This window comes from Rhinopithecus roxellana, chromosome 1, assembly GCF_007565055.1.
Source record: "Rhinopithecus roxellana isolate Shanxi Qingling chromosome 1, ASM756505v1, whole genome shotgun sequence".
Classification (NCBI taxonomy): Eukaryota; Metazoa; Chordata; class Mammalia; order Primates; family Cercopithecidae; genus Rhinopithecus; species Rhinopithecus roxellana.
Genome location: NC_044549.1, coordinates 46348302 through 46636659, shown reverse-complemented (window position 1 = coordinate 46636659; position 288358 = coordinate 46348302). Strand labels below are relative to the sequence as shown.

The following is a 288358-nucleotide window of genomic DNA, read 5'->3' as shown; positions in this document are numbered from 1 at the left end:
ATGAAGTGACATTTCTGAACCCATTGAGGCCCTATAGGAACATAAGAATATCCAGCCCTAAAAACTAGAAACAAGCTGTCAGTGAAAACACTTTGAGATGTGCTGTTTTATGTCACTGAATGGAACCTATGTTTTGATTCACCACGTTTCAAACACTCTTTTTGTAGAATCTACAAAATGATATTTCTGAGCCCATTGAGGCCTATTAAGAAAAAACAAATATCCAGCCCTAGAAACAGGCTATCTGTGAAGATGCTTTGTGATGTGCTGTTTTATATTACAGATTGGAACCTATGTTTTGATTCAGCAGATTTGAAGCACTGATTTTGAATCTCTGAAGGGACATTTTTACACCCATTGAGTCTTTACAGGAACATACGACTATTGAGCCCTAAAAACTAGAAACAAGCAGTCTGTGAAAACGCTTTGTGATGTGCTGTTTCATATCACAAAATAGAACTTTTGTTTTGATAGATCAGGTTCCAAACACTCTTTTGGTAGAATCTACAAAGTGAAACTTCTGAATTAATTGAGGCCTGTAGGGAAAAATGAGTATTCAGCCCTAATAATTAGAAACAAGCTATCTGTGAATATGTTTTGTGATGTGCTGTTCCACATCTAAGATTGGAACCTGTGTTTAAATTCACCAGGTACCAAAAACTCTTTTTGTAAATTCTATGAAGTGACATTACTGAGCCGATTGCAGCCTGTTAGGAAAAAGCTAATATTCAGCCCTAAAAACAAGAAACAACCTGTGAAAATGCTTTGTAATTTGCTGTTTCATATTACAGATTGGAAGCTGTATTTTGATTCACCAGGTTCCAAACAATTTTTTTGTAAAATCTGCGAAGTGACATTTCTAAAGCCATTGAGGACAATTAGGAAAAAATGAATATCCAGCCCTAATAGCTAGAAACAAGCTATATGTAAATATGCTTTGTGATGTGCTGTTCCATATCCTAGATTGGAACCTCTGTTTAAATTCATCAGGTTGCAATCACTCTTTTTGTAGATTCTGCCAAGTGACATTACTGAGCCAATTGGGACCTATTAGGAAAAAATGAATATCCAGCCCTAAAAACAAGAAACAAACTATCTGTGAAAATGTTTTAGGATGTGCTGTTTAATATCACAGAATGGAATTTGTGTTTTGATTCACCAGGTTCCAAACACTCTTTTTATGAAGTGACATTTCTGACCCCATTGAGGCTTCATAGGAACATATGAATATCCAGCCCTAAAAACTAGAAACAAGCAATGTATGAAAATGCCTTGTGATATGCTGTTTTACATCACTGAATGAAGCTTGTGTTTTGATTCAACAGGTTCCAAAAACTCTTTTGTAGAATATATGAAATGATATTTCTGAGCCCATTGAGGCCTATTAGGAAGAAATGAATATCTAGCCCTAAAAACTAGAAACAAGCTACCTGTGAAAATGCTTTGTGATGTCATGTTTCATATCATGGAATGGATATTGTATTTAGATTCACCAGGTTCCAAACTTCCTTTTGGTAGAATCTGTGAAGTGACATTTGTGAGCCCATTGAGGATTTATAGAAATATAAGAATATCCAGCCCTAAAAACTAGAATGAAGTTTTCATTGAAAACACTTTGTGATGTGCTGTTTCATATAACAGGAAAGAACCTGCATTTGATTCAACAGGATCCAAAAACTTTTTTTTGTAAAATTTACAAAGTGACATTTGTAAATCCATTGAGGTCTCACTGGAACATTCGAGACCTAAAAACTAGAAACAAACTATCAGTGAAAATGCTCTGTGATGTGCGGGGTCATATACAAAATGGAAACTGTGTTTTGATTCACAAGGTTTGAAGCACTCTATTTGAAGAATATATGAAGTGACATTTCTGAGCCCATCGAGGCCTTATAGGAGCATATGTAAACTAGCCCTAAAAACTAGAAACAAGCTATCTCTGAATATGCTTTGTGATGTGCTGTTCCATATCTCAGATTGGAACTTGTGTTTAAATTTACCAAGTTCCACACACTTATTTTGTAGGTTCTACAAAGTGACATTACTGAGCCAATTGGGGCCTACTATAAAAACTCCAGCCCTAATAACAAGAAACAAGCTATCTGTGAAAACACTTTCTGATGTGCTGTTTAATATCACAGAATGAAACCCATGTTTTGTTTTTCATTTTTTGAATTTTTTTGAGACAAAGTCTCACTCTGTCGCCCAGGCTGGAGTGCAGTGGCATGATCTCGACTCACTGCAACTGTCTACTGGGTTCAAGTGATTCTCCTGCCTCAGCCTCCCGAGTAGCTGGATTACAGGCACCCACCACCACACCCGGCTAATTTTTTTTTTTGTATTTTCTGTAGAGATGTCATTTCACCATGTTGGCCCAGCTGGTCTCAAACTCCTGACCTCAAGTTATCCGCCCACCTCAGCCTCTCAAAGTGCTGGGATTTCAGGCGTCAGCCACAACACCCGGCCAGAACCTGTGTTTTGATTCACCAGATTCCAAACACTCTTTCTGTAGAATCTATGAAGTGATATCTCTGAGCCCATTGAGGTCCATAAAGAAATAAGAAATATCCTGTCTAAACACTAGAAGCAAGCTATCAGTGAAAACACTTTTTGATGTGTTGTTTTACATCACAGAATTATACCTGCGTTTTGATTCACCAGGTTCCAAAATCTGTTATGTACAATCTACAAAGTGACATTTCTGAGCCTATTGAGGCTTTACAGGAATGAACGAATATCCAAGCTATCTGTGAAAAGGCTTTGTGATGTGTTATTTCGTATCACAGAATGGAACCTGTGGGTTTTTTGTTTTGTTTTGTTTTGTTTTGTTTTTTGAGATGGAGTCTCACTCTGTTGCCCAGGCTGGAGTGCAGTGGCACAATCTCGGCTCACTGCAAGCTCTGCCTCCCAAGTTCACGCCATTTTCCTGCCTCAGCCTCCCGAGTAGCTAGGACTACAGGTGCCCACCACAATGCCTGGCTAATTTTTTTTTTTTTTTTTGTAGTAGACACCGGGTTTCACCGTGTTAGCCAGATGGTCTCGATCTCCTGACCTTGTGATCCGCCCGCCTCGGTCTCCCAAAGTGCTGGGATTACAGGCATGAGCCACCATGCCCACCAGAACCTGTGTTTTGATTCACCAGTTTCCAAACACTCTTTTTGTAGAATCAAAGAAGTGACATTATTGAGCCAATTGAGGCCTATTAGAAAAAAAAGAAATATTCATCACTAAAAACAAAAACCAAGCTATCTGTGAAAACAGTGTTTGATGTGCTGTTTCATATCACAGAATGGTAACTGTGTCTTGAATCTACAGGTTCTAAACACTCTTTTTGTAGAATCTACGTAGTGACATTTATGAGTCCATTGAGGCCTCACTGGAACATTTGAATATCCAGCCTAAAAACTAGAAACAAGCTATCAGTGAAAATGCTTTATGATGTGCTGTTTCCTATTGCAGAATACTAACTGTTTTGATTCATGAGGTTTGAAGCATTCTTTTAAAGAATCCATGAAATGACATTTCTAAGCCCATTGAGACCTTACAGGAACATACAAGTATCCAGCACTAAAAACCAGAAACAAGCTATTAGTGAAAACTCTTTGTGGTGTACTGTTTCATATCACTGTATGGACCCTGTGTTTGATATACCACATTTCAAACACTCTTTTTGTAGAATCTAAAAACTGACATTTCTAAGCCCACTGAAGCCTATTAGGAAAAAAAGAATATCCAGTCCTCAAAAGTAGAAGCAAGCTATCTGGGAAAATTCTTTGTGATGTTTTGTTTCATATCACAGAATGGATGCTGTATTTTGATTCACCAGGTTTCAAACTTTCTTTTAGTAGAATCTATGAAGTGACATTTCTGAGCTCATTGATGCCTTATAGGAACATATGAATATTCAGCCCTAAACAGTAGAAAGGGGCTATCTGGGAAGATGCTTGGTGATGTGCTGTTTCATATCACAGAATGGAGCCTGTGTTTTGATTCACCAAGTTCCAAACACTTTTTTGTAAAATCTACAGAGTAACATTTATGAGTTCATTGAGACCTCACTGGAACATATGAGCATCCAGCCCTAAAAACTAGAAACAAGCTATCAGTGACAATGTTTTGTGATGTGCTGCGTCATATTACAGAACAGAAACTGTTTTTTGATTTACCAAATTTGAAGCACTCCTTGAGGAATCTATGAAGTGACATTTCTTAGCCCATTGAGACCTTACAGGAATATACGAATATTTAATGTTAATCCTAAACATTAAAAAGGTGCTGTCTGTGAAAACACTTTGTGCTGTGCTGTTTTACATTAAAGAATGGAACCTTTGTTTTGATTCACCAGGTTCCAAACACTCTTTTTGTGGAATCTGTGAAGTGACATTTCTGAGCCTATTGAGGCCTTATGGGAATAAAAGAATAACCTGCCAAGACCAGCTCGGTCGAGGAGACCCTAACCCAGCAGCACTAGAGGAATTAAAGACACACACACAGAAATATAGAGGTGTGAAGTGGGAAACCAGGGGTCTCACAGCCTTCAGAGCTGACAGCCCCAAACAAAGATTTACCCACGTATTTATTAACAGTAAACCAGTCATTAGCATTGTTTCTATAGATGTTAAATTAACTAAAAGTATCCCTTATGGGAAACGAAGGCATAGGCCAAATTAAAGGAATAGGTTGGGCTAGTTAACTGCAGCAGGAGCATGTCCTTAAGGCACAGATGGCTCATGCTACTGTTTGTGGCTTAAGAATGCCTTTAAGTGGTTTTCTGTCCTGGGCAGGCCAGGTGTTCCTTGCCTTCATTTCCATAAACCCACAACCTTCCAGCGTGGGCATCATGGCCATCATGAACCTGTTACAGTGCTGCAGAGATTTTGTTTATGGCCAGTTTTGGGGCCAGTTTATGGCCAGATTTTGGGGGGCCTGCTCCCAACATGTCCCCCTTTGATTTGCAAATCTGTAAAAGTGAGGGCAGCTTTGTCACAGTGAGCTACTTCCCACAGGAGTCGGGATCTGAATCTGCAGACTATACAAAGACAAACAACACAGATTAAAAGTACAGTCATTGAAATAACAGAGCTTCCAAGTGTTTTTATCCATTTTAATGGGTTACTAGCTGCTAATCAAAGTCTGTAGCTCCTTTAAGCACTCCAGTTCCTGGCATTAAGGTCAGGTGTGCCTGGGATGATTTAAATATTTGTTCTGTAATTTTGCTATATCCAAAAACAAGTTTGCAGAGTGTCCTTCTAGATGCTTTTTTTATCCTTTCCCAAATTTTGATCTTATTAAGAGTTATTAATAGTTTCCACAAATCCTTGTGTTTAGCTCCTAGAGCGGGCCGTATCATGAGGTTGAGGTGCCACTATACTGCCTTAGTTCCAGATAATAGGAACTCTTGCTGTACTTCTTATTATATCTACTGTATGACCATTTTGTTCAGATCATCTGAACACTGTGTGACTCTGGCATACAGACTGATAGGTGCAATTCAAGCTAAACATCCCCTTAGGGGACCAATTAATAATGATTCCATAGGAATCGTTGTGCAGCACCTCTGCTTGTTCTGCAAAGCAATCTTCCTAAACAAGTATGTTCGTTATTTCTGACTGGGTCCAATCCTGTTTACAAATAGGTTTTTGAGGGCGATATGCCTCAATTATAGGAGCAGATTTATTATGGTAAATACTGAGATCAAAAAGCATGTGTAACTGTGTCATAGAGTGATTGCATCTAGGCATTATTGCCAGCCAAGATTGATCAATATGCCCATTAAGTAGAATTGTTCTCTGTGTTAGCCCTTATTGAAGGAATACTCATGGCAGTGGTGATAACCGCTATCATAGCTACCATTAAATTACTCGTCGTGACTGGTTGTCCCGCTTTCCTCAAGTTTTCTTCTGCCATCTGTGACAGCTTCTTGATCTGTCCCCAGGTGGGTGACTGTGTTCAACGGGTGTTGCTCGTGACAGTTGGGGTCCTCCTCAGCGTTAGCCTTGACATGGCTGCAACTGCGGGGTCCTTGGGGTCCTCCCGGAGTCTCTTCCTCAGCATCTGGCTCATGATAAAGTTTCAGGTGTCTTGATGGTATCCAAATAGGCTACTGATTTTGGCCTGGAGAAACACAAGCATAACTTCAACCCCAAGTTATTATTTTACCTATTTCCCAACTTTTTGTTATTGGATCTCTCCACCAAATCAGTTGTTCTGTTTCTGTCTTTGCAGCTGGTTTCTGTAGACACTGTTCAGCTAGCTGCTGATAACATCTGGCCTTTGGGCAGGCTCAAAAAATTTAATAATGCTAGGTTCAGTTGCATCTGTTAGGTTCCATATTCCCTGTCTCCCCTTTTCTGCTTTTACAACTGCAGTTTCAGGGAAAGATTCATTCTTTCCACTATGGCTTGTCCTTGAGAATTGTATGGGATACTGGTAATGTGTTTAATATTCCACGTAGAGAAAAATGTAGCTAGAGCTTGGCTAGTACAGCCTGGGGTTTTAATAGAAGCTGGAATGCCCATCACCGCAAAACACTGCAAAAGGTGATGTTTAATACAGGCAGAAGACTATCCTGATTGGCATGTAGCCCAGACAAAGTGAGAAAAGGTGTCCACACATACATGTACATAAGCTAGTCTCCCAAACGAGGGAACATGGTTGACATCCATTTGCCAAAGAGAGTTAGGTTCCAATCCTCGAGGATTAACTCCTCCTGTAAAAGATGAGGAATGTACCATTTGGCAAGTTGGGCATCGCTGGATAATAGCTTTAGCTTCTTTCCAGGTAATGCTATATCTGTGTTTGAGACCAGAGGCATTAACATGGGTTAAATTGTGGAAGTGTCTAGCATTAGATATTGCAGTAGCAATTAGGCGGTCAGCCATTTGATTCCCTTCAGTCAAAGGTCCTGGAAACGGTGTATGAGCCCTAATGTGAGTGATGTAAAAAGGATGCATTCTACTCCTAACTGCTGTTTGCAACTGGGTAAATAAAGTCATGAGTTGTTTATCTGCATGAAATCATAACTGAGCATTTTCAATTAACTGTGTGGAATGAACCACGTATGAAGAATCAGAAATCACATTAATAGGCAGATCAAAAGCAGTCAATAGCTCAGTTACACCTACAAGCTCCACTTTTTGAGCTGAAGTATAGGGCACTGGAAAACTTTACTTTTTGAGCCAGAATAAGCAGCTTTCCCATTACTAGACCCATCTGTAAAACAATGAAAACACTTAGCCAGCTGCAGGTTGTTTACCACAGGAATTGTAAATGCAAACCATTTACAGTCTTGCTCAACTAAAGGGATAGTAAAGAAACAGTCTTTTAAATCTATGACTATTAAAGGCCAATTTTTTGGAATTATAGCAGGAGAAGGCAATCCTGGCTGTAATGCTCCTATAGGTTGTATAACTGAATTGCTGGCTCTTAAGTCAGTTAACATTCTCCATTTATCTGATTTTTTTCTTAATTACGAAAACTGGAGAATTCCACGGGGAAAGTGTTGGAGCTATGTGCCCATTTTCTAATTGTTCAGTAACTAATTTCTCTAAAGCCTCTAGTTTCTCTTTACTTAACGGCCATTGTCTATCCAAATTGGCTTATCTGTTAACCATTTTAAAGGTGTAGGTTCTGGAGGCTTAACAATGGCCGCCATCAAAAATGATATCCTAATCTTTGGCAGGAACTTTTTAAACCTTGCAAATTTTTTTTTCTAGTCCCATACCAGGGACATACCCCATTTCATGCATCATATGTTGACTTTGATGGCTATATAATTGTTCTGGAATTAGAACTTGTGCTCCCCATTGTAATAAATACTTTCCCCATAAATTTACAGGTACAGAAGTTATAATTGATTGAATAGTCCCAGGTTGTCCATCGGGCCCTTCACAATGCAAAATATAACTACTTTGATATACTGCAGGGGCTTTACCAACTCCAACTATGTTAAATTGAGCGGGTTGAATTGGCCACATGGACGGCCAGTGCTGTAGATAAAGATTGAAATGTCTGCTCCTGTATCTACCAAACCTTTAAATTTTTTTCCCTGAATAGTTATTTCACAGGTAGGGCATTTATCAGTAATTTGATTTACCCAATAAGCTGCTTTGCCTTGTTTATTTGTGCTTCCAAATCCTCCTGTTTGTTTAATTTCACTTTTTCCCATTCCCACATACGGCACAATCAGGAGCTGTGCTATGCGCTCTCCTGGCTCTGCTTTCCAGGGAACAGAAGTAGATATAACAATTTGAATTTCCCCATGTAATCTGAATCAATGACTCCTGTATGTATTTGTACGCCTTTTAAACTTAAACTAGGCTTTCCTAAGAGTAATCCTATTGTCCCTGCTGGCAAGGGTCCACAGACTCCTCTTGCGACCTTTTGCAGGGGTTCCCCAGGCAGAAGGCTCACAGCTTTTGTGCAGCATAAATCTACCGTGGCACTACCGGCTGTGGTGGGGGACAGACATTGTACAGGGGTGAGGGAATGGCCTGACCTGGAAATGCCCCGGTTTAGAATGGGGCCAAGGACGGGCCCCTCATGGCGTTTCCCAAAATCGGGTTCCCTTCTTTATCAAACTTAGATGACACTGATTAGCCCAATGTTTTCCTTTTTTACATTCTGGACATATTTCAGGCTCAGCAGTTTTCTTTGTTCCCCTATCTGGCAACCTGACTTGCTGATTTTTTCTACATTCTTTTTAGTATGACCATGCTTCCCACAGTTAAAACAAGCTCCAGGAAACGGAGTATTTCCTTTATCCACTCTCAGTCCTGCCATAGCCTGTGCCAACAAAGTAGCTTTATGCAGATTACCTCTGATACCATCACAGGCCTTGATATAATCAACTAAATGTGCTTTCCTGAATTTAAAAGGAAAAGGCTCAAATGTAGCTATAATATTTCTCCGTTGATCTGGGGGGTGTACTCTAACAGGAAACTACCAAGTCTTTTATCACCCTCTCATCTAGCTTGCTGAATTCCTGCCTGAATAGAAGTAAGAGCAGTCGCTCGAGGTGCTGCTTGAACAGTCACTGGGGCTACTACTTTTTGCCTAGTGTCCTCCAGAAAAGAAAGATCTGGAGGGTCTTTTTCTTCAAAATAATAATGAGGGGGTACAGAAGGGTAGGTATGAACCTCTCCTTCCTTTGCCACTTTAGCTGGTAAATAAACATGCTCTGTAACCTCTTGTGTTACTTCGCCATACTCTCCTTCCTCCTCATGATCAGTGTGAAAAAGTTCCAACGTGGAATGAACCAGACCCTACACTTGTCCCATTATTACCTTGACGCTTCCGAGCTCCCCTTCTTACTCACCACGGGGATTGCTTTAAAAGTACTCGGGTGTTCTCCAGCTAGTTTTTTGTTCCAAACATTGCTCCGGCGACCCTTCAACCTGGATTCGCACCCCCACGAATGGATACCACTTGCCGAGACCAGCTCAGTCGGGGAGACCCTAACCCAGTGGCGCTAGAGGAATTAAAGACATACACACAGAAATATAGAGGTGTGAAGTGGGATATCGGGGGTCTCACAGCCTTCAGAGCTGACAGCCCTGAACAGAGATTTACCCACGTATTTATTAACAGCAAACCAGTCATTAGCATTGTTTCTATAGATGTTAAATTAACTAAAAGTATCCCTTATGGGAAACGAAGGCATGGGCCAAATTAAAGGAATAGGTTGGGCTAGCTAACTGCAGCAGGACCATGTCCTTAAGGCACAGATCACTCATGCTATTGTTTGTGGCTTAAGAATGCCTTTAAGCAGTTTTCCATCCTGAGCTTGGCCAGGTGTTCCTTGCCATCATTCCCATAAACCCACAACCTTCCAGTGTGGGCATCATGGCCATCATGAACCTGTTACAGTGCTGCAGAGATTTTGTTTATGGCCAGTTTTGGGGCCAGTTTATGGCCATATTTTGGGGGGCCTGCTCCCAACAATAACCAGGGCTAAGAACTAGAAACAATCTATCTGTGAAAATTGTTTGTGATATGCTGTTTTGTATCACAGAATAGAACCTGTGTTTTGATTCACCACATTCCAAACACTCGTTTTTCAGAATCTACGAAGTGACATTTCTGAGATCACTGATGCCTGTTAGGAACAAATGAATATCCAGCTCTAAAAACTAGAAAGAAGCTATCTGTGAAAAGACTTTGTGATGTGCTGTTTCATATCACAGAATGGAACCTATGTTTTGATTCACCAGTTTCCAAACAGTCTTTTTGTAGAATCTGCAAATTGACATTTCTGAGCCCATTGAGACCTTATAAGAACAAATACATAATCCAGCCCTAGGAACTAGATACAAACTATCCATGAAAATGCTTTGTGATGTGCTGTTTCATATTACAGAGTCCAACCTATGTTTTGAATCACCAGGTTCCAAACACTCTTTTTGTAGAATCTACCAAGTGACATTTCTGAGTCCATTGAGGCCTATTAGGAAAAAACGAATATCCAGCCCTAATAACTAGAAACAAGCTATCTGTGAATATGCTTTGTGATGTGCCATTCCATATCTAAGATTGAAACCTGTGTTTAAATTAACCAGCTTCCAAACACTCTTTTTGCAGATTCTATAAAGGGACATTACTAAGCCGATTGTTGCCTATTAGGAAAAAACTAATATCCAGCCCTAAAAACAAGAAACAAGCTATATGCGAAAACACTTCCTGATGTGCTGTTTAGTATCACAGAATGGAACCTGTGTTTTTATCCACCGGATTCCAAACACTCTTTTTGTAGAATCTATGAAGCAACATTTCTGAGACCATGGAGTCCTATTAGGAAATAACAAATATCCAGTCCTTAAAAGTAGAAACAAGCTATCAGTGAAAATGCTTTTTGACGTGCTGTTTCCTATCACAGAATGAAACCTGTTTTTGATTCACCAGATGACAAGCACTGTTTTTGTAGAATCTACAAAGGGACATTTCTGAGCCCATTGAGGCCTTTTGGGAAAAAATGAATATCCAGGCATAAGAAATAGATACAAACTATCCGTGAATATGCTTTGTGATTTGCTGTTTCATATTACAGAATGGAACATGTGTTTTGAATCACCAGGTTCCATCCCTTTGTAGAATCTACGAAGTGACATTCCTGAGCCCATTGAGGCCTATTAGGAAAAAACAGATATCCAGCCCTAAAAACTAGAAACAAGCTCTCAGTGAAAACTCTTCATGATTTGCTGTTTTATATCACATAATGGAAGTTGCACTTTGATTGAACAGGTTCCAAACACTCTTTTTGTGGAATCTACGAAGCGACATTTCTGAGCCCATAGAGGCTTTATAGGAACAAACAAATGTCCAGCCTTAAAAACTAGAAACAAGCTATCTGTGAAAATGGCTTGTGATGTGCTATTTTATATCACAGAATGGAGCCTGTGTTTTCATTCACCAGGTTCCAAACCTGCTTTTTGTAGACTCTACGAAGTGACATTTCTGAGCCCATTGAAGCCTACAAAGAAAAAATGAATATCCAGTCCTAAATACCAGAAACGAGCTCTTTGTGAAAACGCTTTGTCAGATTGGAACCTGTGTTTTAATTCACCAGGTTCCAAACATTCTTTTTGTAGAATCTAAAAAGTGATATTTCTGAGCACATTGAGGCCTCTTAGGAAAATACAAGTAACCAGCCCTAAAAATTAAAAAGAAACTATTTGTGAAAACACTATGTGATACAGAGATTTATGTGTCAAAATTATTCCATAATTTAAAATATATATTTCAAAAAAGGTTTCTGCATAGTTTTACATCTTGAAACCAAGTATTTTAGTCTTTTTTTCCCACCCACCATATGGCCGTATTTTTTTGTGTTATTAAACTTTATGAGGATTTTTCATGATAGTTATTTAAAATTCCTCCTACCTCCTTTCTGGGTTTACCAAAGAGATGTCTATCTCCATGTATTCCCTGTACTCCATGGTCAATAAAAGACACTTTCCTCTTTATTCCTTTGCTAAAACAGTAAGGAATGCCCTCATAGAAAGGGAGGAGATGTATGCCTTTTTTTTTTTAATTATAGAAGAAATTCACTAAATACAATGTGCTATCGTGCAATGGATCTTGGAACAGAAAAAGGATGTTTAAGTGGAAAAACTGGTGAAATCCAAGCAAGATTTGTAGTTTAGTTAATAGTATTGTACAGATGTTAATTTCTTAGTTTTCATAAATGTACCATGGTTATGTAAGATGTCTAAGTAAAGGGTATATGCAAGAATTGTCTGTACTATCTTTGTAACTCTTCTGTAAATTTGAAATTATTTCAAAATAAAAGTTTAAAATAAGTGAAGGAAAATCATACCTGTAGAAAATTTAGAAGATACATAAAAGCATAAAGAAATAAAAAGTATACACTTAAAAATAAATGGAACACTTTACATATTTTGCACATCTATTTCCCATGGAAAGTAACAGTCCAGCAACTACCATATAGTATATACTTAATAAAGTCTAGGTCCTTTGCACTTAAGGCCATATTCCTTTGAGAATTGGACAACATGAGTTGTTCCATGAAATAACCAAAGATTTAGAAAGGACTTGGCAATGAAGATTCCTAAGGGGAATATTTTGGCTCTTGAAGATCTTCACGTGGCGACAACAGCCTGGCTTCCTTTCTCCTTTCTTTCAGTTTTCCTTCTTTGCCCTTTCTTTTTTTAGACAGAGTCTCACTCTGTCACCCAGGTGGAGTGGTGTAATCTTGGCTCACTGCAACCTCTGCCTCCCAGGTTCAAGCGATTCTCCTGCCTCAGCCTCCCAAGTACCTAGGATTACAGGCACCTGCCACCACACCTGGCTAATTTTTATATTTTTAGTAGAGACAGGGTTTCACCATGTTGGCCAGGCTGGTCTGGAACTCCTAACCTCAGGTGATCCACCCGCCTTGGCGTCCCAAAGTGCTGGGATTTCAGGCGTGAGCCACCACATCTGTCCCTTCTTTGCCCTTTCAACTCCTAGTCACTTTCTCAGAAGAAAAACATAGTAATAATTTGGATGCTTTTTCCAGAGCAGTCATTACCAGTTGTGGCCTCATTACCTTCACTTGTTTTGTTTTGTAAGATGAAGTCTAGTTCTGTCGCTCAGGCTGGAGTGCTGTGGCATGATCTCGGCTCACTACAACCGCTGCCTCCCAGGATCAAGCGATTCTTAGGCCTCAGGCTGCCGAGTAGCTGGGATTACAGTTATACGCCACCATGCCTAGCTAATTTTTGTATTTTTAGTAGAGACGGGGTTTTGCCATGTTGGCTAGACTGGTCTTGAACTCCTGACCTCAAGTGATCCGCCCGCCTTGACCTTAAAAATTGCTAGGATTACAGGCGTGAGCCACCCTGCCCAGCCACCTTCACTTGTTTTGATGCCCAGCTTCTCACAACTCAGAAGAAACACCAGTTTTATGACACCAGAGTTCTCAAAAATTGCCTGGTTAAAAGGGAGGCAGATGCCAGTATTAGAGGAAGGACAGAGTCCAAAATTAGGACAGAGGAAATAATAGATGGAGAGGAGAAAACAGAAAACCCCTCAAAGTGCACCAGCACAAACCTCTGCTCACTGTGAAGGCAAGGAGCATATGCATTCCCATTCACATAGCCCATGTGCCCCATCAGCCTCCTCCAAGCCTTACTGTCTCCCCTTAGCAACTTTAGATCCCGAGGTCCCCCCATTTCCTCCCTCCCATTCCTGGGAGTCTCAAAGTGTGGTCCCTGGACCAGTTGTATTGAAAATGCAAATTGCTGGGCCCCACCCTATGCCTACTGAATCCAAACTTCTGTTTTAAGGCCAGGCAAGGTGGCTCATGCCTGTAATCCCAGCACTTTGGGAGGCTGGGGCGGGCAGATCACTTGAGGTCAGGAGTTCAAGATCAGCCTGGCCAATATGGCGAAACCCCATCTCTACAAAAAATACAAAAACTTACCCGGATGTGGTGGCGGGTGCCTATAATTTCAGCAGGAGGTTCACTTGGACCCAGAAGGTGGAGGTTGCAGTGAGTCAAGATTGCGCCACTGCAGTCCAGACTGGACAACAGAGCGGGACTCTGTCTGAAAAAAAAAACATTTTTAACTGTTTTAAGAAATCTGTTTTAAGGAGTCCTCCAGGTGATGCAGTTGCAAACTCAAGTTTGGAAACCCTGCCGTAAATTCTTTTGTGTGTCTTAACTGATAAAATCCCACCTTTGGATAAACCCAGTGCTCATCTTCCACCTTACTTACACCTTGACAGCTAAGCTCTGCTGGAGAAAAGCACTCGACTGGGTATTAATTGGTATCATAAATTCAGTCACCAGCCTCAACTGGGTTCTGCCCAGCAAACTTACCTTTCTCAAGATGCTTATTCTCTTACTGTCTTAGGGTGGCCAGATTTAGGAAAGACAAAAAAAAAAAAAAAAAAAGGCTACCTAGTCAAATTTGAATTTCAGAGAAACATACTTACCATAAAAAATTATTTCATGTTAAACTGAAATTCATATTTGCCTGGCCGTCCAGATTTGTAGTTGCTAAATCTGGCAACCCTCACTAAGAAAGACATGTAGTCCACAGGGCAGGCCATTTGGAGGAGAGCTGGAGGTGACAAGGGAGAAAACCAGCATGGACCACAGGGAGGGAATGCAAGCCCTGTCAGTCCTTGTGGCTCTGACCTTGATGGTGTGGATATCCTGCTGAAGCTGGGACCTTTTGTTGCAGAGCTAAACATATACACCTGGCCCAGAAGTCAGAGATGCTGGAGGAGAAGTCAGGGGCAGCTGCAGGCCTGGCTTTGGCTCACACCAGTGAAGCAGGCCAGTAACTCAATGACAAAGTGTGTGAGCTACACAATGACTGTTGCTTCGCTTCTGCCCTCAAAATCTCCCACAAAAATCTCTCTGTGGACCATCCTAACTGGAAACATATCGGGAAGGGAATTTCGGGAAATGTAGTTCAATCTAGGCAAGGTGACACATTATAATGTCATCATACCTATTACTTATTTTAAAAAGAGACTTGAGGTCGAGTAGCAGGGACAAATGAATAATTTGCACAGAAGAAATAGTTACCCTTGGGCCGGGTGCAGTGGCTCACACCTGTAATCTTAGCACTTTGGGAGGCTGAGGCAGGTGGATCACGAGGTCAGGAGTTCGAGACCAGCCTGGCCAATGTGGTGAAACCCTGTCTCTACCAAAAAAAATACAAAATTAGCCAGGCATGGTGTGCACCTGTAATCCCAGCTACTCAGGAGGCTGAGGCAGGAGAATCGCTTGAACCCGGGAGGCAGAGATTGCCCGTGAGTCAAGATCACGTCACTGCACTCCAGCCTGAGTGACAGAGCGGGACTCTGCCTTAAAAAAAAAGAAAGAGAAGAAAAAAGAAAAGAAAAGAAAAGAAAAATGAAATAACTACCCTTTGTTGAATGCATATACATTCAACACTTCTCATATATAAAATACACTTTACATAAATTTTGCTTATATAGATGACCTCTATACAAACTATACAGTTTTGTATACAAGTATACAAAACTATACAATTTTAGTTGTAACAATGCTTCAATGCTGGTATTATTAATAGCATTTTATAGATGAAGAAACTAAGAAAGAAGTGGAAAAATTTGCCCATGAACATACAAGCAAGGGGGAGAGCTGTGATTTGTAGTTAGGTCTCTCCAAAGCCTATATTTCTAACCACTCTACACTGTGTTATCTGGACTACCAACAAACTGTAGACTTCCATTTCATAAGCATTAAGTCTGCAGTCTCCAGGCCACCTGGGAAACCTTCACACATTGCCACTCCTCTGTGATTTTCACCTGACACCACTGGTTTGGGAACAAGTTCTTGAAGTGCTTGTTATGCTCCCTGAGAACTCCCTTAAGTTGGAATCCCAGCCCTTCCACTTAGTAGTTGGATGGCCCTGGGTGAGTTACCTAACTTTCATCAGCCTCACCCTCTTCATGAGGGCAGTTAATTCCTACCTTATGAAATCATGGGAAAGATCAGATTACATTAATGCCAAGAAAACATATGATACAGCCTGACTATCCTAGATACTCCACCAATAAGAGTTTTCCCCATTCCTTAATGGATTCGCCACCACCTCCTATATCCAGGCTGAAGACCCTTTAAATCATACCTTTCATCCTAATTTCTTATTCTTCCTCCAGGTCTATATTTCCTGTTTCCCACTTGGAGACATAGCAAACCCCCAATCATCTTACATCTGAGCCATGATTCCCAGTTCTTTGTACTCTCAATGCCACCTTTGATGCCATCTTTTAGTCTTTCAGCTTAATTCCTTAAAATCATCTCCATTTCTCTCTCCCTCTGCCTTGCTCAGACATAATGCATGCAGCATGACTGTCTTTCCTGAGCCACTGGAGAAAAGAACTTTCCATTTCTAGTGCCCTATTTTTAAAAGAATGTTGGCAAATCAGCGCAGATTGATCAGGGTGATGGGGCCTGGAAACTGGCATATGCCAGAATGAGTTGCCAGAATGAGTTTGGTAGGGGGAGGGGGGGTTGTTTGTTTGTTTTTGTCTTAAAAGCAGAAGTCTAAAGTTTGTCAGTGGGAAGAGAAGGTCCTTTGCTCTGTGTCCTTCAAAGTGCAGATGTGATCCATAGAAAGTGAATTTCTGTTCAACATAAGGAAATGTTGAGGATGAGAGCCCCAGCCAATGAAGCGAGTGTGATCACCTGAGGGTCTCTATCTTCCTCACCTACTTTGCTCATCCCATTGAAATGTATGAGGTTCTCAGCAAAGACCGATTCACCATCTGCTACAAGAATTAAAGAGCCGGGCGTGGTGGCTCAAGCCTGTAATCCCAGCACTTTGGGAGGCCGAGACGGGTGGATCACGAGGTCAGGAGATCGAGACCATCCTGGTCTACACGGTGAAACCCCGTCTCTACTAGGAAAAAAAATACAAAAAACTAGCCGGGCGAGATGGTGGGCGCCTGTAGTCCCAGCTACTCAGGAGGCTGAGGCAGGAGAATGGCGTAAACCAGGGAGGCAGAGCTTGCAGTGAGCCGAGATCGCGCCACTGCACTCCAGTCTGGGCCACAGAGCTAGACTCCGTCTCAAAAAAAAAAAAAAAAAAAAAGAATTAAAGAAACAACTCACCAAGCTTTAAGCATGTGCATAGTAGTATCTTTATTAAATGACCCTAGACCCTCTAGAATCATATGCAATCCATTTTGAATTTGTTTGAAACTAGGCTTGCCAGCATGAGTGATGTGTAGCCTAAAGGCTACCAATGGCAAAGAGGAGTTTACAGTTCCTCTCTGAGCCAACCAGAGACTGAACTCATAATATTGCCCTAAATAATAGTCTACTTCTTTGCTGTAGCTATAGTGCTTTCAGTGTGCAGCTCGGATAGCCCCAGTTTCAAACCAGTCTTTTTGTTTGTTTGGTTTGGTTTGTTTTTTTTAAATAGAGATGTGGGTCTCACTATGTGGCCCAGGCTGGTCTTGAACCTGGTCTCAAGGGATCCTCCCACCTTGACCTCTCAGAGTGCTAGGATTATATGTGTGAGCCACTGTCCCTGGCCCAGTTTCAGACCGTTAATGCTCGTTATATTAGTCAGCTTGGGCTGCCATGACAAAATACTACAGACTGGGTGGCCTAAACAACAGAAATTTATTTCTTGCAGTTCTGGAAGTGGGAGGTCTGAGATCAAGGTGCCAGCTGATTTAGTTCCTGATGAGGGCTGTCTTCCTCGCAAACAGCTGCTTTTTTCCTGTGTCCTTACATGGCAGAGAGAAAGTGCACATGTGTGAGTGAGCTCACCTCTCAAAGGCCCCATCTCCAAATACCATCAGCATTGAAGGTTAGAGCTTCAAACATGAATGTGTGGGGAGGGGAAAAATATTCAGTCTGTAACCATGGTCTTTCTTTTCTTTCTTACCAAAGTCATATTAGGCCAGGTGCAGTGGGTCATGCCTGTGATCCCAGCATGTAGGAGCCTCAGGTGGGCAGATTACTTGAGGACAGGAGTTCGAGACCAGCCTGGACAACATGGTGAAACCCCATCTCTACTAAAATACAAAAATTAGCCTGGCGTGGTAGTGCATGTCTGTAGTCCCAGCTACTTGGCAGGCTGACGCACAAGAATGACTTGAACCTGGAGGCAGAGGTGGCAGTGAGATGAGATTGGCCACTGCACTCCAGCCTGGGTGGAAACGTGAGACTCTGTCTCAAAAACAAGCAAAGTTATATTAGTAAGACAGAGTTTTGTCTTTTTTGTTTTGTTTTGTTTTTGACAGGGTTTTGTTCTGTCTCTCTTGCCAGAGTGCAACGGAACAACCAGGGCTCGCTGCAGCCTTGAACTCCTGGGCTGAGCAGGTGGGACTACAGGCGCATGCCACAGTGCCCAGGTAATTTTTAAATTTTTTACAGATAGGGTCTTGCTATATTTCCTAGGCTGGTCTTGAACTCCTGGCTTCAAATCATCCTCCCACCTCAGCCTCTCAAAGTGCTAGGATGACAGGCATCAGCCACCTCGCTGATGTACATGAGCCACAGGAAGTTGGTGTGCTTCACACAGGCCAGAGTGACCAGCAGCATCTTCATTCTGGCTATTGCATGCCAGGGGCTGGTGATGGTGCCTGCCTCCTGGATCATATTCAGAAGGGTTCCCTTATGGACATTGCCAGCAACGTTGGCATCATGTGGCCACATGATTCAGCAGATCTGGAGGGTGGACAGTATCTCAGGTGGAGGAGAATGCAGGTGTCTCCAAGCCCTATCTTTTCTTTTTCTTTAATTTTTTTTGGGGGGTTCACCTTTATTCTACGCCTATGCCTATGCTCACCCAAGACCTTATCTTTTATTCCTGTGGGTTGTTTTGTTTTGTTTTTTGCTTTTTGTTTTTTTGAGATGGAGTCTCACTGTGTCACCCAGGCTGGAGTGCAGTGGTACGATCTCGGCTCACTGCTACCTCTACCTCCCAGGCTTAAGCGATTCTTGTGCCTCAGCCTCCTGAGTAGCTGGGACTACAGGTACTCACCACCATGTCTGGCTAATTTTTGTATTTTCAGTAGAGATGAAGTTTCACCATGTTGGTCACACTGCTCTCAAACTCCTGGCCTCAGGTGATCCGCCTGCCTCGGCCTGCCAGAGTGCTGGGATTACAGGCATGAGCCACCGAGCCGGGCCTCAAGGTCTTGTCTTTTAAATGGCCCTTCTGCTCTTAAGAAGGTGAGAACCGGGTCAAAGGGACTTAACTGACTGAGTTGCGAACGGAACATGAAGGGTAAAGAGATCCCGCAATTCACGACCTGGGACCTCAGGCAAATGCAGACTGCTTAACCTCTATTGCCTCATCTATAAACTGGGGCCAGTAATATTCATGGGGATGTTCGAGGGATTAAATGGCTTAATAAATTTAAAGCAATTAGAGTAGCCTAGCATGAAGAAAGCCCTCAAAAATGTTACAGTCATTACTTTCTTTAAATGAGAAGCTGGCCTTAGATAGCTTCCAATGTCCACCCTTTACAGTGTTTTTGATCATCTTGTGGGTTTTTTCCCTTTCCCCTCACTTTGTGAGCCTGCCCTTTCCTATCCATTTCCATAGCTAGTCCCCTGGTCCAGGGTTACATTCTTACGCCTTTTGGGATGAAACAAAGGAGAGCGTCCCATTGTCCCCCAAAGGGGATCTCTCAAACACCCCTATGTTTGCAGCCCTTTCTCTTAATGTCTCCTTTCAGCTCCTCCAACTCCCAGACTGTGTGGTTCTGCACAACAGTGAAGAAAATATTGAGGAACCGAAACAAGCTGAGGCAGGTAAGTCCCACCCCCTCCTCCACTCAGATGCCGGAGGCCTGACACCAGTTAGGCTGGTGTACCTGCAGCATTCTGCCCTGGGTTTGCCTTTGATCCCACCCCTGCAGTCTAGCCACTAGGAAACAAAAAATCTCCTCTCTGGGTTTTCTAAGCCTTACCTTTTGGTTGAGGGCAGATCAGAACCCAGGAAACCCTGAACTCCAGATAGGCATCTGAAGGGAGAGGTGTCTCCACTCTGCCTCCAGGTCAGGTCCTCAGAACTACGCTTTGCCCTCACCTCACCTGACTGGTGCAGCACATCCAGCCTCGTGCTCCTTGTTTTCTGGACAGTTTCCTTTTGTTGTGTTTGATTTCCTTCTCTCAAGTAGTCATTCAGTTTCCACAGTGAATCCTGACTGGCACGCTAGAGTATACACAGGCCTGAACACATACTTGAAAGGTTGTGCCTCTCTTGCCTCCTGTTCCAGCTTCCTACCATCCAAACTACACAAATCAGCAAGTACCTCTTCCAAATTTGTTTTTTTTAGTTAGCAGGGTCTCGCTCTGTTGCCCAAGCTACAGTGCAGTGGTACAGTCATAGCTCACTGCAGCCTCCAATTCCTGGGCTCAAGTGATCCTCCCACCTCAGCCTCCCAACTAGTTGGGACTACAGGTACATGCCACTACACCCAGCTAATTATTAAACTTTTTGTAGAGATGGGATCTCACTATGTTGCCCAGGCTGGTCTTGAACTCCTGGGCTCAAGCGATGCTCTTGACTCACCCTCCCAAAGCGCTGGGATTATAGATGTGAGCCACACTGTGCCCAGTCCACACTTTGAAGGGCAAGCAAGGTGTGGAATCCTAATTAGGGAAAAGGAGTCAGGCTGGTAGAATCAAGAGAAAGCAAAAAGAGAAAGCAGATAAGCTACAAATCTGCCTTTCTTCACAGTCCAGGACACATAGCCCTCCTATGCAGATAACTCACACTCTTCCTGTGCCCAGCTATCACCAGACCCTTGGCTGATAGAAAATTGCAAGTTAGCTCACTGCAGCCTTGGCATTATCAGTATTGCACAAAGCCCTCTTCATCATACAGCATAAACACTATGCTATAAAATATCCAGCAAGCCTTTGTTTCTTTGCAGTCAGCTCGTCCCTTCCTGGCTGCCCATTGCTTTCTTGAAATGTATTTTCATACTTTCTCTAATAAATCTGCCATTCTTTACCTACAACTGTCTTGGCAAATTATTTTACCCCTGTGCCACCAGCCCAGATAGTTGTCACTCACACATGACACAAGGTACTAAATTTTTCATCTTAAAGGTAGTTGTGACCTTGGAGTTCTATGATTCATACAAACTGCACTTTGAGTAGCATCCCGTGAGAGTTTGTTAGAAATATAAATTCTCTGGCCAACACCAGATCTATTGAATCCATTTCGGGGCTTGGAGCCCAGCAATCTGTTTTCATAAGCATATTAGAATTTGAAAAGTGCTGTTTGTAGACAACATTGATGAGCATTGGTGTTATTCTTCTCCCTTCCCCAACCCTTAATAGCATGTCAGTTCTCTGAAGGCAGGCCCTGTATTCTTTTATGTTCACCCTTACATCCCTACTACCTAGAATGTGTTTGGTACAGAGTCAGTGCCTAATAAATAATTTGTTCAAATAAGAATTTAGAAATTAACCACACCCCTCTTCCTAAGGTTTGTGTCTTCACTGATTGGCCAGACTCTTAAGTAGGCGGCTGGTGGGTGTGGAAAGGAAGACCTCATCCAGACTAAATTTTTGGTTCCACTTTGCAAATGCAGAGTGTGTGATCACAAAAGTCTTGGAGAGTTGGTTGGCTCATGGGCTTCTGAAATGTTGACCATTTTATACCCCAAACCCAAAGCACATCAGTCAAAATGAGCTGTTCAGATAGTGTGAGCAGCAAGCAGAAGAGATGCTAGACCACTGAAGCCTGTGGGTGGCCTCAAACTCACACAGCCCTTCTGCATCATACAACCTCTTAACAGGGTTCCTCAAAATAAGTTCATCTCATGCTTGTCCCCAGACTACCTCTAGAGGAGACAACGGGACAGGGCAGGCAGAAACAAAGAACTTATGTTTAGGGGCCCCGCTAGAATGATTTAGTCCCTTGATGTATCCCAGAGTCCAGATCATTTTCTGCCACAAAGTAGGTGTTCAATAAATGTTTCTCTTTTTTTTTAAGAGACAGGGTCTTGCTCTGTCGCCCAGGCTGGCCTCGAACTGGGCTCAAGGGATCCTCTCGCCTCAGCCTCCTGAGTAGCTGGGACTACAGGCATGTGCCACCACGTGTAACTTTTTATTTTTTATAAAGGGGGGGGTCTCACTATGTTTCCTAAGTTGGTCTCAAACTCCTGACCTCAGCAATCCTTCTGCCAAGGTCTCCCAAAGTGCTAGGGTTACAGGTGTGAGCCACTGTGCCTGACGTATATTTCTTAAATGTTTGAAGAAAAATAAGCAAGATACCTTTGCTTTATAATGCTTGTGCTAAAAAGCCAATGTCCTCTAGAACTGATATACTCCCTTAGTCTTGTCTTTCGAGGACATCCTGGATTTTTTTTTTTTTTTTTTTTTTTTTTTTTTTTTGAGACAGGGTCTCACTCTGTCGCCCAGGCTAGAGTGCAATGGCATGACCTTGGCTCACTGCAGCCTCCACCTCCCCAGTTCAAGCAATTCTCGTGCCTCAGCCTCCTGAGTAGGTGGGATTACAGGCACCCACCACCATGCCTGGCTAATTTTTGTATTATTGTAGAGACAGGGTTTCACCATGTTGCCCAGACTAGTCTCGAATCTCCTGGACTTAAGCGGTCTGCCCACCTTGGCCTCCCAAAATGCTCTCAAAATCGGCATGAGCCACCATGCCCAGCCTCATTCTAGAGTCTTGAAAAGACTCTACGTGAGTCCAGAATGCTATCTGTGACCGAAACATGCATCTGAGCCAAGTGCCCAAGGTCTTAGCCTTCAGGGAAGTTCCTTAATTCTCTCTTAGCAAGGCAGCTGGGTTGTAGGGCCTGCAGCGTAGCTCACACTCAATAAGCCAGCTCAGCATAGGCATAGGGAGGTCACCATGCTGATTCCAGGAATGCTTGCATGTCACTGAGAGCCATTGCCTTTATTTCTCACTGGAATCCCACAAACTCCTATCCCACTGAGAAGCTCAAAAGACAATTACCCAGTACATAAAAACTGGCTTGGGGATGTACTGAACAGTCCTTGGAAAGGGGTCAGTGTTGACCTAGGATTGGCAAAGCAGCACTCTCTCCCTGGTTACCGAAACACACATCATCAAATAAGGGTGCAATCACAGTTATTGCACAACTTAGCAAAGCAAGAGCAAATCAACTATACTGAAGGAGAGGTCAATGCCTCCAGGCTTCACATGAGGCACTGGCTGTGTGCCTGTGGCCCAGATGCAATTCAGAGGGTTGACAAACAAGGATATTGCCATTGGCTATGGCCTCACAGGCATCAGAAAAAGATGGCTTTCCTAGAATCAGAAAAAGCAGCCATTACCTGTGTCTTCTGTCAGTCACCCTTTTCCCCACACACAGTGTAGCCTGTCCCTGGGTTAGGGATTCGGACCCTAGCTCTCAGCTTGCCGGGGCCACAGGTACACTGTGCTAAAGTGCCTAGCTTCTGCCTCAGGTTCTGTATGAGGTCCCTTCATCACAGCGAGCATTCAGAGCTCTTCCACCCACCCTCTTGCTTCCCGGCGGCTCACTGCTAAATGACCCAAGAGAGACACTTAGACATTTTCTTTTTCTTTTCTTTTCTTTTTTTTTTTTTTTTTTTTTGAGATGGAGTCTCACCCTGTCGCCCGGGCTGGAGTGCTGTGGCACCATCTCAGCTCACTGAAACCTCCGCCTCCTGGGTTAAAGCAATTCTCCTGCCTCAGCCTCCCGGGTAGCTGGGATTACAGGCATGGGCCACCACGCTCAGCTAATTTTCATATTTTTAGTAGAGATGGGGTTTCACCATGTTGGCCAGCCTGGTCTCGAACTCCTGACCTCAGGTGATCCACCTGTCTTGACCTCCCAAAGTGCAGGGATTATAGGCATGAGCCACCATGCCCGGCAAACATTTTCATTACCAGAGACCCCCAGGGTAATTTTTATTTTATTACAAAAGATATTTTATATAACACACAAGCTTATGGATTAACTTTACTTATTTATATTCCTTTTCCCCGCACATGAGCAAAATTTCTGCCTGGAAATACTAAATTTTATGATTTGCCACAACTCTTTAGTAAGCAGTGACTTCTGCATGCTGCTCAGAGAGCCTCAGCCTTTCCCTGTGCACTCCCTAACGCGTCAGATCACAAGGACACTCCGTCCCTACTTGTCTCAAGTTCCAGACAGATGGAAGATACATCTCCCAACACTTTGCTCTCTTGCTTTGCTTCATTAAGCCCTAAGATGAGTAGCTTGTGAAACGACTTCACATGGATGAGTCTCAGGGCCTCCCCCAAGGCTGATATGATTTAATAAAACTAGGCCGGGCACGGTGGCTCACACCTGTAATCCCAGCACTTCAGGAGGTTGAGGCGGGCGGATCATGAGGTCAGAAGATCGAGACCATCCTGGCTAACACAGTGAAACCCCGTCTCTACTGAAAATACAAAAAAATTAGCCGGACGTGATGGGGGGCGCCCGGCAGAGTCTTGCTCTATCGCCCAGGCTGAAGTGCAGTGGCACAATCTCAGCTCACTGCAGCCGCAACCTTCCAGGTTCAAGTGATTGTCCTGCCTCAGCCTCCTGAGTAGCTGGGACTACAGGTGAGCACTACCATACCTGGCTAATTTTTGTACTTTTAGTAGAGACTGGGGTTTCACCATATTGGCCAGGCTGGTCTCGAACTCAGGTCCTCAAGTGATCCGCCTGCCTCTGCCTCCCAGAGTGCTGGGATTACACATGTGAGCCACCAAGCCCAGGTGAAAGCTCTTATTTTCCTGGCAAAATGTTCATAGTTCGTTTATTATTTATTTATTTATTTTACTCTTTTAAAAATTGCAGGCTGGGCAACATAGTGAGACCTTGTCTCTATGAAAGAATTTAAAAATTGGATGGTGCACGGTGGTTCATGCCTGTAATCTCAACAGTTTGGGAGGCCAAGGTGAGCTAATCACTTGAGGCTAGGAGTTCAAGACCAGCCTGGGCAACATGGTGAAACCCCATCTCTACCAAAAACACAAAAATTAGCCAGGTGTGGTGGCATGTGCCTGTAATCCAAGCTACTTAGGAGGCTGAGGCAGGAGGATCACTTGTACTCAGAAGGCCAAGGCTGCAGTGAGCTAAGATTGCACCATTGTACTCCAGCCTCAGCAACAGAGACCCTGTCTCAAAAAAAAAACGAAAAAGAAAAAAAAAAGATGTAAAATATATATAATATAAAAGTCACCATTTCAATAATAGTCTTTTCTTTTTCTTTTTTTTTGAGACAGGATTTCACTCTGTTTCTGTTCCCCAGGCTGAAGTGCAATGGTGTGATCATAGCTCACTGCAACTGCAAATTCAAGCAATCCTGCCCCCTCAGCCTCCCAAGTAGCTAGGACTACAGGTGTACACCATCACTGCACCCAGACAATTTTTTAAAACATTTTTGTAGAGATGAAGTTTTGCTGTGTCACCCAGGCTTGTCTCACACTCCTGGCCTCAAGCCATCCTCCTGCCTCAGCCTCCCGAAGTGTTGAGATTATAGGCACGAGCCACCATGCCCAGCCAACCATCTGGAAGTATACAGTTCAGTGACATTAATTACCTTTACCATGTTGTGCAACAATCACCACTATCTATTTCCAAACATTTTCATCACCCTAGACAGAAACTGTGTAGGCATTAAGCAATAATTCCCCATTCTCTCTTCTCTGCACGCCTTGGTAACCTCTATTCTACTTTTTGTTTCTGTAAATTTGTATATTTCAGATATTTCATGTCAGGCCTCTGAGCCCAAGCTAAGCCATCATATCCCCTGTGACCTGCACATATACATCCAGATGGCCTGAAGCAACTGAAGATCCACAAAAGAAGTGAAAATAGCCTTCACTGATGACATTCCACCATTGGGATTTGTTTCTGCCCCACCCTAACTGATCAATGTACTTTGTAATCTCCCCCACCCTTAAGAAGGTTCTTTGTAATTCTCCCCACTCTTGAGAATGTACTTTGTGAGATCCACCCCCTGCCTGCAAAACATTGCTCCTGACTCCACCGCCTATCCCCAAACCTATAAGAACCAATGATAATCCCACCACCCTTTGCTGACTCCTTTTTCAGACTCAGCCCGCCTGCACCCAGGTGAAATAAACAGCCTTGTTGCTCACACAAAGCCTGTTTGGTGATCTGTCTTCACACGGACGCGTGTGACATTTCACAAGTGGAATTATACAACATTTGTTGTTTTGTGTCCGACTTCTTTCATTTAGCGTAATTTTTTCAAGATTCATCTGATGTAGCACATGGCAGAATTGCATTCTATTACATAATATGACTACATAATATTCCATTGTATGCATATATCACATTTTATTTGCATTCATCTGTTGATGGACACATGAGTCGTATCCACCTTTTGGCTATTGTGAATAATGCTGCTGTGAACACTGGTGTGTAAATATCTGTTTGAGTCTCTGATTCCAGTTCTTTTAGGTATACACCTAGGAGTGGAATTGCTGGGTCATATGAAAACTCTATGTTTAACTTTTTTTTGTCCATTTTATTTATTTATTTTTGTAATTATTATTATTTGTAATTATTTTATTTTAGATTCAGGTGGTCAGTGCTGTGTAGGTTTGTTACATGTGTATACTGTGTGACACTGAGGCTTGGGCCTAATGATCCCATTGCCCAAGTAGTGAACATAGTACCCAGTAGGTAGTTTTGCAACCCTTCCCCCCAACCTTTGGAATCTCCAGTGTGTGTTGGTCCCATATTTGTGTACATGTGTACCAAATATTTGGTTTCCACTTATAAGTGAGAACATGCGGTATTTGGTTTTCTGTTTCTGCTTTAATTCACTTATGATAATGGCCTCCAGCTGCATCCATGTTGCTGCAAAGGAAATAATTTCATTCTTTTTTATGGCTACATAGTATTCCATGCTGTATTATATAACCACATTTTCTTTATCCAGTTCACTGTTGATGGATACCTGGGTTGATTCCATGTCTTTTTTTTCTTTTTGAGATGGAGTCTTGCTCTGTCACAAGGCTGGAGTACAAAGGTGCCATCTTGGCTCAGTGCAACCTCCGACTCCCTGGTTCAAGCGATTCTCCTGCCTTAGCCTAACGAGTAGCTGGGATTACAGCCACGCACCACCACACCTGGCTCATTTTTGTATTTTTAGTAGAGAAGGGGTTTCACTGTGTCGGCCAGGCTTGTCTCAAACTCCTGACCTCAGGTAATCCACCTGACTCAGCCTTCCAAAGTGCTGGGATTACAGGCATGAACCGTCACACCCGGCATTTTTTTGTTTTGTTTTGTTGTTTTTGAAACAGGGTCTCACTTTGTCACCCAGGCTGGAGTGCAGTGGCGAGATCTCAACTCACTGCAGCCTTGACCTCCCGGGTTCAAGTGATCCTCCTGTACCCAAGTAGGTGGGAATACAGGTGTGTACCACCATGCCTGGCTATTTTTTGTATTTTTATTTTGCAGAAATGGGGTTTTGCCTTGTTGTCCAAGCTGGTCTCAAACTCCTAAGCTCAAGCAATCCACCTGCCTCGGCTTCCCAAAGTGTTAGGATTACAGATGTGAGCCTCTGTGCTTGGCCTGACTCCATGTCTTTGCTATTATGAATAGTGCTACAATAAACATGCGAATGCAGGCGTTTTTTGCTAGAATGATTTAGTTTCCTTTGAGTATATACACATAATGGGATTGCTGGGTCAAATGGTAAATCTTTTTTTAGTTATATGAGAAATCTCCACACTGTTTTTCATAAGGGCTGAACTAATTTGCATTCCCACCAACAGTGTAAAAATGTTCTTTTTTCCTCCAAAAGCTCGCCATCATGTTGTTTTTTGACTTTTTAATAATAGTCGTTCTGACTGGTATGAGATGGTATCTCATTGTAGCTTTGATTTGCATCTCACTGATGATTAGTGATCTGAGCATTTTTTATAAACTTGGCCACTTGTTTTTTGTTGTTGTTTTGTTTGTTTATTTTGAGACAGAGTCTCTCTCTGTTGCCCAGGCTGGAGTGCCGTGGCGTGATCTTGGCCTACTGCAACCTCTGCCTCCTGGTTTCAAGCAATTCTCCCACCTCAGCCTCCCTAGTAGCTGGGATTACAGACTTGCACCACCACACCTGGCTAATTTTTGTATATTTTGTAGAGATGGGGTTTCGCTGTGTTGCCTAAGCTGGTCTCAAACTCCTAAGCTCAAGCGATCCACCTGCTTGACCTCCCGAAATGTTAGGATTACAGATGTGAGCCACTGTGCCCGCCTGACTCCATGTCCTTGCTATTATGAATAATGCTTCAATAAACATACAAGTGTGATGTTTTTTGGTAGAATGATTTATTTTCCTTTGAGTATATACACATTAATGGGATTGCTGAGTCAAATGGTGAATTTGTTTTAGTTATTTGAGAAATCTCCAGACTGCTTTCCATAAGGGCTGAACTAATTTGCATTCCTACCAAATAATAGCCATTCTGACTGGAATGAGATGGTACCTCATTGTAGCTTTGATTTGCATCTCAGCTAATGATTAGTGATCTGAACATTTATTATGTTTGTTGAACTTTTTTTTTTTTTTTTTTTTTTTTGAGACAGAGTCTCGCTGTGTGTCCCAGGCTGGAGTGCAGTGGCACAATCTCGGCTCACTGCAACCTCCACCTCCCAAGTTCAAACGATCCTCCCACCTCAGCCTCCCAAGTTGCTGGGCTCACAGGAGTGTGCCACCACGCCTAGTTATTTTTTTGTATTTTAGTAGAGACAAGGTTTCGTTATGTTGGCCAGGCTGGAACACTTTACTGGCCACTTGTATGTGTTCTTTTGAGAAGTGTCTGTTCATGTTTTTTACCTCCTTTTTAATGGGGTTGTTTTTTTCTTGTTGATTTAAGTTCCTTATAGATTCTGGATATTAGTCTTTTGCTGAATGCATAGTTTGCAAATGGTTTCTTCCATTCTGTAGGTTATCTGTTTACTCTGTTGATTGTTTCTTTTGCTATGCAGAAGCTCTTTAGTTTAATTAGGTTCCAACTGTCAATTTTTGTTTTTGTGGCATTTGCTTTTGAGAACTTAGTCATAAATTCTTTGCCTAGGCCAATGTCTAGAAGCGTATTTCCTAGGTTTTCTTTTAGGATTTTTATACTTTTAAGTCTTAGAGTTAAGGTTTTAATCCATCTTGAGATAATTTTTGTACATAGTGAGAGGTTGGGGTCCAGTTTCATTCTGCATATGGCTAGCCAGTTTCCCCAGCACCATTTATTGAATAAGGTATCCTTTCCAATTCTTTATTTGTGTTGACTTTGTAGATGGGTTGGTTGTAGGTGCGCAACTTTATTCCAGGGGTCTCTATTCTGTTCCATTGGTTTTGTTTAGGATTGCGTTGGCTATTCAGTCTCTTTTATGGTTCCATATGAATTTTAGAATTTTTTTTCTGATTCTATGAAAAATGACATTGGTAATTTGATAAGAATAGCATTGAATCAGTAGATTGCTTTGGGCAGGATAGACATTCTATGTTTAACTTTTTGAGAAACCACCAAACTGTTTTCCACAATGACTGCACTATTCTACATTCCCACCAACAATGTATGAGGGTTCCAATGTCTTCACATCCTCACCAACATACGTTTTTATTTTTTATGCTTTTTTTTTTATTTTTTGTTTCTGAGATGGAGTCTCGCCCTGTTGCTCAAGCTGGAGTGCACTGGTGTGATCTTGGCTCACTGCAACCTCTGTCTCCCAGGTTCAAGTGGTTCTACTGCCTCAGCCTCCTGAGTAGCTGGGAACACAGGTGTGCGCCACCATGCCCAGCTAATTTTTGTATTTTTAGTAGAGACGAGGTTTTGCCCTGTTGGCCAAGCTGGTCTTGAATTCCTTACCTCAGGTGATCCAACCGCCTCGGCCTCCCAAAGTGCTGGGATTACAGGCATGAGCCATCGCACCTGGTCTTATTTTTATTTGTTAGTTATAGCATCCTAGGGGGTGTGACATAGTATCTTAATTGTGTGCTGTCGTTTTTTTTTCTGAAACAGGGGCTCATTCTGTTGCCCAGGCTGGAGTGCAGTGCTTGCTGAAGCATTGACCTCCCAGGATCAAGCAATCCTCCCTCCTCAGCCTCCTGAGTAGGTGAGACCACAGGCATGTGCCATCACGCCAGCTAATTTTTTAACTTTTTTGTAGAGGTAGGGTCTCGCCATGTTGCCCAGGCTGGTCTCTAACTCATGGGCTCAAGTAATCCTCTTGCCTTGGCCTCTGGATTATTGGGATTTTGGTTTGTATTTCCCAAATTGAGCATCTTTTCATGTGTTTATTGGTTATTTGTTTATCTTCTTTAGAAAATGTCTATTCAAGTCCTTTGCCCATTTTTAACTGGGTAGTTTGCAGTTTATTTTTAACTTAGCGTTTTGGAAGCCTCACCACTGTAGGTTAGTCAGCCTGAACATTTTTTTTTTTTTCATTTTATTTCTTTTTGAGACAGGGTGTCCCTCTGTGACCCAGGCTAAGTGATCCAGGCTAGAGTGTAGTGGTGCAATCACAGCTCACTGCCGCCTTGACCTTTCTGGCTCAGGTGATCTTCCCACCTCAGCCTCCTGAGTAGCTGGGACTACAGGCACGTGCCACCACACCCAGCTAATTTTTATATTTTTGGTAGAGACAGGGTTTTGCCATGTTGTCCAGACTGATCTTGAACTCCTCAGCTCAAGTGGTCCACCCACCTCAGCCTCTAAAAGTGCTGGGATTACAAGCATGTGCCATGGTGCCCGGCCTCAGTCAGTACTTTTAAGAATTTATTTACGGCCGGGCGCGGTGGCTCATGCCTGTAATCCCAGCACTTTGGGAGGCCGAGGCGGGCGGATCACGAGATCAGGAGATCAAGACCATCCTGGCTAACACGGTGAAACCCCATCTCTACTAAAAAATACAAAAAACTAGCCGGGTGAGGTGGCGGGCGCCTGTAGTCCCAGCTACTCGGGAGGCTGAGGCAGGAGAATGGCATGAACCTGGGAGGCAGAGCTTGCAGTGAGCTGAGATGGCGCCACTGCACTCCAGCCTGGGTGACAGAGCGAGACTCTGTCTCAAAAAAAAAAAAGAATTCATTTACAACCTAGAGTTCCACTCAACCTTAGATGGCAGACTCTAGTGTTAAGGGTGGTTGGTGCCTTTTTAAATTCAGGACCAGGCCAGGCATGGTGGCTTACCGTAATCCCAGCACTTTGGGAGGCCAAGGCAAGTGGATCACTTGAGGTCAGGAGTTCGAGACCAGCCTGGCCAACATAGTGAAAACCCATCTCTACCAAAAATACAAAAATTGGCTGGGGATGGTGGCACGTGCCTGTAATCCCAGCTACTCAGGAGGCCGAGGCAGGAGAATTGCTTGATCCTGGGCGGTGGAGGTTGCAGTGAGCTGAGATCGTGCCACTGCACTCCAGCCTGGGCTACAGAGCCAGACCCTGTCTAATAATAATAATAATAATAACAATAATAAATTCAGGACCAAATGGAGGAGCAGGTTGCTCAACCACCGAATTGATCCCTCCCAGTTCCATCATATTTTAGGATAGAGCAATCAAAAACTAAAATGAAAATGAAAACAAATGAAAGCAGAGGATAAGATTTTTAGTTTAGTTTACTATTCCTCACTCATTAGTTTAACAAAGATTTTTGTTTTGTTGTGTTTTGTTTTTTTGAGATGGAGTCTTGCTACACCCAGGCTGGAATGAAGTGGTTCAATCTCGGCTTACTACAACCTCCACCTCCCGGGTTTAAGTGATTCTCCTGCCTCAGCCTCCTGAGTAGCTGGAATTACAGATGTGCATCACCATGCCTGGCTAATTTTTGTATTTTTAGTAGAGTTGGAGTCTTGCCATGTTGGCCAGGCTGGTCTCGAACTCTTGATCTCATGTGATCTGCCTGCCTCAGCCTCCCAAAGTGCTGGGATTACAGGCATGAGCCACTGCACCTGGCCAGAACTTTAAGTTAGTACCTTTGCATTGTTCTAAGCACTAAGCTGGGGTATTTTGTTACAACAGCAATAGGAAACTAATGCCATTCCTCATCCCCTTTATAAAGCACCCTGCAGTATTGGGGGCAGCCCTCAGAGGACCAGGGTCTGACTGTGCTGCGTCCACAGAAGCTGCGTGGCTTGGGGCAATGGACTGTGTCATGCCGAGACTCGTCCATGTGTAGCAGATGGGGACAGCAGTGTTTGCCTCACAAAGCTGTGAGAATTAGAGTTAAACTATGTCAAACAGCCGTGACATAGGCTCTTAGTAAGGGGAAGCTGTTTACTTATGATCTGTGTCATCACTATTTATTTACTTATTTTTAAAACACGTTTCTTAGCCTGGGAAACATGGTGAGGTCCCATCTCTACTAAAAATAAAAAAATAAAAATTACCTGGGCCTGGTGGTGCACACCTGTGATCCCAGCTGTTGAGAGGCTGAGGCTGAGGTGGGAGGATCGCTTGACCCTGGGGTTTGGAGGCTGCAGTGAGCCAAGATCATGCCACTGCACTCCAGCCTGGGTGACAGAGAAAGACCCTGCTTAAAATACATACATACATACATACATACATACATACATACATACATACATACATAAAATGCTTTTCTTTAATTAGGAAGTGGATGGCAGAGAGGGACCTCGTTTAGAACCAGGATGCAGGGAGGGAAAGGGATCACAGGATGCCACGGAGGAGGAATGAGAAGTTCTATTCTAGGGAGCAAGGCAGTGGCCCCGGCTGCCCTCCCTCTCCCCTTTCTCCTGGTCTAGCAGTGTCACCACCAAGCTCCTCAACCGTTAGCTACCACACTCAGGGATTCTCTCTGCCCCATCTTCCTTAGCCTCACCAAGCCCTGCTTTTTCTCCGTCTAAACCCACGCATAAGCCGGGGGTTTTGTTTCTCCTTCTCCATCATGATTCAGGTGTCTTTGGTTATATTTGCTTGTATTTGGTCATTCTGGCCTTCCTTGTGCAACATAGATGTCCTGTCTAGATAGGTCTTGAGTTCTCGGTCACATACTGTAGTGAGGTGTGTCTTTGCTCATGTTAGGCTGGGCCCCAGCAACCACTTCTGCACCATGTACCTCATTTCCCATGGCTGTAAGGAGTTCATTGGCTCAGGCTGGACACCTTATGCAAGCCAGGAATTGAGATTTGTCACCTAGACAGCCCTACTCTGAACTGGCTGGAACCATACCATCACTCCCTACCAGCCATATTCCATCAGGTTAGGGGGAGGGAGGAGTCAAGAACCAGCAGACATCTAGGGAACCGGCTCAGTGGTTTCATGGTTCGCTGATGTAATGTATCCCCCACCACCCCCACCTCCCCACTTCCCTTTTTTTTTGAGAGCTCTGTCACCCAGGCTGGAGTGCAGTGGTGCAAACACAGCTCACTGAGACCTCACCCTCCTGGTCTCAAGCAATCAATCCTCTCACCTCAGCCTCCCAAGTAGCTGGGACTATAGGCACACACCACCAACTTTTGTATTTTGGGTTTTTTATAGAGATGGGGCTTCACTACATTACCCAAGCTGGTCTCAAACTCCTAGGCTCAAGCGATCCGCCTGCCTCAGCTTCCCAAAGTGCTGGGATTATAGGTGTGAGCCACTGCACCTGGCTGATTTGTGTCATGCACGTCCGTGTGAAGAGACCACCAAACAGGCTTTGTGTGAGCAACAAGGCTGTTTATTTCACCTGGGTGCAGGAGGGCTGAGTCCGAAAAGAGAGTCAGCAAAGGGTGGTGGGATTATCACTGGCTCTTATAGGTTTGGGGATAGGCGGTGGAGTTAGGAGCAATGTTTTGCAGGCAGGGGGTGGATTTCACAAAGTGTATTCTCAAGGGTGGGGAGAATTATAAAGAACTTTCTTAAGGGTGGGGGAGATTATAAAGTACATTGATCAGTTAGGGTGGGGCAGAAACAAATCCCAATGGTGGAATGTCATCAGTGAAGGCTATTTTCACTTCTTTTGTGGATCTTCAGTTGCTTCAGGCCATCTGGATGTATACGTGCAGGTCACAGGGGATATGATGGCTTAGCTTGGGCTCAGAGGACTGACATTTGTGAGTTCTTATTGTCCCCACTAGGCCAGCTCACTAAACCTACCAGATGTTTGCACAGTCAGTATCCTCATAGGAAAGGACCAATGAATTGAGATGGGGACTAATACATGCTGAGTGCCTGCTTTGGCCAGGCACCTGGCTTCTAGTCATTCCTCACAGTCATCCAATGAGGCAGGTGGTATTTTTCTCATTCGACAGATGAAGAGCTAAGGTTCAGTCAGAGAGGTCAAGTAACCTGCCCAATATCTCACAGGTAAATTGTAGTGGATTCCTTCTCATTCTAGAGCTCACCTTAAAATAAATAAAGGCCAGGAGTTGTGGCTCACGCCTGTAATCCCAACACTTTGGCAGGCCAAGGCGGGTGGATCACCTGAAATCAGGAGTTCGAGGGCAGCCTGGCCAACATGGCATAACTACTAAAAACACAAAAATTAGCTGGGTATGGTGGCACGCACCTGTAATCCCAGCTACTCAGGAGGCTGAGGCAGGAGAATCGCTTGAACCTGGAGGGCGGAGGTTGCAGTGAATGTGGTACCATGTGCCTGTAGTCCCAGCTACTAGGGAGGCTGAGGCAGGAGGATCACTTGAGTCTGGTAGTTTGTAGTTGCAGTCAGCTATGATTGCACCACTGCACTCCAGCCTGGGGCAACAGAATGAGATACCGTCTCAAAAACAACAACAGGAAACTACAAAGAAGGAAGGAAGGAAGGAATGGAGGGAGGGAGGGAGGGAGGGAGGGAGGGAGGGAGGAAGGAAGGAGAAAAAGTTAAAAAAAAAAAAAAAAGGCTACCTATGTTGTAAATGGGAGTTTGTTCCTAAAATCAGTCTCCCCAGGAACTCAGAGGCCAGGGCTTTTATGGATAATTGGGGCAGAGGTGCTGCTGATTGGTTGGGATCAAATCATAGGGTGTGGAAAGCAGTCCTTCTGCGCTGAGTCAGCCTCTGAGCAGGGTCATGAGTCACGAGACCGGGTGGAGTCAGTCAGTTGCCGGAAAGCAGAAGTCATCTCCAAACACTGATCGCAGGTTCTATAATCATGATGTCATCTACAGGAGCAACTGGGGAAGTAACAAATCTTGTGGCCTCTGGCCACATAACTCTTGAGCAGTAAGAGATTATGGAAAGGCAAGCCAAAGAACAATGGCTGATTATAAGCTAACTATGCCTACATTTTAGCAGAATTCAGGCCCCTCGCATAATCCTAATCCTGTAGCCTTTCTTCAGTCTCACAAAGGTGGTTTCAGTCCCTGAACAAGGAGGGGTCCGTTTTAAGGAGGGACTATTATTATCCTTGCTTCCCAGCTTAACTGTAAACTAAATTCCTCCAAAGGTTAGCTTGGCCTATGCCTAAGAATGAGAGAGGACAGCCAGGCTGTGAGGCTGGGAGCAAGATGGAGTCAGCCTCGCCAGGTGCCTTCCATGGTCATAATCTTTGCAAAGGTGGCCTCATAACTGAAGTTGTAAGTCCAGTGCAGCTGATTCGATGGCACTGTGGTCACTTAGGAAACACTGTTCTAGAGGTCACTGCAGCCATTGGGATGTGGGCTTCAGAGGATTCACCAATGAATACACACTGTCGATATTGTTCCAGCTTTTTGACTCCTTACCTAGATAGATACTTGGTCCACTAGGAGATGGCCCAGGGGCCTACCAGAGGAAAAATGATTCTCTGAATTGCAACATGTCTTCCTCTCCCAACCCCCAGAAGATGAGCTGTTTTTAACTTTCACCTAAGGCTAACTGATCCCGTAATCCTTAGATTGTCATCAGTGATTCTTTTCTTCATAGAGCACAGGCTTCAAGGGGAAGAGTGTGAGTCTTAGGAAAAGCATGACCACAAGGACTGCCACGATCTAGCTCCTGACTACCACATCGGCCTCAACTCCACGCCTATGCTGATTTTGTGTTCTAATGACTCCAGACTGTTCGTGGACCTACACTCACAATGCTGCTTTTTTTTTTTTTTTTTTTTGAGACAGGATTTTGTTCTGTCACCCAACTGAAGTGCAGTGGCACGGTCTCGGCTCACTGCAACGTCCCTGGCTCCCGGAATCCTCCCACTTTAGCCTCCTGAGTAGCTGGGACTACAGGCATGCACCACCATGCCCAGCTAATTTTTGTCTTTTTAGTAGAGGCGGGGTTTCACCATGTTACCCATTCTGGTCTTGAGCTCCTGGTCTCAAGCAATCCTCCTGCCTCAGCTTCCCAGAATGCTGGAATTACAGGTATGAGCCTCCGCACCCCACCTTCATAACGCTGCTTCTCATCTCCAAGCCTCTGCTTGTGCTGTTCCCTCCACATGCCCGGGACACATACTCCTACCCTTGTCTAAACATTTTTGAGCAGCTTAATGCTTACTCATCATCCAAGATTCATTTAGGGTGTCGTGTCCTCTGGGAGCCTCCTCACTCCTGCGCTGGTCAGGTTCCACTATCTGTGCACCCACAATGGTTTTCCTTACAATTCTCTCTCATTTACGAAATCAAATTATGAAATCTGTTTGGTGGTCCATGTTTGTCTTTAGACTGTGAGCCTCTGAGTACAGGGCTACTTCTTATACATTTCATTATTTCTAGCGCTTATTCCAGTACCTGGCACATACTAGAGGCTCACTCAATAAATGTTTGTTTATTTATTTATTTATTTATTTTCAGAGATGGGGACTTGCTGTATCTCCCAGGCTGAAGTGCAGTGGCACGATCATAGCTCACTGTAGCTTCCAGCTCCTGGGCTCAAGTGATCCTCCTGCCTCAGCCTCCCAAGTAGCTGGGACTACAGGCGCAAGCCAATACACCTGGATAATTTTCGTTTTGTTTTGTTTTTGGGTGTTTTTTGTTTTGTTTTGTTTTGTTTTGAGATGGAGTCTCACTCTGTCGCCCAGGATGGAGTGCAATGGTGCAATCTCGACTCACCACAACCTCTGCCTCCCGGGTTCAAGCGATTCTCCTGCCTCAGCCTCCTGAGTAGCTGGGACAACAGGCACCCACCACTATGCCCAGCTAATTTTTGTATTTTTAGTAGAGACGGGGTTTCGCCATGTTGGCCAGGCTGGTCTCAAATTCCTGACATTGTGATCTGCCCGCCTCAGCCTCCCAAAGTGCTGGGATTACAGGCGTGAGCCACTACACCTGGCCATTTTTAAAATTTTTTAAAAGACAGAGTCTCACTGTCTTGCTCAGGCTGATTCCAAATTTCTGGCCCCAAGCAATCCTCCCACCTTGGCCTCCTGGGTATCTGGGACTATAGGCAGGAGCCACTGTCCCCAAAAATAAATGTTTATAAATGAATGAGATTTAACTGCTTGGGACCTGTGTGACCTTGTCAAATCACTTAACTTTCTGGAGTCTAAGCTTTCTTTATGTGCGTAATAAGGTAATGATACCACCTCCCTAAGACTGGCATGCGAATAAAATGAGATAATGTATATAAAAGCATTTAGCATGGCACCTGGCTAATAGGAGATGACCCATAATTTTTTAAGAGCTAAAAGAGGATTCAAGAAGTTATCTCAAAAATGAAATCAAGTTGGAAATTTGAAAATTCTTTGAACTGAATGACAATAATGACAACCTATCAAAACCTCTGGGATACAGCAAAGGCGGTGCTAAGAGGAGAGTTCATAACCGTAAACACCTATATCAAAAAAGACTGAAAGAACACAAACTGGCATTCTAAGGTCACATCTCAAGGAACTAGAGAAACAAGAACAAACCAAATGCAAACCCAGCGGAAGAAAGTAAATAACCAAGAGCAGAGCAGAACTAAATGGAACTGAAACGAACAAAAAAATACAAAAGATAAATGAAACAAAAAGCTGGTTCTTTGAAAAGATAAATAGAATTGCTAGACCATTAGCAAGATTAAACAAAAAAAGAAGAGAGAAAATCCAAATAACCTCATTAAGAAACAAAACAGGAGATATTACAATTGACATCACTGAAATACAAAAGATCATTCAAGGCTACTCTGAACATCTTTACGCACATAAACTAGAAAACCTAGAAGAGATGTATAAATTCCTGGAAAAATACAACCCTCCTAGCTTAAATCAGGAAGAATTAGATACCCTGAACAGACCAATAACAAGCAGTGAGATTGAAATTGTCATTTAAAAATTACCAACAAAAAAAGTCCAGGACCAGACAGATTCACAGCAGAATTCTACCAGACATTCAAAAAAGAATTGGTACCAATCCTTTGACACTATTCCACAAGATAGAGAAAGAAGGAACCATCCCTAATTCATTCTACGAAGCCAGCATCACCCTAATACCAAAACCAGTAAAGGACATAACCAAAGAAGAAAACTACAGACTGATATCCTTGAGGAAACATAGATGCTAAAATCCTTAACAAAATATTAGCTAACCAAATCCAAGAACATATCAAAGCTAAATTGATATTTTAAAAATACTAGCTAATCAAATTCAACAACATATCATATTCATCCCTGGTGTGAAACCTGCCATGATCAAGTGGGTTTCATACCAGGGATGCAGGGATGGTTTAACATATGCAAGTTAATAAATGTGATACACCGCATAAACAGAATTAAAAACAAAAATCACATGAGCATCTCAATAGATGCAGAAAATGCATTCAACAAAATCCAACATCCCTTTATGATGAAAACTCTCAGCAAAATCGGCATACAAGGGACATACCTCAATGTAATAAAAGCCATCTATGACAAACCCACAGCCAACATAATATTGAATGAGGAAAAGTTGAAAGCATTCCCTCTGAGAACAGGAATGAGACAAGGATGCCCACTCTTACCACTCCTCTTCAACATAGTACTAGAAGTCCTAGCCAGAGCAATCAGACAAGAGAAAGAAATAAAGAGCACCCAAATTGGTAAAGAAGAAGTCAAACTGTCACTGTTTGCTGACGATATGATCATTTACCTTGAAAACCCTAAAGATGCCTCCAGAAAGCTCCTAGAACTGATGAAAGAATTCAGCAAAGTTTCCAGATACAAGATTAAGGTACACAAATCAGTAGGTCTTCTATACACCAACAGCGACCAAGCAGAAAATCAAATCAAAAACTCAACCCCTTTTAAAATAGCTGCAAAAAATAAAATAAAACAAAATATTTAGGAATATACCTACCCAAGGAGGCAAAAGACCTCTACAAGGAAAACTACAAAACACTGCTTTAAAAAAAATCATAGATGACACAAACAAATGGAAACACATCCCATGCTCATGGTTGGGTGGAATCAATATTGTGAGAATGACTATTCTGCCAAAAGCAATCTACAAATGCAATGCAATCCCCATCAAAATATCACCATCATTCTCCACAGAATTAGAAAAAAACAGTTCTAAAATGCATATGGAACCAAAAAAGAGCCTGCATAGCCAAAGCAAGACTAAGCAAAAATAACAAATCTGGAGGTATCATACTACCTGATTTCAAACTATACTATAAGGCCATAGTCACTAGAACAACACGGTGTAAAAATAGGCACATAGACCAATGGAACAGAATAGAGAACCCAGAAATAAACCCAAATACTCACAGCCAACTGATCTTCAATAAAGCAAACAAAAACAAAGTGGGGAAAGGACACCCTTTTCAACAAATGGTGCCAGGAAAATTGGCTAGCCACTGAAAGGTCCTCTGAGCTGGCCGTACCATGGTCAAGCCATCATGACATTCCCCCGCCCTTGTGATAATGTACTTTGTGATATTCCCCCGTCCTTGTGAATGTACCTTGTAATATTCCTACCCTCCCTTGTGATAATACATCCTCCCTGCCCTTGTGAATATACTTTGTAACATCTTCCCCACCCTTGAGAATGTACTTTGTAACATCCATCCCCTGCCTGCAAAAAATTGCTCCTAACACCACCACCCATCTCAAACCTATAAGAACCAATGATAATCCCACCACCCTTTGCTGACTCCTTTCTCAGACTCAACCCACTTGCACCCAAGTGAATAAACAGCCTTGTTGCTCACACTTAGCCTGCTCAGGTGTTCTTTTACACAGATGTGCATAATAGCCACAGGTATGAGAATGAAACTGGATCCTCATCTCTTACCTTATACAAAAGTCAACTCAAGATGGATTAAGGACTTAAATCTAAAACCTGAAACTATAAAAATTCTAGGAGATAGCATTGGGAAAACTCTTCTAGACATTGGCTTAGGCAAGGATTTCATGATCAAGAACCCAAACGCAAGTGCAATAAAAACAAAGATAAATAGTTGGGACTTAATTAAAGAGCTTTTGCATGGCAAAAGGAAGAGTCAGCAGAGTAAACAGACAACTCACAAAGTGGGAGAAAATCTTCACAATCTATACATCTGACAAAGGAGTAATATCCAGAATCTACAACAAACTCAAATAAATCAGTAAGAAAAAAACAAACGCCCGGCACGGTGGCTCACACCTGTAATCCCAGCACTTTGGGAGGCCGAGACGGGCGGATCACGAGGTCAGGAGATCGAGACCATCCTGGCTAACATGGTGAAACCCCATCTCTACTAAAAATACAAAAAATTAGCCAGGCGTGGTGGCAGGCGCCTGTAGTCCCAGCTACTCGGGAGGCTGAGGCAGGAGAATGGCAGTGAACCCGGGAGGCAAAGCTTGCAATGAGTGGAGATCGCGCCACTGCACTCCAGCCTGGGTGACAGAGCGAGACTCTGCCTCAAAATAAAATAAAATAAAATAAAAAATAAAGAAAAAAACAATCCCATCAAAAAGTGGGTTAAGAACATGAATAGACAACTCTCAAAAGAAGATACACAAATGGCCAACAAACATATGGAAAAATGCTCAACATCACTAATGATCAGGGAAATGCAAATCAAAACCACGATGCAATACCACCTTACTGCTGCAAGAATGGTGATAACCAAAAAGTCAAAAAACAGTAGATCTTGGCATGGATGCAGTGATCTGTGTACACTTCTACACTGCTGGTGGGAATGTAAACTAGTACAGCCACTATGGAAAACAGTGTGGAGATCCCTTAGAGAACTAAAGTGGAACTACCATTTGATCCAGCAATCCCACTACTGGGTATCTACCCAGAGGAAAATAAGTCATTATTCGAAAAAGATACTTGCACACGCATGTTTATAGCAGCACAATTCACAATTGCAAAATCGTGGAACCAACCCAATTGCCCATCAATCAACAAACAGTTAAAGAAACTGCGGTGTATATATATACATGTATGTATATATATATATACAGGAATGGAAAACCAAACATCATATGTTCTCACTGATATGTGGAAGCTAAACTATGAGGATGCAAAGGCATAAGAATGATACAATGCCACCCTGGCCAACATGGTGAAACCTCGTCTCTACCAAAAATACAAAATTTAGCCGGGCATAGTGGCAGGCTCCTATAGTCCCAGCTACTCAGAAGGCGGAGGCGGGAGAATCGTTTGAATCCACGAGGCAGATGTTGCAGTGAGCCAAGATCACACTACTGCACTCCAGCCTGGGTAAGAGAGTGAGACTGTCTCAAAAAAAAATACAATGGACTTTGGGGACTTGGAAGGAAGAATGGCAGGAGGATGAGGAATAAAACACAACAAATATGGTGAAGTGTTTACTGCTTGGGTGATGGGTGCACCGAAATCTCACAAATCACCACTAAAGAACTTACTCATGTAACCAAATACCACCTGTACCCCAATAACTTATGGAAAAATAAAAATAAATAAATAATAAAAATTTAAAAAAGAAGTTATCTGCTCCAGCCTCATGCTTTCATCATCATCAAAAAGCATTCAGCCAGTCTCTCATGCTCCAGGTCTTAGATTGAAAGAAGATGGTAGGCTCATTCTGGGGATGCATATTAGATTGAGTTTCAGTCCAAAAAACAACCCTCTCAACAGCAAGGTCTCCAGAGCACATTCTGCCTGGCTATGCCTAAGTAAGTGAGCGAAGTTTGCATATGAAACCAAGTCAAAGGATCCTTTTACCTGGACTCTCCCAGAACCATAAACACTCCAGATTTCCACCACTCTCTAAATCAGGAAATAAAAATGAAAGAGAATCAGTGGTCCCAGACTGATTACGTACCAGAGATAGGATGCTATTTCTAAATTCTTGCCCATCAATCCTTTTGCTTTCCACCCTGTAGATGATATCCATTTGCCCTTGTAATTGGGAGTGCAGGAAGGGTAAGCAGGCACAACAGAGGCAAAGAGGGCAGGCTGGATAAACTGGTTGTTGTTTCATTGTAATGACTTGACAAAAATCAAATCAACATACTATATTAGTATCTTTCTGACTCTTAATACGCCCTTGAAATACGGGCGGAATCCATAGAAAGTTTAAACATCTGGGCACAGGAGCCCCCTCCAGTCTCATTTAGGACTGGAGGTTTGTAAACCAAAGGTGGCTGCCCAAACCCAGAAGATAGAGGGTCCATCCTCAAGAGGCAGGACTCTGGACAGTTAGTTCAACGCATACTTCCTGCCTACCTTGGGCCAGGTGCTGTGCTAACAGCTGGGGAGACGGATGCCAGTAAGACGTTGTGCCTGTGTTATAACTATCCTCATTTAACCAATGAGAAAACTGAGGCACAGACAGGGAAACTAACTAGCTAAAGATCACAAAATAGAAAGAGGGAGAGCCAGCCGGGTTCGGTGGCTCACAACTGTAATCCTAGCACTTTGGGAGGCCAAGGAGGGTGGATCACCTGAGGTCAGGAGTTCGAGACCAGCCTGGCCAACATGGCGAAACCCCGTCTCTACTAAAAATATAAAAATTAGCTGGGTGTGTTGGTGGGTGCCTGTAATCCCAGGTACTTGGGAGGCTGAGGCAGGAGAATTGCTTGACCCCGGGAGGCAGAGGTTGCAGTGAGCCAAGATCCTGCCACTTCACTCCAGCCTGAGCGACAGAGTGAGACTCTGTCTAAAAAGAAAAAAAAAAAAAAAGAGGGAAAGCCAGAGTTCAAAGCCAGGAAGTCACTTTTCAGAGCCCACCCTGGTAACCATGAGGCTACTCTGCTCAAAGGTTCTCTAGGCACTGAGGTGCACAGAACTGCTGAACTCAGAGACAGACCCCACTGGCTAAGGCTTTGGGTCTATCTAGAGAGTGTGAGTGTGTGTGTGTGTGTGTGTGTGTGTGTGTGTCTTATTTTGTTTTAAAGACATTGGGTCTCACTCTGTTGCCCAGGCTGGAATGCAGTGTCACAATCATAGCTCACTGCCACCTTGAACTCCTGGGTTTAAGGAATCCTCCTGCCTCGGCCTCCTGAGTAGCTAGAACTACTACAGGCATGTGCCACTGTGCCTGGTTAATTTTTTTGTATTTTGTAAAGACTGGGTCTCGCTATGGTGCCCAGGTTGAGGTCTTGAACTTTTGGCCTCAAGTAATTCTCCTGCCTCAGCCTCCCAAAGTGCTGGGAGCCATCATGCTCCCACATGTGAACCATTATGTCTGGTCAGTTTATATTTTTGTCTTTAAAAAGGCGATGATGGCCAGGCATGGTGGCTCACATCTTTAATCCCAGCACTTTGGGAGGCCAAGGCGGGTGGATCACGTGAGGTCAGGAGTTTGAGACCAGCCTGGCCAACATGGTGAAACCCTGTCTCTGTTTAAAATACAAAAATTAGCTGGGCGTGGTGGTATGCACCTGTAGTCCCAGCTACTTGGGAGACTGAGCCAGGCCTCGCTTGAACCCAGAGGCAGAGGTTGCAGTAAGCCAAGATCATGCCATTGCACTCCAGCCTGGGGGACAAGAGCGAGACCTCATCTTAAAAAAAAAAAAAAAAAAAAGGCAATGGTGGAAAGACCTGCTGGGTTTGTGAATATAAAGGCTGATATCATATTTAAACTATTTGGCAAAGAATCTGACTCTTGAAAATGTCTTATCAGATACCAGAAATGGAGTTAGAGATCACTTGACTAAGTAGTTCAGATCTTTCTGACTAAACAATATGCAGTGGGGAACATTATTAAAGTTCACAATCCATGTCATTTCTTTCTTCCTTTTCCTTTTCTTTTTTTTTTTTTTTTTGAGAGAGGCTCTCACTGTGTCACCCAGGCTGGAGTTCAGTGGCGCTATCCCAGCTCATTGCAGCCTTGACCTCCTGGGCTCAAGCAATCCTCCTGCCTCAGTTTCCTCTGTAGCTGGGACCACAGGCGTGTGCCACCATGCCTAATTTTTTTATTTTTTTGTTGCTCAGGCTGGTCTAAAACCCCTGGGCTCAAGTGATCCTCCCGCCTCGGCCTCCCAAAGTGTGGGGATTACAGGCATGAGGCACCGTACCTGGCCCACTATTCGTTTCTAAAGTGATTCTACAGAGATAGAGGCACAGGTTTAAAAATTTAAAAAGAAAAGAAGCCAAACTTATTAATGAGCCATAGTAAACAGGCTGACATTGGTAACCCTTTTAGAAGACTGCCCCGTACCTCTTAAGCATTCCGAAGTGTTTGTTAAATAAATAAAATACAGCTGGTCCTTTGTATCTGCATCTGCGGATTCAACCAACTGCAGATTGAAAATACAGTATTTGAAAAAAAAAAACCCAAACAATAAAAAATAACAATACAACAATAACAAATTATGCAGATTTTAAAAACAATACAGTATAACAACTATTTACATAGTATTTACATTGTATTGTACTAGGTGTGATAAGTAATCAAGAGATGATTTAAAGTAGATGGGAGGCCGGGCCAGGCACAGTGGTTCATACCTGTAATCCCAGAACTTAAGGAGGCCTTGGCAGGCAGATCACCTGAGATCACGAGTTCGAGATGAGCCTGGCCAACAGGGTGAAACCCCATCTCCACTAAAAATATCACCAGGGTGTGTTGGTGTGTGCCTGTAATCCTAGCTACTCAGAATGCTGAGACATAAGAATCCCTTGAACCTGGGAGGCAGAGGTTGCAGTGAGCTGAGACCACATCACTGCACTCCAGCCTGGGCCACAGAGTGAGACTCTGTCTCTAAACAAATAAACAAATAACTACATGGGAGGCCAGACATGCTCATGCCTGTAATCCCAGCACTTTGGGAGTTTGAGGTGGGCAGATTGCCTGGGCTTAGGAGTTTGAGACCAGCCTGGGCAACATGGTGAAACCCTGTCACTACCAAAAAAAAAAAAAACATTAGCCAGGCATGGTGGCATGCACCTATTGTCCCAGCTGTTGGAGGGCTAAGGTAGGAGGATCATTTGAGCCCCGGAGGTAGAGGCTACAGTGAGCCGAGATCGTGCCACTGTACTCCAGTGTCTCTAAAATATATATATATATATAACATATATATTACATATATATGTAAAATAAAGTATATGGGAGAGCTGGGCACTGTGGCATAGGCCTATAATCCCAGAAATTTGGGAGGCTGAGGCAGGAGAATTCCTTAAGCTCAGGAGTTGAAGACCAGTCTGGGCAACATAGTGAGACCCTATCTAAAAAAAAAATCTAATAAAGTATATTGGAGGATGTGCATAGGATATATGCAAATAGAATGCCATTTTATATCAGCGACTTGAGCAACCATGGATTTGGGTATCTGAAGGGGAGAGGAGTCCTGGAACCAAGCCCTCATGGATACTAAGGGAGGACTGTATAGACAACTACCTGTGGGAGGAGACATGAAGACATGTCATTTGTAACCTATAAAGCACTATAAGAATGTCATTACTATTCCTGTTAGTTCTTATTCAAAATGCCTGAGAGTGAATGGGCTGGAAAGATGTCATGAGACAGAGAATCAAACTTCTGGTTCTGCTGCTCAAACATTATCTGCCCTTCTCCCCAGCACCCTTCCTGGAACAGCCCCTCACCTCAGCTGCCCATCCAGCCAAGTAGGGAGCAGGGGAGGGCTGTGTTCCTGGCACCCGGAGTTGGAACACAAAGTGCCCTGTCTCTCTCTCTTTCAGAATCAAGCTCGTGCAGTTACTGGGAGTAGCAACAGTACACCTCGTGCAGCAGATTGGCAACATTCTGGATTAGATGGACTTTCGTGGGCTGCCCTGAGAACCTGATTAACAGTGGTAACCTCATTTCTGTGGGAACTGGCATTGGGAGTTTCAAATGACTGGCTTTGTAAACACTCTTTAATACATAGGCTATTCCAGAAGTGAGGACTGCTTGTACAGAATCAAATAGAACCGCTAGAACTATGACAGGTACTTCAGAAGAGAATACACAGCTGTAGCAGACCATTACTATAAACTGCGAGCTATCACCCCACGTAGAATCCCCTTTTCACCTTTTTTTTTTTTGAGACAGAGTCTCGCTGTGTCACCAAAGCTTGAGTGCAAGTGGTGTGACTCACTGTAACCTCCGCCTCCCAGGTTCAAGCAATGCTCCTGCCTCAGCTGGGTGCCACCACATCCGGCTAATTTTTGTATTTTTAGTAGAGATAAGATTTCACGATGTTGGCCATGGTAGTCTCAAACTGCTGACCTCAAGTGATCAGCCAGCCTCAGCCTCCCAAAGTGCTAAGATAACAGATGTGAGCCACCAGGCCCGACCTCTCTCCCTCCCTCTCTCCCTCCCTCCCTCCCTTCCTTCCTTTCTTCTTTCTTTCTTTTTCTTTCTTTTTTTAAATTTAAAATTTTCTTTTATTTTTTTTTTACTTATTATTTGTTTACATGGAGTCTTGCTCTGTCTTGCCCAGGCTGGAGGGCAGTGGCGCAATATCGGCTCACTGCAGCCTCCACCTCCCAGGTTCAAGCAATTCTCTTGTCTCAGCTGGGACCACAGGTACATGCCACCATGCCTGGCTAATTTTCTTTTTTTTTTTTGTAGTGGCGATCTTGGCCATTTTGCCCAGCCTCCCTAGTAGCTGGGACTACAGGCTCCTGCCACCACACCCAGCTAATTTTGTATTTTTAGTAGAGATGGGGTTTCACCATGTTGGCCAGGCTGGACCCGAACTCCTGACCTCAAGTGATCCACCTGCCTCAGCCTCCCAAAGTGCTGAAATTAGAGGCATGAGCCATGGTGCCTGGCCCCTTTTTCTTTCTTTTACTGCTTAGGAGAGAGTCATAGTTGCGTATTGATCTGCCTCTAGGATCAAGTCAAGGGGAAAATGAAAGTGACTCATCAAGAATATGTGAAAGACCAAACTCCATGATGCAATGGAGGAATTAGCTGCCACAGATGCTAAAAAGCAATATAAAGGCCAGGCGCGTTTATGAATTTGTGTTGGGCCATATTCAAAACCATCCTAGGCTGCATGTGGCCCATGGGCTGCAGGTTGGACAAACTTGCTCTAGTCCATGGTCTTTTTTTTTTTTTTTTTTGAGATGGAGTCTCACTCTGTCACCCAGGCTGGAGTGCAGTGACACGATCTCGGCTCACTGCAACCTCCGCCTCCTGGTTCAAGCGATTCTCCTGCCTCAGCCTCCTGAGTAGCTGGGATTACAGGTGTGCACCACCATGCCCAGCTAATTTTTGTGTTTTTAGTAGAGACATGGTTTTGCCATATTGGCCAGGCTGGTCTCGAACTCCTCACCTCAGGTGATCCACCCCTCTCGGCCTCCCAAAGTGCTGGGATTACAGGCATGAGCCACCGCACCCAGTCAGCCCCTGGTTTTTCAATCACATCTTGTTGTCTCCACCACATAGCCATGTAAAAGAGCCACACTACTGAACTTCCAAAAGGTAGAAAGGTAGACAAGAAGAGAACATTTGGTTCTCATACATTTAGGAGGAACATTCAGTTCACCTTAGAATGATATCTTTATCTATCTGACAATTGATGGGGTTTTGTTTTGTTTTGGTTTGTTTTGTTTTGTTTTGTTTTGTTTGAGACAGAGTCTCTGTCGCCCAGCCTAGAGTGCAGTGGCACAATCTTGGCTCACTGCAACCTCCACCTCCCAGGTGCAAGTAATTGTTGTGCCTCAGCCTCCTGAGTAGCTTGAACTACAGGCATGCACCACCATGGCCAGCTATTATTTTTGTATTTTTTGTAGAGACAGGGTTTTGCCGTGTTGGCCAGGCTGTTATCAAACCCCTGGCCTCAAATGACCCACCCAGCTCAACCTCCCAAAGCACTGGGATTACAGGCATGAGCCACTGTGTCCAGCCCAACTGATGGATATTTTATCTGGCAGATGCTGGTCTTTCTGGTTCACTTATTTATAGAAGAATCATTCATTTATTCAACATATGTTTTTCATACCATTAATTTTTTAAGCACCAATGATACAAGGACAAGAAATAGTGCTACGCTCTGTAACTCTAACGTGTGTTATATATTTTCTTTTCTATGTATCAGCTGTTATAGAAAAAAGAAGCCCACCTGCCCCATGGGGCTTACTTTCCAGTGGGGCTGTAGGGGACTAATTGTAAGTGCACTTCAGGTACTGTACCAGCAGTATTGAGGGACACAGAAGGGTCAGTGCTTTGCAGCTTGAGCAATCACTTCTGAGGCAAATTCACATACATATGCAGATAAAGCATCTGTATTAGTCAAGGTTCTCCAGAGGGACAGAACTTTTCATATATACATATGTATATATAGATATACATATATATGTATATATGATATACTATATATGTATATGTATATATGTTTATATACGTATATATGTATATATGAAAAGTAGTTTATTATGTATATATGAAAAGTAGTTTATGTATATATGTATATATGAAAAGTAGTTTATTAAGGATATATGTATATACGAAAAGTAGTTTATTAGGGAGAATTGGCTCACATGATTACAAGGCAAAGGGCACGATAGGCCATCTGCAGTCTTGGGGAGAAGCCAGTAAGTGGCTCAGTCTGAGTCCAAAAGCCTCAGAATGAGGGAAGCCAACAGTGCAGGCTTCAGCCTGTGGCTGAAGGCCCAAGAGCCCCTTACAAGCCACTGGTGCAAGTCCCAGAGTCCCAAGTTCAAAGAACCTGGAGTCTGACGTCCAAGGGCAGGAGGAGTGCAGGCAAACATCCAGCATGGAAGAAAGAAGGCAGCCAGAAGACTCAGCAGACAAAGCTTAATCCCACCTTCTTCACCTGCTTTGTTCTAGTCGCACTGGCAGCTGATTGGATTGTGCCCACCCACACTGAGGGTGGGTCTCCCTCTCCCAGTCCCCCGACACAAATGTCAATCTCCTCTGGCAACACCCTCACAGACACACCCAGAAACAATACTTTACCAGCCATCTAGGATCCTTGAGTCTACTCAAGTTGACACCTAATATTAACCAACACAAGCCCACCCCTTGTCAACTTGGCATTCACACACATCTCCTGAAATCATACTTAATCTCCAAATAAATACAGTAAGGTCATAATTACGCCTAACATAATGCAACCATCCTTCATACAACCGGAAGCGTACCAATCCTTAACCTAAATGCTATTATATAGAGGTAGCAACACTTAAATGCTGATTTAAAGTCAATAAATCTTATGTTACATGACAAAGGAAAAAGAAAAGAAATAAAACAGAGATTTTCTTAGTAAAAGTGTATACATGCACAAACATATTCTTAACAAAATAAGGAGGAAATATGACAATTACAGTCATTTTTTCTGCAACCAGTCACGTGATCATAGATGGTCTTCATAACTACCTTCTTCTAATATCTATTCTGTATTCCCTTTGCCTTCAGCAAGCCCCTTGGCTGGTTATGGTTTTTCACCTGGTGAACCCAAACCTTCATTCCTGAAGGGTTGGCCATTTGTGGTCCTGCCTGGATTGGGTTGTTGTAGTTTCCCACTGACCTTAATCACAGGGCATAGTAATACTCAGAGACACCCTAGGAGATCTTCTGTACTCCACGCATACTCTTCCTTACCTCCATTGTGGGGTAATAGTCTGATTTCATCTTGATAGTCAATCACCCCAGCCAACACTGTAACTCCTTTCTTAGCCTGCTGACTTAGAGGAAGGAGGAGCCAAAAGTATTCAGGTGGCAATCTTAACTTCCAGTTTGATGGAATAATTGTTGTGTCTCTTGGTGGCAGCATTCCTCCCTCTGGAACTAAGACCTCTAGGCCAGCAGAACAAAATGTCATGGGAACAGAAAGTAAAAATTTTGCTAGCAGGTCACTAGGGGTGATGGTGAGTGGTGCCACTTTCACTTCCACCCCTTGATTCCTGGATCTGTGAATACTGGCTATGGGAGAAACAGTACCGTATTTATATTGGACGCTGATTCAGAGCACACACAGCCCTCTGGAGAACTTTGCCCCAGTCCTGCAAAGTATTATCAACTAGTAGGCGTTGTAATTGTGACTTCAAAAGACCATTCCACTGTTCTATCAATCCAGCTGCTTCAGGATGATGGGGAACATGGTAACACCAGTGAATTCCATGAGCATGAGCCCACTGCCACACTTCTTTAGCCGTAAAGTGAGTGCCTTGGTCAGAGGCAATGCCATATTGAAATAGCATGATGGTGGATAAGGCATTCCATGAGTCCACGGATGGTAGTCTCGGCAGAAGCATTGCATGCAGGATAGGCAAACCCATATCCAGAGTAAGTGTCTATTGCAGGAGGACAAACCTCTACTGCCCCTTCCATGATGGAAGAGGTCCAATATAATCAACCTGCCACCAGGTAGCTGGCTGATCACCCCGAGGAAGGGTGCCATATCAAGCGCTCGGTGTTGGTCTCTGCTGCTGGCAAACTGGGCACTCGGCAGTGGTCGTAGCCAGGTCAGTCTTGGTAAGTGTAAGTCCATGTTGCTGAGCCCATGTGTAACCTCCATCCCTGCCAACATGGCCACTTTGCTCATGGGCCCATTGGGTGATGACAGGGGTGGCTAGGGAAAGAGTCTGAGTGGTGTCTACAGAAGGGGGCATCCTATTCATTTGATTATTAAACTCCTCCTTTGCTGAGGAGCACTCACATGGGATACAAGTATCCTCAGTTTTTGACCACTCAGAGAGGTCCATCCACATACCTCTTCCCCACATTTCTTTGTCACCATTTTCCAATCATGCTTCTTCCAAGTCTCTGACCATCCAGCCAAACCACTGGTTACAGCCCATGAATCTGTATATAATCGCACATCCGGCCATTTCTTCTTCCATGCAAAGTGCACAACCAGGTGCACTGCTTGAAGTTCTGTTCACTGAGATGATTTCCCTTCACCATTGTCCTTCAGGGATGTTCTAGAAAGGGGCTATAGTGCTGCAGCTCTCCACTTTCAGGTGGTGCCTGCATATCGTGCCCTAGTCTTCTCTTCCTCTGCCAACTGATCATAGGGAACTCCCCATGAGGCCATTGGTGCAGACTGGGTAAGAGAAGGCAGGGTGACAGAAGTGGGGACCATGGGCATTTAGGCCACTTCCTCATGTAATGTTTTTGTGCCTTCAGGACCTGCTCGAGCCCAGTCATGTATATACCACTTCCATTTGATGATGGCGTGCTGCTGTACATGCCCAACTTTATGGCTAGATGGGTCAGAAAAGACCCAGTTCATCATAGGCAGTTCAGGTCACATGGTAACTTGGTGATCCACAGTCAAATGTTCAATTTTTACCAAGGCACAGTAACAGGCCAAGAGCTGTCTCTCAAAAAGAGAGTAGTTGTCCGCAGAAGATGGTAGGGCTTTGCTCCAAAGTCCTGGAGGTCTCTGCTATGATTCACCTATGGGGGCCTGCCAAAGGCTCCAAACAGCATCCCTATCTGCCACAGACACCTCAAGCATCATTGGATCTGCTGGGTCATATGGTCCAAGTGCAAAAACATAAAAGGGCCAGAGTAACACATCTGAATGAGGAATGTGCTGCCTCCAAAATCCAAATAGGCCCCCTAGTTGTTGTACCTCTTTCTTGGCTGTAGGAGGGGCCAAATGCAACAACTTATCCCTTACCTTAGAAGGAAATTCTCTACAGGCCCCACACCACTGATCCCTAGAAATTTCCCTGAGGTAGAAGGTGCCTGAATTTTAGTTGATCCCTTCCTTCCTTCCTTCCTTCCTTCCTTCCTTCCTTCCTTCCTTCCTTCCTTCCTTCCTTCCTTCCTTCCTCCCTCCCTCCCTTCCTCTCTCCTCCCTTCCTTCCTTCCTTTCTCCCTTCCTTCCTTCCTTCCTTCCTTCCTTCCTTCCTTCCTTCCTTCCTTCCTCCCTCCCTCCCTCCCTCCCTCCCTCCCTCTCTCCCTCCCTCCCTTCCTTCGGTGGAGTTACACTCTTGTTGCCCAGGCTGGAGTGCAATGGCACTATCTCGGCTCACTGCAACCTTCACCTCCCAGGTTCAGGCAATTCTCCTACCTCAGCCTCCCAGGTAGCTGGGATTACATGTGTGCGCCACCACACCTGGCTAATTTTGTATTTTTTTTTTTTTTTTTTTTTTTTTTTTTTTTTTTTTTTTTGAGGCGGAGTCTCGCTCTGTCGCCCGGACTGGAGTGCGGTGGCCAGATCTCAGCTCACTGCAAGCTCCGCCTCCCGGGTTTACGCCATTCTCCTGCCTCAGCCTCCCGAGTAGCTGGGACTACAGGCGCCCGCCACCTCGCCCAGCTAGTTTTTGTATTTTTAGTAGAGACGGGGTTTCACCGTGTTAGCCAGGATGGTCTCGATCTCCTGACCTCGTGATTCGCCCGTCTCGGCCTCCCAAAGTGCTGGGATTACAGGCTTGAGCCACCGCGCCCGGCCCTAATTTTGTATTTTTTTAGTAGAGACGGGGTTTCACTATGTTGGTCAGGCTGGTCTTGAACTCCTGACCTCAAGTGATCCACCCACCTCAACCTCCCAAAGTGCTGGAATTACAGGTGTGAGCCACCACACCCAGCCTTAGTTGATTTATTTCCCATCCCCTGGCACGCATATGTCTCACCAATAAGTCTAGAGTGGTTGCTCCTTCTCACTTACTGGGCCCAGAGCTTTGGTGTAAGTCCCAGAGTCCAAAGTCCATAGAACCTGGAATCTGACATTCAAGGGCAGGAGGAACAGAAGGAAGCATACAGCATGGGATAAAGATGAAAGCCAGTAGATTTAGGAAGCCAGCTTATCCCATCTTCTTCTGCCTGCTTTGTTCTAGCCACACTGGCGGCCAGTTGGATGGTGTCCACCCACATTGAGAGTGAGTCTGCCTCTCCCAGTCCACTAACTCAAATGTCAGTCTCCTCTGGCAGCACTCTCACAGACACACCCAGAAACAATACCTTACCAGTTATCTGGGCATCCTTCAAGCCAATAAAGTTGACACCTAATATTAACCATCACAGCATCCTAGAGGAATTCATTTTCACCATGTTTGAAATATTTTCATATTTCAAAATTGCTTGTGCAGGATCTGGATTTTAAACAAACTTTTTTTTTTTTTTAATTTTTTGAGACAGCGTCTCACTTTGTTTTCCAGGCTAGAGTGCAGTGGCGCGATCTCGACTCACTGCAACCTCTGCCTCCTAGGTTCAAGTGATTCTCCTGGCTTGCTGGAGTATCTGAGACTGAGTAGCTGGGACTACAGGCATGTGGCTACATGCCACCATGCCCAGCTAATTTTTGTATTTTTAGAAGAAACAGTGTTTCACCATGTTGCCCAGTCTGGTCTCAAACTCCTGACCTCAAGTGATCCACCTGCTTTGGCCTCCCAAAGTGCTAGGATTACAGGTGTGAGCCACTGCACCCAGCCAAATAAACATTTTTAAAAAATTGCTTTGGCAGTGGGTTCATACAGTAGAGACTTGTGCCAGCCTGAGGCAAAACCAAATGAGAAGAGTGAGGTGGACAGATTACAGGGTAAAATTGGTATGTGTCTAATCCTCCAAAGACAGGATATCCCAGTGAAGTTCCCAAGGCAAAAGAATTCAAGGCTGAGGACTACAGATGGGCTTTATTACTGTAAGCAGGCCAGATCATCCTTAGAAGCGTTGGGCCTTTGATGGAGGATTTTGTTTTTTGTTTTTTTGTGCGGTTTTTGAGGCATGGTCTTGCTCTGTCACCCAGGCAGTGGCACCATCAGAGCTCACTGCAGCCTTGACCTCCTGGGCTCAAAAAATCCTCCCACCTCAGCCTCCCCAGTAGCTGGGATTACAGGTACGTGCCACCACACTCAGTCTCACCATACTCACTACACTCAAAATACTTTTTGGTAGAGATGGGGGTCTTACTATATTGCCATGGCTGATCTCAAACTCTTGGCCTTAAGCAATCCTCCCACCTTAGCCTCCCAAGGAACGAGGGTTACAGGCATAAGCCACTGTGCCTGGCCAAGACTGAACATTTTGTATGGGACCTCTCTTCCTCCAGTACAACTGGTTTTTTTGTTTTGTTTTGTGGAAGAGATGGGATCTCATCATGTTGTCCAGGCTGGTTTTGAACTTCTGGGCTCAGGCACTCCTGCCTCAGCCTAGCAAAGTGCTGGAGTTACAGGCATGAGCTGCCTCGCCTGGCAACCCAATATTTTTTGTCTGTGAATATGGTTTAAATGATTAAGTACAGGCTAGAGCAAACAGAAGGAACTGGTAGATATAATCATTAGAAGGATCGTACAGCTATTCATTTTTCATTTAGCATAATGAAATACTTTATTCATTCAGCATTTAACAACTAGTAGGGTTTGTGCTTCAGTGGAGAATACAGACATCAAAACACCTCTCAGCTTCCAAGAGCAGACATTCTAGTGGAGAAGACGAAGTTGACAAGGCATGAACACAGACAGCTTTATGCAGAGTGTGCCAAGAGCCCAGGGGGGGCTGTTGGAACATATTAGGGTGGACTTAGCTTTTCTGAGGGTGGAGAGGAACAGTAATGCCTGAGTTTGAGTTTGATTTTGGAGAAGGAAGGTACTGAAAGCAGAGAGCAGAGCACATGCAAAGCCAGGTAGTTGTGAAAGAAGCCACTTGGTTCAGATGATAGAGTGATGCAGGGTTGGAATGTATGGTTGGAAAGTGGAGTATGGGGATGATAGATGAGGCTGCAGAGAGGGGCAGGAACAGCTTGTGAAAGGCTGCCACACGTGCACTGAGGCACTTGGAATGTGGTGAATAAACAATGAGGAACAAACCATAAAAAAGCTTTAGGGCTGGGCATGATGGCTCACGCCTGTAAGCTCAGCATTTTGGGAGGCTGTGATGGGAGGATCACTTGAGCTCAGGTGTTTGAGACCAGCCTGTGCAATATGGCAAAACCTTACCTCTACAAAAGATACAAAACTTAGCCAGGTGCTGCGTGTCCCACAGCCACTCTGGAGGCTGAGATGGGAGGATCATCTGAGCCTGGGAAGTCAAGGCTGCAGTGAGCTGTGATAGTGCCACTGCACTCCAACCTGGGTGACAGAGCAAGACTTCGGGGCACACACACACACACACACACACACACACACACTCCATTAGGCCTAGAAATGCCACAATCATATTTGTATTTTAATAGATTACCAAGAATGCAGTACGAATGATTATAAAGGGCAAGAACAATGAAGAGGGACTACTGAGAAGGCCAGAGCCATCATTTAGCACAAGTCATATGAACGCATTTTCATTATGAACAAATTCAATAGTTCAGAAGCTATTCCAGAAGGAACACACTACTGTGTACTTGGTAAATATACCAAGGGATATTTAGATTCTGTTACAAACTATGAACAAGCTTGTATAGTTGTTCAATAAATTACTTCCAAAAAAGATGACTTCTTAAAATGGTCTTTAAAAGGCTAAATGATCATTCTCTTGGCGTGGCTAACAAGACTTTTCCAGGAGTTAAGGAAAGTGTAAGATGGTAAGAGCACATTAACATTACTTCAGACCCAATTAATATCAGCCACAGCACGACTGAGCCCAGCACTATGGAGATCAGCACTGATTCTATTAGAATCCAGTCTGACACTGGCACTCATATGTTGAGTGCAGCATTATTTACAATAGCAAAGTCATAGAATCCACCTAAGTGTCCAGTGGATTGGATAAAGAAAATGTGGTACATACATCACGAAATACTATGCAGCCATAAAAATAATGAAATAATCTATTCTGCCCCAGTATCTCCCAATATACACATGTAACAAATATGCACATGTATCCTCTGCATCCAAAATAAAATTTAAAAATGAAAAAGAATGAAGTGTAAGAGGGGAAGAACTCTCAAAGCTCCCAAGGATAGGCTTGGGAAGAGTAGGTGAATGAAATGGAAATGTGCTCTATTTTTCCTTCCTTGGAAGACCTGGCCTTAAAGAGGAAACTAGTGACAAGGGAAAATCAGGCTGAGCCTTTCAGAGCAATTCGACACGTGAAGCTGATGGTGCAGGAGATGGTGTCTGAACCCACACCCCACCACCACTGCTGCTGTTGGCCGACTGTCAGTGAGTGGTTGGTCATGAAAGGCTATTTGATATGCAAAGCTTAAAACAAGTGGCCTCCACTCTACCTTTCTGTGGCAGCTCTCTTCCTAGTTCACCTGTTAATCACTGAAACAACTGAAAGCCTTCCAAGGTCTAAGATCAGATTTGTTTGGGGTCATACCTTCCTTAGGTTCTGTTCCAACACCCTCTCCAACAGACTGATGCTGATGTTAGTTCTCAACCGAAAGCCTTGCAAGCATCAAGAATTCACATTATCAGCTGGGTGCAGTGGTGCGCGCCTGTAATCTCAGCACCTTGGAGGCTGAGGTGGGCGGATCACTTGAGGTCAGGAGTTCAAGACCAGCCTGGCCAACATGGCGAAACCCTGTCTCTACTAAAAATACAAAAACTAGCTGGGCCTGGTGGCACACCTGTGATCCCAGACTCGGCCTCCCAAAGTACTGAAATTATACGCATGAACCACCACGCCTGGTCACCCCCAGTATTTTATTTATTTATATATTTATATTATTTTATTTTATTATTTTTTATTTTTATGTATGTATGTATGTATTCATTTTTTTGAGACAGAGTCTCGCTCTGTCATCCAGCCTCTATCCTCTCTGAACCACCAAGGTTTGTTTGTCTGAGGGCCATGACTAAGGCTGCGGCCTTTCTCTGATCTCGCTTTTCCTTCTTGGCCTATTCCTCTTGGTCCCTATTGTAGAATAACGAGGTTGCCAGGTTTAATAATGCCTCCAGATTTTGTTCAGGACCCAGGGCTTGCTTTTGGAGCCTGATATCTGCGGCTGATTGGTTAATAAACTTATCTTTTAGGATCAATTGACCCTCAACTGAGTTGAGTGACAGGGGAGTATATTTTCTTAAGGCCTCCCATAGTTGCTTGAGGAAAGTGGAAGGATTTTCTTCCTTTCCTTGAGTTACAGTGGACATCATTAAATAATTCATGGGCTTTTTCCTCATTCTTTTTAGTCCTTCTAGAACACAGGTTAGCAGATGTTTGCGACTCCAGTCCCCGTGATCTGAGTTGAGGTCCCAGCGGGGACCCATACTGGGGACGGCCTGCTGACCGGTAGGGAATGTGTCCCTTTCTTCAGCTGTCCTTCTATCATTTGCTTGACTAGGATGCCAGGTATTACCAAATTCTCAGGCTACAGCCAAAGCCACATTCTTTTCATTAACGGCCAGGGTTTGATCTAACAATAGCATGTCATCTCTCCAAGTGAGGTCGAAGGTTTGCCCTAGACCCTGTAGGACATCTATATTCCTATCAGGAACATCTGAAAACTTCCCCAGGTCTACCTTGATCTGCTTTAAATCAGAGAGGGAGAAGGGGACATGTACCCGTGTTGGGTCAAATTCCCCTCCCCCTACAGCTTGAAGGGGACATAACTGATAGCCTAGGGGGTGTTTGTGCTCCCTTGGAGATTTCTTTGCTTGTTTCCTTCTGGGCAGGGGAGATTAGAGGAGGCTTATCATTTACAGGAAGGGGAGCTATAGGGAGGCTAGGATATGGAGGTAAGCTGAGAGGTCCTCCTGTGGGATGTAAATTGTAAGCTTTACATAGTTGTGGATTATCCTTCCATGAAAAGAAAGCTTGGACATAAGGTATTTCACTCCATTTGCCTTCCCTCTTACAGAAAAGGTCAAGCTGCAGGATAGTATCGTAATTTATACTTCCCTCAGGTGGCCATTTTTTCCCATCAGAGAGAGAATATTGGGGCCAGGCCATAGTGCAGAAAAAAATAAGCTGCTTCTTTTTTAGGGTTTGCGAGTCAAATTAGTCCCAATGGCTTAAGATGCATTTCAAGGGTGAGCCTGTTGATGCCTGAGTGTTTCCCATCCAAAAGAAAAAACCACCTGGTGGGAGTTTGTTTCCACTCCCACCCCCACCCCCTGCCCAAGAACCCACAATGGTCCCTGGACCCTGCTGATCAGAATAGTTGTGCTCACCGGTGCAGCAGCAGATCCCCCTCTTGCCCAAGAACCCGCAACGGTCCCTGGACCCTGATGATCAGAATAGTTGCACTCACCAAAGCAGCAGCAGAAACACTAGTTTTCCTCCTAGACCACAAAGAGGACCAAAGAGGGTTGGATTTAGTGGCCCTTACCAATGCATTCTCGAAAACCTGCACCCTTGCCCTTCCTCTTAGACCACAAAGAGGACCAAGAAAAAATCAAATTTAGTGGCCCTTGCCACTAAAATTTAGTGGCCCTTGCTAGCATTCTCGAAAACCTGTTAAGATTCCTAAGCATTTTCTCCTGTTAGTATTGGGACTTTACCCTTGTCCTATAAAGATAATATGCCTCAAAATGGAGTGGAGGGCCATACCCTGAGGGAGGGAAGGGATCTCCAGTGTTGAAAAACTGACACCTTTTGTCCTCACTTCTCATCATATGAATAGGAAGCATATAATTTCTGAGGCTCCCCATATCCTAGCCTCAGGAATAGCTTTTGTTAGGCCTGCTAGTCTGAGGAGGGATCCTAAAATTCCAGATAGTGCCCTCCCCACCGATGGGGCTTTGGGCAAAAAATTATGTCTTTCTGATTGGTGAGCCTGGGTGCCTAAAGAAGGGAACAGAGTCCTGAAACTTTTACTAGAAATCATTCTTATAGGAGAAATTAGAAAAGAAACACAGACAGGGACTAGCCTCGGAGAAGAGAGGCGGGAGGAAGTTTGTCTGACAGATGTTACGACCCAGGAGGCAAGGGTCAAGATAGATAGGATAGATGGGCGAGTCTCACTTGGGTGATGTGACTTTGAGAGTTCTGCTCATGTCTGCAGGGTCAACCAACTTTTTGTCAGAACCCCCGAGCTGAATGGCTTTCCTCTCTGTTGACCCTGAGCTCAGCCCAGAAGTACAGGAAAAGCAGAAGCTGGTTCCAGGCAAACCAACACCCCCAACTCCAAAGAGTGGGGGGTTGTTAGAGAACCCTTTCCCAGAAAGCCTGACACACATGTCTTTAGTCTGGTGGCTGCGCTAGTTGCTTTTAACTGGCCGGCAGGAGCCTGGCGTTTAGCCCCCGAATTCTAAGGAAAAATAGGACAGAATAGCAAACGAAAGGGGTCCAGTGGTACTCACTGTGTGGCGAAATCCCCAATGAACCCCCAAGATATGTTCAGAGTTTGTTCCTTCCGGTGGGTTCGTGGTCTCACTGACTTCAAGAATGAAGCTGTGGACCTTCTCAGTGAGCATTACAACTCTTAAAGGTGGCACAGACCCAAAGAGTGAGTGGCAGCAAGATTTATTGTGAAGAGTGAAAGAACAAATCTTCCAAAACATGAAAGGGACCTGAGCAGGTTGCTGCAGCTGGCTGGGGTGACCAGCTTTTATTCCCTTATTTGTCCCTGCCCATGTCCTGCTCATTGGTCCATTTTACAGAGTGCTGATTGGTCCATTTTACAGACTGCTGATTTGTCCACTTTACAAACCTCTAGCTAGCTACAGAGTGCTGATTGGTGCATTTTTACAGAACACTGACTGGTGCATTTTACAAACCTCTACCTGGCTACAGAGCACTGATTGGTGCGTTTTACAATCCTCTTGTAAGACAGAAAAGTTCTCCAAGTCCCCACTCCACCCAGGAAGTTCAGCTGGCTTCACCTCTCAGTATGGTTGTCAAATTCCATTTTAAAGCTGTAGTGACCAAGCATGGTGGCCCATGCCTGTAGTCACAGCACTTTGGGAGGTTGAGGCAGGAGGGTCATTTGAGCTCAGAAGTTCAAGACCAGCCTGGGCAACATATCAAGACCCTATCTTGGCTGGGCATGGTGGCTCATGCCTGTAATCCCAGCACTTCGGAAGGCCGAGGCAGGTGGATCACCTGAGGTCAAGAGTTCAAGACCGGTTTGACCAATATGGTGAAATCCAGACTGTACTAAAAATACAAAAATTAGCCAGCCATGGTGGTGCACACCTGTAGTCCCAGCTACTTGGAAGGCTGGGACAGGAGAATTGCTTGAATCCAGGAGGCAGAGGTTGCAGTGAGCCAAGAGTGTGCCACTGCACTCCAGCCTGGGCAGCAGAGCAAGACTCCCTCTCAAAAAAACAAAACAAAACAAAACAAACAAACAAAAACATTTCTACAAAGTAAAAAAATTAGCTGCATAGAGTCTTCCAAGGTGCAGTTCCTTCCCTGCCAGGGCCTTTCTGGGCACATCCTTCTAGACAGATGCACATTAGCACAGTAAATTCCCCAAGAAATTCTGCAATAAAGGAACCAGTCTAACTTAAAAAAAAAAAATTAGTGTTTTTCAAATGTATGAAATCACAGCAAGAAAAATTTTAAATCACGTAACACCTATTAATACCCCACAATATTGTGTGGAATACATATTGAAAAGTGCTCCCCTGGTGTTTGCCTTTTTTTTCTTTTGGTAAAGGGATGAAGTTTTTTCAAAAGAAATAATGGCACATGCCCTCTCACATAAATCAACGTTCTCCATCAAATGAGTCATGTCATGGAAACAATACATTCACATACCATTTCAAAAGCTGATCCACATGAGCGCTCCCCAGAATTCATAACCCTGACATTTTGTGCTAATAAGCATTAGTTGCCTTTTCTCTCCTTTCCCATGGCAACCCCTGGCATTCGCCACTTGACAATGGAAAGGTCACGTGACTGCAGTTAAATCTGTTCATTTTACTGAACTTGCTGAGCAAAATACTACCTGCACTAGCCAAATGAGTCTAAAAACGGACAAGAAGGACACATAGCTTTAAAATAAATGTATTCTTATTTTGTAATACAGTTTTAAGAGCTCCAGTGAAATACTTTTTTTTTTTTTGAGACGGAGTCTTGCTCTGTCGCCCAGGCCGCAGTGCAGTGGCGCAATCTCGGCTCACTGCAAGCTCCGCCTCCCGGGTTCACACCATTCTCCTGCCTCAACCTCCCGAGTAGCTGGGACTACAGGCGCCCGCCACTACACCCGGCTAGTTTTTTGTATTTTTAGTAGAGACGGGGTTTCACTGTGTTAGCCAGGATGGTCTCGATCTCCTGACCTCGTGATCCGCCCGCCAAGGCCTCCCAAAGTGCTGGGATTACAGGATTGAGCCACTGCACCGGCGAAATACTTTTAAGTTCAATAGGGATTCAGGGGAAAGTTGTGGAGAGAAGCAAACAATGGGAGAGAAATTTCGTTTTATCAAAATCAGAATAAAATAGTGACTCTTTTTCTCCTTCCCCATCCTTCATTCCTCCTTTCAAATGAAAACATCAACTGTCTATTTCTTTCACTCCCACAACAAGCTTTGAGCTTGGCAGGGGAGTGTTTGCAGAGAAATGCTGCTCTCTTAGAGCACTTTAGCTGAATCACTCCATTAGAGTGGGAAATCACAAAAAGATTTCTGCCTAAACTGCAGGCGGGTGTGGCGGGAGGTAGAGGATCTCTTGATTAATTGAAACTCTGTTTCACCAAAGTAGTAAAACCAACGTGAACATTTTGTCTTCTCAGAATGTCTTTCTTCCTTTTCTTTCTTTTCTCTTCTTTTTTTTTGAGATGGAGTTTCGCTCTTGTTGCCCAGGCTGGAGTGCAATGGCGCGATCTTGGCTCACCACAACCTCTGCCTCCCGGGTTCAAGCGATTCTTCTGCCTCAGCCTCCTGAGTGGCTGGGATTACAGGCATGCACCATCACACCCAGTTAATTTTGTATTCTTAGTAGAGACGGGGTTTCTCCATGTTGGTCAGACTGGTCTCGCTTTGTTGCCCAGACTGGAATGCAGTGGCATGATCTCGGCTCACTGCAACCTCCACCTCCCAGGTTCAAGCCATTCTCCTGCCTCAGCCTCCCAAGTAGCTGGCATTACAGGCGCCCGCCACCATGCCTGGCTATTTTTTGTATTTTTAGTAGAAGCGAGGTTTTGCCATGTTGGCCAGGCTGGTCTCAAACTCTGGACCTCAGGTGATCCACCTGCCTCGGCCTCCCAAAGGGCTGGGATTACAGGCGTGAACCACAACGCCTGGTCTCTTTTTCTTTTTTTAGGAAATTGTGGGCTCACAACCTTATGCTCAGTGGGAACTTTTTTTTCCTGGCTGCATTCCTCCATGTGTTGCCCTCCTCTCATGGGATTAGCACTGTTCCCTGCACCCCTGCTCCCTGCTCCCCTGCTCCGAGTTTTTCTGTGGCCTATCCTCCCATTCATTCCAGCTGCGGGTTCTTGTGCTTCAAGGAAACAAATCACACTTCCCTTTCTTGCATGTCAGGGTTAGAGAGAGAAAATAAAAACAGGCAGCATTTGTTCAGCACTTACTAGACATCAGGCACTTTTTTTTTTTTTTTTTTTTTTTGAGACAGAGTCTCGCTCTGTCACCCAGGCTAGCTAAAGTGCAATGGCACACTCTTGGCTCACTGCAACCTCTGTCTCAAGCAATCCTCCCTCCTCAGCTTACCTAGTAGCTGGGACTACAGGCACATGCCACCTTACCCAGCTAATTTTTTTTTTTTTTTTTTTTTTGAGACGGAGTTTCGCTCTGTCACCCAGGCTGGAGTGCAGTGGTGCGATCTCAGCTCACTGCAACCTCATTCTTCTGGGTTGAAGCAATCCTCATGCCTCAGCCTCCCGAGTAACTGGGACTACAGGTGCATACCACCACGCCCGGCTAGTTTTTGTATTTTTAGTAGAGATGGAGTTTCACCATGTTGGCCAGGTTGGTCTCCAACTCCCGACTTCAAGTGATCCTCCCTTCTCGGCCTCTCAAAGTGCTGGGATTACAGGTGTGAACCACCATGCCTGGCCCCATAATTTTTGTATTCTTTTGTAGATGTGGGGTTTCACCATGTTGTCAAGTCTTATCTTGAATTCCTAGGTTCAAACAATTCACCCACCTTGGCCTCCCAAAGTGCTGGGATTACAGGTGTGAGCCATCGTGTCTGACCTTCTACATGTTTTCTTATTTCATCCTATTTTTCCATTTTACAGATGAAAAAAGTGAGGCTCACCAAGGCAAGTAACCTTCCCAGGATCACATGCACTAAGTGGCAGAGCCAGGATTTCAAGGCTTGTGCCAAAGTTCATGTTCTTAACCACTGTAATAAATTCATTCAAACCGAGACTCCCTCTCAGAAAAAAAAAAAAAGTATATAGTGTCAAGTGCTATGAAGAAAACTAAAGCAGGGTAAAGGGATAGCGTGTAATGGGTAGGAACTGCTACTTTGTATAGAGTGGTCAGGGAAGGTCTCTAGGAGATGACACTGAAGCAGAGATAGCCTTAGGTATCTACATTTTCACACTGACAGCCACAAACTGGGTGATTTTGGGTAATGTTCTTAGAATTCTACATTTACTGTACATACTCTGATGGGTCTCTTTTGATTGGAATTTCTAGCTTGAAAACTCCATTGCATTTGGGAGACAAAGCTGGCATTCTCCCACAGAAATATGTTGAATGTCTTCAGAAATATGTTGTTTGATGTGTCTTCAGAGCTGTCCCTAGCAGAAGTGTGCCCTCACCCAAACACCAACATTCATTTTACTTAGCAGGTAGCCCTACCCTTCTAAACAATGGCTAACAGTTGCTGAATACTTAGCTCACCATGTGTCAGACAGGAGTCTAAGTGCTTTAAATGACATGAGTCATTTCATTTAATGCTGACAACACCTCAAAGAGAGAGACTAGCTTGGCTGCCATAGCAAAATACCATAGATTGGGTGGCTTAAACAACAGCAATTTATTTGTTCACAGTTCCGGAGGCTGAGAGTCCAAGGTCAAGATACCAGCAAGGTCAGTTTCTGATGAGGGCTCTTTTCCTAGATTGCAGGTAGCTGTCTTCTCCAAGTGCCCTCACATGGCAGAGGTGGTGGGGGCTGGGGCACAGTACATGCTAGCTTTCTGGTTCTCTTCTTACAAGGGCACTAATCCAATCATTAGGACCTCATCAAAACATGTCTCCCAAAGGCCCCATCTCCAAATACCATTGCATACAAGTTAGGCCTTCATTGTAGGAATTTGGGGAGTAACACAGTTATTCCTATTTTATAGGTGATGAAACAGGAACAAAGAGGTGAGTTAACTTGCCTAAGGTCACAGGGAGTGGAATCTGTGTGTCAGTCTGATAGAAGAGACCGTGATCTTGACCATTATGCATACACAGCTTCTCTCCATGGGCAGGACACCCTCAACTCTTACCCAGCTAGACTGGTAGGGAAGGAACAGAGATGAAGTGCACATCCTTCTTTGATGGCTTTCAAAAAAGTACATATCTTTACCTTCCCTATTCAAAGAGTATGTCCTCTTCTCTCTTTGGACGCTGGATGGAACAGTCAAACTCAGATCCTATTGTAAAACATCTTTTTAAAAAGTCTCAGTTTTAAAGCAAAACAAAACATCTATCCTACCAACTCCCATGACTACGACTCCAAGAGCATTATATAACCTTCTGATAATAATTTTGTTTATCGTGCTGAGTTTCTTACACAGAATGTGCCGACACTCAAACCTGAGTACTCTAGACTGTATTTTTTTTTTTTTTTTTTTTGAGACAGAGTCTTGTTCTGTCATCCAGGCTGCAGTACACTGGTGTGATCTCAGTTCACTGCAGCCTCAACCTCCCAGGCTCAAGCGATCCTCCCACCTCAGCCTCCCAAGTAGCTGGGACTGCAGGCATGCGCCACCACACTCAGCTCATTTTTGTATTTTTACTAGAGATGAGTTTTGCCAGTTGCCCAGTCTGCTCTGAAACTTCTGAGCTCAAATGATCTGCCCTCCTCGGCCTCCCAAAGTGCTGGGATTACAGGTGTGAGCCACTGCACCCGGCCAAGACTGTATTTTTCATTATTAACTGATAGCTCCTTTTCCAGTTGCTACATTAGTCTGCTGTGAGTTTGGTTAGCATGAGCCAGTCTCCACGTCTCATTTCTACTCGGAGCAAAATAGCCTTCATACCATTTTTTCTTGGACAGAAGAGTTTGGATTTATTCTACTAATAATGAAAGGTCTTTGAATGATTCTGAGTTTTAAAGGGGGCCAGATTTGTGATGGGTAACATGTGTAGCACAGACTGGAAGTGGAGAGCCCTGTAGGAACATTACTGCACTATTGTAACCGCGCAATGGGTTGGTTCATCTTGCCCGCTGCCTAGACAGAGCCGATTTATCAAGACAGAAGAATTGCAATGGAGAAAGAAGGAATTCACGCAGAGCTGGCTGTGCTGGAGACCAGAGTTTTATTATTACTCAAATCGGTCTCCCTGAGCAAATTTAGGCATCAGAGTTTTTGGCGGGTAGAGGCTTGGGAAGTGAGGAATGCTGATTGGTAAGGTTGGAGATGGAATCACAGGGGGTCAAAGTGAGTTTTTCTGGCTGTTTTCTATTCTTGGGTGGAACAGCAGAACTGGTTGAGCCAGATTACTGGTCTGGGTAGTGTCAGCTGATCCATCGAGCACAGGTTCTGCAAAATATCTCAAGCACTCATCTTAGGTTTTACAATAGTGATGTACCCCCAGGAGCATTCTGGGAAGGTTCAGACTCTTGAAGCCAGAGTCTGCATGACCCCTAAGCTGTAATTTATTTGTTTCTTATCTTTTTTTTTTTTTTTTTTTTCAAGACAGAGTTTCGCTCTTGTTGCCTAGGCTAGAGTGCAATGGCGCAATCTTAGCTCACCACAACCTCTGTCTCCTGAGTCCAAGTGATTCTCCTGCCTCAGCCTCCTGACTAGCTGGGATTACAGGCATGAGCCACCACGCCTGGCTAATTTGTATTTTTAGTAGAGATGGGGTTTCACCATGTTGGTCAGGCTGGTCTCGAACTCTCGACCTCAGGTGATCCACTCGCCTCGGCCTCCCAAAGTGCTGGGATTACAGGCATGAGCCACCACACCCGGCCAGTAATTTCTAATTTTGTAGCTAATTTATTAGTCCTGCAAAGGCAGACTGGTCCCCAGGCAAAAAGGGGGTGTTTTCGGGAAAGGGCTATTACCAATTTTGTTTCAGAGTCAAACCATGAACTGAATTCCTTCCTAAAGTTAGTTTGGTGTATGTCCAGGAATGAACGAGGACAGTTTAAAGGCTAGAAACAAGATGGAGTCAGTTAGGTCTGATTTCTTTCACTGTCATAATTTCCTTAGTCATAATTTTGCAAAGGTGGTTTCACTATTGCAAATCCAGTCCATTTGCAGTACTGTAGCCTCATCCCAGACACAGATTGGATCCATTTACTTCTCTCTGTTACCACTGCCACCACTCTAGTCCAAGCCGCTATCATTTCTGCCCTCATTCCCTATAATAGCCTCCTAACTAGTCTCCCTGCTTCCTCTTTTTCTCTCACTAAAATTAATTCTCCATGTGGCAGCTAGATAATTTGTTTTTAAAAAAATAGCGTTATTACAATATAATTCATCCACCATAAATTCACCCATTTAAAGTATACAATCAAGTGAGTTTTCGTATACTTACAAGATTGTACAATCATCACTATTATCGAATTTTAGAACATTTTTATTACCCCCACCCCCAGGAAACCCCATACTAATTAGCAGTAATTTCCCATTCCTCCTTTCTTCTACCCCTAGCAACCAGTCATCTACTTTCTATACAGGTGGATTTTCCTGTTCTGGACATTTCACATAAATGGATACATACAGTATATGACTTTTTTGCATCTTGCATCTTTCACTTAGAATCATGCTTTTTTTTCTTTTACATATTTTTGTCCCATAAACTTTTTTCCACTTTTATATTTATTTATGTATTTATTTGAAGAGACAGGTCTTCTATGTTGCCCAGGCTACCCTCAATTCCTGGGCGTAAGTGATTTCTCCCATCTCAGCTTCCCAAGTAGCTGGGACTACAGGTGTGCACGAGCACACCTGGCTTTCCATTTTTTGTCTTTTTTTTTTTTTTTTTGAGATGGAGTCTCGCTCTGTTGCCCAGGCTGGAGTGGCACGATCTAAGCTTACTGCAACCTCCGCCTCCCAGGTTCAAGCAATTCTCCTGCCTCAGCCTCCAGAGTAGCTGGGATTACAGGTGTGTGCCACCACGCCCAGCTAATTTTTGTATTTTTAGTAGAGATGGGGTCTCGCCCTGTTGGCCAGGCTGGTCTCAAACTCCTGATCTCAGATGATCCACTTGCCTCGGCCTCCCAAAGTGCTGGGATTACAGGCGTGAACCACCGTGCCCCACCTACATACCATATATTCTTTACCCATTCATCTGTTGATGGACACAGGCTGGTTCCATATTTATGATACCGTGATAGTACCCCAGTAAACATGTGAGCGCAGGTATCCTTTTGATATGCTGATTTCTTTCCCTTTGGATACTCAGTAGTGGGATCACTGGATTGTATGGTAGTTTTTATTTATTTATTTATTATTTTTTGCTTTCTTTCTTTGAGACTGAGTCTCGCTGTAGTTGTCCAGCCTGGAGTGCAGTGGCGCGATCTCGGCTCACTGCAACCTCTGCCTCCCAGGCTCAAGTGATTCTCCTGTCTCAGCCTCTCAAGTAGCTGGGATTACAGGTATGCACTACCATGGCCGGTTAATTTTTGTATTTTTAGTTGAGAAGGGGTTTCACCATGTTGGCCAGGCTGGTCTCAAACTCCTGACCTCAAGTGATCCGCCCGCCTGGGCCTCCCAAAGTGCTGGGATTACAGATGTGAGCCACCATGCCCAGCCTTAAGTCATGTTATTATAAACTAAAATTAACAATTAGGAGAGACTTTAGAAATCTACCCAAGCACTGTTGTTTTACAAATCCAAAACCAAGGCCTCAACAAGGTGAAAGATTTGTCTGCGGTCCGGAAAGGTACCTAGCTCTGTTCTGAGATCTCTAATTTCCATGACAGCTTTTTTTTTTTTTTTTTTTTTTTTGAGACGGAGTCTCGCTGTGTCGCCCAGGCTGGAGTGCAGTGGTGCGATCTCTGCTCACTGCAAGCTCCGCCTCCTGGGTTCACACCATTCTCCCGCCTCAGCCTCCCGAGTAGCTGGGACTACAGGCGCCTGCCACCACGCCGGGCTAATTTATTTTTATTTTTATTTTTATTTTTTACTAGAGACGGGGTTTCACCGTGTTAGCCAGGATGGTCTCCATCTCCTAACCTCGTGATCTGCCCGCCTCGGCCTCCCAAAGTGCTGGGATTACAGGCGTGAGCCACCGCGCCCAGCCAACAGCTTCTTTTTCATTTATAATACTGATTGGCTTTACTCCAATGTCATGCTTGCGCCCCCACTCCCCCACCCCCAAGTGACTAAAACGTACAGATGTTGCTTCGTTCTTGTAATTTCTTATTTTTGTAAGCTTTCTTTCTAAAATGCCTGGAACGGCCCCTCGAATGGAAGGCTAGGACGTGGTTAGGAAGACAGGCAGTCACACACGAGAAGGGAACTCTCTAGGTCCGCTGGCTCCTTTGTTTCTTCCTCCTTCACCGTCTGGGTTCCTCCTTCCCCTACGCCCCTCTCCCTCTCCCTTCCTTACTCGTCGCCCCGTTACCAGCCCCCAGAGGCTCCGCCCCCTTCAGGGACCAGCCGCCCTGACCCAAGATGGCGCCAGAGGCTTCGGCTATGAGGGAAGTGAGCTCACGCTACTCCGGAAGGGAAGGCGGGAAGGGAGCAGGCGGGTGGCTGACCCGCTGTGGGGCTGTGGGTGGGGCGGCGGCCGCGGCCCTGGCATTCACGCTTGGGGCTGGAGAGCGCGCGAGAGACTCACTGGCTCCCGGGAACCCAGTCGAGGGCCCGGGCCAGGGGCAAAGGAGGAAGTTGCCCCGAGTGGCTCGCTTCTGGCCCTGGGAGAGGCGGCCCCGGGAGCCGGCGTCCCGCCCCCGGCGGCCTCCTTCCCTGACCCTCCTCCCGGGCTGCGCGCGCCGGCCCAGGCTGTATTTCGGGGGCTGCGGCGGGAACTGCCGAGCGGGCTTGACTGGACTGGCTGCCTGAGGACCGGCGGAGGAGAGGAAGGAGCGCGGCGGGTCAGCCCCGAGGTTAGGCCGCGGGGGACTGCCCGTGGCGCTTCGTCCTTTTCCCGGCCGTCTTGGCTGCAGAATCTGCAATCTCCCCAGGCTCCTTCTCTTTCGAGTATGTCACTTAAGTCCTCTCGCCGGATGCTTTTTCCTCCTAGCTTTTGCCGGAAAGGAGAGAGATACATGTGAAGGATATCTGTCCTCGTTGCTTCCCCTGCCCTCTTAAAAGTGTAACTTCTGTGGTAATGTGTATCTTCCTTTTTTGGACCATTTGACAGTCCCGCCCCAGCCGCCGTGTGATTTAGCAACCGGGATCATATTCAGATAAAATCTTAAAAAAAAACAAAAAGTCACCTGCAGAACTACAGAATTGTTCTCTCCCGCTCAAGAAGGGCAAGTGGACTTTGGCGTTAAGATGCAGGGGGGTGAACTAGTGTCCACAATGAAAATCTCGGAGAGCGAAGGAAAGCTGGAGGGCTTGGCCACAGCGGTGACCCCGAACAACAAGAATAGCAGCTGTGGAGGTGGAATCAGTAGCAGCAGCAGCAGCAGCAGCAGTCGCGGTGGCAGTGCAAAAGGCTGGCAGTACAGGTATGGTCCTTTCTCCAAAATTATTTCCTGAGGTGGAGGTAGGGGTGAGTATGCCGGCGGCTGCATCCCGCAGTTGTTGAAAGATAAAGTTTTTTGACTGGCTTCCAGAAGCAACTGATACATCTCGTTTGGATCTGGGACCTCGCCTAAAAGATTTAATCCATTCATTTGTTCATTCAACAGGTCTTTATGGAAGGCCTTTTGAGGAATACAGAAATGTATCCCTGAACTTCCTGTACAATCAGAGAGTTAATGCTGCCTCTGATTTAATTCTGTACTCACTTCTCCTTTTGCCTGTGTTGCAATTTGTTTACAAGCCAGCTTTCTCTCTGATAGACTGCGAGGGCAGGAAGTGTTTAACTCAGCTTTGAGTGGCTAGCAAATACTGGTGCTCAGAACTTGCTTGTCCAGAGATTGGAGTAACTGAATCAGAAAAGATTCTTGCCCTGAAGGTATTTGTGACTTGGAAAGGGGAATGTACATAACTAATTTGAATACAAGGACAAGGTAGACATCCTAATGCCTCTGATAAACTAAATCTGAGCCTGGAGATGTTCAGTTTGCTTTGCTCAGGCCACTTCAGTGCTCTCTGTGTTGATGAGAAAGTCTGCATTTGTTAATTTTCACTAATATGAATGAACAACTTAAGGAACAGGAGGAGAGTCCTGGAGAGGCAACAAGTTTTGTTTTTTTTTAGTACATGAAGTGTAGGGAGAAAGAACTATCCAGAACCTTAAGAATGAATGAAACAAACCAGTACATCCCATCGTATTGGAACTAAAGGGATGAATCCTTAAGTTCTGATTGACTCCTGTGTGCCTCACTGTAGTAGTCCTTTTTAGCCTTTGTGCTTATTTGTGCTTGTGAAATTTTTGTGAGACGTGGAAGGGGTTAAAGCCAAGATTTAGTGAGGGATATACATTTATCATGAATAATATTCATATGTATGAGATATGCATGACTATATTAATATACAGAAGTGTAGAAGATTATAACTTTTTTTTTTTTTGAGACAGAGTCTGGCTGTGTCACCCAGGCTGGAGTGTGGTGGCACAATCTCGGCTCACTACCACGTCCACCTCCCGGGTTCAAGTGATTCTCGTGTCTCAGCCTCCCGAGTAGCTAGAATTACAGGCGTGCGCCATCACACCTGGCTAATTTTTGTATTTTTAGTAGAGATGGGGTTTCACCATGTTGGCCAGGCTGGTCTGTAACTCCTGATCTCAAGTGATCAGCCCTCCTCTGCTTCCCAAAGTGCCAGGATTACAGGCTTGAGCCACCGCACCTGGCCAGAGATAACTTTTTTTGGTAAGTGACTGTAGGATAAGAAGATATATTCAGTTACTTTGAGATGTCTAGGCTTACTTTTGGAATCAGCATGATCTTTTGTGTGTGTGTGTGACCCATGACAGGGGCCGCAGGTCCCCTGTCCGTGGCACTTTGTCCTGACCCGCCATGGGGCTGTGGGTGGGACGGTGGCTGCGGCCCTGGCATTCACGCTTGGGTCTGAAGAGAGCTTGAGAGACCCCAAAATACAAAAATTAACCAGGCATGGTGGTGCGTGCCTGTAAATCCCAGCTACTTGAGATGCTGAGACAGGAGAATCACTTGAGCCCAGGAGGCAGAGGTTGCAGACTGATCATATAAGATTATCGATTACTTGGCAGATATATTTTGATCGCACTTAAGGAAACAAGATGAAGTAAAATTCCTAGTAGTCAGAGGTCAATCTTCTGATATTCAAACTCTGAAACCCAGCCTCAATTAAATTGAAAAGTGAGACAGACTTCTTAGCAGTGGGGAGAGTTGTCGTAAAGCCATGCACTTTAGTAATATACTTTCATCTAGACACCCATTATTCCTTAATCCCTTACTTAGGGCATTATTATTATTATTATTGTTATTATTTTGAGACAGAGTCTCTGTCACCCAGGCTGGAGTGCCATTGCACTATTCTTGGCTTATTGCAACATCCACCTCCCAGGTTCAAGCGATTCTCATGCCTCAGCCTCCCAAGTAGCTGGGATTATAGGTGCTTGCCACCATGCCCATCTAATTTTTGTATTTTTAGTAGAGATGAGGTTTCGCCATGTTGGTCAGGCTGATTTTGAATTCCTGGCCTCAATGGGTCTCTGCCCCTCTTGGCTTCCCAAAGTGTTGGGATTAGGGTGTGAGCCACCACACCTGGCCTTTAGGGCATTATTTAATGGTTATATAATTTTTTATTTTTTAAAATAAATATGGTGAGATGAGGTCTCACCATATTGCCCAGGCTGGTTTTGAACTCCTGGACTGAAGCGATTCTCCCGTCTCAGCCTCCCAAAGTGCTGGGATTACAGGTTTGAGCAACTGCGCCTGGCCATATAATTTTCATACTAGAATCTGTTGGAAACACCAATGAGAAAGGTTATTAGGGGAAATGTAGCAGAGGAATGGCAACTGACAATGTAGGGCATTCAAGGAAGATTTGAAAAATTAACATGTAGACTCAGGTATATTACTTCCTAGAACAATAATCATAGTCTTAATGACCTTAAGTTGTCCAGGAAAGCACACTCTGTTTAAGAGGCAGAGAACTGTATGATACAGTGGTGAACAGTTTAAATAAAATAGCTTAAATTTTTAAAAAACTGCTCAAGTGTCTGGAAAATTCAGTTATGTAGAACTCTTCCCAAATAATGAAGATAAATAAGGCATGACTGCATTTATATCCCAACATATATTTGTATTTTAGCGTGGGTTGTCCGAGGCTGACCTTCAATGTGGCTCTCAATCTAATTTATCCGTTTGTCCTCTAGGACATTGATAAAGCAGTTTTCCCTATTGTCCTGTGTTACTTCCTCTTCCTGGTTTTTTCACTTGAGACTCAGTTCCTAGACTTTATTTATTTATTTATTTATTTGAGACAGAGTCTTGCTCTTTCACCCAGGCTGGAGTAAAGTTGCGTGATCTCGGCTCACTGCAACCTCCGCCTCCTGGGTTCAAGCAATTCTCCTGCCTCAGCCTCCTGAGTAGCTGAGATTACAGGCGCCTGCCACCACAACCGGCTAATTTTTGTATTTTTAGTAGAGATGGGGTTTCACCATGTTGGCCAGGCTGGTCTCGAACCAGGTGAATCTCAGGTGGTCCACCCGCCCTAGCCTCCTAAAGTGCTAGAATTAAAGGCGTGAACCACTGTGTCTGGCCTTCAGTCCCTAGACTTTAAAAACAAAACAATAACAAAAACTAAACTAATCTTTTCTTCTTGAAAGCAGTTTATACTTACTGCCTCCATTTCCTTCTCATTTATTGCCCAACCCATGGCAATTGGCCCTATTCTCACCAAAGAATATGAGTGAATGATGTTTTTTTTTTTTTTTTTTTTTTTTTTTTTTGAGACAGAGTCTTGCTCTGTCGCCTAGGCTGGAGTGCAGTGACCCCATCTTGGGTCACTGCAAGCTCCGCTTCCAAGGTTCACACCATTCTCCTGCCTCAGCCTCCTGATTAGCTGGGACTACAGGTGCCAACCACCACGCCCGGCTAATTTTTTGTATTTTTAGTAGAGGCAGGGTTTCTCTGTGTTAGCCAGGATGGTCTTGATCTCCTGACCTCAAGATCCACCCACCTCGGTCTCCCAAAGTGCTGAGATTACAGGCGTGAGCCACCATGCCCAGCCTGTTTTTAGTATCTTAATCCAACTTATTACTCTATAAGTATATGCTGTTAGAATTATTTTAATTTTGGTCAGGTGCGGTGGCTCACATCTATAATCCCAGCACTTTGGGAGGCCAAAGTGGTGGATCACCTAAGGTCAGGAGTTGGAGACCATCCTGGCCAACATGGTGAAACCCGTCTCTACTAAAATTACAAAAAAGTTAGCCAGGCATAGTGGTGGGTGCCTGTAATCCCAGCTACTTGGGAGGCTGAAGCAGGAGAATCACTTGAACCTGCGAGGCGGAGGTTGCAGTGAGCTGAGATCATGACACTGCACTCCAGCCTGGGTGACAGAGCGACTCCATCTCAAAAAAAAAGAAGGAATTATTTTAACTTTTTTTTTTTGAGATGGAGTCTTTGTCGCCTGGGCTGGAGTGCGGTGGCATGATTTTGGCTCACTGCAACCTCTGCCTCCCGGCTCGAACTCCTGACCTCAGGTTATCCGCCTGCCTCGGCCTCCTGGAGTGCTGTGATTATAGACGTGAGCCACCGTGCCTGGCCAATATTTTATTTTTAAATTGAAACAGGATCTCGTTATGTTGACCAGGCTGGTCTTGAACTCCTGGCTTAGGCAATCTTCTTGCCTTGGCCTCCCAAAGTGCTGGGATTACAGGCCTCAACCAGTGTGTCTGGCTCTTTTTACTTTGTAAACCAAAAGTATCTGAGACATGTCTGAACAACTTAGAAAGTTTATTTTTGCCAAGGTTAAAGACAGGCCTGTGACACAGCCTCAGGAGGTCCTCATGACATGTGCCCAAGGTAGTTCAAGACAGCTTGCTTTTATACAGTTTAGGGAGACATAATAGATCAATCAAGTACGTGTAAGATTTACATTGGTTAGATCTGGAAGGGAGGGACAACTTGAGGGTTGGGGGGGCTTCCAGGCGATAGGTAGATTTTGATTGGCAATTGGTTGAAAGAGTTATCAATAGAAAGGAATGTCTGGGTTATGATAAGGGATTGTGGAGACCTAGGTTTTATCACGCAGATGAAGCCTCCAAGTAGCAGGTTTTAGAGAGAATAGACTGTAAATGTTTCTTATCAGACTTAAGGTCTGTGTTGAGTGTTGACGTTAATGTTGGAGAGGTATAATGAGGTATATTCAACCCCCACTTCCTATTATGGACTGAACCAGTCTTTCGGGTTAAAATTTAGGGTGCCCTGGCCAAACGGGGAATCTATTCAGATGGTTGCGGGGTGCCTTCGAATTTTATTTTTGGTTTACAACAACTTTCTTGATGATATTGTTTGCAGCACAACAGTTTTTAATTTTCATGAAGTCTAATGAGTTTTTTCTTCTCGCTATAGTTTTGTGTCACATCTAAAACACGATTGTCAAGTTCAAGATGACAAAGATTTACACCTATATGTTTGTCTAGGAGTTTTGTTTTAGTGCTTATGTTTAGGTTTCTGATGCATTTTTAGTTCATTTTTCCTTATGATCATTTTTGTTTTCTTTTGTGAAATATCTGCATATGTGTTTTTTATACATTTCCTATTAGGTCTTAATATTTTTCTTTTTAATGTGCGTGAGATCTCTTATTAAAATGTCAATTAACATTAAATATCAATATTCCTTTAAAAATATTTTGATTTTTCTTCTTTTGAATAGGTAAAGGGATGTGTATATACAATGAAACATTTCCCTTACATACTTTTCCCAGCCACTCTGTTTCCTTCTCTGGAAACTCTATCTTTTACTGATTTCTTGAGTGTAATTCCAGAGAAATTGATATTAGTTCGTTATTTAATTAACATGTGATGACATGCAATATATTTTAGTTTTGTATAAATTCTTTGCTATACTTACTACAAAGATTTCACTAGTCCTCAGATTTTCATTTCATATTTTGACATACAGAAAACTTTTAAGTCAGACGTCTTATTCCTCTTTTCCATCCATTTCTAATTATAAAAAGTAACTTTTATAAATACTTGGTTTTGGCTGGCACTGTCGCTCACCCAAAGTGTTGATCCTTAGCACTTTGGGACGCTGAGGTGGGATCACTTGAGCCCAGCAGTTTGAGACCAGCCTGGGCAACATAGAGAGACCCCATCTCTACAGAAAATTTAAAAATTAGCCAGGCCATGGTGGCATGCCTACTCAGGAGGCTGAAGTGGTGGGAGGATTGCTTGAGTTCTAGGCTTCAGTGAGCTGTGATTGTGCCACTGGGCTCCAGCCTGGGTGACAGAGCAAGACCCTATCTCAAAAATAATTAAGTAAATAAATAGTTGTTTTCATTAAGTTTTAAAAGTTGGCAGTTTTACAATTTAACTGTTTTTTTTTTTTTTTTTTTTTTTTTTTTGAGACAGGGTCTCACTCTGTCTCCCAGGGTTGAGTGTAGTGGCTCCATTATAGCTCACTGCACCCTCGAACTGCTAGGCATAAGTGATCCTCCTATTCAGCCTCTGGAATAGCTGGGACTACAGGTGCACACCACCATGCCCAGCTAAGTTTTAAATTGTTTTCTAGAGACAGGATCTTGTGATATTGCCCAGGCTCATATTTAACTTTTTAATCTATCTGGAATTTATTTTGAAATACAGTGTGAGATAGTGTATCTACTACTGCATTACAAATTACCCCCAAATTTAATATATTAAAATAGCAACATTTATTATTTCATAGTGTCTTTGGGTCAGGAATCTCAGTGCAGCTTAGCTGGGTCTTCTGACTCTGAGGCTTTCTTAAGGCTGAACTGGGAAGGATCCATTTCCTAGCTTATTCACGAGACTCTTGGTGCAGTTCAGTTCCTTTTGGCCCATTGGACAAATAACTCAGTTCCTCATGAACTGATGGCCAGAGGCCTCCTTTGGTTACTGGCCGCATAGGCTTCTTCGCAGAGCATCTTACAACTTGGGAGCTTGTTTCTTGAGAGTGAGAAAGTAAGAGGACTAGAGAGTGCTAGCTGGAGAGAAGTTACAGTCTTTTGTAACCTAAGCGCTGAGGTGAATTCACATCACTTTTCACTATTCTTCAGAAGCAAGTCCCACACAAGGGCGTGAGAATACCAGCAGGTGGGGATTATTGGGATTCATGCCAGAAAATGCCTAGACAGTTAATATAATAGACTCAAGATTGTAAAGACTAGAGGGGGAAACAGATTTTGGGAGTCAAATTATGCATCTGGTTTTAGGTATGTCCAGCTGAAGTTGCCAGAATGTTTAAGTGTCTTATCTAGCCAATCCTCAGAGATATGGGGTATTGGAAATGTAGATAATTGTCTTTATAGTATCCAGAATGTTTTCACATCTGTTACCACATTTAATTCTCACAACTCTGGAGGAAGATAGAACATTATTATCCCTGTTTTACAGTTGAAGAAAACCTAAGTCTAAATGACAATATAGACTTAGATTACATGAAGTTATATATTGCATGTAGCTAAGGTTACACAGCTAGTAAGTGGAAGAACTTTTATTTCTAGATAGATATTTACATAGAGGTATTAAAACTCGATAAACTCTCTAAAAGGAATGAATAATTATTGATAATAACTAGTTTGGTACGTGGTTGGTTTTATGGTTTACTCATGTCCTAACTTACATAGTAAATATTTTTGAGCCTCTACTATGTCTGAAGCACTCTTGTTAGTTAATGCCGAATTAATGTGCACACCCAAAACAATGAAAGAAGGAATTCTAAGGCTAATTTTGGGAGGATCATCAAAATAATCAGGAAGAGGAAGGGCGTCAGTGGCATTTGCAAAATAATCTCATGATGACCTTTTGAAAAAAAAAACTTTTTTGAGATAGTCTTGCCCTCTTGCACAGGCTGGAGTGTGGTGGCAGATCTTAGCTCACTGCAACCTCTGCCTCCCAAGTTCAAGTCCAAGCGATTCTCCTGCCTCAGCTTCCCAAGTAGCTGGAATCACAGGTGCTTGCCACGACACCCGGCTAATTTTTGTATTTTTAGTAGAGATGAAGTTTCACCATGTTGGCCAGGCTGGTCTCAAACTCCAGACCTCAAATGATCTGCCCACCTCAGCCTCCCAAAGTTCTAGGATTACAGGCGCGAGCCACCGTGCCCGGCCCTTTTGAAAAATTAAACTTAAGAACTTAATTTATTAGATTAGCCTTAAATTTTCTTGTTTCCAGAGTAATTTATATTCATACAATGTGAGCTTTCTCTCTCATTTATAGAGAAGATAGATTTCCCAATTCTGGGTCTTTCCTTCCTTTTTTATAGTGAATATTCACACTTTATAAAATGTGCATGTTTTCATTATTTTTGTATTCTTCATGTCAGCTTGTAGAGAAATTCAGAAATCTGCAACTATGCCACATGCTTTTTAGAGGGCAGAAGAGAACTATTCAAAAGAGGAACTGAAAGACAAACCAGGGTGTTTGATGGGCCTGCTTTTTTTAAATTTTGAGCTCCTCACTGGCTAACCATATTAACAGATAAATCTATTTTCCTCATTAGCAAACAGTTATACTTTTCAGTAAATGTGTAAAAGTCTGCAAATGTGTAGTATAGAAATAATTTTTATGGTCAGACCACAATAATTTTGTGGTTTCTTCCACTGTCAATACTATTATAAGGAAAAGTGCCTGTTTGCGGATGGGAAAAGGAGATTGGCCTAAATATAAGTGAATGTTCACTGTCTTAGAGGTTTTACCTCTTCTTTTGAGTTGATTTGAAGAAAAAGTCATAAATGTCTGCTTTTTTTTTTTCTCTGCAGGGGTTAAAGGAAAATTGATACATATTTCTATACTCTAGTTTTTGTTTTCTGTATCTGAAATCTGCTATAGATGCTGGTAAAAACAAGATAAAGATGATTGTAGTCATGTAACTGGAAACTATAAAATATTGTTCCAAAATCTGGTTAGAAGTATACCAAGTCTTGAGGAGCAAGATTTGGTTTATTAATAATGTGCTGTGATTTCTTAGTTTCCTTACATTTTTGCAGTACATATCTTTTTTTTTTTTTTTTTTTTTGTGAGATGGAGTTTCGCTCTTGTTGCCCAGGCTAGAGTGCAATGGCACGATCTTGTCTAGGCATGAACTTGGCTCACCACAACCTCCGCCTCCCGAGTTCAAGCAATTCTTGTGCCTCAATTTCCCGAGTAGCTGGGACTACAGGCATGCACCACCTGGCTAATTCTTATATTTTTGGCAGAGACGGGATTCCACCATGTTGGCCAGTCTGGTTTCAAACTCCTGACCTCAGGTGATCTGCCTGCCTAGGCCTCTCAAAGTGCTGGGATTACAGGCGTGAGCCACCGTGCCCAGCTTTGTCTGCATTTCTAATCGTTTGTTGCAGATGGGATACCTAGAAGTGAAATTCTAGGTCCAAAGAGTGCTAACATTTTTAAGACTCTTGGCAGGAGGGAGGACCCCTCAGTTGACTTTATACTTTTTGTTATAGATTAAGATACAGTTAGACTTTATTTTGTTTGTGATTTGAGTATACAGTCTGTGAGTTGAATTTTTTTTTTTTTTTTTTTTGAGACAGAGTCTCGCTGTGTCACTCAGGCTGGAGTGCAGTGGCCGGATCTCAGCTCACTGCAAGCTCCACCTCCCGGGTTCACTCCATTCTCCTGCCTCAGCCTCCCGAGTAACTGGGACTACAGGTGCCCGCCACCTCGCCCAGCTAGTTTTTTGTATTTTTTAGTAGAGACGGGGTTTCACCGTGTTAGCCAGGATGGTCTCGATCTCCTGACCTCGTGATCCGCCCGTCTTGGCCTCCCAAAGTGCTGGGATTACAGGCTTGAGCCACGGCGCCCAGCCGCTAGTTGAATTTTTTTGGGGGGAGGTGGGCAGGCTACTGAGAATTGCCTCATGGCTTCATAGAAAAATTCTGTTTCTCTCTTCCCATTGCTTAATTCATTCAGCAAATAAACACTTATTATATCCCAGGCTATACACTAACTGTTGCAAGGAATCTCTCTTAATGTCATTAGCCTTTTCCTCAGCTAAGCAAGCCATTCTCTGCTTCATGCTATTTGTTATTCAGAGAATGGACCAAAGTGCTAAGCCTTTTGGGAGGTTACTTTTTGCCTAGTTGAAAGTATGGATTTTGACATGTGACTTGCCTGGTACCTCACATTTACTGATTAGAAGTTGCGTAAATTCCTGCCTGTAGTTAAATGCCTTAAGGTATTGCTATTTGGGTTTTCCAGAAAAATAGAACCAATAGGTAGATATATAGAGAGAGATATTATGAGGAGTTGGCTCATATGATTATGGAGCCTGAGAAATCCCATAGCTCTGTTGTCTACAAGCTGGAGAACCTCTTGACATTATTGTCAACCTCTGATGTCACTTCCAGCTGGCTCTGCCCTCATCGTTCCACTAAATTGTTATCTCTTGGTTGTAAGTCTAATGAGTTTTCTCAGTCTTTGTCATATCTTACTTTATCAGGAGCACTGAACTTTTATTAATTTTTGTTTTCTTTTTTTTTTTTTGAGACAGGGTCTCACTTTGATGCCTAGCCTGGAGTGCAGTGGCAGGATCTCGGCTCAGTGCAACCTCTGCCTCCAAGGTTCAAGCGATTCTCCTGCCTCAGCCTCCCGAGTAGCTGGGACTACAGGCATGCACCACCATGCCCAGCTAGTTTTTGTATTTTTAGTGGAGATGGGGTTTTACCATGTTGGCCATGCTGATCTTGAACTCCTGACCTCAAGTGATCCACCCATCTCAGCCTCCCAAAGTGCTGGGATTACAGGCATGAGCCACCGTGCCTGGCCTGAGACAGGGTCTTGCTCTGTTTCCCAGGCTGGAGTGCAATGTCACGATTGCAGCTCACTGCAGCCTCAACTTCCTGGGCTCAAGCAATCCTCCCATCTCAGTGTCCTGAGTAGCTGGGATTACAGGTGTGTGCCACCCTGCCTAGCTAATTTTTATTTTTTTTTTGTAGAGACAGGATCTCACTGTGATGCCCAGGCTAGTCTCAAACTCCTGGTTCAAGTGATCCTCCCAAAGTGCTGAGATTACAGGTGTGAGCCAAGGCACCTGTCCACTGAATATTCTTGACCACAGACTTATCTTGAAACACTTTCTCTTGTTTCTGTCTTTCCATACTGCTAGTTTTCTTCCCACTACTCAGTTGCTCCTTATCTCTTCTCTGTATTCCCCTTGCCCTTAAAACTTTTCCTTAGAGATCTCTCTTAGGCCCTGTCCCATCTCTTGCCCTTTCGTAATATTTCCTGGGTGACCTTATTTACTGCTGTAACTTCAAATACCAGTTATATGCTGATGACTACCAAGCCCTAATCATGCCGCCTTACTGGATATCTCCTTGTATAGTCCTGCAGGTTCATTAAATTTAACATCTTAAATTGGAACAAATCCAAAACTTCTCTGTGATCCCTCTCCACCCAGTTGTTCCAGCTGGAAATCTGAGTGTTGCCCTTGTCCTTTTCTCTCACCTTCATTCTTTCTGTCTCAGTTCACATCTAATTAGTCATCAGATCTAGTCATTTCAGCCTTCTCACTCACTACTGAATCCTGTGTATTTGTTTAATGCCTTTTTTATTTGTATGGCAGCTGAAAATGTAGTCCCATTGTGTGTCTTTTCCAGTAGCAGGAACCCATGTTACTGTCTTTTTCTTCAAGGAGATATATTTCTCTTAGATTAGATTATAGATTAGAGATGGAAAGTTATTAGTTATTGCCTTTTTGATTTTCTTATGCTTTTCAATGTTTTTTCAGAGTGCTGTGTTTTAGTAGGTATTGAGTAATTGTTTTGAGTTGAAAGGATTTGAAACTGTTTAAAAGGTAGCTTAATTTAAAAACCTTTTATATATCTTAAGTCTCATGAAGAAAGGTTAAGAGATAAGTATGTTGCCGGGCACGGTGGTTCACGCCTCTAATCCTAGCACTTTGGGAGGCTGAGGCGGGCTGATCACGAAGTCAGGAGTTCGAGACCATCCTGACCAATATGGTGAAACCCCGTCTCTACTAAAAATAGAAAAATTAGCCAGGCATGGTGGCATGCACCTGTAATCCCAGGTACTTGGGAGGCTGAGGCAGGAGGATCGCTTGAACTCGGCAGGCGGAGGTTGTAGTGAGCTGAGATTGTACCACTGCACTCCAGCCTGGGCAACAGAGCGAGACTCCGTCTCAAAAAAAAAAAAAAAAAAAAGAAGTAAGTATGTTTTAGTAATAGAGATTAAAGAATTGAAGCAGTTATTATTAAGATGTTTAAGAGAAAATGAGTATCAAACTAAATATAATAAAGACACTTGACAAAGTTTAATCAGTTATTTTTATAGACTATCAGCTTTCACTACTAATCCCAATTAAATGTTAACAAGTTTAAAAGATGAGAAATAGGCCGGGCGCGGTGGCTCAAGCCTGTAATCCCAGCACTTTGGGAGGCCGAGACGGGCGGATCATGAGGTCAGGAGATCGAGACCATCCTGGCTAATACGGTGAAACCCCGTCTCTACTAAAAAAATACAAAAAACTAGCCGGGCGACGAGGCGGGCGCCTGTAGTCCCAGCTACTCGGGAGGCTGAGACAGGAGAATGGCGTGAACCCGGGAGGCGGAGCTTGCAGTGAGCTGAGAGCCGGCCACTGCACTCCAGCCTGGGCGGCAGAGCAAGACTCCGTCTCAAAAAAAAAAAAAAAAAAAAAAAAAAAGATGAGAAATATACCCAGTTTCTTGAGCAGTAAAGTTTTTGGAGGACTGAAGAAGAAATTAACTTTCTCATAGCTTATTTTTCAGGGTATTAGTCTGTTTTGGACCATCACTTCTATTTTATAGAACACAAAATAGTATAATATAATCAGATATGTGGTATGTTCCCACTTCAATAGCTAGATTTTATTCATATTAACAGACACACATTAAAAATACTCTATAAAAATTTGCACATTTTATTTTATTTATTGTTTTTAGAGACGGGGTGGGTCTCCCTATGTTGCCCAGTCTGGTCTCAAAACTCCTGGACTCAAGGAATTGTCCCACCTTGGCCTCCCAAAGTGTTGAGATTACAGGCATGAGTCACTACACCAGGCCCTAAAAATTCGCACATTTTAGATAGGAATAAAGCATGAGAGTTAGAGATACCGTATAGTAACTCAATTATAAGACGGTAGAAGAAACGTGTGAACAAAAGATGTTCAGTCACGGAGCGCTTTTTATGCTGACCACCAGATGGCACAGTCGTTCCACACCTGCTGGTTGCCTTGAATAGTGGCTATTTCTTGGGATACATGGAAAAGGGGAAGAATGAGGGAGGGACATTGCAACCAGCTGTTCCAAAAAATAGGGTATTTTCAAGTTGATTCTTTGTAACCTGGAGACAGCGGTTTTATACAATAAAAACAGGCCAGCAGTTTACTTATTTGAATTTCTGATTCTTTTGAAACTGACTTTATGCTACTACCAAATAAACCATGTCAATATCCTTATAGTTTTGGTTTGTTTTTTTTTTTTTTTCCAGAAAGCTAACTCTTTAGATATATGAGTCAACAAAATATTAATAGCATTAGAAAATTAAACACGGAACATTACTATGATGTAATATATGAAGATACGCTTAGGGCCAGGTGCAGTGGCTCATACCTGTAATGCTAGCACTTTGGGAGGCGGGGGCAGGCTGATCACTTGAGGCTAGGAGTTTGAGACCAGCCTGGCCAACATGGCGAAACCCCATCTCTACTAAAAATACAAAAATTAGCTGGGCTTGGTAGCTGGTGCCTGTAGTCCCAGCTACTTGGCAGGCAGAGGCAGAAGAATTGCGTGAGCCCCAGAGGTAAAGGTTGCAGTGAACTGAGATCACACCACTGCACTCCAGCCTAGACAAAAGAGCGAGATGCTGTCTCAATTTTTTAAAAAAAGATACATGTGGGATCTTTTTAGCGATTGATGTTACTGAAATTGTACACTTCTAAAAATTTTTGGCTGATACCTGTAATCCCAACACTTTGGGAAGCCAAAGTGGAAAGATCACTTGAGCCCAGGAGTTTGAGAGCAGACTGGGCAACATAGTGAGACCCCTGTCCCCACAAAAAAATTTAAAAATTAGCTGGGCACTGGTTGTACGTTCCTATAGTTTCTGCTACTCAGATGCTGAGGTAGGAGGGTCACTTGAGCTGATAAATGACTGATAGAGATAACTTAGATATGACCAAAATGGGGCGTACCTTCAGTAGTATGAGAGTAGTGACTAAATAAAGATGATGTATTTTTTTTTTTGAGACGGAGTCTCGCTTTGTCGCTCAGGCTGGAGTGCTGTGGCGTGATCTCGGCTCACTGCAAGCTCCGTCTCCTGGGTTCATGCCATTCTCCTGCATCAGCCTCCGAGTAGCTGGGACTACAGGCACCCGCCACCACGCCTGGCTAATTTTTTATATTTTTAGTAGAGATGGGGTTTTCACCGTGTTAGCCAGGATGGTCTCGATCTCCTGACCTCGTGATCCGCCCGCTTCGGCCTCCCAAAGTGCTGGGATTACAGGCGTGAGCCACCGCGTCCAGCAAGATGATGTATTTTATTTATTGCTTTGAAATAAAAATTTTGTTTTTCTCAGGTATAGATAAGTATATGTAAAGTTTTAAGAAAGTTTTGCTCCATAGTTCACACACATTTGAAGAATATATACAGTCTTAAAACTGTGAAGAATATATACAGTCTTAAAACCAGAGGAATTGAACTATAATTGAGTTGTGATTTTTTTATTATATGCTAATGGCTATCACTTTTGATACTTATGTAGAAATGAAAGCTTGGTGTAGAGAACCTAGATTAAGGAGTAATTCCCAGAATGGTGAATTATGAAATATCCTGGCACTTTGAGAAAATATTTAGGTTGTATACTACCTCAAACCTGTTATGGATTGATGCAGAATGTAAGCATATATTCAGATTATGTAGCAACAGGACAGACTAGACAAAGAGTAAGTTTTTCTGGTGTTTGTTTTTGTTTTTGTTTTTGTCTGTGATGGAGTCTCACTCTGCTGTCCGAGCTGGAGTGCAGTGGTACAGTCTCGGCTCACTGCAACCTCTGTCTCCCAGGTTCGAGTGATTCTTCTGCCTCAGCCTCACAAGTAGCTGGGATTATAGGCACATGCCACCATGCCTGGCTAATTTTTTGTATTTTTAGTTGAGACGGGGTTTCACCGTGTTAGCCAGACTGGTCTCGAACTCCTGACCTCAGGTGATCCACCTGCCCCGGCCTCCAAAAGTTCTGGGATTACAGGTGTGAGCCACCATGCCTGGCCAAGAATAAGTTCTTCGGGAAGCTGAGCTGTGTACTAAGTACCTAAAATAGAGGAGGAACTCTTTAGGGAATTTCTTTGAGGCAGAGTCTAGGGGCATTGGGTTTTCTATGGCGCCAAAGGGCTGCTTAAGCCTGAAAGCCTGGGGAAGATAGGGGAGCCAAACAAAAAATATAGCTCTCTGCTTTTCTAAGCGACGTATCTCAAAAGAACTGAAATAAATAACTTGATTGTGACCTGGGCCGAAGTATAAGAACTAGCAGAAACCCAAGTGGCTGTATTTCTAGAGAAGAATTATTTCCTCTAGTTGTGGGCTTTGTTTATTATTCTTATTTATTTATTTATTGTATTTAATAAAGAGAGACAGGGTCTCATTATGTTGCCCAGGCTGGTTTTGAACTCCTGGGCTCAAGTGATCCTCCTGTCTTGATCTCCCAAAGTGTTGGGATTACTTGCGTGAGCCACTGCACTCAGCCCAATTTTTTTTTTTTTTTTTTTTTTTTGGAGACGGAGTCTCACTCTGTCACCCTGGCTGGAGTGCAGTGGTGAAATCTCAGCTCAGTGCAACCTCTACCTCCTGGGTTCAAGTGATTCTCCTGCCTCAGCCTCCCAAGTAGCTGGGACTACAGGCAAACACCACCACGCCTGGCTAATTTTTGTATTTTTAGTAGAGATGGGGTTTTGCCATGTTGACCAGGCTGGTCTCGAACTCCTGACCTCAAGTGATCCTCCTGCCTTGGCCTCCCAAAGTGCTGGGATTACACGGTCGAGCCACTGTGCCTGGCCAGCCCATTTATAATATAGTACTTACAGTATATTTGTTTTATGTTTATGTAATTTTATATTTGTATAATGATTTTATATTTGGAATATTTATGATAATATATAATTTGTGAGGTATTGTACTTGTTTTGAGGAAATTGATGAAGTCCTATGGATATGAAATTTGGGGAGATTAAATGCCTCTGTTGACCTATACATTTTACTTCTGAATAAAATTTGAGGCATTTATAAAGCATATATGTATCTGTAGCTATTTTGAAAATTGTACCATTATCTTCCTGGGATTTCTTCTACTTTTTACTAACTTTGGCATTTTCTTTTTGAAACAGTGATCACATGGAAAATGTGTATGGCTATTTAATGAAGTATACCAACCTTGTCACTGGGTGGCAATACAGGTAGGTGTGATTATTTGTGTCACATCAGTCTCTCCTAAGAGACCAGAAATAGGGCCCGATAATTTTATATTTTGATATTACTTTAGACAAGACATGGCTGGGAAACCTTTTAGAAGGATTTCCCACATTTTCTAAAAGTTTCCCACATTTGCTAAAAGTTGTTACTATTAAATGAAGATTAGAATCACTTGTTCTCCTGGCTTGGGCATTTTATACTTGCAGAAGTTAGGTTCTTAGGGGAAGAGAAATAGAGGTTTGGAGGCAGCAAACACATTGGTATTAGGTTCCCATCTTGTGCCAGATTCACAGCTTCTCTGGGATCTTGGAGAGGTTGAGTAACCAGCCCAAGGTCACACAAGCTGTCAGGAAGCAGGAAAACCAGCTATCTCAAATACTTTGTAGAATTGGTAGTTGTGGGGCAGGCATATTAAACTGGATCAAATTGTCTACCAAGTTCTATTATGGAACAGGCTAACATGTAGAATGCCAGACTTCTCCAAACTCAAACATGAATTATTTTTTTTTTTTTGAGACAGAGTCTCACTCTGTCACCCAGCTGGAGTGCAATGGTACGATCTCGGCTCACTGCAACCTCTGCCTCCGGGGTTCAAGTGATTGTCCTGCCTCAGCCCTCTGAGTAGCTGGAATTACAGGCATGTGCCAGCACGCCCAGCTCATTTTTGTAGTTTTAGTAGAGACGGGGTTTCACCATGTTGGTCAGGCTGGTCTCAAATTCCTGACCTCAGGTGATCCACCCGCCTCGGCCCCCAAAGTGCTAGGATCACAGGCGCGAGCCACCATGCCTGGCCACACAACTTGAATTTTAAAAGTTTAAAACTTTTTAGTTAATTTTTATTTTATGTTAATTAATTAATTAGTTTATTTGAGACAGGGTCTTGCTCTGTTGCCCAGGCTGGAGTACAGTGGCATGATCTCAGCTCACTGTAACCTCCACCTCAGGCTCAAATCATCCTGCTGCCCCAACTTCCTAAGTAGCTGGAACTACAGGCATGCACCACCACACACAGCTAATTTTTGTTTTTTGTTTTTTTTTTTTTGTAGAGACAGGGTTTTGCCATGTTGGCCGGACTGGTCTCGAACTCCTGAATTCAAGTGATCTCAACTCATCCAGCCCTTCTTTGAGTTACTTTTTTTGTGTGTGAGATGGAGTCTTACTCTGTTACCTAGGCTGCAGTACAGTGGCGCGATCTCACCTCACCGCAACCTCCACCTCCAGGGTTCAAGTGGTTCTCCTGTCTCAGCCTCCCAAGCAGCTGGGATTACAGGTGCACACCACCTCGCCCAGCTAGTTTTTTGTATTTTAGTAGAGACGGGGTTTCACTGTGTTGCCTAGGCTGGTCTCAAACTCCTGAGCTCAGGCAGTCCACCCGCCTTGGCCTCCCAAAGTGCTGGGATTACAGGTGTGTGCCACTGCATCCGGCCTAGCATTCCTTTTTTAAAAAGGGGCGAGATGAGGTGGCTTATGCCTGTAATCCAAGCACTTTGGGAGGCCAAGGCAGGCAGATTGCCTGAGGTCAGGAGTTCGAGATCAGTCTGGCAAACGTGGCAAAACTCTATCTCTACTAAAAATACAAAAATTAGCCGGGCATGGTGGTGGGTGCCTGTAATCCCAGGTACTTGGGAGGCTGAGGCACAAGAATCGCTTGAACCTGGGAGGCAGAGGTTGCAGTGAGCTGAAGTGGTGTCACTACACTCCAGCCTGGGCAACAGAGCATGACTCCATCTCAAAAAAAAAAAAAAAAAAAATTTGTACTACTTAAATCGGAATTTCTGAAATGTATTTTTGAAACTAGTTAATCTAGAACCAAATCAGAATATTCTTTTCCAAAGTGTATCAGTATTTCATCAAATTCTTTTCCAGAGTGTATCAACGTTTCATCATTTAGTTTCAAGGTCCTTATATTTCACCATCTCCAATTGCAGCTTTTTCATTTTTATACAGAAGTAATCTTTAGTTTTGACTTATCTAATGATACATTCACGAAGTCTTTTTTACCCTATTATTCTCATTGTATATTTCACTGATTAAATCTTAAATCACCGTGCATATTTTGCCTAGTATATCTTGCCTTAACCTCAGAGCTCATATTTTGATTTATTTCCAGTGAATTTTAAATAAAAATTTTCACTACCATTTGTCCTCTGGCAGTTTACCCTCTGTTAATGAATTCTGGGGAAAAATCTTTCTCTGAAAGGATATGGTATCTTTGCTTCCTTTTGTGCATTAACTGATAGGCCTCTTACTTAATAAATGCCTCTCCCTCAGCTGAAGGGTTTATATCTTTTATTAAACTCATTCAATTTTTTTTTTTGAGATGGAGTCATTTTGAGAGCGAGTTTCGCTCTTTGTGCCCAGGCTGGAGTGCAGTGGCAGTATCTCAGTGCACTGCAACCTCTGCCTCCCGGATTCAAGCGGTTCTCCTGCCTCAGCCTCCCAAGTAGCTGGGATTACAGCCACGCACCACCACACCTGGGTAATTTTGTATTTTTAGTGGAGATGGGGTTTCACCATGTTGGCCGGGCTGATCTTGAACTCCCGACTTCAGGTGATCCACTCACCTCTGCCTCCCAAAGTGCTGGGATTACAGGCGTGAGCCACTGCACCCGGCCTAACTCATTCAATTTTTAGTAATCTTCACTGCTAGAAAATTCAGTCTAGTGTTTCCAAGTATCTCTTGAAATGCTTTTAAATTTTATTGTTAAGAACAAAACCCTGAAATGTGTAAGTGATTGAAGTTTGCTTTGCTTTAGTTTGCTGAGGGAAAATGTTTACAAATTATGGATTTTAAAAAATCATTGCAGGTTTTTTGTTTTAAACAATGAAGCTGGGCTGTTGGAGTACTTTGTGAATGAACAGTCTAGAAATCAGAAACCTAGAGGAACTTTGCAGCTTGCAGGAGCTGTAATATCACCCAGTGATGAGGATTCTCACACCTTCACTGTAAACGCTGCCAGTGGAGAACAATATAAACTCAGAGGTATGACTGAGATATGAGAATTAATATTGTGATTTTCTTCTTTTTTTGAGAAGTTGGTGTATTACATGCTTTCATATGGGCTTTGGAAACAGAAACTACTATCATCAGTGATGTAAATACAATATTCTGAACCTTGGAAGTGCTTTGAGAATTTATTAAATCTGTTGTAATAAATAACTGTTTTCAAGTGCAACCGTGTATGTTTGTTTAGGACTGGCCCCTCTAAAAAACTGTGTAGGTGAAACTCTGATTACTGAAAATCTAGAAACATAGACTTTAAATGATTTTTTTAAATGTATTTCACCCCTTTTCATGGTTTAGTTTACATGCCCTTTTTGCAGCTTTCAGTAACTAATGTACATTATTGGGATTTATTATAATGTCATTCATTAAAATAACATATAACTTCTGTTAAGATAAATTTAATGTGTGTAGAAGTTTTTTATTTAATAAATACACAAAGTATAATGGTAATCCTAAGTGAGCATGCTCCTGCAGATCTGAAAGTATTGATTATACATCAAATACTTAATAAAGGGGTTATTTCTTTAAATAAGAACCTATTTTTATGAGTTACAACATGTCAGTCTCTCATCCTCACCTCACTGCATGTAATTTATCCTTTTTAATGAAGTAGCTACATCCAGCTACTGTGTTCCCTAACAAAGTTGGTGCTTTGGCCTCTTTCCTGCCTGCCTCTAGTAAGGGAAGTTTGCTCTGGTGAGAGTAAGACCAGTATCTGCTTTTCAGTAATCTGATCTTCATACTGTAGGCGATTGTGTTCCAAAATAAATAAATATAAAATAACTTTCACATTCTTTTAACAGCTACCGATGCAAAAGAGCGACAGCACTGGGTTAGCAGACTTCAGATATGTACACAACATCATACTGAAGCTATTGGAAAGGTATGCAGATTTATATACAATATTAATATACAAAAATGAGGAAGGAATATTTTTTATTTTTTGCCTTTTAAAATTGAGATACTATTCACATACTGTAAAATTCACCCTTTTAAAGTATATATGTATAATTCTGTGGTTTTTAGTATATTCACAAGGTGGTTCAACCATTAAAACTCTTTTTTTTTTTTTTGAGACAGAGTCTTTCCCTGTGGCCCAGGCTAGAGTGCAGTGGTGCGATCTTGTCTCACTGCAACCTCCACCTCCTGGGTTCAAGTGATTCTCCTGTCTCAGCCTCCCGAGTAGCTGGGACTATGGGCATGCATCAGCACACCCAGCTTATTTTTGTACTTTTAGTAAAGACAGGTTTCACCATGTTGGCCAGGCTGGCCTCGAACTCCTGACCTCAAGTGATCCGCCCACGTTGGCCTTCCAGAGTGCTGGGATTACAGATGTGATCCCACTGCCCCGGCCGCATTGCGACTTTCTAATTTCAGAACATTTTCATCCCTCCTACAAAAAAGTAAAAAATCTGGAGCCACTAGCAGTCACTCCCTGTTCTCTCCTTCCCAGTCCCCTAGCAAACTCTATTTTCTATTCCATGGATTTGTCTATTCTGGGCATTTTATGTAAAGTGAGCCATGTAATATGAGGTTTGTTGCATCTGGCTTCTTTGATTTAGCATGTTTTCAAGGTTCATCCATGTTGTTGCATGTATCAGTACTTTACTCCTTTATTCCTTTTTTAAGATTGAATAATATTTTATTGTATAGATATACTATTTTTAATCCATTCATCAGTTGGTGGACATTGGGTTATTTTCATTTTATAGACATTATGAATAGTGCTGCCATGAACACTTGTGTTCAAGTTATTATGTGAACATATGATTTCGTTTCTCTAGGGTATCTATCTGGGAGTAGAATTGCTGGATCATGTGATAGTTCTATATTTAACTTTTTGAGAAATTGCCAAACTGTTTTCCAAAGCAGCCACACTCTTTTACATTCCCATCAACAATATATGAGGGTTCTAATTTCTGTATATCCTTGCCAATACTTGTTACTGTCTTTTAAAAAAATTATTATGGTTATCTTAGTGGATATGAAGTGGAATCTTATTGTGGTTTTGATTTCATTTTCCTAATGACTAATCATGTTGAGCACCTTTTCATGTGCTTATTGGTTAGTCATTTGTATATCTTCTTTGGAGTGTTTTTAAAAATATTTTTCAAGGTGAAAGGAGAGTCTCATTACTTGAAATCTGAGGTTACAGATGTCTAAAAGTAATATATGGGCATCATATTTAAAGGATTTCATACCTAGGTGATAACTTGTCTTTTACCATTTTGTTTTTTTAGTCATTCTTCCTGTTGGTTTCCCCGAGAAGTGAATTTTTAAAAACTGTTTGTACTTTCGGCCTAAAACCTAGTCTTCAGGAAATCCAACACAACAGCTTTTCTCATACCATAAGGTTCTAGTCGTTGTCAGTGAGAAAGTACTAGTTTGTATCAAAGGGTACTTGGCATGTTACATTAAGAAATGTATTATATTGCTGAGTGCATTTTTTTGTATTAATCATGGTGTTTAAGGCCAGTTGTAGTGGCTCACGTCTATAATCCCAGCACTTCGGGAAGCTGAGGTGGGCAGATCACCTGAGATCAGGAGGAGTTCAAGACCAGCCTGGCCAACATGGCAAAACCCTGTCTCTACTGAAAATACAAAAATTAACTGGGCATGGTGGTGCATGCCTGTAATCCCAGCTACTCAGGAGGCTGAGGCAGAGGAATCATATGAATCCGTGAAGTGGAGGTTACAGTGAGCCTGAGATCACGCCACTGCACTCAAGCCTGGGCGGCAGAGTGAGACTTAGTCTCAAAAAGAAAAAAAAAGGCCAGGCGCAGTGGCTCACCCCTGTAATCCCAGCACTTTGGGAGGCCGAGGCAGGCGGATCAAGAGGTCAGGAGTTCGAGGCCAGCCTGACCAACATAGTGAAACCCTGTCTCTACTAAAAAGAATACAAAAATTAGCCGGGCATGGTGGAGAGCGCCTATAGTATCCCAGCTACTCAGGAGGCTGAGGCAGGGGAATGGTGTGAACCCCGGGAAGTGGAGGTTGCAGCAAGCCAAGTTGCGCCACTGCAGTCCAGCCTGGGCGACAGAGCGAGACTCCATCTCCAAAAGTAAAAGAAGAAAAAAAGTTACGGTGTTTAAAAATCTGAAATTATAAACTTCTTGTTATTCTAGTAGTTTGTTAAATGTGAAAGAATATTTTTTTGACAGCACAAAACTGGAAAATAATTTTCTAAATAAATTATCAGTTTACTTTGGGATATGTAAAATGCTTAAACTTTGAGTATCTCAGATTTTATCATCTTCAGAAATGTTCTCATAGTCAATTCTGAAGTTAATTTAATTTTAAATGCTGCTCATGTGTAAGTCTTAAGTGTGTGGTAATTTGATGGTTACAGATCCTAAATTAAAGAAGAAAACAAAAGGAATGATTTTGTTTGTCTAACAGAATAATCCTCCTCTGAAGTCACGGAGCTTCTCACTTGCATCTAGTGGTAATTCTCCTATATCGCAGAGGAGACCAAGTCAAAATGCCATTTCTTTTTTTAATGTTGGACATTCCAAACTGCAATCAGTGAGCAAAAGAACTAATTTACCTCCAGACCATCTTGTGGAAGTCAGAGAAGTAAGTATGAATTAAAGTCAAGTTAAAATGCACAAAATGATCTTACCTGCTTGGTTTTGTCACAAAAAAACTTAAATACTGTTTGTGTCTTCAAGGGCCTTCATTGTTTCCCATCTAGTATGCTGAGATAATTTTTAAGTCATAAACATTCCCTGACTATATAGAGTGTCCTAAGTTTCCTCATGTCTGTCATGTACTAGGCACGTGGTCATTTTTCAAAAGTCTGTATCTTTCAATTCTCAAGTAAAAGTACAGACTCCTTTTATGTAAATTTTTTGATCAAAATGGTAATTAAGCCTAGTGGGAAGGCTATATAGCCAAACAAGTGATTCTTTAAAAAAACAAACTGATAAAGGCCAGGCATGATGGCTCAAGCCTGTAATCTCAGCACTTTGGGAAGCCAAGGTGGGAGGATTGCTGGAACCCAGGAGTTTGAGACCAGCCTGGGCAACAAAGCCAGACCCTGTCTCTAAAAAAAAAATTTTTTTTTTAAATTTTAGCTGGTGGTGGTAGTGATGTGCACCTATAGTACCAGCTACTCTAGTAGCTGTGATGGGAGAACTTCTTAAGCCCGGCAGTTTGAGGTTGCGGTGAGCTATAATTGTGCCACAGCACTCCAACCTGGGTAGCAGAGTGAAACCCTGTCTCAAAAAATAAAAAAACAAATAGTGGCGGGGCACGGTGTCTTATCCCTGTAATTCCAGCACTTAGGGAGGCTGAAACAGGAGGATCGCCTGAGCCCAGGAGTTCAAGATCGGCCTGGGCAACATAGTGAGACCTGTCTCTGAAACAAAACAAACAAAAAACTTACATATATGTAACTGATATATATATAGAAACTGATATATATTTATAGAACATTTCAAACATATACAATCATTAAATCCTTGATGTTGCCTTATATCACCATTTCTTTCTTTTAAACTGTGTACCAAATAATTCTAGTTAATAAAACATGCAGTATGTTAAGTTCTAAATATTAAGTTCTAAATATATACATAGAACATTTCAAACATATAGAATCATTAAATCCTTGATGTTGCCTTATATCACCATTTCTCTTTTTTTAAACTGTGTACCAAATAATTGTAGTTAGTAAAGCATAGTTTGTTAAGTTCTAAATATTCCAGACATTACTTGCTGAATTAAATTTGGTAGAGCTTATAGATAATCTATGTAGTGAATTGGTGAAAACAGTATCATAAATCACACCCAAAGGATTCAAGGTAGGAGGCTAGGAGAAGGAACTCTGTCAAGGTATTTAGGGTTGTGTTTATAGGTGAAGAAATTGATGTAGAGAGATGAAGTAACATGCTTGAGATACACAGACAGTAGCTTTTGATTCACTTTCTAATTCTGTTATATAAACAAACAGTTACAAAAGACTCTTTTTCATAAAACTCTGTAATTTTAGTATTCATAACAATGGTATTCCATTTGTAGATAAATGTCAGTGTTTGTCTTTTTTTTTTTTTTTTTTTTTTGTCTTTTTTTTTTTTTTGAGACAGTCTCGCTCTGTCACCCAGACTGGAGTGCAGTGGCGCGATCTTGGCTCATTGCAACGTCCACCTCCCGGGTTCAAGTGATCCTCCCACCTCAGCCTCCCAAGCAGCTAGGACCACAGGCTCCTGCCACCACACCCAGCTAATTTTTGTGTTTTTAGTAGAAACGGGGTTTTGCCATGTTGGCCAGGCTGGTCTCACCTGACCTTGGGTGATCCGCCCACCTCAGCCTCCCAAAGTGCTGGAATTACAGGCGTGAACCACCATGCCCAGCTGGTGTTTGTCTTTTAAGGAAACCAAAATACTTCTACCTTTATTTAGAGTGGAGGAGAAGGAAACATTAAACATGGTTAAGATTCAAGATACAGAATAAAGAAAAGCATTCAGGGGCAGTCTTATGTCGTAATGTATTCCTTAACCCTTAAAAACTAGGCAGCCATGAAATTCTTGGAGCTTTTCAATCATGGCTAGCGATGGGAGTTTGAGGTGGGCTTCTGGGATGCTGGTAATGTTCCGTTTCTTGGTCTGGGTGTTGGTTACCTTGTATGTTTAGTTCATCAAAATTCATTAAACCCATATACTTGTGATATGTATCTGTTTGTAGACTGTCAGTATACTTCAGTAAAGAGTTAGAAACAAGCAAAAAGCATGTAATTGAAATTCTCATGTATTATAGCACATTTTCAAGGAAAAGGGATGGTTTTGTATTTAAGATTTTGTCTCTATAGAGGCCTTCTGCTTGACTATACTTGGGTCTTTGTGACCTGATGTCCCGAGACCATTGTCATATCTCTGTTAGCTTTTCTTCAGTTGTGAAGACTTTAGTCAACCTGCCCTTCTCTTTTCAACTCTAATGATTGTTTTGTTGTTCTCACTGGCTCAATGGTAATACTGCCACACTCCAATGTTATGTGTCTTTAAATATACATTTCATATCATTATAATAGCATGTTAATATTTAACATGTAACTCTGGCACTTGAGTGTAGAAAGAATGAGTCCCTAAAGTCCCTAAAGTTTCACAATTACCTCTTTGGGAAGGTCCAGCATTAACTTACAGAATTGACATAATTTAATGACAATCTCTCCTTGAATTATGGCTCTAGAAATTATTCTAGGGTTTGGGTGGTAACCACAGTTTGGCACTCCCTGTGTCACTCCCTCACCCCCACACATGCCAAAAAAAAAAAGTATTAGCTGAGCATCTGTGTCTTCACTAGGTTGGTGTTTTTGCATTTAACAACCCAACAAACTGTAAGATTAAGTCAAACTATAAGATTATAACTACGTTAGGAATGTTTCTATATTCCAATGGAATAATTCTGTTTCTGAGAAAACAGTCCTTTTGGAATGTTCATATCATTTTTTGTCCTCCAGACAAATATTAAATACCTCCAGAACCAATTTTTCCTTTGAAATTTGGTTTATTGCTAATATAAAGTCATTATAATCTAGTCTCTGGAGGCATATTGTTTCCTAGTCTTTTTATTTATTTATTTATTTTTTTGAGTGGAGTTTTTCTCTTGTTGCTCAGGCTGGAATGCAGTAGCATGATCTTGGCTCACTATAACCTCTGCCTCCCAGGTTCAACCAATTCTCCTGCCTCAGCCTCCCAAGTAGGTGGGATTACAGGTGCCCACCACCACGCCTGGATAATTTTTGCATTTTTAGTAGAGACGGGGTTTCATCACGTTGGCCAGACTGGTCTTGAACTCCTGACCTCAAGTGATCTGCCTGCCTTGGTCTCCCAAAGTACTGGGATTACAGACATGAACCACTGCACCTGGCCAGCTTTTATTTTAAATGGGTTAAATTTATTAATATTTACCTTATTAGAAATTAAAACAGGAGTTAAAGTAACTTGTTAATTAAGAAAATAATAAAAATTAATAAACCTACTACATATTAGCATAAATAACATTTTTATGTCAAAGTTATCTTTACCAAAACAAAATCATTATTGAAAAGAGTGGATTGTTTTACATTTTTGCAGTCACTTCAATGTCTGGCCTTATAGAACACAACCGAATTCTCACATCTGTTGCTATATTCAGTCTACTATAGTATATTGTTTTAGTTGAACTACAGGATGAAAATTTGGCCATTCACAGATAATGTGTTTGGAAAAAAGAGAAACATTGTAATAGCCTTTTTAGATAATTGTGGCTATTCTTTGATACTATACCAAAACTTGACAACTGATAGTTTCTTAAATGTTAGATGCAGTATGGAATCTAATACATATCAGTGAACTTTTTGTGTTTTGTTACGTGAAAATCCATTGGTCTGTCCTGCACTTTGAATGGATCTTTAACCTAGCCATGATTTTGTAACACTGTGCATTCATTAGTCATTTTGGAGATGTTAGTTTACAGAGTTATGCAGATCTTGCAAATATTGGTCCATTTTATTATTATACAGTGAGTAAAATTCATATTTATTAACATCCCCAGTGTCATCAGAAAAGTATTGGGAAGCTGTCAGATATACCAGATAAGGTTGTCCGAAATTCTGATTTTCATTTTACAGCTCAAATTTTGTAATTGATAACAAATACTGTTGTTTTTTCGATAGCCTCATTTTATTCAATCTTGAGAAAATGTCTAACTCATTCCCCAAACCTGAATCTCCATCGTTTCTTTCTTTCTTTCACATCAGAATAGTAGTCCATGGAAACAAACAAACAAACAAAAAACAGCTAATTCAGCTTACAAGTCAGTCACACAAGTGCTTTTTCTCTAGGCAACCTCTATATATTGGTATGCAACAGAAGTGCTTTATATGTACTTCCCACTTTCTACATAGAGAATTTTTTAAATTACTACGTCTTGATGTAGTAAATTTAATGATTTTTACTGCTTTACAAAGACATTCTTAAGTAAATTGGCTTTTTTTGTGTGTGTGAGTACATGGCAGGTAAAGAATACAGTGACCACTTGTGGGTTTGGTGTCACTGCCTTTTCACTATCGTTCCAGAAGTTTTACCCACCATTGCTTTCACGTCATTAATACAGATGTCACCACAGTGAAAAAAAGCAAATAACTTCTTTGAATTACTATAAAAAATAGTTTGACTTCACAGACTCTCTGAAAGGAGTCTCACAGGGGTCTCTGCAGAGCACACTTTGAGAATTACTGTTCTAGAATTATCCAATTCCAGGAGGTTGTGATGCAAAGATATAAATTGATGTGAGTTTGAAAGGAACATTTTAATCAAATCTATGGGTAAGTTTAGTGTTAGATTAGGCAGCAGTTTGTAAAAGCAGTTAACTCCTTTTTTTTTTTTTTTTTTTTTTTGAGATGGAGTTTTGCTCTTGTTGCCTGGGCTGGAGTACAATGGCACAATTTCGGCTCACTGCAACCTCCGCCTCGCAGGTTCAAGCGATTCTCCTGCCTTACCCTCCCAAATGGCTGGGATTACAGGCATACTACAGGCATCCACCATGCCCTTCTAATTTTGTATTTTTTTAGTAGAGACGGGGTTTCTCGATGTTGGCCAGGATGGTTTCGAACCCCTGACCTAAGGTGATCCACCCGCCTCGGCCTCCCAAAGTGCTGGAATTACAGGCGTGAGCCACCACACCCAGCCTAAAAGCAGTTAACTCTTGTGGGTAGTATCATATTGTCCTTGAAAATGAATTTATTACAAAAGCTTTACTTTATTAAAATCATCTGTTTCCTATTTACTGTTTCTTATTAGTACTACTTATCAGTTCCCTTCTTTTTCAGTTCATGCTTCATGCCGGTACTATGCTATGCCCTGGGAGTAACTCAAATGACCAGTCTAGTAAGTGAGACAGAAACTTAAAACACAAGTGATTAAAATCATGATTCTAATTTGGTTTACAGCCAAATTATATGCCACCTGAATGATGTACTCCTATCACTACGATTGCCATTTCTAGCTACAAAACACAGGTTCACCGAGGTTTCAGCTTTCTTGAAGTTTTCTTTTTTTTTTTTAAAGGACCTGGCTTTATAGTGTCAAGGAACAATCACTAAAACAGTTTCACAAATCACTTTTCCATTTCTTTGAATAGATTTGATTAGCTAATTTGTTTTGGAGAGAGCCATTACCGACTTTTAACATTTATGCTATAATTATATACTTTGTTTTAAAGCAGAGTCGGCAAGTTGCATATATATATATATACACACACACACACATACACACATATATATGCACACACATATATATACACACACACTATATATATCTTACTATCGATATATATCTTACTATATTTATATCTTGTAGTCTGCTTTAAAGTATGCGTGTGTATGTGTGTATATATATACACACACACTTTGTATATGTAATATGTACATATTTTATATATATATAGTATTAGTCCATATTCACGCTGCTGATAAAGACATACCTGAGACTGGGTAATTTATACAGAAAAAGAGGTTTAATGGACATACAGTTCCAAATGGCTGGAGAGGCCTCACAATCATGGTAGAAGGCAAGGAGGAGCAAATTACATGGATCACAGCAGGCAGAGAGAGAGAACTTGTGTAGGGGAACTCCTCTTTATAAAACCATCAGATCTCCTGAGACTTACTCACTAGCACAAGAACAGCATGGGAAAGACCTACCCTGATGATTCAGTTACCTCCCACTGGGTCCCTCCTACAACATGTGGGAATTCAAGATGAGATTTGGGTGGTGACACAGCCAAACCATATCATTCTGCCCTGGCCCCTCCCAAATCTCATCTCACATTTCAAAACCAATCATGCCTTCCCAACAGTCCCCCAAAGACTTAACTCATTTTAGCATTAACTCAGAAGTCTACAGTCCAAAGTCTCATCTGAGACAAGGCAAGTCCCTTCTGCCTATGAGCCTGTAAAATCAAAAGCAAGTTAGCTACTTCCTAGATATAATGGGAGTACAGGCCTTGGATAAATACAGCCATTCCAAATGGGATAAAAAGGCCAAAACAAAGGGGCTACAGGCCCCATGCAAGTCCAAAATCCAATAGGGCAGTCAAATCTTAAAGCTCCAAAATGATCCCCTTTGACTCCATGTCTCACATCCAGGTCACGCTGATACAAGAGGTGGGTTCAGTCTTGGGCAGCTCTGCCGCTGTGGCTTTGCAGAGCATAGCCTCCCTCCCGGCTGCTTTCATGGGCTGGCATTGAGTGTCTGTGGCTTTTCCAGGCACATGGTGCAGGCTGTCAGTGGATCTACCATTCTGAGTTTTGGAGGACAGCAGCACTCTTCTCACAGCTCCACTCAGGGGTGCCCCAGTAGGGACTTGGTGTGGGGGCTCTGACCCCACATTTCGCTTCCGCACTGCCCTAGCAGAGTTTCTCCATGACAGCCCCGCTCCTGCAGCAGGCCTCTGCCTGGGCATCCATCTGTTTCCATACATCCTCTGAAATCTAGGCAGAGGTTCCCAAACCCCAATTTTTGACTTCTGTGCACTAGCAGGCTCAACACCACATGGAAGCTGCCAAGGCCTGAGACACCTGAAGCCTCTGAGACCACAGATGAGCTCTACGTTGACCTCCTTCAGCCACGGTTGGAGGACCTGGGACACAGGGCACCAAACATCTAAGCTGCACACAGCATGGGGACCCTGGGCCTGGCCCATGAAACCACTTTTTCTTCCTAGGCCTCCAGGCCTGTGATGAGAGGGGTTGCCATGAAGACTTCTGACATGCCCTGGAGACATTTCCCCGTTGTCTTGGGGGTTAACATTTGGCTCCTAGTTGCTTATGCAAATTTCTGCAGCCAGCTTGAATTTCTCCTCAGAAAATGGGATTTTCTTTTCTATTGTGTCATGAGACTGCAAATTTTCTGAACTTTTATGCTCTGCTTCCCTTATAAAAATGAATGCCTTTAACAATACCCAAGTTACCTCTTGAATGCTTTCCTGCTTAGAAATTTCTTCCACCAGATACCTAAATCATCTCTGTTAAGTTCAAAGTTTCACAAATCTCTAGGGTAGGGGCAAAATGCCACCAGTCTTTTTGCTAAAACCTAACAAGTCACCTTTGCTCCAGTTTCAAGATTCCTCAATTCCATCTGAGATCACCTCAGCCTGGACATTATTGTCCATATTGCTATCAGCATTTTGGGCAAAGCCATTCAACAAGTCTCTAGGGAGTTTCAAACTTTCCCACATTTTCTTGTCTTCTTCTGAGCCCTCCAAACTGTTCCAATCTCTGCCTGTTACCCAGTTCCAAAGTCGCTTCCACATTTTCAGGTACCTTTTCAACAGCTCGCCACTTCTGGTACCAATTTACTGTATTAGTCCATATTCATGCTCCTGATAAAGGCATACCCAAGACTGGGTAATTTATACAGAAAAGGAGGTTGGATGGACTTACAGTTCCACATGGCTGGGGAGGCCTCACAGTCATGGCGGAAGTCAAGGAAGAGCAAGTCACGTCTTACATGGATGGCAGCAGGCAAAGAGAGAACTTGTGCAGGGCAACTCTTTATACAACCATCCGATCTCGTGAGACTTATTCACTGTCATGAGAACAGCATGGGAAAGACCTGACCCCATGATTCATTTACCTCCCACTGGTTCTCTCCCACAACACACGGAAATTCAAGATGAGATTTGGGTGGGGTTGCAGCCAAACCGTATCATATATGTATCTTTTTTGAGAGATAGTGTCTCATTGTTGCCAGGCTGGAGTGCATAGCTCACTGCAGCCTCCAACTTTTGAGCTCAAGCAGCCCTCCCACCTCAGCCTCCCAAGTAGCTGGGATTACAGGTGCACACCACCACACACAGCTTATTTTTACCTTTTTTTTTTATCCTAGAGGTGGCGTCTTGCTGTGTTCCCCAGGATGGGCTTGGACTCCTGGCCTCCCAAAGATACAATTATATTTTAAATTTTATTTTTTCTAGCCAAGAACATTACTTTCTTAGACCAATTCTACCACCAATACTAGCAGGTGGCTCTTTTGGTTCTTCTACACGAAGAAGCATACTATTTTCTCTTTCAAGTGTTTTTATATTGTGACTTCTGATTATGCTGTGAATGTCTTGAGATTTTTTTTTCCTTTGTTAAACTTTTATTGGCTTATAACATACTATAGAAAAGTACACAAATTACAAGTGTGCCTCTTGTAATTTCTGCATAATCACTTCCTGGATCAAGAAGTTAAATGTTATGAGCACCCTAGGGCCACTTCTATGTCCCTCATCACAACACCCTTCCTCACTATCCTGACTTTTAACACCATAAATTTATTTTGCCTAATTTTAATACTCCTAAAACTGAAGTCATATAGTATGTACTTCTTCAGGTATGGCTGCTTTTCATTTCACAGTATGTGTTTGAGATTTATTTAGGATGTTGAGTGTAAATGTTCCTTTTCATTGCTATATAATATTCACTGTATGCTTATGCTATAATATTTTTTATCCATTCTGGTGTTGATGGACCTGAGTTGCTGAACATATGCATATATATATCTCTTGATTAGGTAGCTAAGAGTGTAATTGTTGGATCATAAATTATATTTACTTATGTCTAGCAGATATTGCCACACTGTATTTCAGAGTGGTTTTACCTGTTCATAAGTTTGGATTAGTGGGATTTGGTTCCTAAATTTGTATACAAAAACATTTATACACACACAAAGCACACTATATATGCATGTATAGATGTGTATACATGTTAATAGATAGCAACATACCTACATACAGTTTGTCCTCTTATGAAACCTTTTTTTCTGGGACGGGTGAATGTTTGATCCTTAACTATGGTACATGTTTTCAGGAACTATTCCATATATGACACAGTGATTTGCTTAGTAGGATCGTTTTGCACGCCTCTTTCACTTGCCCCCTGATGAGCCATATCAAAAATCACCTGGGCTGGGCACAGTGGCTCACGCCTGTAATCCCAGCACTTTGGGAGGCCACAGTGGGTGGATTGCTTGAGCCCAGGAGTTTGAGACCAGTGGGCATCATGGCAAAACCCTGTCTCTACTAAAAAATAATACAAAAAATTAGCCAGGCATGGTGGCACACACCTGTAGTTCCAGCTATCTGGGAGGCTGAGGTGAGAGCCTCAGAGATGGGGAGGTCAAGGCTGCAGTGAGCCATGATTGCACCACTGCATTCCAGCCTAGGCGACAGAATGAGACCCTATCTCAAAAAAAGGAAAAAAATATCACCTGGAACAGAGTCTCTGAAAGCTAAAAGAGTCTGTCCACTATATAGAGTTTCTATGTGAATTAAGCTAGTGTCCAAAGGATGGTCCATTAGAGAACCTTCTGCTCACAACTGAAAGTCATTAAGTATCATAAATTCAGTTTTCCTCTAAAAAATTGGCTTTCTCATCATTGTTACTCCATTGGTTCTGTTAGGAAAGCTGTACAATGCTCCTAATAAAAACAGAGTGTATTAAAATCTTTTAAACTGAAAAGCTTGCATCCAGTACTTGGTCCAAAATCAGCATAACAGGACCAGAAAGTTTGGTTAGGAAAGAGGAAGCAGGAAAGCCATTATGCATTCATAGTAGATTCAAATTGAGTCTGACCAAAGGTATAAAAGTAAGTGGTTGAGAGCCCAGACTGGAACTTAGTTTAACTTTGGAAGGAAGTATTTGATTTTCCTGTTAAGGATCTTCTAGAATCTTTCTGATAACTTGATGGCTTAATACTCTTTTTTTTTTTTTTTTGAGACAGAGTCTCACTCTGTCACCCACACTGGAAAGCAGTGGCTCAATCTCCGCTCACTACAAGCTCTGCCTCCCGAGTTCACACCATTCTCCTGCCTCAGCCTCCGAGTAGCTGAGACTACAAGCGCCTGCCAGTACACTTGGCTAATTTTTTGTATTTTTAGTAGAGACAGGGTTTCACCGTGTTAGCCAGGATGGTCTCGATCTCCTGACTTTGTGATCTGCCCACCTTGGCCTCCCAAAATGCTGGAATACGCTTAATACTCTTAATACTTTTACGTTTTGTTGCTTCCAAAGAAAAATTACAGCTGCCTTAGATAACAATCTTTTGCCCAATTGATAAGCACCATTAAATGTTCATTAAATGAAAATAGCCAAACAAACTTTTAAAGAACCTAATATGGCCCATTATGTCTTTTATTTTTTATTTATTTTAAATTTTGAAACAGGGTTTTGCTCTTTCGCCCAGGCTGCAGTTCAGTGGCGTGATCATGGCTCACTGCAGCCTCAACCTCCTGGGCTTAGGTGATCCTCCCACTTGAGCCTCCCAAGTAGATGGGACTACAGGCATGTGCCACCATGTCTGACTAATTTTTAAAATGTTGTGTAGAGATGGGGTCTTGCTATGTAGCCTAGGCTGGTCTTGAACTCCTGGGCTCAAGTTATCTTCCCACCTCAGCCTCCCAAAATGCTGGAATTACAGGTGTGAGCCACCATGCCTGGCCTAGTGGGTCTTTAAAAATGGCTCAGAAGCTGAACCTGGTAATTAAAATGGCAACTGTATGTATACATGTTTTACAGAAATCATGAGTAGGACCCACAGAACTGTTTTTTCCTTAGATGATGTCTCATGCTGAAGGACAACAAAGAGATTTAATTAGACGAATTGAATGCCTTCCTACTTCTGGCCATCTTAGTTCCTTGGACCAGGATCTCTTAATGCTCAAAGCTACTTCCATGGCAACTATGAACTGCTTAAATGACTGCTTTCATATTCTGCAGTTACAGCACGCATCACATCAGAAGGGCTCATTGCCTTCAGGTAAGTTGTCGATTAAAGGTAGGGCTTCACAATGAAGGCCAACACACGGAAAGGACTGCATTTGTTGTAATTCTAATTTCAGAAAATCTTTAAAAAAGGAAAAGAAAACCAGAGCCTGTCGGTTTTTAATTATCATGCTGATGTTATATAAATTCTTAATGACTGTGTCCTTTTCAGAATCTAAAATGATTTTAGGACTAATGTCTAATATCACTGAACATTCCTGAAGAGACCTCAAGCTCAACATGTCAAAAACTGAACTCAAAATGTGCATCTCCTATATTTCCATTAAAATCACTATCTATCTGTTCATCCAGTTGACCAAAGTAGAAACCTTGGCGTTATTTTTTGAGTTTTGGCTTAGTCCACTATCATTATTTTCATGTATATAAAAGTCTATCAGTCACTTTTCAGTTTGAAAAATAATGTGTAGCTAGGCAAGGTGGCTCATGCCTGTAATCTCAGCTACTTGGGAGGCTGAGGCAGGAGGATCCCTGGAGCCTAGGAGTCCAAGGCTGCAGTAAGCTTTGATCCCACAGCTGTACTCCAGCCTGGGTGACAGAATGAGACCCCATTAAAAAAAAAAAAAAAGTATATATATGTGCACTATTTGAGAACACCTATTTGTTGAAATTAATTGTGCTAGGGAAATGTTATTGCATGGTACTATAAAAATGAGTCTTTCTGTAAATAAGATGCTCATCACATTGTGTGAGCAATAACTTAATAATGCTAGTGATGGCTGTGACTTAATACCTTACATCTCATTGTTCTCTTATTTAACTAATTCACCTTACCCATAAAAGAAAGGTATTTTAGAAAGGTAGAGTCTCTGCTCAGGAGACAGTTTCCCTTAGTCAGATGGATATAGGATGGACCTCATCCTCATGTGTGCCTAAATTCAACAATTCCAGCCAACAAACTGTTTCTAATGGCAATTGTAGATGTAGGTCAGGGCACTATTGAGAGAGGCCAGTTATGTATGTTCCTCTTAAAAAATTCGTAGTCCACTTAGGGAAGAAACATGTAAATGGTAAGTATAAAATAATGTGTAGGGGCCAGGCCCGGTGGCTCATGCCTGTAATCTTAGCACTTTGGGCAGCTGAGGCGGGCGGATCACCTAAGGTCAGGAGTTTGAGACCAGCCTGGCCAATTTGGTGAAACCCCGTCTCTACTAAAAGTACAAAAATTAGCTGAGCGTGGTGGCGGGCACCTGTAATCCCAGCTACTCAGGAGGCTGAGGCAGAAGAATCGCTTGAACCCAGGAGGCAGAGGTTGCAGTGAGCCAAGATCACGCCACTGCACTCCAGCCTGGGTGACAAGAGTGAGAATCCATCTTAAAAATGATAATAATAATGTGTAGGGTGCTTCTACTAAAAGGAATAAACTGTGGGAGAATAGCTGACTGGCTGAAGGAAAAAAAAGATAATGCATACAGTGCTACTACCAAAGGAACAAACTGTGGGAGAATAGCTGAATGGCTGGTAGAAAGAGTTCTGAGAAAGGCACAGAGAAGCTACAAAGACCGATTAGTTTAGGAGTGAGAGGTAGGGGAAAGGGCATTCCATAGTTTAGGAGTGAGAGGTAGAGGAAAGGGCATTCCATAGTTTAGGAGTGAGAGGTAGAGGAAAGGGCATTCCATAGTTTGGGAGTGAGAGGTAGAGGAAAGGGCATTCCAAAGAGATAGAGGAGTCTAAATTGTGAGTTGTGAACGTGGATTCGTGGCCTGTAGGAATTGTAAGTAATTCAATATAAATTTTCTCTTCTTATAAAGCAACATACTCATTATAGAAAATACTGTAGAGTCAAAAGAAGAAACAAAATATATGCATTGTCCTACCAACCAAAAACCACCACTGTTGATATATTAGTATGCTCCCCCTCCCAGATTTTCTCTTTTTTCTTTTTAGTTTTTGTTTCTTTTGCCCTGTTGTTATTGGAAAATATATGTTTGTATCTTTTTTCACTTTATATCAAAAATGTTTTCCAATCATATGCTATTGATAAATTTGCTTAGTATTTATATTCCTTTGAGGAGACAAATGTACTTTGATTGACTTAACTATATCCCTGTGTTGAACATTGGATGAGTTAGGCTTAGCTATGAAATTTGGGTTAATTCTAGTGTTGGTAATCATAATTCTCAGTCAAATGAAACAGTTTATTTCCAGTTTATACTACTTAATTATTGCTTATTTTTAAGACAATATTTTTATTTTATTTTATTTTTTCTCACTCTGTCGTCCAGGCCGGAGTGCAGTGGCGCCATCATGGCTCACTGCAGCTCAACTTCCCAGGCTCATGCTATTCTCTTGCTTTAGTCCCATGAGTAACTAGGACTACAGGTACATGCCACCATGGCTGGCTAATTCGTTTTAGTTTTTATAGAGATGGAGTCTCTCTGTGTTGCCCAGACTTGCTTAATTTTTTTAAAGTATGTCAAGTAACACAGTGCTAGATATTAGATGCTCAATAAATAATTAAATACTTCATTTGTGGCCGGGCGTGGTGCCTCACGCCTGTAATCCCAGCACTTTGGGAGGCCAAGGCAGGCAGATCACCTGAGGTCAGGAGTTCAAGACCAGCCTGGCCAACATGGTAAAACTCCATCTCTACTAAAAATACAACAGTTAGCCAGACGTGGTGGCGAGCACCTGTAGTCCCAGCTACCCGGGAGGCTGAGGCAGGAGAATCATTTGAACCTGGGAGATGGAGGTTGCAGTGAGCTGAGATCGTACCACTGCACTCCAGCCTGGTCAATAGAGCGAGACTGCGTCTCAAAAAAAAAAAAAAAAAAAAAGACAGTACATTTCCTACTCCTACATTTCTGCTGCAGTAGTCTGAGCATCCCTTATTATAGCACTCTATAACCAAGTTTCTGTGAAACCTAGATCAGCCTCTGAAATCAAGTGGAACATTTTCCATTATTGATTAGGCATAGAATCCACTTTGTTTAACTAGTTGAGGGTAACAAGAGACATTTGAATCATTAACCGAGAAGATGACAGGTCTCCAAATGTGACCACTGTCTTCACTAGGTCAGTTATTATTTATTCAGTAGAAGAGTCTTTCAGTTTAAGTTGTATGGGGCTTTTTAAAAATGATTTCAAAAAACAACGTGTATTTGCAATTCTTAAATTAGATCCAGGGGATTATTTTGATTGGTTAGACAATTGTTGCTGAGAATAAGGCTCAATCCCAAATTGAAACAAATTTTACTGTTTCACAGTCCCAGACTCCTCCTGTTGCTGTGACTCTCTAAAGCCTAATTGCATACTTTTTAAGCAGTAGAGGGACAAAGACAGCAAATCAGCTGTTAGGTTGTAAATATACTTCGTGATTCGCAGATTTGTCCAAGAATGAATTCAGTCCTATTCAGGGTTGATTTCTTTTAAATAGTATCTGATATCAAGTTGCAAGTTGCTCTGTTGTAAAATACCCAATCATCGGGCTCATGCTAATGAGATATAAGTGGCTGTCTTGCAGGGTCTCTTAACAGGTTTAATTGCTTTTAGTCTTGTAGGCTGGAAACAAAATTGTTAAATAAAATCCACATCTGCCGAACTTTCTAGATTATGAGCAAGTTTCAGCGAAAGGTTTCTCTTACTTCATCAGGAACAACAATCGAGTGGTTAGAACCAAAGATATCTTTATCGAACCACTATAAAAATGGAGCTGACCAGCCCTTTGCAACTGAGCAGAGTAAGCCGGTGGCAGTCCCAGAAGAGCGGCCTGTTGCAGAATCTGGACTGTTAGCAAGGGTAAGGTAATATAAAAATATGGTTTTGATGTGAAAAATTAGGTATCACTGAAAAAGGGTCAGTTTTCTTTTCATTGTCAGGGCATGCACATCAACTTAACACCCGAGCAACACTCTTAAAGATTCTAAAACATTTTAAACTGCACTATTTTTGAAGAGGTCTCTGATATTAAACTTGTTAAATTTTCCAGGTTAAATTATATGCCCTTCTTACTTTTAGTTTACTTTTGCTTGATAAAAATATATTTAAAACATTGAAATTTATGTTTTTCTTTTCCTAGAAAACAACTTACGAGATTTGCACAATGTTTATCTCTTACATTTCTTAACCCATTATCTTAACATTATTTATTAAGTTTATAATCTTAAAACTTAAGTCTTTTTCATAATAAGCACTTTACCAAGCCAGTTGTTTCAAGTATTACCCTACTTAAAATAGCACAGAATCTTAGGGTTTATATTTTTATAAACTATTATTTATTTCACATTTCTTAGAAGCTGAAGAGGGTTTTATTCTATTCATAATCTACCATTGTAGCAAATCATATTGATTTTTTTGCCTTTTGTGTTCACATCTGTTATTTTAAGCTATTTTTACTTGATAAGCATTTTCCTATGTTGTATTAGTCTGTGTAATTAAAAGTTGAAATAGTCTATTGAGTTCATGTCCTTATTGTTGAATATCTAGATTGTTTGGGGTTTTTTTTTTAATTTATAAATAACACTTTATTATCTTGTTTCCAACTTTCTTTTCTTTCTTTCTTTTTTTTTTTTTTTTTTTTTTTGACAGAGTTTCGTCTTGTTGCCTGGCTGGAGTGCAATGGCGCGATCTCAGCTCATCGCAGCCTCCACCTCCGGGGTTCAAGTGATTCCCCTGCCTCAACCTCCCTAGTAGCTGGAATTACAGGCATGCGCCACCACGCCCGGCTAATTTTGTATTTTTAGTAGAGATGGGGTTTCTCCATGTTGGTCAGGCTGGTCTCGAGCTCTGGACCTCAGGTGATCCACCCGCCTCGGCCTCCCAAAGTGCTGGGATTACAGGCGTGAGCCAGCGCACCCGGCCTTCTCCTATAGTTTTTTTTTTTTTTAGCTTATCTTATAATAATAATATAACTTAGGTTATATTACCAAGCAGCGGCCGGGCGCGGTGGCTCATGCCTGTAATCTCAGCACTTTGGGAGGCTGATGGGGGCAGATCACGAGGTCAGGAGATCGAGATCATCCTGGCTAACACAGTGAAACCCTGTCTCTACTAAAAAAAAAATATATATATATATATATTTTATATATATATATATATATATATATATAAAATCAGCCAGGCGTGGTGGTGGGCACCTGTAGTCCCAGCTACTTGGGAGACTGAGGGCAGGAGAATGGCGTGAACCCGGGAGGTGGAGGTTGCAGTGAGCTGAGATTGCGCCACTGCACTCCAGCCTGAGTGACAGAGCAAGACTCCGTCTCAAAAAAAAAAAAAAAAGTTTATATTACCAAGTAGCATTACTGAGTCAAGAGTAATGCATAGTTAATGGTACTTTATATGTTCGTAAATTACTTCTTGGAAGAAATATACTGCACAGGGACTTCCAAAGTTGACAAAAGTGTTGGCTTGATAAGGCAGACATTGCAGGCGAGGGTTGGCAGGGGAAAAGAAAAAACAATAATATATAAAATGCTTTATTTCTCTATAGCTGTTTGACTAGCTCATTTGTAGAATCAACAGTTAAGAAGTATTCATTAAGCTTAGTATATGACAAGTCCAATGCTAAGAATTAGAGAAGAAGCAAAAATTGGAAGATACAGGTTTTTCACTGAAGAGACTTATAATCTGCTTGGAGTCACAACATATACACTGAAACAATGAGATGATAATATAAAGCAATATACTTTTTTTCTTAATTGATACCATGTAGGCTATTGGGATGGGGTATTCAGAGAAAGGAAGAAGACATATTGAGTTGGGTACATGAGAAATGCTTTGGAGAGAAAGTGGGATTGGAATTGAGCTTTGAAAGGAGACAGGATTTGAAGGGAGGAGGAAGAGAATGAGACTCTCAAGATGAAGGACTAACACTAGCAAGGATCCTAAGGCTTGTGTGTTTATTGAGGAGAAAGCTTGCCTGGTAGTTTTAAACCCAGGATGTGCCATTCAGTAACATATGGACCAATTAATTAACCATGCTTAGCTTCAACTTCCTCATCGGTAAGGTAGGGATAATACTTTTTAAGATCCTTATGAGGATCAATTGAATTTAGTAGAACACCTGGCTTATGGGAAATCATCACAGTATTTTTGGATTTTACAACTCTAAATGGCATTATTCATGTTCTCTGTGGAATGAAACTTCCAGGAGCACTGCTCCATAGAATGCAGTGTAAATTGTGCCCCCAAATAACGTAAAAATAATGCAGAAGGGTTTAGTCTTAATGACAATAGTGTCATGATCATGGGGAAGAATGTGCTATGTTTAAGAAGATTGGTACATGATATGACTTGGAATAAAATGTGAATAGAAGGATATGGAAGTAGACATGAAGACAATGAATAGATTATGTGCATTTCAAATGAAAAAGCAATTGGATTTGTGACTGACTGGATATAGGGTTGGATCAAGGCAAGTCCCAAGTTTTTGAGTGTAAATGATTAGATAAAATTGTATTGTCATTCACAAAGGAAAATTAGGAAGAAGGAGACTTTTGAAAAAAGGTTGAGTATAATTATAAACATGTAAAATTTACATGAGAGGAGGATATATGATTATAAATGTATATAAAAAACAATTAAGGGGCTGGGTGTGGTGGCTCATGCCTGTAATCCCAGCACTTTGGGAAGCCAAGGCAGGTGGATCACTTGAGGTTAGGAGTTTGAGACCAGCCTGGCCAACATGGCGAAACCTAATCTCTACTAAAAATACAAAAATTAGCCAGGTGTGGTGGCGTGTCCCTGTAATCCCAGCTACTTGGGAGGGTGAGGCAGTAGATTCGCTTGAACCCAGGAGGTGGAGGTTGCAGTGAGCTAACGCCACTGTACTCCAGCCTGGGCAACAGAGCAAGACCCTGTTTCAAAAAGAAGAAAGCAATTAAGGAACCAGGCGTGGTAGTGGGCACTGGTCATCCCAGCACTTTTGAGAGGCCAAGGCGGGTGGATCACTCGAGGTCAGGAGCTTGAGACCAACCTGGCCAACATGGTGAAACCCCATCTCTACTAAAAGTACAGAAATGAGCTGGATGTGGTGGTGCACGCCAGTAATCTCAGCAACTCTGGAGGCTAGAGGAGACATTCTTCACTCTTTTTGAAAAATTCTATTTTCCCTCCAAAAAAGAAAAATAGTTCATATGTGATATATATGGCAAAACTGCAATATGTTCAATATCGACAACAATGGGGCTCTCTGAAGGAAATTTATTCCATGGCCAAATAGTTAACAGTTCTGAAAGATTTTTACCCATACTCAGATTCACTTAGGTCAAATATAAATGTCTTCAAATCTGATATTTATATTTTTGTCCTCAATGGATATGAATAGGTAGCTAAAACACTAGACTTTTGCTTTGTTTTGCATCAAGGAGCCTGAAGAAATAAATGCAGATGATGAGATAGAGGATACGTGTGACAACAAAGAAGATGACCTGGGAGCTGTAGAAGAACAACGTAGTGTCATCCTACATCTCTTGTCACAGCTTAAGCTGGGCATGGATTTAACGAGAGTAAGTAATGGCATAAGCTGGCTATGGAGATTGTTAAGGGCTGTACCAGTAATTCTTCATGTTTATGTCAGGACTTTTTATTTATTTATTTACTTTGTTAATATTAATTTTAATTTTTTTTTCAAGACAGAGTTTCACTCTTATTGCCCAGACTGGAGTGCAGGGTGCAATCTCGGCTCACTGCAACCTCCACTTCCTGGGTTCAAGCGATTCTCTTGCCTCATCCTCCTGGGTAGCTGGGATTATAGGCGCCCACCACCATGCTCAGCGAATTTTTTGTAGTTTTGGTAGAGATGGGGTTTCACCATGTTGGCCAGGCAAGTCTTGAGCTCCTGACCTCGTGATTCTCCCACCTCATCCTCCCAAAGTGCTGGGATTACAGGCATGAGCCACCGAACCTGGCTGATCTTTTTATTTTTTGTGATTTTTATTTTTTATGATTTTTTTTTTCCAGTCTCCTGATCAGCATTTTTTATTTTCATAAAAAATGGCTTTCTTGGCCAGGCACAGTGGCTCATGCCTGTAATCAGGCTGGCCTTGAACTCCTGATCTCAAATGATCCACTGTCCTTGGGAGGCCGAGGTGAAACCCGTCTCAGGAGGCTGAGACAGGTGGATCACTTGAGGTCAGAAGACCAACCTGGCCAACGTGGTGAAACCCCAACTCAGGAGGCTGAGGCGGGCAGATCAATTTAAATCAGGAGTTCAAGACCAGCCTGGCCAACATGACAAAACCCTGTCTTAGGAGGTGGCTGAGGTGGGCGGATCACTTGAGGTCAGGAGTTTGGGACCAGCCCGGCCAATGTGGTGAAACCCCGTCTCTACTAAAAATACAAAAATTAGCTGGGCATGGTGGCCTGTAGTCCCAGCTACTTGGGAGGCTGAGGTGGGAGGATCTCTTGATCCTGGGTGGTGGAGGTTGCAGTGAGCTGAGAATGTGCCACTGCACTCTAGTCTGAGCAACAGAGCAAGATTCCATCACTAAAAAAAAGGCTTTCTGGTTTTCTTGTGCAGCAGGAAGTTGTCTGGCAAATAATACCAATAGTCTTTGAGTTTCAGAACAAAATTAAAGGGGTCCATTGGTATACTATACTGGAAAATGTAGAGAATATTATGTAATCCTACAAAACTATGAAAGGCATTGACACTTCCACTTACTTCCCACATGCAGATCATGCATTTGGGTATTATCTATAACAGGAGTCTGCAGACTTTTTCTGTAAAGGGCCAGATAGTAAATATTTGCAGCTATGTGGACATAGGTCTCTGTTGTAGCTGTTCAACTCTGCCTTTGTAGTATAAAAGGAGCCATAGACAATATACTGGGTTGGGCATGGCTGTATTCCAACAAAACTTCATTTACTAAAACAGGAGGCCAGATTTAACCCAAAGACTACAGTTTGCAGATTCCTGGCCAAAAGCTTTGCTACTTTAAGTGTGATCTGAAGACCAGTAGCATCGCCATCACCTGGAAACTTGTTAGGAATGCAGAATCTCAGGCCCCAGTCGCAGACGTGGTGGACCAGAATCTGCATTTTAATAAGATCCTTTATGATTCATATATACATTAAAGTTTGAGAAGCACTAATCTATAGTTTTTAATTTTAGGCAGGTTTTCTCTGTTCCTAGTTTATTTAACTAGTGTGTCTTAATTTGTCTTAACAATTAATCCATGACATTAATTTAAAAAGCCAATCAAGTTCAAAACCTATATATGTCAAATATATATTACTTTAGGATTATTTACTTTGAATTACTGATGAAACAATTTTGTATTAGTATGGAATTTCAAAATTGACTTTAGGAGATAGATATCAATTGGAGATTTTTTTGATGCCATTGAAGGTAGATTTAAAACATTGTTTCCAACGAATTGTTCATCTGAAAATATAACTTAAATAGAAAGCATAAGAAGCAGATATTTTAGGAATTAATAAAGAAACCCATAAAGCTTTCATTATTTTTATAGCTTCAGTATTTCAGCTGGGAATCATTTCTGTTCTAGAAATATTTTCATATTAATGGTTCAGAAAAGACCTTATAGTTGTGAAACTGGTTAAAAATGAATAGTCTTCTGAATGGGGTTGTTTGGTATTAGCATGGTGTTTGCAGTCCCTGAGATTTGCATTTATAAGGCGCAAGAACAGCATTGAGGTTTATAAGGCATAAGAGCATTTGAAAAAAGTGTGCTGTAATAGTAATCCACATGGTAGAAGTTCTCTCATGGCATGAATAACTGCATATACTATACTTTCTCCACATTTGTATCTTGTTGATTAAAAAGTTGTATGTGGCTGGGTGTGGTGGCTCATGCCTGTAATCTCAGCACTTTAGGAGGCCAGGTAGATCACATGAGCCCAAGAGTTCAAGACCAGCCTAGGCAACATGGCAAAACCCTGTCTGTACTAAAAAATAAAAAAATTAGCTGGGCACGATGGTGCACGACTGCGATCCCAGCTACTAGGTGGCTGAGATACAAGAATTGCTTGACCCTGGGAGGTGGAGGTTGCAGTGAACTGAGACTGTGCCACTGCACTCCAGCCTGGGCAACAGAGAGAGACCCTGTCGCAAAAAAAAAGAAAGTTGTATGTGTTACACATATATTACATTAATATTGACCAATCACAAATTAAGAACATCTATACAACATTTAATGGAATGATACTTTTCAGGCAATATTAAAGAGCCTGGCGCCTGGGCGCCGTGGCTCACGCTTGTAATTCCAGCACTTTGGGAAGCTGAGGCGGGTGGATCACTTGAAGTCAGGAGTTGGAGACCAGCCTGGCCAACATGGTGAAACCCTGTCTCTACTAAAAACAAAGAAATTAGCCGAGCGTGGTGGCACACGCCTGTAATCTCAACTGCTTGGGGGGGTTGAGGCAGGAGAATCGCTTGAACCCAGGAGTCAGAGGTTACAGTAAGCTGAGGTTGCACCACTGCACTCTAGCCTGTGTAACAGAGCTAGATTCCGTCTCAAAAAATAAACAAATAAATAAAAATAGTCTGGTGACTAAACTTCTGTCACAGTTATGTCTTATCTAATAATAACACTTAACAAATATTTACTGGGCCCTTGTTATATTCCAGACACTGTGCTAGCTCTTGGGACAGCAACAAAGAAGATAACCATGATCCTAACCTTCATATTGTGAATAAGTAATATGCACTTTCCCTACTGTTCATTTTGTTCCTTTTTATATAATGTTATGAAATTAGTGTAAACACAGAAAATTTTAGCAAACCAAAGAAAATCTATCATTTCACTACCCTAACATAACACAGCTCTCACTTTTGGTATTCCTGTCCAATCTTTCTTCCCTTTGTCATAGTTTATATGCAATTTTGTTTTACTTCCTTTTTTAGTTAACTTTTGTGTGTGTGAAATGTGTTAAACACACAGAAGACTGAATAGAATACATATAAACATTCAAAGAAAAAAGATAAAATGAATACCCATGTATCTACCTCTGATATTAAGCTATAGAACATTGCCTGAACTTGGAATCTCTGAGTTCCCCTCTCATTTATAGTCCTCTACTTTTCCTCCATATAACAATTTACTTTACTTTTGTGTTAATTATCCCTCTACTTTTTGCTATGGTTTTACTGCTTTTTTGTACTCCATAATGATGTTTAGAAAAAAATGAATAGCTAACATAAGCTTAGCATAAGGAAAGGACTGTGTTGCCATTTGTAGAAAACAGCTCCCAGAAAAAGACAAGTTAAACATTTGAGTTTCTGGCTTTAGCTTTTTATGTTATTGAGAAAGTTTAGAAGAGCCCTTTCTGGTGAAATTAGAAGGCAAAGTTGTGAGTCCTGTAAAATATACATCCCAGAGCATTTGGTGTGAGCCAGCTGCAGGAGGAATGTGGGCTGGGGGAGTGAACTGCTCAGTATTTTCAGTTTCAAAGCAAACTGTGACCTACCTCCAACTCTCAGGAATAGATTGAAGTTAGAAGGCATCTGTTGGGGAAATGAGCATCTTCAGCCAATCCAGACAGCAGAACATGGAGAGGAGAGTAAGAATTTCACCAGCAGATAGTCAACGCAAGCCAAATACAATACACTTGGAATCAGTTTCACTAGGCTATTTTATCCTCAGGTTTGAAAAGATGATACGGCCGGGCGCAGTGGCTCAAGCCTGTAATCCCAGCACTTTGGGAGGCCGAGACGGGCGGATCACGAGGTCAGGAGATCGAGACCATCCTGGCTAATACGGTGAAACCCTGTCTCTACTAAAAAAAAAAATACAAAATCTAGCTGGGCGAGGTGGCGGGCGCCTGTAGTCCCTGCTACTCCGGAGGCTGAGGCAGGAGAATGGCGTGAACCCGGGAGACGGAGCTTGCAGTGAGCTGAGAACCGGCCACTGCACTCCAGCCTGGGGGGCAGAGCGAGACTCCGTCTCAAAAAAAAAAAAAAAAAAAAAAAAAAGAAAAGATGATACAATGGCAGTATGAAGCGTGTGGATAGCAGTCTTCAGTATCTCTGTCTCTTGGGTCACATCACTCTAATCTGGACGAGGATTTCCTTTAGCTTTCTCTTTGGCTAAATCTGTTTACTGTATCCATTTCTTCTTTCTTGGTTGCCTCTCATTTTGTTGGAATACATCCTCCATTAATTTCTCAGGAAGATTTGTAAGAAGCAAATGTGAAAATGTGTGTCTGAAATGTCTGTGTTGCCCTCATGTTTCTTTGCTGGTTTAGATAGAATTTGTTGCTTGTAGCCAGGTGCAGTGGCTCACGCCTGTAATCTCAGCACTTTGGGAGGCCGAAGCAGGCAGATCACTTGAGGCCGGGAGTTCGAGACCAGCCTGGCCAACATGACGAAATCCCGTCTCTACTAAAAGTACAAAAATTAGCCAGGCATGGTGGCACATGCCTGTAATCCCAGCCACTCAGGAGGCTGAGGCACAGGAATCACTTGAACCTGGGAGGTGGAGGTTGGAGTGAGCCGAGATCACGCCACTGCACTCCAGCCTGGGTGACAGAGCGAGACTCCATCTCAGGAAAAAAAAAAAAAAAAGAATTTGTTATTTTTAAATAATTTTCTTTTATAATGTCTCCTTGCTACAGGGTTCTAATGAAAAGAGTGAAGTCATTCTGATTCCTGATCTTTTGTTTGTGACTCGTTTTGTAGTTTATCTCTCCAAAATTGTTTAGAATCTTCTCTTTGTCATGTCTTGGTATTATGACATTGATGTAGGTTTCTTGTATCCATTGTATCTGGGTACTCAGTGGGCCTTTTCAGTGTGACAACTCATGGTTTTGAGTTCTCTGAAATTTTCTTGAATTATTTCTTTGATGATTGTATTAGGGTTCTCTCGAAGGACAGAAATAATGGGATAGATAGATACATAAAGGGGAGTGTATTAAGGAGTATTGACTCACATAATCACAAAATAAAGTCCCATAATAGGCCATCTGCAAGCTGAGGAGCAAGGAATCCAGTCCGAGTTCCCAAACTTCAAAAGTAGGGAAGCCAGCAGTGCAGCTTTCAGTCTGTGGTTGAAGGTCCAAGGGTCCAAAAGCGAAGAATTTGGAGTCCAATGTTTGAGGGCAGGACGCATCCAGCACAGGAGAAAGATGTGGGCCAGAAGACTCAGCAAGTCTAGTCCTTCCATGTTCCCTTGCCAGCTTTTATCCTAGCAGCTGATTAGATGGTGCCTATGCAGATTGAGGATGGGTCTGCCTCTCCCAGTCCACTGACTCAAATGTTAATCCCCTTTGGCAACACCCTCACAGGCGCACCCAGGAACATTACTTTGCATCCTTCAATCCAATCAAGTTGACACTCAATATTAACCATCACAATGATTTTTCTTTCTTCCAATTTTGTTTGTTTGTTTGTTTGTTTTCTCTGAAATCCTTATTATATGGCCATTGGACTTCCTGGTCTGGTCTTTTATTTTTCTCTGCTACTTTTCCTTTTCTCTCTTTGTCTGGCTTTGGTGTTTTGGGAGATTTCCTCACCTTTTATCCTTTAACCCTTCTTTTGACTTTTAATTATTGTTATGTTTTTAAATGTGCTGATTTTTTAAAAAAGCATTCTTGTATGTATATAGTATCTTCTTAATTCTCTGAAGATATTTTTTTTTCCCCTCCTTTGAGGTTTCTGTTTCTCCAAATGCGTTTCTTTTTTTTTTTTTTTTTTTTTTTTTTTTTTGAGACGGAGTCTTGCGCTGTCACCCAGGCTGGAGTGCAGTGGCCGGATCTCAGCTCACTGCAAGCTCCGCCTCCCGGGTTCACGCCATTCTCCTGCCTCAGCCTCCCGAGTAGCTGGGACTACAGGCGCCGCCACCTCGCCCGGCTAGTTTTTTGTAGTTTTTAGTAGAGACGGGGTTTCACCGTGTTAGCCAGGATGGTCTCAACCTCCTGACCTCGCCATCCGCCCGTCTCGGCCTCCCAAAGTGCTGGGATTACAGGCTTGAGCCACTGCGCCCGGCCTCCAAATCCGTTTCTTTATTTTGTTCTTTATATTCCTAGTTAGAGGTTTTCTCGGAAATCAGTATTTCTTTTCTGCTCACAATTAAGTTTAAGGAAACTAAAACCTGACTTTAAGCTTTAACACATAGGTGGCGCCTTTGTTTTTCATTGTCCCATAATCTGGGTGGGCCATTTGTTGGGAAACTTGGTGTCAGTATCATTAGGTTTTTCCTCTAGGTTTAGTCAAATTTCCCAGAAGAAAAATTTTTTCATCTCGTACTTGGTGAGTCCAAAAGTAATTAAAAAGGAGAAGGCGGCTGCATGAGAGAGGGTGTTAATAGCTAACATTTAGTTTACATGGAGTTATTAAATGCCCTTGTTATGTATCACTTGGTATCCACTCTCTTAGAATTCCTTGCTATTCTCCAGTCTAGAGAATAGACCACCTTGTTTATCCGGAGGCTAAACCTCTAGACTTTGCGGTCTAAGACGGTAGTTACTAACAGTGTGGAGTTGGGGGTGTGAGTTAGGCATCTAATTGCTTTCCATACAGATTTTACTCAGTTATTTTTATTTTAGCATTTCTGTGAACCCCCAGATCCAGAGGCACCTAGTGCTGTCAGCTCCTGAGCCTTTTCAGGAATCTGTGCATATTGTAATCTACTGCCTGAGTTTCAGCTTTCCAGTTAGGAACTCTCAAAATTTTGTTGTGTTTTGTCTACTTTCCTGGTATCTCTGGGTTTGTCTTTATATGAAGTTTATTTAATTTCTATTGAATTTTGGTAGAAAATGAAATTAAGATGCATGTGTTCAATTCACCAACTGAATCTGCAACATCCACTGTCTTTTGTATTATTTATATCATCTTCAAAACCATCTTTTTAAATGACTATAATAGTCAATTAAATGAAAGTTCCCTACTTCAGTTAACTAGAACCATAGTTTAAAATGGAGGTTGTTCTAATTATTTTTTCACATTGCTTTTCCTTCATTCAATTATTTATTTCCTAAGGCTAGATTCTTAGAATAATAAGTACTAGGCTAAATGGTTAAGAGCATCTTAGGGCTCTTGAAAAATATTGCCAGATTTTGCTTTCTCAGAGGTTTGAGCCCTTTTGCAGTGCCTCTCCCAACTCTGCTTTAAGTAAAATATTTAATCTTTCTTACACTTACCTGGTTTTAATTATAAAGAGTTCTCTTATTGGAAATAGTTCTCTTGTACTTAAGATTAAATATATGTTGCAGTTTTTGCTTCAGTCTGTGATCTCTTTAGTCTGTTCTCAGGGAATGACATTTATTGACTCTTCTCATGTCTTGGTCATTCATCTACAGTTTAATTTTAACATAGGAAAGGAGCAAAGGCAGGCTAACATTTACTTTGAGTTTTAACGCCATTTCCCTGGTGATACTTTTATTCAGTCTAGAAGTTTGAGGATTTTTTTGAAGTTTCTTCTGACTCTCTTGAATTTATTTAATCTTGAGCAGGTTTGCATTTCCTTGTAGGAATGCTTTTTTTTTTTTCTTCTAAGATAGGGTCTCACTCTGTTGCTCAGGTACAAGTGCAGTGGCACAGTCATGGCTGATCGTAGCCTCGACCTCCCAGGCTCAAGTGATCCTCCCACCTCAGCCTCCTGAGCAGCTGGGACTACAGGCACAAGGCACCATGCCCAGCTAATTTTCGTATCTTTTATAGAGACAGGGTTCCACTGGGTTGCCTCGGCTGGTCTCGAACTACTGTGCTGAAACAATCCTCCCAACTTGGCCTCCCAAAGTGCTGTGATTATAGGCATGAGACCCTGTGCCTGGCCAAGAATGCTTATTTTTTAATGTGACTAAATACTTTTTCTTTATGACTTTGTTTTTAATACCCATCTAGAATGAAATGTTTTCAGAGAGAGAATAGTTGTCTACAGATATGCTACACATGGATTAAATTTCCCCTCTTTCATTGATTGTTGTTGTTGTTTTAGGTGGTGCTTCCTACATTTATCCTAGAGAAGCGTTCCTTGCTGGAAATGTATGCAGACTTTATGTCTCATCCAGACCTATTTATAGCCATCACTGATGGAGCCACAGCTGAGGACAGAATGATTCGCTTTGTTGAGTACTACCTTACCTCATTTCATGAAGGCCGTAAGGGAGCCATTGCTAAAAAACCATACAATCCTATCATTGGAGAAACATTTCACTGTTCCTGGAGGATGCCAAAAAGCGAAGTAGCATCCAGTGTTTTTAGCAGTTCTTCCACCCAGGGAGTCACAAATCATGCTCCTTTATCGGAGGAGTCTTTGAACCAGGTGGGAGCAGATTGTTATACAGTCAGATTTGTTGCTGAGCAGGTTTCTCATCATCCTCCAGTCTCAGGATTTTATGCAGAATGTACAGAGAGGAAGATGTGTGTAAACGCGCATGTCTGGACTAAGAGCAAGTTCTTAGGCATGTCAATAGGCGTGACAATGGTTGGAGAAGGTAAGTAGAAAAATTGTTTTACATACATATATATATATATTTTTTTTTTTTTTTCAAGCAGGAATGAAAGTTTATTTAAAAAGGCTTTAGAACAGGAAAGAAAGGATAGTTCATTTGGAAGAAACCCAAGCAGGCACGTGAAGGTCAAGTGCCTGTTTTACAATTTTTAATATCAAACTACAATCTTAAATTTAGGAACCCTAGATAAATATTAACTATAAGTTTAAAATGTTAAGTTAATTTTTAGCTCCAATTCCTAGAGTGTTCCAGAATGCTTCTTGGGGGGATGGGAGGAGTATATCTATGAACTAATGTAAATTCTCTTTTTAAATTATTTTTTTCTGATTTTAAATATTTCTTTTCTTTTCTTTTTTTTGCGATGGAGTCTCGCTCTGTCGCCCAGGCTGGAGTGCAGTGGCGCGATCTCAGCTCACTGCAACCTCCGCCTCCCAGGTTCAAGCAATTCTTCTGCCTCAGACTCACGAGTAGCTGGGATTACAGGCGCCTGCCACCATGCCACCACAACCAGCTAATTTTCGTATTGTTAGTAGAGACAGGGTTTCACCATGTTGGTTAGGCTGATCTCAAACTCCTGACCTCTGATGATCCACCCGCCTTGGCCTCCCAAAGTGATGGGATTACAGGCATAAGCCACCGTGCCTGGTGTTTTTAAATATTTCTTATCAAATATTTGGAAAACTAGAAAAGTACAAAGCAGAAAATAAAAGCTTCTGTAATGCCTGCATCCATATATATATATATTAAAAAATTTAATATTTTATACTTTTTTGTGTGTGTATATTCAGGACTTTTAGCCTTATAAAATTAGAATTAACAATATATATAGGTTTGTGTCCTCCTTTTTAATTAAATATATTCGCTTTCTCATGTCATTAATAAAACATTTTAATGACTGCATAATATTCTATGAAATTTATTTTCCATCTTTTATTTAAACATTTCCCTTTATTTGGACATTGAGGTTGGTCCCAAATTTTTATTATTATAAAAATCACAAAAAACATAGGTAAATCTTTTTTTTTAATTTAATTTTTTTTTTTTTAGAAACAGGGTCTTGCTCTGTTGCCCAGGCTGAAGTGCAGTAGCATGGTCATAACTAACTGCAGCCTTGACCTACTTGGCTCAAGCCATCCTCCTGCCTCAGCCTCCCAAGTAGCTAGGACTACAGGCACGCACCACCATGCTAGGCTAATTTTTTTTATTTTTATTTTTAGAGACAGGGTCTCAATATGTTGCCCAGGCTGGTCATGAACTCCTCCTGGGCTCAAGTGATCTTTTGGCCTCTACCTCCAGGCATTAGCCTATAATCTCAGCACTTTAGGAGATGGGGGCCAGAGGTGCTATTCATAGAATATTTAGGTGCTATTCATAGAATATTTAAAAACACATACTGATAAAATTTAATTCTACTTCATCAGAAGATTGTGAAAAATTATTTTTTGACCAAGAATATGAAACAAAAACAAAAATCTCCACAGAAATTATTGAAGAGTTAATGAAAATATAATGATAGGAAAAAAAACTACCACTTTTATGTTAAAGGAAAACGCTTATGCAAAGAACACTTTGCTCTGAATGTCATTTTACAATGTAAGCATGGCATCATTTAAGCCTGTCACTCTAATATTTTGAGATTGTATTTTAGTCATTATGAAGAAAATATCCTCTTTTTCAGTTTTCCCCATTTTTAAGTTCTGTTGTAGTATGTCTTACCAATTTCCAAATAATATTTCAAGTTAATTACAACTTTTATAACATTAGAAAGTACTCTCTCGTGTGTGTGTGTGTGTGTGTGTGTGTGTGTGTGTGTGTGTGTGTGTGTGTGTCGTGGTCTAGCTGTATCGCCCAGGTAGAAGTGCAGTGGGGCCATCTCAGCTCACTGCAATCTCTGCCTCCCAGGCTCAGGCCATCCTCCCACCCCAGCTTCCACAGTAGCTGGGATTACAGGCATGCACCACCATGCCCAACTAATTTTTGTATTTTTTTGTAGAGACGAGATTTCCCCGTGCTGCCCAGGCTGGTCTTAAACTTGTGAGCTCAAGTGAGCCACTACACCCAGCTGAAATCATTCATATTTTATTAGTTTAAAAAAAAAAGTTTGCTACCCTTCGTTATAAATTCCATAACATTAGCCTTAAGCACTTCATAGATCAATTTGCTTATTTTATAAGTGAAAAAAAAAAAGTCTAGAGGTGATGAGACATGTCTAAGGTCATAAAGGTTAAGAAATAGACACATTTAGAACCATATTCTTTGACACTCTTCCAAAGGACAGTTACTCTTACCAGTTCATGTAACAGTAAGAATCTGGGAATGGTAGCCTCTCACACTACAAGAAAGGAAATACTTCAAGAAGTGAAGAAAAGCCGAGCACAGTGGCTCACACCTGTAATCTCAATACTTTGCTGGGCTGAAGTGGAAGGATAGTTTGAGCCCAGGAGTTGGAGACCAGACTGGGCAACATAATGAGAGCCTATCTCTGCAAAAATAAATTTAAAAAAATTAACTGGGCATGGTGGCTTGCTTCTATAATCCCAGGTACTTGGGAGACTGAGGTGGCAGGATCACTTGAGCTCGGGAAATTGAGGCAGCAGTGAGCCATGATCGTGCCACTGCACACCAGCTGCGTGACAGAGGAGGACCTTGTCTCAAATGTTAATTTTTTAAAAAAAGAAATGGAGAAAAGCATTCATATCTTAACCATGCTTTAATTATAAAGGAGGTATGTAAATAATTTTTTATCGTGTTGCTATATATTAGTGGAATATATTGGAAATTAAATGGTTATCGATACCCACAACAGAAAGTAAGTAAAAATCAGGAATGGTGCTGGGTGTGGTGACTCATGCCTGTAATCCCAGCACTTCGGGAGGCCGAGGTGGGTGTATCACATGAGTTCAGGAATTCGAGACCAGCCTGGCCAACATGGTGAAACTCTGTCTCTACTAAAAATACAAAAAAAGTAGTCAGGCGTGGTGGCGGGTGCCTGTAATCCCAGCTACTTGGGAGGCTGAGGCAGGATAATCGCTTGAACCCGGGAGGCAGACGTTATAGTGAGCTAAGGTTGTGCCATTGCACTCCAGCCTGGGCATCAAGAGTGAAACTCCATCTCAAAAAAAAAAAAGACTTAAAATATATACAAGTATGTTGTCTGTCATCTGACAGCTCTCGTTATGTATAAATATATTATAGCCAGAGCCATGTTTTTTATGAAATGGCTCAATAAACCTTAATTTATTGTTGCCCTTTCTGAAGACTGTTAAGAGCAATACAAAAAAAAAAAAATAGTTGATGTTGCTTTATGTAGGCTACTTTAGAATCTCATTTTGTCTATTCGCATATCCTAAAAATTGACTATATTAAAATATTTAAACACTTCCCCTTATTTGTGAACATTAAGAAGTGAGTGCTTAACGAGCATTTATTAAAAGGGGGATGCCATAAACGTTCGGACTAGTAGTACATATCCACTTCAATATGTGGTCTGTTGATTTGATGACACAGGTAATGAGTTTAGAAGGTTAGTAATGTAGCTTGAGTATCCTTAGTATCCCTTGATTATCTAGTATAGAGTGATTATTCATTAATGTAGTCCCCTTTTTATAAAACCTTTTAAACCATCTGTAATTAGCGTCACTTAATATGGAACAAGCTCCTTTCTCCATTAGAATAACATTTGTTTGAAAACCACCACTGTTATCTCTTCTAACTTCACCATAAATATTTTATAATTTGGCAAACAAAATTATTATGACCATAGTTTTTATAATCAAACAACATTTTTTCTTTTTTAATATACATAGAATAGAAGAACAATTTTTTCCCATTATACTGTCTTAGATCAATGTCTGTGACTTAATAACATCGAACATCTGGTTATTCCCAAACTGCTAAAAAGTTATTCATACTAATGATAAAATTTTAGCATACCATTGTCTTAAACTCTGACTGAAGGCCTTTTTTAAAAAATTATTTTTAAGGGCCAAGCACAGTGGCTCACGCCTGTAATCCCAGCATTTTGAGAGGCCAAAGCAGGTGGATCGCCTCAGGTCAGGAGTTCGAGACCAGCCTGGCCAACATGGTGAAACCCCATCTCCACTAAAAATGCAAAAAAAATTAGCTGGGCGTGGTGGCGGGCACCTGTAATACCAGCTACTCGGGAGGCTGAGGCAGGAGAATCGTTTGACTTGGGAGTCAGAAGTTGCAGTGAGCCAAGATCATGCCACTGCACTCCAGCTTGGGCAACAATCACAAAACTCTGTCTTCAAAAAAAAAAAAAAAATTATTTTTAGGAGCATTGGAGGAAACCCTTGAAATGTTTCCACTGTAACATTTACTGGACCCATGAACCTCAAATTGACAGAAAGGTCATAGTGAAAGTAAACCTGATTCACTATTGCCTGGTACTATTGTCAGATATAGTTATAAATGAAGTCAGTTCCATAAAAGTTAAATGAAGATTAGGAAAAATAATGCTGCTTATTTACTAGACAGGAAAAAAATTAATATGGATTTTTTCGATAGCTGTTTCTTTAAAAAGATGTTAACCACCCTCATGTTTTCACATTCAGGTATCCTTAGTCTGTTGGAGCATGGAGAAGAGTACACATTTTCTCTACCTTGTGCATATGCTCGGTCAATTTTGACTGTTCCTTGGGTAGAACTGGGTGGCAAAGTCAGTGTCAACTGTGCAAAAACTGGATATTCAGCCAGCATCACTTTTCATACCAAGCCATTTTATGGTGGCAAACTGCATCGGTAAGCACATTTTATTGATATCGCGTTCTTATTCTTCCACTTTGATTTTGTATTACAACTCCTTATTCTTTTTCTGCTCTGTTTTATGTGAAGTTGGATTTGTATTCATGTTTATTTCTTGTTTAAAATATTTCATCTTTTAAGGCATTCTGAATATCATGCTCTATTTTTAAAAGTAGCAACATTAAGATATCTACTCTTAAAAATTTTCCAGATGAAGTAACTAGTGAGCTTTACAATAGAATTTCTAACAAATGAACTTGTAGTCTCTGGCCCAATTCTGCCTTTAAGGGATACAGATTTGGATCTGGACCTCAGTGAAGGCAGCTATAGCTACAAGTTAGGGTGGAAACATATCTAATCATGAAGAATGGTTCAGGAAGCACAATGATTAAAGCCAGCGTATGTGTTTCAGTAGATGCTTAGGTGGAAGCAACTTGCAGTGATAAATTTCCAGATCCAGCACTTCTTATTTTCAATGATATTGATGTATTTCTTTTTTTGTCATTTGTTTTTTTGAGACAGAGTCTCACTCTGTCGCCTAGGCTGGAGTGCAGTGGCACGATCTTGGCTCCTTGCAACTGCCTCCTGGGTTCAAGCAATTTTTGTGCCTCAGCCTCCCAAGTAGCTGTGATTATAGGCATGTGCCACCATGCCTGGCTACTTTTTGTATTTTTAGTTGAGATGGGCTTTCACCATGTTGGCCAGGCTGGTCTCGAACTCCTGGCCTCCAGTGATCTGCCTGCCTCAACCTTCCAAAGTGCTGGGAGCCACCACACCCGGCTAATATTTGTATTTCTTAGTCACATGTGATTTTTTAGTCATGGGTGGATCACCTGAGGCCAGGAGTTCGAGACCAGCCTAGCCAAAATGGCGAGACACCCCCCCCCCCCCCCGTCTCTACTAAAAATACAAAATTAGCTGGGTATGGTGGCGCATGCCTATAATCCCAGCTATTCGGGCAGCTAGGCTGGAGGATTGCTTGAATCCAGTAGGCAGAGGTTGCAGTGAGCTGAGGTTGCACCACTGTACTCCAGCCGGGGTGACAAGAGTGAAACTCCATCTCAAAATAAATAAATAAATAAATTGACCGGGTGTGGTGGAAGGTATCTGTAATGCCACAGAAGGCTGAGGCAGGAGAATTGCTTGAACCTGGGAGGCAGAGGTTGCAATGAGCCGTGATCGTGCCACTGTGCTCCAGCGTGGGTGACACAACAGGACTCTGTCTTAAAAAAAAAAAAAAAAGGAATTCTTTTTTTTTTTTTTTTTTAAGAGACAGGATCTCACTTTTTAAGAGACAGGATCTCCCTATGTTGCTCAGGCTGGTTTTGATTTGAACTTCTGGGCTTAAGCAATCCTTGGCTTCCCAAAGAGTCAAGATTATAGGCGTGAGCCACCATGCTCAGCCAAATTTCTTATTCTTGACACCTTTTCTTCTTTGTGCTTACAGATTATTATAACTAAGGTCTTCTCCATGTCTTTATTTAATGCTTATGCCTCCTTCCTCAGACATAGCCTAGTTTTTTTTAACTGCTGTCTGCAGTTGGGACAGACACATTATCTCTCGTCTGCATTTGGTATAAATATATTATATTCTCCCTGTCTTCCCTTACTCCCTCATTTTCCACATCTATCTCTGATGCAGCCAAGTGAGCCTACTTAACTATTCCCCATTCTCATGTCCACCTTCTGTTCCTATTTTCCACACTCACTTTAGGATGCCTATATATATAGTGCGTGGTGTAATATCATAAAAATTTTAGGATATGTAGATGGGTGTGTGTGTGTGTGTGTGTGTGTTTATAACTTTTCTGCATACTAGAGATACAGAGAAATAAAAACTAACTTTGTCTGCAAGAAGCTTTCAGTCTGAGATTATAATCCAGGATACTATTTTTGGAAAGCATTTGTAAGGCTTTTAGGAAAAACTCATATATAATACTTAAAAATAAAGTCTGTCATAATACCATAAAGATGGGTAAGGACAATGGTACTGTGAAGCTAGGATTAGATGATTACTATAGCTAAAAAATCAATTTTTAGTTTTGATTCGTCTGTTAAAGCAAATAAAGAAACATGATGCTCAACATACTTCCCAATGTCTGATAAAGGAAGCATATCACTTTTTCAAGATAGATAAACTATTTTCCTGGCACTAAATTCTAAAGGGATTTGTTGCATGTGTCCTTACATAGTGACATCGAGTAACATAATAGACAGTATCTTCTTCAGTAGCTCTCCATAAAATGTAATTACGCTTCATGTGAATTTTGTATATATACCATCAGTGAAACCCAAAGCTAACTTTCAGTCAATAAAATATTTTCTATTTGAAGCTAAGTTAACATAACCAGTGGTTTTCTGGTATCTCAGGGAGCTCTTAGAGACAGGATCTAGAAAATCTAAAAGGCTGACTTGTCAAGTTTTTAAAAAGCGAGAAAGCATATGTTTTACTATGTATCAATTCTCACCTTAGAGATGAATGGGACAACAATGTAAGATTTAGCTCTTTGCTAACTATCTTAAGGGCAGCATATTCTGTATTCTATGTCATTTATTGATACAAGATGTATATACTTGAGATATTGTAGATTTGGTCAAGAAACCTTTTTTTTTTTTTGAAAGTAAAATTTTAATTGCGTTCTCACCCGCATGTAGGGCCATCTCATCTCCATAAGCCTGAGTTGTGGAGAGAGGCAAAGTTTTTGTCAAGGAGAAAATTCTGATCTGCTCAAATCCTAGGCAAGTGCTTTGTTGAAATCTTAGATTTCTGTGTTAGAAATATTTTTTATCTTTAAGACAGCCTTTCAATTGCCTCAGTCATAAAGGATCCAGAATTTGACTTGGATTTGGAGAACTTGCCTGATGGTTAAGATATTAGCACCTAGATAGTAACCACAAGAAGCCAGTACCTTAACCTGTTAAAGGGAATTATTTAATATCTTATTTTTGAATATTTAAGTTTGGTTTTTGGCAACATTTATATAACTTTTTTATAGGATATAATTAACCATTTGGTAAAATTGCTTCTAAAAACCATTCTTGACCAGGCCCGGTAGTTCACGCCTGTAATCCCAACACTTTGGGATGCCGTGGCTCATGCCTGTAATCCTAGTACTTTGGGAGGCCGAGTCGAATGGATCACCTGAGGTCAGGAGTTCAAGACCAGCCTGGGCAACATGGTGAAACTGCGTCTCTACTAAAAATACAAACATTAGCTGAGCGTGGTGGCATGCACCTATAATCCCAGCTACTTAGGAGGCCAAGACATGAGAATCGCTTGAACCCGGGAGGTGGAGGTTGCAGTGAGTTGAGATTATGCCACTGCACTCCAGCCTGGGCAACAGAGCAAGACTGTCTCAAAAAAAAAAAAAAAAAATCTTACTAGTCCCATGAGGGAAAGGTATTAGTTTTATAGATGAGAAAATTGAGACTGTTTAAGACCTTCAACAGAACTGATTTATCTGATTCAATAACCATTTCCTTTCTACTCTTACCAGACAGCTTTTTTTTTTTTTTTTTTGAGAAGGAGTCTCGCTCTGTTGCCCAGGCTGGAGTGCAGTGGCCGGATCTCAGCTCACTGCAAGCTCCACCTCCCGGGTTTATGCCATTCTCCTGCCTTAGCCTCCCGAGTAGCTGGGACTACAGACGCCCGCCACATCACCCGGCTAGTTTTTTTGTATTTTTTTTAGTAGAGACGGGGTTTCACCATGTTAGCCAGGATGGTCTCGATCTTCTGACCTCGTGATCCGCCCGTCTTGGCCTCCCAAAGTGCTGGGATTACAGGCTTGAGCCACCACGCCCGGCCACCAGACAGCTTTTAAAGAATTATCAAGTATTTCTTTTTTTTTTTTTTTTTTGAGACGGAGTCTCGCTCTGTCACCCAGGCTGGAGTGCAGTGGCCGGATCTCGGCTCACTGCAAGCTCCGCCTCCCAGGTTCACACCATTCTCCTGCCTCAGCCTCCCCAGTAGCTGGGACTACAGGCGCCCGCCACTTCGGCCGGCTAGTTTTTTTGTATTTTTTAGTAGAGACGGGGTTTCACCGGGTTAGCCAGGATGGTCTCGATCTCCTGACCTCGTGATCCGCCCGTCTCGGCCTCCCAAAGTGCTGGGATTACAGGCTTGAGCCACCGCGCCCGGCCAGAATTATCAAGTATTTCAGAATTTCCCTAAGATTAAGAATCACTTTTGGCTAGGCATGGTGGCTTATGCTTGTAATCGCAGCACTTTGAGAGGCCGAGATGGGTGGATCACCTGAGGTCGGGAGTTCAAGACCAGCCTGACCAACATGGAGAAACCCCGTCTCTACTAAAAATACAACATTAGCGGAGCGTGGTGGCACAGGCCTATAATCCCAGCTACTTGAGAGGCTGGGGCAGAAGAATAGCTGGAATAGCGGAGGTTGCCGTGAGCTGAGATTGTGCCAAGCCAAGATCACACCATTGCGCTCCACAAAAAGGGAACTGCGTCTCAAAAAAAAAAAAAAAAAAAGAATCGCTTTCCATAACCTAACTTATTTTGCCTTGTGTTAATCATTGGCATAACTTTTTAAATATACCTTTCTTATGGTAGTTTGGTACAAGCTTTTACTTCCTAAATTCCTAAGCTCCACCTTTGTATCTTTTGTTTATGCAGGAAGTCTGTTTCTTCATGCTGCTGCATGTAAGCAGAATGACAAATTTGAATTGGAGCAGAATTTTATTTCTTTGGGTTATTTTCTCAATTTCCCTTTGTCCTATAAAATGTTTCTCTGAAGTACCTAATTTTTTATTTGTATATCATAGCTATAAAATAATGGTAATGTCAGACCTCAGGTCAAGTTGTTTTAAGGAAATTTGTACCTAGAAGTATTGGGAAGAACCGGACTTCGGAGTCCTTTAGACATGTATTCAAATCCTGACTCTATTATTTTACTAACTACAAGATTTGGGGGCCGGGTACAGTGGCTCATGCCTCTAATCCCAGCACTTTGGGAAACTGAGGTGGGAGGATCGCTTGAACCCAGGAGTTTAATACCAGCCTGGGCAACGTAGTGAGACCCACTTTCTACAAGAATAAAAATTAAAAAGTTAGCTGAGCATGATGGCACATGCCTGTAGTTCCAGATGCTCAGGAGGTTGAGGCGGTTGGATGGCTTGATCCTAAGTGGTCAAGGCTGCAGTAAGCCATGATTTCACCACTGAAGTCCAGCCTGGGTGACAGAGCAGGACTGTCCAAAACAAATAATAAGAGAGAGAGAGAGAGAGAGATTTGGGGCACCTTACCTAAATTTTTGAGCCTTAGTTTCTTCATCTACAGAAATGGGATAGTCACAAGGCTTGGCAAATAATTTATGTAAAATGCCCAGCATATTTTAAATGTTCAAAAAATGTTAACTCCCCTTCCATGCACACATTGGCATCCTCTTGTGTATGTATGCTTTTGCTCACTCTTATTCTATGTAGTGATAATATAATTGAGGTTTTGTTTTCTTATTCATTAATTCAGGCAATAAACTCACTGTTTATCAGGCACTCTGCTAAGTGCTAAATGGGGCTATAGAGATGAGACCCATTCCATGCCTGTTAAAGAGATTACAGTCTTGGCAAGGGGCAAGGATGGCAAACCAATAATAATATTACTGTGTGATCAGTTCCCTAAGGACTGTATGCAATGGAAGTAAAGAGCTCAAGCCTTTAGTGACACCTGTTTTTGTAAATTAAATTTTATTGGAACACAGTCATGCACATTCATGTACTTGTTTCTGTCTGCTTTCATGCTACAGTGACAAAGTTAAGTAGTTTCAATAGAGACAGTCTGGCCTGAGAATCCTGAGACAGTTACTTTCTGGTCCTTTACGGAAGAAGTGTGCTGGTTGCCCTAGACTGTTGTGAAAAATTGTTATAAGCAAAGTGATGAGGCCTTCTTCCTCCTTGTGCTCCTCTGCAAGTTCCTCATGGCCTGCCTGTAGTATATGTGATTCGTGTCCCCTGCCCCACTTTTCTTCGCGCTGCTTTTGCTGTGTAGCTGCTCTAAACAATACGGACCCTGTAATAGCTGGCAGTCATGAACAGGTCCCTAAGACTGTCCATTGGAAAGCCTTATGGGAGATAACAGTAACTTGAGAGATGTGCTATGGTAGTAAAAGAAAGATCAAGTGAGGAGCTGATTATCTTAGAATGGTGTATGTGGATGGAAAACAGACTAGATAAATGTTCAGTGTTACTTCCTCATATCCTGTTTGATAGAGATAAATTTTCAAGGAAGGAAAGGATGTTGGCAAGTGGGATCAGAGAGGAAGCATGCAATGACATCACAAAAAACATTCACACTGGCAAGAAACCAGGGCAGTTATTTAGGTGTGTAAGCTTTGAGGCATAACCCAGGGTTCCCATTCCTGCTGTAATCAAGTTGACTGATAGTCTTGGTGTCCTTTGTGTCCAGTGAGCTACAACCATACAACTACCTCTTTTTTTTTTTTTTTGAGACAGAGCCATCCTCTGTCACCCAGGCTGGAGTGCAGTGGTGTAATCTTGGCTCATTGCAACCTCTGCCCCCCGGGTTCAAGCAATTCTCATGCCTCAGCCTCCTGAGTAGCTGAGATTACAGGCCTGTGCCACTATGTGCAGCTATTTTTTTTTTGTATTTTTAGTAGATAAAATTACTCTTAACTCTTGATTGTGAATGTTTGATTTGCTCTTAGATTCCAGAGATCTGGCTTATAATTTGCTTCTTGGGCTCCTTACACCTCTGCCTTGAGCTGAGTTCACAGACCGCTTGCTTAAAACTGAAACTGGACTCCCTGAATTCCACTTTGTCCTTCTTGTTCCCTTAGCTTAGGCTGGACGAATGCTACTTGGGATTCCTGAACTGTCACTTGAACCTCCAGACTTTTGGTCTTTGGATTTCCTTTTGAATCTAGATGAGCCACATTCTCTGGTACACTGATTAGACCCTAACTTTTGCCTATCATTCCCTAAGTTCTGAACCTCTATCTGATCTGACCCTGTTGTTATCTGTGTCCTAGAGTGAACATAAAATACTTCACTAAAAATAGCTACAGTCCAGGCACATTGGCTCACACCTGTAATCCCAGCACTTTGGGAGGCCGAGGCACACGGATCACCTGAGGTCAGAGTTCAAGACCAGCCTGGCCAACATGGCGAAACCCCGTCTCTACTAAAAATACAAAAATTTGGCCGGGCGCGGTGGCTTGCGCCTGTAATCCCAGCACTTTGGGAGGCCGAGGCGGGCGGATCACAAGGTCAGGAGATCAAGACCATCCTGGCTAACACGGTGAAACCCCGTCTCTACTAAAAAATACAAAAAATTGGCCAGGGGTGTTGGTGGGCACCTGTAGTCCCAGCTACTCGGGAGGCTGAGGCAGGAGAATGGCAGTGAACCCAGAAGGCAGAGTTTGCAGTGAGCCAAGATCGAGCCACTGCACTCTAGCTTGGGCAATAGAGCAAGACTCTGTCTCAAAAAAAAACAACAACAAAAAACAAAAATTTGCCTGGGCATGGTGATGCATACCTGTAATCGCAGCTACTCCAGCTAGGTGGGAGGCTGAAGCAGGAGAATCACTTTAACCCAGGAGGCGGAGGTTGCAGTGAGCCAAGATCACACCACTGCACTCCAGCCTAGGCAACAGAGCGAGACTCTGTCTCAAAAATAATAATAATAATAATTACACCTGTTCCTATTCCTAGCCTGTTCCTATTGATGTATTTGTGCTGCATCAATACAGCTATCTGTTGATAAACAGCCATATATATAGCTATTATATATATATATGGCTGTGGTGACTCTTCATTAAACTTCAATAGCAGTAATGTTTAAGGTCTCTCTGAGTTCTGTGGTGATAATGATAGTTTTTGTAGACCAGTGCTCTTTAAATTTTTCTCTTTTGGCAAGAGCATTTTAAACATTTTAATGTGTTCTTTTATATTTTTCTACCTCTTATTGGTTTGTGTGGTTTCTAAATTTAAAATTAGGCTTATGTAGTTTAATATAGGATTGATGTATCCAGAACTTCAAATGTAGGGATGCCAAATATTTCAATAAGTAGAATTAACTAGTAAAAAAAAGTTAAATAGATTGTAATGTTGTAACATTTGTAGACTGTAATAAATAAAATATTGATATTTTTCATATTTCTATTTAGTTTTAGTATTATAGTTTTGTTTGTAGCAAGCATTTTAAAGATAACATTCTGACATTAATGATAATGAAGTCTCTGATTTGACTCCTGGCATTTTTTCTAAAGACTAAAATTGATATTGAACAAATTATGAAGGAAGCTGTCATAGGACATACAAAGAATCTAACTTTGGCTCTGACATATTGAAGTGAGATATATAACTAATTTCAACAGGATTCACAGGCTGTGTTCTTGGGTTTCAGATCTAAGAAACAAACATGATATCACTTATTAGGGTGTATCTTTCTTTTCTATCTGCTTCTAGGGTTACAGCTGAAGTAAAGCACAACATCACCAACACTGTGGTATGTAGAGTGCAAGGGGAATGGAATAGTGTTCTTGAGTTCACATATAGCAATGGAGAAACAAAGTATGTGGACTTGACTAAATTGGTAGTGACGAAGAAAAGAGTGAGACCTCTGGAGAAGCAGGATCCGTTTGAATCCAGGTATGTCATCCTTGCATCTATCCAGGAAAGAGTCAGATGCTCTGAATCTTAATCTAAGCCTTTTCACTAACTGGTGACCTTGGCCAAGTCACTTCACCAGTTTGCATCAGCTTTGTAAATTGAAAGCATTAGTCTGATCTGATGTTAAACCCTTTGCCAGCTGTGAGATTCTTTGATATATAGTCACATTTTAGTAAAAACCAAACATTGTAAATGGAGCAAAAATATTAAAAACATTTACTGTCAAAGAATTACTGTGTGTATCATAAAAACTTTATCATAAAAATTTTTGTTGAATTATTAACAAAAAGGTACCCCAATACAAAAACGGGGCAAAGGATGTAAAGAGGTGGTGCATAAATATAGGAACGTCTTAAATGGTCAACCAAGGAAATGAAAAATTGTTTAGGGTAGTTAGAATTCAGAGGTACAAATTAAACAATAAGACAAATTAGTTTTTACAATAATAACTCTTTAGGGAAAAGGTGTGAGCAAATGGGCATTTTCATGCTGTTGATTAGACGTTAAACCAGTATAATCTTCATAGAGGGTATTTTGGCAGTATGTGTCATAGACCTTGAAAAATAAAGTGGATCTATATGTGTTAATAAGGTACAGCTTCCAAAATGTGTTGACAGTGGTTGCTTCTGGAAAAGAGTACTGGGATCTGGAATAGGAAAGAGACTTAATTTTTATAAGATTCCTATTTGTACTGTTTAAATTTTATGTCATGAGGGATTACTACTCTATCAATTAAAAATAGAAAAAATATATATACAGGGAACCACTAAACATCTTACATTAAGATCACATAAATGGAACCAAACAATTTCTAACGAGGTGTGAAAGGGATTAAATGTCCACAATCAAACATTCAGAGTGGGTCAAAAAATACAGCAATAATGATTTTTTAAAGAATTCTTATAGAGATTTATCCTAAGGAGAGGGTCTCAAAGTTTGCTTTGCAGACCCCTGTTGGGTCCTTGAGACCTTCTCAGGGCATCTGCAAGTTCACAATTTTTTTATAATAGTACTAAGATGTTATTTATCATTTTTCGCTCTGTAGGTTCTTATGATGGTGCAAAAGGAATGCTGTGGGTAGCACTGGTGGGCCTTAGGACTAATTTAGGCAGTGGCACCAAATGTCACAAGCAGTCATTATATTCTTCACTGCCATGTACTTGCATGCTACCTTCTCTTAAGATGTCCTTGAAAAACCAATACCAATTGTTAGTTTTTTAAAATTGGGACTACAGAGTACATGTCTTTTTTTTTTTTTTTCTTTTTTTGAGACAGGGTCTCACTCTGTCACCCAGGCTGGAGTGTGGTCGGGCGATCTCGGCTCACTGCAGCCTCCACCTCCTGGGTTCAAGCACTCCTCCTGCCTCAGCCTCCTGAGTAGCTGGGACTGCAGGCATCAACCACCATTTCTGGCTAATTTTTTGTATTTTTAGTAGAGACAGGGTTTCACCGTGTTGGCCAGGCTGGTCGTGAACATCTGACCTCAAGTGATCCTCCCATCTCAGCCTCCCAAAGTGCTGGGATTACAGGCGTGAGCCACCATGCCTGGCCGAGTACATGTCTTATTAGTATTCTGTATGACAAATCAGGAATATGAATAAGCATTTGTGCTGGCTACTGAAGAAATATAGTCGTTATCTGAAGGAAGAGCACTTGTATAATTATTTGAGTCACAAGCAGAACTAATCACTTTGTTCATGAAATACGATGTTTACTTAAAAGAATGATAGACAAACTATGGTTATTCTAATTTCAATGTTAGGTAGACATTTTTCTTGTAAATGAAAGACGTGAATGTGACACTTCAAGAAAAACAATTTGACAGTATGTTACTAATAATAAAATTTGAGCTTCAAGGCAAAATTAGAATTTTAGAAAATTTTCTCTGCCACCATGAACTTAAAAACTTCCCAATTCGTTTTCTGGTGAACTTGGCGCTGATATTATTGAACATGATTTTTTAAAATATTGTATAATATGTCAGCATCTGGAAGATCTGCATAACTCAATGAACCAGTAGTTTTCAGATAACTAATGCATATTACAGAATCATGCATGGATAAATTATCCATTCAGGATGCCCATTAGACCAGTGGATTTCCACATAAATTATTTGAAAAAACAATTGACATTCTTTAATTTTCCACATTGCAACTAGCCTTTTTAAAATTACCACTTGTTGAGTTTTGAAACATATGAAAGAATCGAATTATTTGAAAAATCTGTTAAAATATTCGTCTCTTTTCAAACTGTATCTGTGTGAGGCCAGATTTTTTTTTTTTTTTTTTAAGATGGAATCTCATCCTGTCACCCAAGTTGGAGTGCAGTGGCATGATCTCGCCTCACTGCAACCTCTGCCTCTTGGGCTAAATCTATTCTCGTGCCTCAGCCTCCCAAGTAGCTGGGATTACAGGTGCGCACCACCACGCCCAGCTGATTTTTTTGTACTTTTTGTAGAGATGGGGTTTCCCCATATTGGTCAGGCTGGTCTTGAACTCCTGACCTCAGGTGATCTGCCCACCTCAGCCTCCCAAAGTGCTGGAATTACATGTGTGAGCCACCATGCCTGGCCCAGATTTTTCCTATATATACTTTAAAGCATTATATCACCACAGACTGAATGTATGGGCAGGTAAAGAGATGCTTCTGGGCCAGTGTGGTGACTCACGCCTATAAATCCAGCATGTTGGGAGACCAAGGCAGGTGTGTCACTTGAGGTCAAGAGTTCAAGACCAACCTGGCCAGCATGGTGAAACCCCGTCTCTATTAAAAATACAAAAATCAGTCTGGCGTCTCTACTAAAAATACAAAAATCAGCCAGGCGTCTCTACTTAAAATACAAAAATCATCTGGGTGTCTCTACTAAAAATACAAAATTCACCCGGGTGTGATGGCGTGTACCTGTAGTCCCGGCTACTTGGGAGGCTGAGGCATGAGAATTGCTTGAACCCAGGAGGTGGAGGTTGCAGTGAACCAAGATTGCGCCACTGCACTCCAGGCTGGGTGACAGAGCCAGACTCTGTCTCAAAAAAAAAAAAAAAAAAAAAAAAAAGATGCTTCTGAATATTATTTGCTAAAATTTGTAATGAATTTTATGATTTCTATATACATGAGGGATATTGCTCTGTTCTTTTCTTTAGGGGAAGGTTTTGAATTATAAATTACATATGTTTAACATATAGCACTGTTAAGGTTTTCTGTTTCTTCAGTGAGCTTTGGTAGTTTTGGAAGGAGTTGGTTCATTTCAGCTAATGTGTCAAATTTATTGTCATGTAGTTCCTAATATTACCTGATTTTTTTATCTGTGTAGGATCTGTAGTGATGTTCCCATACTTATTCCTTATATTTGTAATACCTTTTTTCTCATCAGTGTGACTAAGTTTATTAATTTTATGCAAAGAACTAGATATTGGCTTCACTGATTTAGTCTGTTTGTGTTTCTTTCTCACTGAATGTTGCTCTTTTATAAAATTTCGTTTTTTCTCCTTACATTGTAAATCATTTGCTTTTTTTTTCTAATTTCTTACAATGGAACCTTAGGTCAGGGGTCAGCAAACTTTTTTGTCAAAGGCCAATTAATATTTTAGCCTTAGTGGATCAAATAGCCTCTGCCACAGCTACTCAACTCTGCCCTTGTAGCATGAAACATCCATAGACAATAAGTCAATGGTGAGACACTGTTACGTTGCAATAAAAATTTATTTACAAAAATGGGCTGTGGGCCATAGTTTGATCCCTGGTTTAGCTCATCAATTTCTTTTTTTCCTAAATGTTTAATGCTATAGATTTTCCTCTGAGGACTGCTTTATTTCTATCCAATGACTTTTTATGTGTTTCATTTCAAAATATTTTCTGATTTCTTTTGTGGGTTTTATTTTTTAACTCATGAACTTATTTACAAATGTGTTGATAATTTCTAAATGTTTAGAGATTTTCCAGCCATCTTTCCATTATTTATTTCTAACTTAGTTTCATTTTGGTCAAAACATACACTTTGTATGATTTTAATTATTTAAATTTATTTAGATTTAATGACTCTGAATATGTACTGTCTTGGTAAATGTTTCTTTTTTTCATTTTTTCTTTTTTTTTGTTTTTTGAAGACAAAGTAGTGTCTCACTCTGTTGCCCAGGCTGGAGTGCGGTGGTGCAGTCTCGGCTCACTGCAACCTCCATTTCCCTGGTTCAAGTATTCGCTGGGACTCCCAGGCGCCCGCCATCGCGAGTAGCGGACTAAGGCGCCGCACGCGACTTTTTTTTTTTTGTATTTTGTAGAGACGGGGTTCACCGTGAGGATGGTCTCGACTCCGACCCGTGATCGCCGTCTCGGCTCCCAAAGTGTGGATTACAGGCTGAGCCATTTTTTTATATTTTTAGTAGGGATGGGGTTTCACCATGTTGGCCAAGCTGGTCTCGAACTCGACCTCAAGTAATCCACTCACATCGGCCTCCCAAAGTGCTAGAATTATTCATGAGCCACCGCTCCTGGCCTTGGTAAATGTTTCATGTGCAACTTGACACGAATGTATATTCTTGAGCCCGAGAGTTTGAGGCTAGCCTGGGTAACATGGCAAAACTCTGTCTCTCCACAAAAAATATAAAAATTAGCTGGATGTGGTGGCATGTGCCTGTAATCCCAGCTACTCAGGAGGCTGAGGTGAGTGTGTTCTGTAAATGTCAGGTCAAATGAGTTGACAGTATTTTTCTAGTCTTCTGTAGTCTTACAGGTTTTCTGTGCATTTATTCTATCAGTTGAGTTTAGTTATTGAAATTGGTTATTAAAATTACCAATTACAATTTAATATTTCACTTTGTAGTTCTGCAAGTTGTTACTTCATTTTATTAGAAGTTTTGTTATTAGAGCAGGCATTTTTTTGGTTTTAACGTCTTTATTATTTGTGGAGAATTCCTTATAAATTCATTTTTGTGTTTGAGCCATCTGATATGTGTATCAGAAATGTGTTAGGAAACCTTTTAGAGCCATTAAGATACATATGTAGGCTTAAGGCTTTGAACTATAAGACCTGTGGCATACTATCCAGCACTTTGGGAGGCTGAGGTGGGCGGGTCATTTGAGGTCAGGCGTTCGAGACCAGCCTGGCCAACATGGTGAAACCGTGTCTGTACTCAAAATACAAAAGTTATCCAGGCATGGTGGTGCATGCCTATAGTCCCAGATACTCAAGAAAGTGAGGCAGGAGAATTGCTTGAGTCCAGGAGGCAGAGGTTGCAGTGAGCTGAGATGGTGTCACTGCACACTCCAGCCTGGGTGATGATGAGACCCTGTCTCAAAAAAAGAAAAAAGAAAAGAGAACAGAAGAGAAAGAGGGAGGTGGGGAGGAAGGGCAGGAAGGGAGGAAGAAAGAAAGGAAGAAAGAAAAAACAAAGATGTTTAGTAACTTTCTTTAGTGGTACAGTTATTACCATAAATCAGTTTTAGAGTATTTTCATCCTACCGTAAGATCCCTCATGTTCATTTACAGTTAATCCCCATTACCCCCAGCCCAGAGAACCACTAACTTTCCATCTCTATAAATTTGCTTTTTCTGGATATTTCATATAAATCATACAATGTGTGATCTCTTATACCTGGCTTATTTCCTTAGTATAACGTTTTTGAGGTTCATCCATGAAGTATTAATTGCATGTATCAGTGGTTCATTGCTTTTTATTGCTGAATAGTATTTCAGTGTATGGATATATCACATTTTGCCTATCCATTTACCAGTTGATGGGCATTTCCAGTTGGGGGCAATGATGAATAATACTGCTGTGGAAATTCTCCTACAAATCTTCGTGTGGATATTTATTTTCATTTTTCTTGAGTAAATACCCAAGAGTGGAATTGCTGGGTTGTATGGTAGTTTTATGTTTAACTTTTTATATCTTTTTTCACATATATATCTAGTTGTCCCAGCACCATTTGTTCAACAAACAGTTCTTTCCCTAAAGAATTGTGGCAGTTTTTTTTTTTTTTGCTTGAGATTTGTTAAGCTTCCCTCTCCCTGTGCGTGGCCTAGAAACACTCTGGACAGCGAGTTAGAGGACTCATAGGACTCCCCTCATTTGTTTCCTTTCTCAAGGATCACTGCCCTGCACAGCCTTTTGCTCAGTATCTGAAAACCACTATTTTACTATATGTTGCCTGTTTCCTGGTTGATGAAGGCAGGAAAATAAATGTGTTCCCCATTATTTCATCATGTCCAGAAGCACAGTTGGTCTTGCTTACATTTCAACTTTGAAAATTTACTTCTCTTTTTACTTGTTAATTTCTAAGTTTTCTAAAAACAAAAATCCTCCTTTTATAACCTGGAAAAATAAAATTTATTTTTAATTTAAAAAGAAGCAGAAGGAGCAGCATCCCGGACATAACCATCAGCAGCATAGTATCATTATTCTTGGAATTCATAAGCATGACATTGTAGATGTGATTTAGGAAATGTTATTTTATAAAATTATTGTAATTTTGAGGGTATTGATTCTATTTAATTATCTCTTTTAAAGAATGCTTGTAAAATGTGTGGTTTTTGGATTTCAGGCGATTGTGGAAAAATGTGACAGACTCTTTGAGAGAATCTGAAATTGATAAGGCCACAGAGCATAAGCATACCCTGGAAGAACGTCAGAGGACTGAAGAAAGGCATCGTACTGAAACAGGCACACCTTGGAAAACAAAATATTTTATTAAAGAGGTATGTTATACATGTGCTCAAGATAAAAACGTATCTACTTGGTGGGAACATTAGCTTACTAGGCTTTGTTGAATTGCTATCACTTAGACATCTTTATTTTTAAAAGTAGGATGGCTGTATATAAATACCACCTGTTTTTGAGACCCGCCTGGGTGACCTGTAGCAAGACTGTCTTAAAAAAAAAAAAAAAAAAAAGCAGATATACCAGAAACAGATTCTAAGAAAGAAGAGTTTCTAAGTGAGAACGTCTATATATCATTAAAAATGAGCTCTGGGGGCGGGGCGCTGTGGCTCACGCCTGTAATCCCAGCACTCTGGGAGGCCGAGGCGGGCAGATCATGAGGTCAGGAGTTCGAGACCAGCCTGGCCAACATGGTGAAACCCCATTTCTACTAAAAATATAAAAATTAGCCCGGTATGGTGGCGGGCACCTGTAATCCCGGCTACTCGGGAGGCTGAGGCAGGAGAATTACTTGAACCGGGGAGGCGGAGATTGCAGCAAGATTATGCCACTACACTCCAGACTGCTTGACAGAGCAAGACTATCTCGGGGAAAAAAAAAAGAAAAAAAAGAAAAAAAAATGAGTTCTGGGGTGCCAGTGGAGATAGGGAGAACAGTTAGTACCTTCCTGATCATTTCTCTGTGCTCCGCCTGCTGCCCATAACTCTGTGAGTGAGGCTCAATCTGTAGCATCTTGGAGAAATTGGCAAAATTGCTACAAATGGTTCTTGCAAAATTAAATGTTCATGGGTCACAAACTAGACCCTCCGATACCATACCTTCTCACCTGAATCCTAGCTAAACCACAGGCATTGTTTGATGTCTTAAGCACAAAGACTTTGTTCTTTCACAAAAACTTTTTTTTGAATGTGAAAATAGAATTCCATTTCAGTAAAGGTGTTGCTTCTAGTTTTGGTTACTGATTTTGATAATATTAGATGATTCTTTATCGTTTTATTTCTTTCAGGGAGATGGCTGGGTTTATCATAAACCACTTTGGAAAATAATTCCAACAACACAACCAGCAGAGTGACACGTACTGTCTAAAACTCGACCAAATGAGGTTCTTCTCTGTTTACCCTAAATCCTCCCAGAATGGAGTCATTGCACTGAGTGACCTGCTTCCTGATTGGGCAGACTGAAACTAGCTAAACCTGAATGTACCTACTAGGGCACCGAAATACCAAAAGCAAGACCAAAGTGGTAAAGAAACGCAGTGGACCCCTTACCAACCTGTTCATGTGATGTGAGCAATACCATCTTAAAACTTGTTACCTGAATCAGTAGATGAATCTTTTATCCAGTTCTTGCTCCTACAATTAAGTTTGAATCCCCTATTTTTGCATAGGGGCAGCAGATACACACAACAATGAGAACTCAGTGACTTTGATTTCTTTGTAGTGAAAAGTGAAGTCTCTGTTTCAGAGTTTGTGTCTGTCTTTCTGTCCATAACTGAAGTATTCACTACTCTTGTAAACCAACCAAGAGGAGAAGGAAGATGACCCAGAAGTGGATTCAGCCATTGTGCCTGAAATCAGTGTTTAAAAAAAAAAAAATCAACCAAGTTGTGGTAACAAGGCATTCTATTTCTTCAAAAAGACTGTATGCCTGTGTCTGAGGAACTTACCCATTATCCACCTCTGTTGGAACTCTCTTTTAAAAAGTACATTTATAGATTGATCAGAATTATAACCATGGAGAATTTTTTCTTCTGAGCATTTTAATATACTTGAAAACAACATTGACTTGAAAAATTTCAGAACATTTTTCAGTACCTAGTTTTATTAAATATTACAGTTGAGAGACAATTTTTAAAAATGTGTTCATGTCAATATGAGATTTTAGCCTTTCTCCAGAACTAAGGCATTAAAGAAAATAGCAAATATTAAAAAATAAAACTGTTACTTTTTTCCTTCTTTTTTTTCACCTCTAGGTTAATATCCAGTATTATGTGTTATCCCTTCGGATAAGTATGCTTTATTTTACCTCTGTTAAAAATTAAAATAAATGATTCTATTCATACTTGTCAGTAATTCAGAACTTATATGTGTAACTGAATGCACATGTAAGGTATGGTTTTGTTTTTTATTTTTTGAGGAAACTTAAATGCTAAAGAAACAGTATGAAATTAAAAGGTATCAGGAAAAAAAGATCAGGAAGTTGTATTCAGGTACAAATCTGTTTTTAAATAAGTATTTTGTGGAGGTTGAAGAATTGCTGGCAGTTAAAAGAATAGAGCTAATTATGGCTTTCATCATTCATTCATATATTTATTGAGCACCTACTTATTACGGTGCTCAACACTTGTTACTGCAAGCTACCTTAATTTCCCAAGAGTGGTGCCTTACTCTGTTTTTTCTGATATGGTCTTCCAATCAGTGTGTGTAACATACCTGTTGTTTATCAGCCATTGTAGGAGGCTGTGTCTGTTGCATCATCATAAGAAGTTTAAGCTTTGTGCTCTGATAAACTGTGTTCTGTTAAAGAGGTTAGTAGGATGAAAACAGCAAAACAATAATTTTTTCAACAAATTGTAAATTATAAGAAAAAGTTGGTTTGTGTACAACAATTTTAATGATTCCCTTGTTCATTTTTGCTGTGAAATGCACTGAAAAAATCTCAAAATGAGTTATAGTTCCTGTGTTGGGAAAATTGACAAATAATAAAACTAGAGAACAATGATGCTTCTGTCTCTTTTATGAATGGAGAGAAATAGAAAGTTTATATTCAGTAGAGTTATTGCCCTATTCATTTGAGAGGGACATTGATTTTCTGTTTAAGTCCTTCAGGAATCTTCAGCTAGGTGGTAAATTTAATGAGAGTTTCTAAAAATCGAAGTGTTTTAACTTTTAAATATTCTGGAGATAGAAGAATAGAAAACGAAACTAGGCTGATCTGCATGTAGTGGCATTTACAACTAATTGATCACAACCAATTACAGATTTCTTATTTTGTTTGTGAGGCAGAGTCTGACTCTGTCGCCCAGGATGGAGTACAGTGCATTGCTCACTGCAGTCTTGACCTCCCAGACTAAACCAGTCATCCCACTTCACCCTCCCAAGTATCTGAGACTAACACGCACACACCAACGTACCCAGCTGATTTTTGTACTGTTTGTGTAGACTGGATCTCGCTATGTTGCCCAGACTGGTCTTGAATTCCTGAACTCAAGCAATCCGCCCACCTCAGCCTCCCAAAGTACTGGGATTACAGGCGTGAGGTACTGCGCCCAGCCGCAGTTACAGATTTCTTTTTTCCTTCTCTGCTCCCACTGCTTAACTTGATTAGCCTTTTAAAAAGAAATAAATAAAAATTTTAAAAAATAAAATGAAACCAGAGATTTTTGTTTCATTTGAACTGTTTGAGTGCTGTATTTATCCGCTTTCACACTGTTGATAAAGACATGCCCAAAACTGGGAAGAAAAAGAGGTTTAATTGGACTTAAGAGTTCCACACGGCTGGGGAGGCCTCAGAATCATGGTGGGAGGCGAAAGGCACTTCTTACATGGTGGCAGCAAGAGAAAATGAAGATGCAAAAGTGGAAACCACTGATAAAACCATGAGATCTCATGAGACTTACTCACTACCACAAGAACAGTATGGGGAAAACCGGCCCCGTGATTCAAATTATCCCCCACTGGGTCCCTCCCACAACACGTGGGAATTGTGGAGTGGAAGTACAATTCAAGATGATATTTGGGTGGGGATATAGAGCCAAACCATGTCAAGTGCCCATTTATTTCTTTGGATTGTTAAGCCATTTTAAGAATTACTGAAATAGTAGTTTTAAAGTTCTTATGGAAAATAATACATTTATGAGTAATGAAATCTCCCCCACATTATTAGGTTGAACTCTTTGACAAGAATGAATTGTTATGCTTTGGGCTGACTTTACCTTCTCCCTATCTTCTTGCCTTCCCACTGCTCGCCTAGAAACAGGGCCCAGAGAGTGAGGAAGGAGCAACATCTGCTTCCAGAAGCTGCAGCTTACCCACCTCACGAGAGCTAGAGGCTTTTTCTATTTTGATTTTTTTTATCTACGCCTTGGTACTATTTGGCTAGGGAAACAAGTCTTTGTGGCAGTTGTGCCATATTTGTATCTCTTTCATTTGGGGCAGAATTTTAAATGTACACTTCCTGCTGGTGGTTAGAAATTGTGTGTTAAGAAGTCCAAGACTGGCCGGGCGCGGTGGCTCAAGCCTGTAATCCCAGCACTTTGGGAGGCCGAGACAGGCAGATCACGAGGTCAGGAGATCGAGACCATCCTGGCGAACACGGTGAAACCCCGTCTCTACTAAAAAAATACAAAAAAACTAGCCGGGTGAGGTGGCGGGCGCCTGTAATCCCAGCTACTCGGGAGGCTGAGGCAGGAGAATGGCGTAAACCCGGGAGGCGGAGCTGGCAGTGAGCTGAGATCCGGCCACTGCACTCCAGCCTGGGCGACAGAGCGAGACTCCGTCTCAAAAAAAAAAAAAAAAAAAAAAAAAAAAAGAAGTCCAAGACTGCCGGGCATGGTGGCTGACACCTGTAATCCCAGCACTTTGGGAGGCTGAGGCGTGCGTATCAGGAGGTCAGGAGTTCGAGACCAGCCTGGCCAACATGCTGAAACCCCGTCTCTACTAAAGATACAAAAAATTAGCTGGGCGTGGTGGCTCATGCCTGTAATCCCACCTACTTGAGAGGCTGCGGCAGGAGAATCACTTGAACCCAGGAGGTGAAGGTTGCAGTGAGCTGAGATTGCACCATTGCACTACAGCCTGGGCAACAGGGCGAGACTCCATCTCAAAAAAAAGAAAAGTAGTCCAAGATGGCCGGGCACAGTGGCTCATGCCTGTAATTCCAAAACTTTGGGAGGCCAAGGCGGGTGGATCACCTGAGGTCAGGAGTTCGAGACCAGCCTGAGCAACATGGCAAAACCCCATCTCTACTAAAAATACAAAAATTAGCCGGGCATGGTGGTGTACACCTGTTAGTCCCAGCTACTGGAGAGGCTGAGGCAGGAGAATCATTTGAACCCAGGAGGCAGAGGTTACAGTGAGCCAAAATCTGCTACTGCTCTCCAGCCTGGGCAACAGAGTAAGACTCCATCTCAAAAAAAAAAAAAAAAAAAAAAGGTCCAGTAACAAAAAGGAAGAAAAAAAAAGGAAGTAACAAAACAAGAGTGTTCAAGCCATATATTTGGGCTTTTAATTTTTTTTCCCATGGTGATGACACTATACCTTCTGCAAAATATTTGTATTTAAGCCCCCTGGTCATGTTCCAGTTAGACAGTTTTTAAGCTTCTAAAGGTAATTTTTATATTGTATATTCGGTAAGTTATGGTGTATCCGTATTGATTGACTGAACTCAGTACGTTATGGCCATCATTATCTCTAATACCTGGTTGTCACCAAAAACAGTAAGTAGTACTGAATTTCTCACCCCACACACAATTCTAGTCCTTATGCTTAACTCCCACTATGAATGTCTACTACTTGATAACTAACTTGTACAGATTCTTAGAAGGGCTTATTAAGGGAAAAGACTGTATGTTTTTATTTTTGCTTGTTAATATTTCCTTAATTTAAAAAATGATTGCTGGGTGTGGTAGCCCATGCCTGTAATCTCAGCACTTTGGAGGGCTGGGGCAGGTGGATCACTTTTTGAGGTCAGGAGTTCGATATCAGCCTGATCAACGTGTTGTTTTTTGTTTTTTTGTTTTTGAGACAGCGTCTCACTCTGTCACCCAGGCTGGAGTGCAGTCACATGATCTTGGCTCACTGCAACCTCCGCCTCCCAGGTTCAAGCAATTCTCATGCCTCAGCCTCCCGAGTAGCTGGGGTTATAGGCACACGCCACCATGCCTAGCTAATTTTTTAATTTTTAGTAGAGATAGGGTTTCATGGTGGCCAGGCTGGTCTTGAACTCTTGGCCTCAAGTGATTCGCCCACCTTTGCCTCCCAAAGTGCTGGGATTACAGGTGTGAGCCATCATGCCCAGCCAAGTTATCATTATTCTGAATATAGTCATCATATTTCTCACTTGTACAGAAGCATCCTCAGTGAGTTTTACTGGGTGAGAAAATGACACCCTCGTCCACATGACTCTCCATTCCATAGAGGGGCACAACCCTATGTAGCCAAACCCAGAAGAACGCGGGTGCTTACACAACTTTTCTCAGAGAGTCAAGAAAACCCAAAAGTGGTCTTTGGGCTTACCTTAAATCCGAATGGAATCTACCACTATGAGATGGTCATAATAGGGACAGTGTCGTTTGCACAAGTGTTACAGGAAAGGGGTCCCGATCCAGGACCCAAAAGAGGGTTCTTGGATCTCGCGCAAGAAAGAATTCAGGGCGAGTCCACAGTGCAAGGAAAAAGCAAGTTTCTCAAGAGAGTAAAGTAGTAAAAGAACAGCTACTCCATAGAGTAGGACGTTCCCGAAAGTAAGAGGAGAAACACATTCACCCTAGGTACAATGCTTGAGTATATGAGGGGGTGTGCTCTGCTACAAGAGTTTATGATGAAGGATTAATTTTCTTAATTACTGTATTTTGCAAGAATCGGTATTATTATTTTTAAAGCAAAATCAAGAATGCCTTTGTTCTCCAGATATCAGGATACCTGGACACTCCCAAGTCTGGGTCTGTTTAGTAAACATTATTAATTTGTTGGCTAGGAATGCCTGGCTTTCTGGGAATGCAGCCCAGCAAGTCCCAGCCTCATTTTCCTAGCCCTCACTCAAAATGGAGTTGCTTTGGTTCAAACACCTCTGACACAGGGAGTGTGCAATCAGTATACCTGAGGATAGAGGAGGAAGAGGAGTTGGGACTGAAGGGAGGTGGTACATCATAAGCATCGAGCTACACAAAGCTCAGACTCCATGGGCCTTGCTGTGGCTTACAGGGGATGCTCTGCAGTCAGCAGGCAGGTGACCCAAGGGCAGGCCTAGGCCTGTCCCTTTGTGCATGTCGTGTGATTTCAAATTCAAATTAAGTTCCACACCACTAGGAGTTTTCACAGCATGCAATTCCAGAGTGCAAATGGCTTGCACGTGTTTTTTGTTTTGTTTTTGCTTGCAGTTTTTTGTTTTGTTTTTTGTTTTGAGACGGAGTCTCACTCTTGTCTCCCAGGCTGGAGTGCCGTGGCATGATCTTGGCTCACTGCAACCTCTCCCTCCCAGGTTCAAGTGATTCTCCTGCCTCAGCCTCCCGAGTAGCTGGGATTACAGGTGTCCGCCACCACGCCTGGCTAATTTTTTATATTTTTAAGTAGAGATGGGTTTCCACCATGTTGGCCAGGCTGGTCTCAAACTCCTGACCTCAGGTGATCCGCCTGCCTCGGACATGTGCAGTTTTAACAGAGATTAAGGCAAGACCACATCCCTTTCTCACACTGGGTATGGTGGGCAGTTGTATGCAAGAGGCAGTTATGGGCTCCCTTGGGATCTCCACAATGTGGAGATGGTTCCCTGAGACTTGTGCTTCATGTGTCTGGGGCCCAGAGTTGAATGGGAGGTTGCTGGTGGGAGGTGAGAAACAAGTGGCCAGGCTCTTCTGAGTTTCCGAAATAGCCTTACAGGTAAGCTGTTATCATTCATATGCACAATATTAGTTGAGAAGTGCCACAAGACTCACTTGTCCGGAAGTACTTTGGCCAACCTGTGCTTCCTCCTAACCTGTCTGGTTTAAATTTCTTAGCTGTAAGTGACTATTTGCCTCAGAAGGTCTCTATCAAAGTGTATTTAAGTTATCCATCCGGCAAGAAAAATTTCTACCTTGTAGTGGCTTCCATGGTTTCTAGCTGTTGAAGATTCTAGTAGCTGGCTTGCTGTAGTGCTTTGGGGAGTTTCTCAAGCAATAGGGGTTAAGGATATGTTTTTTCTGACTCTGGGCATATATTCCAGTCTTCTCCAAGAGCACAGAACCATGAATTAGTCTGGATAATCACCTAGGCTGACACCGAGACTGCCAGGGACAGAGTAGATGTTTCATAAATATTCACTGCATGTTTAGTTGAGTAGATGAGTGCTTCACTGCAGCAGTTACAGCTCCATGTCGCATAGAATAGAGACCAGGGCCAGGCGCGGTGGCTCATGCCTGTAATCCCAGGACTTTGGGAAGTTGAGGTGGGAGGATCCCTTCAGCCCAGGAGTTCAAGACTAGTCTGGTAAACATAGTAGAACCCCATTTCTAAAAAAAAAAAAAAAAAAAAAAATTAGCTGCACATGGTGGCATGGGCCTATAATCCCAGCTACATGGGAGGCTGAGGTGGAAGGACAGCTTGAACCCAGGAGGTCGAGGCTGCAGTGAGCTGTGTTCATGGCACTGCACTCGAGCCTGGGTGGCAGAGTGAGACCCTGTCTCTTAAGAAAAAAGAACAAAAAACAAAGATGAACTCTAGTCATATGAAGCAAATAGAGAAATAGGACAGGAATTCACAGAATTAAGGCTGGTGATTCTGTGGAAAGCTGCAGAATCACGGTAGCTCCAGACACTTGGCACAGAACACACAAGAAATTCGACTTGGCAAAAACCTGACCCTAGCATTGCCACAGGCTCAACCTCCAGCGTCCCCTCTGATCCAAGATTCAAAATCTTGGAAGTTTAAGGGTCTGAGTTGGTGAGTTTACATAATCTTCCCAGGGGTGGTACAAGAAGGATCTGAGCTCCTCAACTCCTGTGATGGGAGGCTACAACAGAGGTACATATTAAAAATTGCTCCCCACACAAGTCCTCACACAATGTGGAATTTGCTCCAAAAGAATATGGTGGTACTGATAGGAGGGTGGGAAGAAAGATCTAGTGCTGTGACCAAGGGCAAATGTCATCCACACTGACACTGAAAGGAGAAATGGGGTGGGGTTTGGGTTTGGTTCCTGCTGAGAAGAAGGGGATAGTTTCAGAGGAAGGAGACAAAAGTGACTGTCACAGTCCCTGGGAGGCTGACCAGGCACCAGGAGGAAAATCCTGGGAAGGAGGAGAACAGAACCTGGATGATGGGGACCAGAGAATAAGTATTTCTTGGTGTTCCCAGGCTAACACGGGAGCTCAATAAATGTTAAATTAATGACAAATTGAAATCTAAAATATGCTGTTGATATGCAAGGTACTTAAGTGCCTTCTGCCTGGCTAGTCACTCCTGCTCCTGAGGCTTCCCCATTCACTCTAGAGCAGGTCACTGCAGGCTCTCCCCCACTGCGGGCTGTGAGGGGAAATTCCTTCCCTTCCAGAGTCAGAAAAAGGGGGAACATCTATTTCCATAATCTGCATGGAGTTAGCCTTGGGCTTTCCCAGACCTCAGCACACAGGTGTGACTTTGCCTTCATATGCCAAGGAAACCTGCTTCTCTTTGTGTGTGTTCCCGTAAGGAGTCAATTGTCAATTTCTGCCAATTATTTGCATCTTTCCTAGAAGAATCTCTCTTCTTCCTCCCCCCATGAAGAGAAGCAGCATGGCCCAAGAGCTTGGGTTCTAGATGTCCTACAAATCTAGGTCTGAATCTCTTTCCCTCATTTAATGGCTGTGTGACTTTGTCAAATATTACTGAGGCTGTTTCATCTGTGAAATGGGGAAAATAATGACTTTTTTTTTTTTTTTTTTTTTTTGAGACAGAGTCTCTGTCACCCAGGCTGGGGTGCAGTGGCACAGTCTCTGCTCACTGTAGCCTTGACCTCCTGGGCTCGAGGGATCCTCCCACTTTAGCCTCCCAAGTAGCTGGGACTACAGGTGCATGCCACCACACCTGGCTAATTTTTGTATCTCTTGTAGAGACAGGGTCCGACTATGTTGCCCAGCCTGGTCTCAAACTCCTGGGCTCAAGCAATCACTTCGCCTTTCCAAAGTGCTGGGATTTTTTTTTTTTTTTTTAAGCGTCAGTCTCATCCTGTTCCCTAGGCTGGAGTGCAGTGGTCCTATCATGGATCACTGCAGCCTCAAACTCCTGGACTCAAGTGATCTTCCCACCTTGGCCTCCTGAATAGTTGGGACTACAGGCACATGTCACCATGCCCAGATTGTGTAATGCCTGTCTTGCAGGGAGGGGCACTGCATGAAAAAGTATTAATGTGTGAAGTGCCAATCACATAAAAAACTGCAGCTATCATGATTCTGGCCATTGGGCAGGGTGTCCAAAACATGGACCCATTAAAAAAATTCAAAATGCCAGCTCCCCTCCCACCCCAGGCTTTTTACATAACCACTAGTTGCTATCTCTTTATCAAAAAGAATTTGTTAGCCTATAGGCAGCCCCAAGAGTAAGGCATATTATCTAGTGCAGGGGTCCTCAACACCCAGGCTGTGGGCTGGTACCAGTCTGTGGCTTGTTAGGAACTCTTGACCTCAAGCAATCTGCCTGTCTTGGCCTTCAAAAGGGCTGGGATTACAGGTATGAGCTACCGCACCCGGCCAAAAGAACCATTTTTTATTTTTATTTATTTATTTTTTCAGATGGAGTCTTGCTCTGTCACCTAGGCTAGAGTGCAGTGGCACGATCTCAGCTCACTGCAACCTTGGCCTTCTGGGTTCAAGCGATTCGCCTGCCTCAGCCTCTGGAGTAGCTGGGATTACAGATGCGTGCCACCACGCCCGGCTAATTTTTGTATTTTTAGTAGAGACGGGGTTTCACCATGTTGGCCAGGCTGGTCTCAAACTCCTGACCTCAGGTGATCTGCCCACCTTGGCCTCCCAAAGTGTTGGGATTACAGGTGTGTGCAACCACGCCGGGCCTTTTTTTTTGTTTTGTTTTGTTTTTTGAGACAGAGTCTCACTCTGTTGCTCAGGCTGGAGGGCTCGATCTCAGCTCACTGCAACCTCCCGCCTCCCAGTTTAAGCAATTCTCTGTCTCAGCCTCCCAAGCAGCTGGGACCACAGGCACACACCACCATGTTCGGCTTATTTTTTGTATTTTAGTAGAGGCAGGGTTCACCATATTGTCCAGGCTGGTCTCGAACTCTTGGTCTCCAGTGATCTGCCGGCCTGGGCCTCCCAAAGTGCTGGGATTACAGGTCTGAGCCACCACTCCTGGCCAAGAACCATTTTTTATTTTATTATTATTTTTTCTCATGATATGCTTAATTTGTGGCTCTTATTTTTTAATGCTCAACTTTTCTAATTTCCCCACAATGAACATGTATTATGTGCACATAAAATAGGGGATCGGATCCATTTTGCCGATTCTAAAATCTTTCCTTTTTTTTTTTTGAGACGGAGTTTTGCTCTGTTGCCCAGGTTGCAGTGCGGTGGCACGATCTGGGCTCACTGAGATCAACCTTCGCTTTCTGGGTTCAAGTGATTCTCCTGTCTCAGCCTCCTGAGTAGCTGGGGTTACTGGCGCCCAGCCACCAGGCCTGACTAATTTTTGTATTTTTAGTAAAGATGGGGTTTCACCATGTTGGCCAGGCTGGTCTCAAACTCCTGACCTCAGGCGATCTGCCGGCCTTGGCCTCCCAAAGTGTTGGGATTACAGGCGTGAGCCACCGCGCCCAGCCCGTAACAGATTTATGAACAACTTAGCACTTGAAGATGATAACTGAGCTGAGGTTTTAGGAATGAATGGAAATTTGCTCCCAGGACAGAGAAGGAATTCCAGGAAGAGAAAATTGTGTGTTTTGTCACAATTTTCTCTCGTGGTGACAAACTGTCACCATGATACCCAGCTTGAAATAACTAAGTGGGCAGAAAAATGTTTCTGTACTTGAAAAATTGAGAGCAGACTTTGTATAGAAAGTGCTTTAAGGTACCACAGTCTGTTACCACCAGCGAGCATTTCCCATCAGGTTGCCATGGTGAAAGCTTGCCAAGGAAGCAGGTTTGGAAAATTTCAAAAAGGGATTTTGTAGAGATTTATCAGAGGTCTCCAGGGCTTCATGAAACATAACAGAACTCAAGCCTTGCTTCAACAGGACGCTTCACTTTCCTCAAAACCTTGAAAGGCCAGGCGCGGTGGCTCACGCCTGTAAACGCAGCACTTTGGGAGTTCGAGGCGAGTGGATCACGAGGTCAGGGGTTGGAGACCAGACTGGCCAATATGGTGAAACCCTGTCTCTACTAAAAATACAATAAATAAATAAATAAATAAATAATAGCCGGGCGTGGTGGCAGGCGCCCGTAATCCCAGCTACTCCGGAGGCTGAGGCAGGAGAATCGTTTGAACCCAGGAGGCGGAGGTTAGCGAGCTGAGATCGCGCCACTGCACTCCAGCCTGGACAACAAGAGGGAAACTCCGTCTCAGGAAAAAAAAAAAAAAAAAAAAAAACAAAAACCCATAACTTGCAAGTATTACCTTTTGCTGAATGTGTTACTCGGCCTGCTGAAAGTTAATAATTTATGGAGCTCTGATCTTTCCGGGAGAACAGACTCAATAATAACAGGCAAGGCAGAGGCCCAGAGGGAGTAGGTCAGACTACGCCTCCAATTTCTTTTGAGTTTCGTTGGCTTTAGGATCGCCGTACCTACTTCAGGTGTTCACTTTCCCCTTGCCTTTCTCTTTGTCTCTCTCTTCACCAGCTCTCTCAGCTCTCTGGGTCTCCTGGCTTAGCAGCTGACCAGGTCCTCCGCAGGCTTACGTGTCTCCCCACCCCGGGATCCGTCTCCAGCTGCAGCTCCTGGAGCCCTCCAGGTCTACCAGCAGGGGCTAGGCGATGGCGAGCGGAGGGGCGGGCATCGCAAGCGGAGACACTGGTTGGCCGCGGGCGCGGCGGCGGCGGCGCAGGCGCACTGGGTTCGCCGCGCCGAATTGCAGCCATGGAGCAAGCACCTCCGGACCCCGAGCGGCAGCTCCAGCCGGCGCCTCTGGAGCCGCTGGGCTGCCCAGACGCTGGGCTGGGGGCTGCGGTCGGCAAGGAAGCGGCGGGGGCCGGAGAAGAGGACTCCGGGGTCGACACGGTGAGGAGAAGGGGCGGCAGAGCCCTCGTGGCCTGTGTCGTGGCCTAGCGGGCCGGGCTGGGCTGGGCTCGGCTCGGCCTGGGCTGGCGCGGGCCAGTGGGCTGGGCCGGGGAGGCCCAGCGGTGAGGGAGAGTGAGGTGGAGAGACGGGGTCCGCAGGTGCAGTGAGAGGAGGCTTAGTGGAAAAACGGGGTGCTAGGTGCAGGGCGAGCGCCAGGCGCTGCGGGTGACTGAGGGAAGTGTCGAGACTGCGGAGGGGAGGGAAAAGGGACGCGGGTTGCGGGCCCCGGATGGGCGAGGCTGGAGGAGGGGGTTTTCAGTTGTCGCGTAGCCTGGAGATCTGGACCGCGAGAGGAACGCTGATGTTTCAGGCAGTTGCTAAGGGGTTTTGACACAGTGGGGAGTCGGCAGCAGTGCTTGAGAAGGAAGGGAATGGGGGACTAGAGTGAGGCGCAGGTCAGGGGCAATAAGGGTGTTGGTCTGGTGCTGCCGTCAGGAAACTGAAGAAAGTGTCAGCTTCAATAAAAGGTACAAATGAGAAGACATTTTTTAAACTCCTTATTTGGCTGTAATTTCTTTGTTTTGGGGGAAGTGCTGTACTTCCCATTGGAGACTTATTGGTATCCCATGTGCTTTTTGAAGACCCTTTAGTAATTAGTGATTTTCATTTGCTTGAGGAAAAGGGGAAAAATGTATCATTATATTTGTAAGTGCTTTCATTCCAAAGTGTTTTCATGTATAATGCAAGATTTGTAGACCTGCTTATCTTGAAGCCTTTAAGAAACTAACTGCAGTGCTCCACATCAGACCACCCTGCCCAAAGTCTCCTTTTTCTGTGTATTGCTCACACAGCTCACTTCAACCTCGACCCCCCAGGCTCAAACGATCCTCCCGCCTTGGCCTCTTGAGTAGCTAGGACTACAGGCACATACCACCACGCCCGGCTAATTTATTTATATATATTTTTTGTTTTATTTATTTATTTTTTTTCTGAGACGGATCCTCACTGGAGTGCAGTAGTGAGATCTTGGCTCACTGCAACCTCCGCCTCTTGGGTTCAGGCGATTCTTGTCCCTCAGCCACCTGAGTAGCTTGTGATTACAGGTGGGCGCCGCCACTCCCAGCTAAATTTTTTTTTGTATTTTTAGTAAAGATGGGGTTTTGCCATGTTGGTCAGGCTGGTCTTGAACTCCTGACTTCTAGCGATCTGCCCTCCTCGGCCTCCCAAGGTGCTGGGATTACAGGCGTGAGCCATCATGCCCGGCCAAATTTTTGTATTTTTTGTAGAGATGAGTTTCACCGTGTTACCCAGGCTGGTTTGCAACTCCTGGGCTCAGGCGATCTGCCCACCTGGGCCTCACAATAGTGCTGGGATTGTAGGTGTGAGCAATGGTGCCCGGCCTGAAAGCCTTTTAAGTTTAGAGACCAACTAAGCAGGGACTTAGGGATTTGAAAGTTTTGCCTGCTGAGGAACATACCTAGGTATATAAGGTAGCATGAAGACTTTTTTGGGTGTACTTTTTTTTTTCTTTGAGATAGGGCCTCACTCTGTCTCCCAGGCTGGAGTGCAGTGGCACAGTCATGGCTCACTGCAACCTCGACCTCCTGGCCTCAAGCGATCCTCCTGCCTCAGCCTCCTGAGTAGCTGGGACTACAGGTGCATGCCACCACACCTGGCTAAGTTTTGTTTTTTGTTTTTTGTTTTTTTTGGTAAAGATGAGGTATCTCTGTGTTGTCCAGACTTGCCTTGAACTTTTGGGTTCAAGCAGTCCTCCTGCCTCAGCCTGCTGAGTAGCGGGGACTACAGGTACACACCACCAAACCCTGCCATTAGGTATTTAATTAATATGAAATTGCAACTAGAATATAAAATCTGTTTATGTTAATTTAAAAGACTTTATATATGTCTCTTATTAATTAAAAGAACACTATGTATATGTAGTTCTAAATATTTGAAAACCCAGGGATGCTATCATACAGTATAAGTTGTAGTTACATACTATTTCCTGACTTTTTTTTTTTATTGAGACGGAGTCTCGCTCTGTCGCCCAGGCTGGAGTGCAGTGGCCGGATCTCAGCTCACAGCAAGCTCCGCCTCCCGGGTTTACACCATTCTCCTGCCTCAGGCTCCCCAGTAGCTGGGACTACAGGCGCCCACCACCTTGCCCGGCTAGTTTTTTTGTATTTTTTTAGTAGAGATGGGGTTTCACCGTGTTAGCCAGGATGGTCTCAATCTCCTGACCTCGTGATCCGCCCGTCTTGGCCTCCCAAAGTGCTGGGATTACAGTCTTGAGCCACCGCGCCCGGCCTTCCTGACATTTTTATTCCTTTTTTTTGAGCAGTCTCTTGACCTGTCGCTCATTCTGGAGTGCAGTGGCATGATCTCGGGTCACTGCAAACCTCTGCCTCCCAGGTTCAAGCGGTTCTCATGCCTCAGCCTTCTGAGTAACTGGGATTACAGGTGCAGTGCCACCATGCCCAGCTAATTTTTGTGTTTTTAGTAGAGACAGGGTTTCACCATGTTGGCCAGGCTGGTCTCGAACTCCTGACCTTAGGCGATCCGCCTGCCTCAGCCTCCTGAAGTGCTGGGATTACAGGCATGAGCCACTGTGCTCGGCATATGTGGTTTCTTAAAACAACTCCCTAATTTAGTAATTCATAAAGAGACACAAGCTATTTGGGCAAATATTTCAGAATTACTAGGTGTTTAAACAAACATACATTCAGTGCATTCCTTCCCTTCCCCTCTTCTCCCCTCAAAGAGAAAATCAAACTAAAAACCCATCCTTTGAAGGTCTTCACATCCCTTCACCTCTCTCTATACTCTCTCTCACTCAGTCTGTCTTCAGTTGAGAATTACTGTAATATTTTTATGGCCTCATTGTAGCTGTTACTGATAGGAATGTGGTCTGGGCAGAAAAGTAAGTTAGTTTTGTGTGTGCTGTGCGCAGTGGGGCTCTACTTTTCATTTAATTCTCAAAATTACTTCCAATAGATGGGTAAATGGAACCAGCCAGAGGCTCAGAGAGAAGTAATTTGACCATGGTCACAAGCTAGTCAGTAGCAGGCTGGGATGTGAATCTAGGTTCACCTGGCATTGAAATCAGTGCTTTTTCCATTAAGCCATTTTGCTTCATTAAAAAAAGTTTAAAGTAGTCTTGTACCTTGTTCCAATACTGTATTTTAAAGTTTTTAGTGTAGTTAACACTAAGTTGTAATTTTTTAGACTAGTCAAGTGCAGTAGTGAGAAGGGGGAAAAGAATAGAACAAAGAGTTTGATCTGTAACTGATTGTGAAAATAAATTGAGATAACTTACTATCTTCAGACCAGCGCAAGTTGTAATTTTGAAAACGAAAGAAAGGTTTGAAAAATGTGTTGATTTATCCATTTTTTAACTACAAATATGTCTAGGCATATAGAGTTAAGAGATGTAAAAAAAGTTTGCTTAACCACCATTTTTTTATTTTTTGAGACAGAACCTTGCTCTGTGGCCCCAGCTGGAATGCAGTAGCAGGATCTTGGCTCACTGCAAACTCGGCCTCCTGGGTTCAAGCGATTCTTGTGCCTCAGCCTCCCAAGTAGCTGCGGTTCAAGGCCTGTGCCTCTACACCTGACTAATTTTTGTATTTTTAGTAAAGAGGGGGGTTTCACCATGTTGGCCAGGCTGGTCTCGGACTCCTGACCTCAAGTGATCCACCCACCTCGACCTCCCAAAGTGCTGGGATTACAGGCGTGAGCCACTGCACCCGGCCCAGCCTTATTTTTGACTTTAGATTTTAAGAGGGAGAGTAATTTATACTAATTACCTACCCCAAGAGGTTGTGGAAACTGCGCTGCCAAAAAGTCGCAAGACTCTTCTGGTTTTAACACCACTAATCGGGATTCTTTAAACTCTATGTAAGTTCTATGTAAGCTCTTTTTCTGTACAATTTTTAAAGCTATAGTCAGTTCTACTTAAAATAATTTGGAAAATGGAAAATATGAGAAGGGAATTCATTCTCTAAGAAAGTAGTAATTACCCTGAGCAGAAGGAGAGGAAATAGCAAGGGAGTGGAGGACAGAGTACTTTTTTAGATTCCATTGAGTTGGCAGTTAACAGACAGGTATTTGCCAGAGAAAAAAACATTTACAGTATTTGCCAGAGAAAACCCATTACCTGAGGAATTCATAAGTGATTTTTAGGGAGAGTGCTCTAGACCTGGGAATGCTGATGGAGCAGAGTGATTGAACAGCTGGTGGTTAAAAATTCTGGTGCACATTGAATACCTTCACTGATTGGCAGCAGAGAACTAAGTGGAGTAGACCAGATTGTGAGTAAGGTTTGAGGCATTCTGTGGTTAAGGATAATATTAAAAAGGAAGAGAAAGCTTATAGGCATAATTACAGAATTCATCACTTTAGCAGCAGATGGTAAAGTCATACTCAGTAATTTTTTATTGATTGATTGAGAAGAGGTCTCACTTTGTTGTCCAGGTTGGTCTCAAGTGATCCTCCTATTTCACCTCCCAAAGCGCCAGGATTACAAGAGTGAGCCACAGCACACAGCCCCAAGAAATTTTAAAAATCATTTTCTACCTCAGTGGCTCTCAGATTTTTTTGAAGGTGACTCACAGTACAAAATACATATTCTTTTTTTGTTGTTGTTTTTTGAGACCAAGTCTTGCTCTGTTGCCCAGGCTGGAGTGCAATGGCATGATCACGGCTCACTGCAACCTTGACCTACTGGGCTCAAGTAGTCCTCCCACCTCAGCCTCTGGAGTAGCTGGAACTACAGGCACATACCACCATACCTGGCTAATTTCTTCTATTTTTTTGTAGAGACAAGATCTCCCTATGTTGCCTAAGCTGGTCTCAAACATCGGCTCCAGTGATCCTCCCACCTCAGCCGCCCAAATTGCTAGGATTACAGGCGTGAGTCACCATGCCCAACCCAAAATACTTTTTTTTTTTTTTTTTTTTTGAGACAGAGTCTCCCTCTGTCGCCCACATTGGAGTGCCGTGGCATAATTTCGGCTCACTTCAGTCTTCACCTCCCGGGTTCAAGCAATTCTGCCCAAGCCTCCCGAGTAGCTGGGACTATAGGCACGTGTCACCACGTCTGGCTAATTTTTGTATTTTTTTTTTAGTAGAGATGGGATTTTGCCATTTTGGCCAGCCTGGTCTCGAGCTCTTGGCCTCAAGCAATCCTCCTGCCTTGGCCTCCCAAAGCAAAATACACTTTTACGTCATAATCAGCATACACATACTTCAGTATGTGATTATTGTTTCAGGAGGGCTTTCATTAGAAACTGACTAAAAGCACAGAGAAGACTTTCATTAGACCCCAAAACTACCCCATTTATCTAATCGCTCAACAATTATTTAATAGCCCCTAATTGGTTTTCCTTGTAATATTTAACCCTCATAATGAAAATGTGATAATTAACCACGTTTACAAATACTTAGCCATTACTTCATGCCAATACTTTCTGATATTTTTCTTTTCTATATTTTTAAATTAAAAAGAAACATTGGGCTGGATGCAGTGGTTCACACCTATAATCTCGGGACTTTAGGAGGCTGAGGCACATCTCTTGAGACCAGCATTGGGAATATAGGGAGACCCAGTCTACAAAAAATAAAAAAGTTGGGCCGGGCGTGGTGGCTCAAGCCTGTAATCCCAGCACTTTGGGAGGCCAAGATGGGCGGATCACGAGGTCAGTAGATCGAGACCATCCTGGCTAACCCGCTGAAACCCCGTCTCTACTAAAAAATACAAAAAAACTAGCTGGGCGAGGTGGCGGGCGCCTGTAGTCCTAGCTACTGGGGAGGCTGAGGCAGGAGAATGGCGTGAACCCGGGAGGTGGAGCTTGCAGTGAGCCAAGATCCGGCCACTGCACTCCAGCCTGGGCGACAGAGCGAGACTCCGTCTCAAATAAATAAATAAATAAATAAATAACAAAAAAAATAAAAAAGTTAGCCTAGTGTGGTGACCTCCGCCTTTGGTCCCAGCTACTCAGGAGGCTGAGGTGGAAGGATCACTTGAACCGTGGAGGTTGAGGCTGCAGTGAGCCATGATCATGTCACTTGCGCTCCAGTCTGGATGACAGAGCAAGACCTTATGTCAAAAAAGGTTTTGGAGGCAAGGTGCAGTGGCTTACACCTGTAATCCCAGCACTTTAGGAGGCTGAGGCGGGCGGATCACCTGAGGTCGGGAGTTTGAGACCAGCCTGGGCAACATTGTGAAAGCCCAACTGTACTAGAAATATGAAAATTAGCCAGGCATCGTGGCACATGCCTGTAATCCCAGCTACTCAGGAGGGTAAGACAGGAGAATCGCTTGAACCTAGGAGGCGGAGGTTGCAGTGAGCCATGATCCTGCCACTACACTCCACCCTATGTGATGGAGCGAGACTCGGTCTCAAAAAAAAAAAAAAAAAGTGTTGGTCCCAACCCACCAAATTAATTTCATGGACCATGAATGTGTCACTCAGTTTGGAACATTGTTCAGACTTAACATATTGTTGTAATTTAAATAAAAAATAATGTTTTCTGAATAGCTGTGCTGTTATTTTTAAAGTATTTTTATAGGAAAAAAGCACAAGAGAACAGGCCATATATTATAACCCTATTTTTCTTAGTTATTGCTTTGTACTGAATGTTTCTGTCTCCCCAAAATTCATATGTTGAAACCTAATCCCATTGTGATGGTGTTTGGTGGAAGGGCCTTTGGAAGGTGATTAGGTCATGAGGATGGAGCCTTCGTGAGTGGGATTAGTGCCCTTATTAAAAAAAAAAAAATCCAGAAATCTCCTCTCTTCCAGCCATATGAAGACAGTGAAACACAGCTGTTTGTGAACCAGGAAGCAGACTGTCACTGAATCTGCCCGTTCCTTGATCTCGGTCTTCCCAGCCTCCAGGACTGTGAGCAATAAGTTTCTGTTGTTTACGAATCACCCAGTCTATGGTCATTTGTTATAGCAGCCAAAACTAAGTTATTTACAGCTGAGGTAAGCATCACTATCAGTAAACACGTCATTTTTAACCTAGTACCAGCTGCCTCTGATCAGGGTAGACCGAGCCCCAGAGGAAGTCAATAGGTGGTTCTTATCCTTAGCTCTCTGACCTGTTTCGGTAACACGGACGCATCACACCTAGAAAAAAGGTGATAAGGAAGTATACTGTTATAGTAACAGTGGTTAGCGCTGGGTAGTGGGATACAGATGATTTACATTTACTTAATTTTTTTCAGCGTTTGTATATTTAGCATATATAATTTTCATCATCAGGAAATTTAAATCTAAAAATAATGGTGGAAAAGTAATACTTGAGCTCTTGCTGTGAGCCAAGCAACTTTAAAAACTCTTGATATGCATTAACCCATTAAATATTCCCAATGACTTTGTGAATTGGGTACTGTCTTTAGTCTGTTCGGGTTGCTATAACAAGGTACCACAGACTGAGTGGCTTATAAACAATAGCAATGAATTGCTTACAGTCTTGGAGTCTGGGAAGCCCAGGATTAAGGAACTGGCAGATTCAGTGACTGGTGAGGGCTGCTTCCTGGCTCATTGTAGGCTGTCTTTTCACTGTGTCCTCACTTGGTGGAAGGAGGAGAGGAACTCTCTGGGATCTCTTTTATCAGGGCACTAACCCCACTTAGGAGGGCTCTACCCTCATGACCTAATCTTTCCAAAGGCCCCACCTGCTAATACCATTACCTTGAGTGTTAGGATTTTAACATATACATTTTAGGAGGACACAGACATTCCATTTATTGCAGGTACGATTATCTCTGTTTTCCAGATGAGGAAACTGAAGCACAGACAGGCTAAATTACTTGCCCAGCCTGGCCATCATGGCGAAACCCCATCTCTACTGTTAATAAAAATACAAAAATTAGTTGAGTGTGGTGGCACACACCTGTAATCCCAGCTACTTGGGTGGCTGAAACATGAGAATCACTTGAACCCAGGAGGTAGAGGTTGCAGTGAGCCAGGGTTGAGTCACTGCACTCCAGCCTGGTTTACACTCTGTCTCAAAAAAAAAAAAAAGTTGTTGTATCTGTTGACCCTGCACTGAGGTGAGAGGATTGCTTGAACCCAGGAGTTTGAGACCAGCCTAGGCAACATAGCGAGACCTCGTCTCTACACATAATATTTAAAAATAAAATAAAAATTAGGTCTCTCTTTAAAAGGTCCCTGGTCTCATCTGCCATTCAACAGGGCAGTCCATCTTTAAATCTGTTGAATGTGTCCTTTTAACAATTATGGTGTTCAGTTGTTGTTCTTGGCACTGTTCTGTGCTTTAATATTGACAGTTTAAGTAATTTTATATCATCTACCAACCCTACTGGTATTATTGTTGTGTGCCTGTTTGTATTCTTTAGCTTTTTTGTTAGCTGATTTTATGCTTTTATTTTTTTTCCTTCTTTGTAACTGGATTACTGACAGGGTCAGTTTATGATTCACATGTGATATCTTTTTGACTGGGGAGATACTAATAACTTGCTTTATCAGGATGTGCTTTCAGAATTCAGGGAATTTGTCACTGGAGCAGATGGTAAATCAAAATGCTTGGCTGTGGCCAGAACGTATAATTAATACATATATATATATGTATGTGTCAACCAGTGAGGGCTTCATAACCAACCCTGATGTTGAATGGCTTGTGCTTAGGTGATTTCTTGAACTTTCTTTTGGTTGATGATTTCCTGCTGTCTCTCTTATTTTCTGTCTTAGTACATAAATATATAAAAACTTACATTTTATAAAAATGCCTTGAGGACTGAGTGATTTTTGTTGGCTGATGATTTCAACCCATTGGGTTGACTCTTTTTATCTTCTTTTAGGATTTTTACCTTCTTCCGCATTTTTCCTGTACCTTTTGGGAGAGCTCCATAGTGTATCATCTGTTTTCATTGCTGATTCATATTTTTGCACTGTCACAGACCTCTTTCAGACCTTGTAGTGGCTGGGTTTAATTTGATATGTGTAGCTTTTTCTTTCACCTTTTGCTGCACTTAGTTTCTACTTTTATCTCTCCTTCATAAAACACCCCAATTATAATGCAGTACAATATTTTAAATTAAGTTAAAACCCACCTCAATTTTGACAGTGAGCAAAGAAGAAAAAAAAAGCCATAGCATAGCAGTTATCCTGTGGTCTCACTTCCTCTTCCTTGTTTAGACTTGGAGTTAGTTTGAGTGTATTTGAAACCTTTCTGCAGTGATGCACTTCTCAGACCTACGGCCTAGGGGCTGCCAGTGGTGTGTTTAGTGTTCTTTTTCACCTTTTGATGTAGACCTGAGATGTTCTAGTGGGAAAAGAAAGGAGTCTGCTCTTCTTAAAACTCTGCTGCCTCAGGGTTGGAGCCTATTAACCACTGCCAAAAGTTTAGGTGAATTTAAAGTTTAATATAAGATGACTCCTGATTGTTTAAAAAAAAAATTATGCTGACTACTGATAATCTTGCCTTTTGGCATATGTATAGTATTTGACTTTTGAGAGAGAGAGATTTGATTTTGGTTAAACCCCAAATTAGATATCAATATTGAGGATCATTCATATTTGTTAGAATGTGTTCTTCAGTTTAAAAAATTGTGTTAAACTGGGCACGGTGGCTCACGCCTATAATCCTAGCACATTCGGAGGCCGAGGTGGGTGGATTATCTGAGATCGGGAGTTCGAGACCAGCCTGACCAACGTGGAGAAACTCCATCTCTACTAAAAATACAAAATTATCTGGGTGTGGTGTTGCATGCCTGTGATCCCAGCTACTCAGGAGACTGAGGGAGGAGAATCTCTTGAGCCTGGGAGGCTGAAGTTGTGGTGAACCGAAATCGCCCCATTGCACTCCAGCCTAGGCAATAAGAGCAAAACTCTGTCTCAAAAAACAAACAAAAAAATTGTGTTAAAATATATATGATATAAAATTTACCATTTTGATGGTTTAAAAATGTTCAGTCATAAGTACATTCACATACATTGTAAAACCAGCCTCCAGAACTCTTTTCATCTTGTGGAACTGAAATCGTACCCATTAAACCACAGCTACTTGTTTCCCCCTGCCCCAGCTGCTGGCAGCCATCACTCTACTGTCTATGATTTTGATTACCAAGTACCTCATGTATGTGGAATCATACAGTATTTCTCTTTGTGTGACTGTTTTATTTCACTTATCATAATGTCTTCAATATATATATCCATGTTGTAGCATATGACAGAATTTCCTTCCCTTTTAAAGATGAATGGTATTCCATTGTTTGTATATATCATGTTTAAAAAATCCATTCATCTGTTGATGGACATTTGCATTGCTTCCACATTTTACCTATTGTGAATGATGGTGCCATGACATGGATATGCACATATCTCTTTGAGACCCTGCTTTTAATTCTTTTGGCAGAAGTGGAATTGCTGGATTATATGGTAATTGTATTTTTAATCTTTTGGGGCACCACTGTGCTGTTTTCCACAGCAGCTGCACCATTTTATATTCCCACCAATAGGGCACAATGGTTCCAATTTCTCCACATCCTCACCAATGCTTATTTCCTAATGTTTGTTTTTCATAGTAGCCATTCTAATGAGATAGTATTTCATTGTACTTTTGATTTGCATTTACCTAATGATGAATGATGTTGAGCATCTTTTCATGTGCTTCTTCAGAAAAATGTCTATTCAAGTCCTTTGCCCATTTTTCCATTTTTGAATTGGGTTGTATATATATTATATATATATATTTTTTTTTTCTTTTCTTTTTTTTGAGACATATTCTCGCTCTGTCACCCAGGCTGGAGTGCAGTGGCACGATCTCAGCTCACTGTAACCTCTGCCTCCCAGGCTCAAGCGATTCTCCTGCCTCAGCCTCCTAAGTAGCTGGAATTACAGGCACCCACCACCACACCCAGCTAATTTTTTGTATTTTTAGTAGAGATAGGGTTTTGCCATGTTGGCTAGGCAGGCCTCGAACTCCTGACCTCAGGTGATCCACCCGCCTTGGCCTCCCAAAGTGCTGGGATTACAGGCGTGAGCCACCGTGCCTGGCCAAATTGGGTTGTATTTTGTTGTTGAGTTTTGGGAGTTCCCTAAATAGTCTGGATCCGTGAGAGAAAATACTTTCTTCCATTCTTTGGGTTGCCTTTTTACTCTAATACTGTCCTTTTGTTTGTTTGTTTGTTTTTGTTTTTGTTTTGAGATGGAGTTTCACTCTTGTTGCCCAGGCTGGAGTGCAGTGGTGCAATCTTGGCTCATCACAACCTCTGCCTCCTGGGTTCAAGCAATTCTCCTGCCTCAGCCTCCTGAGTAGCTGGGATTACAGGCATGTGCCACCACACCCGGCTAATTTTGTATTTTTCATGGAGACAAGATTTCTCCATGTTGGTCAGGCTGGTCTCGTTTTTGTTTTGTTTTGTTTTGTTTTTCCTCTAGCGACAGAGTCTCGCTTTGTCATCCAGGCTGAAATGCAGTGGTGTGATCTTGGCTCACTGCAACCTCTGGATCCTGGTTTCAAGCGATTTTTTTCTGCCTCAGCCTCCCAAGCAGCTGGGATTGCAGACATGCCACCACACCTGGCTAATTTTTGTGTTTTTGTAGAGATGGGGTTTTGCCATGTTGGCCAGGCTGCTCTTGAACTCCTGACCTCAAGTGATCCTCCTGCCTCCGCCTCCCAAAGTGCTGGGATTACAGGCGTGAGCCACCTCGCCTGGCCTGTTAATACTGTCTTTTGATGAACGACATTTTTCATTTTCATGAAGTCCAGTTTGCCAGTGTTTTCTTTTACTGCCTGTGCCTTTGGTGTCATATCCAAGAAAACATGGTCACATCCAATGTCTTGAAACTTTTGCCCTGGGTTTTCTTCTAAGAGTTTTATGCTTGGGTCTTTGAACCATTTAAAGTTAGTTTTTGTGTAGGGTGTTAGGTAAGGGTCTAATATAATTTTTTTATATGTGGATATTCAGTTTCCCCAGCATCATTTGTTGGAAACATTGTCCTTTTCCCATTGAACTGTCTTGTCACAAAATTGTTTGACCATGTATTCGAGGGTTTATTTCTGGACTATCTATTCGATTTCATTATATACCTGTCTTTATGTCAGTACCATATTGTTTTTATTACTGTAGCTTTGTAGTAAGTTTTGAAACTAGGAAGTATGAGTCCTCCAAATTTATGCTTCATTTTCTTTTCTTTTCTTTTTCTTTTTTTTTTTTTTTTGAGACAGAGTCTTGGTCTGTCGCCCAGGCTGGAGTGCAGTGGCGTGATCTCGACTCACTGCAAGCTCCGCCTCCTGGGTTCACACCATTCTCCTGCCTCAGCCTCCTGAGTAGCTGGGACTACAGGCGCCCGCCATCATGCCCGGCTAATTTTGTGTATTTTTAGTAGAGACGGTGTTTCACCGTGTTAGTCAGGATTGTCTCCATCTCCTGACCTCGTGTTCTGCCCACCCTGGTCTCCCAAAGTGCTGGGATTACAGGCGTAAGCCACCGCACCCAGCCTTATGCTTCATTTTCAAGATTGTTTTGGCTATTTGGGGTCCCTTGAGATTCCATATGACTCTTAGGATGAGTTTTCCTATTTCTGCAAAGAATGTCAAAGAATGCCATTGGGATTTTCATAGGGTTTGCATTGAATATATAGAGTGCTTTGGGTAGTTTTGATATCTTAATAATAATAAATCTTCCAAATCATGAACATGGGATGTGTTTTCATTTATTTATCTTCTTTTAATTTCTAGCAATGTTTTTTTTTTTTTTTTTGAGACGGAGTCTCGCTCTGCCGCCCTGGCTGGAGTGCAGTGGCCGGATCTCAGCTCACTGCAAGCTCCGCCTCCCGGGTTCACGCCATTCTCCTGCCTCAGCCTCCCGAGTAGCTGGGACTACAGGCGCCCGCCATCTCGCCCGGCTAATTTTTTTGTATTTTTTAGTGGAGACGGGGTTTCACTGTGTTAGCCAGGATGGTCTCGACCTCCTGACCTCGTGATCCACCCGCCTCGGCCTCCCAAAGTGCCGGGATTACAGGCTTAAGCCACCGCGCCCGGCCTCTAGCAATGTTTTAGTTTCCATTGTACAAGTCTTTTACCACCTTAATTCCCAAGTATTTTTTACTTTTTGATGCTATTGTAAATTGACTTATTTTTATAATTTCATTTTCATTATTTTTTTTGTTTTGTTTTTTTTGAGACGGAGCCTGACTGTTGCCCAGACTGGAGTTCAGTGGTGCGATCTTGGCTCACTGCAACCTCTGCCTCCTGGGTTCAAGCGATTCTCCTGCCTCTGGGAATGTCTTAATTTTTCCTACACTTTTGAAGGACAGTTTGCTAGATACAGGATTCTGGATTGACAGTTATTTTTATTTTTTAGCACTTTGAAGATGTCAGCTCCCTGTCTTCTGGCCTCCAAAATTTCTGATGAGAAATTTGCTGATAACCTTATTGAAGATTCCTTATATAGGATCAGTTGCTTCTGTCTTGCTGCTGTCAAGATTCTGTCTCTGAAAAGTTATAAGGTCTCAGTGAACATCTTATTTTGGAATTTGTCAAGCTTCTTGGATGTTTATATACATTTCTTCTATCATATTTGTGAAATTTTCTACCATTATTTCTTCAGATACTGTCCCTTCCCCTTTTTACTCTCCCCTTCCTTACTACCAGAGTGCACATGTTGATTTGATGGTGTCCTCCTTCTCCCTTAAGCTCTGTTTACTTTCCTTCCATCTTTTTTCTGTTCCTCGGACTTGATAATTTCCATTCTCCTATCTTCTAGTTTGCCAGTTCTCTCTTGTGCCTGCTGAAATTTGCCTTTGAACCCCTCTAGTGAACTTTTAATTTCAGTTACTGTACTTTTCAGCTCCAGAATTTCTTTTTGGTTTCTTTTTTCTTTTTCTTGCCCTATCACCGAGGCTGGAGTGCAGTGTTCGAGTAATTCTCCATGCCTCAGTCTCCTGAGTAGCTGGGATTACAAGTGCCCGCCACCATGCCTGGCTAGTTTTTATATTTTCAGTAAAGACGGGGTTTCAACATGTGGCTAGACTGGTCTTGAACTCCTGACCTCAGCCTCCCAAAGTGCTGGGATTACAGGCGTGAACCACCATGCCCAGCCACTTTTTGGTTTCTTTTTAAGTTTTCTGTCTCTGTACTGATACTTCTGTTTTGTTCATACATCATTTTTTTTTAAATCATTTTTTTGACTTTCTCCACATCTTCCTTTAAGTTCTTTGAGCGTCTATAAGATGATTACTTTAAAGTCTTTGTCAGCCAGGCATGGTAGCTCCTGCCTGTAATGCCAGCAGCTTGGAAGGCGGAGGCTTGTGGATCATTTGAGCCAAGGACTTCAAGACCAGCCTGGATAACATGGCCTGTAGTTTCAGCTACTCTGGAGGCTAAGGCAGGAGAATCCCTTGAACCCAGAAGGTGGAGGTTGCAGCAAGCTGAGATCGCATCACTGCACTCTTGGCGATAGAGCAAGACTCTGTCTCAAAAAAAAAAATTAGCCCGGTTTGGTGGCACACGCCTGTAATCCCAGCTACTCAGGAGACTGAAGCACAGGAATTGCTTGAACCCAGGAGCCGGAGGTTGCACTGAGTTGAGATTGCACCATAGCAATTCAGCCTGGGTGACAGAGCTAGACTCTGTCTAAAAAAAAAAAAAGGAAAAAAGAAATGAAAAAAGGGATAAAGGGATAAAGTCTTTTTCTAGTAGATCTGTCATCATGTCTTTTTTAGGAGCAGTTTCTGTTGATGTATTTTTTCCCTCTGGAGGGTTCATACCACCCTGTTTCTTTATATGCCTTGTGATTTTTTTGTTGTTGTTGAAAACTAGGCATTTTCATGTAATAATGTGGTAACTCTGGATATCGAATTCTTCTCCTACCCTGGGGGTTGTTGTTTTTGTTATTTATTATTTATTTTTTAATTACTGTAGGCTGTCTTCATGCCAAAGATCAACCTGAGAGAGGTGTAAACTTAGTCTTTAGAGATCTTTCCTGAGCTTGAGCCTTTTCCTGGGCATGTGTGATTATTTTCTAATTGTCCTCGGATATCCAGTTGTTTTTAAATGTCCAATTTTTTCTTTGTGTTTCCCAGGCTAGTTTTGACTTCCTTTGCTGAACTGATCCACCTGCCTCAGCCTCTTTAGTAGCCAGAACTAAAGGCACGCACCACCACACCTGGCTAAATGGCTTACAAAAGAGGGTCAAAATAAAAATGAAGGGAGGAAAAATAGAATGCTGGCTTTTGAATCCCCTGGAAGTCACTTCAGCCAGGAAAGGAGGCTTGCAACAGTGTGGGGAGGAGCAACAGCAATGGCCACTACTTCTTTGTCTGTGCGTCTTAGAAGAAGCAGTTGGTGATCAGAGGAGAGATCCTGGATGTTTGGAGAACAAGGCCCTTTTTGCCTACCCTGGCTTCATCAGGCTGTTCCAGGAATGCTGCACAGCTGCCTGTTAGGCACTAAGGGATAGGTAGCTGAAATTGATTGAAAGTAACCACATTTTGTCATCCAAGCCTTCCCCTAGGAGTTGCAAGCCTTTATTGGACTCCAGAGTTCCCAAATACTTACATCAGACAGGGTCTGCCAGTCCAGTTGTTGTCTAGGTGGGGAGATGGATTCCTGGTGCTTCCTATTCACTATCCTTCCGGAATCCTTTGTGTCTAATGTGTTTTTAAGATATTTTCATATGTATTTCTATAGATTATTCTTAGTCACTTATGAAATGTCTAAATTTTAATCATTCAACATATAGTACCTTTTAAACTACCTCTGGAAGGCCGGGCACAGTGGCTCATGCCTATAATCCCAGCACTTTGGAAGGCCAAGGCAGGTGGATCACCTGAGGTCAGGAGTTCGAGACCATCCTGGCCAACATGGTGAAACCCCATTTCTACTGAAAATACCAAAGTCAGCTGAGCGTGGTGGTGCATGCCTATAATCCCAGCTACTTGGGAGACTGAGGCAGGAGAATCCGTTGAACCCAGGAGGTGAGGGTTGCAGTGAGCCAAGATTGCACCAGTGCACTTCAGCCTGGGTGACAGAGTGAGACTTGGTCTCAAAAAATAAAAATAAAAATAAATACATATATAAATAAAATACTTCTGGAAAAGTTAATGTACTTTTGTATGTTGATAAAGGCTATCATTTGCTGCTGTCATTTTGCAACCCCTGGCAACTCAAGAACTATAAGTAACTATTTCGAAATATGTAAACCCAATAATGGGTTTAATTTATGTGGGTGAGACTTTTTTCAGTACCATCTTAAAGAGTTTTTTTTTGTTGTTGTTGTTGTTTTATTTTTGTCCAGATGACACACAATAATTTTTGGTTGAAGAAGATAGAAATCAGTGTTTCAGAAGCAGAAAAACGAACTGGAAGAAATGCCATGAACATGCAAGAAACATATACCGCTTACCTTATTGAAACAAGGTGGGTGATGAAAATTACACCTGGGCAGGTAGATGGAGAGCTTTTTCTGGTAGCTATTGATGCAGACTCTGTTGTATAACAAAATTTTTTAAAGGTTTTTTTTTTTTTTTTTTTGGGATTGATTTTATTTCTTTACTTTTCTTTGAGACAGAGTCTCATTCTGTTGCCTGGGCTGGAGCACAGTGGTGCAGTCATGGCTCACTGCAGCCTCAAACTCCTAGGGTCAAGTGATTCTCTCACTTCAGTTTCCTGAGTAGCTGGCATACAGGTGTGAGCCACCATGGCTGGCTAATTTTTAATTTTTTTTTTTTTTGAGATGGAGTCTCACTCTGTTGCCAAGACTAGAATACAGTGGCATGATCTTGGCTCACTGCAATCTCTGTCTCCTGGGTTCAAGCGATTCTCCTGCCTTAGCCTCCCAAGTAGCTGGGATTACAGGCATGTGCTACCACGCCCAGCTGATTTTTTTTGTATTTTTAGTACAGACAGGGTTTCACCGTGTTGGCCAGGCTGGTCTCAAACTCCTCAAATGATCCACCCACCTTGGCCTCCCAAAGTGTTGGGATTACAGGCACGAGCCACTGCGTTTGGCAGTTTTTAAATTTTTTGTAGGCATGTTGCTCAGTCTGGTCTCAAACTCCTGAGCTCAAGCGATATTCCTGTGTCAGCCTCCCAAAATGCTGGGATTACTGGTGTGAATCACTGCATCCAGCCCTGTGTCTTTAGCCTTTTAATGGGTAAACAGCTGTATCTTTTGCTCTGATACTCTTGGTAGATAGCTATATTTTAATGAATCTGTTTTGTGGGGAGAGGGAAGGTTAGTGGAATGCTTTTGGAATCTGGAATGTTACTTGATACATGCTTTGGAGGATTCCTTGGTCTCAGAATCCCTGTGCTTTTTTGTAAAAGGATACCAGGTTCTCAGGCATGTATGAAGTGAACTTGGGCAAATGGAAATGGTTAACAAAGAATTCTAGGAGTAGAGAATAAGGTCTGAGTCCTCTTAGGACAGTTGGGAGTTACAAAAATTAACAAACAGAAACACTTAGATTGGCACTTTAGAACTTGGAGTAAATTTAAGAATAAAGGGAAGTAGACACCTTTAAGAAACAAGGAAAAAGAACTTGGTGAGTAAAAATAGAAAAGACAAAGTTGGAGAAAAGACAAATATGGAGTAGGAAATAAAAACTCACCAGAAAAATTATCTTTTACCTCCTAAGGGAAAAGCTAAAGGAATTAGAGTTGTTTTGTCTAAAAAAAGGCAAGGGAAGACTCAATTTGTTGTTGCCAGTTATAAACAGTTTATATAAAGAATAATGTACTGTTTCTTTTCTGTCTTCAGAGATTGAGCGGAAGTGCTTTTTTTTTTTTTTTTTTGAGACGGAGTCTCGCTCTGCCGCCCAGGCGGGAGTGCTATGGCCGGATCTCAGCTCACTGCAAGCTCCGCTTCCCGGGTTCACGCCATTCTCCTGCCTCAGCCTCCCGAGTAGCTGGGACTACAGGCGCCCGCCACCTCGCCCGGCTAATTTTTTTGTATTTTTTAGTAGAGACCGGGTTTCACCGTGTTAGCCAGGATGGTCTCGATCTCCTGACCTCGTGATCCGCCCGTCTCGGCCTCCCAAAGTGCTGGGATTACAGGCTTGAGCCACCGCGCCCGGCCAGAAGTGCTTTCAATTAAAACGAATAGATATGAGAGAATTGTTGATAGCCAGTAAAATAATAGACTACTAAACCTAGCTGGGCATGGTGGCTCACGCCTATAATCTCCGCACTTTGGGAGGCCAAGGCAGGCAGATCACCTGAGGTCAGGAGTTTGAGACCACCCTGGCCAACATGGTGAAACCCCGTCTCTACTAAAAATATGAAAATTAGCCAGGTGTGTTGGTCCCAGCTACTCAGGAGTCTGAGGCAGGAGAATCGCTTGAACCTGGAAGGTGGAGATTACAGTAAGCTGAGATTGTGCCACTGCACTCGAGCCTGGGTGACAAAGCGAGAGACTGTCTCAAAAAAAAAAAAGACTACCAAATGAAGTTAAGTGTTATAATGATGCTTTAATGTTAATACTTTTTTTTTTTTTTTTTTTTTGAGATGGAGTCTTGCTCTGTCGCCCAGGCCGGAATGCAGTGGCGCGATCTCGGCTCACTGCAAGCTCAGCCTCCCGGCTTCATGCTGTTCTCCTGACTCAGCCTCCCGAGTAGCTGGGACTACAGGCGACCGCCACCACGCCCGGCTCATTTTTGTGTATTTTTAGTAGAGACGGGGTTTCACCGTGTTAGCCAGGATGGTCTTGATCTCCTGACCTCGTGATCCGCCCATCTCAGCCTCCCAAAGTGCTGGGATTACAGGCTTGAGCCACTGTGCCCTGCCTACTTTTTTTTTTTTTTTTTTGAGATGGAGTCTCACTCTTATCACCCAGGCTAGAGTGCAGTGGCACGATCTTGGCTCACTGCAAACTCCACCTCCTAGGTTCAAGCGATTCACCTGCCTTAGCCTCCCAAGTAGCTGGTATTACAGGCGCCCACCACTGTGTATTTTTAGTAGAGGTAGGGTTTCACTATGTTGGCCAGACTGGTCTCGAATTTCTGACCTCGTGATCCACCCGCCTTGGCCTCCCAAAGTGCTGGGATTACAGGCATGAGCCACCACACCCAGCCAATGTTAATACTTTTTTAAGAAAAAGATTTTTAATCTACCATTTTCATAGGATTTACCTGTGAGCTTGCCTTAATGCTGAACCCTGTGACTTTTCAAGGCTTCTTCCAGGTCTGTGTTTCTACCCAAAATAAAAGTTTAAATCTTGGTGAACAGTTGTCTACAGACAATTCTGAAAATTTAGTTTTCCTTCTTCCACTAGAAAGAAAGAAAAAGAGAGAAAAGAATCTTCTGGAAGAAAAAAATTCTTTTTTTTTTTTTTTTTTAGACTAAGTCTTGCTCTGTTGCCCAGGCTGGAGTGCAGTGGCACATCTCAGCTCACTGCAAGCTCCGCCTCCCGAGTTCACACCATTCTCCTGCCTCAGCCTCCTGAGTAGCTGGGACTACAGGCGCCCGTCACCACGCTCGGCTAATTGTTTTTGTATTTTTAGTAGAGACGGGGTTTCACTGTGTTAGCCAGGATGGTCTTGATCTCCTGACCTTGTGATCCGCCTGCCTTGGCCTCCCAAAGTGCTGGGATTACAGGCGTGAGCCACCATGCCCGGCCAAGAAAATTTTTATACAGTAGTAAGTTTAGGAAAAGAGAGAGGTAATGTGGTTCTTTTCAAAATTAGGTCATTTCATGACATATATATGTTTATGTATTGCAGAGATTTGTAAGGTTATTTTTTAAAGATCATGGCCCCATGAGAGGACTTTTGTTTCTGTTTTTTTGTTTTTTAAGTTAAATTAGCCACTTTACTAATAATACTTTAGAAAATAGTGTTAGCTGTAGCCTTCTAAGTAAATTTTAAGTTTACAATGAAAAAGGATATATTTGGTATATGCCTATTTTTTCACCCACTTGGGCAATGAAATGGGTATTGATTACTTTTACTGCTGGGAGAGAACCTTGATTTGGGTAATCTGGAATAACTGAATAATGTTTATGCTTGGCTTTGAAATAAATAAAGGATCATTATTTTCTTCTGTAGCCCAGTTCTAATTTGAACCTGGGAGTTAGAAGTGACCATACATCAGTAATAGCTGGACTGTGAATACATATTTAAGTAGACCATCAATAAATGTGTGGTGCACAAAAGGATTATTGAGCCAACTTTCACAACTGTATTTCAATACAAATTTATTTTAAAACATGGCTTTTATACTTAAAAACATGTTGGAATTACTTGAAAAATTTGTTAAACAACTTCACGGTTTGGGGTGGGCTACAGGATTTTACATTTTTTATTTAAAGGTCCAGGTGCTTTCAGTACAGATGGGCCATGGATCTTTTTTTTTTTTTTTTTTTTTTTCTGAGATGGAGTCTCGCTCTGTCGCCCTGGCTAGAATGCAGTGATGTGATCTTGACTCACTGCAACCTCCTCCTCCCAGGCTCAAGCGATTCTCCCACCTCAGCTTCCCGAGTAGCTGAGATCACAGACTTGTACCACCACACCCAGCTAATTTTTATATTTTTAGTAGAGATGGGGTTTTGCCATGTTGGCCAGGCTGGTCTTGAACTCCTCACCTCAAGTGATCCACCTGCCTCGGCCTCCTCCCAAAGTACTGGAATTACAGGTGTGAGCCAATGTGCCCAGCTGGACCATGATTTTTTATTGTTGTCTTTTAAACTACAAAGCCTTTCCATTTTAAGATAGGTTTATCTGTCTTTTCTCTTTATGATTTGTGTTTTTTCTGTTTTAAGACATTCTTCCCTACTCCACATCCTATAGACATGGGATTCGAGAAATACTGATTTTGAATAGATTGTTTTATACTATCCCTAAGGTTAACTGACCTTCATCATCAACCACAGTCATCAGATTTCTTAATTTAATTATGTAGCATTGTTTTTGTAATTCAGTGTTTTGCAGACAGTTGTGGACAATATGGATATTATTGACCCTTCATATTAACTAGAAATTCAACTTCTGTCATGTAGCTTACCTACCTGCCTTTTGGATACAAGTAGAAAGCCCTTTTAGCAATTGTCTATAGTCCAGTTGTTGAGAGGTTTTTGGTTCTGTTTTTTTGTTTTTTGTTTTTTTTAAAGTTAGCCACCTAAAAAATACTTCAGAAATTAGTGTTAACTCTAGCTTCCAAAGTAAATTCTTAAGTTTAAAATTAAAAAGGATGTTTTTGGTATATACCTGTTCTATAGTGTTATAGTTTAGTGGGCTAAGATTGAGTAAGACTAAAGTCACTGGTTTTTAATTCCCCAAGACTTTTTTCTATGTGTTCCTTTTCATTGAATATGAACTATTCTAAAATAAATATAAGTCTCTTTTAGAATAGGTAGTAATTCCTTGATGGCTTGGAAGGCAGTATGTTATTCTTCTAATTTGTACAGCGTGGTTAATGATCATATTTTCATTGTGAGGATTAAATATTACAAGGAAAACCAATGAGGTGCTATTAAATAGTTGTTGAGCGATTAGATAAATGGGGTAGTTTTGGGGTCTAATGAAAGTGCTTTTAGTCAGTTTAGTCTCTGTGCTTTAGTCTCTGTGCTTTTAGTCAGTTTCTAATGAAACTACTGGACCCTGCCTTTTTGGTTTCTTTCTTTTTTTTTTTTTTTTTGGTGTTTGTTTTTTGAGATGGAGTTTCGCTCTTGTTGCCCAGGCTGGAGTGCGTTGGCACAATCTCAGCTCAGTGCAACCTCTGCCTCCCAGGTTCAAGCGATTCTCCTGTCTCAGCCTCCTGAGTAGCTGGGATTATGGGCACCTGCCACCACGCCCAGCTAATTTTTTGTATTTTTAGTAGAGATGGGGTTTCACCATGTTGGCCAGGCTGGTCTCGAATTCCTGACCTCAGGTGATCCACCTACCTTGACCTCCCAAAGTGCTGGGATTACAGGCGTGAGCTACCACATCCAGTCGCGTTTTTTTTTTGTTTGTTTGTTTTTTGTTTTTAAACGCTTACACAGACCTTCTATCAGCCCTGTAGGTGTACTGCTTATAGGCTTTATTTATCCGCTTATTTACAAGTTACGGGTTTTGTTGGTAGTGATTCTGAATAATTTGAAACTTGAGATTAACCCAAGTATTTTTTCAGCTGAAGTTGGGAATTGTAATTGGGATGGTATCAGTTATAGCTAATGTCTAGGTATACTCTTTAAAATAAATTATGATTTAATACTATATTTTTGCCATGGGAGCCATTTGTGCATTTTGCATTTCATATTTTGGTTCATTTTTATTAGCATGCAATAAACAAATTTAGTAGCAAACTTAAAAAATAATAAAAATGAGCATCTATTGTGCTGAACATGGCATGATGTAAATACTTTCTCTAGACTTTATTCAGAGACTGATTTAACTTCTATGACTTTGTGTCCTAATGTACAAAATACACATTGTGCATTTCGTGGAGGGCAAACAGGTTATTGTCAAGCTAATTAGAAAAATAGCAAGGTCCTGATAATGTTTAGAAGACTGATGCTTTCTAATTGGACTTACTTATAGCTGGCAAGAAATCCTAAGTAGTCAAAATATTTAAAATATCCTTTATATGATTTTACCTTAACTTTCCCCCAAAAGTAAGTTGAACTTTTGTATGTATGAGACATGCCTACCAGCCCTTTATCATTAAAAGTAAGGCTAGAGATGAATTTTTATGACCTCTCTTCGCCACTCTTTCAGAGCTAATTAATATTTTGTTCTTGTGGATATTTCTTGGTACTTGGATTAATCTGATTCATTAATAACCTAAATTGAAGTTTTTGTGGTGTCTTGGTCTTTGTTGTGAATGTTATTCTCTCATTGTGGCAGAAGTGAAGTTAAAAATGCTTTTTATTTAATGAAGTACTAGCTAAACTAGATTTTGTCATGTTAAAAAATCAATTATTTATACATTAAGGCTTTTAGAGTGTCCCTAATAAAACTGATTCTCTTATGTTTAAACAGGCTTTCTGTAACAGAAAGAAAGTGGTTAGGAGTAAGGGCTTTGAAATCAGATGGATCTGAGTGCTTTATCCACAGACCTTTGTGATCATAGGCAGAGTATATACTGTGCAGTTGTGTCCTCATCTGTAAAATGAGGATAATAAATCTCTGCCTCACAGGGTTGTCATAAGGATTAAATATGAAAATACATGAGGCCAAGGCAGGAGGATGACGTAAGCCCAGGAGTTTCACACCAGCCTGGGCAACATAGCTGGACCCCATTTCTACAAAAAATTAAAGTATTAGCCAATGTGGTGACATGTGCCTGTGGTCCCAGCTACTCAGGAGGCTGAGGTGGGTGGAGTGCCTGAGCCCAGGAGGTCAAGGTTGCAATGAGCCGTGATTGTACCACTGCACTCCAACTTATATGTATGTATTTTTGTTTTTAAAAAATAACTTCAGTGTCGTTCTGTTCCTTTTCAGGTCAGTTGAACATACCGATGGTCAGAGTGTTCTAACAGACTCACTGTGGCGGCGATATAGTGAATTTGAGTTGTTGAGAAACTACCTTTTAGTTTATTATCCACATATTGTTGTGCCACCTCTGCCAGAAAAACGGGTAAGAAGTGAAATGGCAGTAGTTTAGAAGTCTTCAGCATTGAGACTATTCTTAATGATTGTTTTGTTTACCTAGGCAGAATTTGTTTGGCATAAACTCTCTGCTGACAACATGGATCCAGATTTTGTGGAGAGGCGACGGATTGGTTTAGAAAACTTTCTCTTGAGGATTGCTTCACATCCCATCCTTTGTAGAGACAAAATCTTCTATCTGTTTTTAACACAGGTATTTTTCTTTTATTTAGTCTTAGTAAAATATTCATTTAATTTGGGTTTCTTAAAAAAAATTGTAGAATACTTATTTTAAGGATCTTTTTGTTAATTTATATGCACTTTATTTTTTTGTTGTGAATTTCCAATTAATGGATTATGTTATTCTTTTGGCTAACATTTTTCTATTTAAAGATACTGATGATGGTATTTTTGGTATCATTTAAATAATAGTAAAATTTGTCTTCAGTATTTTGAAGCTCAGATCTATGAAATCTTAGGTGCACCATTTGGTTATCTTTTAGAAGTTGGATTGAATTGTTTTGTTTTGAGATGGAGTCTCGCTGTGTCGCCCAGGCTGGAGTGCAGTGGTGCGATCTTGGCTCACTGCAAACTCCATCTCCCGGGTTCACGCCATTCTCCTGCCTCAGCCTCCGGAGTTGCTGGGACTACAGGCGCCCGCCACCACGCCTGGCTACTTTTTTTGTATTTTTAGTAGAGACAGGGTTTCACTGTGTTAGCCAGGATGGTCTCAATCTCCTGACCTCGTGATCCGTCCATCTCGACCTCCATAAGTGCTGGGATTACAGGCTTGAGCCACCACGCCCGGCCGGATTGAATGTTTAATTTTGAAGTGAAAAGAAATTTTTTTAAACCTCTCTCTCCAATCCCTGCTGAAGTAAGAACAGAATGATAGGAATTTAATTTATTTAATTTGGAATATTTGCTTTGCAGTAATGATTTCTAAAATTAACTTCAATTTTTAGGAAGGTAACTGGAAGGAGACTGTGAATGAAACTGGGTTTCAGCTGAAGGTAAGAATGTTTCTGTGAAATTTGCCACGTTCCTTTACAGTTCCCAGCATGGTGCCATGCACTAATTGTGAACTTGGTATTTACTGTGTAAACGAATGTTGGAAATCGTCTTTACAATAAGTGTCATTGGTAAGGTTTTTAAAGAGACACTACAGTTCACTTTCAATTTGTGTAATTTTAGTTACTAATTAGACTGTAATGGGCAAATTTATTCTACAGGGAAGGAACATTGTGAAACAGTGATTTATTTTGTTTTTTTTTAGTTAGTGTTTGTAGTAATGAAGCAGTAATTTAAATACAAGTTGTAGATTTTGCCCAGTGTACTAGTATTATACCTTGCCTCTTTTTTTTTCTTCTGTCCTCTTTCCACTCATATCCCTGCCCTCGACAATTGCTCACTCTATCAGATATGAAAGAGTCCAACCTTAGCAGTCTAAAAGATAAGCCCTCGGTCATGCTTCTTCTGTCTGTTGAGACATGGTGGCCAGTTTTAAATGGGGACAAAGGAGTCATTTTGAAATAGTTCGAAGTTAGTTTTATCTGTTAGTGGTACAGGATTGTTTAGTTTTTGTAACAGCTTTTTAAATTTAGTCATTAGAATTAGTGTTTGGGAATGAGATGGTGATCTGAAAATCAAGGAGCATAGTGGTGGTGAGCTGGACACTCGAATTCCATGCTGCTCTTTATTTATTTCCTAAAATAAATACAACAAAGGTTATTACAAACTTTTAAAAGTTTTCATCTCTGGTGTAAACTGAATAGGTAAGTAGACTAACAATATAAATTGATATATAACATAATATAAATTGTTAAATGACTCACATGAAAATACAGTACCAAAAGTTTAATATAATATGTCTAGACAAGAAGAAAATTTTTTTATGTCCCATACAAAAAGTGTCCCATACAGTAACACTTCCCATGCATTGGCAGATACGTATTTGAAATTTGGCACAAAACAAACTAGAAAGAGGAAATTTTTTTCTGCAAAGAAAATATGATAAACCAGTTCTGTCATAAACTGATTCTAATTTATAAATATTTTGAGGTTTTTATGATTTTGAGACAGAGTCTTGCTCTGTCACCTAGGCTGGAGTGCAGTGGTGTGATCAGAGCTCACTGCAGCCTTGAACTCCTGAACTCAAGCCATCTGCCTGCCTCAGCCTCCCAAGTAGCTGAGACTACAGGTGTGTGCCACCATACCTGGCTAATTTTACATTTTTTCTTTTGTAGAGATGAGGTCTCACTATGTTGCCTAGGCTAGTTTCGAACTCCTGAGCTCAACTGATTCTCTCACCTCAGCCTCCCAAAGTGCTGGTTTTACTGTGCCCAGCTATGAATATTTAGTTGACAGATATACTGAAACAATTAGAATTTTCTTGGCTGTAATTCATCACTTTATAACACTCAGAGGGGATGGTAGAATTTTAGTTTAGGGTTGGATTTGAAATAACGTGAAAGTTTAAAAACTGATTTATGTTTAGATAGAGTTTTCTGAAAAATAGTTCAAGATATGTTAAAAGCTAACAAGGAAAAGATTAAAATACAATCTTTTAGTGAATTCTCTTTATATAACAAAAATTTCAAAAATTCAAGTCATTAAGTCTTTACTGTAGTTAATAGTTACAAGTTTTTGTCCTTGAATCCAGTTTTTGGCCATAACTTTAGTGATTCTGAGAAAACTCTTGAGTGTCCCCATCATTATAAAATTGCTGTTTACTAAGTGCCTTGAATCTTATGTGTAGGTGCTACTTAAGTATTTAGATAGAATGTTTCATTGTGGGGGAGCCTTATGTATTATACTTTTAAAAAGTATTTGAAAGGTCATATTAATATACAGAATTAATAATTCAAAACATCAGACTTCTAATGAAGTGAGCCAGAAACAAAATTGATGGAGAGAATTCAGAAACCCATGTGTCTCTCTGTATTCCTTATTTTGTTGTGGATGTATGTCTTGTTTTAAGTCCTTCCTTCTGTCAGGGAAATGGGATCTTTTTGCATAGTCTCATATACATGTGTACATCATACAAATGTCCACAATCATATGTACATAACATACATATGTATGTGTGTGTATATATATATAGAGAGAGAGAGAGAGAGAGAATGAGTGTGTGACGTTTCACTTATCTGGAGGTCATATATTTGGCAGTTACAGCTAACCTGATGACAGTTGAAAGCTGGGATTTAAGCAAAACTGACTTCTGAGATGTTCAAGGGAATGTAACATGGCTTCCTGCTATACTTTACTACTATATTTTGGTCTTCCCGGAGCAGACCCATTAATTTTATTATAGGTATTCAGACAAACTTGGCTGTTTTTTAGGTTACGACATATTTTAGCAGAAGATTAAAAAGTGAGTGGAGACAGGCACATTGTGACAATAATGACAATTGACAGCTGAGCCTGATAGCGGAAAAGAGGTAGCAGTGGTATGTGAGTCACAAGTCGCAGAATGGGTACATTTGGCATGAGGCAAAATCCCTACCCACCTGTAACCCCTAAGGGTATCATCAATGGATTCAGTATTTGTTGTTTGTAATGGTTAACTGGAGGCCTCAAGAAAAAGTAGAATTTTGCTTGTGTACTCTTAATTCAGTGTGTGGTCAGTGGACTGCATGTAACCCAATTGATGGGATTGTTTGTTCAAAATACTGAATTCGTCCCAGAGGTCCTTAATCCCATTAGCCTAAAATTTGACAACTATTGCTATATGGCGATAAAGAAAACTATTTTTAAGAAGATAATTTTAGAAAGATTTTCAAAAGTGGTAAAAAAGAAGAAAACGTTTTTTAGAATCTAAAGCAGTTTCTTATCTAAGTATTACCATCATCATATATTCTTACTATTTGCTAGGCACTATGCTATAATTATACTATGTTTATTTTGCTGAAGATTGCCTCAGTACCTTTGAGGTGAGTCAATATTCTCATTTATTAGATGAGGAACTCTAGAACGTGACTTAGCCCAGGTCACATAATTACAAGTGGTAGAGGCTGAATCCAAGTCTAGACTAACTCAAAGCCCTCCTTAATTACCATCCCATATTACCTCTCTTATTAATTATGTAATTAGTATCTGCAGAGATTGTTGGTAAAGGAAGTACTGAAAGCTTTATTTCTGTGAAAATGAGGTCATTCTGAATGAGACCAAATATTCATATCTTATAAGAATATTTGACCTTGGCTCTTGGATTGTTATCCTCAAATTGAAATGTTATCTTACTTTAATTTTCCTTTTCTCAGACTTATTTGATCTGTAGTTTTGGCCTAGATTAATATTTTCTTCAAATGTTTGAGAGTGATTTTTACACCCAGCAAGATAATCTAAAATTTAGTTTCTTTTTTTTTTGAGATGGAGTTTCTCTCTGTCGCCCAGGCTGGAGTGCCCAGGCTGGAGTGCAGTGGCGCAATCTCGGCTCCCTGCAAGCTCCACCTCCCTGGTTCAAGCCATTCTCCTGCCTTGGCCTCCAGAGTAGCTGGGACTACAGGCACCCACCACCACGCCTGGCTAATTTTTTTGTATTTTTAGTAGAGACAGGGTTTCATCGTGTTAGCCAGGATGATCTCAATCTCCTGACCTCGTGATCTGCCTGCTTCGGCCTCCCAAAGTGCTGGGATTGTAGGCGTGAGCCACCGCACCCGGCCAAAATTTAGTTTCTTTTTATCTGTGTTCTATTTAACGTAAGCAGGAGCAACCAATTTTTTCATCATTACTGGTTTTTGGCATTTCTTCTTTTTTGGGGGTGGAATAGTTGTATAAATACTCAATCTGGGCTTGGTGGCATGTTCCTATAGTCCTAGCTACTTGAGAAGCTGAGGCAGGAGAATCACTTGAGCCCAGGAGTTTGAGACCAGACTGGGCAACATAGCGAGACTCTGTTTCTATTTAAGAATAAATACCTACACAAAATATAAATACTCATTTTACTTAATTCAGTGAAAGAAGAGCAAAGGGTTTATCCCTAGAGTAATGAACATATAAACTAGTTGATTTAATATAAAAGTAACATTTTAACTCAGTTAACATGGTTAGTCATGAAAGTATTCTTCTAAATACCCAATCCTTAGATGAATTTAGTCTGATTCATAAGAACCCAGGACCCTGCCTCTTCCTTGGAGCAAGAACTACCAGAGCCAAGGTCTGGGCCCTTAGTTAGGATCTCTGTTAATCTCGTTATTGCACAGGAACTCTGAGAGATCCAACGTGGAGATTCCAAATGCTGGTCCCTACAGCGTGAGGTACTCTTCTAAGTGTTGTGGATACAGTAGTGAATGAGCTGGAAATATTCATAAACTCTGTGTTGTTGTGGAGCTTATATTTTAATCGTTGGAGACATTAAGTTAGCATTTAAATAAAAGATAAGATACTTTAAAATAGTGGTAAGTAGTATAAAAGAAATAAAGCATCATCCTTGTTGAGGAATATGACAGCAGGCATTATTTTTAAGGGTTACCCTAAGATGGGTGACCATAAAGTTTATTGTCCAAGTGGGAACCCTTTAGAGAGGAAATGGGGACGTTTAAGATGAGGACAACACGTTGCACTCCAACCTGGGTGACAGAGCAAGACTCTGTCTCAAAAAAAAAGAAAAAAGACTAGGACGACAGTCATAAATCAGGACTGTCCTGGGCAAACCAGGTCACATGGTCAACCTCCTTTAAAAAGCTTACATTTGAGCTGAGACATTAGTGATGATAAGAAACCTGCAGTGGAGTTACCAGAGGCCAAGGAAGAGGAATGCTCCTTGAGAGGGAGGCCCAGGCAGGGTGTGCCTTACTAGGTAATGTGTTGGGGAAGATAAAGCAGGTAAAAGTGTTGCCACAGCAGCCTTTGTACAGTCCACGGGACACCTTCACACTGAGTCCTTTTATGGCTCTTGTATTCTTTTTTTTTTTTTTTTGAGATGAAGTCTTGCTCTGTCGCCCAGGCTAGAGTGCCATGGTGCGATCTCGGCTCACTGCAAAGTCTGCCTCCCGGGTTCAAGGGATTCTCCTGCCTCAGCCTCCTGAGTAGCTGGGATTATAGGCATGAGCCACCACGCCGGGCTAATTTTTTGTATTTTTAGTAGGGACAGGGTTTCGCCATATTGGCCACGCTGGTTTCAAACTCTTGACCTCGTGATCCGCCTGCCTCAGCCTCCCAGAGTGCTGGGATTACAGGCATGAGCCACTGCGCCTGGCCTATGGCTCTTATATTCTTTTTTTTTTTTTCTTTTTTTTTAGGCGGAGTCTCGCTCTGTCGCCCAGACTGGAGTGCAGTGGCGCAATCTCGGCTCACTGCAAGCTCTGCCTCCCGGGTTCACGCCATTCTCCTGCCTCAGCCTCCCGAGTAGCTGGGACTACAGGCGCCCGCCACCTCGCCCGGCTAGTTTTTTGTATTTTTAGTAGAGACGGGGTTTCACCATGTTAGCCAGGATGGTCTCGATCTCCTGACCTCGTGATCCGCCCGTCTCGGCCTCCCAAAGTGCTGGGATTACAGGCTTGAGCCACCGCGCCCGGCCGGCTCTTATATTCTTAATGACAGCCAAGAATCAAGTGAATAATATGATTTCAGATAATGCTGTTCTAGAGGGAGTAAAATAGGATCATAGGAAACAATAATGAATTAAGGGGCATCTTTAGGTGTTGAATGGGGAATCCGATTAGGTGGGCGATAACCTATCAGATTTGAAACAGTCCAGTTAGTTTTTCAGAGATCCAGCTTTTGGGAAAAGTTTCTGGTTTGGTGACATTTTAGGCAGCTTTCTCCTTTTTGTGTAATCTTGTGAAATAAGCAGATTGAGTTGGATGTGGAGATGGACCTGATCTGACAAAACATTTGGTAAGCAAAAGTTAGAATGGTGATCTTTTACATTTATAAATGGCTTTTAAATTGGTAAATCGGTGACTTTAAAAGTAAAAAATAAATTGCTGGTGTTAAAAAGCATGAGATTCAAGAAAAGATACAAATGAATATTTTTTTCCTTAGTGTTTTATGTAGTTTCATCTTCATTTAAAGAATCACATTTTGCATGTGACTGAAGTCATAAACACTTACAAGATCCTTTGGTTTTTAGTGATTTTTAATATATGCCTTAAATTCATAGATGTTTTTATTTATAAGGACTTTGACATATATTAGCTCATTTTTCCTTGAGATGTAAGAAAGGTCCAGAATTTGTGAAATACTGATTTTAGAAATAGGAGAATTCCATAAGAGAATTCCCTAAAATCAAAATAAACTACTTTAGGTATTCTTTAGATAGCTCTTTAAATCTCTTTTGGTCTGACGTTCTAGGAGACTGAACTTGTGTGTAGTATATTTGTTATATTTGTTTTTATTTTCTTAACCAGGTAATCTGGGAAGCCTTAGTAATATTTTTGTTTTGTTTATTTATGCATTAACAGTATTTGTAATTATGGGTTGAAAGTTATAATAGTGTGAAATTTTCAAGGTGGGATTTTAAAAACCAGACCACATTTTGAAATTGATTCCTGATTGAGCTACCTTTTATGAACCCTAATAGTTCTTGTACCTTGGTTAGAAAAGTTGTTTGGTTGTCTTTTTTTTTAAAATGAGAATTTAGGACAGGACAGGATTTGAATGTGTTAAGTAAACATTTTATGCAGTGAAATTATTATTTAGTATTTATCTCCCTGTTTCTTCTTTGAGAGTAATTATCTAGAAATAAGTGAATAAAGTAGTTAAAAAAGTTGTGTTGTCTTACAACATTTTCTGCTAGCTAGAAAGTAATTGCTGTCATCTAGCTCGTTTTATTTAGTAGAGTGTTAGTACATGTATTTCTATATTCTTTCTTCTAAAATATAGATTGTGAAAATGAGAAAAACCAATGTACATTTGCTTTGGATTCCATCTGAGAACTATTCTCAGTAGATGCAGACTCTAAAGCGGTAGTTTCTTTTTTGAAATGGAGTCTCTCTGTCGCCCAGGCTGGAGTGCAGTGGCATGGTCTCAGCCCACTGCAACCTCTGCCTCCCAGGTTGAAGTGACTCTCCTGCCTCAGCCTCCCAAGTAGCTGGGATTACAGGCACGTGCCACCACACCTAGCTAATTTTTTTGTATTTTTAGTAGAGTCGAGGTTTATCCATATTGGCCAGGCTGGTCTCAACCTCCTGACCTCAAGTGATCCTCCTGTCTCGGCCTCCCAAAGTGCTGGGATTACAGGCATGAGTCACTGTGCCCAGCCCTTAAAGCAGTAGTTTCATTTAGTTTATATATACAGATCATTGCTTTTTTTTGGCTTAGAGAAAAACTACTGTTTTCACATGACCTCTTCCGAATTCTAATAATGCATTGCTATATGCCTGTTCGTGTATTGGTTGGTGTGTACAGTTGTTTTACTTTGGTACCATTGAATGCCTTGTATTCAGTCTATTTTATAGTATGTTTTTGTAGTGTTTTCAAAAATAATTACTAAGCTTTTTTTTAGGCATGTTTAATGTGTTTACAACAATTGATATGAAGAAAACTGTACTTGAGCATCTTAATTCTAAAGGGAAAGTAAAATTGTTTGAATTTTATACCCTGAAATGTAATTGTATTAAGTGAACAAATTATTTTTTCCAGGCAGACTCCAGGTTAAAAGCGCTTAATGCAACATTCAGAGTGAAAAACCCAGACAAGTAAGGTTTTGTTTTAATAACAGTTACAATGTTGTTTTGAATGGTGCCTCTCAGTCTATTTAATTTTTCATTTCTGAATGTATGCACTTTATTTGCTAAATATTTTACATATTCACATTTAGTGAAATCCTTTTCAAGTTTAAAACTGAATTTGAAATTTGATAACTTGATTGGGGGTATGATTGTGACTGAAGTTTTATAAAATTAAACCATTGCTTTTTTCTAGAAGGGTTTATTAAGTGTTGTTGCAGATATCAGAAAAATGAGAAAAGTAATTTTAATTTTATAGTTTTCCTTATATGATTTTGCTTGTTGAATATGCACGGCTCAAGATAAGAAAATTATATACTTTTTACATATACTTAATAATGAACCATCTAGTTTGTATACCAAGAAAATTTCACAAAGGTGTATGATAAATACTTGATTTTACTAATATCAGCTAGAGTTTGTGAGAGCATTTCCATATTAAAAGAAGCCAGTGTATTCAGGAATTACTTAACATGGGGTGAGACCTATGTATTTAAGATTTTGGTTTTGCTTAGTCTTTAAATGTGGTGGATAATTCAAAATCTACGTTATACGGACCTTTACTTGGCAATTTGGTTCAGTTAGAGTTTTTTAGTTGGATATGTGCTTAGGCAGATGAGGCTTTTTTGTTTTGCAGGACCAAATTTATGAAGTCTATTAGAATTTTTCTAGTGAATCCTTCAGCACTAATTTCTACACTGCGTAAATTCTTACCAGACAAAGGCGAGGTCTGCATGTTCTGATGACCTATTATGCCTGACTTTATAAACCATAACATATTAACAAAATGCCCCTGATTTTTCATACACATTTTGAATATAAAATCTAAATGAATATTTTTAAATTTTGGTGATTAGGAGGTTGTGATGTTAACTTGATTTTTTTAATTTTAGTTTTAATTTTTTTTATTTTTTGAGACAGAGTTTTGCTCTGTGGCCCAGGCTGGAGTGTAGTGGCGTGATCCCTGCTCACTGCAACCTCAGCCTCCCAAGTTCAAGCAATTATCTTGCCTCAGCCTCCCGAGTAGCTAGGATTATAGGCACCCCCGACAACACTCAGCTAATTTTTGTATTTTAGTAGAGATGGAGTTTTGCCATGTGTTAGGCAGGCTGGTCTCAAACTTCTGACCTCAGGCGATCCACCCGCCTTGGCCTCCCAAAGTTCTGGGATTACAGGTGTGAGCCACCATGCCTGGCCTTTTTTTTTTTTTTTAATAGACTATTTTTTAGAGCAGTTATAGGTTTAGTAGAGTTAGCAACTTTGAGCAGAGTATACAGAGAATTCCCATATACCTTCTCTTCCACACCCATCCCTACTGACCTCTCAGAGCCTCCTTAACTATCAGCATCCCACACCAGAGAGCTGTATTTGTTGTGGGTGGTGAACCTACATTGAAACAGCGTTATCATCAGCAAAGACCATCATTTACGTCAGGGTTCACACTTGGTGTCGGGCAGTTTTTGAGTTTGGACAAATGGATGATAACATGTACCCACCATTATCATTTTATACAGAATACTATTACTGTCCTAAAAATCCTCTCTGCTGCACCTGTTCATCTCCTTCCTCAACTCCTGGCAACCACTGATCTTTTTATTATCGCCATAGTTTTTTTTTTTTTTTTAGAATGTCACATCATATACAGTATGTAAACATTGAGATTGGCTTCTTTCACTTAATTTGCATCTATGGTTCCATTGAGGTTTTTAATAAGTATTATACTAACATGCATGGTATATAAGAGGTGTTCTCTGGATTAAGAACTAAAATTATAAGTCACTCTCAAAAAAAGCTCTGGAAAACTTAGTAAGCTAAATGTATGACTTTGGTGACTGTACATCCATTAGAGAATCATTTTTGATTTACATTTTGGTAATATTTTTGATTAATACTAATATTTTGTCAATTAGTATTTTTTGGTTGAATGGAAAATATTCTGTCAATTGAATGTTTTTCCTTCCTTTTTTGACCCAGCCAGGTTTTCTGAACTGCCGAATTTTATTTACTATCCATATTGTGTGCATAATTTTAAGTTTAATATGACCAATAATGTCACCAAGGCAGTTCTTTTGCCCTTATGTTCTTGTTAAAGTGTATAATTGCTATATAATTAGTAATAAGATTTGTTTGTCTTAAATTCTGGATAATTGTGTATATTGGTCATTGTTATATCAGATTCTTAATATGTAGAATCTCTTTTATAGATCTAGCTGTTCCAATAGATTATTTTTATATTCTTATTAAAATAGATTACTAAAATAGTTTTGTTATTTTCTAAAATTCAGAAAACCAGAAAGATTGTTTTAGAGGGATTACCAAAATGATTCTTCTAGTACTTGCTTCATTCATGTTTATCTTTCCCCAAACTAGACTGTTAAGAGCAGTGAGTGGGAGGGCCTGGAGTCTTCTACTTTTATGTGGCCTTAGGTACTCTGTAAATGCTTTCTTTTGCATATTGGATTGTGTGTGTGTACATATATATGTACACACACACCTATATACATATATATACACACACATATGTATTTTTTTGTTTGTTTGTTTGTTTTTTGAGACAGAGTCTCGCTCTGTCCCCAGGCTGGAGTGCAGTGGCGCGATCTCATCTCACTGCAAGCTCCGCCTCCCGGGTTCACACCATTCTCCTGCCTCAGCCTCCCGAGTAGCTGGAGTTACAGGTGCCCGCCACCATGCCCGGCTAATTTTTTGTATTTTTAGTAGAGACAGGGTTTCACCGTGTTAGCCAGGATGGTCTCGGTCTCCTGACTTCATAATCCACCTGCCTCGGCCTCCCAAAATGACATATATATATTTTTTTGAGATGCGGTCTCACTGTGTTGTTCAGGCTGGTCTGGAATTGCTGGGCTCAGCAATGCCCCCTGCCTCAGCCTCTCGAATAGCTGGAACTACAGGTGGATGCCACTGTGCCCAGCTTGTATATGTTTCTTGAAAGAGATGTGCCCAAGGTCTTTCTCCATTTATTGAGCATCTTATATTGTTGCAAATAAACTAAACCCACTAAGTCAAAATCTAGGTGGCAAACTGCCCAGATTATATAAGTAACATATTCTTTTTTTTTTTTTTTTTTTTTTTTTTTGAGGCGGAGTCTTGCTGTCTTGCCAAGGCTGGAGTGCAGTGGTGCTGTCTTGGCTCACTGCAAGCTCTGCCCACCGGGTTCACACCGTTCTCCTGCCTCAGCCTCCTGAGTAGCTGGGACTCCAGGCACCCACCACCATGCTTGGCAATCTACTGTCTGTTGTAGAAATAAGCAACACTAACCACTCATGTACTGTGCTACACTGCATAGTAGAAGTTTCATCTAATGTGGCCAGTTTTTCTTGGTTGGAAAAAATCTATGTGACTTTAGTTAACTCATATATAAAGTGATAGTTTTTTATTTTAAAAGAAAACTAGTTAGATAATTGAGGTTATGATTTGTTCAGGTTATTCCTTAAGCTTCCAAATATCAGGTTATATCATTTTCTTATGCTGAGTTTGGGGCAGGAAGTATGGATAGAGAGAAATCTAGTGAGTTTTCTTCAAGGAGCTCAAGGTACATCGTATTAAGAATGCTTACAGAGGCCAGGCACGGTGGCTCACGCCTGTAATCCCAGCACTTTGAGAGGCCAAGCTGGGTGGATCACGAGGTCAGGAATTCGAGATCAGCCTGGCCAACATGGTGAAACCCCATCTCTACTAAAAATACAAAAATTAGCTGGGTGTGGTGGGGCAGGCCTGTAATCCCAGCTACTCAGAAGGCTGAGGCGAGAGAATTGCTTGAACCCAGGAGGCGGAGGTTGCAGTGAGCCGAGATCGTGCCACTGCATTCCAGCCTGGACAACAGAGCAAGACTCCGTCTCAAAAAAAAAAAGAATGCTTACAGATAGGGAGGCAAGAACCAAAGTATAGAAACTAGAAGAGGAGGGTGGGGAGTGGACTGTCATTTATGATTTCTAACAGTCTGAGTGACTGTTAGAAACAGTCTAGAATCACAGTTTCTTTTCTTTCAGGGGTTTATCTTTGGTAATAGTTGCACAAGTTGTAAAGGAGCATAAGACAATCTGTATGGCTTGATTTACTTTCAGTATAATAGCTAGGTAGAGAAAACTACAGCCATATGCAAATATGCAATCCAAATAAGGCTGGGCGCAGTGGCTTACGTCTCTAATCCCAGCACTTGGGAGGCCAAGGCAGGCAGATCACTTGAGGCCAGGAGTTCAAGACCAGCCTGACCAACATAGTGAAACTCTAAAACTACAAAAATTAGCCAGTCTTGGTGGCACATGCCTGTAATCCCAGCTATTTGCGGGGCTGAGGCACGAGAATAACTTGAACTGGGGAGGTGGCGGCTGCCGTGAGTTGAGATTGTGCCACTGCACTCCAGCCTGGGTGACAGAGTGAGACTCTGTCTAATAAAAAAAGGAAAGGTGTTATTTTATCATATAAAATAGATAAGTTATACCCCAAGCTATGTTTTTGCCTTTGTTGTTGTTTTTGAGACAAAGTCTTGCTCTGTTACCCAGGCTGCAGTGCAGTGGCATGATCTCAACTTACTGTAGCCTCGACCTCCCAGGCTCAAATGATCCTCCCACCTCAGCCTCCCAAGTAGCTGGGACTACAGTCAAGCACCACCATGCCTGGCTGGTTTTTTGTTTTGTTTTGTTTTGTTTTTTCTTTTTTGTTTTTTTTTGGAGATGGAGTCTCTCTCGCTAAGCTGGAGTGCAGTGGCATGACCTTGGCTCACTGCAACCTCTGCCTCCCAGGTTCAAGCAATTCTCTCTGCCTCAGCCTCTCAAGTAGCTGGGATTACAGGCGCCCACCACCACACCTGGCTAATTTTTGTATTTTTAGTAGAGACGGGGTTTCATCATGTTGGCCAGGGTGGTCTCCTACTCCTGACCTCAGGTGATCCACTCGGCCTGGCTGATTTTTTGTACTTTTTGTAGAGACAGGGTCTCACTGGCTCAGGCTGGTCTCAAGTGATCCTCCCATCTTGGCCTCCCAAAATGCTGGGATTACATATGTGAGCCACTGCACCTAGCCATGTTTTTGCCTTTGAGATTGGAGAGAAGCATTCTCAAAAAGCCTTGATGGAGGGTCTTTTCAACATGAGTCTTGAGAAACGGATGAGATCTGATTAGGAGAGGCACCTGTCCAGGCTTACTTACTAAAAGTATGTTAAAGAATATGGAGAATAAGGCCAGACATGGTGGCTCACAGCTGTAATCCCAGCACTTTGGGAGGCCAAGGTAGGCAGATCACTTGAGGTCAGAAGATTGAGACCAGCCTGGCCAAGATGGTAAAACCCTGTCTTTACTAAAAGTACAAAAATTAACCGGGCCTGGTGGCACATGCCTGTAGGCCCAGCTACTTGGGAGGCTGAAATGGGAGAATCACTTGAATTCAGGGGTCAGAGGTTGCAGTGAGCCAAGATCGTGCCACTGCACTCCAGGCTGGGTGACAGAGCTAGACCCCATCTCAAAAAACAGAATATGGAAAATAAAGGGAAACATAAAGCCTATAATGGCAATAGGTATACTTTGAGGAGAATAGAAAATACGGCTAATTCAGTCCATAAGACACACTGGGTTTGAATATAGACAGCCTCAAACTACAGTCTTATCAGAATCTGCGTTCACATGTTCAGTTTTGCATGCCTCGAAGACAGGGATTTTAGATTCTTAGTATTTCAGGAGGGAAGTTTTATGTCACCATCTTCCTAGGGACTGACCTCTTTTTAAACTCCCTGCTTTCAAGTGGAACTACAACATTCTGACGTTGTATATGATTTTTAGTCTTTACTATTTCTCTAAGAACACCTAATCATTTATGATAAGATTCCTCATTTTAATATGCAGACATTCTAGAATTTGACTTGGGCTAAGAAGTTATACCCTCATTTTCAGAAAATTAATTCCTTAATTCCTTTATTTCTTTTTTTATTTTTTAATTTTTTTAAATTTTTGAGATGGAGTCTTGCTGTGTCACCTAGGCTGGAGTGCAATGGCACGATCTAGGCTCACTGCAAGCTGCGTGCCCTGGGTTCATACCATTCTCCTGCCTCAGCCTCTCGAGTAGCTGGGATTACAGGCGTCCGCCACCACACCTGGCTAATTTTTTGTATTTTTAGTAGAGATGGAGTTTCACCGTGTTAACCAGGATGGTCTCGATCTCCTGACCTTGTGATCCACCCACCTCAGCCTCCCAAAGTGCTGGGATTGCAGGCGTGAGCCACTGCGCGCGGCTCCTTTGTTTCTTAAGCATATCTTAAGCATTGTTTCTTAAGCATTATTATCTAAAACTTGATGAATTTTTCACTCTTCACCTTTAGGTCCTCTGATTTCCCAGTAATTGTGTTTTTTTCAAAGGTGCACATCTGTCTCTGTCCCCTAGGTGTTTAGAATCTTTTAGCCCTGACTTTCTGGTGATGTGATCACCTGGGGATGATTTGTGTTGTCACTCCTCTCCCCGAACAAGAGATAGTACCAATGTGTTAATCAAACAGAGAAACTTTAGTATGCCTTATATGTTCTGTGACCAAAGGTGTTAAGACCTTTCAACTCCAGAAACCTCTGCTTCACCTAATTTAAGTGTTCTGAGGCTTACTGTTTATATTCTTATACATTTCTCATATCCAGATATGACAGCTAAGAATTTTGTAGTCATGCCAGATCCCGAGTATGGAAGCCGGCAAAGAAACGTTTTTAGGGCACCTAATCAGTTCTGGAGAAGCTCCAGAAGACCTGATCTTTAAGAATTTCTAGCTCCTGGGACCCAGCATTAGAAAATCTGATCAAAGAGTTTTTTTTTTTTTTTTTTTTTGAGACGGAGTCTCACTCTGTTGCCCAGGCAGGGGTGCAGTGGCCGGATCTCAGCTAACTGCAAGCTCCGCCTCCCGGGTTTACACCATTCTCCTGCCGCAGCCTCCCGAGTAGCTGGGACTACAGGCGCCCACCACCTCGCCTGCCTAGTTTTTTGTATTTTTTAGTAGAAACGGGGTTTCAGCGTGTTAGCCAGGATGGTCTCCATCTCCTGACCTCGTGATCCGCCCGTCTTGGCCTCCCAAAGTGCTGGGATTACAGGCTTGAGCCACTACCCCCGGCTCAAAGAGTTTAACAAAATATTAGCCTCTTGAAACTTAAATTCAAATCATAAAGCTTCTAAGGGAAAATTATACCAGCTCAGTTGTAACTGGCTCTACATAAAGAAAGCCACTGACAGTTTTCTGAGATTTTATATAAATATATATAAAATATATATTTATATATAAATTTAATTTTATTTAAATAAAAATGTTTTGGAGTACATAATATATTCTTACGGTTAACCAGATTTATATGTAGATTGATAAGTATGGAAAAGTTGTACAGTGAAAAGTCTTATTCCTGTTCCTCTCTATTCGTTTCCCCTCCCCAGAGAGTAATACCTTGTTAGTTTTTAGGTTTATATTCCTTCAAAGTTTTATCCTACAAATGCAGGTGTACATTTTCCACCTTCCATCTTGGATATAAAAAGGGAGATTTGTACTCCACTTAACTGGGAGCCAATCTTGCCAGCTCTTCTTTTATCCCTGAATTATTTTCCTTGCTGAAAAACTCTGCCTTGAGGGAGTAAGAGTGGTTAAGTATTTTATCTAATGATTTGATGTCCTCCACCTCACCACTGCCTCTTTATTTAAATGAACCTACTACTGTACAGTAACTGAATACTTGGGGTCTGTGAAAAGTTTTTTAAGCCACATTACAGAGTTTGGACTTTGTCTCAGAATCAGTGGATAACCTTTGCAGTAGAAAGCTGCTTAAAAGCAAGGGGGTGGTATAGATTTGGATTTTGGAAGATCATCCAAGCAGAATGGACAATAGATTAGAGAAGTGTGGGAGTGGGCTAGGAGGCCAGTCAGGAGGACTGGTGAGAGATGATGATGCTAATCTGAATTTAGGGCATTGGCAGAGAGGCCAGAGAAAAGTGAGTGGATTGGGGCAATGTTTAGGAGGTAGAATCAACAGACTGGGCAATTAGTGGAATGTATGGGGTGAAGGAGAGAAGGAAATACAGATGGCACTCAGGTTTCATTATTTAGAGTGCAAGGGAGCACAAGGGAAAGAGATTTTGTGGAGTAGTGGAAGATAGGCTGAGCTTTGGCTATGTAAGCAAGTACAAATGTGTACTAAATCAGTTGGTTTTATAGATCTAGAGTTAGGAGAGATTTGGGCTGATGATAGAAATTTGGAATCTAGCAATATGTAGATCATAATCGTGAAGCTTTGTGAATGACAAGTCACATAGGAATGTATAGATTGAAAGATTGATTGGAAGATAGCTGAGGACCTAGGACTGAACCTTGAAGAATGTCAGCACTTTAAGGGTGTTTTCAAAGTATAACTACCTGAGATCAGCTGGGCATAGTGATGCCCATCTGTAGTCTCAGCTGTTTGGGAGGCTGAGGCAGGTGGATCAAGGGCTGCAGTGAGCTAGGATCAAGCCACTGCACTCCAGCCTGGGTGACACAGTGCCGGGCCTTTAAAAAAAAAAAATAGAAGGAAAGAAAAATAAAGTGTAACCTGAGGACTACCAGCATGTGAATCCTGTGGATGAGCTATAAAATTCAGGTTCAGATTCCTGAGTCCCAAGAGGACCTTAGGATATTCACATCCCTCTGAGAGACCATCAGTAGTGTTTTTAAGAAACATTTTGGCTGGGCGCAGTGGCTCACGCTTATAATCCCAGCACTTTGGAAGGCTGAGGCAGGTGATCACCTGAGGTTGGGAGTTCAAGACCAGCCTGACCAACATGGAGAAACTAAAAATACAAAATTACTAAAAATACAAAACTACTAAAAATACAAAATTAGCTGGATGTGGTGGTACATGCCTGTAATCCCAGATACTCAGGAGGCCGAGGCAGGAGAATTGCTTGAACCCAGGAGGTGGAGGTTGCGGTGAGCCAAGATCATGCCATTGCATTCCAGCCGGGACAACAGGAGTGAAACTCCATTTCAAAAAAAAAAAGATTTCAGGAATTTTTTGCACACCACAGTTGGAGATTTAAGAGATGGGTAAAGGAAGTGAGTACTACAAAAGAAGCTTCAGGAGTGACCAGAGAGTGAAATAAAAGGAAAGCCGTGAGAAAAATAACACTGACAAGGAAACAGATCTTTGAGAAGGTGGGCGGTATCAGCTGTTGCATTGCCAAAAGGATCAAGTAAGAGGAGAACTAAAATGGATCATTGAATATTACAACATGAAAATAGTTGGTGACTTTGTCAGGAATATTTCCCTACTACATAGTGCTGGAGGCAGAAGCTAGATTCTCATAGGCTGTGCAGTGAATGGGAATGGAAGAAGTGGTTATTGCTGGAGAAGTGATGCCTTGTGAAAGCTTGGCTATAAAAGGGATAGATATTGACAGGGTGTTAATAGCTGGGTGTGTTGTCAAGGGAGTGTGTATTTTAATCTGTGAGAGACCTGAGTTAATTGATACGCTAGTGAGAAAAAGCTTATAGAGATAGGAAGTTAGGAAATAGGAATATGAGTTGTAGCTGGAATGGAATCTAGAGCATTAGATGGGAAGAAATCCTAATGGGAGGGAAAAAATGATGTAGATATAGGGAAGTGTGTAAGTTGATTGGCAGGAGGTGAAGGTGGGAGTTGTTCCCATCTGATGGCTTTTGTTTATCTGTGAAGCTTGGTTGTTGGGGGAATGACAGGTGGTGCATCAGAAGTGTTTGCTTCTTATGGAAAATGGCAGTTAATAGATGAGGGAAGCAAATTACTTGAGTAGAATTAAGATTGAGGTTAGAGACTATGCGTTTATGATTGCACTGTAATGTATCTTTTAGCTCCTTAAAGTTTTTCCTGTTTTGTATTTTCAAAGTAATTTTTTCATACCAACAGATTTTTTTCTGTATCTCAGTTCCACGAGGTAAATTATGAAGTGTGATATCTTGACTTTCAAAATATCAAAAGAAAGTATCATTTTATTTTAGAGTTTTTTGGATTTATATTGATGTGTAAATGTTTAAGGCCAGCATATGTTTAAATAGAATCAGCTTTGCTATTCTCGGGAACTACTGTTTTTACTTTCAGTTTTTGACTGCTTGTTTTCATTGGAAAAACGATTTTTTATTTGTTTCCTGTTTCAGGAGATTTACTGACCTTAAGCACTATAGTGATGAACTGCAGTCTGTCATCTCACATCTTCTTCGAGTCAGAGCTGTAAGTGATCCCCAAAAGCTTTTTGATGCACATTTATAAGGAAGTGCTTCTCATTTAATCATTATGTTTTTAAGTAATAGGTGGTATTTATCATGAATACCTGATTTTTGTATTTGAATTTAATATGTTCATCATCTAAACTGCACTTTTTAAAAAAATGTGAAATGGTTTCTGTTATAAACAACTCAAAGAATTTTAGCCTGTTTTCTCCATGGTTTATAATAGAATAGTTGTTTCGGATGTTGTCAAAAGGCCTGCCGTTTCAGTGCTGGAATGTGAATATGTGTAGGATTTTAGATCTACATATCGTATTCTTTCATTTTTTTTAGAGGTCTGTGAAAGAGTTTATAGATTTTAGGCCATCCTGTGTCTGTGCTCTTAAATTCTACCAAATAAACTAATTTTAGATAATAGTCTGCCGTGACAAAAGGGGCTAGAAATCAAGGAATAATAGTTATACTTAACCATATAGTTCGGCTGTAATAGGCAAGGAGGAAAATACTTTTCAGCAAATTAATGTACCTGGAAAATGTACCATCCACTCTGGTCCCCTGTGGTAACCTAGAAGGAACCTTAGAACATGCCTGTGCCAAAGGCTTTGAAAGAGACTAGGATACCAGGTAAGGTCACATTTTATGCTGATTAATGCTGATTGGAATCTGTAATACTCTTTTTCATTATTATTACTTTTTTTTTTTTTTTTTTGAGACAGTCTTGCTCTGTCACCCAGGCTGGAGTGCAGTAGCACAATCTCAGCTCACTGCAACCTCCGCCTCTGGGGTTCAAGCAATTCTCCTGCTTCAGCCTCCTGAGTAGCTGGGATTACAGGCATATGGCACCATGCCTAGCTAATTTTTGTATTTTTAGTAGAGATGGGGTTTCACCACGTTGACGAGGCTGGTCTCCAACTCCTGGCCTCAAGTGATCTGCCCACCTCAGCCTCCCTAAGTGCTGGGATTATAGGCATGAGCCACTGCGCGCCTGGCCAGAATCCTCTTGAAATGAAATATGTTGCCTGGAATTTGTTTTAATGAGTCTACCAATGAGCAGTGGAGAGTGGGGGCAGTTTTAGGAGAAATGAGTTTGGCCATATAATAATTATTGAAGCTGGGTGTTGGGAAATGGAGGTATATCCTTCTGTTCTATATGCTTTTTGTATATTTCAAGATTTCCATGACAGTACAGAAAAAATAGAATAAAAAAATTCTTCTGAAGATCGTACATTGTTTTGATCTCCAGTTTAACTGTTCAAGAGTATCATTGGACTCTTCGAATAAATTATGATACCTTCTCATAAAAGAAAAGTTACTGGTGATAATTATTAGGCTACAGTCAAGAACTGGGTGTTAGAAAAAACTGTGGATTAATGAGATAAAATTTCTGGACCTTTGGTTGCCTTGAAATTAACCAGACAAATTAGGCATTAGTTCTTGTGGGAGGTGCGGATGGGGACAAACATATCAGAGAATCTGCATTGTACACATTACTTCTAGTTTTTTTTTCTGAAGTGATTTTTCAGCAACTTCCTTCTTCTCTTCCATGCTTAATATCTTAGTAGAGGATGAATGTTCAGCTTTTAGGAAGGAGGTTTGGTATCTGAAAGTACAGGGATCTAGAAAAGTTAGTGTTAGAATGACATTTTCCATCATATATTCTCTGGAATGCTAACCCCGTAAGATGTTCCCACTGCAAACCGTATCTGCCTTGAGCAGTCATGACTCCTGTGTGATGTTAAAGGTCTAAAAAGTCCTACAGAAAAAAACCTGTTAAATTTTATTGTCTCGATGTTTTCCAACCTTACGTGATGATGGAAACCCTTAAAAAGAAAGAAAAACATTCAACACTGCACAGAATGCTCAAAAAATACTTGGGGGCCAGGCACAGTGGCTCATACCTGTAATCCCAGCACTTTGGGAGGCCAAGGTGGGCGGATCACTTGAGGTCAGGAGTTTGAGACCAGCCTGACCAGCATGGTGAAACCCTGTTTCTACTAAAAATACAAAAACTAGCTGGGCGTGGTCGTGCACGCCTGTAATTCCCGCTACTCGGGAGGCTGAGGTGGGATAATTGGTTGAACCCAGAAGGCAGAGGTTGCAGTGAGCTGAGATCGTGCCACTATGCTTTAGCCTGGGAGACAGAGTGAGACTCCGTCTCAAAATAAGAAGAAGAAGAAGAAGGAAGTGACATCCTAGAGAAATTAGTTTAGAGGTCTGGGGACAACCTGTAAGAGTTTCAAGTAGAAATAGGACTATGAGCTTTGTCTCGGAAGCTGGTTCCAGAACAGGGGCCAGCATCTTTTTCTAAAGGCCAGATAGGAGGTGTTTTCAGCTTTGTTAGCTCTATGGTTTCTGTTGCATCTGTTCAGCTCCACTGTGAGCCTGACTGTGCTCCAGTGAGACTCTATTTACAAAACAAGCGGCAGACCTGTAGTGTGTGGACCCCTAATCTAGTGGGTATGTGTCTCCTCAGAGCAGGCCAACGATAGATGGAAAATATTTTATGATCCTCACACACCTACTTGAAGTATTTGCAGTGGCGGTTCTGTCACTGTAAGGGGAGATCTTGAAAGGGTTGATTTGTTCTGTCATTAATGCCTAATTCCTTATACTCATGTTTGAGTAAGGAATCAGGGAGATAATTTTCCTTAGAATTTATACTTAGAACCTATATACCAGAAATTTTTTCTAGAGCTTTTTGTAGGATGAACTTTTGGTCTTCCAGTTCGTTTTCATAATGCTTTGGGGGAACATAAAGCATATTAATTACCATATTGAGGTTTTGTTTTAACTTGTGAAACTTCCGTGAATGACTAGGCAGTACACATTTCATTTCAGTGATGTAAATTGTAATTCTGTTGTTATTAAAATAATGCGTTCGTTGGTTAGGAGTTATCTTTTGACAAAGTAGCATAGTTGCATGTATTCAGCATTTATATATAAAACTATATCTCAATAAAATTGAAAATACATCCTTTCCCTTGGTTAATTCCACTTTGGGGATTTTATTATAAGGAAACAGTCTGAAGGAAAAAGCCTTATTCTCAGAGATAACTTTTTATAATACTGAAAAATTAAGAATAACTGAATGCCAACAAGATTATTCAACAAGGAATGCTTGTATATTTTATACACTACTTAGTGGAATTTATGCAGCTATTTATAGTGGTAGTTATTAAAGACAATACTAACCTGATGGGTAAGCATATTACCACTCTTGCTGTAGGCAATTTAAAAACAGTAATTAAAAACTTTGCAGAAAAAGAAGTATGAAAGTATAAGATATGATAAATATGGTAAGAGCACTGGTTTTAGTTTTAGGGGGATGGGATTTTCGGAGATTACTAATTTTCTTTGTTCTGTTTCCAAGTTTATTGTACTAAGCATGTTTTTTGTTTTTTGGGTTTTTTTTTTTTTTTTTTTTTTGGATGAGGATGTAACTTTGACCTAAAATCAATGTCTATTAAATATTTATTTCAGAGAGTAGCAGATCGACTCTATGGTGTATATAAAGTACATGGGAATTATGGGCGAGTTTTCAGGTAAGCATCATACAAACTTTAAAAATAAACAATTAGCTTTTTGCCTAAAAACAATAATTCTTGAAAATTTATGAGTCTGGAGATATTATTTCTTTTTTTTGTTTGTTTTTGTTTTTGTTTTTTTGAGACAGAGTTTCTCTGATGCAATGATGTGATCTCGGAAGCCCTGCTTCCTGGGCTCAAGCGATTCTCCTGCCTCAGCCTCCCCAGTAGCTGGGATTACAGGCATGTGCCACAACACCGGGCTAATTTTATATTTTTAGTAGAGGTGGGGTTTCACCGTGTTGGTCAGGCTGGTCTCAAACTCCTGACCTCAGGTAATCTGCCCACCTCAGCCTCCCAAAGTGCTGGGATTACAGGCATGAGCCACTGTGCCCAGCGTGAGAAGATTATTTTTTTCAAATAATGTCCTTTAATAGTGGTTTTCAAGGCTTTCATTTCAAAGCCTTTCTTTAAATAAAAATTAGTGAGGATTTTCAATATATTGATCAGATAAAAAGTAAAACTCTGATTGAAGCAGGGGTTGCAGCCTTTTGCTTTCTTGACAGAATGCCCAAGAATATTCCATTGGAAATTACTGGATTACAGAATTAGTGATTTTTCTTTCTTTCTTTCTCTTTGTCATTTTATAATTTACAAAGACTTTTGCAGAGTGAGTTTTGTAGTCTTAGGTTAACTTTAGTGATAATTAGTATATTTGTTTATATGACTTGCATATTTTGGTTATTTTTAAACCGCTTTTTTTTTTTTTTAAATACTTTAAGTTCTAGGGTAAGAACCACTTGCTTTTGTGAATTTTCATATGTGTTCATTATTTTGGTTGTTACATTTTAGAAGTTATTATCTAGATCTTTTTATAAGAAAAATATCCTTGCAAATGTTCCATTATAAGTCCTTTTGATGGAATTAATTTAAAATATGGCTTATTTTACATTTTTAATTGGATCATACATTCAAGTAGGACAAAATTCAAAAGGAATAAAAGCTTATACGGTGAAAAATCTCAGCCAGGTGTGGTTGCTCATGCTTGTAATCCCAGGACTTTGGGAAGCCATAGCAGGAGGATGGCTTGAGGCCAGGAGTTCAAGACCAGCCGGGGCAATATAGTGAGCCCCCATCTCTACAAAAAATTTTAAAAATTAACTGGGCGTGGTGGCATGCACCTGTGGTCCCAGCTGCTTGGAAGGCTGAGGTGGGAAGATCACTCAAGCCCAGGAGGTTGAGGCTACAGTGAAAAGTGATGGTGCCACCACACTCCAGCCTAGGCAGCAGAGCAAGACCCTGTCTCAAAAAGAAAAAAGAAAAGTCTCCTCATCCCTGTCTGCCAACTATTCTGGTCTCCTGCTCTGACATAACTAATATCACTTTCTTAGTTTCTTGTATCCTTCTAGTAAAAAATAGTACTGTTAATGGAACATATTAGCATACAAACAAATGCATTTTTCCTTTCTTTAAAGTGAAAGGGGAGGCTGGGTATAGGGGTTCATGCCTGTAATCCCAACACTTTGAGAGGCTGGGGTGGGCAGATTGCTTGAGTCCAGAAGTTTGAGACTAGCCTGGGCAATATGACAAAACCCCATCCCTACAAACAGTACAAAAATTAGCTGGGCATGGTAGCACGTGCCTGTGGTCTCAGCTATTTGGGAGGCTGAGGTAGGAGGATCACTTGAGCCTGGGGGGTTGAAACAGCCCAGGCTGGATGACAGAGACCCTATCTCAAAAAAACAAAACAAAACAAAAAACAGAAAAAAACAAAGAAAGAAAGAAAAGGGAGCATATTGTATACATTTTATTGTTCATTTGCTTTACCTTGCTTCCCCTCCCCGCCCCCGCCTTTCTTTTTTTAAAAATAGAGACAGGGTTTTGCTATGTTGCCCAGGCTGGTCTTGAATTCCTGGGCTCAAGAGATCCTCCTGCCTCAGCCTTCCAAGTAGCTGGGATTACAGGTGCATGCTACCACAACCAGCTACATTTTGTACATTTTGTATTTTTAGTAGATAACAGGATTTCACCATGGCGGCCAGGCTGGTCTCGAACTCCTGACCTCAAGTGATCTGCCTGCCTCAGCCTCCCAAAGTGCTGGAATTACAGGTGTGAGCCACTGCATCCAGCCTGGTTTTTGTTTTGGGTTTTTTTTTTTTTTTTTTCTAAACAGAGTCTTGCTCTGTCGCCCAGGCTGGAATGCAGTGGCACAATGTCAGCTCACTGCAACCTCCGCCTCCCGGAGAATTGTTTCAAGCAATTCTCTGCCTCAGCCTCCTGAGTAGCTGGGATTACAGGCACCCGCCACCACACCTGGGCTTTTTTTTTTTTTTTTTTTTTTTTTTTTTTTTTTGTATTTTGGTAGAGATGGGATTTCACCATGTTGACCAGGCTGGTCTTGAACTCCTGACCTCGTGATCTACCCGCCTTGGCCTCCTAAAATGCTGGGATTACAGGCATGAGCCACCGCACCTGTTTTTGTTGTTGTTGTTAATACAGGGTCTCACTTTGTCACCGAGGCTGGAGTGCAGTGGTGTGGTCTTGGCTCACTGCAACCTCTGCCTCTCAGGCTCTAGTGATCCTCCTTCCTCAGCCTCCCGAGTAGCTGAGACTACAGGCACACACCACCATGCCCTGCTACTTTTTGTATTTTTTGCAGAAATGGGACTTTACTATGTTGCTCAGGCTGATCTCAAACTCTTGAGCTCAGCTGATCCATTGACCTCGGCCCCCCATAGCGCTAGGATTACAGGCATGAGTCATCGCGCCTGGCCCCTTACTTTGGATTATTAAAAAATTTTCTCAGCCTGGTGTGGTGGCTCATGCCTATAATCCCAGGACTTTGAGAGGCCAAGGCGGGTGGATCACCTGAGATCAGGAGTTCGAGACCAGCCTGGCCAATATGGTGAAACCCCATCTCTACTAAAAATAAAAAAATTAGTCAGGCATGGTGGTGGGGTCCTATAATCCCAGCTAATCAGGAGACTGAGGCAGAAAAATTGCTTGAAACCAGGAGGTGAAGGTTGCAGTGAGCTGAGATCATGCCAGTGCACTCCAGCCTAGGTGGCAGAGTGAGACTCCATCTCAAAAAATAAAAAAAATTTTTTCTCAGGTGGTGGGTTCTAGGTGGAGAAAAAAATTCTCATTTCTTCTCTGTTTTGTGGCTTCATATATTTTTGATTCATCTGTAATTTATTTGAATGTAAGATGTGAGATAGAGATTTAAATTTATTTAATTCATTTATTAGAGTAATAGATTATATGTCTTTGGTTGATCAATATATTAAAATTAAATGCAAGTTGAGACAGATCAGGGTTATATGACATTTTTTAATTAAAAGAAGCTTATTGATATTATAAAAATGTAAAGTCTTCATAACTAGGACTAGGAGTGTATGAAAACATATGGTCAAATGTAAAAGAATAGTATAATGGGAAGAAAGACAAATAGTATTATACTTTTTGAAGTCTACCTCGTGCTGTCTGACTTAACATTAATTGATTTTAAATTTATGCATGAGTCATCTCTAATTTTTAGTATTACTCAAACTGGAACCCAATTAAACTTGGGAACAATGCTTATTTAAAAGCAAAAATTATTTCCCATAGGAGACATGGGGGGAGAATTAACATAAACTAAACATTCTCAAAGGTAGCACATTTATTATAGTTAATAAATGAACTTTTAAATTAATTTGAGAGGCAGGTAGACAAAAGATCAATTGGTTAAATCAAACTTTAAAGAATATTATTTGCATTAATGCCACATGATAAATATCGTACAGGTTTTTTTTTGCCAGCTTAATAAATTATTAGAAAGCCACTTTACATTTAAAAAATTTCATGAGGCTGGGTGTGGTGGCTGGGTGTGGTGGCCTGTAATCCCAGCACTTTGGGAGGCCAAGGAAGGAGGACCGCTTGAGGCCAGGAGTTCAAGACAAGCCTTGGCAACATAGCAAGACCCCATCTCTACAAAAATAACTAAAAAAATTAGGCGTGGTGGCACATGCCTGTAGTCCTAGCTACTTGGGAGGCTAAGGTGGGAGGAACACTTGAGCCCAGGAGTTCGAGGTTATAGCAAGCTGTGATCACACCACTGCACTCCAGCCCAGGTGACAGAGCAACACCCTGTCTCTCTAAAAAATAAAAACAAAAATAAATAAATAAAAACTTTGTATGAAAACTGAGCCAGAAAGACCAGAGGTGGTTGAGGTAATTTAATCAAGACCCGAACTAGAGCAGTTGCCAGTGAAGAATGAAGACGCCTAAATGATAGACTTACCAATGGATTTTTTCAGTCATTCAGCACACAGTAACTGAGCTTCTGTTACCATGGTAGGTGCTAAGAATACCAAGATTTAATTTAGGGCAGCTGAGTGCCTAGGAGGATTGTGATAGAGAATGTAGGTGGAATGGTGGGTTTGAGGGATGCGTTTGAGGGTTCTCTTGTGGATAAATTGCATTCTAAAGGTTTTTATTAAGCAGTTAGAAATTTGGATCAGGAATTTAAGAAGCTAGTGAGAATATGAGTTGTATATACAAAGTGTCCTTACAGAGTGATTTTTTTTTAAAACATAGGGTTAGTTGATAATATTAGAGGGTTAGAGCAAGTCTACAGGAGACTCAAGGGCCAAGCCTTAGGGAATGTCTGCGTTCAGGGATCAGGCAAGAAATTGATGAGGAACCTGGAGTATGCGAAGTCAAGCAAGTGAAGGGAACACTTCAGTAAGGCTTGGAGTTACACTGTAGAGAAATTGAATTTAGTCCAGGCATGGTGGCTCACGCCTATAATCCCAGCACTTTGAGAGGCCAAGGCGGGCAGATCACTTGAGGTCATGAGTTCAAGACCAGCCTGGCCAACATGGTGTTACCTCATCTCTACTAAAAATACAAAAATTTAGCCAGGCAGTGGTGGTGTGCCTATAATCCCAGCTACTTGGGAGGGTGAGGCAAGAGAATCGCCTGAACTGGGACGCGGAGGTTGCAGTGAGCCAAGATTGTGCCGCTGCACTTCAGCCGGGGTGACAGAGCAAGACTCCATCTCAAAAAAAAAAAAAAAAAAAAAACAAGAGAAATTGAGTTTAGATGAGAAGGGGGAGAATGGGTAAGTACATCTTTGGTGTTAATTTGGAAAGCAGTTTAAGTGGTATGATGTTATGTCCTAGTGATCCTAGGAATAAGAGGAAAGGATTAAGGAAGGAAAGACAGCAAGTTATTGATCAGTCTTTTAAGAAAGTCCCTACCCATGGATGTGAAGATGGCAACAGTAGACACCGGGAACTGCTAGAGCGGGGAGGGAGGGTGGGAGGGGACAAGGGTTGAGAAACTAACTACTGGGCACTGTGCTCACTATGTGGGTGGTGGGCTCATTTGTATCTGAAATCTCCGCACCATCCAGTGTACACATGTAACAAACCTGCACATGTACTCCCTGAGTCTAAAATAAAAGCTGAAATTATTTTTTTAAAAAGTCCCTGAGGAGAAAGCTGAACTGTGGTTATTTTTAAAGGGGAATAGGACTTTTTTGAGGGGAGGCTGAGGCTAGGGCTGGGGAGGGATGGTGGACAGGGGAGGGATAGAAGCGTGGACGAGAGAGAAGGTAGGGAAAGCACAGAGCTGTCTTAAGGCAGGGGAGAGGTGAGTTGTAGAAGGCACCATGAAGTGGGTGTCTTTTTTGAGACCAAGTTTGTGTAATTGTGTGGTTGTGGGGATTGAGGGGCATTGGGCAGTCTGTCTCAAACAGTGCAGAGAATTCTCTTTTGGGGGGTTGGAGAGAGGGGTGCCAATAATACTTAAACTTGTCCTACTGCAAAACCTCCTTTCCCTCCCTTCATCAATTCACAGGGCATTGGCCACAAGCGGCTGTACCAAGTGCAGGAACTCTCTGAAGGCTTGAGTTTTATCAATTCATGCAACATCTACATTGTATGGATACTTTAATATTTATTTTTAAAAGTTTATTTTTCCCCACTAATGTTTAAGTAAAATTTATTCTTCAGAAAGAGTGTGCCATGTCTCTTCTATGGCTTCTAATATCCATGATGAAAACATCCCAGCCTGAGAAGCACTGATGAAGGCATCGCTTAGGAATGTGGAAAGGATTGCTGAGCAGCGCCAGTTTGTGGGAGATGGTGTCTTTTCAGTGTTGCTGACCTATAAGAGTAATGAAAAAATTCGAAAGTTGGGGGCCACATAATCGGAAAAAAACTTAATTTGTTCTTTGGAGAGAGGAAGAAATACAAAGCTGGTTTTATCAGCTTTTTTTTCTTAATTGAAATTTTTTCAAGATATTCCTTAAGTAATTTTTGTAAAATTACGGCAGTTGAAGGTTGGAGTGAGAGAATGGACTGAGAAAAAAGACTGATCTGTGAGTGGAAAAGAACTGACATGAAGCGACAGATGTTATGTAAGTGAGAAATGAGCAGGAATTAGCCTTTCAGAGAAGAAACGTGGACGATTTTGTAGTATGATCATGGTGCTGCTACTGTTATGTTTGTTTTGTTTGTTTGTTCATTTAAGTAGAGGAGTTTATTTTGTGCTCTTACATCCCTAGGCCTTTTGCAGCCTCCTTCCCCTATTGATAGCCCCTGACCCAATTTAGGGTAAGTTTAAAAAAGGGCTATTCCCTATGGGGGCTTATAGTACTAGTTTCATGTTCAGACAGGAACTTTCAGATCCACCTGTGCAGAAATGGACTAAATACATAGGTGGGGTTCACTCTGCAAAAGACTTAGAGAAGAGGGGGAAAGAATTTTAAGTACGGATAACTATGCATTTAAAGCTGACGAAAGCAGTCAGGAGCTAATAGCCTAAAAATGTTGTGTTCTGTTAATTGAACATTTTAAAATATTCATCTTAATTCATAGGTTGTGAATCCATATGGAAGCAACGAAAAGTAACTGTCTCTCCCAGATTTAGTGTTACAGTTCCTTTCAAGAGATTCCAGGAAAATATACACATTTCTTTCAAAAAGCCATGTGCAAAGATACACCAACTTGTTATGTACCTCAAAGCTCAAAGACACAAAGATGTACTTGTGTTTAATGATTCTATACTTTAATTTTTAATTTTTTAGTTATATGCATGGTAAGTGGGTGAAAAGCTCTTTTCTTTTCTTTTTTTTTTTTTTTTTTTTGAGACAGAGCTTTGCTCTTGTTGCCCAGGCTGGAATGCAATGGTGCGATCTCAGCTCACCACAACCTCTGCCTCCCAGGTTCAAACGATTCTCCTGCCTCAGCCTCTCAAGTAGCTGGGATTACAGGCATGCAACACCATGCCCGGCTACTTTTGTACTTTTAGTAGAGACGGGGTTTCTCCATGTTGGTCAGGCTGGTCTCAAACTCCCGACCTCAGGTGATCCGCCCTCTTTGGCCTCCCAGAGTGCTGGGATTATAGGCGTGAGCCACTGTGCCTGGCTGAAAAGCTCTTTTGACTGAGACAACAAAAAAAGTTAAGTGCCTTAAGTTGGGACTGGTAGATAGTGGACTCTGTTGGAGGTTGATTCTAGGCTCAGCTCTGTCTAGTTAGCTGCCTGACTTTGAGTAAACTGTGTTAGGTTTCTGGGCCTGAGTGTCTATTCTTAATTGTTGGGGTAGATGAGGACAGTGATTTTCAAATCTTTTTTTAGTGTGAAACTCTTGTTTAAACAAAGTTTCATACAGAAATATAAACAAATAGAACCTATTTCCACAGACCTGTTTGGGTCTAGATATTTGATCCTTGATGAACACCAGACTGGGTTACTAAATTTAGCTCTAAACTTTTCTTTTTGTTGTAATTAATAATATTTTTCATTCCTGTCCAAAATCTTGACTCTCAGGCCTTCTTGGAGTCTTTTCCTTTTTTTTTTATTTAATGGGGCTATTGAATACTAGAGCAACCTTGGTGGTTTTTTAGTTGGAGTTCTAGATCCAAGAGGTGAGGGTGGACTTCAGGTTGTCTGAAGTCTCTGAAATTGTATACAAGATTTTGTGTGTGTGTGTGTGTGTGTGTGTGTTTAACTTTTTAGGGAAAAGATACATAGTTTTCATCTATACTAAGAGTATATATAATACTATTTTTTTATGGTATGTTGGAATTGAACATATTTATGATATGTTGGAATTGAACAGTCTTTAAATAGCAGAAAAATTGGAAACAACCTGTATAGCCAGGAAAATGGTTAAAAAGATTGTGAGTTGCCATTTAAAGTGATGTTTAGAACAAATTATTTTAATAGTATGGGAAAATACTATTTAAAAAAAGCATGATACAAACTCACATATACCATTTGATGTCAGCCACTTTACGCAAATAAAAAGACTGGAAGGAGGTATATCAAAGTATGTTATCTCTTGGCATTTGGGATTATAGATTTATTTTCCCAGTTTACTATAATAAGCATGTATAACTTCCATAAAAAGATTTTTAATGTAAAGCATTTCACAGAAATGACAACAAAATTATCTGTGGCTCTAGTAGCTTTCTTGTGTAATATGATTATTATTATTAAAACTTTGCATCTACTGTTTCTATACAGTTGTCTTTTTCTGTTACCTACTAGAACAGTGGCATGTAGTCAGGTGTGTTCATCAGAGCCATACATGGAGTATTTAAAAATGTACATGTCTCACTCTATCCCCACAGCTTCTGATTAAGTAGATCAAGAGTAGGGCTAGCATCCGTATTTTTAAAAAGCTTTACAAATGATTTAAGTCAGCCCCCAACTGAGAATGTTATCTATAACCAGCAGCTGTTTTGTATGATACTTACCTTACACTTAGCAGCAAGCATCAGCTTTTGAAGCCTTCACTTACATTTAGTTGTTAAACTTAAGGGGAAACAGCATATTTGAGTTATAGAAAACAAACCCAAATATGGGTACTATACATTATTTTAAAGCTAGCTAGACAAGAATCTTGAAAAGAGTCCATTTAATACTATTCTGTATCTCTAATGCATGTTGCTTTTGGTTTTATCTTTTACTCCCTAGTGAGTGGAGTGCCATAGAAAAAGAAATGGGTGATGGACTGCAGAGTGCTGGTCATCACATGGATGTGTAAGTACCTCCAGAACTTTTGTGAAGCCCGAGGTGAAGTCCTGTAGTGAAGCGTTAGTGACTCTTCTATTCTTCTGTTTTTATCAAGTTTGCTGGCATTTGTATTGTGCTCTGTGTGTACATATTTGACTTAAATTTATCTCAGGAATGCAAAGTTAGTTTAACATTTGAAAATCAGTCTAATTCATATTTTAACAGAATGAAGATGAAAACATTGAAGGTATGTTCATTTCAATAAATGTAGAAAAAACATTTGACGAATTTTAACACCAATTTACAGTTAAAAGTCTCATCAACTAGGAATAAAAGGGAATTTTCTCAGTCTAAAATTTATAGCCAATATTGTACTTAATAGTGAAATATTGAGGCTTTCTCCTAAGGTCAAGAAAAAGGCAAGGTTGTTTGCTCTCGCCGCTTTTAGTAAACATTGTACTGGAGGTCCTATTCAGTATAGTGAGACAAGAAAATTAAATAAGAGGCCTAAATATTAGGAAGAAGCAGAACTATATTTTCAGTTGACAAGGTCTTTTACTCAGAAAACCATAAAAAATCAACCAAAAACATTGTAGAACTAACAACTGATTTTTTTTTTAAGAGACTGGGTCTCATTCTACTGCCCAGGCTGGAGTGCATTGGTACAATCATGGCTCACTGCAGCTTCAACCTTCTGGGCTCAAGCACGCCTCCCACCTCAGCCTCCCAAGTAGCTAGGACTGCAGGTGCATGCCACCACGCCTGGCTAATTATTTTTATTTTTTTGTAGAGACAGAGTGTTGCTACGTTGCCCAGGTTGATCTTGGACTTCAGGCCTTAAGCAGTCCTCCTGCCTTGGCCTCCCAAAGTGCTGGGATTACAGGCATGAGCTGCTATTCCCAGATTGAATTAAAAAATTTTTCTTTCTTTTTTTACAGATGGGATCTTGCTGTGTTTCCCAGACTGGTCTCAGACTTCTGGTCTCAAGGGATTCTCCCATCTCAACCTCCCAAAGTGCTGGGATTAGTGGTGGGAGCCACCACACCTGGCCAACAACTGAATTAATTTTATTTTTTCCAGCTTCTATTGTAGGTTCAGGGGGTACACGTGCAGGTTTGTAAATTGCCTGACGTAGGGGTTTGGTGTACAGATCATTTCATTACCCAGTAAGCTTAGTACCCGAGAGGTGGTTTTTCGATTCTCACCCTCCTCCTAACCTCCACCCTTAAGTAGGCTTTGGTATCTGTTATTCTCTTCTTTGTATCCATGTGTACTGAATATTTAGCTCCCACTTATAAGTGAGAATATGTGATACTTGGTTTTTTGTTCCTGTGTTAATTCACTTAGGATAATGGCCTTCCAGCTGCATGCATGTTGCTGCATCCATATTGCTACATCTCTTCTTTTATTTGGCTGTGTAGTATTCCATGGTATACATGTACCACAGTTTCTTTATCCAGTCCACTGTTTGTGGCATTTAGGTTGATTCCATGTCTTCGCTATTGTGAATACTGTGGCTGTGAACATAGGCATGCATGTATCCTTATGGTAGAATAATTTGTATTTTGGGGGATATAGACCCAGTACTGGGAGATTGCTGGGTTGAATGGTACTTATACTTTAAGTTCTTTGAGAAATCTCTAGACTGCTTTTCACAGTGGCTGAACTAATTTACTTTCCCACCAGCAGTGTATAAGTGTTCCTCTTTCTCTGCAACCTTGCCAGCATGTTATTTTTTGACCTTTTAGTAATAACCATTCTGGCCGGGTACAATGGCTCACGCCTGTAATCCCAGCACTTTAGAAGGCTGAGGTAGGCAGCTCTCTTGAGCCTAGGAGTTCAAGACCAGCCTGGGAAACATAGCAAGAACAGTCTCTATTATTTAAGTTAAAAAAAATAAATAATAATAACCATTCTAGTGTGAGGTGGTATCTCATTGTCGTTTTGATTTTCATTTCTTTAATAATTAATGATGAGGTTTTTTTTTTATGTTTATTGGCCCACATGTATGTCTTCTGTTGAGAAGTATCTATTAATGTCCTTCACCCCACTTCTTTATTTTTATTTTTGTTTTTATTTTTTCTGAGACGGAGTCTCACTCTGTCGCCCAGGCTGGAGTGCAGTGGCGCAATCTCGGCTCACTGCAACCTCTGCCTCCCAGGTTCAAGCAATTCTCCTGACCCAGCCTCGTGAGTAGCTGGGATTACAGGTGCCCACCACCACGCCCGGCTAATTTTTATATTTTTAGTGGAGACAAGGTTTTGCCATGTTGGCCAGAGTGGTCTCAAACTCCTGGGCTCGAGTGATCTGCCCATCGTGGCCTCCCAAAGTGCTCGGATTATAGGGGTGAGCCACCACACCCGGCCCCCGCCTTATTTTTTGGAGACAGTCTCATTCTGTCACCAAGGCTAGAATGCAGTGGCACCATCTTGGCTCCCTGCAACCTCCACCTCCCAGGTTCAAGTGGTTCTTCTGCCTCAGCCTCCTGAGTAGCTGGGACTACAGGCATGCACCACCAAGCCCAGCTAATTTTTGTATTTTTAGTAGAGACGGGGATTCACCATATTGGCCAGGCTGGTCTCGAACTCCTGACCTCGTGATCCGCCCGCCTCAGCCTCCCAAAGTGCTGGGATTATAGGTGTGAGCCACCGCGTTCGGCTTTTTTTCTTTTTTTAAACAGAGTCTTGCTCTTTTGCCCAGGCTGGAGTACAGTGGTGCTATCGGCTTACTGCAGTCTCCTCCTCCCAGGTTCAAGCGATTCTCCTGCCTCAACCTCCCCAAGTGTGGGATTACAGGCATGAACCACCGCACCTGGCCTCTTTGCCCATTTTTAAATTGAGTTGTTTTTTGCCTATTAATTTGTTTAAGTTCCTTATAGATTCTGGATATTAAACCTTTGTCAGATAACATAGTTTGGGAATATCTTCTCCCATTCCGTAGGTTACCTGTTTACTCTGTTGATAGTTTCTTTTGCTGTGCAGAAGCTCTTTAGTTTAATTAGGTCCCAACTGTCAATTTTTGTTTTTGTTACAATTGCTTTTGGAATCCTCATCAGTGAAATCTTTGCCATAGCCCAGATGGTATTTACTAGGTTTTCGTTTTCTTTCTTTTTTTTTTAAAGTTTCAGATTTTACGTTTAGGTCCTTAGTCTATCTTGAGTTGATTTTTGTGTATGATAACAGGAAGGGGTCCAGTTTAATCTATATATGACAAACCAACAACTGAATTTAATCAGGATGCGGGATACAGGTTTAATATCTAAAAATCTGTATTTATATAATAGCAACAACAATTTGAAAATAAAAAAATTAAAACAATGCTATTATAAATAATATCAAAGCACAAAACTTAAGTATTAATTTAGTGAAAGATACAAAAGACCTCTACACTGAAAACTATATAAAACATTGCTGAGATAAATTAAAACCTAAATAAATGGAAAGATAAACTATGTTCATGGATTGGAAGACATTGGTAAGATGTCAGTTCTCCCAAATTGCTAATTCTAAAGTTTACATGGGCCGAGCACAATGACTCATGCTTATAATCTCCTCTTTGGGAGGCCGAGACAGGTGGATCACTTGAGGTCAGGAGTTTGAGACCAGGCTGGCCAACACAGCGAAACCCTGTCTTTACTAAAAACAGAAAAATTAACCAGGCATGGTGGTACATTCCTATAGTCCTAGCCACTTGGGAGGCTGAGGCAGGAGAATCGCTTGAACCTGGGAGGCAGAGGTTGCAGTGAGCCAAGACCATGCCACTGCACTCCAGCCTAGCTGACAGAGTGAGACTTCATCTCAAAAAAATAAAATAAAATAAAAAATAAAAGTTTATATGGACATTTAAAGAACCTGGAATAGCTACAACAGTCTTGACAAAGAACAAAGCTGGAATATATTACTTTCAAGATTTACTAGGCTAGGGCATGGTGGCTCATGCCACTTTGGGAGGCCAAGGCGGGTGAATCACCTGAGGCCAGGAGTTCGAGACCAGCCTGGCCAACATGGCGAAACCCATCTCTACTAAAAATACAAAATAAATTAGACAGGCGTGGTGGTGGGTGCTTGTAATCCCAGCTACTCCGGAGGCTGAGGCAGGAGAATCACTTGAACCCAGGAGGTGGAGGCTACAGTGAGTCGAGATCACACCATTGCACTCCAGCCTGGGTGACGAGTGAAACTCTGTCCCCCCCCGCAAAAAAAAAAAAAAAAAAAAAAAAAAAAAAAGATTTACTATAAAGCTAAGTTGTAAAGATAGTGAGGTATTGGCATAAAGTTGAACAGATTGACCAGGTACAGTGGCTCATGCTGTGATCCCAGCTCTTTGCAGGCAAACACGAGTAGATCCCTTGAGTTCGGGAGTTTGAGATCAGCCTGGGCAACATGGCAAAACCCTGTCTCTACAAAAAACTACAAAAATTAGGCCGGATGTGGTGGCTTAAGCCTGTAATTCTAGCACTTTGGGAGGCCAAGGTGGGTGGATTATGTGAGGTCAGGAGTTCAAGACCAGCCTGGCCAACATGGCGAATCCCTGACTCTACTAAAAATATAAATATTAGCCAGGCATGGTGGCATGCACCTGTAGTCCCAGCTACTCAGGAAGCTGAGGCAGGAGAATTACTTCAACCCAAGGAGGCAGCAGTTGCAGTGAGCTGAAGATTGCACCACTGCACTCCAGCCTCAGTGACAGAGCAAGACTCCATCTCAAAAAAACCAAAACTACAAAAATTAGCTGGGAGTGGTGGCGTGCACCTGGAGTCCCAGCTACTTGGGAAGCTGAAGAGGGATGATCACTTGAGCCCAGGAAGTCAAGGCTGCAGTTGAGTCATGATCCTGCCACTGCAGTTTAACCTGGGTGAGAGTGAGACTGTGTCTCAAAAAAAAAAAAAAAAGAATGGCCGAGCATGGTGGCTCACGCCTGTAATCCCAGCACTTTGGGAGGCCGAGGCGGGTGGATCACGAGGTCAGGAGATCGAGACCATCCTGGCTAACATGGTGAAACCCTGTCTCTATTAAAAATACAAAAAGTTAGCCGGACATGGTGGCAGGCACCTGTAGTGCCAGCTACTGTAGTTCATGCAGGAGAATGGCGTGAACCCGGGAGATGGAGCTTGCAGTGAGCCAAGATTATGCCACTGCACTCCAGCATGGGCAGCAGAGCAAGACTCTGTCAAGAAAGAAAGAAAGAGAGAGAGAGGGGGAGGGAGGGAGGGTCAATGGAACAGAATTCTGTACAGAAATAGACTCACACTTCTATAGTTCATTTCAACAAATGGTGTTGGAATAACTGGATATCTACCTACATGGAAAAAAAAAAAGAACTTTGAGCCTTATCTTACACTTGATACAAAACTAATTCAATTTGGATCATACACATAATTGTAAAAGGTAAAATTACAGCTTTTAGTGGAAAACATTGCTAAAAAGGATATGAAAAGAAAAAATTACTTTAAATGGCAAATTGGTCTTCATCAAATTTAAAATTTTTGTTTAAATTTTGATGAAGACCAATTTACCACTTGATACCATTGAGGGAGCAAGACATGGGGAGTTAAATGGGGTACAGAGTTTCAGTTGCAAAAGATGAGAAAATTATGGAGGTGGGTGGTGGTAGTGATTATGCAACAGTGTATATATACTAAATACCACTGAGTTGTACACATAAAAATTATTAACAAGGTAAATTTTATGTATGTTTTACTATCTTTCTAAAATTTTAATATAAATTAATACGGGGTCTCACTGTGTTACCTAGGGTGGTCTCAAACTCCTGGGCTCAAGTGATCCACCTGCCTTAGCCTCTCAAAGTGCTGAGATTACAAACATGAGCCACCCCGCCTGACCTTTACTATTTTTTAAAAAGCGACACTATTAAGACAGTGAAGAAGCAAGTACAGGAGCAAACATTTCTAACCATGGCATAGAAAGAACTCCTGTGGCTCAAAAAGACAAAAAATAGATCGTAAATATTCTCCAGAAGTATAATACTAAGTATGTCAGGTAATGGATATGTTAATTAGCTTGATTTAATCATTTCATAATGTATACATATGTCAAAACATCACTTGTACACTGTAAATACATACAAGTTTTAAATTATACCTTCTAGCTGGGAGAGAAAAAAGAAAAATGTGTTTATGTAAATATTACTTTCCTTTGGGCCATGTTCCAGACCAACTAGCTATTTTTTTCAACTATTTTGTTTAACCTTAAGTCTTCCTGCAGCCTCTTGATTTGACATTTCAGTGTTTGCAAGAATTTAGGATTATGCCTTCAGTTGATTTATTAAAGTGTTAAATAAAATTCTCAGTACTGAGAACTAAAAATCTTTATCATTTATACTTCCCCACCCTAGGATGTTCCAGTTTCTGCCTACGCTGTGTTTCCTATCTTCAGGCCACCAGCCCTGTGCTTCTCTTTGTTTTCTTCACATTAACTCTTCCAGAATCATAGACTTAGGAACTAAAGGCAGGTTTTCCTACTCTTAACAGTGATTCTCAAGACTTTTTTTTAGTCACATATAAGAAATTCTTCACTCTCATAGCTGTAAGTTTGTAATTACAGAATGTATATGTTCACTGTTTTTATAAATCCTATAAGCACATTGCTTTTCAAATGAACCTTAGCATAGTTTTGTTTATTTTGTCTTACAACTTCAATGAACTTGATGAGGCAGGCCTAGAGATATAAAGTGTGTCCGTGTGAAGGAACCAGAATTAATTTGAAAGAAGGATACCTGTTGTATCACACAGAAGTAGTACATACACATAGCCCCTGTCCTTATGGAATTTACAGTGCTATCGGAGAAGTAAAACCAACACAGAGGCCGACTCTAGGTGCACTGCCTGTGAGTTAGTCCTGCTCCTCAAGGAGCAGTGCTCTTCAATAAAAGGTTTCCACCTGACACCACCAGCTCACCCTTGAATTCTTTTGTGGGCGAAGCCAATAACCCTCCTGGGCTAACCTCCAATTTTGGGGCTTACTTGTCCTGCATTATCTAGATCTAGTAATTCCTTATCTAATGTCAATCTAAAAGGAACAGTGGAATGGTGTTTGTAATTAAATGTATCTGATAAACTGCAACTTGCCATGTATTTCATACAATTTTATATTAAATTACAATACCTTGTACCAGCTATGATTTATTCTCTTTTTTTCTTTTCTTTTTTTTTTTTTTTTTTTGTTTGTTTGTTTTGTTTTGAGACAGGTTCTCACTCTGTCACCCCAGCTTGAGTACAGTGGCACATTCACAGCTCACTGCAGCCTCAGACCTCCTGGGCTCAGGCAGACCTCCCATATTAGCCTCCCAAGTACCTGGGACTACAGGCATGCACTATCACATCCGGCTAATTTTTGTATTTTTTGTAGAGACAAGGTCTTGCCGTGTTGCCCAGGCTGGTCTTGAACTCCTGGGCTTTAGTGTACAATCTTCGACTACAGCTTTTCCATCTACCATGGCTTTAGTACTGAGTTTTCTTTTGTCACTAGATTTGTCACACTCAACCTATCAGTTGGCACATTGTAGATGTTCAACAAATAGATAATTCAAATAAAAGAATAACTTTTTAAAAACCAACACATGAGATATGACTTTGATAAAATTTAAATTCTACATTGTTGATAAGGGAACGGAAGTAGAATGGTGACTAAAGACTAAAGCAATCTGGGAAAATTTCCTAGAGGTGTTAAGACATGTGCTTACGTGGTTTGGAGAAGCAATGTGGGAGCCATCATATTCTGTACAAATGAAGACTCGTGCGGGAATGTAAACTGGTATGACATTGAGGGAGTCTCCCAATCAAAGCAGAGGTTGTTATTAAGAATTAGTATAAAATGAGCTTCTAAAATTTTCTGTAATCTTTATTTACTCTACTTTTTCTTTGTAGCTTTTTGGCATCATTATAAATAAATAGTTGCAGCCAAGAACATATGTATACCAGTATACCAATTATACCAACTCTTATTCTTTCTACAGATTTTGTAGCCCTTTTATTTATGTCTTTGAACAAAAGATATTACAGTCTTACCAGCTTTTTTTTTTTTTTTTTTTTTTTTGAGACGGAGTCTCGCTCTGTCGCCCAGGCTGGAGTGCAGTGGCCAGGATCTCAGCTCACTGCAAGCTCTGCCTCCCGGGTTTATGCCATTCTCCTGCCTCAGCCTCCCGAGTAGCTGGGACTACAGGCGCCCGCCACCTCGCCTGGCTAGTTTTTTGTATTTTTTAGTAGAGACGGGGTTTCACTGTGTTAGCCAGGATGGTCTCGATCTCCTGACCTCGTGATCCGCCCGTCTCGGCCTCCCAAAGTGCTGGGATTTCAGGCTTGAGCCACCGTGCCCGGCCACAAGCTTCTTAAGCTGCCTATGAAAAGGACCATTTTTTGTTTGGTTCTTATTTCTAAGTCATTGCTGACCAAAACATTTTGGTAAAATTCAATAAAATCATCATGGTAATTACACATTGCTAACCAGTGATTCTAAATGCTAATTCTCACTGTCTGTACTTACAGCATCACTGATGGGTAGCAAATTGTCTGTGGGCCACACTTAGAATTGCTGTTTTTTGTTTGTCTGTTTGTTTGTTTTGAGATGGAGTCTTGCTGTGTTGCCCAGGTTGGAGTGCAATGGTATGATCTTGGCTCACTGCAACGTCCTCCCGGGTTCAAGAGATTCTCCTGCCTCAGCCTCCCAAGTAGCTGGAATTACAGATGCCTGCCCCCATTTCTGGCTAATTTTTGTATTTTTAGTAGAGACAGGGTTTCACCACGTTGGCCAAGCTGGTCTCGAACTCCTGACCTCAAGTGATGTGCCCATCTTGGCCTCCCAAAGTGCTGGGATTACAGTTGTGAGCCACTGTGCCCAGCCTAATTGCACTTCTTTAGAACCCTAATACTTTGCGTTCCAATAAAAATAACTCTATTTATGCAATTTTTTTGTTTTTTTTTTTAAACAGGTATGCATCTTCTATTGATGATATTTTGGAAGATGAAGAACATTATGCAGATCAGTTAAAAGAGTATCTTTTTTATGCAGAAGCATTGCGGTAAGTTTAATAAAAGTTCCAGGTGCAGCCACGGGGTTGTTTACCACTCTCCTCATATGCCACTGTAAAGTACAGATAGTAAAGTGTTTTTTAAATGAATACATTCTGTGACATAATGAGTGAGGTCTCACTGTATTTCTCTGTGTTGCAGAGTGCTAGGCATAAACATGTAAGACGAGGCCTGCCCTCGAAGCATCATTTTGATAAAACCTACCAGCCTCAGGCATCAAGTGTGTCTGTATGTTGTTGTTTCCACTTTTTCCAGTTTGAAGATTGGAAGCAAAATACAGAGTGTGTGTAACAGTATCTGTTACTAGGTTGTATATTGCTATTTTTATTCTGTGTGTCTTATCAGTAGCTTGTATAACGTCCTTATGTAACAAGGACTTTATCTGTTCTTGTGGTGTCTTTTACAGAGCCAAAGGGAATTCTCTTTTAGGTAGTCCTACGTGACTAGGAAAAAGTTAATGTATTTTTTTCGATCCATTTAGAAAAAGGAATTATTTTCCCAGAATAGGTGGCTTTTGGACAGTTATCCTGTCACTTTTTTTTTTTTTTTTTTTTTTTTTGAGACAGAGTAGAGTTTGGCTGTATTGCCCAGGCTGGAGGGCAGTGGCGTGATCTCGGCTCACTGCAGCCTCTGCCTCCCGGGTTCAAGCGATTCTCCTACCTCAGCCTCCCAAGTAGCTGGGATTACAGGTGCCCGCCAACACACTCGGCTAATTTTTGTATTTTTAGTAGAGACAGGGTTTCACCATGTTGGCCAGGCTGGTCTGAAACTCCTGACCTCAGGTAATCTGCCCGCCTCGGCCTCTCAAAGTGCTGGGATTACAGGTGTGAGCCACTGCTGTCCTGTCACTTTTAAAAGCAGTATAAGAATTCTGTTAGAAAACAAAAGAGCACTATTCCCTTACCTGTATGGTGACTGGTGTGAAATCATCTGCATATTGTTAGCTTGTTTTCCTTCTAGGGCTTTGAATAGTAGGAAGTCTCACCAATGTATTTTCAAGTCACCAAGCAAAAGAAAGTTGGCCGGGTGAGGTGGCTCCTGCCTGAATCCCAGCACTTTGGGAGGCCGAGGCAGATAGATTACCTGAGGCCAGGAGTTTGAGACCAGCCTAGCCAACATGGTGAAACCCCATCTCTACTAAAATTACAAAAAAGTTAGCCAGGCATAGTGGTGGGTTTCTGTAATCCCAGCTACTGGAGAGGCTGAGGCTTGAACTGGGGACGTGGAGGTTGCAGTGAGCCGAGATCACATCATTATACTCCAGCCTGGGCAACAGAGCTGAGACTCCATCTCAAAAAGAAAAAAAAAAAAAGAAAATTTCTGAGTACAGTGGAATTCTCTGCAGTTCTTTAAAATTATAAAAAGGATTAAGGTATATTGACATGGAAAGATGGCCAGGATATATAGCCATGTGAGAAAAGAGGTAGGAACCATTTGGGGTGTGTGGATATGGTATTTGTCAATGCCTAGCTAAATTCTGGAAGGTTATATACTGTCTGGTAACACAGATTATATCTGGATAGTGGGATTGGGGGAAAGAGTGTTCTTAAACTTTCTTTTTGTATTTTTTATATTTTTGAGACGGCGTCTCACTCTGTTGCCCAGACTGGAGTGCAGTGGCACAATCTCTGCTAACTGCAACCTCTGCCTCCTGGATACAAGTGATTCTCCTGCTTCAGCCTCCCAAGTAGCTGGAATTACAGGCATGCGCCACCACCCCCGGCTAATTTTTGTATTTTTAGTAGAGATGGGGTTTTATCACATTGGTCAGGCTGATCTCGAACTCCTGACCTCAGGTGATCTGCCCACCTCAGCCTCCCAAAGTGCTGGGATTACTGGCATGAGCCACCACGCCCAGCCTCTTTTTTTTATTTTGTGCATTGCTGTATTAGAATCTTTTTACAGTGAACATGGATTATTTTATGATCATAAAAACTATAAACATTTCTAGGCCGGGCGACATGGCTCATGCGTATAATCCTAGCACTTTGGGAAACTGAGGTGGATGGATTGCTTGAGCCCATGAGTTTGAGACCAGCCTGGGCAACATGGGCGAGACCCCATCTCTACAAAGCACAAATTAGCTGGGCGTGGTGGCACATGCGTTAGTCCCAGCTACTTAGGAGGCTGAGGTGGGAGGATTGCCTAAACCCAGGAGGCAGAGGTTGCTGTGAGCCAAGATTGCACCACTGCACTCCAGCCTGGGTGACAGAGTGAGACCTTGTCTCCCAAAAAAAAAAAAAAGGCTAATAGACATTTTCTAAATCACAAAGAAGAAAACTTTGAGGTGTTATTTTTTCTAAGAATACTCAGTTGCTATGTGAGATTACAGCATTAGTTCTTACATTATATTAGAAAATGTTTTATGTGTGTGATAATGGCATGTTTATTGAAAGAAATGTTCCAAGTATCTAGAAAACAACTTTTTTTGTGTTAAAAATATATGACGTTTTTGGCGGGGTGCGGTGGCTCATGCCTGTAATCCCAGCACTTTGGGAGGCCGAAGTGGGCAGGTCACGTGAGGTCGGGAGTTTCAGACCAGCCTGACCGACATGGAGAAACCCCGTCTCTACTAAAAATACAAAATTAGCTGGGCATGGTGGTGCATGCCTGTAATCCCAGTTACTCGAGAAGCTGAGGCAGGAAAATCATTTGAACCCGGGAGGCGGAGGTTGCAGTGAGCCAAGATCACGCCATTGCACTCCAGCCTGAGCAACAAGAGCAAAACTCTGTCTCAAAAAAAAAAAAAGATTATATGAAGTTTTTATGGTTAGATTTTGCTAGATTCCACTTTTAATGTTGGGCTGCTACATTTTAAACTTGAAAATTCTGGGCACACACGTTCTGCCCTAGTGAGACATTTTGAATGGTTCTCCTCTACCCTTGAAAAAAATGTTTGACATGTTAAAGAAAAAGTTAAATGGCAGCACATTTTTTCATCTGTAGGGCTGTGTGCAGGAAACATGAACTTATGCAGTATGACTTGGAGATGGCTGCTCAGGACTTAGCGTCCAAGAAGCAGCAGTGTGAGGAACTGGCAACTGGGGTGAGTATTTTTCTTTTGGCCTCTGATGATATTGTAGCAACATGGAAGGTTCCTCACAAGCACTCACTCTAAGTGAGTAACTCACTCCTGTGGAATCAGCTTCAGTTACAATACTCAGGACGACTGCACCTTTTACAGGGGAATAATTTGTGAGTAACTTTATAATTCTTTTATTATTACCTTGATACAAAAAGATGTAAGCCATTTAAAACCATGTGCTGTATAGAATTATAAGAAATTTTGCCAACATTTCTCTGCTGTAATCAGTATCATCTGGTTTCTTAAAAAAAAAAAAAAAGTTGGCATGGTGGCTCACGCCTGTAATCCCAACACTTTGGGAGGCCTGAGGCGGGTGGATCATGAGGTTAGGAGATCAAGACCATCCTGGCTAACACAATGAAACCCCATCTCTACTAAAATTACAAAAAATTAGCCGGGCGTGGTGGCGGGCACCTGTAGTCCCAGCTACTCGGGAGGCTGAGGCAGGAAAATGGCGTGAACCCAGGAGGCAGAGCTTGCAGTGAGCTGAGATCGTGCCACTGCACTCCAGCCTGGGCAACAGAGCAAAACTCTGTCTCAAAAAATAAATAAATAAAATAAAATAAAATAAAGTTTATTGGGCTGAGCACTGTGGCTCACACCTGTAATCCCAGCACTTTGGGAAGCCAAAGCTGGTGGATCACCTAGGGTCAGGAGTTTGAGACTAGCCTGGCTAACATGGCGAAACCCGATCTCTACTAAAAATACAAAAATTAGCCAGGTGTGGTTGCTCACACCTGTAGTCCCAGCTACTCGGAAAGCTGAGGCAGAAGAATTGCTTGAACTGGGGAGGCAGAGGTTGCAGCTAGCCAAGGTTAGACTATTGCACTCCAGCCTGGGTGACAGAGTGAGACTCCATCTCAAAAAAAATTGTTTTTATTTTTATTTTTTGAGACAAGGTCTGGCTCTGTTGCCCAGGCTGGAGTGCAGTGGTGTGATCAGGGCTCGTGGAAGCCTCAAACTCCTGGGGTCAAGGGATCCTCCTGCCTCAGCCTCTTGAGTAGCTGGGACCACAGGCATGTGCCCCCCCCGCCCCCCATGCCTGGCTGATTTTGTTTATAGTCTCATCGTGTTGACCAGGGTGGTCTCAAACTCCTGGACTCAAGTGATCCTCCCACCTCAGCCTCCCAAAGTGCTAGGATTACAAGGGTAAGCCACCATGCCTAGTCAGTCATCTGGTTTCTAAGTCCAAGTGAAAAAACATGCAGTGACCTTTATCAGATTTAACTTTGCGAGGTACTTTGTAGAAATTTTAGTTGACTTTGAAAAGTCTTACCCACTTACAACCAGTGCATCGTGCCTAACAGGGAGCTTTTGATGTATTTTATTCTTTAATGCTTACAGTGAGTACTTGTGAGGAAAATTCTATATCTGATTGCATTAGTCTTGGATCATTTTTATAATAAGCTTTCTACTCTCCAGTTATTTCATTGCAATAAATTAGCCATCATGGTGAGCAACACATTCTGAAAGTAGTAAACCAGCAGCAATGTCTCTACTTAGTTAATAAGCACTGTAGTTTTTTTTTTTTTTTTCTTAGATGAAGTCTCATTCTGTCACCCAGGCTAGATTGCAGCTCACTGCAAGCTCCACCTCCTGGGTTCACGCCATTCTCCTGCCTCAGTCTCCCGAGTAGCTGGGACTACAGGTGCCCGCCACCACACCTGACTAATTTTTTTTTTGTATTTTTAGTAGAGACGGGGTTTCACCATGTTAGCCAGGATAGTCTCAGTCTCCTGACCTCGTGATCCACCCGCCTCGGCCTCCCAAAGTGCTGCAATTACAAGCGTGAGCCACCATACCTGGCTAAGCACTGTAGTTTTAAAAGTGCTTTTCACATATATTACCTACTGGTTACATCTATGAAAAGTCATAATATATGTGGGGAAAGACCAGGACACATGTATAGTATAAACTAGGCCCTTGGTTTATTTTTAAAATTCAGTGGGAGAAGTTCCCAGGCCATTTTCAGGGAGCTTGGTTCCCTATTCCTACATGTCAAGGGAAAAGTGTTTTCTTCAGTAAACTCCAGCGAGTGAGGAAGTGTTAAAGCAGTGAAGCTTGAGGCTGCCTTCCAATGCTTGGATTTAGGTATCCTGTTTTATTAATAGATGCCCAAGTTTGAGCGTGAGTTGTGCAGATTTTAAATATGCTTCTTTAGTTTGGTTTATTTCCGTAGTTGCCTAGTGAATTTATCTACTTTTTTATAACAAAGTATTTTTTAAAAATATGATCATTCATACAGAGTAAGAAATAACTTGTCTAATATTTCACATGGAAGTTTTCCATTTGATTATGAAATTCAAGCTGGGTATGGTAGCTTACGACAGTAATGCCAACACTTTTAGCGGCACAGGCATAAACCCAGAATTGCTTGAGCCCAGGAATTTGAAACCAGTGTGGATTAATATAGCTAGACCCTGTCTCTACCAAAAATGTAAAAATTTGCCAGGTGTGGTGGCATGTACCTGTGGTCCCAGCCACTTGAGAGGCAGAGGTGGGAGGATCACTTGAGCCCAGGAGGTTGAGGCTGCAGTGAGCCATGATTGTGCCACTACATTCCAGCCTGGGTAACAGAGCAAGACCCCATTTCAAAAAAAAAAAAATTCAGTTAGAAGTTTGCCCTTTTTAACTACTCCATATTATTTCAGTGTTAGAAATTCTGTTAGGATTCTTGGCTATGACTCTGTAAAAATAAATAAAAAATAATATAAGAGTGCCCTGGTTGTGAAGCTTATGGTGGTTTTGTCTGACTTAGGGGAAATATGGCAAATGTTTTCTCTTTCTTTTGTGTGTGTGTAGTGAAATATACATAACATAAAATGTACCATCTTGTCCATTTTTAATTGTATAGTTCCGTATTGCAGTCATCCCTCAGTATCTTCAGTGAGATTGGTTTAAGGATCCCTTGGATACCAAAATCCTCAGATGCTTAAGTCCCTTATATAAAATGGTGTAGTATTTGCATATAACCTGTGCATATCCTTTGTGTACTTTAAATCAGCAGTCACCAACCTTTTTGGCACTAGGGACCTGTTTTGTGGAAGATAGTTTTTCCATGGACCAGGGTGGGGGATGCTGGGGATGGTTTCAGGATCATCAGGCATTAGATTTTCACAAGGAACACACAACCCGGATCCCTCACATGCGCAGTTCACAACAGGGTTCATGCTCCTGAGAGAATCTAATGCCTCTGCTGCTGATCTGACAGGAGGCAGAGTTCAGGTGGTCGCTAGCCTCCTGCTGTGCAGCCTGGTTCCAAACAGGCCATGGACTGGTATCACTCTGTGGCTCTGGGGTTTGGGACCCCCTGCTTTAAATTATCTCTAGATTATTAATGCCTAATACAGTGTAAACGCTGGTGTCTCATGTAAGTGGAATCATACAGTATTTGTCTTTTCGTATGTGTCTTATTTCACTTAGCATAATGTCCTACAGGTTTATCCATGCTGTATGTAGCATATATCAGAATTTGATTCCTTTTAAAGGCTGAATAATGTTCCATTGTATGTGTATGCCACATCTTGTTTATCCATTCATCTGTTTCTGTTTCCTTTTAGACTGTGAGAACATTCTCTTTGAAGGGAATGACTACCAAGCTGTTTGGTCAAGAAACTCCAGAGCAGAGAGAAGCCAGAATAAAGGTGCTAGAAGAACAAATAAATGAAGGAGAACAACAGCTGAAGTCTAAAAATCTGGAAGGCAGGTAAAGATACTGCGATGTTTAAGTAAGCTAGGCTTGTAGACTATATGGCAAATTATTTTTATTTGTAATAATTCCCAGCTTCATTGGCATCCTTGAATACAGGCTGTTCCTTTAAAATGCATTCCTAAGAAATTTGAGTTATCAGGCTGGGTGTGGTGGCTCACGCCCATAATCCCGACACTTTAGGAGGCTGCGGTGGGAAGATTGCTTGAGTGTGGGAGTTTGAGATCAGCCTGGGCAACATAGGAAGACCCTACCCTGTCTCTACAAAAATAAATAAATAAATAAATAAATAAAAATAAAAGAAAGCTGAATTATCAAAAATCATGTTATAGAAACAGTTGTTTCAATGTTGGGGAAAGAGAAATAAAAGAGTTTCAGCTTCATAATATTACTTCCCTGCACTTTTCCTGATTTTTACCCTTTGTACTTTCCCTCTGCCGTTTCTTCTCCCCTGCCCCTCCTTCAGTACCCAGCTGAAGGGTTACTTTATCGTGAAGCCTTCTCAGGCCATCATGGCATTTAATTCATGCCAGTATGGTATGGTGGTTTTGTATTAGATGATTGATTGTTCTGTGTGACTATGCCTGGCTAAATTTAAGCACCTCAAAGTCAGTGATTGTATCTTTTTCACATTCATATCCCAATGCCTTGCATAGGGCTTAGTATGTAATTGTTACATAAGTATTTCTAGAAATTCAGTTCTCAGAGACCCATTATCACTGTTTGATGCATTTTCCTTATTTTTGTTTTCATCTAACAGTCAGTGAATAGACCAAGGCAGACGAAGAGTGTATTATGGGTTTTGAGGTGGTTTTCTTCATTTTTGGAACTACTGGCACCAAATATGGCAAAGTAATGGAATTTAAAAAGACAGGCCGGGCATGGTGGCTCACACCTGTAATCCCAGCACTTTGGGAGGCCGGGGCAGGTGCATCACAAGGTCAGGAGATTGAGACCATCCTGGCTAACACGGTGAAACCCCGTCTCTACTAAAAATACAAAAAATTAGCCAGGCACGGTGGTGGACGCCTGTAGTCCCAGCTACTCGGGAGGCTGAGGCAGGAGAATGGTGTGAACCCAGGAGGTGGAACTTGCAGTGAGCCGAGATTGTGCCACTGCACTCTAGCTTGGACTGACAGAGCAAAACTCTGTCTCAAAAAAAAAAAAAAAAAAAAAGACAAATGCCTCTTGGGATTTTTATTTTTATTTATTTTTTTTATTTTTTGAGACAGAGTCTCACCCTGCCGCCCAGGCCAAGTACAGTGGTGCCTTTGTTGCTCGCTGCCACCTCAAAGTCCAGGGCTCAAGTGATCCTCCCACCTCAGCCTCCCAAATAGCTGGGACTGCTGGCTACCATGCCTGGCTAAAAAATTTTTCAAACTTTGGTTGTCATTTAAAACAGGTACATGCAGCTGGCCGCGGCGGCTCACACCTGTAAACCTAGCACTTGGGAGGCCTAGGTGGGTGGATTACCTGAGGTCGGGAGTTCAAGACCAGCCTGGCCAACATGGTGAAACCTTGTCTCTACTAAAAATACAAAAAATTAACCAGGTGCAGTGGCATGCACCTGTAATCCCAGCTACTGTGCAGTGGCGTGTGCGTGTATTCTTAGCTACTCTGCAGACTGAGGCAGGAGAATCGCTTGAACCCTGGATGCAGAGGTTGCGGTGAGCCAAGATCACGCCTCTGTACTCCAGCCTGGGCTACAGAGCGAGATGTGGTCTCAAAAAAAAAAAAAAAACCATGCTAAATGTGATTCATAATCCATCTTGTCAAAAGAGTGTATATTTTCCAGTGACCCCTGGAAGGCACTTACTTCATTATGACTGACACCTGTTAGCCTTGTGAGCTGGCTCAAGGAGGCATCTATGTGTATTTTATAGGAATAATTTGAAGGTAGAATCCTTGTGGCAAAAACGTAGATTATTAGGCCAGGTGCAGTGGCTCATGCCTGTAATCCCAACACTGTGGGAGGCTGAGGTGGGCAGATCACCTGAACTCAGGTGTTTGAGACCAGCCTGGCCAACATGGTGAAACCCTGTCTCTACTAAAAATACAAAAATTAGTTGGGCTTAGTGGCGCGTGCCTGTAATCCCAGCTACTCAGGAGGCTGAGGCAGGAGAATTGCTCAAACCCGGAATGCAGAGGCTGTGGTGAGCCAAGATCACCCCACTACACTCCAGCCTGGGCAACAGACTGAGACTCTGTCTCAAAAAAAAAGAAAAAGTAGATGAAAAGATATAAGAATATATGACCATTTGTTTGCTTTTTCCCTAATTATAATTTTTAGGAAAAGAAAAAACTGTCTTAAACAAGCAATAGCTTTTCCTTCTACCTAAGCAATTAAAAACCAACTCCAATGAGAACTGGTTAAATTTATAATATTTATAAATTTATAATACACAGTGTATTTGACTTAAGTAAGAATAATAATGGCTACACCTTTTATTTCAGAGAATTTGTGAAAAACGCATGGGCTGATATTGAACGCTTCAAAGAACAAAAGAACCGAGACTTAAAGGAGGCCCTCATAAGCTATGCAGTCATGCAGATCAGTATGTGCAAAAAGGTAGGTTTTGGTTTCAGTGAAGATATATGTATATTCAGAAGTACTTATACATTTCTTGAAATTACCTTACTTGGACCAAAAAATTTTTCATTTTTATTCTCCTGTAGAATGTTTACCATTTTCTCTATTTTAATTGTGTAGGATTTCTGTTTTATTTCGTTTTGGTTTTTTGATTTTAAAATTTTAAATATTTAAAAAATAGAGATGGGGGGGGTCTCACTGTGTTGCCCAGTCTGATCTCGAATTCCTGGTCTCATACAGTCCTCCTGCCTTGGCCTCCCAAAGTGCTGCGATTACAGGTGTGAGCCGCCATGTCCAGCCTCTACTTAATTTTGAAAGAAGTGTTACAACCCGTATGCCCATTACTGAGTCACCACTTGTCTAAAATCCAAATTTGTATCCCCCATTTATAACTTGTATTTGAGAATATATACCAAGATTATTTAGATCATATGGTACTCTTGAACCAGACAGTAAAATACCATTCCAGATACATGCTTTCGTTGGAAAATAGCTTGAACATTATTTTGTGAAGATGTGGTTATGATATGCTTCCTCGTAAAGTTAAATCGTTCATGTTGCTGATATCCATAGTGAAAGATATAAACATTGTAGCTTATTCTAGTTAAAATAAATGTTTGACAGTGATGGAAGTCTTTCTAAAATGTTGGTTTAAGAACAAAATAGGAAACATTCCTTAACCTCTTTTTTATAACCTAAGATCTGCCAATGTGACTACCAGTACCAGTGCTTTGATTTTTATCACCTGTTATAATTTATCAAGCACTTTTACATGCATTATCTCAGCAAATTACATGGGAAGATGAATTCTCACATTTATGAAGACTTTCTTAAAGGGCAAAATCACACTCATATAAATATATATACAATTCTTAAGCTTTAATTTGTCCCCAAATTTTATTTTTTGGCTAAGGGCCATCACTGAGAGAACAAAGATATTTTGAGGTTATAAACACCATACCCACTCACTGGTTAAGTGGGCTCCATTTGGTTTGGACAAATTCATATTTATACCTCAGTGAATTAAAAGTTACTGTGTACTGTGGATCTTTGGAGTCACTTAAAACAAGTTTAGATCGTGACTGGTGAGTTTGCAGGTGCTAAAGCGTTGAGTGTGTTGTACTTTGGTAGCGTCTCTATCTTTTTTTGCCTTCTTTCTGTCACCTCTTCTTGCCTGCAGCTAGGTGCTAGATATTTACGGTCCTTCTTCTTTTTCTTTTTTTTTTTTTCTTCTTTTTTTTTGAAATGGGGTCTAACTGTGTTACCCAGGCTGATCTTGAACTCCTGGGCTCAAGCAGTCCTCCCGCCCTGGCCTCCCAAATTGCTGAGATTGTAGGCATGAGCCACCACACCCAGCCGTACAGTCCTTTTTCCAATCTAACTTGTTAACCTCAAGAAATCTGAAAGACCAGATAACAAAGGTTTTTAGTTTTTCTGTTTTTCTTGTAAAAGACTAATTAATAAGCTCCTTGTGATCTCTCATTCACTTCTTTCCAAAGTAAAATGCAAGACCTTTATATAATGTATCAAAGGACTTTCCCCCTCCACTTTGTTTAGGCTGCAGTGGTTGAGGGTACTAGAAATGTAATCTCTGAATATAAAAGATACTACTGTAGCTGTATTTGGACATACTGTTGGATATTTTGTAGGTTTATTCACAAATCCTTAGATAACTAGTAAAACAAAAAGTTTAATAAAAGTGTATGTTCACCTTGTTTCCCAAGAGTGGTACTATGCAATTTCGTCATTTTATTTTCTTGCCTAAGTGATAAAGAGTTTTATATGTGATCCTAGCTATTTGGGAGGTTGAAGCAGGAGGACCACTTGATCCCAAGAGTTCAAGACTAGGCTGGGCAACATAGTGAGACCTTCTTTCTTTTTTTTTTTTTCTTTGGAGACGGAGTCTCGCCCTGTCACACAGGCTGGAGTGCAATGGCGTGATCTCAGCTCACTACAACCTCCGCCTCCTGGGTTCAAGCGATTCTCCTGCCTCAGCCTCCCAAGTAGTTGGGATTACAGGTGCGTCCCACCATGCCAGACTAATTTTTTTGTATCTTTAGTAGACAAGATTTCACCACATTGGCCAGGCTGGTCTCAAACTCCTGACCTCGTGATCCGCCCACCTCCACCTCCCAAAGTGCTGGGATTACAGGGGTGAGCCACTGCACCTGGCCTGAGACCTTCTTTCAAAAAGAAAAGGGAAGAAAAAGAAAATTGTTTAAAACCTTAATAAATAGCCCGGCGCAGTGGCTCACGCCTGTAATCCCAGCACTTTGGGAGGCTGAGGTGGGCAGATCACGAGGTCAGGAGATCGAGACCATCCTGGCTAACATGGTGAAACCCCGTCTCTACTAAAAATACAAAAAAAATTAGCCGTGTGTGGTGGCGGGCACCTGTAGTCCCAGCTACTCGGGAGGCTGAGGCAGGAGATGGCGTGAACCCGGGAGGCAGAGTTTGCAGTGAGCTGAGATCGCGCCACTGCACTCCAGCCTGGGCGATAGACCAAGACACTGTCTCAAAAAATAAATAAAATAAAAACCCTTAATAAATGACACACTTTAATGATTAAGTATTAAAAAGTTCCTTTTTCATAAATTAGCAATTATTGGAGAATATATATCTTACTTATTGAAAAAAAAAAACCCTTACCGGGCACAGTGGCACATGCCTGTAATCCCAGCACTTTGGGAGGCCGAGGCGGGAGGATCACGAGGTCAGGAGATTGAGACCATCCTGCCTGACACACGGTGAAACCCCGTCTCTACTAAAAATACAAAAAATTAGCCAGATGTGGCGGGCGCCTGTAGTCCCAGCTACTCAGGAGGCTGAGGCAGGAGAATGGCATGAACCCCGGAGGCAGAGCTTGCAGTGAAGTGAGATGGTGCCACTGCACTCCAGCCTGGGTGACAGAGTGAGACTCTGTCTCAAAAAAAGAAAGGAAAAAACCCTTAAGTTTTACTGTTACATCTCTATAAACATGTAGTTTTGCTTATGCGTATTAGGCCATCTATAACTTTGTGCTAAGTAACTTCAGGTACTAAGAGGGATTCAGTAATTTAGTACATAGTTTTTATCAAAACTTTAGTTAATTGAGTAATAATTTAATAATTTATATTTGTTAGACTAATAAAGTTTTTTGTTTCAAATATTACATTGAAAAAACCAGGCCAAGCACTGTGGCTTACATCTGTGATGCCAGCACTTTGGGAGGCAGAGGCAGGCAGATTGCTTGAGCCCAGGACTTCCAGACCAGCCTGGGTAACATAGTGAGATTCCATTTCTACAACGACAACAACAACAGCAACAAAAATACAAAAAATAAGCCAGGTGTGATGGCGTGCACCTGTGGTCCCAACTACTTGGCAGGCTGAGGTGGGAGGATCCTTTGAGCCCTGGAGGTCGAGGTCGAGGCTGCAATGAGTCAGGGTTATACACCAGCCTGGGTAACAGAGTGAGACCCTATCTCCCAAAAAAAAAAAAAATAGAAACGACTGAAAACTTGTTTGATTTACAAATAGAAATTACTTGAGTATGTGATATGAAATGAATTAACTCAGTTTTCCAACAAGTTGTAGGAGTTCTTTCTCCATTTTGAAGATAAGCTCATATTACTTTCTTTCTCTTTTCAGAAGCATTAGACATGTGCTTACATTAGCCACTTCCCAAAAATAGTGTCATATTTGCTCGACTTCTTAATTACTCCAAAAAGCAAAACTTAGTGTACCACTAAGCCGAGTATTTGGGTTTTCAGATTCCTTCCAAACTCACATTTTAAAGTTTTTATTTTTATTTTTAGGGAATTCAAGTTTGGACCAATGCTAAGGAATGCTTTAGCAAGATGTAATCCTGTGAATTGAATTTCTCTTCAATCAAAGTGCCCCAAAACAGAAGCACAAGTAAATAAAAGAAATTTAAGTCGCTACCTAGTATACATAAACATATACGATAAGTTGAATGAATTCAGCTTTCTTTAACTTAATTGTAGTCGTGTTAATGTAGCACAAAAAAGATGTATTTTAATGAAGATTAAATATTATAATTTGAGGTTTTGGGGACTGGTGCTGATTCCAAAAAGTTAATTTAATAATATATACCAACAGATTGTCAGGCTTCGGAACCAATGACTGAATGTCAAGATGTTTGTTAATTTCTAGATGTTTGTTTCAAGGCCAACTGTTTCAGATCTATTAATGTAGGGGATTTTTCCCTAAGATTGAATCCCTATATTTACTTGGTAAGGTCCACTAATCTGTTATAGGGAGGTATTTTCTCTTGCCTTATAGTTGAGCTATTCGATTTGACAAAGCTCAGCAGAAACTTGATGTGAAAAATCTAAGATTTTCTTTTACGTTCATTGATGCCCCTCGTAACATTTGCGTACACTAGAAAATGCCTTCAATTTGTGTTTTACCAGAATTTTGATACTGATCAGAAATTTTATACTGCCAACAAAGAAGACTCAACTTCTCAGATCTATAGTGGAATACATTGTCACCCTTTAGCTATTGCTATATAGAAAGTTTTAACTGAATATGTTACATATAAGAATTAAATTCTTCTCAAATAATTCTTAACCTCAGTAATGAGCCTAAATTTACTCTGCTTGGCTCTCTACACATGGTATTTCAGGGTACAAGATGTAGCATTTCAATGTGTAAGATACATGTACTAAACATATGTGTTGCTATCTTCATCATTAACATCCTTCTTTTCTATTGCTTGGCTGTAATTTTTGTAAAGATAAATTATATTGTTTTTTATATGTGTGTTTGTGGTATATGTTCAGAAGACAAGCATCTTCATTTTGCTAGCTTTGCAGAATCTTAAAATGTGTACTTGTTATTTCTAATGACGTAAAAAAAAATCCCCAGTCCTGTTTAGCATTTGACTTTTTTATATGTTTTAAATGTTGCTGGATTTTTGTGCTGTTTGCCAAACTTATACAATAAATAAATGAAATATTGTGCTTATTTTCAGATGATTTTTGTTAATTTAACAAGGGGATCCATACATACTAATATCTGATGCTCTGTAAGAAAATGGTATCTGTCATATTACGTTTTAAAGTGATTAATGCCACATGTTCTCACTTATCAGCGAGAGCTAAACACTGAGTACACATGAACGCAAAGATGGGAGCAGTAGACACCAGGGCTTACTTGAGGGGGCAGGGTGGGAGGAAGGCGAGGGTGGAAAAACTAGCTACGGGGTACTATGCTTGCTCCCTGGGTGCTAAAATCATTTGTACACGAATCCCCGGCAGCACACAATTTACTCATGTAGCAAACCTACACAGGTATCCCCTGAACCTAAAACAAAAGTTGAGGAAAGAAAAAAAATAGTCATTAATGGTATAAATTTGTCATCTACCAAAATACTGGTTTTTTAAAACTGTAAGATGCTGAAATGAGACATTTTTAAGATTTTCCTTTTTTTTTTTTAAATGTCAGATGGGTAATGGTTGAAGTTGTAACAAGGTTTGAGGGGCGCATCTCACATGTGGGTGTGGGCACCCAGTCACCATCCTTACGAACACAAAAGGATCACGAGTTTGTTTTTTTGCTTTTGTTTGTTTGTTTTACTTAAAAAAAAAAAATAGAGACAGGGTCTCACTATGTTGTCCAGGCTGGTCTGAACTCCTGAGCTCAAGGAATCCTCCCGCTTCAGCCTCTCAGAAGTGCTGGGATTACAGGCATGAGCCACCCTTACCTGGCCTGTTTTTGTTTTGAGACAGGGTCTCTGTCGCCCAGGCTGGACTATGGTGGCACAATTATGGCTCACTCCAGCCTCAACCTCTGGGGGCTCAAGTGATCCTCCCACCTTAGCCTCCCAAGTAGTTGGGACTACATATGTACACCACCATGCCTGGCTAATTTTTTAATTTTATTCTTGTAAAGATGAAGTCTCACTGTGTTGTTGCCCAGGCTGGTCTCAAACTCCTGGGCTCAAGCGATCCTACCCCCTTGGCTCCCAAAGTGCTGAGATTACAGGCAGGAGCCACTGTACCCAGCCGTGGCAGGGTTTTCTAAAAGATAAAACTGGTAGAAGCAAAAGTCATCTGTGTGGATACACATTTTATTCCACTGAGTTGTATCATCTCTTGACAGATAAAATACCTTTCCCCTTGGCATTTAAAGATCAAAAGCCTTTTCCCAAACTAGCTTTGGACTCAATGTAAAATGTTAAACTTTTTTCTACTAGCAGACTTAATTTGAGAAGGCCTTATTAACTGTGTTTCAAAAATGACTTAAGTTCTGCAGCTCATGCCTGTAATCCCAGCACTTTGAAAGGCTGAGGTGGTTCGACTGCTTGAGACCAGTTCAAGACCACCCTAGGCAACACGGCAAAAACCCATCTCTACAAAAAATACAAAAATTAGCCGAGTGTGATAGTGCACACCTATGTAATCCCTACCCAGCTACTCAGAAGGCTTAGGTGGGGGGATCACTTGAACCTGGGAGCTTGAGGGTACAGTGAGTCATAATCACACCACTGCACTCCAGCCCAGGCAACATAGCAAGATCCTGTCTCAAACTAGCCCAGGTGACATAGTGAGATCTTGTCTCAAAAAATAATAAGATTTAAGAAAACTCTAGACTGGGTGCAGTGGCTCATGCCTGTAGCCCCAGCGCTTTGGGAGGCTGAGGCAACTTAAAGCCAACTTAAGGAGTTCAAGAACAGCCAGGGCAACATAGCTAGACTCTGTTGCTACAATTAAAATAAGAACAAAAATTATGTTATTTTCTCTAAAATATACAAACATACATTTGGTTATGTGTATATTTAGGAATATCTTGACGGGGTTCCTTTTGAAAATTGTTTCGCTGGGCATGGTGGCTCACACCTGTAATCCCAGCACTTTGGGAGGCTAAGGCGGGTGGATCAACTGAGGTCAGAAGTTCGAGAGCAGCCTGGCCAACATGGCGAAAATACATGAATTACAAATACAAATACTCTCCTAAAAATATAAAAATTAGCTGGGTGTGGTGGCGGGCACCTGTAATCCCAGTTACTTGGGAGGCTGAGGCAGGGGAATCGCTTGAACCTGGGAGGCAGAGGTTGCAGTGAGCCAAGATTGTGCCACTACATTCCAGCGTGGGCAACAGAGTGAGACTCTGTCTCAAAAAAAGAAAAAGAAAAAAAAATTGTTCCATTTTAGAGCACAATCATTCCTTTAAAAAAAAAAAAAAGAATTTTATGATGGAAATTTTTTTGTACTATCCAGACTAAGTATAAAGAAAATAACCTTTGTTATAACCCGTTTCAGTATTTAAAAATCAGAAATTAAAATGAATTATTAAAAAGATGGGAGAATTAGTTCACCAAAGAGAAATATTAAAAGGTAATATAAGCAATACCTAAAGAAAAGTGACTTATCAAGTTAATGTAATTAGTAACAAAGGAAGATTGCATCTTGACAGTGTATTAGTGATGTGCTTGGTATGGTATAAAGCATTAAATTAACTGGAGTCATAGTTAACCTTCATTTATATCCAAAAACTTGAGTATAGGTAAATGAGTCACTGGTAATTACAACATAGCATTCAAAAAGGAACTGAGGGTTCCTAAAATTCAAGTATCTTTAGAATAAATACAGCTTGGAATAGAATGAAAACAGGAATATTAGGATTTTTCTATCCTTATAATCATTCTCTAGATTTTTGTGTGTACTCCCTTCCACCCACCATGGGTAGTATTTCCTGATTCTCCTAGAAAGTTTTCTCTAAATTCTTGCCAATGTAGCCTTAAAAAAATAAATAAATAAGGTTTTCTCTAAAAAGAGAATTAGAAATATATTTCAAGATTGAGTAACCCAGAGAAATAAAATAATAAAAGGCTAAATTAGTAGGTTGTAATTGCTTTCTAAATGATATATTAATAGCTTTAAATATCTATATATTTGAAAGAAAGTAGCCAGAGGAAAAACAAGAAGAAAGGAAATACCAAAGATAGAAGCAAAATTAAACATTGCAAACAGATGAACAATACATTTAACAAAGCCACAGTTGATTCTTTGAGGAGATTAATAAACTCCTAGCAAAACTGTAAGAAAAAAAGATAAAACACAAATCATCCCTATCAGTAACAAAATAGGAGATATTATCATAGGTCTTACAGACATTAAAAGGATAATAAGGGCCAGGGGCTGTGGTTCATGCCTGTAATCCCAGCACTTTGGGAGGCTTAGGCAGGCAGATCACCTGAGATTGGGAGTTCAAGACCAGCCTGACCAACATGGAGAAACCCCGTCTCTACTGAAAATACAGAAATTAGCTGTGTGTGGTGGCGCATGCCTATAATCCTAGCTACTCGGGAGGGTGAGGCAGGAGAATCGCTTGCACCTGGGAGGCGGAGATTGTGCTGAGCTGAGATCATGCCATTGCACTCCAGTCTGGGCAACAAGAGCAAAACTCCGTCTCAAAAAAACAAAAACGAAACAAAAAAGGACAATAAGGAAATACTGTGAACAACTTTAAACCAATAGATGAAATCAACACATTCCTTGAGAAATAGAACTTACTAAAATGTACACAAGATGAAATAGAAAACCTGAGTAGCCCTATATCAAAGAAATGTGTTATTAAAAAAAAAAATCTTTCTACAGGTCCAGCTACTTGAGAGGCTAAGACAGGAGGATCACTTGAGCCCAGGAGTTTGAGTTCAGCCTGGGCAACAATGTGAGACCCCATCTCAAAAAAAAAAAAAAAAAAAATCTCCAAAGAAAACTTTGGGTCCAGATTGCTTTATTCGTGAGTTCTATCAAACATTTAAGAAAGAAGAACCTCCAATCCTATGCAAACTTTCGGAAAATAAAAGAAAAAGGGAACACTTGCCTCCCACCTCTTTTTATGAGGACAGTGTTGCTACAATACCAAAACTGGCCAAAGACATTTCAAGAAAAGAAAGTGACTACCTAAATACATCATGAACATAGATGCAAAATCACTGAACTATTAGCTACTTAATCCAGCAATATGCATTATGACCAAATAGAGTTTATCTCAGAATGCACGGTTGTTTTTACATTTAAAGTCAATTGCTATAATCGCTACATTACCCAAAGAAAAATTTTCAAGTTAATATATGGAGATGGAAAAACAAAAATTCAAATGGTGCTAAAGGCCTGGAAGTGAAAAGTTGTGTCCTTCTGCTCATTCCCTGCCCCTCAGCCCCCGTTTTCTCCCCAGAGGAAACCACTGTTATCAGTTTCCTATGCATCCTTCCAGAAATTACCTATTGTATACATACATGTACACCTTCCCCAACAGCACACACAAATGGGGGAATATAGTACACACTTCACATATCTTGAAGATCGGCCCATGTCAGTACAGATACCCCAGTCTCTTTTTGGCAGACCATAATTCATTTCATTTGCCTTGTAGTAATGGAAGTGACAGTGATTTCCAGTTTGGGGCTATCGCAGATGATGGCCAGGTATGATGGCTTGTGCCTATAATCCCAGCACTTTGGGAGGCTAAGGCAGGAGGATTGCTTGGACCCAGGAGTTTGTGACCAGTCTGGGCAACATAGTAAGACACCATCTCTATAAAAAATTTTAAACAATTAGCCAGGCTGGGTGGTATGCTCCTGTAGTCTCAGCTATTTGGGAGATTACTTACCCTAAAATAAGATATGGAACCTTATTTTAAAGAATTCCCATCAACTAACCTACAGATATGCTGTCATTCGAGCACTGAGATACTCACTGCATCATCATTTGGGTGTTTTGGGTTGGTTGGTTGGTTGTTTTTTGAGACAGGGTCTCCCTCTGTCACCAGGCTGGAGTACAGCAGTGCAATTTTGGCTCACTGCAGCCTCTGCCTCCCGGGCTCAGGCAATCCTCCCACCTCAGCCTCCCTAGGAGCTGGGACTACAGGCACGTGCCACCAAACCCAGATAATTTTTTTATTTTTAGTAGATACAGGGTCTTGCCACATTGCCCAGGCTGGTCTTGAACTCCTGGGCTCAAGCTATCCTCCTGCCTCAGCCTCCCAAAGTGCTGGGACTACAGGTGTGAGCCACTGCACACAGCTCCTTTGTGAAGTCGAATTCCTAGTCATGGCTCAGCAGCGGTTCAAGGATGCCCACCTCCGTTTCTTTCCACCTTGCAACAGCCCCAGAAAAGTAACAAAAGGGACAATATCCTCCAATTAAGAACTCCCCGAAGCTGGCTGAGGCAGAGGACCCCTCGAGCCCAGGAGTTTGAGACCAACCAGGGCAACATAGGGAGACCCTGTCCCCCACGTCAAAAAAACTAAGTTGACTTTTGAAATAGACCCAATTCTTTAAATAAGATCCCAGAATCTTCAGCAAGAAATAAGCTTAGAGATGATTTCCCGTTATTTTAAAAAGGAAGAAACTGAGGACCAGAGAGGGGAAGTGACTTGCTCCTGGCCACACAGCCAGTCCGTTCAGGTTTCTGATTTCCAGACAGGACTCCTTCTTTATGGCTTCTCTCTCCACAGCTGCTGAGCTAATGGGCCTTGTGTGCCTTGCCCAAGTCTCTCTGGCTCTCACATCTCCCTGTCTGCTCAGTAGTCAGGAAGGAGGGACTGAAAAGAGGGTAAAACGAGACCCCATACCAGGTGAGAGGATACACTGAGAGTGGTTCTTGGGGAGGACACAGGAAGGCACTTAGCTAAAATGATGGTTTGGGCTAAACACTGCATTTCACTTACTCAGGGACTTTGGAAAGGTAGTGTTGCAAACCCCTCTAGAGTTCTTTCCTAGACCTGAGCTCATGTGTGTGACACCTTGGCATGGTGAGCAGGAAGCCAGTGATAGCTGTGTTAACAGATGGCCTGAGCCCCAGAGAAACTCTGTGAGCGTGGGCAGGGCCAGGGCTGGGAATCCATGTTGCTTGAGCCAGCCTGAAGGGAAGCCCTCCAGGCTTTTTAGGAGTAGCAGAGGATGGGGAGGGGGCTTCCTTAGGAGATGGTGGGGCCTCAGGAGTCCTGCGTCCTGCCCACCTGCAGGGAGCTCCCCAAACCTGCCTGACACTGGAGCTCTGAGCAGCTCCTTTTCGGGCCCAGCTCATGTTCCTTCCTGTGGGACATGCCCCGGCTGGATGGTAACTGAAGACCCCCATCTCCTGTTAGAGATGGAAACTGACTGATAGCTTTTAGCGGGGCCCCTGCAGATGCATGTCAGGGCCCCTGCCTGGAAGCAAGAGGTGAATTCTGGGAAGGGATCTGCCCCTAAACTCACTTCTGTTTGCCTAGGGGTCCTCAGGCCTGCTGTCCCACCCTGCCTGAGATCGCTCAGCCTCCAGCCCCACCTCCTTTAGCCGGATAACTTTTCTTCACAAACAGCCCAGTCATAACCCTCTCTGGGAGATCTTCCCTGAGCCTCTGATCAAAGAGCCTCTGACTCCCAGAACTCCCTATACTTCCCCTTAGAATTTAGCCCCACATACTGAAATAGTTGGTTTGCGTTTATGTGTATGTGTTTGTGTGTGTGTGTGTGTGTGTGTGTGTAGTTAAGTTTTATAAATCTCCTATATGTGTTTTTGTTGTTTTAGAGACAGGGTCTTGCTCACTCACCCAGTCTGGAGTGTAGTGGTGTGATCTTGGCTCTCTGCAGCCTTGACCTCCCAGGCTCAAGTGATCTTCCTACCTTAGCCCAGCCTCCTTCATAGCTAGGACTACAGGCTCACACCACCACACCTAGTTCATTTTTTAATTTTTTGTAGAGATGGAGGTCTCCCTATGTTGCTCAGGCTGGTATGGAACTCCTGGGCTCAAACAATCTGCCCGCCTCAGCCTCACAAAGTGCTGGGATTACAGGTATGAGCCACCGTGCCCGGCCAAGTTAATAGTTTATTAAACATTTACCATGCACTAGGCACTATATATATGTTAACTCATTTGATTGTTACGACAAACCCCAAAAGTAGATGTTATGGTCTCTATTTTAAGATATGGGAATTGAAATTCAGGGAGAGAGGAAGTCTGTCCAACTGGTCACCCTGCTCCTGGGTGAGCAGATCAGGATTCCAACCTCTCAGACTTGGGTTCTGGCTCAGAACCCAAATGGCCAGCCCTGCTCTACAGGAATCTACCACCAGGTGGCGGTAGAGCCAACGGGCCCAGGAACAACCTGTCTGAGATCTGAAATTAGCCGCTAAACTGCCTTTTTTTCCTACAAAAAGTAGCATTGACTTTTATTGACAGTAACTGAAACTAGATTATTCAATAAAATAAATATTAACCTAACAGGCACATTCCTCTGGGTAAAACGATAATAAAGTCAGCAGACCTTTGAACTTGGACCTTTCAAGCCTAGATTTCATCAATATAATTCCTCAGGGGAAAATCTCTTTTTCTAAGTCACTCACACTTGGGCAATTCTCCCTGATTTTCTGCCCATTTTTTGCTGCCTTCTGCCCTCTGCACTAGCACACTCCTAGCAGTAATCAAAGCTATAGGAGGACCTTCAACTGGGAAAGCGTATCAGAATTTGAGGCAAGGAATTTAGAGAGTGGGACGTTGGTGGACAGTGAATGGCCCCCAGGAGATTCGAATACACCCTTCTAGGGGGCATAGGCAGGCATTCCTGGTTCTGGAGAGAATCTCAGACTCACCATCTACCCAGGCATCCTTCAATCTCTCCAGCTTGGGAGGAAGGATGGGCCTCTTTCTTTTCTTCAATCTCCCAATCACATTTTGAGATTTTTCTGCCCCACTTTAGAAAAAAAAAAAAACAAGGTTTTATTTTTTAAACTCTTCCCCTTTCCTTTTTCTAGCATTCCTGTACAAACACTGGTGCTTCGCTTGTCCATTTTCCCCTCTTGCTGGGCAGCATCTTTTTTAAACCATTTGAACATACTTCACATTGTTTCACCATGTTGTAGGTATTGTATTTCAATAGAATTAGAATATGAAAAGGCCTTTTTTTTTCTCTTCTTTTTTGAGACAGGGTCTCGCTCTGTCACCCAGGCTAGGGTGTGGTGGCAGGATCATAGCTCACTGCAGCCTCCACCTTCTGGGCTCAAGTCATCCTTCCGCCTGAGCTTCCCGAGTAGCTGGGACTACAGGCATGCACCACCACACCTGGCTAGTTTTGTTTATTTTTTTGTAGAGATGGGATTTCACTATATTGCCCAGGCTGGTCTTGAATTCAAGCAGTCCTCTTGGGATTACAGATGTGAGCCACCATGCCCAGCAATTTAAAAGGATTTTTAAAACGTCCTACCTTGTTTTGGTTCTGCCTGGACGGACCAGTGTTTCACTCCAGCCCTCCCCTAGCAGTGTCCCAGGCATGAGTCGACTGCCTCCCAGTGCCCTGTCCTCACACTGAAGGAAGGGTCCCTCTGTACTATGCACAAAGGTGAGTTCCTGACTGGCACCAGAGTTAGGGACCTCCAGATGGGGCTGGTCCTGGAACAGTAGCCACGAGTGAGGCTCTAGGCTGCGAATCAGGGGATTCTGAAGTCACATTCAGGCCTGGTTGGACTCCTGGTTCCACCTCTTACAAGTTACATGACTTGTCAGTTACTTACCTTTGCTGAGCCTCAGATTCTTCAGGGCAAAGTGTGGATAGCACCTGCTTTGCAGATATATTACAGTAGATACAATTGGCCAGGTGCGGTGACTCACACTTGTAATCCCAGCACTTTGGGAGGCCGAGGCAGGTGGATCACTTGAGGTCAGGAGTTTGAGACCAGCCTGGCCAATATGGTGGAACCCCATCTCTACTAAAAATACAAAAAATTAGCTGGGTGTGGTGGCGCATGCCTGTAGTCCCAGCTACTCTGGAGGCTGAGGCAGGAGAATCACTTGAACCCGGGAAGTGAGGTTGCAGTGTGCTAGAATTACGTCACTGCACTCCAGCCTGGGTGAGAGAGCAAGACCCTGTCTTAAAAAAAAAAGGAAAAGAAAAAAGAAAGAAACGTTATATTAGATACAATAATGACAATAATGCATGTCAAGTGTGCTTGGTAGGTATGTGCTGGGTAAATAGCGTTGGCTATTATTCAGTTGAGTAAGGGATCTGGGACATCTCACAGAATCATGGAATATTGTTGCTGGTGGTTCCATAAGATCATAGGCTAGTTCTCTTAAATAACCAAATGTCTTGCTTTACCCACGTGAATGAAAATAACAAATTATTTTTTAAGGTCTAGAGAAGTGACTCCATGTTCCCAACACACTAATTATTTAAAATGTCCTTTTTACAAGGAGTGATCTCTATTAAAAAAAAAATCCTCCCTGGAACTCCTCCCATAGCCAATCTAGGGACCCCTGGGTGCTTCCTAGTCATGGTTACTTCACCTCCCTGAGAAGAAACAAAGAGTTCCACTCTTCATCATGGCTGCGGCCAACAAGCGGTTGGCCAATAGTGAACCATGGCCACTTGGGAACTGTCTTGAGGGCAGGGACCTTGTCTCCGCAGGAAGCTTCCAGGCTACTGAGGCCTGCCTCTCATGCCACAGTGGTTTCTTGGGGCTCAAAATGGGTACAAGGACTCCTCTGCATGGTTATATTTAGCCTAGATCTAGCCTGGGCTCCATGGCCACAGAGTTTTGGAGACTGAGCTCTTTGAACTCATGCACACACTGTGGGTCACAAGCCAGGCTCCGGCCAGCTTGGGCCAGTTCTCCCCATGATTCAGGAGAAGGAGCTCCAAGAACTCTCCCCATGATTCAGGAGAAGGAGCTCCAAGAACTGTTGGCATTGCCTTGAAGTGAGAGGCTGTCCCTCACCACAGTTGCCAGCAAAAACTAAAATGGCGACTCAGTGATGCCACAAGTCTCCCTTCTAACTAACCAGGACCAGCTCACCCCAGTCCAGAGCTGCTTCCTGCCCTCCCAGCACTTCCAAGTCCAATTCCCAAAGCCCCAGAGCAGGTCCTTCCTCTCCTGTCCCAAGGGCCGTCTCATTTCCTGTCCTGATTCCTCTTCCCAGCAAGGCCTCCCATTTCCTGAGGAGAAACCACTCTCCTGTTACCCTCGCAGGTATTTAGATGAGAAAACTGAAGCCTGAGAGAGGAAAGGTAACTTTGCCAAATGCATGCAGCTGGTTAGCAGGTGAAACCACATGTCCTGACACCCACTTTAGAGCACTTTCCCCAACCATAGTGGGCCCAGATTTAAACAGGAACATTGGGAGGAAGAAGCAGGAGTCAGGGGTCAGGGGTCAGACAGGTGGGTAAAATCAGGGTGCTGAGGAGAGTGGTTCTGGCAGCTGAGTGAGTCTGCAATTGGTAACGGGCCGAAATGAGTGAGGGCCGATGTCCGCGGGATGCTGGGTTTTCATTTTAGAAGGAACTTCCCTTATGAGCTGTGCAATTAGGCGCTCAATGAATCAGAAATACTTCTTTGAGGATTACAAGGAAATACCCAGTGCTGGCCCACCGGCTGTTTAAAAACGAAAACCAAAACCCTAAAGTGTGGGGCTGTGAATTTCACTCATTTGCATGTGAGCTGCCATTAATTTGTAGATTCTCTTTTAGAGCACTAACTAGGTGCACATAAAATTAAATTAACTAATTAACGCAAATGTCTGCAACTGCTCTCAGGATGATCACTCACGGAGGGAGCACCCCTAGCCACTTTTAGACCAGGTTCTCCTTTTCCCAGACAGCTGCATAAATGTGGGGCTACAAAAAGCACAAAGACCAACATGAACTCAACAATGCCATCCCAGAAGCCCCCATGCAGATGGTGTGGCCAACAGAGGGATCAGAAGCCAGAGACCCTATCAGTGATGACCTTGCTAAGGCCTGACGCCTCCCTGCTGGAAAATCTTAGACCCTTTCCTAGGATACTCCTTCCTTATTGGAACGGGGAGCAGCGTAGAATACCTGCATCAAGATGCTTGGGTGCAGGTGAGCAATGAGGGAATTTACTACGACTTGGAGTGTCTCGGGGTTGCAGGCTCAGGCAATCCAGCTGCCCAGAGCATTTCATCATAGACTCTGACAGAAGAAATCTAGAGAATGGAGCTGTTGCTTGAGGTGCCAGCTCCTTCCACCTTCAGGCAGTGAATCTCCAAGTGTGGCACTTCAAGTGTGGTACTGGACCTGCAGAATCTGCTCCACCTGGGATCTTGTTAGAAAGGTAAATGCTCAGCCCCAACCAGACCTGCTGACTCAGAAACAGGGGTGGGGCCGGGCGCTCTGCGTTTTAACAAGCACTCCAGGTGATTTGGATGCAGGCTGCAGTTTGAGAATCTCTGCCCTAAGGCATCCTGGGGCTGTATAGTATTAATAATAATAGTTTTGTGGCTAAGGGTGTGGACTTTCTGCAGACTGATCTGTAATCCCAATACTGGCTTCGCTACGGGCGGGTCTTGGGTGAGACCAAGGGTGCAGACTGGAAGGAGGCCCATGCTCTCTGGGTCACACAGACAGACGGGCACCCAACAGCGAGGGCCTCACCTGTCTCATCCCAGTCCCAGTCCTGTCTTCCCACTGGAGAGATGTGTGACCTTGGAGCCTACAGAACTAAGGTCTGGTTCTGTTGGTCTGCGGGTGGGGCCTAGGAATGTGCTTTTTTTTTTTTTTTTGACACCGAGTCTTGCTCAGTTGCCCAGGCTGGAGTGCAGTGGCGAGATCTGGGCTCATTGCAAGCTCCGCCTCCCAGGTTCAGGCCAATTCTCCTGCCTCAGCCTCCCAAGTAGCTGGGACTACAGGCGCCCGCCACCACGCCCAGCTAATTTTTTGTATTTTTAGTAGAGACGGGGTTTCACCGTGTTAGCCAGGATGGTCTCAATCTCCTGACCTCGTGATCCGCCCGCCTCGGCCTCCCAGAGTGCTGGGATTACAGGCGTGAGCCACCGCGCCCGGCCGGAATATGCATTTGAAGAGCTCCCCAGTTATTCTGATGGTCAGCCAACCTTGGAAATTGCTGAGTTAATCTCTCTGAACCTCAGTTTTCTAACTTGTAAAAAGGGGTAGCTTGTAAAAAAGGGTATCTGTAGAGCCCTAATTAGGGAAAAGGAGTCAGGCTGGCGGGATCAGGGGAAAGCAAAAAGAAAAAGCAGGTAAGCTATGAGTCTGCCTTTCTTCATGGTCCAGGACACATAGTCCTCCTGTGCAGATAACTCACAATCTTGCTGCACCCAACTGTCACCAGACACCTGCAGGTTAGCTCACTGCAACATTGGTGTTATCAGCACTGCACAGCCCTCTTCAGCACACAGCACAAGCACCATCCTATAAAGTCTCCAGCAAGCCTTTATCTCCTTGTAGTCAGCTCCTCTCTTGCTAACTTGCCCATTGCTTTCTTGCAACGTATTTTCATACTTTCTCTAATAAATCTGCCTTTCTTTACCTGCAACTGACTTGGTAAATTCTTCTTACTGCCCGTACCACCAGCCCCGATAGTCACTGATCTGTGACAGTATCAACCACCTGGGAGTTGTTTTGGGGTTAAATAGTGAATGTACAGCATTTAGCATCATTCCACAGTGATTGCAAGGGAGCAATAACCAGAGGGCTGGGGGAGGTTCCCAAACACTGGTGGGATCTCACCCCCAGCTAGTGTCTGGGCTGTTGATACCATCACGAGAAGAAATTCAAGGATGAGTCAGAAAATAGTGAAAATACAGAGACATATTGCAAAGTGAAGACACACACTCAAGAAAGGGGAGTGTGGGCAGACTCAAAAGGGTCACACTAGGAGGTCTGGGGTTTCTACCTTTATGCGTTTCTTTAACCAAGGGGTGGAATATTCATGAAAATTCCTGGAAAAAGATGGAGATTTCTTGGAACTGTGGTGCTACCCATTTTTATACTAAATATGGGTGTTCCGGGAACAGTCATGGCACTAGTGGGTGTCTGATTTGTATGTTAATGAGCAGATGAGGTTCTAGGAGAAATCTAGGTCAAATCCAGTGCCCTGTTGGGTCCAGTCAGTCTTAGCCAGCTGGTTTTCAGTGTTTTATCAGTCCCTAGCTTCTGCAACTGTTTCAACAGTTTCCTTTTGGTTAGTCATGTGAAATTGCTGCCTGACATTTTCTCTTCTCCTAGGACCACGCTGTATTATAACTTTCTCAGGAGGAACTCCTTGGGTTGTAGTGTGAGACTGGCAAAAGGGCCTGGGTTCATCCCAGCATTTTTGTGATCTTGATCCACCTTAGCCTTTCAGCCTGTGGGCAAGGAGGTGTGAGGGGTTGGCAACCATTTTTTTACTGGGAATCTCGTTTCAGATTCCTATGGTAGGCCGTGGGATGGTCTGAGGCCGCTCCAGAAGAGGAGATGGAAGTTGTCTGACCTAATGACATTCTACAGAGGCCTGGGGATACAGTGCAGGCTGTCCACTGAGCCCAGGCAGGAAAGTCAGTGTTGCTGTTGACTCGAAACATGAGTCAAAATGAAAGGAGACAGAGCAAACATTTGTAGAATACAGCTCAGCACAGATTCACTCATGCTTTTCATTTCATTGAACTCTCCTAATATCTGTGAAGTAGGTATAATTATTTATTATCATTCTCCACATTTTACAGATGAAGACACTGAGGTCAGAGTGGGCCACCTGCTCCAAAGCCAGGTTCTTTGCCTTACACTGGTGGTGTTCAAATCGCGTTCTGCAGAACCAAAGGCATTTACGTCATTTTAGGAGTCACTATGGAAGGCAGGAAAGAGCCCCCAGGTCTCTTCAACTGGGGCATAGCCTCTAGCTAGTTTAAGCCTTCAAATAAAATTCTGCCAGGGTTTTTCAGTATTGAAAAAAATTTGAAAAATTATTGCTCCATGCAATATGTCTTCTGCCTGAAGTCTAGCCAATCCTGGACTCAGTGTCACGGCATCTGAACATGAGGTTCTTGGGGCTTCAGATTTAACTGAGGACTAATGTGAAAGATATCTGACATTTAAGTGATCATGAAACAGAGTTCCCATACATCCTACTTTTTAAAAAAAATAAATAGAGATGAGGTCTCGCTATGTTGCCCAGTCTGGTCTAAAACTCCTGGGCTCAAGTGATCCTCCCGCCTTGACCTCCCAAAGTGCTGGGATTACAGGCATGAGCCACCATGCCCAGTCAATACACCTTAAATTTTAAAAAGAAAATTTAAAGAACCAGTTCTACATCTTTTGTAGTTTTCAGGCAGATCAGGGATATAAAAAGGCAGTAGTTGGTGAAGAGGGAGGATGCCTTGCAAAGAGATTTCCTTGGAGAGATCTGTGGCTATACTGAATCCCCCATTCCCCCTAGTGGGAAGGAAGGGAGGTGCTATCTACTGTGCCTAAAACCTAGTGGGAAAGGCTTCCATGTGTCCACTGAAGAATGGAGGTTCATAAATTTGGAAAGGAGAATTTCATTTCTCATAAAGTGTTGCAGCCTGCAGGGTGGACATGTTGACAGGCTGGGAAATGTAGCCTCCAACCAGAAGCTGGAAACACACTTTGAGGGTGGGAACAATAAGACAGATTTATGCTGACCAAGGTGGCTAAATCTACATATTCAATAAGCTATAGGAGGAATCATGAATATTTATGAAAGGAGAAATGTATGCATATTCAATTGAGCTTCATGCCCCCTCATGCATCCCTTGTACAAAAAATGGCAGACTTAGCATGACCTGAGGTGGAGTTTACCATCCTCTGATATGAAAAGGTGAAGCAGAGGACACAAAAACCCTCTGTGCATGTCCTCTGTAGACTGGCCAGGTTGGGGGTCCCTTATTAAGCAGAAAAGGAGGGGCAGTGTCAGGCGGTTGAGCCTTTTTTTTTTCCTCTAGATAAACCACAAAAGAATTGATGGAATCTTTTGAAAGGGCTGGCTTCCATTTAGCCCTTAGGGAAGAAAGCCAATAGGCGGTTAGTGGGGAAGGGGGTATAACAAGGCGTGTTCAACTTCCCATCCTGCCAGGGCAGGGAACTCAAATTCCAAAGTTTCTCTGGGGTTCCCTTGGCCAAGAGATGGTTCATTCAGTTGGGGGGCTTGGAATTTTATTTCTCATATGGGGCGACTTGCGGAGCTTACCAAGTGTTTCAGTTACCTCTTGCTGCAAAAACAAACACACATACACACACACACACATACTACTACAAAAATTAGTGCCTTAAAACAATAATTATTGGCCAGGTGCAGTGGCTCACACCTGTAATCCCAGCACTTTGGGAGGCCGAGGCAGCAGGAGGATCACCTGAGGTCAAGAGTTTGAGACCAGCCTGACCAACATGGTGAAACCCCATCTCTACTAAAGATACAAAAATTATCCAGGTGTGGTGGCAGGCACCTGTAATCCCAGCTACTTGGGAGGCTGAGACACAAGAATCGCTTGAACCCAGGAGGCAAAGGTTGCAGTGAGCCGAGATTACACCATTGCACTGCAGCCTAGGCAACAGAGGGAGACTCCATCTCAAAAAAAGAAAAAAAGAAAAAGAAAAAAAACCAACCATTATTGATTTGCTCACAATTTTACAATTGGGTTCAGTGGGGACAATTTGTCTCTGCTCCACATGGTGTGGGCTCCACAACGGCTCCCTCACATTTGGTGCTGGCTGATGGCTGGAAGGTTGGCTGAGATTGTTGGCTGAGGGGCTTGGCCCTTTCGCATGTGGCTGCCTGGGCTTCCTCACAACATGGACGCTGGCTTCCAATTGGGAGAAGCAGGAAGCTGCCAACCCTCCTGAGAATGAAAATAAACTTTTAATCTGGGGAATGTGAGCCTCCTCTAAATTGTCAGGCCCAGAGAGGCATAGGAATGAGGCAGCCATTGTATCCCACATCCCCCTTGAGCTAAGCTGCTTGTAGTGTGGGCTCTAGACTGCCTGTCACCAGAAGTAGTTATAAATTTCTTTTCTTTTCCTTTTCTTTTCTTTTTTTTTTTTTGAGAGGGAGTCCCACTCTATTGCCCAGCCTGGTGTGCAGTGGCATGACCTTGGCTCACTGCAACCTCCGTCTCCCAGGTTCAAGTGATTCTCCTGTCTCAGCCTCCTGAGTATCTGGGATCACAGGCATGTGCCACCATGCCTGGCTAATTTTTGTATTTTTAGTAGAGATGGGGTTTTGCCATGTTGGTCAGGCAGGTCTCAAACTCCTGACTTCAGGTGATCCACCCACTTCGGCTTCCCAAAGTGTTGGGAGTACAGGCGTGAGCCACCATGCCTGGCCTAAAAGTAGCTATAAATTAATCTAACAATGTGGCACAATGGACACAATTACTCATACTCTATAGTTCAACCATGTATGTCCAAACACCAATCAATCTTATTTCTGTAAACCAATGAGAATTCCTGACAAGCAACTTTGTATCAGCCCACTCCTTGTCACCCTTTTTTGCCTTTAAAAGCCTGCTTGTAACAAAGGTCGAACGGAGCTCAGCTCCACGGCGTCTTGGGTCTGAGTCTTCCAGGCAGCTGTTCTCATCTTGGCTCAAATAAATTCTTTAAAACATTATATTTTGTGCATCAGCCTCTTCCTTGAGGTCAACACTCTTAAAGGTTAGAAGTGGCGCAGAGTCACTTCCACCAATGCTATTGGTTAAGCAGCCACAGGCTAGCTCAGATTCAAGGGGGGATGTTATAGACTCCACTTCTGGATAGCTGGGTGTTATGCATGTAACAGAGGGAGGAACTGACGGTGGCTGTCTTTGGAGACAATGATCACACGATCACACCAGGAAGCCTCTGGTGTTGAGGGGGTTCACAGGAGCCTGGGGCCTGATTCCTTTCTCCAGAGTATAGCAGACAGATGAGCTGACTTAAGCTTTGTAGGACAGCCAAAAGCTTGCTGGTATCTTAGGATCATCTCAGATTTCACTTCATTTCATTGGAACAGTGTTAAAAGAAAATCCTTATCCAAATTAAATTTAACAGAATGTAATTGAGCAAAGAATGATTTACGAATCAGGCAGTCCCTGAGCCAGAGTAGGCTCAGAGAGACTCCACTGCAACCACGTGGTGGAAGAAGATTTCTGGACAGAAAAAGGAAAGTTACATACAGAAAACAGATGGGAGGTACAGAAATAGCTGGATTGGTTACAGCTTGGCATTTGCCTTATTTGAACATGGTTTGAACAGTTGGTCCCCTTTGATTGGCCAAAACTTGGTGATTGGCACAAGAGTAGACTACAGTCTGCTTACACCTTCATTTAGATTATAGTTCACTATGTCCAGAGAAACCTTTAGGCTGAACTTAAAAAATGTAAGGAGGCAATTTTAGGCTAAACTTGATTTAACAATTCTTCCTTTTTGGTCATCCTGTCAATTGGGAGAGGGTGACCAAAACTTAAGTCATTGATGTCACTATCACTATCGTTACTGTACTTACTTGGTTTTGAAACCTACTGGGAATTAGTAGAACAGTGGGTTTTATAAGGTGGGAACAAGGACTTCAGGCTATTTTTTGTAAGAAAGTAGAGGGTATCTCCTTGTGCTGGAATGTCCTGTTTACCGGAGAAAAACAAAATCTGGTCTGTTCTAGGAGCTATCATGTTTCCTTAAAGTCTTAGTCTGATTATGTCACATTTAGCATGAGTGACTCCATTTTGGTTTGATCTGGTCTGATGGGGCCCAGTGCATGAGCTTAGTCCAAAACAATGGCCTCCCATAATTTTGTTTAAAATTTCCCTGCTTTTGGTCATGTTCTCACTTAGGTGAGAGTGTGAGCAAAACTTAGAGCCTTAGCACCACTCTGTGACCAGTCATTCTGGGTTTCTGGTCTCAGCATATCATTCGTAGGTTACAGTGCCCTCATGGTCACACAGTTCTTTCAGCTCTTGTCATTCCAGTTGAAAAGAGAGCACTTGACATTCTAGAGATGGTTGCGTGCAAACATTTAAAACTTTTGAGAGAATATAGTCAGGTGGATAATACCAAGAGTTTAGAGTATGTTCCCTAGCCAAGGTTCCCATGAACGAAACCAATTAAAATAAAATAGATCAAAGAATGAGCTAAAGAGTCTACTCACTTTAACCAAGCAGCCTGTTCATTAATCCCCTGCAACTGAATCTCTGTAATACCTGATTTATTTCTCCATGGGCAACAAGAAGTGCCAGTAATGGCACAGATACTACTCTGCTTGGCCAGTAAGTAATCTAGAACAATTCTATTATTTAGGATAACTTTCACAAGAGAATTTTTTTAACGTTTATTTTAAGTTCAGGGGTACACACAAGAAAATTTAAAGTCTGACCATGTGGTGGCTCACGCCTGTAATCCCAGCACTTTGGGAGGCCAAGACAGGCGGATCACTTGAGGCCAAGGGGTTTGAGATCAGCCTGGCCAACATGGTGAAACCCTGTCTGCACTAAAAATACAAAAGTTAGCCAGACATGGTGGCACATGCCTGTAGTCCCAGCTACTCGGGAGGCTGAGGCACAAGGATTGTTTGAACCTGGCAGGTAGAGGTTGCAGTGAGCTGAGATCACACCATTGCACTCCAGCCTGGGTGACAGAGTGAGACTCTCTCTCAAAAAAACAAAAAACAAAGTCTGATGTGTAACCATAGCTGATATGGTTTGGATTTGTGTCCCTGTCCAAATCTCATGTTTGAATTCTAAACCCCAATGACGGAGGAAGGACCTGGCAGGAGGTGGTTAGATCATGGGGGCAGACTTCACCCTTGCTGTTCTCATGATAATGAATGAGTTCTCATGAGATCTGGTTGTTTAAAAGTGTATGGCACCTCCCCCTTCTCTCTCTTCCTCCAGCTCTGGCCATGTAAGATGTGCCTCCTTCCTCTTCCCCTTCCGCCATGATCATAAGTTTCCTAAGGGTCTCCCAGCCATGTTTCCTGTACAGCCTGTGGAACCGTGAGCCAACTAAACCTCTTTTCTTTATAAATTACCCCTTCTCAGGTAGTTCTTTGTAGCAATTCTATTGTACTAATACAATAGCCTTTCCATTAGAACCTGCTATAGAGCCTATCATGAAAGGTAAATTTCTAATCATTGCTTCGTATACTCCAAATTATAGAAAAAAAGAGACCTAACAAATGATGCCCATCTAGAAAAACAAAGACCTCCTGGCAATGTCCTCTTTAACCCATGGTGTAGGTTAGGAAGAGTGGATCAATGTTCTATTTCTGACTGATGATGAGGCAACAAATGTACCATTAAAATTTCTGTATACTTTGGGCCTTCATCTTCCATCTATCAAGGCATAAGATTGTGCATGTATAAGGCTGGCTGTAAAATCCTTCACAAATAAAAGTATACCCCATGAATGTACACAACAGACTACCTTTTCACTTCTACTGTTCATAAAGGCAAAGCAAAGGAAAAAGTGGACAGATAAGAGTCTGATGATAGCAGAGAAGTCTTGATTCATGATTTTGGGGAAAAGCTGTCCGAGTTAAGGATGCTGTCTTCTTCTGGGGAGAAACTTTCCTGGTTAGCTGTAACTATACACCCATCCGAAACCTTAAGGAACTATACATCCGATGGGTGTATAGTTCCAAGAGTGTAGAAGGGCCTTTCTGAGTTGTGAGATAATGAATCCAAGGTTCAAGGTCCTGAAGTTTTGATGCAGTATGGATGGCAGGGGCAGTTTTTTTTCTGATGTTCTCAGAACCTGAACCCATCTTCAGGTCCTATATTGTGAAGAAGTTGATTGTCCTCAGTCAGAGGACCATGAAAAGCCCTCTCTACGTGGTGAAAATACACTTTGGCATAATGAGCTGCTGTTATAACATCTTGATTGTCTCCCCAGGAATGTGGGTTTGACAAACCAAATATTGGTCATAAACTACTTTTGGAATTTATTTATTTTTTATTTTTTATAGAGACAGGGTCTCACTATGTTGCCCAGGCTGGCCTCGAACTCCTGGGCCTGTGATACTCCCTCTTTGGCCTTCCAAATTGTTGGGATTACAGGTGTGAGCCACTGTGCCTGGCCTTTTGTTAGCAATTTGGAACAGTCACCACACCAATATCTGTATTTTTAATTTGGATCATTTTATCTCTTCCATGATGAGTCACAAAATGCAGAGCTTTTAATAATGAAAGCTGTAAGAACTCAGGAAGGACAAGGAAGCCATCCAGAGTCTCCATGAGTCCATACTTAACATTGTATTTATGTCTTCTTAATTACCAGTTATTTTTCCAATTTAGGTACATAACACTGATAACTGGTGGGTTATCATAGGTAATTTCACTTGGACCATGGAGTTCATTCAAATTGTATACCTAAATAATTTGTGAACTGACTTTGTGTGAAAATCTGGCAAAGTATTTTCTTGGTATTCAATTAATTTTTGTCCTGCTTGGTTTGGCAGCTTCATGAACCAGTTACTCTCTTTATTAAGAGTTCTGGGAATTCTTACCCAGTCCAAATGATACAATCTAAAGTTATCAGAAACCTGTATTCAAGAGTGCTTTTTACAATCCTTTCCATCCTTTCATGAACCTCCTTAAGGACTCAATACTTGGCCAGGCACCGTGGCTCACGCCTGTAATCCCAGCATTTTTTGAGGCCGAGGCGGGCAGATTACTTGAGGCCAGAAGTTTGAGACCAGCCTAGCCAACATGGTGAAATCCAGTCTCTACTAAAAAATACAAACTTTTCCCAGGTGTGGTGGCTCACACCTATAGTCCCAGCTACTTGGGAGGCTGAGGTTGCAGTGAGCCAAGATCATGCTGCTGCACGGTAGCCTAGGCAACAGAGCAAGACCCTGTCTCAAAAACAAAACTAAACAAAACAAAAAACTCAATACCTTAGGATTTTTGCATGCTTCTGAAGTTTAAGCAGTTAATTGTGGAAATGACTTTAAATGGTCATAGTTAAAGACACAATTGACAAGAAAATTTGGTTATATCTGTGGCCTACAAAAACTTAACATAATGACCATAATTATGATTGATACCATATTCCCAGACATATTAGAATTTTAGAAATCCCATATAATTTTGGAACAGATATAAATAACATATTCATTTAAATATAACTTGAAGAAGGTTAAACATCTTTTTTTAAACATCATTTCTTATTTGACAATGCTTCCCATGTAATTTAATATGTAAAATAATCCTTTGTATCTCTCTTTTGGATGCTTTGGGCAACTTCTGTAGCACCCCAAAGTTAGAGGTCAAAAAAGACTTAATTTTGAAGCTGACATTTGATTTTGAGAAGCCTATTAAATATGTCAAAAGTTTAAAACATTTGACCAAAATAGCATCATGGGTCACTATGAAATAATAGTCATTTATTTAGCCAAAGTGATAATTAAAAGTTTTCCAAACAACCAAAAGACCTGAGAAAGACAGTATGAGACAGAATCTGTCTCTTCTTCTCTCTTCTCTCTCTTTATTCTTTTTGTAGTTTACTCAAAGGATGAACAAAAATATTTTACTGTGTCTTATTAATACTACACGAAATTTTTGTTCAAAAGAGAAAACAAAATTTTACTTTTATATTAGTGAATTATCAATACTAAAGCTAATTTTAATACAACCCTACAAATAAATTTATCAAATCTATAGTCTTTTAACCATACAAGATTTATTTTTTATTTTTTATTTTTTGAGACGGCGTCTCACTCTGTCGCCCAGGCTGGAGTGCAGTGGCGTGATCTCGGCTCACTGCAAGTTCCGCCTCCCAGGTTCATGCCATTCTCCTGCCTCAGCCTCCTGAGCAGCTGGGACTACAGGCACCTGCCACCACGCCCAGCTAATTTTTTATATTTTTAGTAGAGACGGGGTTTTACCACGTTAGCCAGGATGGTCTCGATCTCCTGACCTTGTGATCTGCTCATCTCAGCCTCCCAAAGTGCTGGGATTACAGGCGTCAGCCACCGTGCCAGCCTACCATACAAGATTTTTATAAATATTTTACATTTTATATTTTCCCCCAACTTCCTATATTTATTTAGTTTTATCTATTTTTCACTGCTTTAATTTGAAACCTTTAAGTCCAACTAAACAAAATTTTTTTAACAAACACATATTTTTATGCCTTTATAACTTTTCTCATCAAAGCATATCTTGCTTTTGCTTATAAACTCTGTATACAGAATTGTTTCTCTCATATCTAGTAGTATTAGTTACATATATTAACTACAGTTTTAACACTTAGTAACCTGGATGGGCATGATGGCTCACACCTGTAATGCCAGCACTTTTGGAGAACGAGGCGGGTAGATCACCTGAGGTCAGGAGTTTGAGACCAGCCTGGCCAACACGTTGAAATCCTGTCTCTACTAAAAATACAAAAATTAGCCAGGCGTGGTAGAGCGTGTCTGTGGTCCCAGCTACTCAGGAGGCTGAGGCAAGACAATCGCTTGAACATAGAAGGTGGAGGTTGCAGTGAGCCAAGACTGCACCACTGCACTCCAGCCTGGGCAACAGAGGGATGCTCTGTCTCAAAAACAACAACAACAACTACAAAAACAAAACAAAAAACTTAGTAACCTTAATTTCTAGTGAAAACCCTATAAAGTAATTTTTTTTGAATTTTTAAAATTTTTAAATTTTTTCGACAGCATCTCCCTCTGTCGCCCAGGCTGGAGTGCAGTGGCATAATCTCGGCTCACTGCAACCTCTGCCTCCAGGTTCAAGCCATTCTCCTGCCTCAGCCTCCTGAGTAGCTATGATTATAGGCGCCTGCCACCACGCCTGGCTAATTTTTTGTATTTTTAGTAGAGATGGGGTTTCACCATATTGGCCAGGATGGTTTTGAATTCCTGACCTCAAGTGATCCACATCCCTTGGCTCCCAAAGTGTTGGGATTGCAGGCATGAGCCACTGCGCTTGGACCCTAGAAAGTAATTTTGAACTGTTTTATATCAGTATTTGTAGAGAAAAACCATTTTATAATTTTTTAGAAAGATGCTTCTTTAAATTGTTGTTTATTAACAGATCTAAATTTATATTTAACTTTTCTGAAGCCATATTAATAATTCATATTTTAGTATTTTAACCTCACTGCAACCTCCGCCACCCAGGTTCAAGCAATTCTCGTGCCTCTGCCTCCTGAGTAGCTGGGATTACAGGCAGGAGCCACTGTACCCGGCATTTTTTTTTTTTTTAGACAGTGTCTTGTTCTGTCACCCAGGCTGGAGTGCAGTGGTGCTCTCTGCTCACTGCAACCTCCGCCTCCTGGGTTCAAGTGATTCTCCTGCCACAGCCTCCCAAGTAACTGGGATTACAGGTGCCAGCCTACTACCCCTGGCTAATTTTTGTATTTTTTAGTAGAGACAGGGTTTCACCATGTTGGCCAGGCTGGTCTTGAACTCCTGACCTTGAGTGATCTGCCTGTCTCAGTCTCCCAAAATGCTGGGATTACAGGCATTTCTAAAGAGACAACTCTTAGGTAAAACAAAAAAAAATTATATTTCATAAGCACAGAGCTAAGATTTTAGGACTAAATATTGTATCATCATTTGCTTAAACCAAGGAAAAACACAGTGCTCATGTAAAAGTTCAATCCAGACAAGATGGCCAGAAAAGCACCTTATACAAATGTATGACTTACAATGTAAACTTAAAACAGTGGTAAGAGTTTCTAATGTACACAGGCAGACATCTTCAAAAATTGAGATTTCCTTAATAGATGTAATTTTCTTTTACAAAACGGTTTCAAAATAGCCAGTTAAATTCCAGAAAGATGTATTTTATTTTATTTTATTTTTTAGTTTTTTGAGAGAGAGTCACGCTTTGTCACCCAGGCTGGATCACAGTGGCGCCATCTCCGCTCGCTGCAGCCTCCACCTCCTGGGTTCAAGCAATTCTCGTGCCTCAGCCACCCGAGTAGCTGGGATTACAGGTGTGTGCCACCACACCGGCTAATTTACGTAATAGTAGTAGAGAATAATAGAGATAGGGTTTCGCCATGTTGGCCAGGCTGGTCTTGAACTCCTTACCTCATGTGATCTGCCTCAGCCTCTGAAAGTGCTGGGATTATAGGTGTGAGCCACCGCCCCCGGCCCAGAATGGTGGATTTTAGTTCAATAAGTGTTCTTTTTAATTTAGCCACTGTTTTTAAGCTAAAATTTACTGAGTTCAGGGTGAAACCCATTAAGGAATGAGGCAAAAAAAAAAAGCATTCTCTATACGTGGACTCAGTGTGAATTAATCTGAAAAAGAAGCCTTGCCTCTTATAAACACTTTATCTAGATTAGATTTTTTTCACCTTTGAGGTGGGATGGTAACTAAGCTAACAGATTAGCAGATTTAATTTTTCTTATCAGTTAGTTATTTAAGCTTTTATTTGCCTTTTATAAAGAGTCTTTAAATACAAATATTAAAATCTCTTTAGAAGTTTTTTGGCTGGGCGTGGTGGCTTATGCCTATAATCCCAGCACTTTGGGAGGCCAAGGCGGGCAGATCACTTGAGGTCAGAAGTTCGAGACCTAGCCTGACCAACATGGCAAAACCCCATCTCTACTAAAAATAAAAAAATGAGCCAGGTGTGGTGGGGCATGCCTTGTAATCCCAGCTACTCTGGAGGCTGAGGCAGGAGAATCTTTTGAACCTTGGAGGTAGAGGTTTCAGTGAGCCAAGATCATGCCACTGCACTCCAGCCTAGGCAACGGAGTGAGATACTCTGTCTCAAAAGAAAAGAAAAGAAAAGAAAAAAAACTCTTTAGTAGCTTCTGCATATCAGTAAGCACCCCTAGATGAGACAACTTTGGGAGACCTCATTTTCAAACGCACTTCTTCCAGTGCAGTATTATTCATTTGTTTCTTCGTTTTTGTTTTCTAGAGAGATGCGGTCTCACTATGTTGCCTAGGTTGGTCTCGAACTCCTCGACTCAAGCTATCCTCCCAAAAGTGCTGGGATTACAGCCTGAGCCACCACTCCTGGCCCAGTATTGTTTATTTGGAATGTTCTACTGTAACTTATCTTTAGCAAGATTTCATCATTTCCTAAGCCTTTGTTGCTTTCAGGGCCTAATACTTATGAATGTATAAACTGGAAGGTACTCAATTCTTCAAAAATTAAGGATCCAGTTTTTACCTAAAATATTGACTTTGGCTCTCAGATCCTCTCAACCAACTTTGCCAATGATTTTTCCTAACCTAAGCATGCAAGAAGGAAGAAACAGAGGGGGTAGAACACAAAAATCCCCAAGAATTTCCAAAAGCTGAAGTTTATACCAGCTGCAGTATTGGCACTTACTACCAGTTTCTTTCTGACCCAGTCAGAAGTCTATAAAAGGCCTCTAACTGGATCCAAGCCAGTTATTGATCAGATCCAATTCAATCCTAGACCCGGTCCAATTTCTGTCACGACTTCCAAACCTAGTTTGGATCAGAAATTTGCTCAAACAAACTCAGAGAGCTCAAAACACAACTTCATGGAGCTTCTGAATCTGAGGGAGAACTTACCACAATCCCCAGTTGCCGTGAGAGAGAGCAATGGACATAGTGGGCCCAGGGGGTACCTCGCTTGGTCACTCAGTGCTCCTAGGGGTTGCTGGAAGCTCTACATCAGATCCCACTTCTGACATCATCTGTTAAAGGAAAATCCTTGGCTAAATTAAATTTAACAGATTTAATTGAGCAAAGAGCAATTTGCGAATTGGGCAGCCTCTTGAGCTAGACTCAGAGAGACTCCACCACAGCGATGTGGTGGAAGAAGATTTTGGGACAGAAAAAAGGCAAGTTACATTCTGTACTGAAGTATGGAAACAGCCCAATTGGTTACAGCTTGACATTTGCCTTATTTGAACACAGTTTGAACAGTTGGCCCCCTTTGATGGCCAAAACTGGGTGATTGGCACAAGAGTAGAATACATTCTGTTTACACCTTCATTTAGGTTATAATTCATTATGTACAGAAAAACCTTTAGGCTGAATTTAAAATATGTAAGGAGGCAGCTTTAGGGTAAACTTGATTTAACAAAAGGGTAGCGTGAGTATTTCTCACGGGTCAAAAAGTGGGCAAAGGCCAGGTCTGGTGGCTCACACCTATAATCCCAGCACTTTGGGAGGCTGAGGTGGGAGGATTGCTTGAGGCCAGGCATTTGAGACCAGCCTCAGCAGCATTGCAAGACTCTGTCTCTAGAAAATCAAAAAATTAGCCGGTTGTGGTGGCATGCACCTATAGTTCCAGCTATTCAGGAAGCTGAGGCATGAGAATCACTTGAGCCCAAAAATTTTAGTCTGCAGTGAGATATTAATCACGCCACTGCACTCCAGCCTGGGCAATAAAGTGAGATCCTGTCTTTTAAAAAAACAAAGTGAGCCAAGCTGAAGAGCAAACCTTTGAGGCCTAACTAGCAAGACGCTGGGAGTAAAGATGTCACAAGAAACCATTCAGACACGGACGCACCACCCTGGCCAAGGAATTGTGGAAGAAAGATCCCAGGGACAGGAGTCTCTGAGCAATCTACAAAGCATCCAAGCAGAAAGTCAGTTTGAATTCTCTGCCAACGCAGAGGGTACAAAGCCAGCTGGCCAAGTGGCATGTGCCCAGCCCCTTACCTCCTCTCCTGCCCTTTTCCTCACCTGGTGATGATGGAAACAGCGCTATGGAAGGAGAGAGGAGGAGACTGGATTGGAGGAAGAAGCTGATCGTCACCCTTTTCTCAGAGACAGCAGCATCAACTACAAGCGTCTGCAGCAAGAGAGGGAGAAACCTTTCCTTCATATGAAGACTCAAGACTTACTTGTATGTAACTATTGAATTGAGACTGTCTTTCTGACTTAAAGTGACTGAAAGCCTCTCGATGACCTGAAACGGAGCCTGCTGAGCTTTCATTCTGTAGCAGAAGAAACACTTCCCACCCTGACTCAGGTTAAAAAGGGTAGTGGGAGACCAGGCATGGTGACTCACACCTGTAATCCCAGCACTTTGGGAGGCCAAGGTGGGCAGATCACTTGAGGTCAGGAGTTCAAGACCACCCTGGCCAACATGGTGAAACACTATCTCTACTAGAAATACAAAAATTAGCTGGGCACAGTGGCATGTGCCTGTAATTCCAGCTACTCGGGAGGCTGAGGCAGGAAAATCGCTTGAACCCAGGAGGTGGAGGCTGCAGTGAGCTGAGATTGCACCACTGCACTCCAGCCTGGGGAACAGAGTGAGACTCTGTCTCAAAAAAAAAAAGGGGGGGGGGTAATGGGAGGCAAGAGATAGTTTTTTATTTCATCACAAGACATGCTTGTTCAGCATACAGATACAACCAAGGAACGGAACTACTGCAAACTGTGGGCCGAGGACTGCGCATTGCACCCCCACAGCTGGGACGCTGCCACCACCCCAGAGGCCCAAAGGCCACAATGTGAAACCAATGAAACCCTAGGATTATGCAGGTCATTTGTTCCTATGACCCTTCTTTGCTGAGGGCAGAGAGGCTCACCCGAAAGTTCACCAAGATCCTGGGACAGGATTCAAGGTGGAGAGGATTTTAATTTCCCTGAGGGCCTTGTGTCCATCAGATAGAAACTATCTCCAGCCCTCTGGAGTCTTGCCCTGGCCTGGAGGTCTCTTACATTTCTGCCTGCCTGGGTCTCAGGTCTGGAAATGACAGCACACCCCCGTCTGGGGGCAGCTGCACCCACAGGCCAAGATCTGGATTCCTGGCTGCTGTATTGACAGCTGTGGTTATGGGGTCAAGCAGATTGAGGGTAGTTGGTAGTAAGGAAATGCCGGATACATTAATAAAATACCCATGAGAGCAGAATCTATTCCTTGGCATAAGAGCAGAATCTCTTGCCGGGAGGAGGCAGCTGGAACATGTGGCTCTAACATGGAGCTGGAACCTTATCCTCTTCCTAGGAGTCTCTCTTCACCGACCCCTGACTCCCACACCTGCTTCCCGCTTTGATCCTCTGTCCCAAGGGTGAACATGTAACCTTTTTCTTATCATCCAGACAGTGGAGACAAGGCTACCCTACTTAAACAAGGTTTTAACAAAAGCTTAAGACATACACCTGAGAAGAGAACACAGTGATATGAAAGTGGCAGTCTGAGCTGGGCACCGTGGCTGGGCACGCCTGTAATTCCAGCAGTTTGGGAGGCCGAGGTGGGAAGATTGCTTGAGCCTAGGAGTTTAAAAGATGAGCTTGGGCAACATATGAGACCCCACCTACAAAAAATAAAAAAATCAGCCAGGTGTGGTGGCACACACCTGGCGTCCCAGCTACTTGGGAGGCTGAGGCAGGAGGATCACTTGAGCCCAGGAGATCGAGGCTGCAGTGAGCCATGATCACGCCACTGCACTCTAGCCTGGGCAACAGAGCAAGAACCTGTCTCAAAAAAAAAAAAAAAGAAAAATCTTGCTCACAAGGCAGGACTTGCTTTGTGACTCTCTCCAGAGGTCCCTCTCTCTCATCCGTACCTCCAAAATCCACAGACTGACAACCACCTTGACCCCCTCTACTAAGGCAGTCGAAAGTTGGGACAATGAGGCCAGTAGAGGGAAGTGGATTCCACACTCCAACTTGCTGAGGGCCTCATTTAATGATCCAGGTCCTTAGGTGAAGGACCTCCTCTTCTTCCCAGGGTATTAGCCCGGGAATTACATCATTTCAGGGACTTCCCATGGGTTGGGCTGCCCCTGTTCCCACCCCCAAGGATTTTTGGATGGAGGTTCTGTGATATAATATAGAGTATCCTTGGTCTTTGCTTAGATTCCTATCACAGAGCACCTAAAACACTTGAATGTTCCTGACAGGAGTGTCTTTTGTTATTCTTTATTTCTTTTATTTTTCTCTTCTTCTTCTTCTTCTTCTTCTTCTTCTTCTTCTTCTTCTTCTTCTTCTTCTTCTTCTTCTTCTTCTTCTTCTTCATCTTCCTTCCTTCCTCCTCCTCCTCCCTCCTCCTCCTCCTCCTCCTCCTCCTCTTCTTCTTCTTCTTCTTCCTTTCTTCTTCATTCTCTTCTTCTTCCTCTTTCTATCTTCCTCTCTTCTCTCCTCCTTCCTCCTCTCCTCCTCCTCCTCCTCTTTCCTCTTACTTCTTCCTCTTCTTCTTCTTCTTCTTCTTCTTCTTCTTCTTCTTCTTCTTCTTCTTCTTCTCCTTCTCCTTCTCCTTCTCCTTCTCCTTCTCCTTCTTCTCCTTCTTCTTCTTCTCCTTCTTTTTTTCTGGAGACAGAGTCTCACTCTGTTGCCCAGGCTGAAGTGCAGTGGCACAAACAAACATGGCTCACTGCAGCCTTGACCTCCTGGGCTACAGCAATCCCCCTGGCTCAGTCTCTCGAATAGCTGGGACTACAGGCACACACCACCACGCCTGGTTAATTTTTGTATTTTTGAAGAGATGGAGTTTCTCTATGTTGTCTAGGCTGGTCCCGAACTCCCGAGCTCAAGGGACCCTCCCACCTTGGCCTCCCAAAGCATTGGGATTTTAGGCATGAGCCACTGTATCTGGCCCCTTTGTTATTCTTGATGAGCGCCTTTTCATCACCCACAGACAGCACTCTAAGAGTCTTGCTCATGAAGGATGTGACCTCCAATTTCAGGAGAATACATCTTTCCCCAAATGATCTTGTGCCTTGCATCCAACCTTAAACACCTATGGACAGCCTGGTCCAGCCCTAAATCTAGCCAGAGGAGTTGCACAACACCAGCCCTCTGCCATTTAGAGCTGCCTTAACCCACCCTGGACTTTTGAAAGCCAAAAGTCCTAGCCAGAGAAAGGGCCAACTGAATAAGGACTGAGCTTCCAGGATAAATGACTCAATGTGCAGAAGTTCCTAGAGATGCTTGCTCTCTCAGGGAACTTGTTGCAAATAGGGGGTTTCAAGCCTTTCATATAGAGCCTTGTGATTGTAGAGAGGTCAGCCCTGCTAAGTGCCTGCCACCCGGACATGCTCTCCCTGGGACTTTAGGTAGGTCATGACCAATCATGAGCCCTGGAGCTTAAAAGATCCTTTAGCGCTTGCCTCATGTGGTCACCCCTGATGTTTGTACCTGTGTAGAACAGTAGCTTTCTCTGCTGTCTGTACAGGAAGTCCTACAGGCAATGTTAAAAACACCTGCCAACCAAAGCTTACGTAGACCCTCTTCTCTATGTGTCAGAAGAATCTATGATGTTCTATTCCAGTACGTATAACATTGGAAAGAAGCAATTTACTCATCTAGACTTGGAGACTCTGGCTCAACATCAAATTAAAATCTTGCTATGTCTGTGGAGGGTGGGGATTAGGTGGGGAGGTCCAGGGTAGCTTTGCCGAGAGATACTCAAATAGGGTAAATACAGCCCATCCACTGGAGCACCAATTTTTTAGAAGTTTTAAGGGGGAAAACACATTTTTATCTATAAACACATTACGAAACAGACTGTAAAATTCACATGAACTTTAAATATAAATTGCAAATTTTCAAAGAAATTTTTAGCTTACAGCTGGCCTTTTTGGGCTACAACCTCTTCTCACCCGCCCCCAGCTGGTGTTCACGTGAGGGTGCTTTTGTGCAAAGCTGGAGAAGCACGGGATGTGAAGGGCCTTCTCAGAGGCAGAGCTCTACAGATGAACCAGAAGACCGCACCCGAACCCCGGTTCAGCTGCGTGGCATAAACACCTTCCCCTGGTTAGGAGCTGATGCCTCACGGTGAGCTTGGATGACAAGTTCATAGAGAGCCATCCACGTGAATGGGTTTAATGGGATTTCTTTAGCAATTATTTAAACATAGTCTTTAGCGTCCCTCAATACCCTTTCCAGGAGGATACACAGAATAAATTCCTGCTTGACTTTTAGATCCCAGATAAAACTGCTCCCGCAGAAGAATTAGAATTTCTTTGTCTTATTGGACAATAACAATTATGTAACTTACTGTGTTTCTCTGTGCTTCATTGCCAGACATCTTAGAAGCAAATCTCTTAGCCTTTTAATACGTGCGGTCCTGGTGCCGGAAAATGCCTGCTTCTTCTGTCACCTTCGGATGGACTCTGCTTTCCTACTCCCGTATGTCATGTCCTGTTCTGGGCTGTAAATAGCCAGCCCAGGAAGCAAGCAGGGCACACATTTTAATGTATATATTTTTTCAATCAACTTTTAAATGAACATGACCAATTTACAAACAAAATTCACAACCAAGGCAAAAAACACAGATTCTAAGACAAGTCAAGCATTAAATAGAAACAGCTGATTTATTTATTTATTTATTTATTTATTTATTTATTTATTTAAGACGGAGTTTCACTCTTGTTTTCCAGGCTGGTATCCAATGGCATGATCTTGGCTCACTGCAACCTCTGCCTCCTGGGTTCGAGCGATTCTCCTGCCTCAGCCTCTGGGGTAGCTGGGATCTCAGGTACCCACCACCATGCCCAGCTAATTTTTGTGTGTGTGTGTGTATTTTTAATAGAGACAGGTTTTCACCATGTTGGCCAGGTTGGTCTCGAACTCCTGACCTTGGGTGATCCACCCGCCTTGGCCTCCCAAAGTGCTGGGATTACAGGTGTGAGCCACCGCGCCCGGCCAATATTTTTTAAGAAAGGAAAATCTATGCAAATTTACATTGTTTTGCTATTTTAAAAAATGCCGGCTGGGGGAGGAGGTTCATACTGTAATCCAAGCACTTTGGGAGGCTGAGTTGGGAGGATCACTTGAGCCCAGGAGTTCGAGACCAGCCTGGGCAACATAATGAGACCTCTATCTTTACACACACACACACAAAAATTGAGCTGATTGTGATGGCTTGAGCCACCTGTAGTCCCAGCTGCTTGGGAGGCTGAGGCAGGAGGATTGCTTGAGCTGAGGATGTTGAGGCTGCAATGAGCTATGATTGTGTCACTGTACTCCAGTCTGGGTGACAGAGTGGAAAAAAATTTTTAATGCTGCAGTGAGTACCTATGTGCATAATTTTCTGATTGGTTCTTTAAGATATATTTCTAAAGTGAAATTATTGCCCATGCGGTGTGACTATTTTCAAGGACAAATTAATTTTCCATGTCTGTTAGGATGCTGTGAGTTGCAAGAGAGGCAGCATAGCACAGTGGCTGAATCTGTGGACTCTGGACTGCCTGGATGCAAATTTTGGTTCCACTACTGAGTAGAATTAACGGCATACTGTCTACCCTTGAATTCACCTCAGGAGCTAATGGTAAATATAAGCGTCTACTCAGCAAAACATAGAATAGAAAAGAAAGAGCAAGGGAACATAAAAACTAGAAAGCATAAAAGAAAATGAGAGGCTGGGCGCGGTGGCTCACGCCTGTAATCCCAGCACTTTGGGAGGCCGAGGCGGGCGGATCACGAGGTCAGGAGGTCGAGACCATCCTGGCTAACACGGTGAAACCCCGTCTCTACTAAAAAATGCAAAAAATTAGCCGGGCGTGGTGGTGGGCGCCTGTAGTCCCAGCTACTCAGGAGGCTGACACGGGAGAATGGCGTGAACCCGGGAGGCGGAGCTTGCAGTGAACCGAGATCGTACCATTGCACTCCAGCCTGGTAGACAGTGTGAGACTCCGCCTCAAAAAAAAAAAAAAGAAAAAGAAAATGAGAGAAGCAAAAAACCATTATGAATATAAATGTAGATTAGTTAAACTTGCCTAGTAGGCCGGGCGCGGTGGCTCAAGGCTGTAATCCCAGCACTTTGGGAGGCCGAGAAGGGGGGATCACGAGGTCGGGAGATCGAGACCATCCTGGCTAACACAGTGAAACCCCGTCTCTACTAAAAACATAAAAAAAAAAAAACTAGCCTGGCGAGGTGGTGGGCACCTGTAGTCCCAGCTACTCCGGAGACTGAGGCAGGAGAATGGCGGGAACCCGGGAGGCGAAGCTTGCAGTGAGCCGAGATCGCGCCACTGCACTCCAGCCTGGGCGACAAGGCGAGACTCTGTCTCAAAAAAAAACAAACAAACAAACAAAAAAAAACACTTGCCTAGTAAAAGACAATGATTCTCAAACTGGCTCAAAAGTCAAATGAGACTGAATGCTTTCTCACCTTCAGTTAACTCACTCTTTATGGCTGGGTGCAGTTGGGCACACTTGTAATCCCAGCACTTTGGGAGGCTGGGGCAGATCACTTGAGCCCATGAATTCGAGACCAGCCCTCCCTGGCACCATAGCAAGACCCTGTCTCTACAAAAATCAAAAGAAAATAATAAAACAAATAGTCAGGTGTGGTGGTGCATGGCTGTAGTCCCAGCTCTCAGGAGACTGAGGCAGGAGGATCTCTTGAGCTCAGGCATTTGAGGCTGTGGTGAGCTATGATCATGTCACTGCTCCATCCTGGGCAATAGAACGAGACCTTGTGTCTAAAAAATATGAACAAAACCCCCTAATTCTTTACCATAATATCTGGTCACCACACCCAATTTACCATGGCCACTCACTGCTTTTATCATGGTGACCAAGGTCATTTAGGTGGTCACTAAATCTAGTGGAATCTTTTCAGCCCTTGTCTTTGTTAACCTCTTGGAAAATATTTGATGCTATTAGCCACACCTTTCCTCTAAACACAAGCTCTTCTCCTGGCTTCTTTTTTTTTTTTTTTTGAGATGGAGTGTTGTTTTGTCACCCAGGCTAGAATGCAGTGGCGCAATCTCGACTCACTGCAACCTCCGCCTCCTGGGTTCAAGTGATTCTCCTGCCTCAGCCTCCCAAGTAGCTGGGACTATAGGTGCATGCCACCACACCTAACTAATTTTTGTATTTTTAGTAGAGATGGGGTTTCGCCATGTTGGCCAGGCTGGTCTCGAACTCCTGGCCTCAAGTAATTGGCCTGCCTCGGTCTCCCAAAGTACTGGGATTACAGGTGTGAACCACTGTGCTCAGCCTTACTGGCTTCTTAAAGATGCATGTTCTCTGAATTTCTTTTCTCTGGAAAAGAAGCAATTGGAAAGAAGCAATTTACTCATCTAGACTTGGAGAGTCTTTTAAAAATCTTTTTCCTTTGCCCATCCCTTAAATGTTAGTGCTGCTCCTCAGGGTTCTCTCCTAGGTGCTTTTCTCTCTCGCTGTATATATGCTTTCTGGGAGCTCTCAACCATTCTCAAAGTTTCCATTATAACCCATATACTGATGAATCCCAAGTCTAGAATTCCAGCCCAGACCTCTCTCCTGGGCTCCAGATCTGGATAGTCAAATGCATAATGGATATTTCCATTTAGGAGTTTTGTAGGAACCTCAAGCTCAGCATTACCCAGCTGAACTCATAATTTCTTCTATATGTTTCTGCCGTTACTAGTAAATGGCACCACCTGGTTTTCTAAAGTCAGAAACCAGAGAGCCAGCTTTGACTCCCCTCTCCCCTGCCACCCACATCAAATGAATCAGCCTCTCCTAAATATATTTTTCCAGTCTATTTGCTTCTTTACATTCTCATTGCCAATACCCTCTTCTTGCCCACCACCCTTCCACGCCTGGGCTATTGACTCACTTCCTAATGATCTCCCTACCTTTAATTATGCTAGGCTATAATCCAATGTCCATTGTGCTCCAGATATCTTCTATAGCAAAAAAACTTGGCCATGACCCTCCCATGCTGAAAATCCTTCAGTGGCAAGGCCCTTTCTGAGCTGCCACTGAATTTCTTTCATCTTGAGTGTGCCTTGCTCTCTCTCACATTCAGATCTTTGAACATGCTGTTCTCCCTCCTTAAAATATTGTTCTGCTTTTCTTTTCTTAGCTTAACTCCTCTCATTTTCAGGTCTCAGATTAAATGTCACTTTCTCAGGTTAGGTTTCCTGGCCATGTGCTTCCTTATCACCTGTATTTCTTTTCTCTACCACCCATCACAAAAGTATTGAAATTTCATACTTAATTGTCTTTCCCTGTCAGACCACAAGGGCCATGTAGATGGGAACTGTGTCCATCTTTTTCGTCACTATGTACCTTGGCACCTAGTGCTGTGCCTAGTAATCATTAAGTGCTCAATAAACAGTTATTGAATTCGGGCTGGGCGTGGTGGCTCATGGGTGTAGTCCCAGCACTTTGGGAGGCCAAGTTGGGCAGATGACTTGAGCCCAGCCAGGAGTTCAAGGCCGGCCTGGGAAACATGGCAAAAGCTCCTCTTTAAAAAAAAAAAAAAAAAAAAAAAAAAAAAAACTAGCCATACAGGTGCACATGCCTGTAGTCTCAGCTACTTGGGAGGCTGAAGAGGGAGGATTGCTTGAGCCCAGGAGGGGAAGGCTGCAGTGAGCCATGATTGTACCACTGCACTCCAGCCTGGGTGAAAGAGTGAGACCCTGTATCAAAAAAAAAAAAAGAAGTCATTAAATTCGTGGGCACATGCACAAGGACGCACCCTTTTCACATTGCTCATAATGGCAAAAAAGAAAAAAGTCTGGAAAATGCTTAACTTTCTAACATGAGGGTATATATGGTAAATGAAGTGTGATCCTTCATATGTTGAATTATCCATGCAGTCCAGTCATAGAAATATCATGAAAACAGATAGTTAATGACACATAGAAAGATGTTTCTCATCTATTGCTAGGAGAAAACAACAGTATTTTATATATAAATATGTAAGTATAATTTCGTCCTATTTTTGCCCTTTTGTTTTTAATTTCCCTTAGAATTCTTCATCTTATCCATCTACCATTCGATTTATTTTGTTCTTTTTCTTTTCTGCTTGTTTTCTTCATATGGCTGACTGCTCATGTTTTATGAAAGGCATCTCTTCTTCCATTCTGTTGAAGATGTCAAACAATTTTCCAACATTTTCTTGTTTCCTGCAGTAGTCTGCATTTTCAGGAATTATCCCCTTCCTCTTGCTCTTCAGGGAGGAAGAGATTTGTCCTTTCTCCTATTCAGTAGCATTTTGTCATGGGCTCAATTTTTTTTCTCTTTTTACTTACTTGGCATGAATGAAACAAAATTGTCCAGCTTGGCCCCTCACTCTCTGCTTGGGAGATAATAGCATCCTTTTCTTAGATCAACAGCTTGAGAGGAGGTTGGTGTGAATGGTTCCCAGTCAAACTCTGAGTTCTAGAGGACTCTAACACAGCTTTGCTTGCAGAGGTGGCATCTCCTTCGACACCTACTGCCTGGCTTTTTGATTCTGTGACCCCATATCGTGCATAACAACTTCAACTCCTTTTCCACTAAGAGGAGTCAGGGCTTCTAGGGGAAATGGCTGATTCCAGGTCTGGGTAGGAAATACACAAGATAAACCTGAATGTCTTTGAATACCAGATAGTGAGGATTATTCATCAAAAGGACTCAGGAACCAACTTGAAGGGATTCCACTGGCCAATGATGGATAATTTGAGTGTCAGTGAGATAATTGCAATGGATTGAAACATAAAAGAATTAAGTCCATGCATTCATCAGTATTCCCCTCCCAAAACAAAAGCCCTAGTTAGGTTCTGTGGGAACATGTTAGAGGCCAACTCATTATTTTGAAAATTGATAGCTAAAGGTAAGAAATCAAGTGTTTACATTGCCTTTCATATGTGAACTTTATCACTGAAAAGCCATATACAGATTGTGGGGAAGTTTCTCCTTATAGAAGTATTACAGGTGATAAATGAAGAAGGAAGGATAGTGTTAGAACCGTTTTGCAACCCCTAATGTAGAATGAATCTAGGCTTTGATCATGAACAGCTACCATCATCACGAAAAAGAGATATAACTAGACATTAAGGGACTCCTGGTGGAAGAAAACAGCAGCATCTATGAAGCAGTCTTGCCAAAAATATCTGACAAACCTGATCAAGCCCCTAGATTCAACTCTCATTTTACAGGAAATTCAGAGGTAGAGGAACATGTTAAACATTTCACCACTAGCAATATGAGTATGCAGTCACCAAAATCCAGACTGTGGAAACTCTATAGGACAAACAACTTGCTCTCTTTAACAAATAATTTGCCAGGAGAAAAAAGGATTTTATATATATATATATATATGAAATGGTAGAAGGGGAATGTATAGAGACTTAAAAGATTCTCGGGCACAGTGTCTCACACCTGTAATCCCAGCACTTTGGAAGGCCAAGGCAGCCAGATCTCTTGAGCCCAGGAGTTTAAGACCAGCCTGGGCAACATGGTAAAACTCCATCTCTACAAAAAATACAAAAAGGTAGCCAGGTGTGGTGATGCACACCTGTGGTCCCAGCTATCCAGGAGGCTGAGGTCAGAGGATCTCCTGAGCCTGAGATGTTGAAGCTGCAGTGAGCGGAGATCGTGCCACACACTCCAGCCTGGGCAACAGAGCAAGACCCTTAAAAAAAAAAAAAAAGATTCTCAATGTATGTGAACCTTATTTGGATTCTGGTTCAAGCAATTAAAAAGTATAGTTATTAAATGAGTGAAAAATTTGAGCACTGACTGGATTTTTTTCCCAAAAATTAACCTTGTGCTAGCTCGTGTATTTTTTTTTTTAATATTAAGAAATTTGACTGGGTACTGTGGCTCACACCTGTAACCCCAGGACTTCGGGAGGCTGAGGTTGGTGGATCGCCTGAGCTCAGGAGTTTGAGACCAGTCTGGGAAACATGGCAAGACCCTGTCTCTATAAAAAATAAATAAAATAGAAAAAAGAGAAATTATGTTAACTGTTGGGGTGATAAAGGTATTGTGTAATGTAAAAACATATTTTTTAAGATAACTGCAAAACTATTTACAGATGAAATGGTACAATGTTTGGAGCCTGTTACAAATTGAATGGGGAGTACTAAATGGATTATAAAAGAAACCAGATTGACGATGAGTTGATAATTGTTGAACTGGGTGATGGGAGCACAGAGGTTCATTATACTATTCTGCTAATTTTGTATACCTGATATTCTCTCTAATAAAAAGTTTTAAAAATTGAATTTGTTTTAAAAATGCAATAAACCCCTAATACCTGACTCCCGATGAAACATTGCTTCTGTCCCTCTAGTACTACGGAATCCTGCTTACACTTCATGTCCTACAGTGGGTTCCCATTTGACCACAGTTTCGTTCTTTATTCAGCACTTCAATTGCCTTGAAAATCCTTTATATTTCCTGTGAAAGACGTAATTAAGATATTATGTATTTACCTTGTAGAGTGATTCTTATGTACATTAGCATTTGAATAACACTTAGATAAACTAAAGGAAGATAAAATACCTTGGAATAATTTCTCCACTTGTTTTCCTGGCACCATTTTTTCTATTTTCATTAGTAGTATTTTTTTGTAGAGACCGAGTCTCACTATGCTGTTCAGGCTGGTCCCAAACTCCTGGGCTCAAGGGATCCTCCTGTCTTGACCTCCCAAAGTGCTGGGATTACAGGCATGAGCCACCATGCCAGGCCAACTTTTTCTTGATTTTCCTCTTACCTATTGGCCACTTCCTCACTGCTGGAGTGTCACAGGGTTTAATCCTGGGAGTCCCAGATTTAAACTGATGGGTCCCAGATTTATATCTTTAGCCCAGAATCAATCCATGACCTGTGGTCTCATTGATCTAACTGCTCACTTGATATGTCCAGTTGGGATTCTAACAGGCTCTCAAATTAACACATTTGAAGGAATTCCTAATTTCTGCACATTCCCCAATTTGCTCCTCCCTGAGTGCTTCTTTTTCCTATAAATGCTCTGTCGCCCAGGCTGGCGTGCAATGGTAGGAACACAGCTCGCTGCAGCCTCCGCCTCCTGGGCTCAAGCAATCCTGCCTCAGCCTCTTGAGTAGCTGGGACCACAGGTGTATACTCCCATGCCTGCCTAATATTTTTGTAGAGACAGGGTCTTGCCATGTTGCCCAGGCTGGTCGTGAACTCCTGGGCTAAAGCAATATGCCTGCCTTGGCCTCCCGAAGTGCTGAGAGTACCAGCTTGAACTACCGTGGCTGGCCTTGGCCTTGAATTTTTTCAATAGTTTTCGACTAAGTTTGGGCAACTTGGTGAGACCCCATCTCTGAAAAAAAAAAAAAAAAAAAAAAATCAGCTAAGCATGGTGGCATGCACTTGTGGTCCTAGCTACTCAGGAAGCTAAGGTGGGAGGATCACTCGAGCCCAGGAGGTTGAGACTGCGGTGAGCTGTGATTGTGCCGCTGCACTCCAGCCTGAGTGACAGAGTAAGACCCTGTCTCAAAATCTCAACAAACAAACAAACAAACAAAACCCACACACAAAACAACAGTTTTCAAGTGGTCTCGTGGGCTTTCCTTGTTGCCTCCACTGACAGTCACTCAAACCTAGCAACCCAGGTGTGGTGGCTCACACATATAATCCCAGCAATTTGGGAGGCTGAAGTGGGAGAATCACTTGAGACCAGGAGTTTGAGACCAGCCTGGAACACAGTGAGACCCTGTCTGTAAAAAATAAGCTGGGCACAGTGGTGTGAGCCTGTAGGACCAGCTACTCAGGAGGCTGAGGCTACTTAGGGGCTGAAAATCCCTTTAGGTCAGGAGTTCAAGGCTGCAGTGAACTATGACTGTGCTGTGGCACTGCAGCCTCTGTGACAGAGGGAGATCCCAACTCTAAAACAAACAAACAAAAAAAAACCAAAACCACACTCCCCCTACCAAAAAAAAAAACACAAAAAACTAGCAACGAATGTGATCTTACATCAGTTTACGTTGCTCCTCTTCTCCAAATCTGCCCATGTAGACTTTTACTCTATCTTAGAGTAAAATTCAAAGTCTTAAAATGATTTACAAAGCCCTTCAACTTATTGTGCAGTGAACCCCATTGCCCTCAACAACTAACCCTGTCACCATGTGCCTTGCTAGTCTCTGCTTCACTGACTTTCCCCAGCTCCACTGACTTTACTGCTGTTCCTTGAACATGCCAAGAACACCCCCACCCCAAGACCTCTATTTTCTTCACTCCTCTGCTCAAACGTCACCTTATAACCTCCCACCGCCCACAACTACACTTACACCTACACACACACACACGCACACACTTCTCAGTGCTTCCCCTCCCATTTACCTTGCCTTATTTTGTTCTATAACACTTATCCTCCACTATACTCTACATTTCTTACTTATTTATTATCTTTTTTCTCTACTGGAATGTAAAGTCCTTAAGAATAGGAAATTTGTTTTGTTCACTGCTGTATTCGCACTACCCAAAATAGTGCTTGACATGTAGAGAGAGCCTCAAAATATTTATTGAATGGATAAATTGATGAAGAAAGTGATATGGTTTGCCTCTGTCCACACCTAAATCTCATCTTGAATTGTAGCTCCCATAATCCCCACGTGTCGAGGGAGGGACCCAGTGGATAGTCACTGAATCATGGGGGCAGGTTTTTCCCATGCTGTTCTTGTGATCGTGATAGTGAATAAGTCTCACAAGATCTGATGGTTTTATAAAGGATAGTTCACCTGCACACCCTGTCTTGCCTGCTGCCATGTAAGACATGCCTTTGCTCCTCCTGTACCTTCCACAATGATTATGAGGCCTCCCCAGCCATGTGGAACTGTGAGTCTATTAAACCTCTGCTTCTTTATAAATTACCCAGTTTCAGGTATGTCTTTATTAGCAGCGTGAGGATAGATGAATACAGGAAGGAACAAGAAGAAAGCCTAAATGCAGATGGGTAGCTCCTAAATATCTAAGATACCCATTGAATCGCAGCAGTGGTGGGTGATGGGTGGGAAGTCTGGAAGTCTTCTTGCTCATCTGCAGGTTGAAGCTGCCATGTTGTAGTACTTCCTATGGGGAAGTCCACACTGCAAGGAACAAGGGATACTCACCCCAACCCTTGCACAACTGAATCTTACCAACAACCACCTGAGTGAGGGAGGAAGATGTATCCTTCCTAGTTGAGCTTTGAGATGACTACAGCTTTTTAAGAAATTCATTTGGGAGACTCACCTACTCTGTGCCTGGATTCCTGTCCCCTGGAAACTGGAGATAATAAATGTATGTTTTTGTTGTTATTTGTTTTTTTTTTAGATGGAGTTTCGCTCTTGTTGCCCAGGCTGGAGTGCAATGGCGCAATCTCGGCTCACTGCAACCTCTGCCTCCTGGGTTCAAGCGATTCTCCTGCCTCAGCCTCCCGAGTAGCTGGGACCACAGGCATGCACCACCAAGCCTGTCTAATTTTGTATTTTTTTTTTTTTTTTTTTAGTAGAGACGGGGTTTCTCCATGTTGGTCAGGCTGGTCTCGAACTCCTGACCTCAGGTGATCCACCAGCCTTGGCCTCCCAAAGTGCTGGGATTACAGGCATGAGCCACCCCACCTGGTCTGTATGTTGTTTTAACCCACTAAGTTTTGGAGTAATTTGTTAGGTAGCAATACTTAATTAATACAGTTTGGTCTACTGACTGGACCATAAGTTCCTTGCAAGCAGTAACTGTTTACTCAGCACTTTTTAGATGAATATGTTTTAAGTGTTTGAATGACTTAGAGTTTTCAATACTCTGCGTCTGCATGTATTTTAGGGGGAAGTTGAGAAAAGCTGCCTCAGGCGGCTGCTAACCAGATGCTACTTTAAATGTACTGTCTGTCTCTCAGCCTTGCCTCTCCGTCCCTAATCTATCATCCCACTGGATTGAACTTCCCAGGGGTTGTGATAATGTGGAACACTTTGAAGTTTCCTCAGTAAGTGATCACTTTCCACCCCACGTAGGATGTGGATTTCAGAGCTAGGGATATGCAGGGAGGGACTATCATCTCAATAACAATGGCCCCTTGATTAGAAATGTGAATGCTGCTCCTCTTAAAACATTGACTTGTAGTTAACAATCACAGGTTATTGTTGAAAATCAAGCTGGTTGAATATTTCCCTCTTCAGTTAAGATGCATATCCCTAGAGGTATGATCCATAGGGAAACAATCTTCCTAGGCGAATTAATGCATGGATGGGACTTTTCTAGAGCCACCCACGAGGCTAGCATTCAGGTCTCCAGCATTTAATTCCTCATTTTGAATCTCGGCCAGAGATGGTGAGACATATAAGAGACCGAACACATTAACTACTGGGTCCCAGCATCTGATCTTTCCACATGCACACTGACACAGGCAACACCTACCCTGAGCCGAAGGGAACTCCTTTCATCAGGAAGCTGACTGAACTTCAAAGTAAAAATTCCTTATTGTACCAGTCAGAGACTCGGGGAGAACTGCTCAGCTCTGCCCAGTCACGCAGTTAGTGTCAGCCTACAGGGGGAGCTAAAATTCACTGGGTGTAGCTTTCCCTTTTGTAACAAGGCCCCTCTAAGAGCGTGATGTGAGGGCCGAGGAGAAAGGACCAAGGCAGAATCTTGTCATCAAATCCCACATTCTAGATTCTAGAAAGGATTTCTACTCTTCGTGGGTGTGTTATATAGGGCCCCGGCGATGGGGAGAATGCAGCTGCTTGGCTTTTTTTAAACTCAAATTTGTATGCTTCCCCAGCAGATGATTGCTAATACTGCTAAGGCTGGACAAGCCTCGTTCTAATTTTTTGAGTTACCAATAAAATGTTTTTGCCAAGCTGCCTTCTTTGAGGAGGAGAGGGGCTTGATGATGCCTCACCCTGCTGGGCAGAGCGGGGTGCTATATGACTGGTAAAACTGGAATTGTGCAAGGAAAGGGGGCTTGGCCTTGAAACCTGGGCAAAATAAATGTATTAGAGAGGGGCTCTCCCTGGAGGGAAGTTGGTTAGTTAGGAGGGACATTAATATGGTTAGCAGCAGGGAATCCCTGGGTTCTGGGAGGCAGCTCTGCAGAAGGGGACTTTGATGATGCTCAGGCTGAAGGGAGGGGAAGTTGGAGGACTCTGCCAATGAGAGAGGCTGGTAACTTAGAAGGAGATCCAAGGCTTCTTATAGATTGACTTGTCTTTGTTCTGGCCACCCTGTTCCTCCCAGGGTCAATGTGTGAAGATGTCTGCAAGGCCTTCCGCTGGTATCTGAGCTCTTCTTTGAAGCTCTGGGGAAACCAGAATATGGACATAAATCTTTTAGTTAGTTGTTAAGTGACTTTGGTAGTCACTGGAGTTCTATCAGAGCTCTGAGTATCATTTCATTCATTTACTCATTTATTCATCCAATGAATACATTTATCGAGCATCCACTTTGTGTCAGGCATTTTTCTGAACTTTGAAGTTACAAAGATGGACAAGACCCATGAGGCCTGTGTCTTCATGGGGTTTTCTTTTGTGGGGGGTGACAAGGGTCTAGCACCATGTGAAATGGTGAATCTGCTGGCTTATGGGTTCCTACGGGCAGTTATATTTCAATAGTCATGTGGGTGTGATTTTCCCAGTTGACAGCTCTTCTGGAATATAAGCAGCTGCAATCAGCATATCAAAAAGCCTCCCTAATGAAGTGCTGTCTCTTGGCTGAGACTTTGAAAGCTTCAGAGAAAGATGTTTTTGTCTAGGCAGAGGAAAACTGTGTCTTGGCAAGGGGCATCCAAGGGAACCTCGGAACACCTGCAGGTGATTTTAGCTTGAGCAGAAAATCCTACTTTTGTCATTAGAGATGTAAAAACATCCCTCGAACTCCACCCCACTCTCAGCCCACCATGAGAGTTGGGTCCAGCAGACCTGAGACACAAGGTTCACTGAGGATCAAAGCAACAGGTTATCAAGAATTCATCCATTTGTTCTGGAACAATGTTTTGGAATATGATAATACTATGAATCCTCTAGAAACCAAGTAAACTGGCTTGGTCTGAAATAGCTTCTGAGGGGAACATGGGTCATATTTGACTATTGTGACTCTTAATTCCTCAAGAACAGTCTCTCACCCCTGGCTCCACACTGGAATGGCCCATGGCATTTAAAAACTTATTGATGGCCAGGTGCGGTGGCTCACTCCTGTAATCCCAGCACTTTGGGAGGCTGAGGTGGGTGGATTGCTTGAGTCCAGGAGTTTGAGACCAACCTGGGCAACATGGTAGAACCCTGTCTCTACTAAAAATACAAAAATTAGCCTGGCACAGTGGCATGAGCCCCACTACTTGGGAGGCTGAGGTAGGAGGATCACCTGAGCCTGGGAGGTCAAGGCCACAGTGAGCCATGATTGCGCCACTGCACTTCAGCCTGGGTGACAGAGTGAGACCCTGTCTCAAAAAAAAAAAAAAAAAATTATGCGGGAGTCCAATCCTGGACCAATTAAATCAGTTGCTATGAGTGTGAGGCCTAGGCAATTACCTTATTTTTTTTTGGAGGCTGTTTGATGCTGATGTGCAGCAAGAGTGGGGAACCACTGCTCTAGACAGCTCTAGATTGGAGGCAGACCTTTTCCTTTCAGAGAGCAAAGGTAAGTTAAATAGGCGCTTGTACTTGTTGGGAGGACTCTCAATCTAACCAGTAAATTGGTCAATAGGTCTACATTTCAAAAACAAATTTCCAAAGTGCAAGTCATTTTTCATATGGCTAGAAATCTTTAAAATTGTAAAAGCAAACCTTTATGTCCAAAGCAGCTTTGAAGTTCGAAATTGCAGGCTGGCAGGCTATGTCACCCTACAGAAGGGAATATTTAAAATTCCTGGAGAGCATGTCAGAATTTCAAAGGATAATAATAAGAGTTGAAAGCTGACTGATGTCTAGAGCCAAGCAAGCAGCGAGGCTTAACAGGATCATAGTCACCAAAGAATTCCAGACCCTCTCTGTGTCTTCTTCATAGAAATAGGCAATTAAGTAGTTGGAAGGCAAGCCTCCTACCCAACAAAAGAATTCCTTCTGGAACATCTCTGCTGGAGGGCCAGATAATCTCTGCTAGAACAATTTAGGTAAAGAGACACTTACCATTTTCCTAGAACAGTCTGCACTACTTTAGTGTAGTGGGGTTAGTATAGGAAAGGTATCCCCTTCTGTTGAATTTAAAACAGCACGTGTATCTCACCAGTCCTTGTTCTGCCCTAATCCAGAGTTGGAGTTTCTACAACAACCATGTCTATCCACGTCCGCTCACCAGTTCTCTCTTCTCTAGCCTGTGTCCTCAGTTTCTCTGACCATTCTTGGTATAAGATGGTTTCCAGATTCCTCACCAGCTGGGTGTTCTCCTAAATCTGTCACCGTCCTTCTTAAATATGACACCCAGAACCAAACACTGGGTTTGAAATATCAGATGCATCACGAAGGGCTGGGGCAAGATTCAGATGCAGAAGAACCCAGGCTAGCTGCCCTGTAATTAGAAAGGGATCCGGGCCCTGGCCAGGTCAGCGTGGGGACCCTGGCATGGGTTGAGATAGACCTCACAGAGGCACAAATCACCCGTGACCATAACCATTGTGGTCAGAAAAGGACAGACAAGATTTAGCACCAATTTGATTGTGTCTAACCGAGGATTGGACACAATGCTACCTTGTAATTTTAGTGCTCTGGCAGAACCCCATTGGCCACTTGAGGATGCTGGCTGAGAAGTTAGAGGCTCTCAAGTCAAACATAAGTGATATGGGGGCCCTGGATGGTTTTCAGCCAGATGTTAGTGAAATAATCTGGAAGGCAGGGTGGGATTGAGACCGAGAGTGGTGCCCTGCTTCCTTGCCCAGCACATTGGGAAACTCGGTGTTCTTAGAATAGAAAAGAGGCAGAGGTAGTGACCCAAATATATTCATCAAAAGCCGCCCCACTCGAGAAGGAAGGGGATAGTTGTCTCAGCTCCCTTGCATACCTGCTCTTTTCTTGTGTTATAGAGTCAGGGCTTTAGAGAATGCTCTGCAGAATACCATATCTGGAAAGAGAAAAGTTCAGGGAGATTTCCAAGGGTAGCAGACCAGAGGACCTGACATCTAAAGGTGAGGATAAAAGCAAGCACATCACTTCCTCATGTTGAGGCCAGAAAAAAGAATCATCATTAGAAGTGATGTAATCATTTTGCTCGAAAATCATTTCTGCAGTTGTAAGAGTGGAATCTGGAGATTCTCCTCTGGAGTGGCAATGTCTGACCAGCAGAATAGGCTTCTTTCAGCAAGAGGCTCAGGGGAGGGTCAAGGTTGCAAGTTGTCACAGGGAGGGGACTCTCTCACAAGAGGGGGACTTTGTGCCTATGTGGCAGCAGCCACTAGTTCTTTGTCATTTGGTTTGTCTAGTCCTCAGCACATCACCACAAACAATGACTATGATAAAAGACTTCCTGGCTGGGCATGATAGCTCATGCCTATCATCTCAACTCTTCGGAAGGCCAAGGTGGGAGGATGGCTTAAGGCCAGGAGTTCAAGACCAGCCTGGGCAACAAAGTGAGATAATGCTGTCCCTAAAAAAAAAAAAAATCCTGATTTTGTGGGTGGTTGATGGCTGATCTGATCTTCTCCTTTCAGTGTCACCATCTTCTCTGGAAATGCTCTGAGATGCACAGCAGGCATGAGAAGCAACTACAAAAACTGAGGGCGGGAAGCGGAGGCGACGGGAGGTTGTTTTGTTTCCTTGGTCTGAAATATCTGGATTCTTGAGTCCTCTCATGACTTGCTTGGCATCTAAAATGATGTGACATTATGGCATTTGGAAACAAAACACAAAAGACTTCCATGAATGAATATTTTCCTTTTAAAGAGAAAAAAGAAAACCAACCTATTGGTGATGCTATTTTTTTTAAACTGGAGGAAGTCAACATTTAGCTTGAGTAGATCCCTACAAGCTCTTCTGACAACTCAAAACAGAAGGTCCAGACATTGCCTAGTAAAATCCACATCTCAGAAATTCCAGGGAACACATAATTCTCATGTTTTAGAGAAGAAGGAAGCGGGTTTGGAAACGGAATCAGTTGAAATGAATGTCAGCCTGCAGGAAATTGTACTGCTTAAGAGAAATTTTAATGTTCTAAACATGTGCAACTATCCAAAATCATGGAGTAGGAAATATGTTGGTTCATTCATTCATGAAATCATTCACATAACAAATATTTATTGAGGGCCAAGTCTGTGCCCACAGTGTCTCTTTGGTTTCCCAGGTTAGAGGCAGCTCTGTCAGGTGTTCTAAGTCTGTAGGAGGGAGATATTGCATATTCATTAACCTCCCCCTGGGAGGCAGGGTGCCCCTAGGCGATCAGATGCTAGTGAGGCAGATGGAGCCTCATTCTTAGATTTCATAAGTTCTCAGCAGCCTTCACATTTGGAAACACAGTTTACGGAGGGAGATGATCTCACCTGCATGGCAGGGATTGAGGACACCTGAATCCAGGTTTCTTCAACTTTCCTACATTTTTTTTTTTTTTTTTTTTTTGAGACAGGTCTTACTTTGTCACCCACGCAGGAGTGCAGTGGTGCAATCAAAGCTCACTGCAGCCTCAACCTCTGCACCTGGCCAGCTTTCCTACTCTTCACATAAAAATGTCTTTGTATCTTTACTCATTGCCTTCTTCTCTCTTGTTTCAAGAAAGAGATGCCTAAGGCTGACCAAGCAAGGTCATGCCTATAATCTCAGCACTTTGGGAGGCTGAGGCAGGAGCATCACTTGAGGCTGGGAGTTAAAGACCAGCCTATGCAACATAGTGAGACCCCCGTCTTTACAAAAAAAATGAAAAAATTAGCTGGGCATTGTAGCACATGCCTGTAGTCCTGGCTACTTCAGAGGTTGAGGCAGGAGGATCCCTTGAGCCTAGGGGTTTGAGTCTGCAGTGAGCCATGAACGTGCCACTGCACCCCAGCGTGAGTGACAGAGCAAGACCCTATCCCAAAGAAAAAAAGAAGTGCTCAAGGCTAACTTCTCCAACTGAACCTCAATCCCTTCTCACCCCAATATCCTTGGAGCCTTGCCCCATCGACTGTCCTCACCTCTCCAGCATCACCTCTTGGTTTTTCCTGCTCTCCACAAACAAACCTGCTTCCCTGCTTCTCTTGTACAAACTAACTCTATTCTGTTACTTCTCAAGCTATCCTGAGTTTCTCTATTTCCAGCAACATCAGCCTTCTCAGATGGTACTTCTTCCCCTCTATTCACTCCGTCATCTCCCTGCTAATTTTATAGGTTCACACAAAACTGTAACTCCAAAGGTGACCAATGACCTTTATTACAGAGAATTATGTCCCAATATCTCTCATCTTCTTTTAGAAATGGAACCCATTATTTTTAGCTGCATACCAGACTGCCCAGTTAAAGATTGCATTTTCAAGTTTTCCTTGCAGCTAAGTGTTGCCATGTATGTAACTTCTGGGATGTCCTCTGAAAAGAAACGGGACATGCTATTCACTTTTGCTTTTCACCTGCACCCTGGCTAGAATGTAGAGGGACGTCAGGGACAGTCATTTTTGACCTGAAATAGAAACCTCGTGTGCTGAAGATAGTAGAGCAATGAGATATAAGGAGTATGTGTCCCCATCAATGTGGCACTTCCATATTAGCCCTGAACTATTTATGCTGGGCTGCTGTGTGAGGAAGATACACTGCACACTGTTAATTTGGTCTTTATTACAGCAGCCAAATCTGTATCGTTATAGAGTAACCCATATCTTCAACATAAGCTTCTGATTGCCCATTGCAATGACCATTTCTCAGGCTCTCCTGTCCCCGCAGCACTGGATACTGTGGATCCCCTTCCTCCTCCTGCTGCTCCCCTGATATTGCATAATCCGATTCCCTTCAGTGGCTACCCCAGTGCCATCCCTCCTTTATCCATGGCCCTCTTTGGTAAGCTGATCCCAACTCATTATTTGTTCTTCTTCTTCTTCCTTTTTCTTTTTTTTTTGAGACAGAGTCTCACTTTGTCGCCCAAGCTGGAGTGCAGTGGTGCGATCTTGGCTCACTGAATCTCTGCCTCCTGGGTTCTAGTGATTCTCCTGCCTCAGCCTCCCAAGAAGCTGGGATTACCGGTGTGCATGCCACCACACCCAGCTAATCTTTTGTATTTTTAGTAGAGACGGGGTTTTGCCATGTTGGCCAGGTTGGTCTCAAACTCCTGACCTCAGGTGATCTACCCGCCTCAGCCTCCCAAAGTGCTGGGATTGCAGGCATGAACCAGCATGCCCGGCCCCAACTCATCATTTTAATCCTTCCTTCAGACCTCATTAGCACTGCTCCTGGACCAGTGCAAAGAGCACGTAGCAGCATGGCCTGATGGCTAAGAGCACAGACCGCCCCGCTTGAATCCCAGCTCTGCCACCTACCCACTGTGGGATCTTGGGCAAGTTACTTAATCTCTCCTTGCCCCAGTTTTCTCATTTATAAAAGGGGGATAATAAGAGTACTAATCTCAAATGGCTGTTGTAAAGAGTAGATGAGTTCATGGATATACAGTTTTCAGACAGAGCCTGGCACCTGGAAAGTTCTATGTAAAATGTTAGCTCTTGCTGTTGTTGGTGTTCACATCTGAGGACGCAGGTCCCAGTCCCTGAATATGGCTGGCCCAGACGTTACCTTGGAGTCACAGTCAGGTCATGGTGCTTTGGCGGCTAGAAATGAGATCGGATTTCTAAGCCTGCCTGATTCCTGATCTATTTGCTGCTCTGGCCTCTGGCAATTACAAGATGATTTTACTCCCCTCTGTGTCAATGACTTTTGGATGCCTCCATTTTGACTTTTGGATGCCTCTCATGCAGTATCATGCTGCATGAGAAGCAGCAGACATGCTTCTCATGTCTGCTCTGTATTTCAGATCATTTCCAGAGAAGATGATGACATTGGAAGGAGACAATTACCCACTTCTAGTCCTGACCCTTCACTCAAGCCCCAGGGCTGCCTCAAACAATCCATGGCCATGGCACCTCCAGCCTCTCCTTTGCATCACTGTCAGAGCTGTCCAGGTGGGTTCTGCTTGGTTGCGGGAATCACAGGCCTTGGACTATGGGGATGACTTGATGAGATAGTTCCCACATGGCCCTGAGAAATTTTACTGGGAAGCATCTCTTTCCCTCACCTGGATGATGGTGCTATAGGACTTGTACAGATTAGGAAGGAAACCCCTGGTTTCAGAATCAGACTGACCTTAATTCAAGTCCAAGCTACCCACTAGCATTGGGCAAATTATTGTACTCAGAGTCTCATAACACACAACTCAGAAATATGTTCGCAAAAATTAGACACATGCAGATAATGCACACAGGAAACATGGCACATAGGAGGCATTCAATACATTTCTTCTCTTCTGTTAAAAACTATTGTTTATTCTGTTTACATTTACTTATGTTTTGCATTTTTTTTCCTGTAAAACTTACATGTGGGGCCAGAGCGTTCCAATTTACTTGTTGCCCTTACCTGTAGGGGAAGCGGACCTTAGCAGGTTTGGTATCCAGTGCAGCAACCCAAAACTATTGCAATTAAATGAATGAATTTATATCAAACTGACTCCAGAAATGAGTTTGTAAATTTTAATTTAATTTAATTTTCATAGAGATGACCAGGGGCGGGGGCGGGGGTGTGGTCTTGCTATGTTGCCCAGGCTGGTTTCAAACTCCTGGCCTCAAGTGATCCTCCCACCTTAGCCTTCCAAAGCGCTGGGCAGAAATGAGCTGAAGTGGCCCTTTTATTTATTTATTTTTGAGACGGAGTCTTGCTCTGTCGTTAGTCTGGAGTGCAGTGGCACAATCTCAGCTCACTGCAACCTCCGCCTCCTGGGTTCATGCAATTCTCCTGCTTCAGTCTCCTGAGTAGCTGGGATTACAGGCATGCTCCACCACACCCAGCTAATTTTGCATTTTTAGTAGAGACAGGGTTTCACCATGTTGGTCAGGCTGGTCTCGAACTCCTGACCTCAGGTGATCCACCCACCTCGGCCTCCCAAAGTGCTGGGATTACAGGCGTGAGCCACTGCGCCCGACCGGTAGTCAGTTTTTCATCTGATTATACAGAGCCAGCCCAGAAAGAGCTTTGCTTTTTTGCTTTTTTTTTTTTTTATAGGGATTGTTCCTGAAAGGTAGGTCACTGACATCGAGCTCTGTTTCTTCATGCTTCTGAAGTCTCATGACCGATGCTGCAGCAGGGAAAGTAAGCAGTTGCCTCTGAAAACAACCACGCATAGATCCAAAAGAAGTCAAACAGGTTCTTGTCTCTTTCAACAAATAAGTGCATGACTTCCTTAATAAAAATAAACTAGCTCCCTCCACATTGGCAGTGGAGGTAGCCTCCAAATATTGTACAAGGTGTACTTATACCAAAAAAAATTTATTGTTGATCTGAAATTCAATTTTAACTGGACATCCTGCATTTTATCTGGCAATCATAACTAGGAAGCAAGGAAAAGTGGTGGTGGTGGTAGGTTCTGTGTGAGAAGAAGGGAGAGGAAAACGTGGACGACGTGGGCAGGGCCAGTGCCCACTTGTGAAATAAACAGGATTTTTGTGGACAGACGATTTTAGTAAGTGAAGCAGTACACTCTTGCTGGGTTTGAGTCCAAGACTCTGAGCCATCGAGGGCTGGTGGGTTTTGAGTTCTTTTCTTTTCTGCTTTTGAGATCGTGCCTGACAGAGGTCCTTTTCACCCCACTGCCCTCAGAAAATGAGACTCTTCATGCCAGCCCAGATCTGTTTGTTCTCTGAAGAACAAACATTCTGAGAAATGGAACATTGAGAGGAAAAAGAAGAGATATGCAGTGAAATGCCTAAAGTATAACCTAATCTGGGCCAAATGTAGCCCACAGGATCCTAAAATGAGACACGTGGGCACCTCCAGCCTCTAATTACACAGTGAGGATGACGCAGATTGGCTACAGCTTGGGTTGCTAGAGAGTACACAAAACCAGACATTTCTTTTCTTATGGGAAGTGGGGAAGCAGTCACTTTAGAGATGATGGGGTGGAGAGAAGGCATGCATTTAATTCTTATCAGCATGAACATGTTTATTTCGACCTAATATAGTTTTTGAGATTTAAAGCATCCAAAATGTCCTGTATTTTATAAAATGAAATAAAGATGAAAGAGCTTAACATTGCTAGTTATTAGGGATAATGCACATTTAAAACATAACAAGATACCACTATCTGCCTTCTAGAGTGGCTAAAATTAAAGTACAAAACGAACAAACAAACAAACAAAAAAACCAGACAGCACCAAGTACTGACGAGGATTTGGATCAATAGGCAAAATGATAGTTACTTTGGGAAAGGCGTTTGGCAATTTCTTACAAAGTTAAACATACAGTTAGCATAGGACCCAGAAATCCTACCCCTGTCGGATGAATAACCCAGAAGTACATCAACTCAACTAGTAACTTGATAAACAAATTGTGATACCTATAAACAATGGAATACTACTCAAATGAAAAGGAACAAAGCTACTGATACATGCAAAAACTTGGATGAGTCTCAAAAGTATCATGTGAACGAAAGAAGCCAGACATAAAAGGCTATATTTCATTTACACAATATTTTGAAAAAGGCAAAAAACTATAGGGGCAGAAAGCAGATTAGTGTTTGTCTGTGGCTGGGTGTGGATGATAATTTTCTACAAAGGCGTATGAGGGAATTTTGTGGGGTGATGAAACTTTGATATCTTGATTGTGGTGGTGGTTATAGAATGGTATCTGCCAAAACTCATTGAATGTATGCTGTAAAAGGATAAATTATATTTTGTGTAAAGTATACTTCAATAAACCTGACTTTTTAAAATTTTTTATTTTATTTTATTTTTTTTGAGATAGAGTCTTGCCCTCTTGCCCAGGCTGGAGTGCAGTGGCATGATCTCGGCTCACTGCAACCACTGCCTCCCAGGTTCAAGCGATTCTCATACCTCAGCCTCCCGAGTAGTTGGGACTACAGGCATGCACCACTATGCCCTGCTAATTTTTGTATTTTTAGCACAGGCGGGGTTTGCCACTTTGGCCAGCCTGATCGAACTCCTGACCTCAAGGGATCTGCCCGCCTTTGCCTCCCAAAGTGTTGGGATTACAGGCATGAGCCACTGTGCCCAGCCAATAATCCCGACTTAAAAAAAAAAACAACTAAGGGATTATTTATTTGAGATAGGGTCTTGCTCTGTTGCCCAGGCTGAAGTGCAGTCATGCAATCATAGCTCACTAAAGCCTCGATCTCCCTGGCCCCAGCAATCTGCCCACCTTCCAAGTAGCTGGGACTGAAGGCTTGTGCCACCATACCCGGCATATATATATATATTCTTTTTTTTTTTTTGAAACGGAGTCTCGCTCTGTCACCCAGGCTGGAGTGCACTGGCGCGATCTCTGCTCACCGCAAGCTCCGCCTCCTGGGTTCACGCCATTATTCTGCCTCAGCCTCCCAAGTAGCTGGGACTACACGTGCACGCCACCACGCCCGGCTAATTTTTTTGTATTTTTAGTAGAGATGGGGTTTCACCATGTTAGCCAGGATGGTCTCGATCTCCTGACCTCATGATCCGCCTACCTCGGCCTCCCAAAGAGCTGGGATTACAGGCATTAGCCACCATGCCTGGCCAATATTTTTTATTTTTAGTGGAGACAGGGTCTCACTATTTTGCCCAAATTGGTCTTGAACTCCTGAGCTCAAGCAGTTCTCCTGCCTTGACCTCCCAAAGTGCTGGGATTTCAGGTGTGAGCCACCATGCCTGGCCCTAACAGTTTTTCTTAAATATAATATTGCTATCACCTATATTAATGTCAGCTAATATTTATTGAGTATTTAATATGTAATAGTCATTGGGCAGATATAATACACACACACATGTGTGTGTGTATGTGTTTACACATAAGATGATTTAAAATATGTTAGACAATTATTATGTATATTAGATTATTTTATACACACATGGATAGATATTAGAGTGATTAGTAGATGAAACTAAGGCTCAGAAATGTGGAGGAACTTGCTCCGGGTCACAGAGGCAGTAAGTGACAGCACTGGGATTTGAGCCCAGTCTCTCTGATTCCAGAGCCATCACAGCTTGCTGCCTTAGTTCAAAGTGTAAGCATACACAACTTACATATAGCTAGTCAGGGTTTCTCGACCTTTGCACTATTGACATTTTGGGCTGGAAAATTTTTTGTATGGGGGTATTCTGTGCATTGTAGGATGTTTAGCAGCATCCCTGGTCTCCACCCACTAGATGCCAGTAATGCCCCTTCAGATGTAACAACCAAAAATACCTCCAGACATTGCCAAATATACAATGGGGCAAAGCAGTCTCCATGCCCAATTAAAAACACTGAGATTTTAGTGTTTCTCTTGTGCACGACTTCCCAAGAGAAGACTTGCATGGAACCACTGAGAATACGGAAGATCCAGAGAATAAATATGGTATATTTGGATAGCTGGGTTGATGACTTAATTGTAGCACTTGGGTCCTGGGTAAATCCCTAGAAGTGAATTAATTCTGCGTAAAACTTATGTGAATAAATATTTATGCACATGGACATAGAAACATAAAGATGAAACTATAATGTTTCATGAAAAATACCCATGCCAAAATGCATGTTTTTTCGTCTTATGCAGTCACCGTGGGAGGCTTTATGCTTCTGCCAGAGGTACATCATTCCCCAGGATGGTGCCAGGCCTGCCTTTGGGACCAACCTCTGCTTTGAATTCTCTATGTGGCAAGTCTTCCTCCTTTTGGAAACAACTAGAAGTTACCAACGATGATGAGCAAGTTGGACAATCAAATTAGGTGATCATATTATGTTTTTTTTCCCCCAAAGAAGACATGACCATGAAGAAGTAAGATTGATCTTTCTCTGCAGTTTATTCAATGATTATTGTATATTGGTGATTTCTTTAAAGAAATCCTACAATAATGATACTAGATGCCAGTCCCTGAGTGCTTACAATGTGCCTTGTAGTCTGCAATATTCATTTTATGGAATCATAAGAATTATCTGACCTATCACCATATACAAAAATGAACTCAAAATCATCAACTTCCTAAATGTAAGAGCCAAAATCGGCCGGGCGCGGTGGCTCACGCCTGTAATCCCAGCACTTTGGGAGGCTGAGGGGGGTGGATCACGAGGTCAGGAGATCGAGACCATCCTGGCTAACACGGTGAAACCCCATCTCTACTGAAAATACAAAAAATTAGCCGGGCATGGTGGCAGGCGCCTGTAGTCCCAGCTACTAGGGAGGCTGAGGCAGGAGAATGGTGCGAACCCGGGAGGTAGAGCTTGCAATGAGCAGAGATCACACCACTGCACCCCAGCCTGGGTGACAGAGTGAGACCGTGTCTCAAAAAAAAAAAAAAAAAAAAAAGAGCTAAAATCATAAAACTCTTGGAAGAAAACATCAGTGTAGATCTTTTTGACCTTGGATTAGGTAATAATTTCTTAGATATGACACTCAAAGCATAAGCAATTAAAAACATGTAAGTTGGGGCCAGGAGCAGTGGCTCACGCCTGTAATCTCAACACTTTGGAAGGCCAAGGCGGGCAGATCACCTGAGGTCAGGAGTTCAAGACAAGCCAACATGGCGAAACCTTGTCTCTACTAAAAATAAAAAAAATAGCCAGGTGTGGTGGTGGGCGCCTGTAATCCCAGCTACTTGGGAGGGTGAGGCAGGGAGAATTGCTTGAACCTGGGAGTTGGAGGTTGCAGTGAGCCAGATAGTGCCACTGCACTCCAACCTGGGTGACAGAGTGAGACTCTGTCTCAAAAAATAAAATAAAATAAGTAAAAAAAAAACTACATAAGTTGCCGAAGGTCATATAGTAAATAAGAGGCCTCGGTAACATTTGAAATCAACCTCTAGGCCACTGGGTCTCAACCAGCAACCGGCAGCATCAGCAGTGCCTGGAAATTTGACAGAAATGCACATTATCAGATCCTATCCAAGACCTACTGAATCAGATATTCTGGGGTTCTCAAATTGGGGTGGGGCCTAGTAATTTGTGTTTCAATATGCCTTACAGATAACTGAAGCAGCCATTTGAGAAGCACTGTGCTGTGCTAGGTGATAGTGCCACTCAGAGCCTAAACTAAGGCAGGTGTGTTAAAGATGAAACAACAAGACAGATTGGAGAAATATTTAGAAAGGTAAGAGCTCTGTGGCCAGGTGCGGTGGCTCACGCCTATAATCCCAGAACTTTGGGAGGCCGAGGCGGGTGGATCACCTGAGGTCAGGAGTTTGAGATGAGCCTGGCCAATATGGTGACACCCTATCTCTACTAAAAATACAAAAATTAGCCAGGTGTGGTGGCAGGTGCCTGTAATCCCAGCTACTCTGTAGGTGAGGCAAGAGAATTGCTTGAACCCAGGAGACAGAGGTTGCAGTGAGCCAAGGTCACGCCATTGCACTCCAGCCTGGGCAACAAGAGCGAAGCTCTGTCTCAAAAAGAAAAAAAAAAAAAAAAAAAAAAGAAGAAGAAGAAGAAAAAGAGTTCTGGCTGGGTGTGCCATAATCTCAGCACTTTGGCAAACCAAGGCAGGTGGATCACTTGAGATCAGGAGTTTAAGATCAGTCTGGCCAACATGGTGAAACCCCCTTCTCTACTAAAACTAAAAAAATTAGCTGGGCTTGGTGGTGGGTGCCAGTAATCCCAGCTACTCAGGAGGCTGAGACAGGAGAATTGCTTGAACCCAAGAGATGGAGGTTGCAGTGAGCCCAGATTGTGTTACCGTACTCCAGCCTGGGCAACAGAGTGAAACTTCATCTCAAAAAAAGGAAGTTAAGGTTCTGTTTAAAAGGCAGCTGGGATTACAGGCATGTGCCACCATGCCCGGCTAATTTTTGTATTTTTAGTAGAGACGGGATTTCACCATGCTGGCCAGGCTAACTCCTGACCTCAAGTAATCCGCCTACCTTGGCCTCCCAAAGTGCTGGAATTACAGACGTGAACCACTGTGCCCAGCCAAGTATGTAGTTTCTCTTGGCCTCTTTCCTCTTCTGTAAAATGCTGATACAAGCCTTACCTTTGAAAGTTGTATTACATGAGATTATACAGGTAAAGCTTTTAGCATGTTAAGCCTGGACAAGTAGGGGCTTAATAAAGGGTAGTTTTTTAGGCCCACATCATCTCTCTCCTGGACTCACTACTGGTCTTCTCCATCCCTGATCACCCCACCCAAGCGATTCGTCTCTATCTCTGACCCCAATTATCTAACTTTCAGCTCTCTTACTCCGTTTTGCTCACTGCGCCTGGTTTTCAGTTGTATTGAGGGTTTGGCCCTTTTATGATCTCCCATTAGCCCCATCCGCTCCTGCACTCTGAATGGGATTTCTCTCCTCTCTGGCTAGACCACAGGTCTGTCCCTTTTGCCAGCGCCATTGATTTCCTTGACCCATATTCTTTGCAGTGCTGACCTTAGGAAACTTTGAGCTCATTGCGGTTGTTGGCCTTCCCACATTCCACCTGAGCTGCTGGATGCTCCTAGAGAAAGTGACATAACAAGCTGCTCCTTATGGGTCTAATCTCAGAGTCCTCAAGCTGCTCTTAATCTCTTTATTTTCCCCTTTGAATGCAGCCATCTCAAACCTTCTCCAAACTCTTCTGACTTCCTACCACAGCACCTTCCCGCTTCCTCTCAGCAGGTGATCTCGTGGTTTACAGAGGAAATAAAAGCGTCTATTGATTTCCTGTCATTGCTTCCACAGATTGACCTCCATCTACCCTTGTCCTTTCTTCTGCCCCTTTGCCCAATACTTCTATTGTGCTTGGAGCCCCTTTCTTCAGGCCTAC

General features: G+C 42.1%; 2 protein-coding genes and 1 non-coding gene across 3 annotated transcripts; 2 read left to right on the top strand and 1 right to left on the bottom strand.

Annotated features, from left to right (window-relative positions):
• The first annotated feature begins 68807 nt into the window (after positions 1-68807).
• Positions 68808-142685, top strand: OSBPL11 (oxysterol binding protein like 11). The gene is made up of 13 exons (XM_010354810.2): positions 68808-69683; positions 85660-85728; positions 88552-88727; positions 89555-89634; positions 92151-92327; positions 103327-103528; positions 107144-107289; positions 110856-110996; positions 119388-119886; positions 124479-124665; positions 133111-133293; positions 139852-140005; positions 140974-142685. The coding sequence occupies exons 1-13, from the start codon at positions 69508-69510 to the stop codon at positions 141037-141039; spliced, it is 2256 nt and encodes a 751-aa protein (XP_010353112.1). The 5' UTR covers positions 68808-69507; the 3' UTR covers positions 141040-142685.
• Positions 142686-152691: 10006 nt separating this feature from the next.
• Positions 152692-231222, top strand: SNX4 (sorting nexin 4). The gene is made up of 14 exons (XM_010354811.2): positions 152692-152868; positions 169142-169263; positions 176265-176400; positions 176476-176625; positions 177377-177424; positions 184998-185053; positions 195222-195294; positions 198771-198832; positions 207786-207851; positions 216771-216860; positions 219817-219916; positions 223516-223661; positions 226119-226233; positions 230051-231222. Exons 1-14 carry the CDS (start codon positions 152728-152730, stop codon positions 230096-230098), a joined length of 1353 nt encoding a protein of 450 aa, XP_010353113.1. The 5' UTR covers positions 152692-152727; the 3' UTR covers positions 230099-231222.
• A 476-nt stretch (positions 231223-231698) lies between these two features.
• LOC115892261 lies at positions 231699-231798 on the bottom strand. Its single transcript, XR_004052159.1, has one exon. It is a non-coding gene; the product is annotated as a small nucleolar RNA U13 (small nucleolar RNA).
• Positions 231799-288358: the final 56560 nt, after the last annotated feature.

Bases quoted from the DNA above. Each gene is read 5' to 3' on its own strand.
- OSBPL11 (XM_010354810.2), top strand. From the start codon at position 69,508: ATGCAGGGGGGTGAACTAGTGTCCACAATGAAAATCTCGGAGAGCGAA. The intron at 119,887-124,478 runs GTAAGTAGAAAA...TTTCACATTCAG, and splicing joins CGTGACAATGGTTGGAGAAG to GTATCCTTAGTCTGTTGGAG. The intron at 140,006-140,973 runs GTATGTTATACA...TATTTCTTTCAG, and splicing joins CAAAATATTTTATTAAAGAG to GGAGATGGCTGGGTTTATCA.
- SNX4 (XM_010354811.2), top strand. From the start codon at position 152,728: ATGGAGCAAGCACCTCCGGACCCCGAGCGGCAGCTCCAGCCGGCGCCT. The intron at 185,054-195,221 runs GTAAGGTTTTGT...TTCCTGTTTCAG, and splicing joins AGAGTGAAAAACCCAGACAA to GAGATTTACTGACCTTAAGC. The intron at 223,662-226,118 runs GTAAAGATACTG...CTTTTATTTCAG, and splicing joins TCTAAAAATCTGGAAGGCAG to AGAATTTGTGAAAAACGCAT.